At 33.3% G+C, this 288,358-nt stretch overlaps 1 protein-coding gene across 1 annotated transcript; it reads right to left on the bottom strand.

Annotated features, from left to right (window-relative positions):
* Positions 1-83,905: 83,905 nt before the first annotated feature.
* On the bottom strand, positions 83,906-249,833 carry LOC118190491 (adrenocorticotropic hormone receptor-like). The gene is made up of 2 exons (XM_085815265.1): positions 248,472-249,833; positions 83,906-84,105 (listed from the first exon to the last, which is right to left on the bottom strand). The coding sequence occupies exon 1, from the start codon at positions 249,819-249,821 to the stop codon at positions 248,502-248,504; it is 1,320 nt and encodes a 439-aa protein (XP_085671391.1). The 5' UTR covers positions 249,822-249,833; the 3' UTR covers positions 83,906-84,105; positions 248,472-248,501.
* Between the last annotated feature and the right edge of the window lie 38,525 nt (positions 249,834-288,358).

The raw sequence follows: 288,358 nt of genomic DNA, 5'->3' as shown, positions 1-288,358 counted from the left end.
CGGTGTCATCTGGTTACTTCCTGAAATTGCATATGTTTCTTGAAGATGTGTGTAGTGATTTTACAGGTGATATATTTAGTTTAGAGTTCGATTTCCGCGTGACTCCGAATTATCCTTAATTTATGGACATGAGTGTAGTTACGTTATTATTCATTGTATGCTGAATCAACATCGAAGCAGATACAGTTACCACCCGGGGAGAACAGGTAGGCAGAATTTTGATATTTCATTTGAAATAAAACTTTTAAAGAAACCAAAAAATTATTAAGTTAATTTTTTAACAAACACCAACGCCGGTTTAGCTGTAAAAATACATATTAAAAGAGCACAGGACAGATACAAATAAAAATACACCAGAACAGATCATGAACTAAAATAGAACACCTAACATTTAGAATTAACATTAAAAATTAACATTAGAGTACGGAGACATAATAAGTGAGAACCTATGTTCATCTTATCTGGAATCGACTGATTGTAGTAGTTGTTCTCGTCGGTACCAGATGGCGCTCGATAAAATAGTTTCGTTACTATAATAGTTCTGTTACAAATACAATTTATTAAAAAATAAATTCATTTCCTAGAAATTTTTTTATGTTCTTTCACTTAATTCTATGATATAAATTTCAACAGTGTGATAAATCAAGTTTGAATAGGGAAGAAAAATTCGTTAGTTAAGTCATGAATTAATATATGTCATTCTATTAAATTTTCATGTTCCAAAATTTTTATTTGCTATTAAATCTTCAAGAATTATTAGCACAAATCTATTGCAGTTATGAAAAATACAAAATTCCCTTCTATAAGTTGCAGTTACTAAAAATTAAAAATATATTTAAAGACTTTTGTCTAATAAAGAGTGGTTTAGTGGCTATTACCCTCAACATGCATTAGCAAACGAAACTGATGTTTTCTATAATTTTTTATTACAGACGAAAGAATCTTAAATTTTTTGTTTTATTCAAACCACTTTTACAAATTTTCTTGTTCTAAAACGAATATCATTATAAAATGCCATGATAATGTATTAAACATAAATGCACTGCGTTTTAGTAATCGTAGAGCCTTTTAGCATAAACTATCTTACCACGCAGTTTTGCTTAACGGCCTGTTATATGAAGTTATATGCCAATTCAACGAATTGTAATTTAGAAAGTAATGAAAGTGTAATGCAAATAATAACCAAACTGTATTGCCACGACTTTGCAAAAACCTTAGAAAAGCTTCTGGCAGATCAGGTGCACAAATGCAATTTTGCTCTATTAGAACAACCAAATGTATTTAATATGAAAGCTTACAGGATCATCGCAGGTAAAGGTTTGAAAGGGTTTGACTTTGGGAGTTAGACGATAACAATCACTACACGGACAAATTTGTTTTAAAATAAATTTAGAAAATCTCGATCTCTGAACGCACCGTTGAAGGTTGAAATTACGCAAATATTTTTTTAATGTTCGCAACCTGGCTCTAAAAAGGTAAGCGGAAAAGTACGCCAAGAAATACGATATTAAAAATAACTAATTAATGGGTTATAATAAAGCGTTATAATTTTAGTACATTAAGAATTATTCACGTGTCCTACTTATTCCAATATAATGAGTTTAATGATGATCTTCAGGACACATGAGAAGAGGTCTACTGCTGTTCAAATTTATTCATGAAAAAGAAACTTGTTGCGCAAGTAATAAAAAACGTTAATTAGGCAGCAGAAAATATGGTAGAAAATAGCTATAATTAGTCACTAAAATTTTCGAAGGAGGGAATTTATTAAGATTTAGTTACTAACAGTAACAGAGCGGTGATTTACTTTATTTAAATCATGAAAGACATAGCTCTTAAAAATTAAATTAATCTGATATTTAAAGCAGAATATTCTTGGTCTAAAATTTGGATTTTGTTTATCATATTTTAAAACAAAGGGGAAATAGTAGTCATTCAAACTAGAACGTTTCTCCTCCAGTTCACTGTTTTGTAGAACAGTTTTGAGGATTTCCTTTAAATAATTTGTGTTTAAAAGAAGCTACTTTACTTTATGAATCCAAGAGAAAACTTCAGCACTGTTATATTAAATATGTTAAAATCGTATGTAATAAATTGAAAGCTTACTTCTTTTTACCAGAATTTGATTCGTATTTTTGAGTCTCGTATGTTATGTCTCATCAGAATAATAAATTTAATCCGTTCCAAAAACGCATTCATCATGTAAGATGCTTTACCTGCAAATTTGTATGGAAATAATTTTAATCCGTGCTCAATCTGGATTAAAAATTTTACTGGCGCTAAATATCTGTACACAGTCTCACTGCATTTCAATAATTCATTTCAGTATAGGTTATCCGGTCTATCATTGCAGATGAATAATACAATTCACCTCGTCTTTTTTTTGCACATCTCCTTTAGGGTTTGTTAAAATTCAACTTTCAAATTATTGTTTACATTAATGAACTTTTTTCTTCTTTGGTGACGCTGAAATAATGGTATTGCCTGGCATGGTCATTAATAGATCTTTTCATTTTGTTTGTCTGAGGTCTATTTGGATCACACTGCTTAGCTGTGACCTGGAATTATTTACTCTTCTACAGTTGGCCTTTGGCGGTTGTAAATATGGAGCCATTCTTTTCTCCTTCTCCTCATCAGAACAGAATATGAAAAAAAAACTTTAAAAAAATTATTCAAACCTTCTCATATTTCTGTCACATTATGTATCAAAAATGTAGTATGAAAATTCTCGGACGAAAATAGGTATGCGTGAAGATTTTGGGATATTTTGCGGTAAAACATTTGGCGAAAGAGGCGGCCAGTGGTTGGAGATATGACGTGAATATTTACCGGCAAAGTACGTGGTCAGATGAGCACGTTGGTGATCGCAAAAGAGCTCATTTTTAATCTTAAAAGAAGTGTCTAAGGAATTAAGAAGGAATGATGGAAGTCAGAAATAAAGTCAACCCCAGAATAAGGAGAAACCCTATCAAATACAATTAAATATTATTTACTATGGATTTGCGTTATATGCAATTAGTTTTAAATGGAATTACCTCAGTGGAGGTGTTGGATACTGAGGTACAAAGTACTCTCCTGGCAGGAAAGTTTAGCAAAAATCGTCTTAGGTAATGCTAGCTTTTTGCTATTGAAGAGACGAAAATCATAGTGGAGCACTATCAGTATTCTAAGTGTATATGCAGTATGAAGTTGAGTGCACAATTTAACTACGAAAGATAATGCTTTCTGTTTTATATAATTGGGAATTTGCCTGCGAACGCGATATTGGGTTTGAATTTCTTGAAATCACTACTTTAGTGCAATTACTTTCAGACAAATACAGGAGCAACTAACGCTCGATTAGCAAAATCAGAAAAGCCAAAAGTTAACAAGTACGCCATTTTCGAAATCTTCAATTGGAGTTTTATCACAGGAAATTTTCATCAATTGCTTCTTTTCTTCACGAGATAAAATTTAAGGTACATTTGAATAAAATGGATTAATCCAATTTTCTTTTCATAATCGTCGGGAAAATACATGTTGAAATTATTTATTAATGAAACCCAATGATTTTTAAAGTAGGATGCTAATTTTTCTTTTATTTTCAAATTATTTTTGGATAGAAAACTAAAAGTGGTAAAAAGCTTAAAATATTATTACCCAATTCTTTGATTATTAACTCGCGTTTTTTATCTTTGCATTTATTTTGTCTCTAATGGTAAAAAAAAATTAATTTGTACTTTTAATCCTAAATTTAATTCATTTAACTTTCCAAAATTATCAGCTAAATATTCTAAACTCGCCAACTATGATTCACTAAATAAACATTTTTGCAATTCAAATTTTGAATCACAGAGGAAAATTTGAATTTCTCACCGAAATTCAAAAACGTGAGTTAAAACTTTGCCTTTGTATAACCACCTTACTTCGTAATATAACAGAAGCGTTTCGTGTTCACTGCCCATCTCTTGGCATAAAATCACAAATTTTCTTGAATTTGAAGTTTGACTTTTAATCAAATTAACGATTTCCACAGCTTGATTCAAAACGATTTTCAAGCTTTCGGGGATTATTGGCTAGTAAAGCTTCGCGATGAATGGAGCAGTGAGTAAATTTAATTTCAGGTGCTCCTTTCTTTATTTGAGAAATATTTGCAATTACTCTATCGTGAAGAGATTCACAAATAAATTCTCTTCGGCAATTCATTTATCTTCTTCAAAACTTAGGTAAACCAATAATTGAACAAAGTTCGTTACATCAGTACTTTCATCCAACTTGTAGTGCGAAATACTCACTGTGCTTTGTTTTTTTGAATAATTTTCCTTTGTGGAAATAGCCATTTCACGAATTCTTTCATTAACTGTATCATTTGATAAAGGAATATTATTGAGTTCATTATCCGTTTTTCATTCCATAATGTTAAAACGATATATTTGGCTGCTGGTAATATCAGGTTTTCTTCAAAACTGTAAGCCTGCCCAGGTTTGGCGATTCTTAGGCTTACAAGGCAATTATTATTATTAGACTCACAAGGTAATTATTATTCTTAGGCTTACAAGGTATTCTTAGGCTTCCAAAGCTTTTTCACTTGAAGTAATAAAACCTTTCATTACTTGTTTACAATTTTGAACTCTGGTAATTTCCTCTTAAAATATTCTTTAAATTGGCATGCTGAGATTCATGATGTCTTTTAAGAAACGATGGTTTTATACTTTAATTTGATGTTAGTTCACCGCAAGAAGCACACTGAGGTTGAAGGTCCATTTCGTCTCCATTAAAAGTAAACCCAAATCATAAATAACTTACATTATGCATTCCATAAAAAAATTTTGTCTTTACTTTTCAGTATTCTTAGTGATAGTAGATTGTCCTGGGCCACTTTACCTATGAAGCGTCACTTTACCGCATAGTCAGTCCTAGCCATTTTTCCATTTTAAAAAATCAAGATTTGTTTTACTTTTTTTTTCACAAATATTTAAATGCGCAATATATTACAAATTCTTCAAAACCAAAAGACGATATTCTCAAATCGCGTAGAAACGTAAGGAAGAAAAAGTAACGAGAAGACAAAATACCTGCTGTTAGAGACTACAAATCGACGTAAAAAATTATTCTAATTGAAAATAGAGCAATAAAGTTATTCTAATTGAAAATAGAAAAGCACTATGAGCCCTGGTAATGGTGATGAGATAAAGTGTATTAATACTAATAAATCGATGAACTGTAAAAGAATTTATGAGATAATACCATTATCTTTTTATAGGAACTTATTTTTATTTCTCATTAAATGACATCCATTTCTATTACCCTTTGTGAAAACATTTATGAAGAATTATGTTTTGTCTATGACCAAAAGAATATTTGTGACAACAAAAACGGATTATTTTTGTCAAGTCTATGAGCGGCTGTTCACCTTGAACAAAGCTTCGCATAAAGCTGATCGCATAAATATGCGAGTGTTAAGAGAAAAAACTTAAACCGAATGCTGGGGTATTTAATTTTTGAATTTGATACTTAAAATTACTTTGTTTCTTTGCGTACCACCTATTTTTCTCTTGCTTACCACCAGTCGTACGCGTACCAGCGGCTAAGAATCACTCGTTTAGACCACTCATATTTACTGTTTATTGTCATATATTATCCTTTTGCTTCCACGTTTGTGATCGCACAAGTTTCATAAAATTTCGTTTGATTCTGAAACATCTTTCTTTTTGCGCAAACGTTTATGCCAATGAGTGTTTATTTATTTTTACATGAAAATAATGAACAAATTTCAGGATATTAGTTGAATTGATTGAAAACCTTTACTCCAAAACTTGCCTAAATTAGAACTGAATATGTAACTGTTGAAATTTCAAATTTTGCACCATATCCATGGGAAAATCTAATTTTAAATGGTATTTCAGATGTAAAGCTCGAAAACCAAATTAGTTACTGCAAAAGGCTGCGAATTTTTAATCTTTTGGTAATTGCAAAAGTGTCCGAGTTCTGAATTTTGGTAACGTTCCTGCAGATGAAAGGAACTGAAATGCTTAATTGTCGAGTTGAAAAATTACATTTTGGCCGCTAGACTAGTCGTCCAGGTCCTGTTGGGCCAGAGCAACGTAGAAGAACGTAGGAGTGTTAGCTGCAATGGCCTTTTGTCTAAACTAGCAACGTAGTTTCATCAACTTGCATCTGCAGGCGGTTACTCATGTTGATCACATATCTTTTTATTTTCCTCATGAAACAATACACTTTATTTCATTTTTATAATACACGATCATGTTCGTATGTGTTGCTAACTTGTTTGCTAACTTAGATGACCTGGCACTCTGTTTTAGATCAATCCAGTATTTCAATAAATCTAGATTCCCCAGAAGCCGCCCAGACGGTATAGTGGTTACTGCGGTACAAAAGGACCCGGGTTCGAATCCCGGAGAAGGCAGGGATGTAAAATTGTCTGTCCCTTCATAGGAGGTAACAGTGGTCGCCTATTAGGTTCCTTCACAATAAAATGGCTACCACTTCTGGCCTTAGTACTGGTCAATGCCGTTATAGGCAAGTGACCGCTATTTGGAAAGAAAAAAAAAACTCGTTTTCCCAGAAATAATCTTTGGAAGCTTTTACTAAAACTGAAAACCAGAATGTTGTAATCTACCACCGAGACATATGAGTCCTTCTACTGTTAGGATCGAATTTAGACCATATAGTTTGCAGCTGGAACCAAATGATTCCCTTCTTGTCAGTTTAATGTAATCCTTTTCAAATTATATTTATTGTATAAAACAAATCCATCAGCGTTCAGCATATGCAAGATTTTATACAGTTAATGTTCCTTTAAACGGTTTATAATTCCTCTCACAGTATTAACAACCCGTAGAACGCGTGCAGTGTTTCAAAGAACCTAAGGTAAATCACTATATATGAGCAAAATTAACAAGCCATTAGTAGGTTCAATTTATGTTGGTAAAGCAACACAGCATTTCTTTCTCTTTATTTCTACCTCTAGTGCATCGAAATCGAGAAGCCATCTAGAATCAACATCTAGAAGCCACATGGGACCTTTCCACCACGTTTCATGGTTAATTTGAGAACGTATATTTACTTCTCTAGTTAGTTTATCAGCTGGATTCTGTTTGTCGTTGCAAAATTTCCAATTGGATGGACTTGTCCTTTCTTTGATGTCCTTTCCAATTGGATCGACTTTCTTTTATCTACCATTAAAATGTTTTGCAGCTCTTAGAAATATACTTCTGCTCTACTGAAAAGGATTTTTGCAATGCTATTATGATCCATATTCTTGAGATCGTTGAAACTGCTCTTTGCATAGTTGTGACAAATGTTAAGAACATTGTTATAGAATATAAAATTATTTCATTCCATATATTGAAATATATAGTCTTCTAGAAGTTAGAAAAATTCCGTAAATTCTTCATAGATAACTCTTCTTTGTAGTCGTATTAACTGATTACTTATCTCACCTGATTCATGATGGGAAGTAAAGAAAATAATACATTGAAATCGTTCCCGAACATTTCTGAATATTTCAGAAGAAAATTTATCAGGAAAACCACAAGACAAAGAATAATGCAAAAACGAAAATAGTTATTTAAATATTTGAAAGCATGCCACAGGAATCAACCTAAGGATGTAACGTTGCGTGCCTCCAACTTGCACGCAACCAAGAGGTGACTGTGAAAACAGGATAAAACACACAGTCTTGTAAAGGGTTTAAGTCCCTTTTTATTCAACGTAATAAATTACAATTGCGTGCTCTTGACGCTTACAGACGGTGCCAACTCGGCGGTCAAATAAAAATAATAACCTGAAAAGAAACTAAAGACAAGACTCTAACTACGAGGCTCTCTAAAATAACTAACTCACCGCGTTTTACAACACCGCTGCTAATTCAGCAGACTTGAAGCTCACTTGAACGATTAACACTACTTCCCGCCAAGCACATAGGCCGAAACGCGGGGTTCTTCAATTTCTCGCTCACTACCTCCGCGCTCGTGAAGTAAGAATATCACACACCGAACTTGTTTCCTTCCTATTTAAATCATAATACTTCCGCTGATAATTTGAATCCTTGCGCGTTCTACTAAAATTTACATATTCTGGCATTGGCAGTTCCAGGGGAAAGTAAGACTCGACAGGAAAGATAGTTTAAACTTAAAATAAATGTTAGTTAAAATAAATATAAACCCTACATTTGCCGCTGCCAGAATTTGGAAAACTTGGAAGCAGGTCCTACAAACGACCTGTTGTAAGTTTCTCTAATTCTGAACTAACTGTCGAGAACCTCGTTTACACACAAAAATCTTATGTAACAACTTGTATACTAAAATTCTGTTGCTCGTTATAAAGCTCTCTTCTTTCAGCAACTTTTCCTGGACTTCATCAATCAATCTTGGTTTTTCCTTCCAGCATCCGGAAGGAATAAGTATCAGTATCTTTCTACATACATTATAATTTACACTTTCTTGACACAATAAATTTTTGTTTTTAACGATTCGTTTTTCTTACTTATTGCTTAATTCACATTCATTCAATTTTTCAAGCATTAATTTAACTTTACCCTGGCTCTCCACCGTGTGTGGTGTCAAACGGGAATATTCGTGTTTTAGTCTTACAACACTTCCCCTAACCACCAAGATTTGTTAGAATTCAACAACCAACTAGACACAGCTTAGTCGACATTCTACAACTCCATGAGCTACTTTAATAGCCTTAAAAATTCAAATGTAGGTGGAGAACCCTACAAAACACATTCATTCTAACTTCCCCCTCATTCATCTTTAAACATGCAGGCTTTCGCTCTAAAGCATGACTTTATCTACAATTTAATACTTAAATTTTGACTTCATTGCTTTTAAGCATTCACTTTTAGCATCTACAATTTTATGCTTCTAGACTAAATTCTACTTTTACATAACATTCAAGTATTTACATACATTTACAAAATTTTAATACATATGCTTTTTACAATTTACCATAAACTGAATAAGAGAAAATAAATTTTTACTTTACTCATTCTTCGCCAAGCTGGCGGCACTGAAAGTAAAATTCTTATTAATACAAGAATACGAAGTTATTTTTATCTTCGGCCAAATTTTGGCTTTAACATAACAGAATTAGTCTTTCGACCAACAGAAAATGCTTGTTTTTAGCTCTTACACTTAAATAAAATAATACTTTTGCCTTAGCTAAATAAAGTAAAACAAAACTAAGTCTCAACCGAGACATATTGACTTTCGTCAAAACATAGAACTTCGTACTTATGCATAACATTTCGGAACAAAAGAGAAAAAAAAATTATAGAAGGTTTTAACTTATCTTTGAGTTTTCGATGCTTGAAACTCCGTCATTCGTTTTTGGCAGAATTGGTCCAAAGTTAGAGGTTTCATGGATGTTAATCTTCTCCTTACTGCCCTCCGAGTGTCGTCCACCTGACTTTTTCTTTTGCGTCCTCTACATGCTGGCCTCTTGGCGGAGTAATCGTCTGGTTGTTGGCATTTCCGTTTCTTCCTGGGACGGCTGGTCTTGACGTCCTCCGGTCTGGAGTCCTTCTTGAATTTCTTCTGTTCCTCGTATTTTTGTGCCTCCTGTTGCCGTTTCAGTTTCCGGAACGGCGGCCTTGCTGGCACCTGACTCTGTGGCCGTGTGCGCGTTCTCCTTGATGTGAAATTTCTCCTGCCATCCTTTGTAGGTGGTGTTTTTCTCTTTACCACGGTTTCTTTACCCGGTTCATCTGTATTTTTGTTTTTCTTAAACGCTGGAGTTTGAAAATTATTTTTTCTTTTTGATACCGACGTCCGGGTTGTAGAAGGGCTAGGTCTCTCTTCAGTTCTCTGTTTCTTGGGTGATGGAATAGTTGTTGTTGTCTCTGGACCTTCTATTTCGTTTAGACTTGAGTCCTGCAAGAAACGTTTAAGGATTTCAAAATCATTTGGATTATAGTATTTTTTCACCTGGTCGGGACTTGCTTTACAGATTTCCCCTCTCTCGTTCTTAAGATATAAGACTACTCCTTTGATTTCCTGAATTACATAGGGGCCTTCAAATTTTGGAGCTAGCTTTGCCATAAAATTGTCTGGGGCACTTGATAAAGAGAATTTCCGCTTCAATACTTTATCCCCAACTTTAAAATCTGCTTCACGGCGTTTTCTATTGTAATATAGTTTCTGCCTATTTCTTGCCGTATCCGAGGTTTTAAGCGCCTGATCAATCAACTTTTGCACATCTTTCTGTTTAAACTCCTGCCCTCTTTGTTGCACAAAGAATAATTTATCTAAAGGCGTAATTAGTTTTCGGCCTAAGAATAATTCTGCTGGAGTTTTTCCCGTAGTATCATGATGTGCCGTTCTTAAAGCATAAGCTAATTCATTTATGTAGCCATCCCAGCGCTTGTGATGTGTGCTCACGTAACTGCGAATTATTTTTACTATGTTTTTATTAACTCTTTCTGCTATGTTAGCCTGTGGTCTATACGGAACCATTTTGATATGGCGTATGCCAAGTCCATTGCATATGTTTTCAAATATTTGACTAATGAATTGTTTTCCGTTATCGCTAATGACTTTTATCGGTGCACCGTATTTTAAAATGTATCTGTGTAAGAATGCATCTGCGACTGTTTTGGCTGACGCGCGTTTAAGTGGAACAATTTCTATCCATTTTGAAAAATGATTTACTATTACTAAAAGAAAACGATTTTTATTTAACTCGCTCTGGGGGAAGGGACCAAGAAGATCTATGCCTAAAATTTCATTCGGAAATGTAGCGCGAATGCTATTTAAGTACCCGGCCGGGCTGTAATTAATATCATTTATTAACTGACATTGATTGCAGGACCTGACATACACCGTTACTATTTTGTATAATTGCGGGAAATATACCGCCTCGCGTACCCTTTTTAAAGTCTTTCTGACCCCTAGGTGGCCCGCTGTTTTTGCTTCGTGCAACTCTTTCAAAATGCTTAATCGAAGCGAGGCTGGGATGACTGGCTTATACTCAAGATTTTCGTTTGTTGTTTTCGTATAGAATAATAAATTATCTATTATTTCATAGTTTTTTGCTCTATTTCTTATCGCATCGATATCTGTATGCTCAAAGCTTTCGGGGTCTTTCAAATAAGCATAGATATTTCCAAATTCAGGATCAGCTTTCAGTTCAGTAATAACCGTATCTCTAGAATCTAAAATTTTTGAAGTCAACACAGCACATTTAAGTTCATTTCCTTCATCGTCCAGTTTTATACGAGAAAGTGCGTCAGCTACATTGTTTTCCTTACCCGGTTTATATTTTATTGTGATATTTTATTCTTGGAGTTTTAAAGCCCATCTTATTAACCTGGGCGTTAGGTTTTTCCCCGAGTAAAGGCTACCAACAGCCGCATGATCCGAAAAGACTGTTACTGGCGATTTGTCGAAATAAACTCGAAATTTGTGTACAGCCATTAATACGGCTAATGTTTCTCTTTCTGTAGCTGTATAATTCCTTTGTGTCTGATTCAACGTTTTACTAAAAAATGCCAGTGGATGGTTATTTTGCATAAGAACCGCACCCACCGCATAGTCTGACGCATCTGCTGCAATTTCCAGGTTTTCGTCCCCCTCCGGGAATTTTAAAACAGGGGCATTAATAAGCGCTTCTTTTAATCTTTCAAAAGCTGTATTAGCTTCCGCTGTCCACGTAAATTTAGCCCTTTTTCTTTTGATTACTAAAAGTGGTTCAACAATATTAGCGAAATCTTTTATGAAAGATCGATAGTAAGAACATAATCCAAGGAAAGAAGAAAGTTTCTTGGCGGTGTTGGGCGGTGGGAAATTCTTAATAGCTTTTATTTTTGAATCTTGCGTTTCTATACCCTTTTTCGAAATTTTATAACCGAGATATTTAAGTTCTTTAGTTGCGAACTTGCATTTTGAGGCGTTAATTGTAAGACCGGCCTCTTTTAATAATTTAAAAACTTGTTCTATATCATTAATGTGTTGTTCCAACGTACTACTCATTATAATTATATCATCTAGATAAATTAAAGTTGATTTTCCTAGGACAGGCTTTAGAACAATGTCCATAACTCTCTGGAATGTTGATGGGGCCCCACACAACCCAAAAGGCATGCGTAAAAATGCATAAGTGCCCGATTTTGTTATAAACGTGGTTTTATGTATATCTTCGGGTCTCATAGCTATTTGATAGTAGCCAGACTTTAAGTCCAAAGTAGACATATATCTTGTCGATTTGATCTGTCTAATGATCTCGTCTATAACCGGCAAAGGGTAAACTGGAGATTTGGTAATACTATTTAGTTTTCTGTAATCAATAGCAAACCTCCAAGCCCTTTTATCCGAAGGAGGAAACTCGTTCTTTTTCCTACATAGTACGACTGGACTCGCGTACTCACTATTTATGGGCGTTATTATTTTATTCTTTAACATCTCCTGAATATGTTCCTCGATGATTACATCTTTTTGTTTGTCATAGCGATAAGGTTTAGTCCTACAAGGTTTTTCGGCATTTAATTGAATCTTATGCGTTACTATTTGGCAGTTTCCTGATTTTTCTGAAAACAAATGAGAAAAATTACTCACCACTTGCTGTATTGCTTTACTTTCATGGTCATTCAGATGGCTAAGGTCCAATTGCGGTGTCTCCACAGGTTCTACCACCCTCTGGTCCATCTCCAACACCACGGAACTATCTTGAAAATTTAATTTGGTCCTCGCGGCCCTTAAAAAGTCCATACCTAAAATAAGAGAATGTTGCAGATCTTTCACCACAAAAATTAATACTTTGAGACTTTCCTCTTTTACCTGTAAGTTTAATGATAATTTCCCGATGCAGTGACATGTTTTTCCTTGCGCCGCTATAATTTCCGTATTTTTCGTTTTAAATAATCGTACCCTATAAAAATTCTTTTTGAAGAAATTTTCACTCATAAAATTTCCTTCTGCTCCTGTATCGATGAGGGCTTCTACTGGTACATCGCCAACCAGGACTTGTATAATTGGTAGCTGTGAGTTTTTTACGATGACCGTATTTAAATGTCTATTTGAGGGTTTTTTTAAAACTTCCGTGGTCTGGACCCTCCCTTTCACAGGCCCCTCTAGTCGTTTAAAGCTTTCCTTTCAATCTGTGTCTTCTGGGTACGCGGATGTTTATTTTCAAATTTTCTTTTTGGGCCTTGACCTTCGAGTTTCGATGCGTTAGCTTGATAGTTCTTTCCCCCATAAGAGCGATTTCCATTTCTGGTTTCCTCCTTTGAAGATTTATTTCGGGTACTTTGAGAATATGTTTCCCCTCTCGCTTTTTCCGCTATTCTGCGATTTTGAAACTTCACCGCCAATTCGAAGAGTTCCTGCAATGTGCTTGGGTTTCTAATTTCAAAGTAGTCTTGAACAGCGGGTAACAATCTTGGTAATATTATTTCAATAATCTCCGCATCGAGTTTCTTTCCATACAGCATATCCGTTAGCTTAATTTTTCGTAGAATAAAGTTCGTCAATTCTGCTGTATCCCGTTGATAGAAACTATATAGTTCGGCTTCCAGCCGTGCGCGATCTTTCACTATGGGGAAGGCCTTTACTAACGATTTTTTGAAATTTTCAAATATATATGTCTGGCTTCCAAATTCCCCTAATAAAAATTTGCCTATGTTTTTTCACCATAGCGCGGCCTGTCCTCTTAGTGCTGATGTGGCGATGGCAACTTTTTGTCTTTCGGGAACAGGGTAGAGCTGAAAGTGGTTTTCTAGACCTTCTAGAAATACCGCCACCGAATTTTTTCCGTCGAAATGGACGTTTGGCTTGATTGATGCTCTCAAAGTCTGGACCAGGTATCCAAATCCTTCTAATTGGCTTGTCATTTCTTGGTGTTGTCCAGCGGCTTCCATCCAATTTTCGGCCATTTCAGTTCGATAAGTGTTCGGGCGCCAATGTAACGTTGCGTGCCTCCAACTTGCACGCAACCAAGAGGTGACTGTGAAAACAGGATAAAACACACAGTCTTGTAAAGGGTTTAAGTCCCTTTTTATTCAACGTAATAAATTACAATTGCGTGCTCTTGACGCTTACAGACGGCGCCAACTCGGCGGTCAAATAAAAATAATAACCTGAAAAGAAACTAAAGACAAGACTCTAACTACGAGGCTCTCTAAAATAACTAACTCACCGCGTTTTACAACACCGCTGCTAATTCAGCAGACTTGAAGCTCACTTGAACGATTAACACTACTTCCCGCCAAGCATATAGGCCGAAACGCGGGGTTCTTCAATTTCTCGCTCACTACCTCCGCGCTCGTGAAGTAAGAATATCACACACCGAACTTGTTTCCTTCCTATTTAAATCATAATACTTCCGCTGATAATTTGAATCCTTGCGCGTTCTACTAAAATTTACATATTCTGGCATTGGCAGTTCCAGGGGAAAGTAAGGCTGGACAGGAAAGATAGTTTAAACTTAAAATAAATGTTAGTTAAAAAAAATATAAACCCTACAAGGAGAAACAGCTTCGTGGAGGACTTCCTAAAGAAAACTAGCTTAAATTTAAGTTACATACGAAGAAAAATATTAAACTATCAAACCGTTTTCTTGGGGGTGAACCCGAATCGAACTATCAATATTCAAGGATTTTAATCGTCAAAACATTAGTGGATCCATTAATGCCAGCCGTTAACTATGATTAATGACCGAGATTTTATGAATGTCTTTAAAAAAAAAAAGTTTAGTTTTCTTTAAGATTCCTTTCATTTGGAAACACCTTAATAAACTTTCACTGATCTTAATCATCACAATTCCTGATATCCCTCTCGAAATAAATGCAATGTTTTACACATTTCTGGTACCGTAGTTTTGAAACGAATGTATAGTCACTTTTTCATTAAATGTATCTATAAGTAGAAAATATTGTGTTAAACTAGCATTAATGATGTTTTTAGGCAATTTAGTAGATGACACTGTGGCAATCTAATATATGCTTTAATCGACATGACTCCTTTTTTCCTTAAAAATAACCTTTATTCACACACACCATAACTTTAAACACAACTGAAATAACAAAATCTACTTAACTAAAATTCAAACATCCTATGCTCCAGCTAAGGGCAAAGTGAGCTAGTTCACTGCCGCGCTAGCAGTTTTTACATAAACCACGTGACGTGGATTGGCTGCGTACGCAGTCGAACATTAGATTGCCACAGAGTATCCCCCCAGTGACACAGTCACGACACAAAAGGGGTTGGTTGTAAATTTCTAATTTAAGATATGCACATTCAAATAACAGTTATACTTTAAAATTGTACGTACGAAAAGAAATACAAATATATGAATAGTAATAATACATTTACAATTCTGATTGGAATATATACTCATACAATGCAAAACTTAGTTAAACAGAAATAATAAAAAGTTAATAAGCATTTTATGTAACTCTCAATACGTATGCAAAAAAAAATATATATATATATATATTAACCAAGTATCTATACATTGTAACATTTGCAGCAAACCACAAGAGAAAACTTTAATCATATTACAGTAATTAGTTTTTAGAAAAATGAACACGACGTCCACTTCGGGTAACTACTTGTTTTGGAACAATTTTTGAGTCTTCGCAGACTTCCAGTGGAAACTGAGGAATTACAGGTGAATTCATACATTCTGACAACATATATGCTGGTTTTAAACGATCGATTGTAACTGTAATCTTTTTGTCATTTACCTCAATAATAAAATTTTTATCCATTCGTTTAACCTCGGTTATGAGGACCAGTGTAAGGTGGAGTTAGAGGTGGTTTAACAGAATCGATACGCAGAAATACATGAGAACAGGTTTGAAGTGCTGGATGTACATAAATTGGTGATTGAATATGCTTAGAGGTTGGAATAGGTCTAACTAAATGCATGACTGATTGAAGTTGTGGCACATAAGATTCAGTAGACGATACAATATTAGTAGCATTTAGCATATCTGACGGTAATCTAACAGTAGTACCGTAGACAAGTTCAGCGCAAGTAGCATTTATATTTTTCTTAATGGCAGATGTAATATCCAACAGAACAATAGGCAGAATTTCAGTCCATTTTAGAGTGTTATGAGCCATTATTGAACTTTTAAGTTTCCTATGAAATCTTTCAATCAGTCTATTGGACTGAGGATGATAAGCAGTAGTTCTAATGCGATATGTAACCAAAATTTTCATTAAATCCTTAAATAAGTGAGATTCAAAATTTCGGCCTTGATCAGCTGTTATTGACACCGAGCAGCCAAATCTTGCTATCCAGTTATGCACTAACACTTTGCAAGTCGTCTGAGCTCACATGTCGACAGTAGGTATGACTTCTGGCCATCTGATAAACCTGTCAATAATTGTCATGCCATAACGGTTACCTTCAGACGGTGGAAGAGGACCTATGTAATCAATATGGATATGTGCAAATCTTGCATCAGGCAAGGAAAAGGTACCCAACGGTGATTTCGTATGCCTATGAATTTTAGAACGTGAGCACTGTAGACATGATTGAACTGCAGTTTTAGTAAATTTCTTCATATTAGGCCAAAAATAGCGCTTAGTAATTAGCTTTGTTGAAGTTGAAGTACCGGCATGAGAAAGGCAGTGAATCTTCTTAAATATTTTAAAGCGAAAAGATTCAGGTATGAACGGTCGAGGTATACCTGTATCCGTATTATAGTAAAGAGTAACATCTACGAAAAGAAAATAATGTTTCTCAAGTTTAAAAACTGGTGAAGATTGAGATAAGTAATTTTGAATTTCAGAGTCCTGAATTTGTGCTTCGGATAACTTTTTATAATCAATGTATTGATTATCAGATATTGCATCCATTTCTACCCTAGATCGGCAACGATATTGTCACGACCTTTGATGTATCGTATGTCAGTGGAAAATTGGCCTATAAAATCAAGATAACGAAGTTGTCGTGGAGAACACTTTTCGGGCTTCTGCTTAAAAGCGTATATTAAGGGCTTTTGGCCAGTGTAGATTGTAAAGACCCTGCCTTCAAGTATGTGCCGAAACTTCCTAATAGACAAATAAATTGCCAATAGTTCTCGATCATAAGTTGACCATTTCCTTTGACTTTTGCTGAGTTTAACGGATAGAAACGCAATGGGTTGACAAACTGAATTATGCAGTTGCATTAATGAGCTACCAACCGCAACGTCCGATGCATCAGTACAAAGTTTCAAAGTCGCACCAGGAATTGGGTGTTTGAGAAGGGTTGCCTTTTTTGCATTTTCGAATGCTTTCTCGGCTTCGTCGTCCCATTCGAGAGGATTCCCATTCGAATCTTTTGTTTTGCTTGGCTGTGAAGATTTCCTTTTATTAATGCGGCCTTCCAGTAACCTATTCAAGAGATCTAAAACTTGTGAAGCTTTTGAGACAAAACGTCTGTAAAAATTAAATATGCCAAGAAATTTTCTCAACTGAGTTAATGTGTTTGGTTTAGGAAATTTTTGAATAGCTTCTACCCTCTCGGGTAAAGGTTTTAAACCCCGTTCAGATACATGAAAACCCAAAAATTCCAAAGAAGCTAAACCAAAACTGCATTTAGATACATTAAGTCTTAACCCATAATTACCTAATCTTTCGAAAAGAGCTTTTAAATGTATCAAATGTTCATTTTCGTCTTTTGACCCTATCAATATATCGTCGACAAAAGCAAATACTCCTGGCAGCTCGCGAGTTACTTCATCAATAAAGCGTTGAAAGGTTGCAGCTGCATTGCATAACCCAAATTGCATTCTTGTGCTCTCAAAAAGTCCAAAAGGAGTGACAATAGCCGTTTTATGGATATCAGAGGGATTAATTGGAATTTGGTGATATGCTTTAACCAAACCTAATCGAGAAAATAACTTTGTTCCATGTAACTCCGCTGCAAAATCGCAAATATTGGGAATAGGATACTTATTCCTTCCTCACTGTCTGAGTGTTTAACCTCCTAAAATCCCCCACAGGTCTCGATTCGTTTGTGCCTTTTCTTGACACCATGTGAAGAGGAGAGGAGTAATTACTTTTGGAGGGTCGCATGTGACCTAAATTGATCATCTTCTGAATTTCATGCTTAGCAATTTTTACCCTATATGGAGCTAATCTCCTCGGCTTACATGAAACAGGAGGACCAATGGTTTCAATGAAATGCATAGTATTATGCTTAACAGTTCATTGAGATCAGGAAGCTTTGACAGTGAAGGATAGTTAGACAGTAATTTATCATAAATAAAATTTGTAATAATTGTTTTAACAGAATATAAATGTGTGTTAATTGCACTACAGTTAATTTTTAAATGTGTTTTAAATCAACAAGTTTTTTGTTCCTTAAATCAGGTAATAAATCAAAATAATGCAAGAAATCAGATCCAATAATATTTGTTGACACATAAAAAGTAAAATTAAAATTACGACGAAGTCCAAGGTCAATACTTAACGCTTTTTGTCCATAAACTGAAATAGGGGTACCATTTGCTGCAGAAAATTTCATAAAAGGTGTTTGACGCGCTTGTCTGTCTGGTTGCTGAAAGAAGACTGACGTCTGAGCCAGTGTCGCACAAAAATATTCTATTCGATTTCCTGTCTCTAATGAAAAGGCGACGAGACTCGGAGGGTAAAGCGCATGTCGCCACTACACTTTCCCTGTTACGTTTTCCTGTAATGTACATGGTGGAACACACGTTTTAGCTTTGTAACTAAAATTATGATGATACCAACAATAGGAACAGTTCGAAGCAGATTTAGCCAAAGGGCTTCGCTTCCTGTTATAGCAATTTTTGGAAACATTACATGATCGTCGTAGAGACAAAACCTCGCTACGCAATTTGCACACTCCTCCAGCAGGGAATCCAATTTAGAATTCTCAGAGACATTGAGAGATACACGAGAAGAAACTTCGCATACCTGAGCGGGTGTAAGTTCCAATATTCTATCTGCAATACTGGCAGCTTTCGATGAATCGAGCGGCTCAAACGACGCTAGAATAGACTGAACATTTGGCGGCATCAGGTGCATGAATAATTCCAGGAACAAAGAGTCAGGCAAATTATATTTTTCAGCCCGCCTAGTCATTACACGAAGAAGTTCTGATGACTTCCTATCTCCAAGTTGCTTGGCGGTGAGTAATTTCCGTATTTCACTCGTACTGCTTTCTCTACAGCGTTTCGTAATAGCAGTTTTGAGGTCTTCGTAAGAAGCATCTGTACGTTCCTGGAGAATGATATCTTAAACCAACGCAGCAATTTCCGGCGGCAAATGAGCGACGCAGTAGTTAAATTTTGTCTTCGAATCCGTAATAGGCTTGGGTGAGGCTAAAGCAAAAGGTGCTTCACACATATTAAACCACAATGCCGGGTCAATCGGATTGTAAATTGGAATCTTGATGGATGCTGTTTCCTCCATGTCAGCGGCTGAAGGGAAAAACACAAAAGTTCTGGAACCAAACTCTTAAACGAACAACCAGTATAAGCTTCATGCGAGTAGCCGGATCGCCATTTTATGGTCGTTGACGCCGGGTCATCATTTTATAGTGGCGTGGTGGTTATGTGCTTGGTGTATATCCTTGAATTGACATGACTCCTTTTCCTTAAACATAACCTTTATTCACACACACTATAATTTGAAACCCAACTGAAATAACGGAACGAAATAACAAAATCTACTAAACTAAAATTCAAACATCCTATGCTCCAGCTAAGGGCGAAGTGAGCTAGTTCACTGCCGCGCTAGCAGTCTTTACGTAAACCACATGACGTGGATTGGCTGCGTACGCAGTCGAACATTAGATTGCCACAACACCTTATCCGTATATTTAGTTAAATTTCTGTACTAAGCTTAATTTTGTTTCTTAAAATCAAATTTGTGAACAAACTTTATAGGAAGACGTTACTAAGAGCTGTATTTTCAATAATTAAAGAGTGGTTTACTATGTTATGATGATGCAGAAACAATTTATTGCGCACTTTTATCCTCTTAATAAAGCAGTATTGAATCGTCGTAGTAAAACTGTACTGTTAATTTTCTGTCGTAAAAATTTTTGAAAAGTGAATTCTTTAGGATTCATTCATTTTCCGATGCGACAAATATGTGCAAATTTATTATAACATTATTTGTAATTATTCAGTTTATTTAATTCCTACTTAAACTGCAAATCTTTCCGAAGATTTTGAAATTACCAAAACCAATCATAATAAAATATCTGATGTGGTCCTCACATGAATTCCTTGTACGGTCTATTAAACACATTTTTTTGCTACGCTTCATTTATTTACTCTAATTTCATTACAGATATATTTCTCATTCAATCAGTTCAGTTCTCAGTTCGCGGCAAGAAAAAATATACAAATAACAAACAACATTTTCATTAAAAATTGTAAAACATAGAAAAATCTATAAACCAAATACAGTTAAAATAGTTAAGAAAACAATTTTTACAACTAAAATAATTATTTTCTTTCCCAATTCAGCCAACGTGCATTAGGACAAAATTTTCGGTTCCAAAAATTTACCATTCGCCCCTAGACACTGAAATCGGTGCTCCAACTGACTTAATTCACTATTCTCCTTAGTTTCAAATGTAAACAAATATATTGAGCATATAAATATACAAAATATACTTTCATTTATAGTAATAAAATATACCTAGTGAAAACCTAGTTTGATCATGTTTGTGATACATAATGTTTCTTTTTATTTGTAAAGTTCGATGTCTTATTTGTGGTCCCTTAAAAATACCGAATATATTAATAAACACGTCGATGAAAGTCACAGGAAGCAGGTGTTTCTAAACTGTTGCTTCTAAATAAATTTCAGAACTGCTTTTATGCTGAATGTAACAATAATAAAAAATATGACACTGAGATCATTGAGTTACATCATAGATAGTTTTAATATTAGATGAAGCCAAAAAATTAAATGAAATATATGAATTTGCAATTAGAAAAGATATCTTTCTGGCGTGAGATACATTCGGGCAACTATAAACTAAGGATAGTAATGTTTTTGAGATGAAAATTAAAATGTCTGAGCGATATTTAATCAAAAGTTAGACTCGGCTCCTAATTTAATCTCGAACTATTTTTCCAAATTTTATTATTCATTCAGTTGGCTTGTAAAGTATTATATCTTCTGATATCTGTTTGAAAAACTGCATATTAAAGATAACTTTTTAGAAATATATTTTCAAAACTTATGATACACTATTCTTTATATCATGATACCCCATGTCAGATTTTCTAGAGGTGGAAACAGAAATCTTGTCACTTCAGGCTTTTTCTTTCCTTCTGCTAGTGTTTGGAACGACAGCATCAAATCATGCTATTTAAACCTTTCTTTCATATTATGGACAATATTTTTCTTTACCAAATAACTATTTCCCACCCAAAAGAATAAAACACATCACAGATTAAACTGCACTGAGCGCATACTACACTGACTTCATTGATCATACATTAAATCATTTCTACTTCTTGGCTATCAAATGTTTATCAGCGACAAAATGCTCTCACTGTTTGCTTCGAAAAGAGTTTTTTAAGATTGACGGAAAATATTTATTTCAGACGGAAAGAGGACGTATATTCTGTTTGAAAACCATATACAGGGTGCCCACTAAAGTCCGGTACCACTCATTTAACTGCCGAACGGCTGCAACTATATTCATAAAAGTGGTGTCTAGGCATAGTAAACTGGCTATGCGCTACTAGATGACATAACCTATAGCGCCACCTGGTGGAAAACGGCAAACTTAGCTTCCGTATCTCGAAAACGATAGCAAATAGAAAGAAAAAATGAATTACAAAGCTGTAGAGTATCTTCGATTTAGTACGAAAAGACACCTTGTGGACATGAATGTCAAGAATAGAACGTTTTAAACGCGCATTTATTTGTTCGCGATTTCCTACATTGTGAAGTAATGAAAAGATCTTAGAAATATGAAAACAACAAGTTATCATAAACTACCTTTATTTTCGACGTTCAAACTTCCTTCCATCAGCTGAAAAGCACATGTGGACCCTTGTTAGAACTTCATGTTGTACGCGTTGTTGCGTAGCGAGTGGCATTTGCACCGGCATCTGTACTTGTATCATTAAAGGTACTGCAATCTTTCTGGAGGCGCCGCATGCACCTGCTGTTTGATGCATCCCCACAGGAAAAAGGCCATTGGAGTCATGTCGGGTGAACGTGGAAGCCACTATTATTATTATTATTATACACCAGAGAACAGGTGCTCCGTTGCCTTGCAGTCTAGCAGACTGCCTTACACGGATTAAAGCCTCTGCCTCCGGAAGCTATCTACTACCCGCTCCACCACAACCGGGGTGGGGTGGCAGGTCAGACGGCAATTACTGAGTTTTGAAACAAAGAGATACATGGGCAAACAAGGCCAGTGTGCAACAGAGGTTTCAATACATAGTTCTGGATTTACAATTTTTTCTTCTAATACATACGTCGTACATTTATCACAGCTTATTTATAATCAGTCCTTTGCGACATACTTCAGCCATTAATATTGATTTCAGACATGCAATTTTACACAGTTCTATAAAAATTCTTGTGACCAGCGTTACAATTACTGTTTCTAGAAAAAAAATAGTCCGCATAAACATACATCTTAGATATATAATTATAAGACATTTCTTATTCAGACAATTAAATACAATTTAAAATTAGAATCTTAGGGATACAAGGAAAACATTGGTACACCAGTCAATTTTAAGCCAAATCTTTTTTTTTTTTTTCAAAAAGAACTTCCTAAATAGTTATATATATATATATATATATAGGACGTAGAGTTTAAATTCTAAAAACCTCTAAATGCATCTTACCATAAGATAGCAGAATTATGTTAGATTTACATCATACCATAAGCAAAGTTTCTATTATCCATTACTATTAACTTCTTTAACATATCAATACTTGAATACTGTTGTTGCAATTTAAACCAAGAGTACCAATTAGTTACACACCACAGTATTTGTGATATTTTAGTACATACTTTTACCATTCTTTTAAATTTATATTCAACTCAGATACTTCAAATACAAAACAAAACAAAACAAAACAATTTTCTTAAATATATATATAGTATATATATATATTTATGCATACATATGCAAGTGAGTTCAAGAGACAGTTAATAACGGAATGTTCAAGAGACAGTTAACAATGAATATAATACAAAAATCAACCTGCAAGTGCTTAGATACAGTTATTACTACTATACAGTTGCTGTACATAGCAATAATACTACATTTTCTTTTAAAAACAGTAATATATACAGGACTAAACAACTCAGTATTTTTTATGCTTACAGTTACCATTCTATTAAATACATATTCAACACAGATTATTCATTTACAAACAAGATGCATGCAATAGACTTCAAGATACAGTGAATACTGGAATGAATAGTAATTTCAATACCAACCCTAACTAGATTGTAATATTAACTTCATTATCCTGCAAATACTTAGTTATAATTATTACAATTTTTATAAATACTATACGTAGCAGTGATACTACTTCCTCTTTTACGATACTGATACATTAGACTATGCTATACAGTATTTATGATGCTATAGTACAAACAATTATTATTCTGCTAAATATATATTCAGCACAAATAAATATAATAATAATAAAAAACCCTAACTTAGTAGTAACATCAACTTCATTAACCTACAAATACTTAGATACAGTAATTGCAATTTATTCAAATGCTATACAGATCAGTAATACCACCTTCTCTATTTCAGTACAGATATATACAAGACTATACAACTTTGCATTTATAATTCTATTAGTGCATACAGTTACTTTACTATTATGTTCGGCACAAATTCTTCAGGTGCCAAAAAGATGCATACATGAGAATTCAATGAACATTTATCAAGGGATTGAACAGTAAATATAATACTAAAACTCGATCTAGTCAGTATCATAAGCCTCATTTAACTACAAGTTCTTATGTTCAAGTTATTGCAAGTATTCAGATGTTGTATATAGTAGTGGTACTGCCTACATTTTGAAATACAGATACATACGAGACGATACAACACAATATAAATGATACTATAGTTGTTGAAACTACAATTCTATTAATTTAATTCAATATAGTTGGTTGGTACCCACTTGCATTCAGGATTATCATTGAATACGACACTTATTTTATTCTATGAGAGTATGAGCTTGTGTAAGTTAGAGGAATACTAACTCTACTTAGTCACTGGCTTCCCCTTGAAGTTCTACTTCGACTCATGGAAGAGGTATGTTCTTTACAGAATTTTATTATATCCTTGATTTTTTTAAGATCAGAGAATTTCTTGGGGAGGAGCTCCACCCATTTCGAACGAAATTGTTCCTGTGATTTCTTTAGATGTAAACTGGTTGTCATTGTGTAGCTAAAGAGGTAGTGATCAGCATCGCCAATCTCTCCACATGAGCAAATGTCCGTGTCCGTAAGATTGAATCTTTTAAGATAGGACGGAAAAGGGCCGCGTCCTGAGTAGAATTGCATTAAGTAATTTGCTAGGCCTTGCTGAAGCAATGAAACCTTTGGGAAGAAAGTATGGACCCTTCGTCCTGTAGTTTCTGATGTGGAAGCCACTCTTCGAAACCACCATACCCGATTATTCGTTTTCTGAATTCCTCCATCAGGTACTGCTTCACTTGTGACGTCTTGTGCACAGGCACGCCGTCATGTTGGAACCATCTATTCCGGAGTTGAAGAAATGGTAGGTTCTCAAAAAATCGGGTATTATATCTTGCAGAAGTTCTAAATATCGTGCAGTTGTTAACGTACTCTGGTAAAATATTGGACCGATTAGCCTGTTGTATAAATTTCACACCAAACATTAATCGAAAACCGTATTTGATGTCGAACGTCGGCAGAAAATGATGGATTTTCCCAGTGCCCAGTAATGGGTGTTCTGCCTGTTGTATATTTCCCGAAATGCATGTAATATCCGTCCACACTATATCTGCCAAGAATGTTGGTGGGACCTTTTATCTGGTTCATGACGTATAATAATACAGCATCCGGTTATTCTTTCGACTTTACCTTAGCTGGTCTGCCGAATCGAAGTCGGTTAGTCACGCAGCCTGTCTCCTTTAAACGTTTCAAACCCAGCAGGATGGTTTGTATGCGGATGCGGGCCTGCAGAAAAAAGTTGCGGATACAAACGCGCTGCCGATCGTGATTCACCGTAAAGCAGAACCATCTCAGAATAATCAGTTTTTGAAAATCGCTCCATGACCATGAGTTTCAACATACAACCCCGAGGCGGTATCCCTTTTATAGCAGTATCAGGTGAACAGGTGTGGCGTTTCACTAAAAATTTGAATGTAGCGACAGGTGACCTGATAAAACACTATTTGCATAATGCATACTTTCGCACACCAGGCTCAAGTTACATTGAATCGGTGCGTTTTGCAACACGATTGTGCACGATCTTCATATTGTGTACTCTGTTTGAAAGACAACCAAAACAACGATGCACCCAGCGGGGTTTGAACCACAATCCTCTCGACTGTGAATTACAAGCGATACCACTGTACGACGGTGCGGGTTCATTTTCCGTCCAAAAGTTAATCTGAAACAAACGCGCGTTTCCAGCGCTGTGTTTTTAGCATTCATATCTATAAGTTGTCTTTTCGTACTAAATCGGCCATGCTCTACAACTTTGTAATTCATCTTTTTTCCTATCTCGTATCGTTTTCAAGATTCCAATAGGTGACGCCGCAAGGTATCTGCAGCCGTTCATAAGTTTAACGGGTCATACCGTACTCTAGTGGGCCCCCTGCATATCTCTCGAAAATGGTTGTAAATATCACTTTCTGTATACGCGACTCAACATTTTCTAATCCGAAGAAAGCATATTTTAAAGCAATTAATAAAATAATGAATGAAATGTATTAGAAATTGCAACAGCACTGACAACGTCTCTTGTATTTCTAGCATTAAATTTTGGACAATTTGCATACTGTTCTAACACTTCGAACTCAATCACGAGCTCCTTCCCTCCGCACAATTATGCAGATTTGAGAAAGTATAAAAATTTAAACAGTTAATTGGAAATGGCAGTTAGTCGGTCAATCAGAGGTAGCCTGCATTTGTTTTATGTCGAAAGTCTGGTGCCACCTAAGTTGGAGTCTAACTGAAGAACACAGCCGAGTTTAGTCACATAAAAATGGAATCACTGGAAGTTTATTATTAATGCGGCAGTAAGTAACGACGAGAAACGTTACTGTCCAAATCGGTAAGATAAAGATTTTATGCCTATCTTGAAGAAAAATGAGGAATTGTGGTTCCTCGTATGATTATCTTTGAACTATGAATTTTTCACAATATAAAGATAATCCTACGAAGATTTCAAATAGATTGTTACCTTTATATTTTTATTTGTAACGCTGAAATACAGACTTATTAATTTTGAATGTTAAATGCTCCCTAAGTCTTGGTCTGCATGCAAGTATCCCTTCCATCTCGGTACCTTGAAAAAGGATGTTAGTGACACTTTGCAATCAGATTCCACAGAGCTACCTGTATTGGTTACATAGTTCGAACATCTTAAAGCAAAAAAACCGCAGCTAAAATGTCATAAATTTTTTAATTAGATTTAATGCTCAGTCTTCAACAGTTATTATTTTTTGCTTTCATTAAATGCGTAGAATTCTCTAAATTTTTGACCGCGATTATTCATCAAATATCAAAATATTCCCATTTTAGGATAGCATCCAGTTGAATGAAATACAGGATATTTCTAGGTTTATTGTATTAGATACCCTCATTGTGTGACATTCAGGTTGTCTCGAAATTTTATCTGAACATGAAGGTCAAAAGAATCATTGTAACATCATATACATTTCATATACATTTCACAGTTACGTAACCTCAAATCATATTTTCCAATTTTACATTCATCCTGAGTAAAAGACTGAAATGCGAACTCCTCTTATCTAACACATCGAAGTAAGCTAGAAATGTGATGAATTTTTAAAAAGCTCCATTTCGGAAAGCCTAAAATGAGACGTAAGCATTTATATATTTTTTTGGAAAATAATTTATAAAATGTATTAGTGGGTATATTAAAAACATCGCGAAATGTTTCTTTACTGCATATCAATTTCTTTTATTCTAAAACGAATCTAATTAGTTCATGAATTCTATTTAAAGACATGCGGTTTAATTTGTCTTTAGGTAAACTTGCTTTGTTCTGAAAATCGGGTATTCTCAATTTACCAAATATTTCCAAAAACAATATACATTAAACTACCGTAATGTATGTTTTCTTTATTTACAATAAAATAAATCACACTCTTCTATTCATTAAAGAGATAATCTGCGTACATTACCGATGAACCTCCATTTCATCCTTCTAGGAATTTCAATAGACTCCTAGGCTGGGAAAGCCACATCCTGTGTGTAACGACTTGTGAAAATGCATATCTTTCCTGGCATATCATTGAATAGTTCTTAACTGAGAAAGAAATTTCTCGTGATACGCGAGGAATGAGCCTTACGCATATACAAATCGTACAGTCATATCATAAGCTGGAGATGTCGTGAAGCAAAAATGCGAAAATGCATGCCAGATGTCGCATGCTACTGTCAGTGCTTCAGGTGTTCAAATAGAGGAAGGATGGAGTGAAAAGGTTGGTTTTGGGATGAGCTGGGAGGAACTACTGGGTCACGTGGTCCAATGGTCTACCTGAAAAGATAGTGCAACATCTTGTCGTTCAGGCATTGGTCGGGGGCGGGGTTTAAGTACAAATCTTACTTAACGAATTTTCTTAATTACAGAACAGATTTAAATGGTAAAAATGTAAACATAATACGTGTAGTAATAAAAGGATCATGGGCTGAAATAATTTTGGTTGGCCTAAGCATCTATTGTGGGGAATTTAAAGACAAAAAATTATACATTTGGAGTACTTGATAGAGAAAATAAAGTAGATAGTGCTTGGTGTTAAATGTAGATGGCGACACTTAAGATGTAGATGTAGATGGCGTGTCTTAAAAAACATCACAAAAGTATTAGAAAGTACAATTTAAGGTAAGAAAATTAATGCAAATCATGGGAAATTGACTCCCGAATAATATAACAGCATGGTGAAATTAAATTAAGTGCCGGAGTATTGCTCCGGGTCTTTTTCTGTTTCCTACATCAGTGTAGTCATAGTTCAATCTAGGTATGGAACTGTTATTGAGTTTATCAATGTTATTAAAAACGTTTTTTTGCAATTTTTGCAATGCAGACGCTGATTCTTTCGATATTTAATTCATTATGAATGAAGCATTCTGGTTTTACATACAAAACCCCAGACGGTACAGGCATAAGTAATAATTAGTCGCAGCTTGGATCTGTATACATGGAGTTTGTTTTGGATAGGTAGAACGGAGTTTCCGGCAATTAGGGGTTGAGTAAAGCTTTAGTACCCCGAAACTTGTTTAAAATATACGTGATGTGTGGGGTCTAAGTGAGTTTTTGGTCTAATATGACACCGAGGTATTTTACTTGCTTGGCCCAGGAGATGTTGACGTCGTACATCTTGAGGGTGATATTCAGATCAATATTTCTCTTATGAGTGAAGTACACAGCTTCATATTTGTCAACATTTGTTTTGATCTTCCATTTGATCATTCAGAACTCTAATGCATTGATGTGTTCTTGTAATATTTGTACAACTGCGGCCATGGACGCGTTTCGATAGAGGATCGCAGTGTCATCCGCATAAAGTGCTAGTGTAGTGAGGGGGTTGTGTGGGATGTCGTTTGTATAAATTGAAAATAAAGTGAGCGAGAGTAAGCTTCCTTGTGGCAAGCCGGCGGAAATTACTTTTCGTGTAGAGTGAGTATTGTTATAACGAACGACAAAGTGTCTATCGAAAGATAGGAATTAATGAGGTTTATGATGTAATCTGGGAAACCCAGAGTGATTAATTTGTAGGTGAGGCCCTTTAACCAAACACAGTCAAATGCTTTCAAAATATTGAGAAAGAGAGCTCCTGTGATGAGTTTTTTCTTGAGTCCTTCTGCTATCATTTCCGTGACGCGATATAGTTGGTGCGTGGTGGAATGTTTACTCCTGAAACCATACAGCTGAGGGATGAGGATGTTGTTATCTTTTAAGAAGTCTTGAATTCTATTCAGTATGGCAGCTTTAGCTATTTTATTTAGGGTCGATAAAAGGCTTATCGGCCTGTATGATGCAGCCAGGGTGTGATCCTTTCCTGGTTTCAGGATCGGCGCGATGATAGCTGTTTTCCAATTGGCTGGAAAATACTACACTCTTAGCATAGAGTTCAAGAGTTTGGTGAATTTGCATAACATTTTCACTCCCATCTCCTTGATCATTTTGTTGCTGATTTTATCTAATCCGGGGCTTTTCCGTTTTCTTTCTTTTCTCGATATAACTAATAACCTCTAATGGCATAATTAAGGGTGTGTTTGTATGTGTTTTTGAATGGAATTGTGTGATGAGGGACGTAACTCAGTGTTCTGTTTGAGGGCGGGAAATGTTGTGAGTGCGAAATTGAGATGCAGCATAGTGATCTGCAGTAGACTCAGCTTTCTCAAAATTGGTCTAAGCGATCCCGTTGGGGCCGCTAATGGGCGGAATATTAGTGTTGCGTTGTTTAAATTTAAAAACAGCACTCCACAATGAATTATCATCTGTAGATAGTGATTCTAAATAAATGTCTGGCCCAGTCGAGTTGTGCATGTTTTTTAATACAGACTTGTTGGTTGAGTTGATTTAGTAAGGTTTTGTCCGCAGGACATCTAAATCGCTGCCATTGCTTGCGTACTAGGTTTCTGCTTCTGATCAGCTCAGGGAGAATGGCACTGTTCTTATATCTCTTGTCTGCTCTCACGGTTTTACTGTTGTTTAATAGAGCATTGGGAAGTTCATCAGTGAGTTCTTCAGTGAAAGCATCTAACTTATCTTTCGATTGTATCGTGGTGGTAGGGTACTGAGTGTTGTTGAAAGCTTCGGCATAACCTGCCCAGTTTGTAATAAAAGCTCATTTGTGTAGTGTACTGTAGGAGTCGGTAGAAATTTCCATCATCACAGGATTATGATCTGATGACATTTCCGTCAGATTTTCAACATAACTCGGAGAATTTATGTTTTTTAGGATGAAAAAGTCCATAATTGATGGTCTACCTATCCCGCAGTGTGTTGGTTTATCTGGAACTGCGAGATTAATATTGGCCGCTTGGGCAAAGTTGTGAATAATGGGTCCGTGTGGATTAATATCCCAGCAATTCCATGCGCGGTGGTGTGCGTTAAAATCTCCACCTATAATGACTCGATTGTTTAGCTTTAATAAGGTTTTTAAATCTGCTTTCACAGAATTTACAGGTGTGTGCATAGGAAAATAGGTGGATATGACTGCGATTGGTCGTGAGGTGTTTGGTGTGAGTGTGATAGCTAAAGCTTTGACGGCTAAAAGCTGTGGAGTGTGGTAATGAGGAATGGAGAGCTTAGTTAAAATAAGCAGACCTCCTCTTGCATTGCCTCTTGGTGCATATCTTCCATCTGTGGGTCTTTCCCAGTGATGAGTTACATAGTTGCAAGCTCTGAAATAATTTTGGGAGCCAAGCATGTGTTCTTGTAGGAGTAAAATATCAGGGGAGAATTCATGTAAAAACTCCTTAAGCTCGTAGGCTCTTTGGAGCAATCCATTTGCGTTCCAATTGATAAAAGTGAGAGGCATACTATGATTACTCTGACACATTATTATGAATTTCGTTAACAATTTCGTAAAACATAAAAAGTTTATCAACTGGATCAGATAACATTTTGAATTTTGGTAGATAATTTTTAAAGACATTATTCATCAATCTGATATTGCTAATTCCTAAAATATTATTAAATTCAGATATATTTTTCATTAATCTAAGAAATTCAGAGCCACGTGGCTTCTCCATGGCTATTATGCATGACATTTTCATTAGCTTTAGAATTAGATTTATTTCCTTGGGACATATTCAAATTTTTTAAAGCATTACTTAGGTCGCTTAATTTAATATTTTTAGTAGCCTTTGAGGGCACATTTTGTGCAGCAATAGCCAATTTTGGAGTGTGCAAGTTGGAATTTTCATTAAACAGATTTGCATGGTTTTTTGCCATGTCTGCAAAAGAGATGCCTTTTTCATCAAACTGTCCTTTTTTTTTTTTTTTTTTTGATTGATTCTATTTCTCGGGAATTTCTCACATCTACGATATGAGGCCACGTGATGTTTTTGACAGTTGGTGCACCTGGGTTCCTCCATACTTCTTTTGGTAGGGCAATCCATGGTTTTATGGTCCATCGAGCATTTGACACAGCGTGGGGTGAAATGGCGATTTTCGGAAGAATTGTGCCACTTTTGGCAGTTGTAGCACTGTGGCACCTGGTTCTTCGAAACATATTTCTCCACAATAACAGCAAAAATAAGAAGATTCGTGACCTGATATATGTATATCGTCTGCATTGTCATTCTTGATCACCTGGTCTAAAAAGAGAGGCATAGGAGCTTTAGTTCGTCTTCTAGTAAGTTGTATGACTTTGCTTATTCCGAATCCCTTGGCAGTCAAGGCAGTGGCTATATCCTCCGTTTTTGTGGTTAGGGACAGACCTCTGAAAACCACTTTGATTGGTCGAGCGTAGTTGGCTTTGATGACTTAGGGCTCTATTTTCTTTTCCAAAAAAGAGATGTCAGGAGTCTATGGTCGTCGGCGGTGCGTGGTAAAGCTTTCAAAAGTTCGCCATTCCCCTTTCCTAAGAATTTAGGAAGTGATAATTCCTTTAAGAAGTGATAATTGCTTTAAGAAGGCCCCATGCGTAAGTTTCCCTGGATTCACCATAATGGGGGGATGGCCTGTGGCAGGCTATTAGTCGGCTTCCATCTAGAAATGAACTCGGCACCTTCGCTTTACTGTTACTGTCAAATCTGTTCTTTATCAGTTAAGTTACAGCGGACTATCCGATTTTTTATTACATAGTAATTACATTTTTAGTATAGAAGATTCATTTAAATCAAGAAAGACTTAACAATGTAAAAATTACTACAATCTACACATTTCGTTTACACTGAAAACTCTTTCCATGAAGTGAACAAAATATGTAGTGTGCCGTAAATAGGCCAAATTTATAGTTATATTCATGCTGCGTTGTATTGAACCAGAAATATGTTAAATATTTTGACTTGACTAGTTAGTTTGTTAGTTGAAGTCAGATACAGGATATGTCAATGAATAATTTTAATTTAGTGCAGACCAGATCAAGATACTATTGAAATCCGATTGGAAGTAAACCATAACAGAAAAGAAGTGAGAAAATGTTTCCAGACAGATTAAAGGATTAGCAATAAAATGATATTATCTATAGCTTATATATCCTAGAGCTATATTAAAAAAATGACACGAATTTTAAATGTGAGTTATTTATTAACGAATAGATACTTACCTATCCCGTCCACAGTGAAAGCTGGTTACCATCAAACATTGAAAATTGGCAGAGGTCCCTCCATAGCTGAGCCAATTGTTCTCCCTGAATTTTGTAGGAATCGCTTTGTTTAATAAGCATTCACACATGACACTTCATCTACTTATGTATCGACAGATTCAAATTATAAATTCAAAATATAAAAAAGTGTAAATATCAATTAAAGCTTTTAGATTAACTGGCAAAGCATTTCATTAAAACATGTGTCAATTATTTCTGAGGCAAAATTTTTATGGCATTCAAAAAAGCAACAAATAGTCATACTCCGAATTCATCGGAAGTTTTATTTAGAACGCTGTGAGCATAAACTCAGTGCAGGCAAACTTTTTTCGGGTACATTCGGCTGTTTAATAAGGTCTAATTCTTTCGACTAGCAGTAAATGAATCCGAGCGTAGTCCGAAATGTGATTCTACAGCCGTTGAACCACGTTCTGTTTCGAATAGATATTCTCTTGTCACAAAATTTCACGTTTATATGTTTATACATTCCTTATCTGTTGGTTATCCATTATTTATCTGTTTAAAAGAAACGGAACCATACCGTGTCCATTAATACACACTTTTCTTATGGTAGGATCTCATAAATTTGAAAGAGACCTAATAGCGGCCGAGCGGTTAACACTAGTAGTTCAGTTCGGGGTTTCAATTCCGGTGAGCCGGCTGGCTGCATGGACGTTTTCGTATCTGCCTGTGTTAAACGAGTTAGTTTCCTTTAGAAAATACCTCCACGAAAGCATCCCTCCCATTAGGCAGAAGCCCTCGGTCGAAAGTGGATGCAAAGTAAGTGTTCCCAAGTTCCGCAATTCCCAATAGGAATATTAGAGGAACGACGAATTTGATGTGAAAAAAAGACCTGGATTCCGAAAGAGGGAACACATGGACAGTAGACAACCTTACGATTAGCTGGAACGTAAATAACAGAGATAAAGTTAAGTCACATGTCACGAAAAGTCTCTTAAGTGTGAGAACACCTACCACGTCCGGGTAGCTTAACGAAGAATCTGCACAAAATAGTTTTTACATAATAAATTCGAGGGAAAGTAAAATGGCTGAAATGCTAATACAACATTACAAATATAAATTGAATGAGCTAAATAAAAATAAAAATTATCTAGGGAATAAAATTTATCAATAATCTAACATTCAGAGTAACAACTATGTGTAGCAGGACAATGGGGAAGTTATGCGAATACTTTTGAAATTTTTAGAACCTACTAAAACTTTCTAGCCTGAAAGGCTAGAAGGGGTTAAATAAAGGCTAGGAAGGGGTTAAATGCAAATGAACATGTATTAAAAATTTCTAATCTATACTTAAATATGCTTCTAATATTTTTTAATATGTTTACATAAGAAAGTTATTTTTTCCGTTTTATAAGGTACTTTTGAATTTATTATAAGTACCAAGAAACTGAAATATCCTACTCTTTCTTTTAATTGTATTGTGAACAATCTTGATCCATCTACTAAGGATACAGTTACTTAACAGAAAATTGTCGTGATATACTGATTAGGGTGATACTCATAAATCTCGCTCGTTTGTGACTAGATTTGCTAATTTAGATTTGTGCCTAACTAATTTCATATTCAGCGTGGATGTATTGATATGCATGTTTACAAGTCTCTGTAGCTCAATTTGTCTCCTTAATTTAGTATATGGCTTCTTACATTGTAGCAAATCTGTGACTGAAGTTCAGACTAGATCTCCAAGTAGTTTCATTTCTACTCTTTAAAATATTACGAATGAAAATTTATTAAGTGTTTATGATTTCAAAGTCCATGACATTTGATGAAGGTACAAAACTGTAACAATAATTGTAGTCTCTCTTTTTAATCACGATCTTTAAGTGTATTTTATTGCAAAATTAGACTAACCCTTAAAGAGAAAATCATGTACAATACATGAATTAGGAAGTTATATGAATATTTTTAAGATTTTAGGGACCTAGAGCAAAACCACTAGGGAGAAAAATATGTGAGGAGGGTACAGAAATATTCCGTTCGAAGTGATATACTTGTACAAGAGGCTGATGTCATAGTTTTAATATGCATTCTTATCCTTTCATCACGTACCAAGTCTCTGGTAGGAGACATCTCCATTTTAATGAAACTTTAATAGAAAATGAACGCGTAAAATACGTGCCAAATTTCTTTTAGACCGGCAATAATATCAGTATACTTTGAATAAATTTATTAATGTAGCCATGTTTCGTTTTTGTGTTAAATGTCAATGTTATGTGAAAGAGGTATTAAAATGTATTTCGTTCCTGAAAGGTTTACGAAACAAGAATATAGCTTTGAAAGTCAGCAATGGCAACTAATAACAATTTAGTTACAGAAAAGGATAATTTTGGAGAATTTCAGTAGCACAGGGAATGGAAAGATATACCACTTCAAAGAATTATGCACACTAATAATGCACAAGCGCATTCGTTTGGCTACGAGAACTGTGACTGAGCTGATTTCATTGTAATTGTACACTATTTTGTACATTTTAATAATGCGTTTATTTTTTAGCTATAAAAGCGAAAGAATGTTTTGTCCCTTCTTATGGTATGGTACATTACCTTAAAATCTTCCCGACGAATATTTGACTCATAAAACAAGAAACTGCATATTGTAATGCTAACAAAAATCTTGCGGCAAAGGAACATACGTCACTTATTATTTACTATGGCCATACAAACAGCCATAATTTCTCTGAAATGCCAGGAACGTCCAGGAAAGAAATGCTTTTAGTTCCTTTTTGCGAGTGTGTGTGAAACCCTGTTAAGAAACTTTATATACTGAAAGGATACATATGAGTGAATCATGGCTTTCTGCCATAAATTATACATGCGGAAACATTAAATGTTGAAATTAATTATACTGGGGTTACTCATTATCGAAATATCTTAGAATTAAAGTGTTTCTTAAATTTTGAATCTAGTTACAAGCGTCTTGATATTTTCTATCTTAGAATATTTAGAAATTTGAATCTTGCGTCCCATTAATTTCTACGTTAGTATTTCTTGTATTACGTATCAATACATTGAAACCGCATTTTGTAACTGTGATAGGTTTCAACTCTACATTTTAAAAATGTATTGCAATTACTAACATTAATACCTCGAGTATTATTAACATTGATTATCTCGAGATTATGCAACGCGCTTCAACAATAAACGCCCAAGAAACGTGATGTTTCCATATCAAATCTATATGATGTCATTCAACTAGATGAAGATGAAATTAAAACAAATAATCGGAAAAAAGACAGGTAGACATAAAAAACGAACTCAGGAGATAGCTCCAGAGAAACGCCCCCATGTTGTATATATCCATTTTTATCCATTTTTATTTATTTTGTTGTATAACCCCATGTTGTATATATCCATCAACAAAATATCCATTTTTGTTGAACAAATGGATGAAGTTCTCACAGTAAACAATTCCAATCATAATATAAATGTTAATGAGAAGATTTCCAACGATATAAATCAGAAAATTAAAAGTTCAAATAAAGGAAAATTGAGCCCCCGAAACGGATTGCCAGAGTACCTCTATCGTAGTCAGGGAGTTCACGTATAAGTGGAAGAACTTGAAATAAATAATCAAAGATGCTAATATCGCGGATTTTAAAGGAAATAAAAAGTCTGACAGGCGCTTTAAAGGATCATTATTGAGTGGTGTTTTTGTCCTTTCTTGCTCGAACAACCACTTTTATCTCTTTAACGTTCCACGGATTCCAACTTTCTCTTTCTTTTATACCGGAAAACTGCCTGATGTTGTTTGCTTTTCACCTCCTGGCGAGGTAATCGAAGAATATCTTAGATCTTCCAATAATTCCTGGTTTTCGCGTTGCCTTAAAATCTTCTTCCACAGCCAACACGGCTGGTCTCTCAGTCTTATTAGATTTTCTTGAATATTTTTAAGCCTTTGAGTCGATTTGCCAGCTTGCACTATGGGTTCGGTACTGATGCAGAAGCCTGATACTGTGCTTTCGTTTTTACTGAATTATAAATCTTATGGATCCTCTGAGGAATTCCGCTTAGACGCTTCTCCTATCCTAGGCATCTAGCATTTCTCTTTGCGCCACGCTGATTCCTGATGCTTAGCCGCAGGTTTGCCACTTGTTTAATTTGTCCTTTCTCTGACTGTATTTCATATGCGACAGACCTGAGTGGTGCTTTACTTCACTTCTTAACGAGATGTCCCCCATTCATAAAAGGGCTGATCTGGTCAACATTTTCGCTACTAAGGAACCATCTTTCCCTTGGATATAAACTGCTACAGCTTTAAACAGGTCAATCAAGAAAGGACCTTACAACTTTGGACAAACTATCCAATAACTTGCCTAAGGTGTGATAAATCAAATCAATTAGAAGTGAAGATAATATCTTATACCGATTATCAAATTTTCTTCGTGCACCATTTTAATCTGTTAAAACTTTTACGTTTTAGTTCGGCGATGTCTTTGCCCGAATGACCAGTAGCCTTAAGGAATATTTTTAGAAATATAATTCCTTTTAAATTATTCTTTTCGGTAAAAATAAATCGCTTTAATCAAATGCCTGTCCAAAAATAATTTTGCGGCTGCCGTTCTTGTTGTGTCGTGTTTTGCCGACTTTAGTGTGTAGGCGCTTCGTTGACGCAGTCATCCCAGCGCGAATGGTAACCTTTTAGACAAATACAAATACGTTTAATTATGTTTTTTTTACCCACTCAAAAGTATTTGACTGCGGTCAATAGGAAACCATTTTAAAATTCTTTAAGTCAAGGTTCACGCGTTTGTTCAAGAATTGTGGACAATTTTCGGATATTACTAAGTCGGGCCTCATGTTTTAAGATACACTTCTTTCGAAACGAGCTAACTGATGAAGCTGCAAAAGGGTTATCTTTATTTATTTTGAAAAATGGTAGATGGTTACTAAGAAATGTCGGTTTTACTTATTTTACTTCTAGAAGATGGTCCAAATAAATCAATTAAAACGATTTTCATTGAAGTAACTTGAACTCATGGAATTTACATAACACTTAAGGCTTTAATAAATTAGCAAGTACATGGGACTTGACACATTGCGTCACAAATGTCTTCAATTCAGGGAAATAAATTGTTTTACTGCAGTGGTTTTAGTCATGTCTAGATGACGTTAAAATGGTGTATCAACTGTCTCGATATACTTAATTTTAGATTCAGTGGGATAACCGGCTATAATTCCGCGTTTTTATGTGTGGACTTATGTAAAACAAAATAAATTTAGCAGTTTCATATTTTCCGAACATGTTTCTAATACCTCTGGGTATATCAGGTTTTCAGAATTACCAAAATGCTTTTTATATGTGTATATACTTTTAATTCGGAATCAGCCTTCAATGTCTTTTTACTGCCGCTCGAGAGTCTAAAATTTTCGATGCTATTATGGTGCGCTTTATTCCTTTTCCTTGACATCCAGTTTAATTCTCGACGAGACTTTAGCTCCGGCATGTTCTTTCCCAGATGTATGCTTAGTCTTTGCTATACGCCGGTAATTTAAGAGGCATTACCAATCTTGTTAGGAGATATGGTCTTTCTCGCAGAAGCAAAAGTTCGCGGCATGATCCGTATATATAAACAACATCTCCTTGTCGATATTATGCCCTGAATTTCTGGACAGTGAACAAGCTCCTAGGGCAGGAGTTCTTAAACAGGGATACCGTAAATACCCGCGTATAAGTCGAGATTGGACAAAAAAAAAAGACTTCAAAGTGGGGGGGGGGGTCGACTTATACGCGGGGCCATAAAAATTAAAAGAAACGGAAGTTCAAAAATTTCTTTATATAATGCAGTTGTTTTCTTCCCGCACTCAAATTGGACGACTTATCAAATAAGTCATTTACTTGAAGTAATTTCATGACTTAAATTATGTGACGAACTAATCACAGAATTTCATACTTTAACTTGAGTAAGTTTCGATTAAACCAAAGAATTTTCGATCTCCGAACAACCGCAATAACTGAACAGTTTTGAATATTTCTAAAAACGACTGTGGCCGTAATTCCGGGAGGATTGACATCCGTCATTCAACCCCTAGATGTCTGCCTCAATAAGCCCTTCAAAGTAAATGTTAGAAAATATTGAGCAGAGTGGATTAATTCCGATCGACCAACATTTACAAAGGGAGGCAACATTAAAATGCCCGATATTACATTAATTGCTCAGTGGGTTAAAGATGCCTGGAACGAAAAACCCTCTGAAATGATTATAAAATCATTTAAAAAATTTTGTATTAGCAAAGAACTAGACGGCACAGAAGATGTTGTTTTTGAAAGTGAAAATGACGACGAAGGCTCTAGTAGTGATTGTAACAATACAGAGTTCGAAACTGAAAATATGTACGATGACGAGCCAATGACGACAGAAGAGTTCCATGAAATGTTTGGCGAATCTGACCATGAATCGGACGTTGAAGGGATTTTGATTTTGTTTCTTTACCAAGGTATTTTTTATCGTATATTTACTTTTTTCCCTCAGATGATTTTGAATAAATGTAGTACTTAAAAAATTTTTTTCGATAAGTTTTTCGATCGATTTCGGAAGTGGGCGGGTCGACTTATACGCGGGTTTCTTATTTTCTACGGCCCACCAGCGGCCGAGCGGTAACGTCACTGAACACTAGTAGTTTGGTCCGAGGTTCGAATCCCGCGAACGGGCTGGCTGCATGGGTGTTTTCGTGGTTTTCCCCATGTGTAATGTGTATACGAGCCAGTTTCCTTTAAAAAACCTCCACGAAGGCATCCCTTTTTATGGCAGATAGCCCTCGAGTGCTTTGCCGTAATCTAGTAAACCAAAACCTTATTTTCTACGAATTTTTTATGTCGAAGTGGGGGGGGGTTGACTTATACGCGGTATCGACTTACACGCGGGTATATACGGTAATTCGCTTATAGGGGAATTTCATATGTTCAGAGGAAAAAATGTAGTCAGCCTTTTATTTAGCTGTTGATAAATAACAAAGCTTAAATAAAAAGAATTTTTTATACAGTTTCTATACTTTTTGTTGTTTAATTTCTAGAAGACGTTAAAAAATAATCAATAAATAAATAAGTATATATTTACGAATACGAAATCAGACACATCTGCAGTTAACTCCGTATTTGCCTCCGGGTCAGAAAATTTGAAGAAAGAGACTTAAATAAATGCAGTTTTGAGCTTCTCCAAAGTAGTTTTCACCTCCAGAATAAAACTTTGATTTATTTTTCTTTAAAATTGGACAACAACTTTGTATGATTTACAAAATCGTTCATGAACATCCTATAGTACACTTAGATACAAACCCAACGATGACACTAATTTCTTTGTCTATTCGGCGGCGAGGAATTTTTAATTGCGATTATTTTTTATTCATCTGTATTAGTCCCTTGATATGATATTTTAAACACAGATAACGAAGTTCTTTCGCCACGAATTTGAATGCATTTTCTTCTAAACCAGAGTTTTTTAATAGAGTAAATTTTTCTCGCAGATTCTCAGTCTGCACATCGATCGTGTTACAAGTAACTATTATTTGATCTTCATGGGTGAATATTGATCTGTCTAGTATGAACTTTAGATTTGTATTCATTCCCCTATGGAACATAAAAAAGAGCATCTCCAAACGCAAATGGCAATCCTAGGAATGCATACACTGCCGAATTTGTGATACATGCCATTTTTGGAAGGTTATCAGACATCGTGCATATCGGAAAATATACAGAAATGTTGTCATATAACTTTATCAACAACATTTTATTAATAATTTCCCCAATTACAGATAGGAGATAAAATACATACTTTGTTACGCTATCATGCTTTCTGTAACTCATGTGAAATGCTACGATGTATGGCCTGTAAGTAGTAAATTATTCTATTCGCGACACAAAACTTGTTCTAGCGTAGGGAATACTTATGGGAATTGCGATTTTATTTTTAGTCTATTATTTTATATTTAATAAGTTTCGCAATTATTTGATCATTTATCATATAGATAGTCATTTGATCCTCACAGTGGATTATTTGCTGCACCTATATCGTTATGTGGCTACGTGGTGTTAAGCTCGGAATTTTATCGAACAACGTCGAAAAAGTACTTAAAATCTTTTGGAGATTTTCGTTTTCTTCTAGCAACGGATCTTGCAAAACAGTAATGGTGGTGCTGTCACGTTTTTTGCATTCTTTTCACCATACCTTTATGACAATCAACCCGCTTGCCTACTGATTTCAACAAATTTAAATCCAATATCACATGAGCCTATAAATTCCTGATCCTATGTGATCAGTTTGCATTTTCAAGAAGTCCGGATTTCTCTGCTGGGCACCTAATGTTCTGCCTTGAATGTTCCTAGGTATTGACAATACCAACTAGCTGACTGTTATAGCCCGTCAATATTCTAGAAGATCAAGAGCTTTGGTTTCTTTCATATACATTTTACAACCATGTCGACCGAAATAGCTCACCATTCTTTGATAAATGCTTAGATGTTCGGAAAATACACTTAATTGTTCATTCAATAAATCATAAATTGGACTTTCTCTGTAACAGCAGTCCGCGTCAATGGTGCTGTTGTATATAAAATTAATGTACTGTTTGATTTCAAAATATCTATTTTGTGGCATTGCTGGACTAACTAGTATGGTTCCTGTGTCTGGCGCATTTTCCCAGTACATCTTTTCACGTGGCAAAATGTGGTAGCCACTATAGAAAGATATACCTAAGAATTGCTTGAGTTCTTGTTTTGTCACTGAAAAATTATGATTAATTTTTCTGCCGAGCGTATCTGTTATTCTCAATAACAGCTTCTTTTTTTACTTATTACTTGCTCCGCCCTTAGGCACTATATGGAAAGGGAGGGATGCCCCGTGGAGGTCTTTTAAAGAGAAACTGGCTCGTATCCACGTTACGCATGTGGAAAACTACGAAAACGCTCATGCAGCCAGCCCGTTCGCCGGGATTCGAACCCCGGACCGAACTACCAGTGTTCAGCGGCTTTTACCGCTTGGCCTCTGGTGGTCTCAATAATAGCTTTGTCTATCTTTTTTTCAGCGATATACTCAAAGAGTTCTGTAGAATATTTTCCAGAAATTAAATAAATTATGGACTAATTAGAATCTCGAGAAAATATTTCTGAAGCACATGAATATTTAGGAACGCAATCTTTCCAATCAGGTTTTGACACACATACTTCATCATCTTCATTTCCTTCTAAAATTTCCACAGTTCGTTCTGTTTCTATAGTTTCTGCTACGTTTTCATCACAAAGAGCTTGGCTGTGTCTAGTCTTAGTGAAGTCATCATCTATTTTTTCATTATCACTGACTGCATCTGGATCAGGTGGTATTATTACTATTTCGAGCTCAGTATCTTCATCATATAATATCGTAAAATATTCCAAACCTTCTTCAGCTATTAGAAATTTTCGACTCATTTTGGATGCGTAAAATGAATATACCTTACAAAATAAGCATTCACAAAAGTAAATTTCTTTCATACAAAGAAAAAGTATGAAACGGCTTTCAGATGCTAAATATACAAATTTACATTTACGAAAGGAGATTCAACACAAATAGTTGATCGCTACATTTTGATGAAACGGACGTAACCATTTTACTCCAAAGCGGTGTTATGTTTTAGCGTCATATAATAGCGGATTTTACCATTGTCCTATATATAGGACGCTCTAAAAAGGATTGCAAAATAAAGATCTATAACATATTTTTCTCTCGGGTTTTTGTCATCCACATTAATGGAGACCTATTTTATTTAAAATAAAATCACACTTTTTTATGTTATCTTTTTTTTACCCTCTTTTTATGCGTTCAAAAATATAGTGCAAAAAATCAAAATTAGTCCTTTTTGTTTGTTTTTTAAAAAACAGATTTGTAAAAATAAAAATTGAAAAGGAAATACCTAATATAACAAACAGCTTTATTACAATAATATAAAAGAAATAGTTTAAACATTATTACTTTTTTCATACAGCTATCAAATAAGTACTGTCCTGTACATATACTATATACTGTGTCCACAGTATATGTACAGGACTGTCCTGTACATATACTGTGGACAACAGTAAAATATGGGTTAAGAGCTGTTGCCAAAATATCATGCATTCATTTTCTGGCTACAAGCAAATCTCTAGTTTATAATCTCTAGTTTAATCCCTGTTAGTGGAAAAGAGGGTCGTACCTCGAAATATCGTGCCATAAAATGCCGTCCTATTTATATTAGCCTACATGGAGTAAGCAACCAATTAGCGGTTTAATCAATTTACCAGCTTCTTGGTAACAAACATGGATAAGTCATAAATTTTATACCAAAAAAGAAGATATAAACATTAGTGGTGAGAAAGTATTTCATGACAGCAGTAGATGGATGAAAACTGAAAGAAACAAATGCGTCAGTTGTCCTAGTAATAAAGATATCATTATAGCCTGGCAGGTCTTAACACATGGGCTCTTTGGGCACTTACCTGGGGTTCCACAAGGTTAGAGGCCCCATGCTAATGCATTTATATTTCATTCAGATTGCATTTCTATGAGTGCTTGTTGTAGGAGCCCCAGCACATCGGTTTGTCCACATGCCTATAATCCTGTTTAGGCAGAACTGTTTATTGAGCGATAAAATGGCACGGAAACAATAACACTACTCTGGTATATAACAGAAAGTCATGTTACTAACTAAAATCTTTCAAATGCAAAATATTTTGATGAGAAACAGAAATAAAAAACATTTCATGAATTATGTATGTGAAAACAGTCTAATACTGCCAAAACTGGATGCATGTTTATTTTGACTGATAGAATCCTGCAGTATCAAAAGAAGTTCTGCAAATTACAAAAAGGTTACAATAATCCTTCAAAAGAATGTTTCTAATCAATATCCCTTTCATAAATGTCAACAAGACCTCAGAAAGTATTGAACGCTCTTTTTCTTAACGTATAGTGACATATTAAATTTACCTTAATTAAGAATTGATTTAGGATTATCAGTTGATTATTAGTAATAATCAGTTGATTAATAGTAATAATAATGTTACTTCCTTATTGCATTACTCTTTTCTGAATTCCTTTTAACTCCGTTTTTCTTTTGCTCAACGCAACTATATGCACGTAAATCGCAATAAATCTTGCCTTTTTATGTGGGTTGAGATAAATGCAACTATCCGCAGATGGGTCGCGAAGCTAAGGATTAAGAGAAACACTGCCGAATGCCACTTTAGAGCTATTTACAATTTTCGGAATTAAAATTGTGAAAGCTGTACTAACCCTTATCGAGATTCGAACCACAAATATGTCGGCAGCTAATCTGGCATGTTACTAATTACACCAAGGGAGCACGCATGGGGAAAGGAGACAATTCCTTATAACGGAACTGTTCGGCGGACGGTTGGGGAATGAGCAAATTCCAAAATTGCATTTAGGAATAAAGATTGATAGTCTGTACCTCAGGGCTGTGATACCAAACACATGGAACAAATGAAGGAAGCCTAGGAACTGGTGCCGTATGAATTCTCCATATGAAAAACGAAAATATTTACGGCCGCATTAAAATATTCCCAATACTTTCGTGTGAAATTTAGAATTAAAAAATAACATGAAAATATTAATTGCTCATAACATTAAAATTTTCCTAAAATATTAATATTCACAAAGTGGAGCACAAATTTTTACACGCATTGCATAAACCTTGTTGCTCTGATGGCTTAAATGTATTGCATTGAGAATACTTAGATACAGAATATATGCGACATGGAATATATGAAACATTGCTTAACAGACTTTTGTATTACCTGTTCAAGGAGTATGTCTCATAACAAAAATTAAATTTTTTTCTCTTAGATTCATTTAGATTCATTTCTAAATGCCATAATTTTTCTTCATTCGTTCGCAATATTTAATAATATGCATGCAGTTTCATTTTCTTTGCATTATAATTTTATGCATAAATCTCATTTAACTGAGTTCTTCAGTTTGTAAAACAGGCTAACATTATTTGGATTTAAGTCAGCTCCAAAAATTTTATTTTGGCAAACTTCTTAAACCTTTTCAGAATCGGGGCTGAATCCCAGCAAAAGAAATAAAACTCAATAGTTTTGATTTATTTGAGCACAAGTGACGTGAAGTAAAAAAGAATCGGGCTTGTTTTTGTATGCTTGTTTGTGTTGCATATAGGGTGGAGATATTTTTTTCTCTTTATGGTCGTAATCATCTACTGCGTCAGAAATGATATTCGGGTAGTTCTTCAGAATCACAAACTACCATCATATTCGTAATTTATTTCCCCAGAAATGCAATAAACATACTTCTTTATAGTCCGCTGTAGACTCCCTTCCCCTACACAGTATACATAAATCACCCCATTTCGAAGCAAATGTGACACCATGAGAAGAACTCTCGTATAGGAGGATAAAATCAGTTTGCGTTCAACTCAAATATAGAAAAAACGAAGAATTAGGCAATACCAGTGCATAGAAGTTTGAACAGTTTGTAATTTTGTAAACTCTAAAATACCAACTGATGAAACTTTCTCTTATATGCAGTAGTAGCAAAATTAAAGTCTGTATTCTATCAAAACATGCACGATTTTATTTTCAGTTATCATATATTAATATTTACATTTTTTAACTGAGATTTTTAAAGTTTAATCAAATTACTATAACTAAAACCTGTATATCTACAGAAATTTCCATTTACTTTAATTATTTTTGCCTTAAATGTTCAGTTGAATTATGTTTAAGGTAGTTGCCTTTAATTAGTTCATAAAATCATGCAGGGGTACCATATTTGTCGGTATTTCAATAGCTTATAGCTGAAACAAATTAACTTTACATCTATAATAGATGATTTCATATAGACCGCCTTTATTTAGAAAACAATAAAATGATTTTAAACAAAAATAACATTTATTTTGTAAAGTAACCTTGACATAGCTGCAGACTAAATAAATATAACAAACACAAAACTACTTACTGCAGATACTGTCACATGAAACAATAACTTTTAAAATGCAACAGGTGTTCGTTTTTTCACGATTATGTAAAATATGTTAACGTACACATTCATCTCTAAAACGAAACCCTAAGACTGAAGCGCATTTTTTCCCTCGTCTGATTATATTATAACTGAAGGCTATTACGTCTGATTATATTAACAACGTCTAAATATATTACAACGTCTATGTCTGATTATATTAGTCTACGTCTGATTATGTTACAACGTCTAAATATATTACAAATGAAGTTGCATATAATCCAAACATTGGCTTTTCATGACTATCTACTTAGCATTATAGTGAAAGCTAAAGAAAATAGAAGTAATAGTAAATGATAAAGGCAAAATTATATCTTGGATTGCTAATTACTGCTACTTACTTCTTTACTATTTTTACAATCTGCTCTGGTTAACTAAAGGTCATCGTTATTTCTGTTCCCTTATCTTTAAAGCAAATAAGTTGGCGACTGATGCCGAATTTTAGCAATAATTGTGGAACGACATCGATTTCTTTTCCTTTTAAGATTGCGAAAGAGGCTCATTCTTGGATTCTTTATCAACATATTCCGATTCTTAGCGATTTCATCTGTGCTGACGTAATTGAAGTTGGATTTAGTTAATCTTTGTATGCTTTCATAATTTTTTTAATTGAAAATTTTTTTCTTGAAATTTTTCCCGTTTCAAACTAAATTCTGTTGCTTGCTTAGCTCTTGCGATGTCTTGATAATGAATAATATTAGTTATTATTTGGTATATTTTACTGGAATTTACTAAAACACTTTAAGGTGCAATGTGTATCCAGGCAGCGTGCATTCGTAAATTGCACGTGAAAAGTATATGCAATATAAGAATAGTAATTCGTATAAAAAATTACAACTTGAACGTAAAAATACCATAAAAAGTGTCAGAAAAAACAATAAATATTTATGTGCATTTTTACGTTACAATATACGTAAGTTAAAAAGCAAGGTTTGACAAGGTTAATGTTTGTCACACCGTGTATACCTGCCTTGTATACAAGGTGTTAGGTACACAAGGTGTGACACAGAAAAAAAACGAGACTGACCCGATAAAACATTGTACTTACAGAGTTCGTTCTTCGTGATATTATCACCTTCAAAGTAGTTCCCTTCAGCATTCACACAAGCATTCGGTGCTGCCATTGCTGGTAACAGTTCTGGAACGAGGTTTCTGGAAGGAGATTTCCCGTTTTTGCCTGAACTCTTCAGCTGAGGTAAAATGGGTTCCCTTTAAGTAAAATTTTAGGAAGTAAAACAAAGTCTCATAGAATCAAATCAGGTGAATAAGGAGGACACCCCATCACAGTAATGTTTTGATGGTGAGAAACTGCTTGACAGATAGATACTTGTGAGCGGGTGCATTGTCCTGGTGCAACAGCCATCCATCACTCCACAACTATGGCCTTTTTTCCCAACTTTTTTAATGAAGTTTTTTTTAGTACTTTAATGTAGTAGTGCTGATTACCAGTCTGACCACTGGGAACCTGTTCAATCATGAATGTGCTGGTGGGCGCCCAGTACGTTCATCATCTTCCACACTGCCCTTTCCCCTGAAAACCGCTTATGCCATTCAAGCACACGTGTATGAAACTAAGTTTCATCTCCATAAGCCTTGGTTAACATTTGAATGTTTCCTCCGTGGCTGATTTCTTAAGTTTCACAAAAAACTTGATGTTGATTCGCAGTTCGTTTTTTACATTAGACATTTTTCCGGCAGAATGCAGTTGAACGTGTTCACTCAATGACGCAGTACTCCCCACTGGCGTGGTCGGTTAAGTCGAAACTGGCCGCATAGATAGAGGAGGTGTGTGGCATGACGTCATCCAAACAGTTGTTGCCAACTTCACTCTGTTTCAAGCTACACACTTAGTCTCGTTTTTTTTTTTTTTTTTTTTTTTTTTTTTTTTTTTTTCTTTAAAGGTGATTGAATTATATTTTTCTTATGTTCCTGTTAAAGTGTTTACGCCTTTAGTTAATCTACAGGAAATAGTTTTAGAATTATTAACAATTTAAACGTTGCTTAAGTTCCACTAAGCCTAACGACGCTACTATTTGTTTATATTTGAAACTTAGTAGCATAGTAAATTAAGTCTGTTTACACCAACTTCAGTGTCTTTTTGCGGAATGAGGTCAAAAGTTTTCTGCACCGAAAAATCTGTCTTTCCACCTAACTTTTATTAATTTAAATTCGAATTTTATTTGTAAAAATTGTTTTTAACGGTTTTAACACTGTTTGATGTTTTAGATTTTTCTGTATTTTACGATTTTTAATGAAGATATTTTAAGTTTTTATGCATTTTTTCCTTGCCTCGAAGTGAGAACTGAATTGATTGAATGAGAAATATATCTCTAATCAAACTCCGTGAAATAAGTTGAATGAAATGCGCAAAATTTAATAGGCTATTCAAGGAAGTCGTCTGGCGTCCATATCACATTTTTTAATATACATTTCATACCAAATATCTGTAAATTTAAAAATTTAATTTTCATATAATATTATATCTTTTATTATGAACATATAGGGAAAGGAAGGATTTGAATATAAAATGAATCATAAAAATAATCTTTAGATAAGAAAACTGCCAACAGCCAATACCTCAAGAAAAAGAAACTGATTAAACAACATTCAGTATCTTCTTTATTTGAGATGGATATTCCATAATAACTAATCACCTTAAAATGCAAACTTAGCTATGAAATTTAAGAATGAAATTGCATTATTAGTTCTTTCGTGATTTATATAATATTGTTGCGTTTTTCATTTCTGACACCAGTTGTTACGTTATTTTCTTCCTTCACGTTCGTACGGGGTTCGTGTGGATTTGGAGAGAATAATGACGACACTACTTGATGAAGTATCGAAACACATTTTATTAGCCGGTATTAATCAGGACAGCTCCAAAATCTCGCTTACAGTCGTCGAACTGTTATAAACACGTTGGCACGATCAGCGACACAGCTTTCACACTATCAGGCTATCACGGTGGAGGCAGCTTTACTGCAAAGAACCAGAGTACAGCACCCGACTCTGCTCGGTCGTTCTCGGAACTCCACGTAATCACGAGACTCTCCACGCTACAACTCGCGATGTTCTTGACAACACATAGAGCACGGTTCCCGACTCTTCGGTTCAGTCGTTCCCGTAGCTCAACACGCTGTCTGGACGATGCACTAACCGCGATACAATAAGAGACTTCTTCGGTGAACTCGAAGACCCACTCGGCACTCGCTGCCCGGCTGTCAACTCGGATCGACTCCGCGGGGATTGACTCGCTAGACGAGACATCAACTCGATACTAACTAACTCGCACTCTATGCGAGGCACACTCTCTATCAGCTCGCTGGGCGAGACACACTCACTCGCCCTCTCGACGAGGCACTCTAACTGACTGCGGACCAGTAGGTTTTATTTAGCTTTTGGCTTGTGTTCGAGAACATTCTGGGCTAAACCGGTAAGAATTCGTACCAAAAGGTTCCCCATCCGTCCACGGCATATCGCCAATTTTGTCGCCAAATGCGCGATTTCTTGCGAAATGTGGCAACCCTTCCTTCCTTTTGCCATTTTATGGCAAACCTAAGCCTGCTTTGCGGGGAAGCTATCTATATTTTACCTGTACATTTCGTAACAATATAAATAACTGTGTATGTAAATACTTCAGGTTAAACACCTATTGCAATTGGAACTCGAAACTTAATATGCACAAAGTTTCAAAACTCTTCGTCTCTCGCAGATGCATGAATATATTTACTTTTTAAAGTATAAAAGGAAAATCAACATTCTAATGCAACTCTATAACTTAATAATTTTTCTCTCCTAGCAGCTTAAAATGTTCTACGAATGACATTCCAATCTAATATAATGTGGATAAATCTCAAGCAATTATAAAACCATATAAAGTTTTGTATTACAAGATGTTTCTGAAATCTCATTCAATAGACGACATTTAAATATTAAAAAATAAAATATTGTTGTTGTTGTGACTAATCTTGCTTGACTGGCGTAAGAGCGAGCCTACAAAATTCATTGTAGCAGGAGATAAGACTGCGTCTATCATTGGCAAGATTCTTGATCACCACACAGGAGACAGTTCGACTTTGCACAAACCTATTGAAAGGACTTTCGGCTAATTACATAAGATAAACTAAAATTTTTGAAAAATTCGTCATTTTAAGAAATTTTTATCTCAAATAATATCAGATATGTCAATAAGATTCTTTGAATAACAAGAATAAGAGAAAAAAATATTTAGGATATAAAGCTGACAAAGCAATTTTTCCTGAAATCAATATTTCTGAAAATTCTTCCATTTTTCTTCAAATTCAAATGTGGGGGCCACTAAAATAATTTTAGCTGACCACTCGTGGCCCTCGGGCCCCGGATTGAAGATCCCTAGCCTAAACAATGAAATATCAATCCGAGTGATAGTGATATATAATTGTGCCCGCGATCAGTGTCCGTGTTTTATACCAATGATGAGACCGCAGGATTCATCTAGGCTGCTGAATTTTACCATGCTGTACCTGGTCATTATTGGGCAAGTGTTAATACATTTCGTTTCTTTTATCGTAGAAATATATTTTATGTCAGTTTACATAATTAATTCGATTCAGTGGTTCGCTACTATAATGCGAAAGGAATTGTACTTCCAGATTATGAGAGATATCCGATCCTAATTCCATTAATTTACACGATGAACCAAAATAACGCTTCTTTCCAAATATCTGTAACCAAACCTTTTAAATTTTTCCAGCTAAATAATATTCCTGTATTGTTGATATGTGTTACTGTTATCTATCTTATCTATCAGTAAAGTCAAATCAAGTCCAAGAATTTTACTGTGGCCTAAGAGATGATGATTTCACCTCTGTCGTCTGCACTCGGGCACTTTACAGGGGATAGTATGAACTTGCCCGGCTCTGTTCCAGGATCCCCAAAGCACAAATGGGTGGGCTTCTCATCCCTCATACCCTTCCAGCAATCTATACAGAGGACTTGACTTAGCTTGACAGTATTTTAATGCCATCCACAATTACAAATATCCATGCTTTCTCTGAAATTAAATTTCGGATCTAAGGCTCATTTACGACTATGTAAATACGACAGCAATGAATTATGTTTCACTACACTGTAGAGGTACGTATCATTGCCAATTCTCATAGATGTTCTCGTTAACTGTTCAATAAGAGATCTAGTTCATCTTTCAGATTAAAATAGTGCATTACTTGACTAACTAGGCGATTTAAAAATTCATATAAATTAGTGTGTATGTGATTATGGCAAAGCCTGGAGGGCTATCTGCCTAAGAGGAGGGATGCCTTCGTGGAGGACTTTCTAAGGGAAACTGGCTCGTATACACGTTACACATGGGGAAAACCACGAAAGCGCCCATGCAGCCAGCGCGTTCGCGGGATTCAAACCTCGGACCGAACTACCAGTGTTCAGCGACTTTACCGCTCGGCCGCTGGTGGGCCCATATAAATTAGACACAGTAGGTAATATCCGCAGATTTTAAAGTTATCACACACATCACAGTTTTGTTTTACTTTTTATAACATTTTATAGAGATAATTTTTAACTCATCCAACTCATGGGATTTATAATGTATTGCCACTGTTATAATTATTGAATATAGTTTCTAATAGCTAATGGTTAAATGATTACTGTAAGACACGTAAAAGTTATCTTCGTTAGAAGGTATGCTTTTATGGAGGGGCTTTCTAAGTGATAATAACTCATTTTCACAACGAAAAAGAAATGTAAACCCGGAATAAGTTACCAGTCTTTAGTAATGCCCTTCATTTTGATAGACAGAAGAGATTTTTCTTCTTACGTCCGTTATGTATTTCTTACTTCGATGCAGATTAATAGCTTTTACTTTGTACAAATAAAAAAGTAATTACTGCAGCACTAGAAGTGTGCACAGTAGAATGCACCCTTTTTAAACAATATTTAATCGTTCTTTATTTTGCGAGAAATAAAATTCATCTTTACATTAACACAAGAAAAGTATTTGTTAAATATATAATTTCCGTTTCGCAAATGCGATGAAAGTTTAATATTATGCTTTGATAATTGAGTTAAAGAAAGGTCAAACAATCCATCCATCTTCTCACCAAAGGATTATATTCGGTTTTAACGAGAGCTAACTAACTATATTTAGTCCGTAAGAAAAGCAACTACTTGAAACATCAGAAATTAGTCACGCTACGAGTAGGTCTCTATTATTTACTAATGGAGTCTGCACAATAATTAAAGTTTTAGAGAAGGACATTCGTAATAAGCTTCTATTTTAAACTTTTAGGAGATACAAGTTAGGCAAATAAATGAAACAAAATGGAGCTTTTGGCTTTGCGAGATAATTTTTTAAAACAGGGTTAGAAAATGTTTCCTCTAATTGAAAAGACGAGAGGTCTTTTTTTTTTTTTTTTTTTTTTTTTTTTTTTTTAACAAGTGCAAAGGCTGCTTGTTGTTCATAAAGAAGGTTTACGGAATGAATTCTCTCACATGATTCTTCTGTAAAGATAATATTCTTCTTTTCAGTTTCTTAAGAATCAATTTCTGATATCCTGTAATTAAAGAATACTTATCAAAAACGATTTGTAATCCTGACTCAAAAGTATGTCATTCGTAGTCTTTAATTTCAAAAGGAAGTATGTGAGCAGCGAAGGTAAATATCCACACATATTTTTTATCTTATGGTATAATAAAAATACCCAAATTTTATCATTTTTCTGAACTGTAACTCCACGTAAACATTCTTCTTCTTCGAGCTTAGAAACAATCGATAATCTTGTATTACACATATATATTTCTCATGTTTGAAGTATTTTTAATAAGTATTTTTAATTGCAACACTTTCGTCTGTATTTTCTGACAGGAAACGTCACTTTAAAATAGTAAATATCTGTTTATATAAGCAAGATCAGTTATCAAAAATGTTTTTTAAGTTTCCTATTTAGCAAAGAACCAATCATATACTTTATAATGTATTATTTGTTTTTTTTATTTGAATTTGATTAGCTTAATTTTATTCAATTATCGATGTTTAAACTGATTTCATTTACTTTCATTCATTTATTTCTATGCAGTCATATTAATTTTTATAAATATTATTACTTCTATAATTAATGTTATTTAACTTAAAAGAACATTAATTTATTATATTTTTCAAAATGCATCTGTGAACCTTAATTTCTTTGTAGTTACGAGTCTCTTAGCTATACACATTTGTCTAAAATCGAATAGGGCATAGAGAGCATTCGAAGTATCTTTAATTATAAATTTTAATTTATTTTAATGAAATATAAAAACTCGTATTATTGTAAATATACAACGTACTTAGAATTTCATATTTACTTTTCTAAATATTATTTAAAACTTCTATATATTCTTAAATACTACGCATACATTCGTCATAGGTCTTCAAAGCTTAACTTTTAATAAGATTAACTTCTTCAAAACTCAATTTTTATAAGATATTCATAGCTAATGTTTTAAGCGAGTCTAATCTTAGTTAATGCTGTAAACTCAATACATTTGTTTCTTTCTACCTTGAATTATTCTCAGATTCCGATTTTGTTACCATCTTTATTTTTACATCCCATGTGAAAATTATTATAAAGTTTTATAATTTTTCATCAGAATCAAAAATTTTTAGCTAAGATTTACTTTTCTTTATTTCAATGAGAAATTAAGTGTTTATGCTATTGGAAAAGACAAGCTAAGGTGAAAACAGATTTTTTACTTTCAATGCATGTACGAGGAAGTAAACGACTTGCTTTATTTTTCTATCATAAATTATCGCTACGTAAATAGCAATTCATTGTCTCTTCTTCAAGGGTCCTGGAAATAAGAAACTGTCTATTCATCATGCGGATCCATTGAAATGGATGTTATTGACAGAAGTTACCTTTTATGCTTATATCTATTACTTTGATTAAATGAAAACTATGCAGGACAAATATACTTTGAAAACATACTTGAAGTAAATCTGGTTCCAATTCATATCACAATAGATAATGCCAACGATTGCTGTTCATGGCTGGTATATTTTTGAAAACTTGAAATACGTGTATCATTCTTTGCAGATCAACACGAAAAAAATCAGTATCTCACGTTAATAATTTTTGAATCACAGTTACAATTCTTTAAGCAGCAGGCCTTAAAAAATTATCAATCCTTCCTTTAAAGAACGAACTAAAACCTGGACTGGAAGAAGATAATAGTGATTATTTTTTTGACATCCAGGCTTACTACGAACTCAATACAAATCACTAAGAATTTGTCGCTCTAAAGGCTTACTGTCACTCTAAATGAAGCATCCTATGCGTCCTTTTATTGTTATGATTTGAGGTGTTTCAGAGATGAAATTTCATTGCAGTATGTCACAACTATGAAAGTTCAGAAAATGGCTCTTCATTACGACAGGACACTAAGTCCTGAAGCCGCCTCAACGATGTTCAGCGGAAACAAAATTTATAATAGTTCATCTTCTTATTCACCAGATTTAGCACTCTGATTCTGTTTTTATTTCCAAAACAGAATTTGAAACAGAGGATCTCCATTTGGACTCTTAAAATTATTCAAGACGAGTCACTTATTCTTTTCACAGAGATTATTCTACTAATATATATGTTAAATATTTTAACGCAAGTTCTGGCATTAATGCATAAACGCAGAGGTTGAAAGGTGCATACATTTGGTTTCATTCAGGTAACTTTATAAAATATGGGACGTATTGTTAGATTTTTTAGACAACCTGATACATAGAGTAAAATCTCCCCTCTCGTTTCGTTATAAGCGCCATATTCACGCATTTTTTATTTTAAGTTTTTTTCAGTTCATGTTTTTCTTCAGCTTGAAATTCAGTGTTTCATTCAGATCTTATTCAGTATGAATTCAACACATTTAACTTCACATTAATTTATATAAACTATTTAATAGCCTGTATAATTTAGTCATGGTATAGAATCGAAACTAGAAGAGTAAAATCATTATAAATTAATGCAAAGCCAAATCGTACATTAAAGATTTGATTTTAGCAGGACTGAATTATTAGCCCATAAGGGATATTAATTTCGTTTGGCATTTTGCGTCGAAAGCTTTAAATGTCCGTTTCACTTTTCAAATTGTTTCTACCAAATATTATCGCCCTGTGTCATATTTAAAAAAATAAATTATGAAGAATCTGCATAAATGTTTGTATGCTATTCTCGCATTGTCCATTAAATTTTGAATAACGTACGTCTCCACCCGACTATGGGCATCTGGAAACCCAATTTGGAATTTGTTTTATATTGCATATTTCTTAAAGCATTTATGAGTTTTTTATTAAGAAACTCGACAATTTCAAAGCGAGCAATGGCAAAACTATACTGAAAAAGAAAATTATCTCCAATCCACGAGACTGTATATCGGAAATTCTAAAGATATGCTCATTTTAAAATTATTTTGCGATGTTGCTGTTAGATTGAATCTTATGGTTTAAGTACGAAGAACGTAATATTTAATAAATAAAGGTAACACACAAAACGTTAAGAAAATGCCCCTTTGAGCGTCGTGTAAAATCTGAAAGCTTTCATACTTTTTTATTTTTTTATTGTTTTATTAACAAATAGCGTATCATGCGTTAAAATGTATTCACAATCATGGTAATATGATGGCAGCAATATTTTTGCCAAGTATAAATATCAGTAGATGGACACAATTACGAAAAACACTCAAAAGCACATTCATTTATCATGCGTCATTTCTAAACTATTTCTAACGCAGAAATTTTTTCTCAACAAAATTAACCGTATTTAAGCTTCAACATCGGAACAAAGGCGAAATATCTAAACGAGTTAAAAGGAAACTAAATTATCCCGAGGATTAGGAAATGTTATTTCTTCTTCTAAACTAAATAGAAAGTTAAATATTCCTTGCGAAATTGAACTGTTCGCATAAAAATGCAATTATGTGTCTATCTTTCCTTTAAAAATAAATTTTAAAAGTTCTTAACTAGAAAATTTTGTTTCAATCTATTTTATGGTAATTTCTTTTAATTAAACTGAGTCTTTTTTTTTTTAATTTGGCAGCTGGTGCTCAATATTCAAATGATAAGCTTTTAGTATGTTAAGAAATTAATAAATATAATAGTTACACAATCTGAAGTAATAATATTTCAAATACATCAACAATCAATAAAACGCCTCGCTTATATAACGTACATAAGTATCACTGTATTACATTGCTCATATGCATCCTATTTTTAGGCAATTTCTGGAAATACCAACTGGTATTTCGTTCTAAGCATTATTCTAACACTTTATAAATTTTGAATCTAATTACCCTATCTGAGTCATAATTAATTTCTTCTCCATAAACCTTTGCCAAGAAAAGGTTAAATTATGTTTGCTTAATGATCCAGGTAATAAACCACTTTAGTAATCTCCATATAAAAAAAAAGTTTGCTTTGTTCAGTTAAATTCGAAACGATTTAAAGATCTACTTTATTATGGTTAGCCTTTTCTTGCCTACCTTGTTAGAATTTATTGAAGTACTGATGAATAAAGCAAAATAACACTAATATTGCGTTATTAAATCTCTAATGTGTATTTTAAGGGAAAACTGAATGCTTTTTACTAAAATTCGAAAGCACAACATTTATTTTGTACTGAGTGTGCCAGAAATATGAATACAAGTTTGAAGTATTCATCATATTATTATGAAGGATGAGCGATGTACTAATATAAAATCACAATTTTTTGTTTCAGATGAGATTCACGTGTCTGAGCTTCTATCATTAGCCAAAATGGCTCTCAATATGCAGGAAATGGTACAGACAGAAGTGGGCTGCACACCATAATTTCGCATTGGATGTACAGATATAGTCACACCACGCTTACTGCGCAGTTACCTCCAATTCTGAAGAACACCCGAAACTCTATAAGGAATACCTCTCGACTTTATTATAACTTAAAAAAATCTGTATTATTGTCATCCCTTCATTCCTACAGTAACCTTCTACTACACTGACTACCAATAAGTATTTGGACAGTTATGCAAATGACGATATCTGCGGTTCAAAGGTATGTCACGGACTCCGCCAGTATATATCGTGTAGGAAACAGCATCGGCTTTAGTCGTATGCAAGATGCCTCGCAGTTCGGAGCTCTCTGATTTCGAGAAATAATAATTATCGGATATCACAAATGTGGCTGATAATTAAGGGACATATCTAGCGATCTGAAGTACCCAAAATCGACAGTGACCCATGTGATTAAGAAGTGGAAGGTGAGCGGTGATTGTCGTAATGTGCCCCGAGTCGGCAGACCAACGAAACTGGGAGATAGAGACCGACGAGTGCTGTCCAGAGAAATTCGGAAGAACCGCACCCAACCGATGGCCCTCATCTGCGAGGAGTTTCAACAGGCATCCGGGAGTATTGTTTCAATGAATTACCATCCGTAAGTAAGCACATCTGCTTGGTTTTCATGGTCGTGCTGCTGCCTATAAGCCTTTGATCACAAAGTCCACCCTCACTGCTCGGTTAATGTGGTGCAAAGCACATCGAAATTGGACCGTAGATCAGTGGAAACGAGTTCTTTGGAGTAATGAATCAAGGTTCACCCTTTACCGTTCGGATAGCAGGGTCTGGGTCTGGCGTCTACCTGGAGAACGTCTCCTGCCAGAATGCATTGTGCCAACAGTCAAGTTCGACGGAGGTGGAATTGTGGTCTGGGGGTGTTTCTCCTGGTATGGGCTGGGACCCTTGGTCCCCATTCATGGTAAGCTCAACTCCGCTGCCTACTGCACTATTTTGGATGAATGGGCTTCCTACGTTGTGGCAGGTTTACGGGTTGGACCCCTGTTACTTTCAGGACAACAGTGCCAGTTGTCATGTTTCGACGTTAATCAAGACTTGGTATGGTGCCAATGGAGTTAGTTCATCGAATGGACTGGCCTGCCCAGAGTCCAGACCTGAACCCTATCGAGAACCTCTGGGACGAGTTGCATCGCCGAATTCAGGGGTGCGCTACCCATGCAAAATCGGTGAAGGAACTTCTATGTCTTCTCCAAGCCCAGTGGGAAGAAAATACCACTAGCTGTCATACAAAGACTTGTGGAAAGTATGCCCCGGAGGGTCCACGCTGCAATTACCTCTCTTGGAGGCTCTACCAACTATTGATTTTGAATAAAGTTAGTTTTTCTATTCTATCACAGGTGTCCAAATACTTATTGTAGTTAGTAGTCAGTGTATCAGCTACTCCTCGCTGTAGGATGGTCGTAGTGAATCAGATCGTATTTGGTGATTCTCCCAAAAACTTGTTTTTACAGAGCCACAATTACTTTTGACATAAACTCTCTCATGTTGACATTCCTTTTATATGACAATTAAAAGAGGTAAGGAACATTATTTGTAGTTGATTATACTTATTATACAAACATCGTTAGTACAAACTATCGCAAAAGTAGTGATAACAGTTATTCACCAGCTAAACTGTGTACAGTTACAAAATGCTGAGTTCTAAATATAGGGAAAATAAAATAAATAAAATATAAAAAATGCAGCACTGATTATACGTATACGAATACAATCCAGTATCGTTTACAGTTTTGCAACATTTTGAAACACGGTGTTAAAATATTCTACAGAGAAATCTACAGAAATATAGAAAAAAGAAAAGAATATATAATAGTGCGTTCTCTATATGACACACTTGCCGTTTAAATACTGAATATTAACACAATACTGAGTGCACAAAACGACGAATACTGAATATTGGTACTGGACTGAAGTACCAACGTACAATACATTACCAGTTTACAGTAATATACATAGTTAGTAATATACTTTACCCTGCAGAGTCTTACTCAGAACATGACGTTAAAGTAAGACTCCGATGTAGTGCTAAGCGACTTATCGCTATGTCGAGATAAGCAAACAGAGCATATGAAGGGTGTTAAAGAACATTTTATTAAAAATTCAAATAAGTTCAACAGAAGGTGCTTCCGGTGTAACTGAAGTAGCATTATTGGCTTGAAGTTAAAAATGAGGACTTCAAATTTAAACTTAATCTAAACAGTATTTAGCCAAAGGCTATGTAGAGATATTTCAAATGCAAGTTAGCTCTAACTCACTCCAGCGTGATAGCACAATCTGCAAGAATAAATTCACGCCGAATTCTGCGATAGCCTGGCTATCGCCCGGAATATTACTCGTTAGTTAATATAAATACCTTATAACCCACAGACTTGTTTAGTTATATTAAAATTACCCTTAAAAATGCAATGCCAAACTATTCTATCATAAAGCCAATATAGTCTAGAAAAGAATATATTACGGTGCTAGATAGGTACACTGCTCAAAAAAAAAAAAAAAAAAAAAAAAAAAAATGGGACAGTCCTATATCTCCCGATCTACTGGGCCGATTGACAAAATTCAAACTGCGTTCTTCATGTCTCGAAAGCGCGACTTAGGATATATATTAGATTTATATATTGCACTATTCTAACATAGGTATTTTGACACAAAATCGGACTTTTTCTGAAATAACATACCAACTTTTTTACATATTTCGAATCTACGACTGAAATTACGCCTAAATATGAAATTTTGTAAAATTTGGAGCAAAATTTACGGAGAAATTTACAAATTTATGTTGGCATTATTTAGTCAGTTTGCGCCAAGAATACTTCACTTGGCGAACTTCTTAATATATGGCAACCTAGTTTCCTTTCCAGTGAGAGGAAAAAAAGTCACCATCGTTCCTTTTTCCAAATAATTTTCTTTATATTGTATTTTCAATTATAACTTATTATTTTAAGTAATTTTTTCTTTTTCGAATTTCATTTTAATTGTTTAAGTTGCATGGTTTTTTTCGAATAACTGTTTTAAAAATTTCTATTTACCTATTCGAACTGCGTAAATAAAGGTGCAGCGTTTATTTATTTGTCCAAAGGGATTTGAATCCCGAAGGACTATTAGTTTCGTTTTGGCATTTTGCGTCGGACTCATAAATGTCGGTTCACTTTTCAAACTGTTGCCACAAAATGTTAGAGTCCTGCATTATATTTGAAGAAATTAAATAATGAAAAATCTGCATAAATGTATGTATATTTCTCGTATTGTGATAAAACAACGGTACATAGAGTCATCGAATTTTGAATAACGTAATCCTCCAACGAATATGAGCATGTGGAAGACCAAATTTGAAATTTGAAATTTGTTTTATGATCGATTTCCTATTTTTTAAAACTTTGACGAATTTTTGATTAACAAACTCAAGGATTTCAAAGCGAGCAATGGCAACGTTGTGCAGAAAAAACATTTTTATCTCCAGCGCGTGAGTCTCTGTATCGGAAATTCTAAAGATATGCTCGTTTTAAAACTATTTTGCGATATTGCTGTTGCACTGGATCTTATGGTTTAAGTGCGAGGAACATGATATTTAATAAAGAAAGGTAACACACAAAATGTTAAAAAACGCCCCTTTGGACGTAATTTAAAATCTGAAACATTTCAGATTTTTTTTTTAATTTTTTTTTCAAATAGTTTTCTTTATATATATTTTTGTCATAGTTATTATTTTAGGTAATTTTTAAATTCTTATACTTTTATTTCAATTGTTTGTGTTGCATTGTCTCTTCAGATAATTGTTTTAAAATTTTCTATTTATTCCTTCGAACTGAGCATTTTAAATAAATTTTCCAGAATTTGATTTTATTTATTTGAATTGCGTTTCTTTCGGAAGAATACTTTGTAACCCAGATTACGATGCGTTTGAAAACTGCATATATTAAAAGAGCAAATACAGTAAAGCATAGTTAACACGCCTTTCAATGTTCCGTTCAGAAAAGATATATATAAATAAGGGAGATGTATAACCGACATTTTAACTTAGGATGACTTGCATACACTGCTTTAAACAGTTTTATCATTGTACCCATTGCTTTACACTATTTTATCCTACATTTGATTTCTTAAATGTTATTCATATTTTAGTCAAATATTTTATTTTTGAAATCGTAAGAATCAAATATCATAAGTTTAAAAAGTTTTAAATTTAAAAAAAACACAAATACTAAATTTTATCCAAAAATTTATTTTTTCTTCTCTTTTTCTTCAGGCATTCTACTTTATTCTTGCTCTTTTTCTTTAGGCATTCCGCAAGTATATTAAAAAGCATCCAAATTTTCGAAACATCTTGATATTTCTGACAATCATTTTAAATAAAGTTATCGCCTTCCATTTCATAAAGGCCCACAAACGGCCGAGTGGTAAAGTCGCTGAACACTGGTACTTCACTCCGGGGTTCGAATCTCGGTAAACGGGCTGGTTGCATGGATGTTTTCGTGGATTTTCTCATGTGTACCTTGTATGTCAGCTGGTTTTCCTTTGAAAGTTCTTCACAAAGGCATCCTTCCTTTTAGGCAGATAACCCTGCTTTGACGTAACTTAATAATCCAATTCAATCCATTTCATCAATATTTGGTCAGAGCCTTTATCAGTCTTTAGAGGCTAAACATTTTGAAGGTATGAGATGAAAGATAAGACTGGTTTCATCAAGAGATTTTGGTTTATTTAATTATGACAAAGCACACTAGGGCTATCTGCCTAAGGGGAGGGATGCCTTCGTGGAGGACTTTCTAAAGAAAACTGGCTCGCATACACGTTACACATGGCGAAAACCACGAAAACGCCCATGCAGCCAGCCCGTTCGCGGGATTTGAACCTCGGACCGAACTACCAGAGTTCAGCGATTTTACCGCTCGGCCGCTGTTTCATCAGGAGAGGAAAAGAAACGCCTTTTAGGTGACATTCACATACAATACTGGATAAACTCCTGAATCTTCAAATAATTCGACTGAGAAAATCATGGGATTCTCCATTTATGGTACGATACGATGTTCTATAACGTAATTTAAATTTATACAACCATATAGTTTAAAACAAGTCGCTCTTCACTTTAATCTGCAATGATATCGTTTTTGTCTTTTCTGATAACACAAGCTCAATTGATGGAATTTGCTGGTGTACACGCCCAAGTGTTTTCTCTTTGAACGCCTAAATTCTTTGAAGTAACCTGAAAGTATATTCAAAAGCGTTCAACTTTTTGAAACATCTTGGTATGTCTAAGAGCCAAATTTTCCCTGCAAATTTTTGCTTGCTTTTCTCCCTAATTTTCTTCTTTCCTTCTACAGTTATTTTAAGTGCTCACACAAGAAAATTAAGATTTTTCGATTGCTAGATTTTCATAAATTTTGCATTCTTGTCAATTTTTTTAAATATCAATTGCATCAACTGTGTTTCAGCTGAAGACAGCTTTTCATTTTCTAGACATTTTAACTATAAACAAAGTATAGAGCAAAGTCCAAAGGATAAATATTTTAATTAAAAGATTTTTTGCTAAATGACAAAAAAATAAAACAGTCCAGCAGTGTTTATTCTTCACGACCGAGTAACCCGATTCTTATACCGGCTGAAACAATCTAAATCATATTAAAGATCATTTTTTTTATACAATATATAACGCGAGGGAAAAATTAGCTTCTTAAAACATTTTTTCTAAGAAAATTAATATAAAAGATTATATTTATATATATATTTTTAAAGCTGGGACATGAACCAAACTGTCAAACTTTTAAAGTTTAATTTACATGGTGGTTATAATTAAAGTTCCAATTTGAAATGGTCATAAAAGGAAAACTACCAGACCAAATGCTATCAAACTTGGGAATCGTGTAAAGGAGGTTATGGGAATTTATTTCCTGCGGGAAAAAAAGAGTTCAAAAACTCACCACCAGGGAGAAAATGGCGTTGTATACAATATTGTTAAATGAAATAAGACAGGAAAACATCTGTTTAAAATGCGTTTAATATTTTCCAAAACGTGTTACAAAGCAGGTTCAATGTAGCGTCCAGCATTTTCCGAAAGTAAGTTAAATCCTGTTACTGCATTCTCGACAGCAGCTCTTAGCATATCAGGAGGAATGTTACGGACATATCAGTGTATCACATTTTTCATATCTGCCAAATTTTTTAGATTATCACCATAAACAGTGCTTTTGAGATAACCCCATAGCCAAGAGTCACAGAGGTTGAGGTCCTGGTGGGAAGAGGGGAAATGTTGGCCTATAAGATTTTCATTCGTGAAATGTTGCCTAAGTAACTGTGCGACACACGTGAGGTGGGGACCAGCCCTGTAAAAAATCGTAGTATCTAAAATGCCACGTTACTGCAGTTCATGTATCACGAAACATTTTAACATTGACTCTAAGTGAGCTGCAATGACAGTGGTCTAGCTGTTGACTGCTCTTCAGAGAAAAATGGTTCAGTTATAATACTAGCTGTCATTCAACACTAAACGGTGTGAAATGACTGCTATGCAATCGAATGCAGTAGGAGAATGCCAGGATGACTACTAACACTGTAAGACTTTTACAACAAAGTTAGGTCAGTGGTTATCTCAGGCGGCGCTCAGTAGGAGAATGCAATGGGACTAGATAGATAACATGACAGATTTCTTTGGCCCAAATCGATTAAAAGCGTTTTGAATCAGTATCTTCATGTTTTAGTGCCGAATTCAGACTTCAAAAATTACTAATTAGCGATCTGTAAGAAAACGATTTCCAGATTGTACGCACTTGTGCGAGTGATTTGCGATCTCACATTTTCTAATCGCTAATTCGTGGTTTTCACGGACGAATTTCTCACTTACACGGATTGCGCACTCGACGTCTATCGAATTTAACGCCTTTAAATGGTAATTTGCCTACTTCAAAGTTTCTTAAGGGTATACAACATATTAAACCCGTGTAACAAAAGGTTAAGTTAGATTCCGACCCATATTTCGTTTAACAATATTGCACACAGCGCCATTTTCCCCTGGTGGTAAGGTTTCCAACTTTCTTTTTTTCGCGGAAAATAAATTTCCATGACATCCTTTACAAGGTTACATAGTTTGACAACATTTGATCCAGTAGTTTTCCTTTTATGACCGTTTCAAAGTGAAATTTTAATTATAACCACCCTGTATATTATTAAATTTTAATTTGAAGCTATGCGTTATATGTATACCATGCGTAAGATTTTCGCTTTTATGGAAAAAATAAAGAATCGAAGCAAATATACTTAGGATATTAGACTAAAACTGAAAAAATTTCCCCTCCCTCCGAAAATAAAATATTGAAACTTCGACCATGAATTTATTGAATTATCGAAATATTCAATTTGACTTATCTTCTAAGTCCTAGTTCCGCCAACAATTCCGTCAAAAATTCCGAATTACTGAAGCTGAAGTAAAAGGTTTAGTATATATTCACTGTATGTTAATAGATAAGATTCACTGTATGTTAATAGATAAAGTAATAAGAGTGTAACAAAAAATAGATTATAGAATTTACGCTGATGCAACTATTTGTCTGAATGCACAACATGTAATGGAAGAGAAGGCTTGTAGAGATCTGATTTTGACATGCCTCTAAAAGTAGATGTCATACTCCTTTTGTCTCTTCAATGTCAAAAAACTTTCCTTTGAGAGGCCTTTAGTTTTGGGGAGGAAAAAATCATAAGAAGACAAATTTGAAGAACATGCAGGACAAATGAGTACACATATTTATTTTCGGAGCACAAGCGGTTCTCCAATTGGTTATTGAATAATGAAAAGATGATTTTTCATGCAATACAAAACATTTGGAATACGTTTTCTGACTGAAAACGTAAGATTAAAAGTCATCTGCTTAATTCACAGCCATTTACAAGTCAACTACTTAGGCAATTGCAGAATCGTTTTGATCCTAAGCTTGTAAGACAAACGTAATATCACTGGATTTAAACACTTCTTTAATCTTCCGAGAACGTTCCTTCTTTAGCTCATATTCCAAGAATATTAAGTGAATACAATTATTGCAAAAGAAATTGAATATTCATTTGCACTACGGCTTGGTAGTTTACTAACAAGTTAACAAAACTTAAATTCTGCTTTTTGTGTCTAAGAATACAACAATATTTTAAATATTTACAAATAAAATATTAAATTGGAGATTTAATTGGAGCCTCACCAGTTGCTTAGCATTTAAAGATTGTTAAATACTAATTGTTTGTTGTGAAGTCTAACCCAGGCTTGCATGGTTGGTTTTCGTAGTTTTCTAGGTTATCTTTACAGAGGTTCTCTATGAAAGCATCTTAATCAAATAACTCCCATGTACTTTCTATGTTCAAATAACCAACTAACCTAGTTTAAGCGCGATTTCCAAGGGAAGTTACTAGCAAAACCCGAATACTCATTAAAAATCATGTAGCTTGCCAATCGGGAGTAACATGAAAGATACAGCGCCAATAATTGAATTGCTGTTACGGTACGCTGTTTCTAAACTTAGATGGTCATTCCTTAATTAAATAGCCCACCAGCGGCCGAGCGGTAAAGACGCTGATCATTGGTAGTTCGGTCCGAGGTTCGAATCTCGCGAACGGGCTGGCCGCATCGGCGTTTTCGTGGTTTTCCCCATGTATAGCCCCAGTTTACCTTAGAAAGTCCTCCACGAAGGCACCCCTCCCTTTAGGCAGATAGCCCTCGTGTGCTTTGCCATAATTAAATAACCCAATCCAATCCTTAATTAAATATAATTGATTTGTAACTTCTACTGGAACTGACGGTAAGAATTGAAGTGCAAATAAATAATACCGTGTGCAATCTTGATTAATATAAAATTTAAAATATTTGCATTCAGACTGAAAGTTTTTTGAAATATTTGCAATTACTTTATAAGAAGGATTTATTAATAACCGTAATAATTACTTATTATATTACTGATGATTAGGATTCAGTTTTTGACAATTACATTCTAAATTATAATTTTAAAGATATAATGAAAATACGCTACGCACAAAAATACATTTTAGGATAAAAATGAGTTGGTTTTTTATGTTTTAAAATTTCTTAAATTCATTTAATAAACATCATATCCTTGTTGTTAATTGAATCCAGAATGTTGGGTGTCGTTTATATAATTATTCTTACTTCTCCACAGAACCTGCTGACTTATCCAGCCATTAAGTAGCTGCAGATCATTTCTACATAACCATTGAACTTCCATTAGTTCAGTCTCTAGAAGATTGTATGTTTATATCATAATTTGACTTTTATAAAATTGATTATTCTAAATCTTATGTTTCTATAAAAATATACTGTGTTTTAAAAATGTGGATGATAGTATCAGCCGCCCTTTCAGCCACTTCGAAAGCAACAGTTTGTTTAGAAATAAATTATGCAGTTAATGTCATAAAATTCAAATAAATATCAAACGAAAATTCTCAGTTTTAGACAATTCGATTTAAACGAAGTAAAGTAGCAGACGGTAAAACGCCGAAGGTAAAAATTTACTCTTATTTTTTTTAAAAAGGAAGATAGAGAGAAATTTAAAAAAAAATAGTTTCAAATTTGAATAATATCATCTGTAATTTAAAAAAAAAATAGCTTTTTATATAGTATTAATGAATATTTATTACGCTTCATTGAGGGAAAAAATGTCATATAATTAATTCTCCGTAAAATCTTACTTGAAATTTAAGGTTAAAAATAGCTGTGGCAATTCACTGTAACAAAAATCCATGGACCACATTTGGCGTTATTATCGCTCAAAAAAAAAAAAGATGCCAAATTTCAAAACTCGAAAATATGTAAATTCGTGTATATCTTAGAAACTTTTGAATAAAAAAGTCTAATTTTTTGCAGATATGCTTAAAAATACACCTACTTTAAGATGATGGTAAGAATTTTATAGGTTATAATTCAAAATTTTTTTCGAAAAATTTATAAAAATTATTTAAAATTAGAAATTTAAAAAGTAAAACACAAAAAATGGATAAATTTTATTTGGAATGAACCTAAATTTCGAAATGTGAGAGAAAAAATCAAAAAAGTTTAATAAAAAAAGAGATATTAATAAATATTTGCCAAATTCAATTAACATTGAGGAGCTAAAATTTTGAGAGCTAATATTTTAAAAACTACTCGCACGATTTTTACAAAACTTGGTATTCTGGCATAATTTGAGACGTAGAATCGAAATATGGAAAAAAATTGGTATGTTATTTCAGAAAAAGTACGATTTTGTGTCAAAATACCTATGTTAGAATAGTGCTATATATAAATCTAATATATATTCTAAGTCGCGCTTTTGAGACATGAAAAACGCAATTTGAATTTTGTCAATCGGCCCAGTAGAACGGGAGATATAGAACTGTCCCATTTTTTTTGTGCAGTGTACCTTTCTAATAATGCTACATAGGTACAGAGAAGTACATGACAGGTCATAATTTGTACGAAACGTTTGTCCTGAATATTTATACAGTACATAGTATAGATGCAATGTACTGAATACATGATGTGAATATAAAATATACTTTCTTAATATTGACGTAAAAATACGTTGCAACGCTGATATACAGTTCTAGTTATAGACAAATGCATTACCTATACACCGCTAGACCTACATAAAGTTACACTTACAAATTCAATGCTAAAATACTCAAACCCTTAGAAATCTACTAATGAATACATGGTAATGTTGCGACATAATTACGAATAAATGCATGATAGGAAATTCTCTGTGTGAAACACTTGCCATTTAATATACTGAATATTGTTATACATTGTAAATAGATACAAAATACTGAATAATGAAATAAATATACAATACTTAATATAGGTATAAAAATGCAATACTATGTCTGACTATAGATTCAAAATCCAGTGCCTTTTCGCTTCTTTGGCTGCATAATATTCAGGTACTTGACGTTTAAATGCACATTAAAGTATACATTAACAGCTATTCATCACTATGCAATTCAACACAAAAATTTGAACTGGACTCGATACCATACAGCATACAGTTCTGCTGTACACTTCTAATTACCATTAAACGTTTGTATATTATCCTTCTTTTCACTATGTTTAATACAGTTACTTACTGTGCTAATAGTATAGAGCAGTCACTATTATTCAAAAATATATTATAAATTGTATGTAATATTGTATTGTCTTGATGATATAGTACAAATCAGCTTATATATTCAAATTTTATTATATTTACAATACAGTACAGACGCTACGCGTTAAAGAAGCCAGAACTGTTACAAAGTTGGTAAGATAACCGACTCTATCTAGTTGTAGGTTTGTAAATTATTTCGCACAGAAACTCATTATATGACGAAGTTCGTTTCTTGCTTCTCTATGTTTAATTTACAACCGTGAGGGAGAACAACAGGGGAGGTTCGAGGATTTCCCACTCCTTTTCTCCTATCATCAACTTCTCAACACGGCTTATATATTTTTAGGCCTCGGTACGGCAATCAGAACACTGAATATGCAGCAGTATTTGTGAGGACATGAGAATCGGCAGATGTGATTTTAATACAGCATTTTTGCAGTCGGCTGTACTATAAAATGTTAGATTACGACACGGAATACCAAAAAAAAAAAAAGGGGGGGGACTAACCTTCTAAAAGGATTCGCAGTAACGCTAATGCAGTGGTAAAAATCGGAAGCGTTCGATACCGAGTTGTTTGAGATACAGTAAGACAGTAAGACGGGGGATACGTTCCATCAAAGTAGAGCGTAATGCGAAACAGCGCTAAACGAGGCTATCTTTACATGTAAATATTGGGGTTAGGGGAAGATGGCTAGGAAATTGGTTAGGTATTAAATTTAAAAAGTATGTTTTTTTAATAAAAATAAAACCAAACATTTATTTCTTAAAGCCCAAATTAATACCACATTATTATTTCTTGTAAAAATAAAAACAAAATATAAATAACAAAACGAATATTCTTAAAAAAAAACAAATAAAATTCTAAGTCAGTCATATTTAGTTAGCCTTCCGCGTTTTCAGTGTTCTGCCTCTTTGTGACAAAAGCATCTAATGTTGTCTGCCTTTTTCTTTTGCGTTGTTCTCTTAAAAGTTCTTCATAAACGGATAGAGCATCTCTAACACCACGCCTTACTTTTGAGCTCCTATCAAAATTCGGATCATTTTCAAAGAATTGATACATTATTTCAGTTATGGTAGACAAATTCCTTTTTACAAACGCCATCGAAAGTTCTTTTTGCTCTTCTTCTGAATCACTGCTGTCAACATTTTTGTTTTCTTCTTGTTCAGTTAATTCCTTGAGCTCATCATTAGAAAGACTAGCCGCTGCTTCTTGAATTATTTCTTCGACATCTTCCACATTTACCCCTTCAAAATATGTCTGTACAATACCGCACCAAACAAGAAATACAAGTACACTCTTTCGGATATGTATTTCAAACCTATCACTGCATAATATTTCGGGGAATCCCCGTATGCTGCGAGCGATTTCGTGGAATCCCCGGGTTGAAATAAAAGAGCGCTAAACCGAAACAGCGCTAAAAGAAACAGCGTTAAGCGGGGTCTTACTGTATTTTTATCTCAAACTACTCGGTATCGAACGCTTCATAAGTATTGCTGGTGCTGTTGTACAGTGTTCTTCGTTCTGAAGACGTTTCTTTCCACTGGTGCTAATTTAGTTTAGCGTAGCCGAGTGCATATGACCACTGAATACAGGGAATTTGACTCGGATTCGATCCTTATTAAATGGACGAAATGCTTAGTTTCGGTGATTTTTCCTATTTATAGCTTGACCACCAGTTTTCTATAGAAAGTCCTCCCCAAAGACATCCCTCCCTCTTCGGCAGATAGTTGTCGTGTGCCTTGCCATATTTCAGCAACGTATTTCCTTTAGCAACAATATTGTCACTAGATCATAGTATCAAACGTATAGCCATACTTCTGGCTCACTCTGTATGCATGGTCCTAAAAAGAAGTTTGAAATAATGCAAGTTTTTTTCTTTGAAACCAAAAATCCCTGCCTTGTAGTCTGCTTAGCCTGTTCTTTACCCACTGGCAACCAGCAACCGGCTTCCAGTAGTTTCTGTTCTGCGAAGCGCTTTGGTTGGACTGATTGGCTACTGAATCGATGACTTTACGTTTTGCTATTTGACTTTATTGGATGCCGCTTTCACATCCACTTCTGACCAAAGATAACTAAATACTCGCAAAGATGTTGAAATGAAATTTACATCAGTTCATGGAATTTATTTCTATAAAATATTTAATCAGCGGGTAGATCTGATTAGGACTTTCTTACAGATGGGTCTTTATTCACATAACCATGCCTGGGTACAAATAATTTCTGCTTAATAGTACGAGTTGTATTATTTAATGAGACTTCTGATGGCCATTAATAATTTGGTTACGCAAACTGTCTAAGTTCGCTTTCGGCAAATTCTTTGTCCTTTAACTTTTGAATTATTATATATTACATTCACGATATTCTCAGAATTTTCTGAGCTGCTTTACACAACATATTGGACATGAAGATATTATATTATCGTAAATATCTTTTGCCAGAATTGTTGTCTAATTGCTGTTAGTTCATTAATCACGCTTGAAGTACCAAAAAGAGTGTAGCTAACTTGTTCACTTTTATTTTTAATAAAGATTTTAATTTGATAAAATGAATCTTTATGGCAGGCATTATTAAAATTACTTGAACGATGTGCATTATGGTTTCTAATTACTGTTTAAAAATAAAATGAAATATCAAGCCTGAAACAGCTGGCAAATTTTAGATTTTTTTTTCATTTCATTCAGCTATATTTGATGTTTTTATTTTAAAAACAGAAACGGTAATAGTACTTAGCTATATTAAGTAGTACTTAGTTAAAGTTATGAAGATATTTAAATAATTTAAAAGAATGATTTTGCAGGCTGAATTATTCATATGACGTAATTTAAACGAAAAATTCTAATTCATTTCTCATCATCTTAAAAGATCATAATGCAAATCACTTCCTTTTTCTAAACCTTTTTCTGTTTTATTTTCACTCGCACTACGGCTGAATGCCTTGGTTCACAAAGATGTGCATACAGTGATAGTGTTTGGAGATCTGTCATCTTTCCTGAACTCAATGAAGAATATTTGAATTTCTCATTAAATCTAAATATTAAATCTCTAAAGATGTCAAATGGGCAAAATTTAATGTTTCGTAATTTATAGAAATATTAATTCTTTCTTATAAAAATCAAGAACTGATGGAATCGGAAAACGTAAGGGAAGTAGATTACCTTCTGGCATTTATTCAGCTGATAAAAAATGTCTGCCGAATATAAAAAGCAAGTTCATTCTTTACCATTCAGTCAAGAGAAAAATTTCATCTTACCCTGAGCTTCAAAAGTTATTATGAGCTTAATTTTAATTCCAGCACTCTGCTAATAACATTTGCTCTGAAAACTACGAAATATTTAAGTGTAACAGAAATAAATGATGGCCACTTTCTATATTAATTTATGACATTTCTAAATTTGTTTTTTAGAGTTCCTTTGACAAATTTCACACTATTTCATTCCTTTGATATGAAAACGTTCTCAGTGGAACTGGAAGATATCTTTAAAGCTAGTTCTTGTCAAAATATCATACACCGGATACCTTTCATCTGTTCGTAAGGCTTTTCTCAAAAGTTTGAAATCTAGATTCTATTCCATAACATGACTGGCGCTTTTTGTGCAATATTCGTGAATATTATCATATGCTTGCTTTCCCAAGTCAAAGAAGTAAGAAACTTTTCTAAATGATTGATCTTTTGTTAATAACTTTCGAGAGTGATTAAGACACAAACTGCTTTTTAAATGACCCTCCCTCCACCCACCCATCCCCCCAAAAAAAGAAACATACCTCGTAAACACCAGCACATAAGAAAACTATGCTACATCAATCAGCTCATCAGGTTGAGTTGACAATAAGTTGTTTCGCCTGTGCAACTTCATCCTTAATATTAATGGTCATATCGTTAATACTTCTTTGAACAGCGCACTTAGTAGTGAAATTACTGTGTTTTCTACGAGTTCAGAAGATTCATTTCCCAGTACAAATTCTACTATTCTGAGAGTAGGGATTTTATCAACATTTCTCCAGTTGTTTTATCAACATTTTATCAACATTTCTCCAGTTGTTGTAGTTTTTTTCATCTATTTTTTATAAATTTTTGTTTTTCTTTTTTGCTGTTTTCTTCTTTGCTGTATCAACACATACAGAAAAGTAAGGTTTCGCAATCTAATGATACCATTAATTTAATGCCTGTGCTTAATACAGATTTATCCTTCTGATGAGAATTTTAAATAACGCTAAAAGATGTTATTATCAGTGTTTCCTGTGTTAATCGTAAATATTCGGAAAATTTTCCTTTATTAGCCTGACAGAAACATGAAAATTCTTGCCACGAATAATACACTGATATTTCTTTCTCCGATTTTATAATGAGTATGAATTCGCATTGAATATATAAATCTCCTTTGCTTAACTTTTCTAATTGTCAGCTATATATAAAATTATCAAATGATGTAAAAATGTATTTATGTGAACATTAATAATAAGAAAAGATTCTGGAAATTAGCTCAAAAATGTCTGAAAAAAAATTCTCAAATAAGCAAGCTCATTTAAAGAGGCAAAATCATGACTTGAGCATTTGAAACACAGATTTCTAATTGGATTATAATGCTTATGCTTGTAGGAAATGTATGATGTAATAAGAATATTTTATCAAGAAAATGTTTTGATTATTTTAGTAAAGAGGCCTATTTTCATTCTCGTACTTCGGCAAGCCTTTTGTTGCAGTTAACAGAATTACCAATCTGAGGTCTCATAATCCAGCCACGCCTAGTTAAGAATTCATGCTATAATACTTATTGTTGTGTTTAAAATAATCGAGATTATGCTTTTGAAATAAAACGAGCATTTCATGTTCTTCGATTCATTTTTTCTCGAGTGCTAAGTTTCTTTTTACATTCTTCCGAGTTTGCACATGATGCCTATATTTACGAATAAGGAATTCTCCCATTAACTGGGTTTCTGTGGTGCATAGTTAAACTATACAAATCACAATGAATGGATTCTTCGGATTCTGACGCCATAACTTTGTCTAATGATATCTAAATTTCTAAATTTTATGCATCTCGGTACATGTGTTGCTTTATCATCAAAATCTCTTCATGTTGGTATCTTGTTTTCACTGTTTTCAGCATTCGTAAAAGGAAATTTTTCCTAGTAGGCCCTATAATTCAAAGTTATTTTTTCAAATTCGGTGGAAGTTGTCAGTAATAAGTAACACTATAAATCACGAGTTCTAAGAGTTCCTCTCTGTCGGTTAGCAACAGCACCGTTATATTCACTTTTTCGCTTGAAAGCATTAGACAAGATTGTGTGAATGTCCCTAATTTCCTTATATCAGGATTTCCTTTTTTGTATGTCATAACTAGAGAATCTATTGAAATTTGAAATATTAATTTTGAAACTATTAATCAATATTCAAGATTGTAACTCTGAAAGAGTAATAAATGTTTATGTTCTAATAAATGTTTATATCAACTGCGGGTTGATATTTAAAATTACAGATATTTGGAAGTCCATCATATGCACAGTTTGTTATCTCTGGCATGTTAACGGCATCAGAATCAAAATAAACACGTCAGTTTAAAATTTTAAATGTCAATTGCACTTTTTACTTTAAAATATGTGAATACATCTGCCAGCGCTTTTCCTGCTTATAGGGTTTGGTTTGGTTTACTTAATAATGCAAAGCACACGAAAGCTAACTGCCTAAGGTAAGAGATGCTTTCGTGAAGGAATTGCTGAGATAAGCTGTCTCGTATCCATGTTACACATGAGAAAAATACGAAAACGCCAATGCAGCAAGCCGTTCGCTGCAATTCGAATCCGAGGCGAACCGGTAGGGCACTAGTGGGGGTTTTGTCGACAGGCATCTGAGTTCAGAAGTCGAAAAAAATGCCGCTTTTAAGTCAACTTCATGATTACATCATTACCGCAGACCATATGTAAATCACCTAACTACTTAACACGTAGCCTAGCCATTTGCATAATTTCGCATTCTTGGTGTGGTTTGTTGGTACTTGCGTATTATCGCAACCAGGTTGGCGCGATTTGCAAGTTTGAGTAAAAAAGTATAAATATAAAGAAAACGTACATTTATTAATTACAGATAATTTTAATACAGTTTTTTATATTGTTTTGTTTTAAAATATAAAATAGCAATTAAACCCTTCCGGTTTCGAATTTGAATAAGTTGCAGAATTATTTTTTCGGCGGAAATATTTTGGCTATTGCTTTTAGCACTGATTGAAAACCGTCTTCGCCATTAACAGACGATTAACGCCATTTTTACAAATAAACTTTCGTCTATTTCCACAATAAGTCCTTCGCCGATATGCTTTCTTTCTTTTTCATCCATTTCAAGGGCACATATCTCCCGCGTGTAATTATTCCAATCTATAATAGTTTTGTCAGCAATTCCCATCTCATCTGCAGAAAATTTAATTGAGGTTAACTTTTCACACCAACAATAAATGAAGCGCACCGCTGTCACAAATGAAATTCGGCTACCTTCAAACCAATTTCCGTTTCTCACACCCAAATGTTGATTACACTCTTCGACGTTACATTTCCAGAAGTTTTGCTTTCCAAAATACAGTTTCATTTTATGAGAATTTTTACAAGTACGTTCGTTCGATATAATAATAATATAATAGTAACACGTAGGGTTGCCGTAAGTAGGGTCGCCAAATTTGGCGATTTATGCGAATTTTGGCCTGGTTGCGTTAATACGTAAGTACCGGTTTGTTTAATGTGTAGGGCTTTCACTGACCGTGACTTTATTTAATATGTAAGAAGCAAAATATCTTGTTCCAACAACTACTAATAGCATAAAATAAGCATAGAATTTTTTTATTACATGGCTCATGCAATAGTTATATAATTTAAAATTTAGCACTTCGTTAAAGCAGTTCTGGAGTTTCTATCATAATCTAGCAGCTTAAAGATTTTCTGGCAAATATTTTTACGTTTACGCGCGTATTTATATGAACAGCATTAACGTCGGGCAAGTTTTTTTTTTTTTTTACTAAGCGCAGTTTCTGTCTTTAGTAAACATCATTGAACCTCTCATAAGTATGCTAGACAAGGCATGAAACAAATTTCTTAAAGTGCACGCGAATAACTCATTTGTACTCCGGTATCAAGCTCGTATAAATCTTTCTTATTTTCCAAATTTCGTTTACTCAGTTATTGAATGAAGTTGAACTATGTGAGAAAAAAATAAAACTTTGAAGGTATGAAACTTTGAACTAAGTATCAAATATATATTTCTTTTTTAATTTTAATTTAAAAAAGTCTGAAGTCTAAACTTAATTTAAAAATAGTAATATATTATAAAAAACTTGACCTTTTAAATATAAAATTATACCGCAATTTTTTACCGTAAAGGCAATTTTGGTACTGTCTATGGCAGCTGAATTATAATGTTCAATACATATTTCTTAGGCAAACATCAAGGATAGCTACACTATTTTTGTAAAGCTCTGCATTGCTGAAAAGAAGGAAACAGAAAATATTGATTATTGATTATTGATTGCCTGGAAAACGAAAAAACAACATGTATTTCCCAAACCGCAGAAAAAGCATGTTTCGTAATATGCAATAAGATAACAACACTTCAGGATTAGCTATATAAAAAAGCAATAAACCATTTTGTGATTTTAATGGAAATTATTCACTTCAAGTTAATCTCTTTGATACAAATACAATTTCCTGATATTCCTTCAATGTAATCTCTTGATATAAATGTCAGAGCAATTATAGCATGACTAAGATACGCTTTTGAGGTTCTTTTTCTACGCAAAACATGAAGGCTTAGTAACATTTAAATCAACCGTTTGCTGCATACATCAGTATAAGAAAGCATGATGATATTAAATGACACTATTCTCAAAGAATTATGAAGTGATTTCCTATTAAACATCACAGAAATTTCATAGAAAGTATATAAAATATATAGCTCCCTTTTTGCTGCATCTTATATTGGCTCATATAACATTTATTCTTGTAAACGTATCAGCATGCAGACTTAATTTCATGTCTTAAATAAAATTAATGTAAAGCTCTTATGAACGAGAAATGATTTACCACTAGCTCTTTAAACAAGCCATTTATTAGCTTACAATAAGGTGGTATAAAACTATGTGCAAATTGAGAGAGTTATGGTCATATAGCATTACACACATTTGCATATTTTTTCGAATTCCACAGCCTCTTAAAAAATACACTGAACAGCACAAATTAATTGAATATCAAAAAGCTTCCGAAAATAATATTTACATAAAAACAGTTACTAAAGTGCACTGGCTTGAGGTGTTATTAAGTATTTCAATTAACAATTATTACTTAATTTGCTTCCATTTTGCATTTCAAATGATCAAGCGTTGTTAGAAGCGAGAATCTCTTATTATTAACACAGCAATTTATAAAATGTAGTTGCTAGTTTTTTAAAGTAAAGGAGGTGAGAAAAAATTCATATATGAATTCCAAACTGGCTAAAATAGGCATGACAAAATTTGTTTGCTCTTCCAGCCTCTAGCAAATGTTGTCAAATCATTTCAAAATTTTCTCATGCTGACGAATAATCAAAGACTACTGTATAACTAATTGAATCCTTGAAGTAAGAGCAATAATTGTATACGTCCTCGAATTTATGAGGTAATATTTAAAGAGTGATTTCGTAGCGGAAACCTAACTCTTACGGAACTCAAGATCACTTCAGCATTTTATCCTAATGCAAGTTTGTTTAAGAACTGAATTTTGGAAAATATCTTGAAAGAGAAATGTGAATGTTTATTTAGGTATCTATGGAAATTTATTGTTGCTTTTATATTTAATTACTAAAGCAGAAACTGCAAGTTATATAAATCTATACCATTTATGAAATTTCTTATATTCAGTGTCTACAAAAGCTCCTAACAGGCCTTATTTTTGCAATCATTGGTCATAAACATATACTCCCAATTACGGAAATGTTTTAAATGACCAAGTATTTATTTATTTGGCATATTTAAATTTAAAGAAATAATTTTTTTAAAATTTATGAAATCTAACTTTATATACGTTCCTCCGCTGTCGAAGAAACTCTGTACTACTAATAAAAAAATGCAGCGGCATCGCCAATATAGAAAACAGCCAATTAGCGAAATACAGTATAAACCTGTATGGCAACCTTACAGGATGACGGAGAGGGATGAGTTTTTCTCCGGCAGGCTTAATCTGTGTTTCACCGAGATAAGTGAACCTCGGTAGCCGTGCCACCGTGCTGACAACAATATTTTGACTTTCGAAGCCACGGCAGTTTGCACTGGTGGGTCAAAAGGAGAGTGTTCCATTGACAGCAGGTACTATATACTACATGGACGATCCCCCCAAGGGCTAAACATAGGCCTGATATTATGGAATATCGTGGCAGATTCAGCATTAAAAATAGAGTTCGAGGAAGATGTCATGTAGGAAGCTTATGCAGACGATTTCATTATAATAATAGCAGGGGGAAATAGACTTAGACTAGAGGATAGGGCGCAAAAAGCACTTTCACAAATCCAACAACGGAGTGAGAATTATAAGTTAAAATTCAGTATAGAGAAGACCAAGCTAATGTTATTCCTTAAAGGGAATAAACTCTACTGCTTCCCACTAAGAATTAAGTGAAACAACATTTCAATACCCAAAATGTGAGACATTGAGATATTTGGGTTTCACCCGGGATCAAAACTACTTTTTTCAACATGGATCCCACACCTGGGACAGATCAGAGAAAAAGCTCAGTTTGATCAATAATTTAAATAGAATGATTACGCATAGGCTCTATCTGAAGGATAAACTCCTGAAAACCTTGTACTTACAATCGATAGAACACATGATATTATACAGGTGCTCCATATGGTATACCGGCACAGAAAGGCACAGGATTAAACTAAACTAAATACAAAGAGTGGCATTGTTATGCATTATAAAGGCCTTTTCAACGGCCCCAACATTCTCTTTGCAAGTCCTGGCAGGTAGTTTTCCTTTGGATTTAAAAGCAAGCATGGAGGCAAGCATTTACAGGCTACAACACTTTAAAGAAAATCTTAAAATTGGTGAGCTTTTAATTTGGAACTACGAGATGGAAGAAAGACTTCCAGCCATCTCAGACCACCCATCTGTCAGACAATAAATAAAATGGGGTAAAAATATCCCAGAGGGAAAAGGAATAGAGGCGCTATAAAATCGCTTAAATAACGCACCAGACAATCTTAGACCCAAACTCCAGACACTACCTGCCTACACCGGATCAGAATCTCCCTGTTGAATCATATTTATGGAGCTTTTAAATTTTCACAGTTTATAGATAAATAGTTTATGATATTTTGAAGTTTATTGCGAAGGAAGTTGCTTTTTAGTGTTTGTTTGAACTAGGGTTGCGCTGATGTTGTGGTAAATGGCTTGAGGTGGAGATCCTTTGTGATTTCGCAGTTAAAGAGGAAATGATAAAGAGTGCCAATATGGCCGCAGATACATAGGTTTGATTGATGGAGACCGAATCTGTTAAGATATTTTGGAAAAGGACCATGTGAGGTGAGAAAGACGGTGACTGCTCTATTGGAAGATAATAATTTTCTTGAGAGTACCGATAGGAATAGGAAAGTTCTTCTACATCTATTTTCCAATGTCCATTGCTGTTTCCAGATGTCAAATAGACCTTCTTCTAGTTTATCTTTTAAGATAAAGAATTTGGTAGGAAATGTTGAGGTAAAGACGGATTATTAGCTGCATATTTGGCTAGTTCATCAGCTATTTCGTTTCCTATTGTTCCACAACGTGATTTTGTCCATTTGAATTTGGGTAGTAGGTTATGAGGAAAGTGAGAGAGAAGATAATGAATATTGCAAAATATTGGGAATCAGTTATGGCCAATTATTGATTCATGCTGAATGCACTATCTGTAATTATTAAGATAGGAAGGGAAAAGTCTTTGGCAAAGTTAATGCCTTTTTTTATTGCAAATAATTCTGCTTGAAAGACTGAGTTTGTATGAAAGTGTCGTTGGTACAATTTATTGATTAATTTATTATTATAAAATACACAATATGCACAGCCTAATCCTAAGCTGTGCATATTGTTCTTCTATAATAATAAATTAATTACTAATATTATAATTACTGAATTAACAATATTCTTAAAACTATGGACTTCTACTTAGGATATTTTACTTATGATCATTCTACAGATGTACATTCTTGCACACTTTTCAAGACATGGACTTCTACGTATGAACTTCTACATATAATTATGTGGATGTCTACATAGACTTTATATTTTTATTTTATTTATTAATTTTACTATATATGAACATTCTTATACATTCTACAAGATAAAGACTTTTACACATATTTATATGTTGACTTCTATGTATTTATATGTTAATATGTCTGCATTGTCTTCTATATAGACTTTATATTTGTATTTGTATTTTTATTTTTAAAGTTATCTAAGCTCAAAGTTATATTATGTTTCAATATTTCTAATTACTTACATTTTGTACACTCCAATTGTAATGTAACATGTATTTTAAACTGTTATAATAAATGCTGCTGAGCTGCAGATGGCCGATTGTACCCATCAATAGAGCATACAAGCCGAAAGTCTAAATGATAGCCTTCTGCCTACACCGGAATATTCGATAATGAAACTAAGACTATACAACCAAGAGAGCAACCATCGAGACCCACATGTTTCAATTCTTGGATGTACCCCTTTAGAGTTCATTCTCAGCTTGGTTTACTTGCTAATTCAGAAGTCAAACAACAAAAACCACCGTTATATTTACAAAATTTTCACAGCCCTTGTTTCGATGGTTTTACCGAACCACCATCCTCAGCTGCAAAACCGCAAATTAACAAGATAGGAAATAATGATTAGATAAGATAAGAAAGCCTGGACATAAATAAGCAAGTGGCGCCATCTGTTGGTGAAACCAGAACTAAAACATAATTTCTTTAAAGGCCGAAGGCAAATTTGGATTGGAATTAGGATCGTTAACTAGAACAGAAAGATTTTTATGAATGTGAAATGCCTCTAGAAAATCCAGTTCTCCAATGGAAGATGTTTTTTGAATAATTTTGGCAGCAGAAAAATTGAAAGTGCGATTTTCGGACCAACAATGTTGCGCAACAGAAGACTTCTGTGTTTCCTTTTTTCTAACATATGCCTCATGTTCCTTGACGCGAAATTTTAAGGCTCTCTTAGTTTGGCCAATGTAAATTAAACCACACTGGCAAGGAATCCTATAAATACCCTAGGAATTCATATCCGGAATGGGGTCCTAAAGTATGGAACTCGGAATTTTTTGATGGGAGAATAAACAACCCAAAAGTTAAATTTCTGCAAAATATGTGCAACTTTATAGCTAATTGATGGAAAGAAGGGAATGACAACAGAATTTTTATAATCTCCTAAAACAAGAGTGTGCCTTTTAGTGTGTTGAGATGAGAATTATTTTACTTCTTGATTAATAATGTTGGGTGAAAAGCCCCTGTCAATAGCTATTGCTTTTAAATAATTTAGTTCTTCATCAAGGGCTAGTTTGGAGGACAAACTTGAAGAGCACGGAAAACATAGGAATAAAATGAAGCTAACTTTTGTTTAGTCGGAAGACATGATTTAAAGTGTGGTGGAAGGCAAACCGATGAAAGTTTACGGTAAACTGTAGTACTGAAGTTGGATGTGTTACATGTGACCAGAATGTCGAGAACTAAATATTTAGCTAATGGATACGAGGCAGTACCTAAATTTGATACAATAGGGCGGAAAGGAATACCACTTTTATGAATACCACTTTGGTTTACTTGGTTTTGGGAAAGCTCACGAGGACTATCTGTCTAGTGGCCTTTAATCTAGGAAATGTTAAAGTAGTTCCATTAGCTGGACTACTTGTTTGATATGTTACCAGCTTTGTAAATATTATGTATATCAGCATTCGTTAAACTTTTTTATGAGCGGAATCCTTTTCAGCATCCACTTTTATCGTGGAACCCCTAATGTTGCTTTAATAGTATGGTTTTAATGCAAAATTCTGTATATGAATTATTTGAAAAAAATGACAATTATTTTAAATACGTTACTTGCTTTAAAATGTAATTTCAAAATGAATCCAAGAGTTCTTAAAATAAAGTATTAAATTTTAATGAGATGATTAGTACTGTTTTTTATTATCACAATTATACTTAACTTTATTCTTTCTTTATTAAAGCTGATTTGTCATGTCAGGTCCACTAACAAATTTGTTGTGGAACTTACATTTTGTCGATACATACAGCTGAGAATCCGTTTCATGTAGTTGCAAACGCAAAAGTGCCATCAATGCCTTTTAGACAAGTTAGGATATATAACTTTTAAACAGCACCAGAATTCCACTAACGGCATTAATTTAAAATTTTCGTTCAATGATGAACATGATATTATCTACATAAAAATGGTGTGTTCTTCTTTTGGCAAGATCAAAGTTTGTGAATTGGCAATAAAAAGGTGTTTATTCCACAATTCATTTTGGATATTTAATCTGCCGTTCATTTGGAAAATACTGATTAATAGTTTAGTGAAACCTTTCATATGTTGAATAATTTCTTCAAGAAATGTCTCCCCTAATTCATCCCCTTCCTCTTCTGAAAAGCCTTTTATCGTTGGGAAGCACTGAAAGTCGTTGGAGCGCACAGAAACTGTTCAAACTTCTACCACTTTCTTGAAAGTAAAGAAAAAAATGTGAGCAGTAATTACATTTACCTAATTACTCTGAAGTTAATTCTTTAAACTTTAATGAGATCTTCACTGATCTTTGTAATAACATCGCTTAAATGGGCAATTTTAAGCAGCCAATTTCTATCAAATAATTGACTTTTCAACTCGAAACTTTGTTCGAAATAAATAAATAAATAAATAAATAAATAAATAAATAAAAAACATGTATTTCGTTCATTAGCTCAAATACATGGGTTAGTATGCCTCTAGATAAACACCTGACTTCAATATGTAAAATAAAAGATATATGTATGCTTCTCATATCCTCACATAGCATTTCGAATGAACGTTTATCTAATGGTGATATTTTATGTAGTTAATTACCTCATAACTGGGGTATAAATTTTTTTGCAGCAAATGCCTGCTTATGCGCGTGATGCAGTGATTACTTTTGGGAAATATTGTTAATAAGCTGTCCAGTCCTATTAATTATGCCACTCATGGTCTCTGGTCTATCGGTAAATATATAGATACACTCGCTGCATCGTAGCTATTTGTCTAATCATTGAAAATTAAATGCCTGTCTGTTACCCTGTTTAGATTTTCTAATAATTTGTATTACGATTCACGATCCTCGAAACTATGTTTTTATAATTCTAATCTTATGGAAGAGTATATGTGCTGTAATGAAGTTTATTAATAAGCAAAAAAATCTAATATAAAAAAATCATTCAATTAGTATTATGTAAGACACACATCGACAAGTGAATATTATCCGTGTTACTCTCAGCACCCTTTTATATTCAAGAATATATGATTCCCCTACATTTTCAAAACTTGGGGATTTCCCTGTATTTCTAATCTATGGGATTCTTCGTGTATCAATAAAGAAATGAGCCGGGAAATCATCGATAGCGAGATTCCATTCAATTCCCTCGAGGAGCTGTAAAGTACTAAAAATTGTCCCGACAGCGCCGTCAGAACCGTGATGTCGTGCTGTCGGAATTGATTAGACTATCCAGATTAAACGAAGGCTTGTTTTTATCCTACTTTTTTAATTTTGTAAAGGCACTTTTTATTGTTTTTTATGTTATTTTCTTGAATATTATGAGAAAAAACACATAAGTTTCGCGGAACCTTAGAGTAACTTCCATGAAAACCTTGGGTTCTGCGAAACACAGTTTAAGAAGCACTGTGCTATATTTTAACCCGTCTCACTGATTACTGAAGCAACTCCAAATATCAAAGAGTTAGAAACAAAGAAAAGAACTGTAGAGAAAATTTTAAAGGTACAACAAAAGTATAGTCAATCTCTATAAAACATTTTTGTTTTTATATTTCTAGATTTGCATATTTGTTTGTATATTTTCCATATTTGTATGTTTCTTTGTAAGAGTTGAAGAGCAAATCTTAAAGGCCTATCATAAAGTACAGTCACTCTTTATGAAACACTTGTATTTCACATTATGTGACAAAACGTGTTGAAAAGTTGCTGTAGATATTTAAGTGGATGTTTGTGGCATGTTATGCGTTATGCAGAAAAGTGTGTTATGCTTATGTGACGTGTTTACTGAATTTCAAACATTTAAATCCATATATTAAGTCGTATAAATCAATGAAAGATTTATAAGCATCTTAATACTGTTTGGTGTTATTCCCTTGTAAGGTATTTCTTCCACCTTCCTAGCGTGCCTTCGTGGTGTAATGGTTCTGCACGCTGGGCCGGTATTCCAGCGGTCCGTGGTTCGATTCCCGGCGAAGGCTTTTGCTCATTTTTTATCTTTCTTGCTTCAAAAAAATACCTAATGTCTCTATACCCTGACATTTTATTAGAAAATATTTCAAAACTCTTTAATAGAGATTTACAATAAATTCATTAGTTATTATGTTTTGATCAAACTGCTAATTTTCAAAAGCAAAATTTGTAAATAAAAATTTTTACAGCAATGTCATATTGTGCCGTGACTGAGAGGACAAAGTTTGTAATTTATAAGTGCAGATGATTGCTAAGTTCATAAAATGGAAATACGTAGGCTTGTGTCTGCATGTTTTAATTGTAAATGCATTTTCAAATAAACTGGTTTACATGCAAAATTTCACATTTAACAACTGGTGATTCAAATGGTTTTTTTTTATTTCTGTAAAATTTGGTCAACTGTTTTACGTGGTGTCTCGAAGATCTTAAATAATACTTTTACAGAAAAGCAAAGTAGAACTAATAATTCAAAATTTGAAACAAAATTTATCTTTAAGTTCTTTTGTCATAGTTTCAATAGGTAATATTCCAGATATTATTTTAATTTGTAGAAATGCATCAAACATGTTAGTTTGAATCCTCAACAAAATGTATACTAAGGTACAGGTACAGATAAGGAAAGAACTTCAATAAAACCATTTCTTCAAAAATAAGATTTTTTTAACATTGCTCATTTTCACAGAATATTGACTCAAAAATTTATTTCAAAATATTTAAAATAAATCAAATTTCAAAGGATTAAATTTTGGAAAAAATTTTACATGTTGTTTAATCAAAACATTTGAAGCACTACAAATTTTTTTTATTATAATTCTTTTCAAAAGGGGCAATAAAAAAAAAGTTATATAAAAATTTCGTTCAATCTCGGTGCCTTTAAGAAAGATTTAGTCTCATGTTTCTTTATAATCAATATTCTTCAAATCATAAACAGTATATAGGTAGATGGATAATTCGGGATTAGAAAATTTACATTTGTAGATATAAATAATACAAAAGCCTACTATGAGATATTTAAAATATTTATTAACTTACAAGTAATACAAACAATTTGACAATTTGTGAGATAGATAGATACGAGTAGACAGATACACAAATGATGACTGATGTTTAAAACAGAGCTTTCAAGTAAAAGTTACATATTTGAGTTATTAAAAGGTGTCGTCACAATTTTCACAAACGTAATGTAGAAAGAAATCACAGTAGCCGACACCTGAAATAAAAAAATAATAATTAATAATTTAATAAACTAATACCATTAAGCATACGATATGTTTCCCATGTGAAGAAGCAAATATTTTGTAAGATAATATTTTCAGCAATAAGTTTGATAAAAATACGAGAATGACGGTAGCCTTGCTATAAAGAAACAATTTCTTCTGTTTCATTCCTTAGAAAATTTATTAAGCTTGTAAGCTTTAATAAAATAATTAACGCATTTAGTTGGTATATATTTTTAACAAGTTAACATAATATTTTGTCATTTTTGCTACTTTCATTTCTAATTAAATTTAGTCAATTGCGTGTTCACAGAGAAAGATTGGCTAAGTTTGGCGGTAAATTAATACAATTAGTCTACTTTTATTTCTGGTAAGAAATGTCCAACCGATCGCATCTAAAACAGCTTCGAAGGTTATTTCACCTTTCTGCCGCCACATGAACTTCGAGTGCTATCCTGCTGTACCCTTACGCCATTTTAAAGAACCCTATACCTCTAAATATTCCGTGTTACATGAAAAAATTGAATTTGTGCTTCAATTAAAAAAGCTCAAAATCTCCTTTTTGGAATTCTTTTGTTTAGGTGGTCTGGGAATTCGAATAAATGGGCGTTCATTCTTTCATATTTTCTTTCATTGCATTCATAAGCGTTCTAGAAAGCTGATTGTTCTAGGAAGTTCTTAACTGCGGTTTATATGCCTTCTTAAAGCTAACCCATGCGAAAGCGGTTAATCTGTGTTGTGGTTCTAAAGTTGGTGAATATTTACTCTTTTTTGGCCAAATTTAGCTTTTGTTTCGTTAACGAGTAAGTACCGGAATTTCCTGTAGAAAGATATCAAATATATATACAGTATTATTTAAGTGGGGAATTCGTTCTTCCATTATCAAGTTCACAAGAAGGTATTTTGCTTGAAAAATAAGCGAAAGGGTTTTTTCGACAAACGTTTTTTTCAAACATTCTTTTTCAGGTTTATATCTGAAGACACAATGAGCAAGTACATACACTTCAAAAGATCTTGTTTATTTCTTTGAAAAAAATTAAGACTATTTCATTCTTTCTTCAAAGGATTTAACTATCTCTTTGAATAGCGGCGATGTAAAAGGGTTTAAATCTAATATTTCCAATTAGCAACGCCAAAATTGGAAGTTTCTAATATTGTTAATAAAGCAGATACAAATTATTTGAATGAAAGGAATTACTTCCTTTATATTGCAACAATGTGTGAATCTTTTACCAAATAAAGTAAAGGAATAGCTAAGTTAATTAAACAACACTGTAAGTTATTAATAATTTCAAAAGTTCTCCAAATTCAATTAATTCACTACGACTTGCTTAATGTCAGTGTCACTGAAAATGAATAATGGCAGATTAATATGAAATGTGTAAAGCATCAATAGTATTCTTCTAACTCTTTTCAGGTGTCACAAAACAACACAAATTTCCAGCTCTGAAAAAAGCGTGAAAGAGATGGATTGTTTAATAGCGATGGGCCTGAGGAACCCAGAAATTAGAGTAAAGATTTCGCAGTGTCAATGTGGCATATTTATCATCATTAGGTACCAAAAACTGCAATAAAAACTAGTCCTAAAACGTGTCCTACTGTTTTTCATCCGAATACCAAAAGGCGATAGCCTTTATCCTTTTTCTTCTGTTAAACAAAAAGTAAAGAATATCAAACTCTGAAGCAAATGTTATTACACCATCAAACATTTTTTTTAGATCTCAAGAAAATTCAGTAAAAAGACTGCCATTTATTTTACAGGATTTCTAAGAAAGGGCTTATTGCCTAGCAGGAATCAGTCAATCATTATATGTCGAGTGTCTCTCAGAACATTGCATTAATGTAAGCCTCTAATAATAAGTTAATACAGCCAACGTAGTAATCAATATTATGTCGCAAGATGAAGGAAATGATTTCACATCTTTAACAATCTTTCAAAATACTACATGATTTCGACGCTTTTGTCCTAAGATACCTGTAGTAACTGCTGCGTTTAGTTGCAATAAAATTCAATGAAGATGTTATTTTCTTCTGTTGGTACAAATTAATAGGTTTTTCTGAGCAAATGGCATGAAAGTTCAACAATTCGTTAGCTAGAATTCGAACCACTGATCTTCTGGCTGCTAGCTGGGCGCATTACCTCCTTGAGTCTCCTTGAGTGAGAATTACATCAGATTTAAATAATCTCTTATATTCCTTCCCACTTAAAGGGATAGATCAAATTCCCAGATAATATCGAATTGTCCTGCACAACATTTAAGTTCGGGCGCCACAGTAGTGTCATTTAGTTTTCTTCGAAGCAGCGAACGTCAAAAACCAATTATGCCTTTCCCAGAATAAATTTGAACCAGATCTTCCAGTTGCGTGTTGAAACGCTAATCAGCGAAAATACAAGAGCAAGCTATAATTCATTACATAGGACATCTTGGTCTCCTTCTGCTAAATTCTGCTTCTGTCATTTATTTACATTGTTCCTTCCCAGGTAATGAGTTTTGATGCTATTTGTGCTATGTATATGCATATATATAAGTAAAACTTAGCAAACTTGCTAGCATTTTTACAGGTTTTTGTACTATTCCTGACAATAAATTATTGAAGTTTTTTGTCAAATGCAGAACGTTATATTATCACATTGAAAAAAAGGATAATAGAAGCTAATTTTTCATTAGTTTTTCAATCACTGTTTTAGCTTCAATCATAATTCAGGAGCTATTACTGAAAATGCAACTATTACTATTTCTAAAATATTATTATTGCCAGTTTTAATTATCCTTATTTCTAAAAATAATAATTTTCTTGCTGAATTGTTCAAATACAACCTTTAAACTCATATCAAATGAACTTTCTATGTAACATTTTTCTCCGGTTTTTCATACAATTTGTTTTAAACAGTTCTTGCCCAAAATTACAACTTCATTTTAAACTAAATTCTGCAACGCCTTGTATTGTAATACTTCTTTGGCGAAATGAAGCAACTCCAATGATGGAACACAGCAATAACTTTTATTTAACACTAAAAAAATGGCGACATACAAACAAGAAGAGAAAAACATATTCTAACATTTTAAAATAAATTACATTCTTCGTGCGAGAGTCGCACGAGGCACTCGAGTCTGGTTTCAAATATTGCCATTCACAAATACCTTAATGTTCATCTATTTAAATTATTTAAACTACAAGATTTTAATATTATTTAAATCTGTTACAACCTCTCCCCCAACGGAGAGACTTTTACCGAAGGGAAAAGTTCTGTAAATTTCGAAAGTTTATAAGCTCAGCTTGCTCAATTGCTTAAAGAGAAAAGATAACTTCTCTCATAAGTTTCCAAATTTTTAGGCCGAAAATTTTAAGTTTTAAACAAATATTTTTACACCACATTTAAATAGGAAGAAAATGGACAGTATTCAAATTAGTCTTCTTTTTTTTTCTTGACGGCGCCTAGATCTCTTCCATGGTGGACCAGTTCCTCGGCTATAATTCACAGCAAAGCCCTTCCTCAGTTCATCTGTGCCTTTCGGATAATATTCATTTGTCATTTGCTTTCGACAATTGTTTTCTTCATCTATTAGTAGCGGCTTTGATATTAAATCAAAAGCCGAAAGATGATGATAACGCTGCATTGCAAAATGATTCTCAATATTAATTTCTTTATCGTTTTTCAAATTTTCGTGAACATCTCCCACGTTTAATTCTGGTGAATTAACTTCTTCTTCAAATACATCTCTGGATGCTTTATTTTCTTCCTTCATCTGTTCCAAGATCTGCTCTTCAGCTATTTTTCTTTTCCTTTGAGCTCTAGTAGAAATGGCATTAAAATGGTATCACTAAGTTTACGTTCAAGTGATAAACTAATAAAATAAGGCAGTTCAGTGTTAACAGGAAGTAATAACCTGATATCACTAATATTTCGTTCAGTGATGAACTAATAAAATAAGGCAATTCAATATCAACAGGAAGTAATAACCTGGTATCACTAATATTATGTTCAGTGATGAACTAATAAAATAAAGCAATTTAATATTAACAGGAAGTAATAATCTGGTATCACTAATATTATGTTCAGTGATGAACTAATGAAGTAAAAATACGCACGGTTATTCGATCTCGCCGGTGCCTCCAAAATAATTTAGACTGTAATACTTCTTTGGCGAAATGAAGCAACTCCAATGATGGAACACAGCAATAACTTTTATTTAACACTAAAAAAAATGGCGACATACAAACAAGAAGAGAAAAACATATTCTAACATTTTAAAATAAATTACATTCTTCGTGCGAGAGTCGCACGAGGCACTCGAGTCTGGTTTCAAATATTGCCATTCACAAATACCTTAATGTTCATCTATTTAAATTATTTAAACTACAAGATTTTAATATTATTTAAATCTGTTACAGTATGCATGCATTTAATTCAATATAATCAATTAGTAAGATTCTTCGAATTGGATGCATGTCCTGCCCCATTAACATATTAAAAAAGTTAATTATATCTTTGAAAGACTAATTTTTCCTTCATTCTGTAGCGCGAAAGCCATTTCAGCAAATGAGTAACCTTAGTCATAAAGAATTCGATTATCATTCTTATGTTTGTTTGTTCATCGTTATTCGTTTTCAGTTTAGTCACGCAAACATAATACTATTCCTCAATGTATGTTACAAGATTTTCTGTTATATCGTTAATCTAAATACGTTTTACACTCAAGATTCGTACAGAAAAGTATCATATTTTTCAGTTACTCTCCTTAATAGGGCTATTTACTTACATGGTTTCCAGCGGCGCGGGGAGAGATAACACTGTACGTGGGTTTTCTTTGATGTTAAGAGGTTAGCTGTTTCTATCTGACTTGCTTTTTTCTTCAATTTCGTTCAAAAGAAAAGCGAATGCAAATTATCGCCAAATAATATTAATTTCCGTAAAACTTAGAATTTATTAGTATGAGTTTTGCCTTTAGAAAAATCTATAACTTAGACTTGCTACTACTTATCGTTGTAGAGACATTAGGTAATCTTTTGGAAGCAAGCAAGATAAAGAATGAGCAATCGTCTTCGCCGGGAATCGAACCACGGACCTCTGAAATACCGGCCCAGCGTGTAGAACTACTACACCACGAAGGCACGCTAGGAAGGCGGGAGAAATACCTTATAACTTTATATAACGTTACGTTACTAAATTATTCTTTCTTCACGTAAATGACAAGTCACAAATTCTGTCATATCTTGCCATTAGATATTACATAAAATCTTTAACCTATTTTTCTAAATGATGTAATACATACTTAACTTCTGAGCAATATATGCATCTTTCAATAATTAATTCACGTATTTCTTCTTGCAATAATATATAATTATTCGTGTGAAATTTTTATATGTAGAATTTTCGTGATTTCTTAACAAGGTTAATTAAGAATTTTTTATAAATATCTCAACCTTAAAGTAATTAATAAAAGATGTTTCTAAAAACATGTATTATTTTCCTCGGTACAGAAAAATGATTCCTTAAAGAAAAATTCGAATATCCTAAAACTATTTCTGAACTTTATGTCATTGTAATTTATTGCTAAATAATGTTTAATTGTAATTTTCAGTGAGAAACAGAAAACTAGGGTAAATTTGCATTTATTTTTCAGGCTTTTACACAAATTATTTTTGCAAATGATTTTTTTCTATGTTTACAATCTTTTCGTTACGTATTCATGAATCTTTTAGAAAACAAAGGCTTCCAGATCATTATCTTGACTGGAAATTACAAAGAATGCCGAAATCAGAGCAGTATCAGCTGCAATTTTGTATTAATACACAAGATATTGTGACGCGTTTCTCGATCCATGGTGAAAACTGTTTGGATGATGCAATCGTCCTTACTGTTATAACGTGAGGAATAAAACGAAGGCATCTGATGCTCCTGTTGTTGTTGTTATTAATCTCAATTGTCTGATATCAGACGAAGCCCGCGAAATTCATCGCGGCAAGGAGTACTAGATTACGCCTGCTCTCAGCAAAAGCCTTGCGATGCCCCTGTATTATCTTCATCATAACTACCAGTCAGCGTTCCCTAGTACACTAAGAAATATGGAACGGGAAAGCTCTTCTAACACATTTCTTTCTTACAAGTTAACAACAGAAAAAATGATTTCCAGGAATATGTATCCTTGTATCAACATGTCATAGGCTGCTGTAACTTTCTTTAAATATTAAATAAATAGCTTAGTAACTCTAGCTGATTTACAGTTGCTTAAAAGAAATAAATGGCACTTCATGTAACGTTTTCAACTCTAACAGTATGACAGAATAACTGCATTCAGAATGTTTGTTCAGAGACCTTTACATGCATTTGTAAAAACCACAGTTACGTATAAGTAACATAGACAAATAGTTAGGATCTCAGACATCATGCAAGTGTTTGGGAGACTAATAGAAATATTTAATTTGAATAATTTTAAGAATCATTTTTCAAGGCTTGTATTGTTTCTCTAAACATGTAGCATGCTATGAAAGATTCAAAATATAGCCTTCAAATTTCTTTGTTAAAATATAATAGTAATACTCATATCCAGGGCTGTGGAGTCAGAGTCGGGGCCATGGTGTCGGAATCGGAACTAGCCAGATTTTTGGTAAAAGGAGTCGGAGCTGAAATCGTAAAAACACATCGACTCTGACTAGGATTCGAATTTGTTTTCGGAAAGTTTGAATTTGAGATGAAATTAAAGTGAATTGAGAAAAAAAGCAAATTTAATGACTAACTGATTTATTATTGTTATTTATGGACTATATACATTAATAAATATTATTTTCTATTTTATTGACATAATAATAAATAAATATAAGGGAAGAAGCTAAATGTGATATTTGTCATTATTAATTAAATTGATTCTTTTAGATACTTTTTCAGCTCATAGATGGCATTGTTTTAGCATAATTTACAACAAGGAAAATAAGCCCATGGCTACAAAATCCGTGTTTTGTCACCAAATGTGAAACTCAAAAGTATCTAATATGGTTAAAACAATACCGAAGATGAATGAACATGAAAAAATTGTTATAACAGATGAAAAACGATTGCTTTAGATATTGAAACTTCTCAAGAATATCCATATGAAGTTTTAGATGATGTTGCTGAAGAGGCAACAAAACTCTGCCGAATCAAGCAAATGCGGTTTGCAGCTTGCTGTTAGAGATGGGTTGAAGGAACCTCATGCTGCAAATCTCATTGGTAAATTTAGGCAAGCAGCAATAGCAGCAAGAAACTCGCAAATTTGATGCCAATCTTAGGAGGTGAGCAGGAAAAGGAGAAATTATTGATCAAGCAGCGAGATGGGGAGGTACATATTCGATTCTAAAGAGGTTATTAGAATTAAGAAATTTTTTAAAAGATGTAGATAACCCTCATGTTTTAGTAACACAAAGATTGTGGAATGATCTTGCAGAATTGGAAACTCTTCTTTCTACACTATATATAGGCACAAAAAAGCTACAATCTGAAGAATAAACAGGAGTCTTGTTTCTGCGAGAATGGAAAAATGTGATGTTTGTTCTTTCTAAAATGGGAGGGCATATTGCAAAAAGAATCGTAACATCAATGAAGGAAAGAGAAACTAGTTTGCTAGACAATAAGATCTTGCTGGGTTCTTTATGTGGATTCCAAACACCGAATTTTGTCGGATGATGAACAAATTAAAAAGGCAAAGAAAGCCAACTATGAACGTTCACTAAGAATGAAATTATTCTCAGAACAACTGAAGTATTCATATCAGAACAGTCAGACTGCAGAAATTGTAACTGAGTCTCTGTCATCAACTTCCAATGATGAATTACATTTTGAGAGAACATTGCAAAGGCTAAGGCAAAGCGAATGAAAATAAAAAACCAAGAGCTTTTAGATGTAAAAATGACAAAATACAAACAAAATTTCTACACAGCTCTTGAAGAATTAGGGAAATATGATCGCTCCTGCGAGCTACCTCTTTTAGCAATTCTTGTACAAAACACCTTCTACAAATATATCCTGAAAAGTTAAAAGAAGTAGTCCTAACGTTAATAGCTCTTGCTCCTACTCAAGTTAGTGTGGAAAGACTTTTTTTCAGTTCTGAAGTTTATCAAATCGGATCTATCAAAGAAGATCTTTCCGAAGCTATACTGTTTCTCAGATATTTACTAATGCCAGTTTTTCCATTTCACATTACATGCTAATTAATATGCGTAATCTGTTATGGCATCAATTTGTTTTTGCTGTAACGTCTAATACTTCTTTTATATTTAAAAACTTAAGCTGTAACATATGTGTATGAGTTTACATATATATGAGGGAGTCGGAATATTTAAAATTACAGGATTTACAGTCGGAGTAGGTCATCTTCCCTACCGAATCCACAGCCTGCTTATATCCATGAATGTAGAGAAAATGTTAAAACGAATAAAATGTTAAATTTTATTTCATTTAGCAAAAACATTTACCTAATTTTTTCTACTCTCTTTATCTTATCTTTTAATACATCAGCGTCGTGTTAACACAGAAATTATACCTCAAATGTAAAGGTTTTCTAAAGTGTTTTCAAAACCTCTTTAAAATAAAAGCTTTTATCATCATATCCTGTTAATTTCTTAAAGCTTAGCGACTCAAAATGTCCCTGTTGATAGAATAGCTCGTAGATTCATTATCGATCGTTCCTATTTCGGACCACACTCTGAAAGTTAGGATGTAATTACCATTAGCACTTTCTTCTGTAGCAAATTTGTTATTGTATCCTGCATATTCGAAATCTGCTGAAATTTAACTATGAAATTTTGTGAACTACATGTTATACCTTTAATACGTGTAAGCATTTGCAATGTCACACCATTATAATTGGATATTTGGACATTTTGAGGATCAATAAATTATGATCTTATAGATAACAAAAAAAATTAATTTCTGGATTACACTGGAAAGTAAGCTATTATGAAAAGTGATAGATTATTTAAATATTTTATTGATGCACTACATTAAATATTTGCTACAAAAAATATACACAGTTTATGGACTGTGTTTGTTGGCTTATAGTCTGGGGCAATTATTAAATTTTATTACAAATTAGATTTGAATTAAACCCTACTAACAAATTTTAACATCAGCCTTCTTGGCTCATGTTAAAAATATTTTTCTGTACAACGTTACGGCTGCTTGCTTTGAAGTCCTTGAGTTTGTTAATCAAAAATTCGTTAAAATTTTACAAAATATGAAATCGATAATAAAACAAATTCCAAAGTTTAAATTTGGGCTTCCCGATGCCCATAGTCCTTTTGGGCAAATTGCCCCTTTGGAGTAGCAAGTTTTATAATTAAAATTAGAGTTTTTAAGCAAAAACAGGCAATTTTGCAGCAAACAATAAAGCCGATTTTTTGATGCACAAAATTGAAAGTTTACATTTGCTCCCGCTCAGCAAAATGACATTGAAATTGTAGAAACTGACTTAATTCACTATTCCATTTAGTTTCAAATGTGAACAAAAGACCATTCGTTATGCTTCATTAGCTATTTAAGTTTTTAAAATGTTGAAAATTCTACAACATTCTGCATGCAGATTAACCAAAGGCATAAAATCCTTAATCGGAACATAAAAAGCACATAATTCAATTACTTTTAAAAAGCAAAAATATACAGTTTACCAAGAGTAAAAAAAACTAAGGTCATCCAGGTAACAAAGTCAGAATATATATATATTTATGTATGATTGGTGTAGCCGATTCCAAAGAAAACGGGAGGTTCAGAACAACATATTATAGCAGAGCCGTATACAAAATTTCAACGTTCTACGGCTATTCGTTCTTGAGTTATGCGAGACACATACATACGTACATACGTATGTAAAAAAAAAAAAAAAAAACTCTTCTGAATCCATTTTAAATCCATTTTGCAATCCTTTTCGGCAAAAACTGTCCTTTATTCTCTCCGTACATACAGATATTACACAGAAACATCGTTCAAATGGTTTTTCAGGAGTAGTTGAAATGGATATTTTCATTGAATATGATACCGAAATTCTTCGCGATTACAATACTTCCTCTACATCGTACAAGGAGGTAATAATCTGAATCTTAGCAACCAAGGCAATGAGTCTCTATTTGTGACATTTGTTACAGAATAAATAAATATTTCTTTTTAATTTCTTGTTATCATTTTTGCTATAACTCACCAGAAAAAATATTTTTACTTGAGTTTAAATTGACTTGTATTTCGTCCCGGCAGTTAAGCAGGTGTTATGGGCGATATCCCGCTAACAACTTAAAATAATTTTCAGTGATTAGATTTTTCTTCGGGTTTACTAAATTCTGTTAAAATATGGTGAGTATAGTTTGCATATCATTGCTCAAAAATCAATAAATTTATCGTACACATTTAAAGCAACATTATGTGAAAATTTCGTTAAGACATCTTGCTTCAGTGTTAAGATATGCCACTAGCCATTGAATATGAAATATCATAAATAAAGAAGCCGTTTGATGTAAATTTGCCTTAAAGGACTTAGCAATGTAAGACATGAAAAAAATCAACAGTTTAACGCATATTCAAATAATGGACACCTGTAACATCACAAAAACTCAGTAAAAGAGAAGAAAAGAAGACGTGTTTTCAACGCAGCAATCAAGCTTCTTCTATCCTTGCTTAACTACAAGTGCCGAATATGCCTTGTGTAAGAAGATGAAAGTATAATTATGTCTGCTTGAATTTGAATTCAAGATAATAACAGAATATCGTGACTGCATATTAACATAGTACCAACTGAGTTCTCAAATTGGTCGAAATCAAACAATTGTCACGCCAAAAGGAATGATGGACACAAGGCGGAGCAATTGAGAGACATCGTGGTTTACAATGATATCGATGCAAGAATATCTGAGATTATCAGGACTTGTGTTCCTCTTTACTTGCTTTGGAAACATGAACTGTCCTGACTCGGAACAGGGAGCTTACTCAAGCTATGTTCAATAAATTGTGAAGTAGACAATACACACAGGAAGGGTATACGAAACCCTTTATTTTTCTATCTTTACAGAGATTTCCGGAACTTCAGAATACAGAGACCAACCACTTGTGGTCTGAACGTAAGAATATAAAAATACTAACTAAAAACTCTAACTAAAACTAACTTTGGATTGTGACTAACTTCAAGATTGGCCGTTATTTAACAAAATTCCGTATGTAGTACAGAGAGCTGCTAACACTACGATACGTTTGAAATTATCAAGAGGATTAAACCTCTGGCCTTGAAGGCAACCAGCAACCAAGTAAAACTACTATGGCAAGCGGCCTGCTTCTAATAACTCCTTCCACTCTCTTGCTTGGCAAAAAGCCACAACTTAAGTACTTGGCGTTAGCAAGACAAATTTACATAAATAAGTTAAAGCTTTTAATTCTGGCCGGAAGTAGAAAATAAGAAGTGATAGTAAAGATTTAAAATAAAATAAACGTTAGTAAAACTTAGGATCCTTACAAGATGAGAGACATGTTAGGAGAATAATTCTTACAATCCACATAACTACATCATATACTCTTGCACTGAAAATACAATGTGCATGCATTGAAAGAAATACCTGTGGTAACGATGACGTTACTGTGCACAGCGCCACTTTTTGCAATGTAAAGCAGCCCACCAGGAGCTAAGTGGTAATGTCTCTAAATACCTGTAGTTCGGTTCGAGGTTCGAAACTCGGCGAACGGGCTTACTGCATGAGCGATTTTGTGGTTTTCCTTATGTGTAACATGTATACGAGACAGTTTTCCTCAGGAAATGCCTCCATGAAAGCATCCTTCCCGTTAGGCTTGTGGCCTTCGAGTGCATTGCCGTAATCAAATAAATCAAACTAACGCCAAACAATTCATTTCCTGTCTACGTCAAATGCATATGGTGAGACGCAGTCTTCAGAAACACTAACTATTTTCCCCATAGCCATTACTTTATTTGCCTACTTTCTACGGTACAGTACAAGGGTCTGCGACTACAAGCGATGCGATAAATGACACACTTGAACGCATCAATAGAGTGATTCTTTCGAAGACGAATCCCGATTCTCCATACTTCTTCGTGATGAAAATTTATGGCACACATTGGAACTTTGTCTCATGTACAATTACATTGGCCTAACACCGGTAATAACAGTACGTCTCTCGCTTGCGTATTTTTTTGGATACGAGCCACGCTGGCGTCTAATTCCCATTTCTGGAACTCTGACTAATCAACATTACATTACCCATAATTTTCCAGTCTTTAGGAACACCTCAGAGACAACTTCTAACAGTACTGTATTCGATTTCTCTTCGCACAAAACGTCCACACTTCCTCGATATACAGTTTACAGATTTGCCTTCCAACAGCTCGTTCAACAAGTCTTTCCCCTCTGACCACGTTTACCTAAGAATGTCACACACCGTGGCATGACAAAGACTGCTGCTATACAAACTGTGACAACGAATAACGGCTCCTATACCACAATATTCCAAAACGTCATCCAGTTTCTTTTATTCTACGCGTCTTCATACAGTAGCAGTTATGGTTGCTGTATGCTGCATTCAAGGCTCATCATCGTCCAATCTGGATCCAGATCCCTGTAGCATAAGAAATCTGCAAACACAACTCAGTTATGCTTCTTTCTTAGATTAACTTCTTCGGCATTGCAACATTAATGTCTAGCAGTGTACTTAAAGCATATGAGCCTGAAATCTGAAAAGTAATAATTTAAATGAATTTTACATTTTACATTTTAATGTACCCAAATCCAGAAATAATTTCTGGATAATTTCAAAGGTTCTTAGCGAAATTTGATGCTTTTCCATCTAGCGGCATTACATTAACAACACTCACTTGGCAGTCGCTGAATTTTCAAAATCATGTTATAATGTGCATACATTTAAAAGTTGTTCACAGTAATCAAAGTACGTGAACTTTGCAAAATTAATATTCTGTATTAAACAATGCATTATAAAGATAGTTTCTAAACCTATTACGTTCCCTAGTAGTTGAAATCTTTACTCCTTCAATATTTTGGTATTCTGATGAAATAAGAAAAATCTTTCAAATGTTTAATTGCAGGAATTTGTCTCATGCAATTAAATTTGTCTCCCACTGGCAAACGACATCAGCATCGTTGCTTTCCACATCTCTTTCACCCACGCATTGAGTAAAAGCTGGACTAGACCGCTTGCTGTCTTAAGCCTACAAACGTAACCACGCTTAAAGTCACTTGTCTGTTCGTCTGCTCTCAAATCTGATGTTAAAGTATCCTTTCCGCCCTCGAAGGCTCAAAAAACGGCATTTTCGCTGTATCAATTGTAGCTGCGTTCAAACCCTGCTTTCTAAATTCCCTCTTTAGTAGACAATTCCCGTGAGTATTGTTAGGCTAGTATTTAATTATTAGCTCTGAGCTTTTAACATTTTGTTTATTGAATCCTGAAATGGTAGCATCTTATGTTTAATCCAATCTGAATGATAACCTTTCTCTTCTTCTTGCTGAAAAACACATATCTCACATTAAATTGGAATCACACACACAATTGTATCTATTTCTCCGATCATGACAATCATTATAAGAAACAAAAGTTTTAGGACTAAATTAAATAAGCATTTATTTATAAATTGTATGAAATTTTGAATTACTTTTATACATAACATTCTGTAAGAAACTTCAAATTTTGAACTTGTATATTTATGAGGTTATACTCGTGTTTATTAATTATTGTAAGATAGCTGTTATTCCCCACCAGTGTCGAGATATTCTTTATCTTGGAAGTTTTTCTTATCTTTTGCAAACACACACTACAATTAATGGACGAAGCATTTGTTTTGTTCCTGAATGTTTTACTAATATGACATTTGAAAATTTAGTCTCATTAAAGTGTCATAACACTAAAGCAATCTAATTTAGAAGCTGTGAAAGTGTCATTTAAACAAACACTCTTAAAAAATGTCAGAGAAAAGAATATTCACTGCTTTATTATTTTCAAAACCTTTGCGTACTCTGGATCGTTGTAAACTTATTTCATTTAATTACAATCTTTAAAAGTACAACAATGACATCGTTTCAAAATTGAATATGTATGCAATATAAATTAATTTGCAATAATATATACCGTATATACTCGCGTATAAATCTATACCGCGTATAAGTCGACCCCCCACTTCCGAAATCGATCGAGAAACTTCGAAAAAATTTTTAAGTACTACATTTATTCAAAATCATCTGAGGAAAAAAAGTAAATATACGATAAAAAATACCTTGGTAAATAAACAAAATCAAAATCCTTCAACGTCCGATTCATGGTCAGATTCGCCAAACATTTCATAGAACTCTTCTGTCGTCATTGGCTCGTCATCATACATATTTTTAGTCTCGAACTCTGTATTGTTACAATCACTACTAGAGCCTTCGTCGTCATTTTCACTTTCAAAAACAGCATCATCTTCCGTGCCGTCTAGTTCGTTGCTAATACAACATTTTTTAAATGATTTTATAATCATTCCAGAGGGTATTTCGTTCCAAGCATCTTTAACCCACTGAGCAATTAATGTAATATCGGGCTTTTTAATGTTGCCTCCCTTTGTAAATGTTGGTCGACCGGAACTAATCCACTCTGCCCAATATTTTCTAACATTTACTTTGAAGGGCTTATTGAGGCAGACATCTAGGGGTTGAGTGACGGATGTTAATCCTCCCGGAATTACGGCCACAGTCAGTTTTAGGTGTTTTGTCACTTTTGTCACTTCTTCAGAAAAGTGTCCACGAAAAGAATCGTATACTAAAAGCGAAGGTTTTTTGAAAGCTCTTCCGGTCTTTTATCCCACACATTTTTAAGCCAATTGACTGTTCCGCCAGCATCCATCCATTCCTTTTCATGGGCACGAACCAGCACACCTGATGGAAACACAACGTTTTTCGGTAAAGTTTTTCTTTTAAAAATGATCAACGGACGATCTTTAAAAATGACTATCTGCATTTCTCTTTGCTTGGCGTGTTGGCGAAACTTTTTTATTGCTCGATATTGATCGATTGTTCGGGGGCCGAAAATTCTTTGGTTTAATCGAAACGTACTCTAGTTAAAGTATGAAACTCTGTGATTAGTTCGTCACATAATTTAATTAAGTCATAAAATTACTTCAAGTAAGTGGCTTACTCGATAAGTCGTCCAATTTGAGCGCGGGAAGAAAACAACTGCATTATATATTTTATATAAAGAAATTTTTGAACTTCCGATTCTTTTAATTTTTTATGGCCCTACGTATAAGTCGACCCCCCCCCCAACTTTGAAGTCGTTTTTTTGTCCAAAATATCTCGACTTATACGCGGGTATATACGGTATATATATATACTCTGTAGCGCGCAAATTAATTGGGACAAAGCGATTTTTTCACAGAATTTTAAATTGGTGGCCAGCTGTGTCAGAAGGTCCCTTAAAGCAGTTTTATCTGCCTGTCACCTGATTTCTGCTTTCAACTATTTAGAACTGGTTTAGAGAAGAAGCTAAGATTTTTTCAGTATTTTTAAGCTATTTTGTATTAGAAGAGAAAGTTAGTTTTGCATCCTTTTAGACGATTTGCATTCGTTCATTTTAGTGTACTAAAAATGCTTATAATAATTAGAAAGAGAACAAATATTATCGCACTTATCAGTCTTATATTCAAGTGACTATAAGAAATATTGCCTCCATGGTTGGTGTTGAAAAATGAAGCGTTTCTCGAATTATGCGGAGACAAAGTGGAACTGGATCATTTTCTCCAGGAAGGAAAAATAAATATGGAAGCTAAAGGAAAACAACTCCAAAAAATCTGATCGAAGCCTAATCTGAAACAGCATTATTAATCTAACGAAAACTAAAACAGACCCTAAAAGACATATATTTTCGATTAGAATTGATATTCATTTTTAAATTACTGGCATAGACTTTTCAACAACTGACAACCATGACAATTGCTGGTCAGAATGTGAGAAAACCAGCTACAAAACAAATGTTGACACGTCAAAGAATGAAACACTACTATTTTGGGTCAAAAATACAAATATATACCCTAAATGACTATAGAAAGTCATTTTCGGCGATCAGATTCATTTATTTGTTCATTACGATTCGTTATCAAACGAAGCTAGGAGAAATAATAAACCCTAAAATATAACATATCCAACAAACCCTAAAATTCAACATATCCAACAAACCCTAAAATTCCCTGAAAAGCGAAAGTTTTGGTTTCTGTTTTCACTGCAGATGGCACTTGAGGTATAGTTTCTATTGACGGAATGATGAATCTATCAAAGTATACAGAAGTTTTAAAATGTATGTTTAGCCATTCTTGAAAACCTTTTGCGGGGACATTTCAACTTAAACTGGCTCCACTCCCCAAGAGACCATCCCTGAACGCAGTTTAGATTACATATCTGCTAAAAGGAGCATATATCCTATTAGTTTATCATTATCACTAAATACGAAAGTAAATACTTCAGTTACAAAAAACAAAACAAAAAAAAAACTTTGTCCCAATTAATTTGCACACTATAGTAAATATAAATATATAGATATAGATATAGATATATCAAGAGAGGGTTAAATCAAAATTAAATAATAAAAAGTGAACTGTTACCCAATTTTATATATACTCAATATTTTTTATTTAATTTGTATCTCTTGATTAATTAATTAAATTAGAAGTATTCTGCGCAACTTCAATAATATATATCATCTTTACTTGAGATGTTCTCAACTCATATATATAGGGTGATTCAAAGAGCAGTAAATTTATAGGAGGGGATGTATAAACCTACACGACTCGGAACTCGGAATTCCATAGCAATGAGAAGTTGAAAATGCAATCCTAGTGAGATAAAAGGATATTATGGGCTGTCAACAGCCACCCGGAAAGGTATTAAGGTGAAAAACATAAATACATCGTGATCGCAAATTGACATTTGAAGACCAAAAGCTTAAGACAAATAAATCATGACATTCCTGATAATGAAGTTGATTGAAATTTCAGAACTTGGTCACCGCATAGAATCTCGGACGTTTTGAAATTCGCCATATAACCATCGAAAGTCCACGAGCGATGAGGATGCACCATTTTCAAATGCCCAGTGTGTTTCAAAAACTCCAAGATTCCATGCCTTATACTACGGTTTTCCTGCGACAGCCCATAATATCACACCTATCTCGTTAGGATTGCATTTCCGACTCTACATTCCAAGTAGCACACGACGTTGCAAATTAATACTAAAAATACGTGCTAAATTATTGTTTAAAATTTTGTTAAAATAATTAATACGTAAAATATTTTTTAGAAATATTATAGCAAAACATTTTTAAATGAAACTAATCTATAAAGTAAGTTATTAAGTTATGCATTTTATATATTTTAAAAAATCATGTTTCCGAAATCGATGCAAATCACATGTGACCAATTACTTCACTACTGAAATATGACTTTATTTATTAGTTTTGAAGTAAGGACGAATTTATTTGAATTAATATGGTGACAGAACGAAAACATTAATGGAAAAAGAGAAAGAAATATTAATACCTTTCATGGAAAACAACAAAATTAATGGATTTAATAAATTACTAATAAATGTTGGCATAAAAATTAGAGAAACTGTACATTGCTCTGCAACCGGTATGAAACTGAATCAATCATTGTTCTGTCCCTATCTACTTACTTCAATTGCCTCCAGCGAGTGAATTTGCATTGCTGTGAGCTCCTGTTTGGAAGCCTTTGAATTGAGGAAAAATCATCGTGAGAATTTAGAATTTCTGCTTATTTTGTTTGTGAACTTATTTGTTTTGTTTTGTACAAGAAGACACCTAAAGTTTGGATACATCATTTAAAAAATATTGAATGCAACGAGCTACAATGCTAATCGGGAACATAGTGTTCGTGAAATTGTGCTCTGTTTTGGTGTTTTATGCGTTGCGGGTGATTAAAAAGTTAGTATATAGTGGTTTGTGTCTCGGTTATAACGTTTTAAATGCTATATCGTATATAATGCATATTAATGCATTATTGTGTTGACACTGAAAGGTTTGTTCTCAGAATTAATTCATATAAAACCAAAAATAACATACAACGGTAAGGGACTTTCTGATTTTGCTGCAAATGCAATCAGTGTAGAAGCAACAACAATTCAAGCTGTTATGGTATGTTCATTATTTTCAAAATACAAAGAAATTATTGGACTGGTACCAGTACTTAATACGACAGCTAAAGATGAATTAGATATATGTAACAGCAAGAAGCAATATATTAAAATTAATAATAATGCACATTCTATACTATGTTGTCTTTTGTATAGTATGCAAAAAAGGTTAATGATTTTAAACAGTGTAAGAAATATTCTAATATATACTTAGCTATATATATATATTAGAATATTTCTTTACCTCACAACAAACCATTAGCCTAATAAAGCTGATATATATATATATATACATTTGAATATTCCTTTACCTCACAACTAACCATTAGCCTAATAAAACCACTAAACACTGAAAGGTTCGGCCTGAGAAAACAAGTTAATTACATGGGTAATTTCACGGTTCCCCAAATATATAACATAAATAATAACCAGCTATCTTTGGAAAGATCGCCATGAATGAAACCTTCTTAGAAAGACAGCCCTTGCGTACTCTTCGAAAACTTTGTCAAAAACGAATTAAACCTTCTTAAAGTGTCTTGCAGATACGCAGTCTATATCAGAACTTCTACTCGAAGACAGCAATTCATACTGAAGGAATCATAGATTTCATAGAGCCAAAATCATGCAAACATAAATTATTACAAATTTCTGTTGCATGTTATGTAAATTATTTTAGTTCTGGGGGCGATAATTTACAAATTTATTCACTTGAATTTCAAAACCATTTTTTTTCATTGTTTTGTACTTAAAAATACGTGTGTTGGTTTACACTACAACAACAGCTGTTTTTAGCGGATATTCTTTTTCTTAAATTTATGAAACACTAGAGTAAACATAAATGTTTTAATATAATATATGAAGTATTTAGATAACATTTTTCATGGGCATTTTTAAGCTAAGTCAACATTGAATAAATTCGGTTTTCAAAATTTGAATCGTCATATTCAAGAACTGCTTCATTTGTGCGCTTGTTTTGAGATTTAATTGTTAAATAGCGTTTTACATTTTATTACAGTCGTGCGAAAGTTAGCTGTAAATATCGATCTTTCTGTCGAAGGGTGAAAACTAGAAAACTATATATTCAAAAATTTAACACCAAGCACAGTTTTAAGCAGTTAAATACCAAAGTCACTATTTAATTTCATATATGATAAATAATATTGATCAATAATGATTTTGCGATAGCGAAAATAAGTTTATGCATTTTTAATGAAGATTTTGACTATCGTTTTGATCTCGTTTGTCAGCGTGAGTGGAATCCACTAGGCATATATACTGCCATAGTTTTTCACAGTACCGACACCGACTGATTGTAAGTTCTTTAAAAGTGACGTACAATTCTCAGAAATAACTGCATTTCGCACGATTAGTGTTTATCGGGGAGACGGGCGGTCTCCATGCGCTCTTCAAAGAAGCACGTTTTCTTGAATGAAAAATTTGATCGCGATGCGAACGTTCTTCGCTCCGATGCCGCTGTTGTATTATTATCACTCTCTGGACTGCCAGACACGACTGGGCACACATTTTAATCTATACGGGAGGTAAGGTTAGGGTAGTAGCTGCTTTTACTTAAAAGCACACAGCTCTGTGTAGGAGTAGAAGTTTGTGACAGCAATAGACCAGTCGTACTTGAAACCCCTTGTATTTTATATTTCGTGCAATGACAATATATTGGTTTTATATCTATGAAATTATAATTCACAACTTCATTAAATTCTCAAACTATGTAATAAATAACAACTATATTGTGAATTCTGGCTTCAGAATTTAAGTTCATATGCACGACTACGTCTCTTCAACATTGGTGACTCTAATTGCCACCGATTTTCTACAGTCTGACAAATAAATATACAGATTTTAATTTTTTTAATATTATAAATTTAATATCAACCGAACACGAATTCTGAATAATTCTAATTATCTTTCTCAACTTTTAAAGAAACAGCAAATAAATAGAATAATGTAGCACTAAAAACTATCTAAGAATAAACTGAAAACTGCAAGCCTAAATTAAGAACAAAAATAAATATTAAGATATTAGGAGCTGTCAGTTCATGAGAGTAAGCAACACTAGAATATCCTCTAGAATTATAGGAAATAATTGAATATTAATGCTGTTTTAATTAAATGAGCAACACCGTGGGATTAATTAACAGAGTTAATTAAGGACTGCCTGTGACTGACATTAAAATAGCCGCCATAATTTAAATATGCCAAAATAATGGTATGTTACTCGCTTCTCAGGATGCCATTATCTCAGACCTTTTCTTTGAGTATTACAGGATATAAATTCATTGTCATTTTCTAAGCAATACATTTTTCATAAAAAATTTCGTTACATTAACTTATAATTCCTTTCCTTTTATTTAGAAGCAAAAATGCATTCCAATGTTTTAATTTCCATTACATAATATAGTAATATCACAAATTAGTTGTATAAATTAAAATTTATAGAGCTATAATTACCTTTTTATCGCTTCAAGATGAACTTAGTTCACAAATTCCAATGTAAAAATATGTTTATAATCATTATAGTTCAATTCAGCTTAACCCTTTGTGTTAATTTAAACTATGCAAAGAATATATTTTTACTACTGGTTTTACAACATCGAGATAAAATTTATGAATCTGAAAAATAATAAATTTTAATTTGTTTTCAGCCCCTTAAAAGAATTTACAATTTCAAAAATGGAATCTTTCCTTTCCAGCGTTTATGTGCAATAAATTAACTAAGCGTCTGACTTTACCTTTAAAATCCTTTTAATATCTGTATGTTTAATGTATGTAGCTATCTTTAAATATCTGTATGTATAATCAGAAGTGTATATATATTATAAAGCGGTACTAAGGCTCTGATTCTCTAGCGAATCGAAGAGAATGCGCGAAACTCGCTACTGTATGAATTGCATGGGAAGGAGAATAGGTGAATTAAAAAGTGCAGAAAAAATCTAACTTTAAAGTTAGATATATATTTCGATTGAGCAACAATGAGCAGTACGAAAGTTAACCAAATAAATACGCTCATGATATTAATAAAATTCTTCACTGGGCAAAATATTTTGGATAAAAACATTGTTAAACATTAATACATATGGGTCAGTTGAGCGCAACCACGTCACACACATTTTTTTCGCTTTATCTTTTCTAACATAAGATATTTTTTCAATAAAACGTTTAGCGATTTAGCGAACAGCGTTGCTAATATACTGGTGCCTTCTAATATAATTCTGATTTTTCCTTTGTCTTGTTTTCTCAATTAAGTGTGAATTTCAAGTTCATGAATATCATAAAATAGCTTTATTTTTCAGGTTTAAAAGAAGCAAAATAAAATATTCTTTCAACCCTCAAGATTCAACGAAAATACTATTAAATTCCCTGAATAGGTAAATCCACCTGACTTACCATTTCACTTTCAAATCAAATGACATCATTTCAATTCAGGTACAGTTTATATTTTAGTTCACTTCTTCTAACATTTACAGTTGTTAATAAATTGAAAATCCAAGGAAATGTTCCAAGGAAATGCACATCAGTTTGGTTTAGCAAAGCAATTCATCAAAGCTCTAAATATGAATATGTTTCACTATTTGTAGAATATATTTCCCGAATTAACTGCAGCAGAAATGAAAGCAAGATTTTTGCCCGGATCCCGGATTTAAAAAAAAATTATATATCGTAAAGAATTTTCAAAACTTTCTCCGATAAGTAAAAAAGATTTGAAACAGCTTTTTTGTTCTCAAGTTGAGAAACTATTAGTCAAAATTCACAGAGGATATTCAGTCAAAGTGCAGATCTTGAAAATTATTTTAATAGATTCAAAACATACTGCGATACCAGAAACGCAAGATGATCAGGACATGCAGACTTTGAACGTCAATGTGAAAGCCGATTCAACAAAATGTCATCATCAAAATCAACCATTCAAAATTTTTTTCAGTTAAATATGAAAATGTTGCTTAATTTCCAAGCCACGAAAGCAAATTTTAACAAAATAATCATTGTAATATTTCTTCAAAATGAAGTCAGAAAATTTTAATAAAGTTCTCTTAATAATATAATGAATTAGGAAAAAGGTCTACAAATGTAAAAATTTTTTTAATTTTATCGCCGTAGAATAAAAAAATTAAACATCCCGATAGGTAAAATTGACAAAATTTTATTAAATACATGAAAGCATTCCCTTCCTTTACTTACAAAAGTCGCTGAGTTGTGTTCAATATATGGTTTTAAAAATCCTGCGACAGATTAAGCACAGAATCTTCTTCTTCACAAATTACAGAGGGTTTTTTAGGATGATTTCGAAAAAGAATTTTAAAAAAAATATTTCGGAATAAAAATATTGTTACGAATGTTGCATTTGGTTAGGTAATTTTGTAGAATCATAACTCAAATTGTTGTATTATTCTGTGTAATATAGCGTGAGACAAATTTTAAGAGCGATTAAGTTATGCCGGTAAAGTAAGTATACAGGGTCACATACATTTAACATTGAGCAAATGGGTATTTTGATGATATGTATTGAAATTGAATAAATGTAACTGATCACTATATTAGCTGCGATCGTAATTCCACCCTTGTATTGTTTCCCATTAATTTCCAGAAGCAGAAAGAACTAGAAATATCTCGCTGCCGATTGAAAACTATAGGCCGAAGTAAGAGCATCTGCTCTCAGTTAATTAGCTGCTGTTGTTATTGTTGCGAGTGCAGCCTGAGGTCGGATTATCTTTCTCTTTAGATTCGCTTTGCATTGCGTTGTTTTTAACGTTCTTAGTAGCTCGTAGTGTAACTACTGGTTATATTTTGTGATACTGCGAACACTTGTACTAATCTTTCTGTGGAAATTTCCAGAGTTCTGAGATATTTCTTTTGATAAATATAAATTTTAATAACCTATTATCGGGCTTCTACATTCAATCTTACGAAGCCCTACTCACGCAACACTTTTTGGTGTCAAAGGTGGGATTCAATGGCAATAATAATAGCGATGGATGAGCAGTCAAGACACATAGTGGCAGCATTTGCTGCATTTAAAGAACGCGTGAAAGCTGAACAAGGTTTCGCTAAATAAGAAATGAAGGTTGTTAAAGATGAAATGAGGCAAGAATCCATTAAAGGAGAAATGAAAGGGGGCCAAGAATCCGTTAAAGAGATGTAAGTTGTTTAAGAAATGATTGAAGCAGGAAAAGATGATATGAAAAGAGAAATCACCTGCATTATAGAAAACAAATTTGAGGCTATGTAAGGTAGAATAGAGGCGGTGGAAAATAAAGTAGGAGATACTGAAGAAAGAGTTTCCTCCGTCAAATAAGAGATAGAACAGAGTGTTTCTGTCATGGAACAACGAATCGCTCAACAAATTATCACAGATTTTCTGTGAATTTAGAAGTCAAACAACAAATTAATTTAGAAGTCAAAGAATCAGCGTTTTATTTTTTAATTTTCACAGGACTAGTTTCGATGGTTTTATCGAGTCATCATCCTGGTTCGATGATTTTACCGAACCCATTTCCGTGCTTGTCAAAGAAGTTGATACCTTGAAGAAATTCATACGACAGCAGGAAGCAATATTGATGTTTTAAATCTTTTACCAATGCCTGCTCGTATGTCTCTGAAGCTATCCATACATGATGAGAAGAACTCTTGGTAAGTATGTAAAACAAAATTTTCTTTAGTTGCAAAGAACGGATAAGATTCTCGAGCTAATAGGAATGAGACGAAACTGACTCTAAAATATTGTAAATGTTGTACTGAACGCCATGTACAAAGAAACTGTAGAGCACCTCAGGACCCGGAAAATATGACAGACGATTTAAACAAACTAGTTTAAATTAAAATAATAGTAAAAAAAAAGCTTTGAGACGGAATAGGGAGTGCCAAGAAGCCATACCTAAAGTGTTGGAACTACGGTGATGAAGCCCACATACAAAGGAACTACAAAACACCCTAGGGAGTGGAAAGTAAAACCATTTCTCAGCAACGACGCAGCAAACAAATTGATGGCCATATCGCGGAGCGGAGTTTGAAAGATAATGAGAAGCCGTATTTTAAAGCGGTTAGATTTCTTCTGGCAATAACGGACTCTTCATTATGGGACATATCAATAGAGTTCCTTGCAATATTGTCACCGAAACAAAAGCGAATGTTACTATCATTCGGAAAGATTTAGCTCAAGAGTTTAAAGATGAACTCAATCTGATGCCTTCCTCTGTTACCCTCCAGACTGCCTCTGGTGATCAAATCAAAATATATGGGAAGTTAAACGTTTGGAACATAACGTTTGGAAGTGCAGCCTATTATCACACAGCATATGTGGCAGATATTACAGATCTTTGCATACTTGGATTGGACATTCTAAGAAAATATAACTTTTCCTTGGACCTTAAAAATAACGAACTACATTCAGCATCTTAGAACATACGTATCCATCATCAGAAGGGATCCTCATCCGGAAACGCTGACGCCTAGTCTGGAAGACCTCCTCAGAAAACTGCTGATATGGTACCAGGGTCGAAGCGAAATGCGGGCTGCTTAATCGGGTCGCATGACAAATTACCACAACAGCAGCTGATTCAGAGCCATGGAATGAAAACGAAGTCAGGAAGGACCAGATAGAGGACGGTGACATTAAACTCATTATTGTCTTAATGGAGTCTTCAAACAGAAACCTGACTAGCAGGTTATTCAGATCGAAAGTCCGACAACAAAACAATAGTGGGTTCTCTAAGCCCCATATTCGAAACGACCTCTTGTACTGGAAATTCGAATTGGATGACGGAAGGCTTTTCGATGTCAGATGATATTTCTAAGATCTCAGATATTAGACGTCCTTAAAGAACTACATAACATCCCTATGGGAGGCCACTTCGGAATAAAGGCGACCTTGCAAACAGTTCGAGAGGGCTTCTAGTGGAGTAATGAAAAGGATGACGTGCAAAAGTGATGCCAATCTTTCTATTCCTAAGTGGGTCGGAAAGGACCAAAGAAAGCAGTCGAGCCCAACTGGCAAGCTACAATGTAGGAGCGCCTTTTGAACATATAGCTTTTGACAGCCTGGGACCTCTTCCATGAACTGCTGATGGCAACAAATTCATACTTGTTGTCATTTATTACTTCCGCTAGTGGATTCAAGCGTATCCTATTCCTGATCAAGAGGCTGTTACAGTAGCAGAGGTAATGATACAGCATTGGATTTCCAAGTTCCAAGTGCCTCTTCAGTTGCATTCAGATCAAAGAAGGAATTTTGCGTCGGTTGTAATTAAAGAACTTTGTAAGCTACTCCGCATCGACAAAACCCAACCACACCTTTACATCCACAGTCAGACTGGATGATAGAGAGATTTAATCGAACCATCCTTAATAAGCTCTCGTTAATAAATAATAAGCTCCGTAATAAGCTCCAGAAACCAACAGGCTGTGACAAGACTCGGTTTTACTGGCTTTTCGCAGTGCTGTCCACGAGACTATCAGCCACGGCCCCCACCCAGATGTTCTTTTAGCCGTTACCTTCATCTACCTTGTGATCTTTTCTTTGATCGTCCTCCGGATGTGCCTTTTTCGCATGAGGAGTACATCCATGATCTCCAGGAACAGTTTAAAGTGATGCACTAGAGTGAGTCAACCTGACGACACAGAAAATGAAGACCCGATACGACACGAGAGCTACTGGGCATCAAATCAACGAAGGCGACAAAGTGTGGTTGTGGAATTCGATTCGACGGAAATGCTTCTTTTCTAAACTACGGTCCTTACATAGGCCTAAACAGGTTAACAGTGTCGTAGTTCGGATCAGTAAGTCACCGAATTCGAAGTACAGTTATTAATTACAACAGGAAATAGTAAGTAAAGTCGTTCATTACAACAGACTACATCCTTTCTATGGTTATAGTACGTGATGTATGTAATATAAATAGTATAACACCATGGTTACGTTTATTTCTAAATGTGTAAATTTCTGCACTCATTTATTGATTTAGTGTTTGATTTGTGTTAAGTTATGTTTTGAAATTATTGTTTGTGTTGTTTGTTATTGTATTATAATGTTTATTATTGCATTGATGTCTTAGTTTTAAGTATGTCTTCCTGTATATGGATTGTACTGCCCGGGACGTGCAGTCCTTGGGTAGTAGGCAATGTTTTGAATTTTGTATTTAGATAAGTAATTTTAGTAGAATTATAACTAAAACTGGTTTATTTTCCTGTGTAATGTAGCGTGAGACAAATTTTAAGAGAAAACTATGCCGGAAAAGTAAGAATATAGGGCCACGTGGATTTAACATTGAATAAATGGTTATCTTGGTGATATGTGGTTAAATTGAATAAATGTAATTGACCACTATGTTAACTGTAACCGTAATTATATCCTTGTATTTCTTTCCGGTAATTTCCAAAAGCAAAAACGACTAAAAATATCTCGCGGCCGAAGAGAATTTGTACTCTCAGTTGTTTAGTGAGCTCCTTTTGTTATTGTTGCGATTTCAGAGTAAGATCGGATTAGCTTTCTCTTTAGATGTGCTTTGCACTGCATTTTTTAACGTTCTTAATAGTTTGTAGTATCGCTACTTATTATACTGTGTGACACTGTGATAATTTATAAAAATATTTCTGTGGAAATTTCCAGAGTTCTGGAATATTTTTTTTTGATAAAAATAAATTTTTATTAACCTGTTATCGGACTTGTGCATTCAGTCTATTACGAACACGCACCCACGCAACAATATTTTTTTTGAAACAGCTTGGTATATGAAATAAGAAATATCACCTGCTATTTTTAAATTTATTCTTCTTTCAAAGCATAAACAAACGTCATGTCAGCAAGTTGTGTTTTCAAGGATATGATTTTGAGCTTTCTCAAGGGAAATCCTATTCCTTAATTCAAAAACTTTGTGAAATACGCGGTATTAAAATTTATAATTGCAAAATAAGCAATGTCATTAATCAGAAAGTGGTAAACCATCAATCATTATTTCTACATGAAAAAAAAAAGACTCCAAACAAATACCGAAAACGTTACGTAGCGTTTCTAATGTTTTTAAAGCTAAATCGTTAATAACAGAAATCCGCCAAAGCAGAAGTCAGTTGCAGTATTTACCTACATCTGTAACAACAATAAATAAAATAATAAATCAAGATTTAGAACATTAAAAAAGCTAATAACGTAATCTTCACCAGCTTTTATCCAAGGCATGTGGCTCAACGCAGAGCAATTTTTAGAAACTTGTATGACACGCACTTAGCAGAATATAAATGAAAATATTGTCTGATACTTGTTGGAGCACTTAAAGAATCAATTTACCTAAGAAATGCAACCAAGAAGAAAGATCTATTTATTATGGTAAACGAGGACAAAATAATGTACAAACCCGGTTTCGTCATTGCAAAGAAAGTTCCAGTACGGGTTTTATAATTGACACAGGATTCTCTTACAATGAGGAATTAAAAAAGGAGGAGATGAATGGAAAAAATAGTTAAAATCAAGTCAATGTACTATCAAGAGCAAGTTTTGCATCCTTATATTTGCAAAAGAAATTCAATTTCAATCCCAATGACTTTCAAAAAGAGAAACTTCATCAAGACAAAGCAACAAGTCGTAGTTAAAAGGGTACTACTGCATTCTTTGAGATATGAAGACTGATGTAATTGTTATTTAGATATCCTTTCAAGGTATTCCTGCGAAGTCCCCTGACGTTCCACCTATGGACTATTGTGCCTTCCTTTCCTTAAAAAGAGATCTTTTTAAGCTAATCGCCACGACTGTTGGTCATTGGAAAGTAATGAAAGACGAATGGAAATCAATATCGCAGGAAATTTCATGAAAATTCCTTTTTTATTAATGAAATCATGATGCAGAATTAGAGTCCAGAAAAAAGGCTATCACTCGAACGTTTAAAAAATGCTTTTTATATTTTAAACATTAATTACACGTCCACGATGATCAAGATGACACACCCTCCAGATAGGCACTTTGAGTGGATGCACAGTACATATATATTGGCTTCTACAGGAGTATACAGAGTTGAACGTTTTACCTCTTCAGCACTGCGCAGCTGCAAGGCGGAATGCAGAATTCCTAATCTTCGAGGACATACGTTTTTGTTCGAAATCTATAATATTTATATTTAAAATAAATTCCAGCGTTTTGAGCAGATGTCTAGAATAGAAGCATCAAGAACTGGCATTGTAAATAATCTGTAGTCGTTTTTTAACCGAGATTTAGTTCATTGGATATTAAATTAGTACATCTGTAAAATAAAGTATGTTCTACAACATTCATGCAAACAAACTGCCAGTAGTGAGAAAATTTTAAATGCTATATTTTATAATAAGTTTTTGAACGCTATTGAAAAATATGTTAAATGATTTAAGGATAACAGGAATATAATCAACAGATTTCTAAATTCATCATGTGAGCTTACAGCTTTGCTGTTTTCATTTAAATACATTTTTATGTTGTTTCTTAATGTTCAGTGTTATGGTAAAGCTAAAAGCTGACATATTTTCGATGCAAATGGCATTAGATTTCCCTTACATAGAAGTAGTTTCATATAGAAACTCTATACATTTTAAAGAAACGTAACATGAAGAATCTTTTTTTCAATGATAAATTACATTTCATTAAGTTTTGCAAAATATGAATTACTCATTTTCAGAAGGGTAATCATGCAGAATATTTTTGAGAGAGAAGGATTTGATGTTAGTCTTTTTCGAGTTGCTTACATGTTTTACCCAAAACCAAAAACAAGCTATGTTTACATTTTTCACAATTTTAAAAATGACTGAAAAATAAATGTTGTTTTTGTTTATTCTGTCTGCAAATGTAAAAGGGTTCAGAAAAGGCATCAGAACCTGGCAAAATATTGCTAATCCATAATGTTATTTTAAATTATTTCTTTATATAACACTTTTTATGAGCATAACTATTGAATCATTAATTAAGCAGGATAAAAATAAAAATAATTTATTAAGGGCTAATTAATGCTATAATTATTTAAATACTCTAATTTACTATTTTTTAGGCCAATAGAGCTTGCCATTTAATGTATTTTTGCACTTTAAACTGTTTTTGTTGATTTACATAACAATACCAGAATATTTTAATAAATTAATTTAGATGAATTCATGTGCGATGTCCATTCTCTTAATATGAAACGTCATTTGTACAAGCCCATATGTAACTCATACACATTTAACTATATTAATTTAATATCGTATCATTATATATTAATAATATGCCGCTGAATATGATTAGGCAAAAGTACAGATAATAATCATTAATAAAAAATTCAATATATACTGCATGTAGGATAGAGGCTGATTCGTGTCATTTTTCATTAATTTTGCTTCTCCTAAAAATTACTCCTTTTCCTAAAAATATAGTAAAAGTAGTGGGCAAATTATATCTTTCTCTTCGCTCAATGAATTTATGCTTCGGTGTATACAGGGCAATCAGTTACTTCCTATTAAAATTTTGCGGCGACGGTTATTTTTATCCATGAAGAATAAGTTAACCTTTCTTGAACATAAAAAGTTCTTAGAGAAAAGAAAATTAATATTATTATTCGATAAACATCAGCAAAATAAGCATGTTGCGAATTTAATAAATAAAAACAGTGGTTTTAAATCCACGATCTTTAACAAAAAAAAATTGGGGGGGGGGGAATAAAACTCTCTTACAAGCATAACCATCATCTGGCGTACAGAAAAACAGTGGCCTAATTATTCGAATCTTCTGAATGTCTAAACTGACTAGGGAGCCTTAAATAATGCGAATACTCAGAGAATCTATTGTAATTTGCTATGACAGTTTTACGGCTACAGCAATTTGCGATATTTATCGTTTACCAATCTTTCCTGATCTCGAGTTTCCTTACAAATGTTTACGTGATTTACTTTTACTTCGTAAGTATGTTTCCTAATGAAATGTTTTGTTCATTCGTCAGACGAAGTGTCTTTTTCTCATTGATCCGACTTCATTCAAACTCTGGAAAAGAATGAGTTTGTTAACTCCTAGTTTATAGTATGCAATGTTCTGATTTGTAAAGCCATCTAAATTGATTTTAATCATATACAGTTAATGATCGAAACTGCAAAAAATATAATAATTATTTGCAGCATAACCAGTTCTCCCAGGTAAATTTAAAGAACATATACTTCAAAAATGCTGTTGTATGCGTACGGCTTCGGAATGTATTGAATGCACACAGAACCGAAGACAACCTGATAAAACTTATTTTCCCAAAAGAAGCACTTAAACACTGTCGCAAAAGCACCCCGACAGCTCTTCTCAGTATCACAGAGCACAAACAGCAGTTATGCTTCAAATTACTAAGAACATTAAATACAAAGCAATGCAAAGCGCATGTAAAAGGCGAAGCTCTCACGGAGATCTCAATAACTCCGAAGTCAGCTCTGAACAAACAACTGATAGCTGAGGCTCTCTCTGATCTTATATAGTTTTCCACCGACCGCCGAGAAATTTCTAATATCTTCTATTTCTCGAAATCATTGACAGGCACATACGATTGGAATTATATATGGGTACTTTACAGTTAAATATAGGAATCAATTACAGTACAATTAAGCTGCTATCACGCATTCATTTTCTTCGGAAGAACAACTTTTTGGAACAATTTTTCTGCTTTGTCACAACAGGCAAATATCACAGATCACTTTGGGGTGAACATGTAAAGGGGAAACTGGTTCCCCATTACAAACACGTTGATACTGATTGGTTAAAAACGAACAACTTACAACTCTTTTTCGAAAGGAAGGAAAAAAATCGCGAGTCTTTCTTTTAAGAGTAAAAGAGGCAGAAAAATTGTGCGAAACAGTTGTTCGTATGAAATAAATGCATGTGTGATATGAGCCTTACAGGAACTGTACCAAAATGTAGCCAAACGGTGGGCAAGTTTGGCGACTTTTGACGATTTCTAGCAAAATTCGGGGTCAAAAATCTGTCGCCAAAACCATTGTCAGCTTGATGATAATCTCGCCTTTTAGCGGCATAATCATTTACCTCAGTGTTAAATAGACTTACCCTGTAACCTTATTTTTCCTACAGAGTTTCCTCTCAATAGACTTTTAATGTTACCTTATGGAAAAGACACTATAATTTCACTAAAATTATTTACGTACATACAAAATTCGTTATAATACTTTTTTAATAATCTTCTACTGAATGATCCTCATTTTTTGTCTTTTAAATTCTAGATGTACATTCAAAACATTTGATAATAGTATTGCAACTGGGAGTCGGTAGGGAAATTAACAGACTTCGACTCCTGAAATTTTAAACTTAAAGACTAACTAAATTTTAAGCTGAAAGATTCTGAAGCCCTCATATATATGTAAACATATACTCATGTTTTACATTTTTTTTAATATAAAAGAAGTAGTATATGCTACAGGAAAAAAGTTGATGATATTTCAGATTATTTATATTAATTAGCATTTATTATGAAATGGAGAAGCTGACATTAGTAATTTCTAAGAAACAGTATAACTTCGGCAAGATCTCCTTTGACAGATGACCATAGATCCGATTTGATAAACTTCAGACCTGATAATAGTCTTTTCACACTAACTTGAGTAGGCGGAAGAGCTGTTACTGTTAGGGCTTTAACTACTTTTAACTTTTCAGGACAGATGTGTATAAGATCCAAAAGAGGTGTCTTGCAAGAGCTATCATATTTATCTATTTCTTCAAGAGCTATGTAGAAATCTTGTTTGTATTTTTTTTTCATTTTTATATCTAATGTCTCTTGGTTCTTTAATATGATTCGTTTTACCTTAGCATTTTCAATATTATACAAATACTTCTCAAATTCTAATTCATCATTGAAAGAGTATGATAGAGACTCAGTTACAGTGTCTGCAATCTCATTTTTATGACTTTAATCCTCCAGTTGTTCTGAGAATAAGTTAATTCTTAGTGAAAGTTCGTAGTTGGCTTTCTTTGCCTTTTAAATTTGTTTGCCATCCAATAAAATTCCGTATTTTGGATCTACATATATTGAACCCAGCAAAATCTCATTATCTAGCAAACTAGTTTCTCTTTTCTTCATTGAGAAAATTATTTCTTCTGCGATAACACTTCCGCTTTAGAAAGAATAAACATCACATTATTCCATTCTCGCAGAAACAAACCTCCTGTTAATTTTTCAAATTATAGCTTTTTTTATGGTTATGTAAGGTGGAGAAAGAAGAGTTTCCAATTCTGGCAAGATCATTCCACAGTCTTTCTGTTAGTGAAACATTAGGCTTATATACATCTTCTACAAACGTTCCTAATTCTAACCACCTCTTTACCATTAAATATCTACTTCCCCATTGCGTTGCTTAATCAATAATTGCTTCTTTTCCCGCTCACTTCCTAAGAATGGCATCAATTTGGAAGCCCTTGCTGCTATTATTGCTTGCCTAAATTTAGCAATGAGATTTGTAACTAAATGAAGTAACTAAATTAGTTTAAAGAATAATGGCAAATATCACATCCATCCCCTTCATATTTATTTATTAATATGTCAATAAAATAGAAAGTAAGTAAATATTTATATTAATTATATAGTCCATAAATTACAAATATAATTCAGTTTGTCATTTTATTTATTTTAATTCACTTTAATTTCATTTGAAATTCAAATTATCCAAGAAAAACTGGATTTGGAGTCAGAGGCGACGTGTTTTTAGCGACTCCAGGTTCAACTCCTTTTACCCAAAAATCTGCCAACTCCGATTTTGACTCCGACTCTACAACCCTGGTTACAACTCGAATGAATTTCTTTCCCTTTCTGACAACATATTTTGCATTAAAACGGGAAGCTGAATTTGCATAATCAAGGCAAACTTTTCGCCAGACGATGTCGCTTTCATCACAAGCTTCGCTAACTTATTCAGTTTTGATATTACCGTTTACTATACAAATTAAAGAATTTCTAAAGCTATTATAGAAAATATAAATACCCTATTACTAGTATTTTTGACCTAGATTTTTAGCGCAAGGTTCGGAAAATTTTTAAGCACTTGCGTTACTTCTCTCTTTCTCAATATATTCAGAAAGCAAACTGCCTTAACTTTTCAAACACCAAGTCCAGGTTTGATTCGTCCACGTAGAGATTTTTTCCATCATACTAACTGATTTGCTCGTATGGTTTGGCAGCGTGATCTCTGATTGATGGAGCAATAGTAGTGAAGAGCTTCAAGAAAACGGAGATTACCCTAATGTGTCTCGATGGTTCTGAAAATCAATGCACGTGGGAAGACAGGCTGACCGGCGTCGAGGATGATGACAACAGGTGACCGAATTGCAAGCTGTGCAGACGGCATAGACAGCACTTCCAGCAGCATTAAATAATTTGAGACTTAGAGATTATCAGTGAATAATGTAAAAGCGGGCGAATTTCATTTATTGGAAATTTTATATATTATATTTATTAAAATATTTATAGGAATTTCTTTATTTTAAATAAGTAATATTGTGATAATTACCAGTAATTTTATTAGCGAATACTTTCATTTGTTTTCTGCTACTGTGACTGCTTCTCCTCCGAAAATTAAATTGTTTCCATAATTTCTTCTCCCGATTTTTGTGCCATAAAATTAGTATAAAGGGGAAAGAGAAGATACTTGAGTAAATACTAAAAATATGCACAACGTTTACAGGAATGAACTACATACCAACCAGAAGACAGAATTTAGTTATTATTGAAGTTAATGATGATATGACAATGAGTATTTTAATGCATCATACGCATTTATGGGAAGGCTACGCTAGGCTTTTAAAAGGCTACGCATTTATGAAAACAAAACTAGCGATCACTATCTTCAGAAGTAACGTTACGAGATTCCGCAGGAAGTATAAAAAGCAGAAAACATTCGACCACAAATATGTTCAAGTTTATTTCGGAACAGGAAACGTAAAAATTCAATAAGGCCCTAGCCGAGATTTGAATTCCGGACATGTCGATTTCTGACCGCACGTGCTTCCAACTACGCTCCGAAGGAACTGGTTACAGAAGGCGGAAATTCCTTAAAAACAATCGGGATTTATTACTATTTATTTTAGTTAATTAAGGTAAATGAAGTCATGAGTAGTAAATCTTTCATACACGCGTAAGGCCATTTCTGGGGAATTTTGTTTTTCGAAGTAACAGTTTGCTTTCGCGTTGTACTCAAGAAGAATATGCTCTTTGTTATAAAAAATATATAATATTTTTAATCCTTCCCATATTTTAATTATTACCAAAATTTTTATAAATTTTTATGCATGTTACAAGGAACATTTTTAAGTCTTCCAATAAAAACGGTTTCTAAGATAGTATATAATTTTGATAAAAAATAACTTCCTATCTATAAAGATGTATCGTAAGTGATCGAGTGAGAAGATTTTCTAAGTAGAGTAAAATATTTGACTCTCTAACCTCATAATCTCAAATTTCATCAATTCTCATCCATCAATGTCACTTTATGCATTTCTTAAAATCGGTTTAGAGGTCAATAACTTTGCAAAAAAATTCAGCGACTCAATATTCTTGATAATAAAATGTTCTGTCCCTGAATGAAAGATAAAATTTCTTCTATCAAAAAGCTCATATAATGTTCCTTATACAGTGCCTGTAGTTTTGAAGTTATTATTCAAATACAACTTACTACTTGAAACTGCAGAATTCTCTTCAGAAAATTAGACACATTAATTAACTCCTTTCGCAAACTCTAATTTATTTTTAACCATTCTCCCAGTTTTTTAACTAGTACTCTCAGTTAAATTAGTTTACACGCTTAAATGTGTACTCTAAGTCTTCTCCAGAATCACTCATGAATGTGCAAATGAGTTACGAATTGTGAACTCCATCTGATGAAAACATTGTAATGACTAATAAAGAGGCAATCTATTTAATGAGTAATTTTCTTCCTTTGTAGCCAACGATGAAGTGGCTACTTGCTATAAAAAGCTAACAACTGGTAATTAAGATAATTATGGGGAAATTTTAATTCCGAAGAATTTTCTTTTCTTCCAATCTAACAGTTACTGTTTACTTGTACGCATTTTTAAGCATTTGGGTTATAATTTACAATGTTGATGAAGCTGCAAGCTACCATGTGATTACATTATATTTAATTTTAAAAATCCAGATGTTGTTCATAATAAATTTTTATTCCTTTGTAACTTTGAATGATGAGGAGCAGGACCCCGATTTTTAATGAGCTAAAAATTTACTGAAATTGCTCTTGAAAATTTCTAAAAAATGCACTTAAACAAATGCCTTAAAAATGTCTCCCACAACAAAATATAATAATATAAAAAAATTACACAATTGGCAAACGTTGACAAATGGATTAAAACGCAAACAACTACACATATATCCCTCCCTTGAATTTTATTTTTTCTTTTGATTTTTCAATCTCACACAAATGTATTCCATTTGCACTGAATTATGAAGTCCTTTTTGATGTTCTTGAAAGCGAGATTTTCTGTTGCCAGTATATACGTTTTATATCATGATAATTCTTCTGTCAATATCTATTGCAATTATTGGAGCATACCTGAAGAAATTCCTGCATCACTTATCGTTAATTCTTCTTTGATTTCAAAAGAATCTGCTTCTACCATAGAGATGAGGAATATTTTACGCATAGTTTGGAACTTACAGATTTTTAGTCAAAACAGTGTTGAATTTAGCTGAAATTAGGATCCTACGGAAAATTTCCTTCAATATTTTCCGGGGAGAAAATATTCTGTGGAATTCGAATCGAAGCAGGACTATGCAAGCTGAGTAAAAATGAGAAAATAAAGGAGATTATGAGACAGAAAGATGTATTGCGCACAGCGGTGAGTGTGTACGTTAAAGAATGTGTTCATGGAATAGCTTTTTCCCCTCCCCATCAATCCTATGGAACTGAACATGCAAAAACCATCTTAAAACGTTAAATGTATGTATCGAAATATTGTTAAGGATGTTCATATTTTGTGGGAAAAGCTTGTGTTAGAGAGATAGGACTAACAAATTACAAAATTAGTTTCATGTGGATACGACATGCCTGCTAGTAATAACGAGTTGAGATAGTGTTGTAGAGTCATTAGGATTTCTTTTGAAGCATTAGAAAGGAAAAATGAGGAACGCCCTCGCCGGAACTCGAACCGCTGACCTCTCGAATACGCACCAAGTGTGCTACCGTTACTCCAACATACTAAGGTTACTACAAAAGAAGGGGAAAATACCTTACAGTTTTATTTCAAGGATAGCTTGATTTTTAAATCTCATTACTGGAATATGCATAAAACGTTCCGAAATTCCCGAAAGATACCATTAAGAGGCCCCCAAATGCTCTAAAAACTTACAAAATGCTTTACAAAAGCACAGCAGAATCTTTCCCAATGTTTATTACATTGGTTACATGATAATGCAATTCATAAACCTGCAGATAATTTCACTATTAAAATACAATCGCTTTCTCAGTGTTTCACATATTTTTTCCAATGGCAGACTGTGAACAATTACAAATGTAACCCAGTCCATTAATACATACAAGGCCGGATGTGGTGATCTCTTTATTATGGAGGCACCTAATAGGTGGGCCACTATTGCCTTTCCTTTGAAGGGACGGACAGTTCCGACCATGCCTTCTCCGGGATTCGAGCCCAGGCCCTTCGGCATCGCAGTCAACTTCCCTAACCACCATACCGACTGGGCGGCGTGTTTCACAAAATTTGTAATTCGTATTTTGAATTCAAGTGATCAAATGTTTTACGCTTTTTTTATTTTAGTAACTGGTTATTAGTATATTATATATGTTCATTTAAAATGCAATTGTCCTTACAGTTAATTTGCATTTGGTATGTAAACTGCAGTTTTCTAATTATTCAAATTCTCAAACTAGTACTTTTATTCAGTTTAATATATGTAGTAAAATTTATTATTGTTTTGATCACCTCTTCACAGTATCCCATCTGCATTATGCATTTATTCCGCAATCAACGTATTGATCCAGGCAATAGCTATATGAAATGTCGCATTAAATGCATATCAAATGTAGACCACGAGTTTGCAGCATGAAGCATTTCTTTCATGGAATTCCGCTTCATGAATTTCCTTCAGAATTTCGCTCAATTCTGGCAACATTTTATAAACCTTACCCTTTCAGCCTTCTTAAGTTAATTCGTATTTAAAAAAATATTCACTGTTTAGTACTGATTAAAATATCAAAAAATCTAAGTAATGGAAATTTAAAACTTACGAAATCGATAGATATGTTAATCATACGCAAATAATCAATATCGGAAAAAAATATTCATACATGAAACATTTTATCAAGTCAGTAATCATTAAGGGAATTTTAGTTATTTGAAAAAAGCAGGTAAAGCATTAAGAACAGCAAGTGACCCTTCTTTCTGCAATAGCCAACCGATGATGTTCTAAATGTGTTTGATGCAAGACGAGTTCAGAGACACGTAAGCCTCTATGTAAGTTAGATACTTGCAGAGTATTCATAATAGCGTGGCCGAACTGGGGAAGGACCGGTATGATGTTCATGGTGAAAGAGAAGAACTGGTATAATTACTGCTTCCAAAACAAAGAAGTGAGACCTTTTTCTAAAGAAGGGAGTTCTTCATTCGTTTGCACCTGAATATGCATCATGAAAAGCATTTGGGAATGGAGGCTTATGGTCAAAGGACAACTATCGCTGATCGTTTGTTTTATAAATTTATATCGTGCACGCGTTTTGATTGCTAATTTCTTTTTGCAATAGCTTGTTGGTAGTGCACAGCTGGACCGCTGGGTATCGACGTTTTTTGTTAATTTTTGTGACATGGTCCGAATTGATCATAGGGCTAGTGAAGTTTGGATACGGGGACACTGTATTACTGACCTTCGTTTGCATCTGAAATTGAATATCTAGAAAAGCCTTTGGGAATGTGGGCTTATGTTCAAAGAACAGCTCTCGCTGATCGTTTGCCTTATAAGTTTATACCGAGCACGCGTACTAATTTTTTTCGAAAGTAAAAAATTAGTACGCGTGTTTCACGTTTTTTCGAAAGTTGGTGGTAGTAAATAGCTGGGCTTCTGGGTATCGACGCTTTTGGTTAATTTTTATGGCATGGTCTGAATTGGTCATAAGAAATAACGAAGTTTGACCACGTGGACACTGTGTTCCTGACGTGACTATACAGGCTCTTTCTGGGGTTTTATGTAGACACTGCTGAACTTCTTGGAGCTTAATATATGACGCTCAGTTTCACTCATACTAGAGTAAGAATTCCTACGAGCTATTCTAGTAATTAGTTCCCGTGGGCGCTACTTACTGTCTTCCAGTTTTGCTTTTTCTTCTCAATCGCTGCGATACATCACATTGAAAAGTTTTGAACATTTCAGCCTAAACCTGTAGCGATCAGCCGATGTGATAAACCAATATCTCTAAGTTCACTGATTGAATTTCATTGTGTTTACTGTAACTCATAATAAATAAAGGAACATTTCGATAAATTGTAGAAATTTTATTATAAAATCAGAAGACTTAATCCGATTTGTGAAGCCTGTTTTTTTTTAAAGATTATTGCAAAGCATGCTAGGCTTTCTGTCTAAGGGGAGGGACGCCTTTTTAGAAGGACTTTCTAAGAGAAACTGTCTCGTATCCACGTTACACATGGAAAACCACGAGCGTGCCTGTGCAAATAGACTCTTCACCTGGAGTCATACTTAGGTCAAACTACCAGAGTTCAGCAATCTCTGCAATTTAGCTCCTCTAACATGACTCTGATTCGAAGTAAACGCATACAAATTTGCTCATTTGCATGCCGTAGCTATATCTACAAAATAACTCTAATTTTCACGATCCCTTATCCGTTTTCCCTTTTAGAAGTGCAATTTTAGTGTTGAAAAGTGTATGTTTTCTTGCGCGATCTTTTCAGAAAATGTATATAGATACGGAGTAAGTGTAAAGGTATATGCTACTGTCCATAAATAAATAAAATATTAAAAAAATGAATAAAATGATACGCATTAAGGCTTTTCACATCTATTCGTCATTGTTTTATACTTTGTTTTTCAAGAATCAACCGTATAGGGATTTCGAATTTTTTAGTATTATGTATTTTTCGATGCATAATTTTTAAAAAAGTACTGAGAGTTCGAAGTTAGTATATTTTCTTTTCAAGAAAGAAATACACTACTCGCTATTAGAGGCGGTATGAATAGGCTGCCTAAAAGATTCCTTGACCTTCCATCTCCTAAAGCAAAGGTATTGCACCCTATATCAGGTATACTAATTTTTCTTGGACTTCTTTTAATAAATCTTTCCTTTTAAGCCTTTAAAACTAATTATGCTTTAGTGCAATGAACTAAACTTATACACTGCAAAGGAATGTTGAATATTACAGTAAGGTGAAAGTTATTGAAAAGAAAAATCTAGATCATAATCAGAGGCTAAAAATTTCAATGAATGTTAAAAGTTTTAAATGAACTTGAGCATAATTATTTTGAAACACTTAATTTGGGTAAGAATTCTTACCTCGCAATTCTTCTTCTTCTTATTATTATTATTCTTAGTATTCTTAGTTATTATTATTCTTAATTATTATTATTCTTAGTTGTAAACCTCAAAATATGAAAAATCGAAATGTTTTCTTTCTGCGCTGAAACACAATTTTAGATCTCTGCGTTGAAAAATAGGTTTAAAGTTGTTTCAAAATGGATGACTGGGATTACTAACTTAACTATAACACGATTTTGATGTCAAATATATCAATATAATATTTAATCTCTATTCATGATTTTAACTTATTTGTTAATTTAACTATATTTTGTAAGTTCCTTACAATTTTTTGATGAACTCGAGTAGGGAGAGAAAGCTTCTGTCTACAAATGTGTTTTTAATCTCGGAAATTAAACTTATCTTCCAAATTTTACTTGATTTTGATTATTAAATTAATGCAATGTGATTTTGATGCAAAATATATCAAATTAGTGTTTAACTCAGTATTCTAAATTTTAAATTAGGTTTCTTGGCTAAATTACTTACATTGCGTAAAATATTGTGTTGGAAAAGTCCCAGGAAGAGACAAAATGCTTTTAATCATCTAAGTGCAGTGAAACCTAGGATCACGAAAGCTTCTCATCACGAATAAATTATTTGAGACATAGTTTCGCGCTTTGAAGGTGGTCTCGAATTATGAACACTCAAGTCGGAAATAATTTATTTTCAATGTCTTTTTGATGTAACGTATGAAAAAAGAATTAATACTCAAGAACATCTGTAAACATTATTGTAATATTTTCTTTTCCTTAAACTTCAGTAACAAAACTTGACAGCAAGTGACTTACAGGACCATGAATTCAGCCTGGAGAAAATTATGCTCAGATTGCACTGTAGGCAAAACTTTTGAAGGTTTTGGCATTAGATTTTCTTTTGTTATCTTTGACAGCTCATTTCTAAATAAACCCATGAGCTTGGCAATTAATAAGGAAGACATGGAAGAATTACTAGAGGTTCATAAAAATGAGTTCACTAAGGAAGTATTGGAATAACCTACATAAGAGGAACGAAAGGGCAACGAAGACATCATTTCAGAAGAAATAGGAATGAAAGATGTTCCTAGATTTTTTTACCCGTAAAATTTGTTCAAAGTGGTGCAAGGTGAAAGCTTTTCATGTAACGACATTGTTCTGACAACGCAGTAGCATACTAACTTTCACTAACAATAGGTCACTTTCACTGGCAATACCATGTCTCACTTTCGAAATATTTTAAACTGTAGATAGCAACGTATCATACGGGGAAATATTTAAGCAAAATGGAAGCTTAGGGAGTCAAGCAGAGTCGAATGCCGCTCAGAGACACAGAAAAAATAAAAGACGCTTCAGAAAGAGAATTGCCTGATGTTTTTACATAAGAGGACATTCAAACAGTAACAAGTATTCCTTTTGTTTTCTTGATCACTTTCTATTTATGCCGTCCAATCATGCATAAGGAGAAATTAAATTTAGTTTTCATATAGTATACCTGTTTAACGCAGGGCTTCGTTTTCATCTTATGTTTAATAACTCCCCCCTTTTTTATGACAGCATTTGTTACCCTTTTTACTTTCTTGTATGAAGTATTGTAATCGCAAAAAAAAATTCGGATTTCCAATTTCAACGGAAATATCCATTTTAATTATTTTCTTGCGTGGCATCAGTACATATGGACAGAATAAATGATTTTATTATTCCGAAATGCAATGTAAAAAGGAATTAAAAATGGACTTTTTTCGTGACATCTATACATACTGTTGCATGCGTGTAAGTTCGCAATAGACTGAAAGCATACAGAACCGATGATAGCTTTTCAAAACTTATTTTTATCTAAAGAATCACTTCACAGTTTTGGCATTTCCACAAAAAATATTGGTACCGCTCTTTATAGTATCACAGAGTACAATCAGTAGTTACACGACAAACTGCTAGGAACGTTAAATGCACAGAATGCAAAGCGCATCTAAAAGGCGAAGCTAAAATTAGCTAAAAGGCAAAGCTCTGAACAGTTTCGCATTACGAACATTTCGAATCACGAACGCTCGTCAGAAATTAATTACGTTTGCCAACCGAAGTTTCATTGCACTTTTAAACGCGGTTAAAATAAAATTGTTAATTAGTTTACACATAATCGAGATGATAATCTCAGTAGATTTAAGGTAAAATTAATTACACTTATTTATCTAACAATATTACTGAAGTCTTCGCAGAAGCATGCAAATCTATATAATGAGTTAGCGCATTTTAAATCGAGTGAAAAGGAATTAGAATATTAACTCTGAAAATCACGAAGGTAAAATGTGCCAATAGTGTTATATATATTCAGTTAAGCGATTACAATGCAATATTTTTAGAGATATTTTCACCAAATCTTTCCTATTAGCAGCATTTCCTTTACCTTCGCAATTCCCAATAGCTGTTTCATATGATTAACAGCTGTTTTATGACATGTTTTAGAGCTGAATTTAAAGAAATAATTAAATTTAGATAACCAAAAATCGGAGACTCATATCTTAGTAACTGAATGAAAATTTTTAAAGTATTTTATGACTGAAAATCAGAAATTGGATGGCTGATAAAAATCATATTTCGATCTCGGATTATATTAAGAAATTCTGCGTGAGAATATAAACTATATAAATTTCTATAGCAAAGCTTTTTACAAAAATAAATTGTCTAAAACTTACGAATAATGATAGACTTTATTGTCGAAATAAAATCTTCCTTCACAGTCTAAACGCTTCAGTGCGAATATAAATAAGACTACTATTGAAACTTATCATGTTACAGTTCTACAGAGAAATATTTCAATGTTATTTTTAAAAGTGAATCTTAAGTGAAAACATTCTTCTAAATTCCCCTACGTTTTTTTTCAAAAGGAAAGAATCCTACAATGATGGAAAAATGGCGAAAGTTATATTTCATTTTTTCATCAGCTTTTTTCTGTCATAGTTGAGAAAAATAAATATTTTTCGTCTGCTGTCTTCTAGTATTTTAAACCTTAATATACTGAATATAAATTGCAAGCATTGTAAGTAAAAAAAAGAATTTGAAATGCACGAAGATTAAGAATCTTAATCCTCACGTCTTTCAAAATCAAATATACTGCATAAAATTATTTTCAGGTTTATTTTCGAAACGCAGCATTTTTATACAAAAAATGATATTTTTAACACTATACAGTGTTGTGTAATAGGCGTTTTAAGTGAAAACTTCTAATAAAATATTCAGCTAAAGGCACATAATTAAGACTTTTTCCCTTTTGAGAGATTTTGCAGTTGATATTCTTACAATCTCTAATATTTAAATTTTTATGCAATTTTTATTAAGGTTCAGCTATTTAAGGAATGGTGAGCAGTATTACTTGTAAGTAGTAAGTGTTGGTATTTACTGTTAAACCAGGAGATTCATTGATAATGTTGGACATTTTTTCAGACAAGTGCATTTTATATGCGCTAAGAAACAATTATTTATTAGATATGTAAATTTGAACTCTTTTATGCCCTCAGAAGATTATTTGCAATTGTAATTTATGTATGGCGAATTAACTTTTGAAAAAAAAAAGGAAAATAGAACTGTCTCGACAGCATTTTCTCGTTACCATTTTCTATGAATTTAAAGTGGAGCTAAATCAGGCAGAAGGCCTTCAGGCAAACATAATTGCAGAAAATGTGTCGGTCATACAATGAATGCTAATCAGCAATAACTGTGCCTTCCAAATGACACAGAAGAAACTTAGTTGATCCGCAGCAATAGATAAAAGATTAATAAAGAAGTGGTTATGAAAAATTAGTTTTTCATAGTTTCCCCATAATTTAACAAATCACCAAAAGCCGGAGCATTTCAGAATCAGTAAAGAAATCCAAAAACTACTTAACGCTGCTGGACATCTAATAATTTCTAAGATCATTTCTCGTGATGAAACGTACAACCCGTTTTCTGATGTACCAACACACCAAAAAAGTTAAATATAAATTTTTGAAGATTATCCCTAACCAAAAATGGTTAAAAAACAGCGGGCAATGAAAAAAAAAATATTTTTCCTCAAAGAAGTATATAACTGGTCAAATGTAGTACGTTAGATGGACAGACGACCGTTAGAACTAACTGATGCACCATTAAGTGTCTTTCAAAAATTCTTCGAAGTTATAAGGTATTTCTCCCACCTTCTTGGCATGCCTTCATGATGTTGGGGTTCTGCACGCTAAGCCGATATTCCATAGGTCTGTGGTTCGATTCCCGGCGAAGGCGACTGCTAATTTTTCATCTCTTCTGCTTCCAAAAAAATCTTAATATCTCTACAGCGGCGCCCGAATTAAAAAAAGCGTGTTGGATGATGATTATCCACACTCAGGATTTGGCGATTATGTCCCCTAAAAAACCCCCAGTCGCCCTTTAAAAGGGGAGTATATAAGGTATTTCACCCGCCTTCTTGGCATGCCTTCGTGGTGTAGTGGTTCTGCATGCTGGGCCAGTATTCCAGAGGTTCGTGATTCGATTCCCAGCGAAGGCGATTGCTCATTTTTCATCTCTTCTGCTTTCAAATTACCTAATGTCTCTACAAGTGGCGCTCGAACTTAAAGGGTGTTGGATGAGGATTCTCCGCACCCAGGATTTGACTATTGAGTCCCCTGAAAACCCCTAGTCGCCCTTTAAAAAGGGGATTATATAAGGTATTTCTCCCGCTTTCCTAGCGTGCTTTCGTGGTGTAGTGGTTCTGCACTCCGGGCAGGTATTCCCAAAGGTCCGTGGTTCAATTCCCGGCGAAGGCGGTTGCTAATTTTTCATCTCTCCGGCTTTTCCAATTAACCTAATGTCCCTACAACATTAATATTAGGGTACACATGTTTCAACATGGTAAAGCATCTTCTAATTTAGCAAGACTGAAGGTCGATTTTCTTGAACAAAAGCACATCTAAATGATGGAATAGCTACACTGTTTTCTTGATCTTGCTATACGTGACAGGCTATTTTTTAAATAAAACAAAATTTACTGGCCGTTGGTTTCATTCCCTAAGAGGAGATTGATGAAGTTACAAATGTATATCCCTCATCAATTCCAAGAAATGCATAGTTTGAAACAGTTAGTCTTTGGAACATTCGGCTGTAAAAGTCACTGAAGTTGGCAGGAAACTATACTTCGAACACATTTAAGCTTTGTTATGCTTAACTTGTACTATTTAGCTATATTTCAAAACTTTCAAAGTGACTTCGTAATAGAATAAATTTACAATTAGAACTGATAACACTACATTTCCCTTTTTGAAATTCGTGTAATCAGGAAGTTTAGCTATCAAATAAGTGACGTCTCTAGATGTTTCATTAGATCGCTACTACTCAAAAAAATTCTGAGATGCTATTTCGAACTCACATACATTACGTAATAGTTATCAACCATAGATATATCGATTTTGTGGGAAAAAACGCATATTAAATACACAAAGAAGCCTAGTGAAGGAGACCTTCAAAGCAGCCTATAACACAGTTAATATAAACTTCAGACGATTCGAAGAGGCCGAAACTCTCCGAGATAGAAATACAATTATTTAATATGTAGCGATTAAATATAATTATTTAATGTGTAGCAATAATACCACCCGAAACAGATTTGCTACTACTCTTACAGCCCCTTTAGAGCCTGAACAGTGGCTATAGTACTGTGAAGGGATAATCTTTGCCATGCTCTCACCATAGGGACCCTCAAATGACCAGCTTGAGGGAATCCGGCTTGATTAGCTGCATAAGTAGGAGAGCCAACTCATGCGTTGCCGCCCCTCTCTGATGTCGGGAGAGAATAGTACCGCTGTTACCGGTGAAATAACCGATTCGCCAGGATTCAAATCCAGATCAAGCATAGATATTTGTACGAATAGAGTGTCCATGCGACATGGGGGCACTCAAAATACATGTCAAGCCAAAAGTCATCTCCAGAGTTTGGTGGTAGGAGAAGAGAGCTGGAGTACCATCAGATCGTCTCCCGGAGTGTTCTTTCTCAAAACTCTAGCAGAAACTTAACAGTTAGCTAGGTTCAGCAATACTCCAATTACCAAGGGTGCTACAGAGGAGCTCGCATATCTTCTATTTCTACATGCAGATGTGTTATAAGAGACAACTAAAATTTGCGTTCGTCTATATTATGCAATATTAACAGATCTGTTTAAGGCACTCTTTACTTACTGAAATAAAAGGCAAGGAAGTAAAAATTACATCAAGTTTGATCATTAAATTTTTGACTAATTTGCTATTCTTTCTTTTTAATAATTTACTTACATTATTTTAGGTGCGTTGTGTTACTTTTCAGGACATAAAATGTTTTATTGTTTCGCCATTAAGTTTAGCAAATTATCATGGACAACCTTAATTATGTTAATTCATATTAAAGAACATACAAACTTTCCAATTGCCCAATTAAACGAGAACAGGCAACTGGTTTTGGTGGCATTTGATTCTAGAAGCAAACATCAAGAAAATTCTATTTGAATCCAAGAAAAATTAATCTATAAGATTTCCATCAGATTCGAATAAATTAAAAGACTAAGTAAGGAATTAGCTTTGGCTTTCTCTTTAACTTTAAAGTGGAAAGAAATCTTCCAAGAGCGCATAACCTTTAATTAATTCTTAGTAAGGAAGCAGAATGCTTTACTACATTATTAATTCTGAAATTTTCATTATTCGGCTTAATTGCACAGGTGTTGTCTCTTGCCTCACATAATATACGCAGAACATGGCCATTATAAACATTTCACATATGAAACATGTTCGTTTTTTGCTAAGAAATTGTTTCTCAGAAAAAATATTTGCTTTTAGCATATTTTCTTTAGATCACGTTTTTTATTATATATTTTATTTTTAAGCCAAAACGTGTGCTACAAATTAATAACAAGGCTACCTCAAATTCTGAATGGCACAAAGAAATACTATTTATGAAATTACGAAATATACCTAGTAAAGAACAAAGAATAACACATTTTTCTTTATCGCTGCTGGCGGAAGACCGAAATAAGATAATTCCAAAACAATAAGTAGTAAATAAAAATAAGAAAAGAATATGTATTGGTCCTAACACAACCAAAGGGAGAATGATGTCAAGTAAAGCACTTTTACAAAGAAATACGTAACCACAAACTGCCCACGAGTATATTAAAGGCACATAAAGAATTCAAAATAAAAGAATATAAATAAAGTAGCATATTTTTATTACACATGTCTATGTTTAAAAGGTCAGAGGTAGTTCTGAAACTACATTCCATCCATTACAATACAATAGTCTACAACGTCGATGCATGGATTTGCGAACGAGTTAAAATATACCAGATTTCTTTCAGACATGCTTTGGTGCTTCAGTGACTTAAAACTAATCCACTGTCAAAATTTGTGATTATAACCTCAGGCAATGAAACTTTATGCTTATTTGACCCAAAGCTTGTACCGCTATCAGCTGATGTTTTCCGAAAGCATCGCGGACGAAAACATATCGTAAAAAAAAAGCAAGGCGAAAACATCGTTGTACAAAACATCGTAGGAGAAAACAGATCACAGATAAAAACACTCTTTCAAACATACTTGTTAAACATTACACACATAAATGAGCTTCTTGGTTTGTAAATAGTATATAATGTATTAAAACAGAATACTTGTGTCAAATTTCTTTTATTAAAAACTATAAACTTCATTTTATAGTTACTGTTTTGCAGGTGCTGCATTATTAATTCAAGTTTTATTTTAGCTATTATGTGAAATAAACATAGTGCGCATTCAAAGCTCTATGCCAACAATAAAAGAAATGCCTTCTAAACTGAGAGAAATTTATCTTCTTTTATTATTACTTAGGTTTTGTGTTAACCTATTTTCTATCACTCTTATTTCCTTTTGCACTTACATTGCAACGTCTTCTTTTCTTTCTTTTCTATTCCATTACTAGCTCGATTTACAGAAAAACAATTTTTTCTTTTTCCAGTAGAACTTATCAACTGTAGATTTTATTTCTTACCTCATTTATGCAACTAACGAGGCAATATTTCGAACGTTGGTAGCCTTCAGTAGGATATCGTTACAACAAGCTGTTTTTAGGGTCCGAAGTAAATTGTAAAGAAACGTAATACCAGAGTAAATTATTAGATTTAGTGATGGATCACACAAAAACTTTCCCAGTTTTTCTAAATACTTTTAAGCATGTTTGTTTGACTGCAGTCATTTGGCATGTTATGATTGAAGTCTTTTTTACAACTTTAGACTTTTCAGCATGCAGAACTTTCAACCATACAGGCATGTGGAACCAAACCACGAAGGCATGAGAAAATACTTTATGACATTCTGACACATCTTTCTGAAAAATAACAAATCAAATGAGATAAATCATTGTTAATAGCTAAAGAATGATGAAATCAGTCATAACACGTGTAAAATTTCCAAGCCTGAATTTAATGCCACCCCAAAGAAAATGTTTTATTTGGGGCTGAAACCAGCAATTAGTTGCTCGTAATTTATCAAAGATTAGCATTCTAATATTTTAATAATTTCCTTGGAAATGTACTTTTCTCAGGTCTATGTTAAGAGGCTCACACAGAATGTTTAAAATATTTTAATTGATAAACACCTTCAAGATAATAATAACAGCCTTGATCTTGACAGAATAAAACCATATTTCCTGATATTACGAAAAGATCACAGGGACGCTTAAAATGAAAAATGAAATCAAAAGAAATTTTTTTCCGAATAATGACGTTTGATGAACACGAGCAAGCTATGTTGACAGACATTAGAACAGGTTCAGTTTTTTTTACAAACAACGGATAACTAAAAATGCATTTTTAGATAATTCAGCAGAAGTCTCCCAAAAATCAAATATTTAATTTATTTCGCATAGCACTATTACTAAATTAATAAATGTTTTCTATCATTATTTCTAAGAGCGGGTAAAAGTTGTTGTCTATTAATCATTCTTCCTTACTTTGCCTTCTCAGTTTTGCACATTTCTGAAGATTTAAAAGCCATGCGGATTCAATAGCCTGTAGGAATACTGTACAGCGTTTTAAAATAGGAAGAGGACAATTTATATGAGAATGATAATACATTATCAAAACGATATTATGCATGTAGCTGTAAACATTATTCTAAATTCAAGAGAAATAAGTGTTTGAAATTCTTAGGGTGAAACAAGTTAGCATCATAATTCACAATGTCTTTCCAAGAAACAGACGTTCCATACGTCTATTCTCAGAAACGGATGTATCAAACGTCTGTTTCTGAGCAAGCCAAAAAATGAAGATCCAGATTTCAAACCCTTAACAGAATTCAGCATCCAGGAAATGACTTAGTATGTTTTTATTTGATGCCATTATAAGGTTATTATTATTAGTTTTCACTAATCAGTTATATTATGTTTTGGATCTTTACCATCAATTCTCGTTTCCGTTTCCCTACCATAACCTAAATGCGGTAGAAAGATACAGTACTTAAAGCAAAGTTAGGGAAGTTTAATTAGGAGCGTGTTCTGTCTCACGAGGCCACATTATTAGGCTAGCATATCAAATCAAATTGTATTATTCGGCTTTGGATTATAGTTGACGATATTTAAATTAAGAAGTTTTGAGCCAACTTCGCATTAATTTGGACTGCATAATCTCAGACTACTAACTTATTTAATTTAAATTTGAATTTACTATTTCTTTAAATTATCTCGTCTTAAGTGGCTGGTGCAACTCGTAACCAAGAGTCGTGCATTTATGTTCATTTCTCCAGATAACAAACCGTTGTTGTTCACAGCAGACCTACTGATGTTTCTTTTAGCCCAACATTAACATTTACATTAGCGCAACGTTGATATTTTAGCCATTATGTGAAATTAACAGAGTATGCAAATTATGTAAACTTTTCTACTGGAACAACTACAAAGAAAACAGAAGAAATGAAGCAAATCACTGTCGATGCATTCAAAAAGATTAAAGTTCAGTTTCGATTTAATATTCCAATATAAGAACAAATGTAATAATTTAAATTTCGCTTGGCTATTAGATGTGATCGATTCAATCGAAGACATTAATTAGAACCAAACTTATCTTGACATCACGAACAATACTCAAAAAGGAAGAAAAACATATATGCAGGGTGTATCAGTACAACAGTGACAAACTTTCAGGAGAGATAGGTGCACCTAGATAATACGAAATCACACAGCTATGCATGTTCGGAAAAGCTTTCATGGCGCGGTAGTGACGACACAAACGCAAAAAAGGAAGGGCACAAATAGTGAAATAAAACAGGTTTTATTATGTTTAGTACAGCAGAAACCTACAAATAAGAACAGAAGCAAACAACGATTGTCATTAAAGAAGGCGTTCGAAGTTACGACCCCGGACCGTGATACAGGCCCCACTTCTCTGGCGTATGGAAGGCTTCTCAGGCGCGAATGGGAGATCGCATGGAAGATGCATGGCGTACGGTTCCTGCATCACGGCTCAGGTCGTAATTTCGAACATCTTCTTTGATGATGATCATTTTCTCTTTACATTGTTTTTTTTTTCTTTGTGTTTGTTGCACTTTGAGTAATAAACTTGTTTTCTCCCCTCGTTCGTGACCTCTGTTTCTTGACTTTCTGTCGTCACCACCTCAGGAAAGTGTTTCCGATCATGCATTCCTATGTGATTTCTCATCATCTAGGTGTACTCTATCTCTCCTGGAAGTTTGTCACCGCTGTATTGATACACCCTATATAAAGTAATGGTTCGCGATTTACATTCTTACTCGTGTTCGACACTGCCCTTCGAATCAAAGCTGCCAGTTTTTCCTAACAACTCAGAGCCATCTGGCGTGGCGTCCTTTTAGTTCCTACAACTGTGATTGCACTGAGTACGGAAAGGGCTTGGGCATATAATTCAGACTATAATAAAATAATTCTTTGTATAATTATAATTAGCCAAATAATTCATTTGTTTCGTGAAAATTTAAACTTCCAGGGAATTCCGACTAAGAAACAGCGGTTTGAATGATTACGTTAGCCACAATAAACGTCTGTTGCAACTGTAGAAGTGAGAAGAGATTTTTATCCGAACTTTAAAAAAAATATAGTATTAAACTATATGAAGGGTTCTACTTTGTTGAGCTATATATTCTCTTTTTATTTCGTGTTTACTTTCCTGAATTCGTAAGACTATTTAAAGAGAACTGACAAGCTGCAACAAAACTATGCTTAGATATGACAAGAAATGCATTACAGAGACATGAGAATTTCTTGATTTGTTACGTTTACCTCTTAATAAGTGCATGTTTTACATACATCATATGACAGTTATAATACGTTTTAAAAATTTTATTAAATCTGAGAATTCTTTTTAAAGACTTAAAGTGTATTTTAATTTTCTTTTAATTCTTTGTGACGTAATACCAGGTTTCCTCTGATATTGCATAATGATTTGTTGAACCACTAAGCTTGACATTTTCTTTGCTAACAAAAACACCAAAAGCGTAAAATTGCACATATATAAGATTTTTGCTTTATGATTAATGATTACGAAGAATGCATAGCATTCTATTTTGTTTGTGCATTTAAAGGCATTTAAAATACTTTCCGAGCATCCGAGCAACATGTATTATGATTAGTGGCAAAAGGAATCTATTATTCTCCGAGATTCAGATATTTTATTCACCTGAAATATAATGTTTGTCACATAAACTAAACTCGAATACCCTTCATCGATTTTTCTTCTTTTGTGTTTGGATTCCAGGCTGAAAATGAAAATGAGATCATTGATTTTCTTTTTCCTTAACTCCAATCCCCCCCCATCATTATAGAAGTCTTTACAAGTTGCGATTTAAAAATTTTACAAATGAGATACCTAAATTTTTAAAACTTTCTTTTTATAATGATAAATTTGGGTATTTTTATTCTCAAAATGTTCTCTTATGATGCCTTGATTGTACAACAAGCATTTATTATCAAAGTATCCTACATCATTATCATTTCAGTCACTGGAGCGTTTATTGATTACCTTTATCCGTCTTTGCTTTTAGAATCAATCCCAAACTCTTCATTTCTTTAGCTTTCTCTCTTTTATTTATTTATGTGTTTATCGTCATTGTACTGCCTTCTTTTAGGCTTGCTTAACAAATATTCTGCAACATTAGATTGAATAATACAGTATTAATATTCTATGACACTGTGTAAAAACTGGAAGTGAATTAAAATTATCTTGTTGAAAGTGCAAATTGTCAAGTCTCTATAGTGACAGAAAAAAATTTCGTGAAAAAATAACCAGTAAAACTGTAAACTGGAAATTAACTGTAAAAGTTGAGGATGCATTCTTGGAAATGTGGAAAAAATGAACTTTAATTAAAAACTTCTTAGGTGGACACCACAAGACCTATTAAATTATACACATTTTTGTTCCACTTAATTTAAATTTATTTTCTCGAATTACTCTAACTTAATTAACTGATGAAATAAAACAACTCGAAAATGACATCAAAAGTTGAAAATTTTGAATTTAGATATCCTGATCAATTTTTGTCGTATTGTCAAACTTCTTACAACTTTATTTTTTCATAACATGTATGAAACGTTCTCAAATATATCTACAGGAATCGGGAGACCGCATGAAATGTTAGGTTTCGTTATTTGTCCAAAATATTTTTTTTTAATTTCACACTGTCAAAATATGAAAATTTTCATCATTTAAAACACTTCTGTAATTAGAAGTATATAACTAGTACCAAAGACTACGAAAATAAAGGCTGGATAATAACTTTTAAGCCAGGTGAGAGGTGTATGTAAATCTCGGCGATTGCAATAAAATGGGAGGTGTACAACTAGAACTAGAAAAAGGGAGGTGTACAATTATAACAGTCTCATATGCAAATTTCAACGTTCTACGGCTATCGTCTATGCGAGATACATACATTTATAAGTATGTGTGTACATAAGTAAAGACATCACAAAAAATACCTTTTGAATTCAATTTAAATCCATTTTATAATCTGTTTTGGTAAATACAGAATCGGTACGTGCAGGCGTTCTGCAGAAAAATCGTCGAACTGGATTCGGGTACAGTCAAAATGGATATTTCCGTTGAAATATGATACACGAAAGTTTCGCTATTGCAGAAAGAAGTACAAGAAAGTAAAATTAAATCCATCTATTGAATTGAATCCGAAATAGCAACAAACACACAGAATGCATTATACGAATTAATTCAAACTCCGATCTAAACCATCGTAAAAACTGCTGCTATAAACTTCGTTTTAATTTCTTTCGGAGAGTAAAGGTAAAAGAAAATTAAATTTCCAGATGGCTGATATAAATTTAGGAGTGAAAGTTATGAACGATGAGTCACTTTGGAAGCCCGGTGGAAGAAGAAATTCTTGATGCGTAAAGATGAGAGATGATATCGATTCAATATACGATTCAGATACTTTACAAACAGAAATCGACAGCTTATGTTCTGCTAAAAGAAAAAGGTTTTATCCAAAATGCTTTTCCTGTTCAGAGCATTAGATGATTGTCTTCATGAAAACGAAAGCGTTATTCCTTAAAAGCACCCCGCAGAATGATACGAAACTGAAGCAGAGCATACGTTTCTAGGAACAACGAGGCAATGATTTATATTTTTTGTGGTTTACTTATTTTGATAACTTCCTTTTGGTACCGTTTTGCTTTACGGTCACATTCAGATAGTAATGTAACTTGGCTAATAAACATTTTTGCAGTTTGAAATTACTTAATTTAAATTTCTTGCATATTCAGTTAAGCGTAATAAAGGATTTTCTAAATATTTTCTGAAATACTGCAGTGTGGTCGTCAATGCAATAATCCAGTGTTCTCAAAAACAATGTTAAACGTAGTAGAAGCTTTGTAAATTAATATTCAGTTTGTTAGAATGTATACAAGAATTATTTACAAACATTTGTTGTCAAAATGCTTAATTATACATTCAAACTGGACAGCTCTTAACCACATTCAAGGCTATTTATTACAGAAATATATAAAGTGATAAAAAGCAATTCAAGTAATACATTGAGTTTGAAGCAAGCAAACGAAGTTTGTGTAGCACTTATTTGCGTTGGAAACATATCCTAAAACATAACTTAAAAGGAATAATGTTAATGTTTGATACATAACTAAAATTCAATCAGTAAAAAAAAGAGAGAAGCTTTTTTATAAGGGATTAAATTATTTAGTATTATTATTATTATAATCGGTGCTGTTATTAATTTTATTATTCTTATTATTATTATTACCGCAAAATCTCGGTTCACGAACATAATTTCTTGTGGAAAACTGTTATTCAACAAAAATGTTCGTGAACCGGAAGAACTTTTCCTATAGAAATTAATTTAAAATGCATTAATTCGTTCCTGTGCTACAGATGGAGTCCGTATTTAACCTTTACAACAGTACTTTGTGCACAATCGTAATCCAAAATAGATGAAAATCATTAAAAATAAGACAAAAAGGATAAACACAATATTAAAAAGATAAAATAGGCAAAACATTTAATTTAATTTTGTTGCACGTGTACAAAGGAGAGAGAAAAGTGGAATATATTGTGAAAGATGTTATTGTTAGCATATGAAATTCCCTTTCGTATAAACACAGAATTTATTGTCGTTAGCGGCATGTTTTACCTTTTCTTTTTCTTTAAGTGTCATCGATTCGAATTGTGACTCACTGTGCCTCTGCTTCACTCAAAAGTAATCGCTCAGTGTGATTTGTTGTCGAACATGTTTCAAATGTTTATATTTTAAAAGCCTACTAAACTGAGATATAGCATTGTCGCTGAAAACATCTTATGCTGCAGCTTACTGCTGCCTTATCAAGGTGAAGTCTTTATACGAAAACTTTGTATACTATTTTATTTTGCACAAGTTTCGGGATCAGAGAGTTGAACTCATTTTTCTTTCTCCATCTTCTTCTGAAGACATTTCCTTCAAAATCGCTTTTTGTTGTGACATCTGAAAGTTACAGTCTCAGCTTATTTCAACGTCTTTACCTTACATTCTAACTTCTTAGCCCATAGTTTTGATTGGTGGCATCATATGAATTATAACAAAAGTAGTCTAAAATGTCAAAGGGCTCGAAGTCTCTAACTGCAAACTAAACTGGCCATAATTCCTTCCAGGCAGAATTTGGAATATTGGAAAACATTTGCTGTCAGACTTTGTTAATGAGAGCTTACCAATGGAAAATTTTAAAATGATATTTTCAGTAATCTCTGTTAATTTTGCAGCACAAGTTATCTCAACACACCTTTGAAAGTCATATGTTGTCGACTTCAGTATTCATCTTTTTCAAAAGATGTGCGTGAACAGTTCGGTTCACAAAAAGAGGCGTTTTACTTCTTTATTAGTATTAGTATTATTATTATTATTATTAGTAGTAGTAGTGCAAAGGGGATTTGTCCCTGAAGGACTATTGTTTTCGTTTTGCGATTTTGCGTTGAATCACTATAAACGGCTGTTTCACTTTTCAAATCGTTGTCACCAAATACTATCACCCTGTATTAAATTTTAAGAAATTAAATAATAAAAAATCTGCATAAATGTATGTATATTTCTCGCATTGTGATAAAATAACGGTACATAGAGCCATCGAATTCTGAATGACATAATCCTACTGCGAATATGGGCATGTCGAAGCCCAAATTTGAAATTTGGTATTTGTTTTATTATCGATTTCATATTTTGTAAACCTTTAACGAATTTTTGATTAACAAACTCAAGGATTTCAAAGCGAGCAACGCTAACGTTGTACAGGAGAACAATTTTATCTCCAGTTCGCGTAACTGTGTATCGGAAATTCTAAAGATAGGCTTATTTTAAAATTATTTTGTGACATTGCTGTTGAACTGAATTTTATGGTTTAAGTACAAAGTACATGGTATTTAATAAATAAAGGTAACACACGAAAGGTTAAAAAAATGCCCCTTTCGACGTAATTTAAAATCTGAAATATACTACTTTGAATATAAGACCATTTTTTTATTTTCCTTTTCTAAATATAAGACCATTTTCCGATATGCTGTTTTCCTGAAATCTGCAGTCTTAATTGAACTAGGGCAGGATTTAAAACTCACATTAAGATGATTTAGTACTTATCTTTCTTCAAGGTATACCTGGGGTTCGTTTATTGATATCACTGAAATCAGTATACAAGGGCCTCGGCTCTTGCACAACATACACACGAATCAAACTCCTAATTAAAATCCCTGCCGATAGTCAACAAAACGGGCAAATAACACTTCACCGTTTAATTCTGTTATAGTTGAAAAAGATGAAAATGCCCGCCTACCTTAGCGCTGACCAGAATTTAATGAATCCCTAAACTGGAGGTCAATTTCTTGTCATGCCACTCTTTCCGTCTTAAACAAGAGTTGGTAAAAAAAGGGAAATGGCTCCATAGTTGCCTTGTTTAGCAAGAGTAGGTATGAATTTATTATTATTATTTATATAAAAAATATATATTATATAAAAAGTTTCTATAAAATAAGACAAGAAAAGGAATTCACTAGAAAATTATTTCTCATTGGGAAATTACTTCAAAAATGTTGGATCTGGTAACATGTAAAGCTCTCTTAAATGCCAAATAATACGATTTATTTTTTACAAGTCAACATTTTTTTCCTTCAGCAGTCAAACGTCTTCTTATTAAAAGTCAATGCGAAACATGATTTTCTGTTGAAATAATCTATTTAAAAAGAAAAAAATTCGTGTGAAATGCAGGTAATTTTTTAGATCCTTGTACGAAGTAAATCGTTATATACTTTGACAGCTGATATAAGTAAGGCTTGTTTGTTTCCCTTTCAAATATGGAATGTTAAAAGCAGCATTTTCGGCATATTTTACTTTTTTACTATCGAAAAGTTAAAATTGCTGTTCAAGGCAGAAAAAATTATCCGATGTGCATGAAGAAGATGTATCTACAGAAAGCCAGTGCCAAAACTGGTTTGGAAAAATCTGATCTTGAAGATGCTCCAAGTTCTGAAAGATTAGTTGAAATTGATGAAGTGTTTAAGAACATGAGGAACCCCTATGTCGAGCTCTGAGATTAAATCCAGGCATTTCAAACGACCATGAATGATCGAATTCGATAGATTTAATCTTTCAGCGATCTCACGAGTTGTTATTCTCCGGTTTGCATCAGTTAATGCCTTTATTGTGTATTCATCGTCTTCAACTGGGCTTCCAAAATGCGGTGCATCTTCAAGATCAAAATTTCTTGATCGAAATTTTGCAGACTAGTTTTGGCACTGGCGTTGTTTGATTACATCTTCTCCATACACACCGGATAATTTTTTTTTGTTACTTGAACAGCGTTTTAAACTTTCGGACAGTAAAAAAGTAAAATATGCCAAAAATGCTACTTTTCACTTTCGATTTTTGAAAGAACACCAACCAAACACTACTGCCAAGAATCAATGGAACTTCTTTACAAACAAGGCCTTACTGTATCAGTTGTCAAAATGTGTAATGATTATGTGGCAAGCTGGCTGTGAAAAATTACAATTAAGCCCTCTGTTGAGAAAAAAAAAACTTACTTTCTGAGAAGCCGAATAGACTTGACAAACAATTTAACTGCATAAAATAGTTTTTAGTAAAAGGAAAATTACTGCTTTCGTTTTCAAAATGTATTGAACGATTGAAGATAAACAAAGGCTTATTTTTATCAAGTGTATTATTAATATTTTAATTATATTGTAAATATTGAATCAATTATTTGCATAATAAAATATTATCTTAGGGTAAAGAATCACAGATAGAAAAACTTGATTTCTTACTCACAACACTCATCTTCAAGGGGAATGTTATATTTTCTTAAAAACAGTGCTTAAAAAACTACCTTAAAGTGCCTACATTTTATAATTAATCAATCGCCCCTAAAATAAATATTCAGAAAAAAGTTTAATTTAGTGTATAGGAGACTTGGTACCTTTTATATACTAGCCAGCACTTTTACGTCCCTGTGACAGTATTTTTTGATAAATCATGCCGCGCAGTGGTTAACAACCGCATTAATCCTTCAACACTCTTTCTACATTTCGAATTATGCACTAAAGTAAAATAATGTAAGGGTTCTAAGATCGTGAATAATTCAATACAATCGCGAATTGCATTCAAATTCCTTTGAAGCTTTTATTTTTGCTATTATTGTTTTCCTGTGAAGGTTTCCAAAATATTTTAAAAGCATGCTTTGGTCAAAAACGATTACTGTGAGAGTAGGTGATAAAGTATTTCCTTATTTTACGTTATTTGCGTTTCGTATTCGTATTTTCGTTGTGTTATATAAAACAGTCCTTTAAGTTTCTCTTACATGATAATAACGTAACGAAAAAGCACGAAATATTATGATGTGTTTATATGTATTTTTAAAGATGTACTTTTAAAGTTCCATTTATTTGAAAATATGATTGTTCGACTTAATTTCGTCAGAATAAATATTCATTTTCTGAAGTTACTGTTTAATTAAAAGTATTTTCTCTAGCTAGAACAAGTTGTATAATTTTAGATTTATTTCTTATATTTATTTCGCAGAATCAGTTCTCTATTTAATTTTCCGACTCCAAGATTGCCCAATTCAACGATTTTTCAAAAGATACCATTGAAAGTAGAAGACAGGACACACTTCTGTAGTAGCATAGGTGATTCAGATATAGCTGTATTTAGCTAACTGTTAAACGTCCGCCTCAGTTTGGTATTTCGAGAGAAACCCCCAGGGGGCGGTTCAGTAGTCTGCCTATTCTTTTCCCCTACCATGTTTCTCCCTACCATGATTTCGACTCGCCGTGTATCTTGATTCTCTCCGTTATCACACAGACACTATATGCTTTCAAACAACTATGCTTCTCCGACATTCGAACCAGGCCCTTCGGCCGGCAGTCAGTGTCACTAACAGCTTTTCGACTATGAGAAATAAATGCCCATCTGTTGTGCTGGTCTGGTCTTTGGCTGTGGCTTGAAGATAGTGGCCTTTTCCATCAAGATGATACCACCCTGCTTGGTATAAAACGTTGAGTCAGGGGTCATCTGAATTTGCGGTCCTTCACTACCACTATCGCTGTCAGGGATCCGTCACTACCCAAATAGCTCACTGCACGGCACGATTTTCCTTCAACACGATTACCTGACATCAAGATACCTGATACTGACAGTGAAAGAAATAGTCCCACAACAGTCTCTCAAGTTATAAACCTAAATGCTTCCTAACCGAAGCTATAAGTTATTGATCAACAACTAAATTTACTTCAAAATCTTAACTTACCAGCCAAACTAAATTGTCTTGATATTCTGCTTTCTTTTAGAGCGGTGCTTCCTTGAGAGGGAATAATGATAGGCATTAGCCGAACATTCATTTTGCATTCAACTATTATAACAATTTATTTTCCTTACTTTATAAAAACCTGCATTCAGTCTGCATGAATTTTCTGGAATGAGCAAGTCAGAAGAAGATGAGGTAAATAACAATTATTGAAGGTGAAAAAGAAAACAGGAATCAGCGTAATATTTGTAAATTTGCAAGACTAATTTCAGAGGTTTTAAATATATAACCTCCTTCTTCAGCTACAAAGGTACAAAAATCGTTTCTTCCTCCCCCCTTAACCTTTGCAGCTGAAGAATAAGGTTCAATATTTAAACCTTCAAAATTCGTCATACAGATTTACGAATATTACGCTGATTCTTGTTAGCCAATTAATAATAAATAAAGTTCACCTTCAGCCCTTGGTTTCGGTTGAATATATTTGTGTCAGGATCTTCGAAGCGCAAACTGTTTTTTATTTTCAAGTGATAATGTTTGTAGCCTTCGGTCTCGAGTAGCTGAACGCTTTCCAGCAAGCGAAAATCACAAATGATCCAGGAAAAACATTTTCTTTAATTATTTCTAAAAATGACTCTGCAGTTCTGACTTCAACCAATCTGTGACAGTCTGTTTGGTTATTTTTAACTCATATCGTGTAAAATCATTCCTGCATTTAAACAGCTACATACACGTAATTCGCAAAAACCATACATACTCAGTTTACTCTTCGTAAACCACGATATCTTTTGAACAGGCTTTGTAATTCAATTTTCACATTCGCTTCGCATAGCTAAACCTATCTTCTCAAAACCATTTATATAGTTCTTTCGCTCAACCAGTTTCATATTCATTTCAAAAATCGCGTATTTATATGACCTTGAAATCAATATTTTCTCCATTCAGTCATGCTTTTTTTTTGCCATTCATTCTCTCCAATTGACAAAAACAGAATCAAAATTTAACTTTTCACCTATACTGCGGAAACACCGACATCAGACATATTTATTAAAGATTTCTTTGAGCCAAAGAATTTTTTTCTTCGTTATAAGCCGTTACGGTTGTAAATTTTCAATCATTCATTCAGTATTTTCAATTGATTGCTAAATCTTAACAATGCATTTTTGAGAGCTAATTCCTTGTGTTAAATCTTAACAATAGCACACAACGCACAATAAAGCAGATTTATAAAAAAAAATCTCGCGCAAGAACATTATAAACTTAACATTTCAACTCAGTTAAAATATAGTTTAAATTTTGTTTAAATATGAAGCTATAGCATTACTGTAACTTGTTTCCAGAAAGAGGCGTATCCAATATTACGTCATAGAAATGCGCATCCAAATCTAAGACAAGTAAACATTGTCTTAATTTGTGCAGCGTCTTCTAGGATTGAGCCCAAGTATAAAAAATATGGGAATTGTTTGAATATGTGATATACTTTACTTACGAAAGACAAATTCTACTTACGCGGAGTATGGAAAGCAGGTCAAGATAAAGCTTTCAATTAAATTCTGTAGAATGCAGAATTTCAAAATTTGTCGATAACATATTCCTTCTCCGACACTGCATCGTGCAGCACAGTTTAGATCTAATACCTTGTTGAACGAATTCTCGTCTGAATATCATGGATTTTGCCAATCTCGAACAATGTGTAAAAAACAAATGGCAAATACTAAATACTAAACCTGAGGGAAAAGTTAAAAGTCATGTGCCTTGCCACTTGATTTTCGAAACGAATCGACAATATATTTCATGCTTTTCCAGTTTGACATTTGGCATTTTCAGTTTCCAGTTTGTGGTTTTTGAGATTGGCGATAAGATTGCATGAAATTAAATAGTAAACAAATAATATTAACACGTTCACGCCGGGCCCAATTTTTAAGTTATTCGCCGTTAGACGGCGGTCGAATTTTTGCCGCGTTTCATCTGGCGGCGCGCGATTATTACCTGTTCAGACCTGTGTACGAGTTGTACGTTTGCTAATAGTTGTTAATCATAATTGTTCTTAAAAAAAGGTTTTTATAATAAATAAACGTTAATTTTTCATTATTTTAATGTTCAGCGTCTAATAATACATTCGAATGCGTACTATCCCGATAAGACAGACTAGTGCGGGACACCGGTGGTACGCGCCGCCCGATGAGACAGACTAGTGCGGGACACCGGTGGCCCGCGCCTGCGTGAACGTGTTAAACAAAATTAAACGAAGGTGGGTCAATCATTTTATTGTTTTATTTTACAGCATAAATCCAACTTTTCGCAACAATGAGCATTAAAATTAGCAAAGTAAATCAACTCATCAAATTAATCAAAAATAGAATTGCACACTATGTTTCGCGTAAAAACATTGTTAAACATTGTTCGACCTTCTTAAACATTAATCAGCTGAATGTGTTCACGGCCATGCATATTTTTTTGAAGTTATGTTCTATTTTAGTTCGTTAATTTTTCAATACTGTCTAAAACTGTTCTCTTGTTTTTTAATGTTATCAGAAATTAATGCTAGATCACTAGAGAAGGGAACGTTATTGCTTCACTTTATATATCTTTTGCTTTGTTTTACATATCTTTAGCATATTTTCATTTATACATAAATAACACTATAATACTAATTTAATACTCAGTTATACTCTATTCACAGTTACTTTTTACCAATACCTTTACACAATTTTTGCTCAAAATAAAATATTATAGTTATCTTTTTTTTCTCTATAAAGTTCCGCATAAATTATGATTTTCTTTAGCTGAATAGAAACAACCTGCTACTAGATAAAAACTAGATATCATTATTTATACCGATATAACAGATAGGGGTTCAGTTTCCTTTCATTAACAAGACATTCTTCTCTTTCATTTTAAAGCTTAGGAAAGAATAGCATAATTGATGAAAACCAAAAATATCCGCATGAGTGGATATTGCTTTGATGTTTCAATTACAGTACTCTCTTTTAATTAAAAGTCGCGTTAATGCGCAATAAAAGTTTTACACTTTTAGCAGTTTACTAATTAAATTCTTATAATCACTTTCCGACAGCTTTTCTTTGTCTTATATTCATACAAAAGACGTTTCTAGATATACTGGCCATAATTACAAAGAGTAGATGCCTGAAATATTTTGAAATTTTGGTTATATAATCCTTATTTATTTTTTATAAAATCAGGTTCTTTCGAATGTTGCAAGCTAACTGATATTATGGGTTGTAATTATACTGATCGTATTTTTGCAGTATCACGCAGCTTGTTTGATTATCAGAATACTAAAAACAATGTTTTTTTTATTTTTTTTTTTTATTTTTTTTTTTTTATTTTTTATTTTTTATTTCTGCCGTTACGTTTAGAAAATGTAAACTGAAAGTCCTAACATCAAGAAGGTCATTTCATACTTACGAAAAATTTTTAAAGTTGTTTCTGAACTACAGAAAAATGAGGCAAATTTTAAAAATTATTTTTAAGTAATTGAGCCACAAGTAATCTGAAACATAAAATGAACTGTTATTATTCATTTTACGCAACATTTATATTAGAACAAACAAAGTGTTATAGATTAAAAAAAGTTTTCAAACACTTTGCTATGTAAAACAAGAATATTACCGTATATCCTCGTGTATATTCTCCCTTTTTCTTCCTTATACGAAGTAAGGTAAGTATAGTAATTCTGAAAATTTCGGGTATCATATTTCAACAACATATTCATTTTAACCATTCCTGAATACATCAGGGCGATTTTTTTGGCTTGAGGCCTGTACATACGGACATACCCCCCCGAGGGTCGACTGGGGACAACCCCCAACGTTCTCGCTCGCTAAACCGCGTACTTAGACTGACTGGCCTCCTAGGGTACATAATCAGCCTTCACAGTGACTAAAACCATGGATTCTTCGGTGGTAGGTTCAGGCTCGGCAGGGACCGTACTAGTTCTGTCTTGTCTGCCCCTTAGTTGTGGCTGCCCTAGATTATGCTGATATTGACTGGTGATCCTCCTGGATTTTATCTCCGTTGGTCTACTGTTTCTATTCTCTCCGGTGATCAGGTTGTACCCGATTGCGACTGGCAGCCACAGATTGTGTTTCCAAACGGTCGTAACCTTGATTCTTCGGACCATGTTACATTGCATGTTGTGGTAGCTTTAACTTTTGTGGACCTTGTTACTTTACGACTTTGTCAACTCGGGTCGTCCGTGAGAGGTGGGTCCCTTTTGATGGCTACTAGAGATAAATAATAAACTGCGTATGAGTGTAAAAATGCCTGAGTCTGAGCAACACCGTCTCGAAGATTAAGGCGTCACGATCAGAAGACCAATGGGAAAACTCTGAAGCAACGGGAAGTGTGTTTTCCAAGCTGAAACCACAAAAAACTCCAGCGATGAAGCTATAGTTTGAGCGTTTTCATCTCTGTTCTCTGGCTTTGTCATTTCGGGTTCTACTTTGCGTTCAGAGCCTAATTTTAAAATAAAATCTCCTAAAACTTATGGAATTTTTTCAGAAATTATGAACAACTAAAGCAATAAATAATGCATTTTTCCCACATGGTCAAACACTAGATTTTCAAGTAGTGCATGAGTAATTAAAATAAAATAAATGTAAAAATGAATGTAAATTATTAATAATAAGTTAATTAATAACTGTGTGTGTAATTTTAATAATAATAATTTGTTTCTTACATAGTTTTAATTTATTAATTTCTTGCAAAATTTATTCTTCGCGAAGTGTCTTTATTTCTGTGTATTTTTCAATATTTATAATGCTATTGTTGCATAGGTCCCCCGGTATATAAGAAACTATGAACAACATTTTTGCATTTTTAAATATCTCTATACTTATAATACCTGAATTAGAAATGCACATGTATTGCCACTATTTCTGTAGTATTGCTGTAACGGATTTATTTAAGGACGATACTTATCAGAAAAAGATGTCATAGGTATTGTCATGTAGATTTAATTTTCTCACAGATATTGATTTTTGTCATAGATAGGATTTTGTTATTTTTTATATAATTGTAAAGTTATCCCCCCTTACAATATTGTGTATCTTTTTTCCCTGTGTGCAAGAAATGATCAAGAAAGAAATACAAGAAAGAAACCTTCCAGGCTTTCTGGAATAATACATATGATTTAAGTTTTAATTTTACTATAAATTACAAATATTGAACAGTCAGAGAAATAAACAGGAAATAAGCAGGAATTATGTAAATTAAAGCGCACGGCAAGAAGTGAATCAGAAGCACAGCCACGAGAAACCGGTCTTCTGCTGTGACGTGACGCTGCCGTCCTCAGGCCTTGTAAATATCTAGTGTTGATTTGGGTGAACCGTCTAATGAGATGTAACAATGGACAGAATAAAAGACACTTTTTGTCAAAAACAGATTGTAAAATGAATTAAATAAGGATTCAGAAGGAATTTTTTACGTGATTTCTGTACAAGATAGATATTCTGCAAAATACATACGTACGTTATGTAAGTAAGTATGTATCTTGCATACTCAAAACAAAATCAGCCTTAGAACATTGAAATTTTGTGTATGGGACTGCTATAACATCTACTTGTGAGCTTCCCTTTTTTATTGCAGTCAAGAATCGCTGAGTTTGTAGAGTGTCCTTGCTCAGCATCATGAATGAAAACGTTGGTTGGATTTTGTAGTTTTAACGACAGAACACGCGAACATAATTAACACGGAGTGAAAATAGAAAAATGAAAGGCAGTAAAATGAAAAAATCGAGTCCGTAGCATCACGCAAATGGAGTGACATCACATCAAACGGTATGACTAAACAGTCTATAGTTCTATTGTTTCTTCAAACCACGTCATCCTGCTGCTTTTGCTTTAGTCTCTCGTCTCTGTTTCAATGGCGGGATCGTCAGAATTCATTCACGCAGCTTGCAGAACCGTCTAACTGTTGTGGAGATTGCCAGTTTGGGATGTCAAAAGTTTGGTATGCCAGTTTGGAATTCCATTCCAGCCCACATATATATCCTCCTCCTTACGAAATATTCTTGTTTTGGCAATATCAAATCAATTTCAAATTTTTAAAAAGATTAATTTTCGAAAAATATTTAAATCTAACTTTTAATGCGATCTTCCGATTCTATACTTATATTTGGGAACGTTTTGCATTCGTTATGGAAAAAAATTAAGTTATGAGAAGTTTGGCTCTCATACAACAAATTTGTTAGCTTCAAAATTAGCAAATTTTGATGCCATTTGCAACTTGCGTTTAGATATCTGTTAATTAAGTTAAAATAGTTCGAGGAAATAAATTTAAACGAATTACAGCAAGGAATCTGCGAAGAAATATAGAAGCGAAAGACAGCCATGGATAAACTACTGGTAACTATCACAGTATTACTTCTTTTTAAGTTAGCTTTGGAGAGAAATGCTTAAAAAACTACACCAGGCTTCAACTAAAATCCCGTCAGCAGAAGCTCAAGGAAACACTCCAGGATCTCGCCAGGAATGTTCAAAGGCGGTCTCATCTCGCCTTTTGAAAGTGTCCGACAGAAACGAGGGAAATCCTGTCCTCACAGTACTTCATCAACGGCATACGGGATCTTGAAGTACAGAAAGTTCTACCAATGGCGGATATCAAGGACATAAAAATCCCTCTTGTGTACGCCATGAAATTCGAGGCAGCCAGCAAGCACCTCGTAGCAAGCAACCAAACAGAGTTGCGCAAGAGCCAGTGGATCATATGGCTACTCGCCTAGAAGATTTAACTAGACAAGTCAATGCACTGAGACGGAATAAGGAGGAGAAGAAACCAACTCTAAAGTTCAGGAACTGCGGTGTTGAAGGACATATACGGAGGAATTGCAGAACACTCCAGGCCACGGTAAATAAGACCATTCTGCAGAAAAAACGCAAGAAAAAAATTAGTGGCCATCTCGGGAAACAGAATTTGATAGATAATGAGAAGGCTTATTTTAAAGTGCTTCAGATATCTGCAATGAGTAACGTCAATGACGGACTCTTCAAAATGGGACATATCAGTTCAGTTCCTTGCAATATGGTGATCAATGGAGCAGCAAATGTTACCATCATTCGGTAAGATTTAGCTTCGACAGTTTAAAGATAAACTCAATTTATACGCCATTCTGTGTTAAACGTAAGCATCACGTTTGGAAGTGCCGCCTGTCGTCACGAGGCATGTGTGGCAGATATTACAGATCTTTGCATACTCAGACTGGACATTATAAGGAAATATAAATTTTCCTTGAACTTTAAAAGTAACGAACTGCATTCAGCATCTGAGGACAAGACTAATCATCATCAGAAGGGATTCTCTCCTGGAAACGTCGACGTGTCTGAAAGACCCTGCTCACAAAGCTGCCGATATCGTAAGAGCGTCGAAGAGAAACACAAGCTGCTTAATCCGGTCGACCGACAAGTTACAATAGTTAACTACCTAGCTACCTGGCAAGTTACCTACCTGGCAAGTTACCTACCTGGAAGGACATTTCGATTTATAGTCCGACGGCAAAATAATATTGGGCTCTCTGGGACTCAGTCCACATTCGAAACGAAGTCTTGTACCGGAAATTCCAATCAGATAATGGAAAAGTTTTTCCGATAGCAGCTGTTACTTCCAAGATACCGGATCCCCGATGTCCTCAAAGAACTGCACAGCAGCCCTACAGGAGGCCAGAGTTCGAGAGCGCTTCTTATGTAGAAACGCAAAGGATAACGTGCAAATGTGGTGCCGATCTTGCGATGACTGTGCGGGTCCAAAAAGACCCAAGAAAGGCAGTCGAGACCAACTGCAACGTTACAATGCAGGAGCGCTTTTTGAACGTATCGCCATTGACATCCTGGGACCTCTGCCACGAACTGCTGATACCAACAAATACATTGTGATACTTCTTTTGCAATATGAAGTAACTCCAATGATGGAACACAGAAAAAATTTTATTTAGCACTCAAAATGGCGACGTACAAACAAGAAGAGAAAACATATTCTATCATTTAAAAATAATTTACATTCTTCGTGCGAGAGTCGCACGAGGCACTCGAGTCTGGTTTCAAATATTGCCATTCACAAATACCTTAATGTTCATCTATTTAAATTATTTAAACTACAAGATTTTAATATTATTTAAAGCTGCTACAACCTCTCCCCCAACGGAGAGACTTTTGCCGAAGGGAAAAGTTCTGTAAAATTCGAAAGTTTATAAGCTCGGCTTGCTAAATTGCTTAAAGAGAAAAGATAACTGCTCTCATAAGTTTCCAAATTTCCAGGCCGAAAATTTTAAGTTTTAAACAAGTATTTTTACACCACATTTAAATAGAAAATGGACAGTGTTCAAATTAGTCTTCCTTTTTTTTTTTCTTGACGGCGCCTAGATCTCTTCCATGGTGGACCAGTTCCTCGGCTATAATTCACAGCAAAGCCTTTCCTCAGTTCATCTGGGCCTTTCGGATAATATTCATTTGTCATTTGCTTTCGACAATTGTTTTCTTCGTCTATTAGTAGCGGCTTTGATATTAAATCAAAAGCCGAAAGATGATAATAACGCTGCATTGCAAAATAATTCTCAATATTAATTTCTTTATCGTTTTCCAGTTTTTCGTGAACATCTTCCACGTTTAATTCCGGTGATTTTACTTCTTCAAAGACATCTCTGGATGCTTTATTTTCTTCCTTCATCGGTTCCAAGATCTTCTCTTCAGCTATTTTTCTTTTCCTTTGACATCTAGTAGAGACGGCATTAACCAGATAAGGATGACTATCAAGTTCCTTTCTTTGTTTATTCAACAGTGCAAAAGTTCGATTGCCTAATAAATACCTTCCTTTGTCGAGTTCATTTCTAATAATGGCAGCCTTAGTTATTACTCGCCCAAGATCGCAATTTAGTTCGATCTCAGCCAATGGTAAACAGGTTGGATTCAAGTCTAATGGCTGTTGCACCCACACATTTTCACCTGTCAGCATTTCCGGCGTGATGTATTTGCGACAAACTATATCAATACTAGCACCTGAATCCCTTAATATAGGAATTTTATGACCATTTACGTAACCCATGCTAGTATAAGGTAATAGAAATTTATCCTCTGGTTTTGCACTAATTCTGTTAAGATTAGCAGGAGATTCAGTACTATTCTTAAGTTTTGGACATTGGGGTCTTAAATGTTGATAGGACCCACACTGATAGCATTGTGGCGTTTTTCGTTTTTCATATTTATCATCTGGACGTGGACTTCTAGGTCTATGAAACCAGCTTTGCGAATTAAATCCTGATGACAATTTTTTTTCAGTTTTATTTTTATTATCTGAACTCAATTTACCTTGAGTTAGTGCATTGTATCTTTCTTTCTGCCGATCCACTACAGGCCTCTTTTGAAAGTTTCCGCAAACGTTTTCATAGGCATCAAGTTTTTCAGCTAATTTTTTCGATGAAATCATCTTTAACGATTCATCAAGAAAATGATCTCGAATTTCAGGAGGAACTCGACGTTTAAGTTGGTCAAGCACCATCAAATCTAGCAACTGATCAAAAGTCTTAACTCCTAGACCAGTCACTCATTCTTTGCAATAATTTTCTATTTCATAATTGAAATCCACCCATGTGGATTCGGTACTTTTTTGATGTTTCATAAATTTCTGCCTAAACTTTTCCGGGCTTAGTTTAAACCGTCTTAACAATAAATTTTTCACGTGTTCATAGTCTTTAGCTTTATCGGAGGGTTCTCTAGCTATTAACTGGGTTACTTCGTAAGGAAGTAGTCCTAGTAAATGAGATACAAATTCTTCTTTATCAATTTTAGCCCATTCTGCTTGCCTTTCAAACAATAGCAAATATAGACTGATATCTCCTTTCTTGTCATCGAATTTCTGCATAAGGTGACGCAGCTCCGTTTTCGGCCGGATCTGTCCGATATTTTGAGACTTTGTCTCTGCTTCAAGTCTTAATCTCTCTAATTCATACTGTTCGTTCCTTCTCTGCTCTTCTGCTTCTTCCTGTCTCCTACGTTGTTCTCTTTCCTCCCTCTCTTTCCGTTCTTCTCTTTCCTCCCTCTCTTTCCGTTCTTCTATTATTGTGTCTAAAACTCCTTTGACGAAGACTTCATCATAATCTCTACTTTCAACAATTTTCTGTTTTAAATCAACTATTTTCAAATCTGCAGTCACATGAACTCCCAGTTCAGCTGCGAGATTTTGCAAATCTTCCTTACGAGATCTTCCTAAGTAAGACATTGTTTCTACGTTTAAAATTAACGAACACTGTGTTCCTTATATTTCCTCAAAATAGCTCAAAAATGAAATATTTAAATTATATGAAGTTCATTCTCTCTACCACATTAATTGTGATTAAAATAAGAATAATAACATAGAGCAATATAAATATCTACCGTTTGCACAACTAAAATGAATATTAAATATAATATCAAATACGGTAATAAAATAAGACAATTTAATATTAACAGGAAATAATAATCTGGTATCGCTAATATTGCGTTCAGTGATGAACTAATAAAATAAAGCAATTCTATATGAACAGGAAGTAGTAATCTGGTATCACTAATATTATGTTCAGTGATGAACTAATAAAATAAAGCAATTCTTTATGAACAGGAAGTAATAATCTGGTATCACTAATATTATGTTCAGTGATGAACTAATAAAATAATACGCACGATTATTCGATCTTGGTCGGTGCCTCCAAAATAATTAAGACTGTGATACTTCTTTTGCAATATGAAGCAACTCCAATGATGGAACACAGAAAAATTTTTATTTAGCACTCAGAATGCCGACGTACAAACAAGAAGAGAAAACATATTCTGTCATTTAAAAATAATTTACATTCTTCGTGCGAGAGTCGCACGAGGCACTCGAGTCTGGTTTCAAATATTGCCATTCACAAATACCTTAATGTTCATCTATTTAAATTATTTAAACTACAAGATTTTAATATTATTTAAAGCTGTTACAACATTCTCGTTGCCGTAGATTACTTCTCCAAGTGCCCTGAAATGTATCCTATTCCTGATCAAGATTCGGTCACAGTAGCAGAGGTACAGCACTGATACAGCAATTGATTTCCAGGCTCGGAATGCCTGATCAAGGGAAAAATTTTGCATCGGCTGTAATTAAAGAACTTTGCAAGGTACTCAGCATTGACAAAATCCAAACGACACCTTTACATTTCCAGTCAAACGGCATGCTGGCGAGGTTTAATCGAACCATTCTTAATAACCTCTCGTTGGTGGTTTCAAGAAATCAACATGCCTGGTTACGCCTATTTTATGGTTATGCCTATTTTACTGGTTTATCGCAGTGCTGTCCACGAAACTACCCTCTATTTCCCATCCCAGATGCTCCTCGGTCGTGGATCTTTTGTTTGCTCGCCCTCCGAATGCGTCTTCATCGCCTGAGGAGTACATGAAAGATCTCTAGGCATGGATTGATGTGATGAACAATTTGCACGAGAGTGAGTTAGCTTGGCGGCAGAGAAGATGAGGACCCGATACGATACGAGAGCTACAGGACGTCGATTCAACGAAGGAGACAAGGTGTGATAGGGGAATCCGACTCGACGGAAAGGACTCTGTCCTAAACTACAGTGATATGGCCATAGTACGTAGTATAAGATAATAGTCCTATTTGTTTCTAAATTTGTAAATTTAATCTGTAAATCATTTATTGATTTGTATTTGATTTATTTTAAGTTCCATATTGCAATTATTGTTTTTGTTGTTTCTTATTGTGCTGCCCTGGACGTGCAGTTTGGCAAGGAGGCAAGGAATTTTGTATTTAGATAGCTAATTTCAGTAGAATTATAATTAAAATTGTTGTATTTCCCCGTGCAATGCAGCGAGACAAATTTAAAAGAAAACGTTGCGGAAAAAGTAAATATACAGGAGCACTTGCATTTAACACTTAATGAATAGATATCTCTTTAATTTGTATTTAAATTGAATAAATGTAATTGACCACTATGTTAGCTGTAACCGTAATTACATCCTCTTTTTACTTCCCAGAAATCTCTAGAAGCAAATTTACTAAGAAGACCTCGCGCTTCCGGTTAAAAACTATTTAAGGCCGAAGAAAGAGCGTCTCAGTTCAGTTGTTTAGTTAATTGCTTAGTTTTTGTTATGGCGGTTTATTTAGTTCCGCGTGAACTGAGATATCTGAATTAACTTTCTCTTTCGATAACGATTTGCATTGCATTCTATTTTAACATTTATAGATCTTTGAAGTATAACTACTGATTATATTGCGTGATACTGTGAACACTTGCACGAATATCTCTGAGGAAAATTCCAGCGTTCTGTAATATTTCTTTTGATAAGACTAAATTTTATTAATCTTATATCGTACTTGTGCATTCAATCTACTACGAACCCGTACGCACGCAACAATACACTAAATAAAATTAAAAATAATCAACGGAATAAAATTTACTGATAAACTTAGCCTTAGAGAGAAAAACTATGCACAATAGATGAAGACAAAAATTATGTGAATATTTTTTTAAATTTTCATAACTTAGCTGTAAAAGCTAGGGGTAAAATTGCGTGACTAAATGCGGTATGTTTTACTTATCTGACGTTTTAAAACAGCAGTCGAAATGAGTGAGTGATTAAGAATCATCCTTTCTTTTGACATGCTCGAAATCAATAATGATTTTAATTAAAGATAAGCATAAAATTAAAGTTAGTGGGAAAAAATGATTCTATGATAAAAATAAACTTTACTGTGGTATTTTAACGAACCGTAATTTTGTATGATGCATTTTTGCATGCAAGTCTATTGAATTAGGAGTAATTACATTGGTTTAGAAAAACTGCTTTTCGTGAACATATAATATAATAATAATCATAAGAGAATACAAGCTCTAGTACCAAGTAGCAGAAGATTGAATAAGTACTTAACTAAACTATAATAAGTGTACATTAAAGTAAATGAACCCAAAACCTTTTCCTGCTAATTTGCTAATCTGTATGTGGAAAAATTATTTTCTGTCAATGCTAATAATTTTACAAATTTGGGGTCCGCCTAACATCGTCGTCGTTAGACTTGTAAGTTCGTACTTGTATGAAATTTAGACCTCAGTAATTATGAACAATAATTTGCCTAATATTCAATGCAGCTTTTTTAAATAAAGTCTATAATATTCAAAATTTAACAAGAAGAGATTAGAGACTATATATCGCATTTTGAGTTTCAAAATTTCTCACTATCAAAATAAACTCCATAAAGTGGTCATAAAGGCTATTCTTCAATTATAATTACCGTATTGCCTCGTGTAATTTGCTCTCTTGGCTATTTTCTCTCTCCTAGCTTTTTAGCACTAGGTTTTGAAAATTTTAAGGGTATTCACATAATTTTCTCCTTCCTCAGTACGTGCAAAGAAACAGTTCCAATAAATTTTAAAATGCGTTCGTCTATAAAATGATGGTTTTTGTCCTACTAATAAGTCCGAAGAGTCACATCCTACCTGCGAAAATCACGCCGAAACATTCCTTTATAAATGTTGTACTTTATGTCAACCTAATATGGGAACGGACTAATCACAGCAAAGAAAACACAAACTGTACTATTTTGCAGTCTCAGCTGCGCATTTGCCTTCTCTAATTATTTAAGCAATATTTGAGAACTAAGAAGTAGCAGAGATAGCAATAGGGACGTGCGAGTTTCAAGTTACAGAGAAGCAGAAATGAACACATCTTATTAGGTATTGTAACATTAATATATGCACTTTTATTGGATACATTCTTATTGGAATGTAGGTTTCTTTTAAAGAAATGGTATTATAATGGTTATCTGTACTTTATCTACGACTACGTTTCATTTATTTTATTCTAAGTATTACCATGTTCAACGGAAACTTTATTTTTGTCTAAATTTTTCCCTCTTCATTTTCGAACGATGAAAATGGTAAAAAAAAGTGGTGTCCACCGATAACATCGCGGAGAAAACAACGCAAGGCGAAAACGTCGTGCTACAAAACATCGTAGGAGAAAACATCGCAGTTCTAAAACATCGTGGTACAAAACATCGTCGTCGAAAATAAAGCGGTTCAAAAACTTCGCAGTTTAAAAACATCGTCGTCGAAAATATCGTGGTAAAAAATAAAGTATCTACAAATCATCGCATAACGATAACATCGCAGACATGCTTTTTTCAGGTTTTAATAAATGTGAATGGATATTCCCATAATGATTTGCGAGCGCAAGATGTAAAGAAGGATAATTTTTACTTTCACATTATTTATTAACTAATAAAGTTTTGCTGAAAAAGTAAGAATGAAACTTAAGCATAGAAAATTAAATGCAACTTATAGATTATACTTTTCATGAAAAATTACCAGTAAAAACTTTATAAAAAATTATTTATTAATGGCCTTTGTTAGTTAACTATGTCGGTTTAAAATTCTATTAAGTACTATAAGTTGCATTAATTTTCTATGCTTAAGTTTCCTTTTTATTTTCTCAGCAAAAAATTATTAATTAATAAAAAAAATATGAAAGTAAAAATTATCCTTCTTTCCATCTTGCGCTCAAAAATCATTATGGGAATATCCATTTACAGTTATTAAAGGCCTGAAAAAAGCATGTTTGCGATGTTATCGTCATGCGATGATTTGTAGATACTTTATTTTTTAACACGATGTTTTCGACGACGATGTTTTTAAACCGCGAAGTTTTTGAACAGTTTTATTTTCGACGACGATGTTTTGTACCACGATGTTTTAGAACTGCGATGTTTTGTCTTTGCGATGCTTTCTCCCACGATGTTTTGTAGCACGACGTTTTCGCCTTGCGTTGTTTTCTCCGCGACGTTTTCGTCTGCGATGTTTTTGCCGCGATGTTTTTGCCGCGATGTTTTCGGCTGTAACCAAAAAAGTATGAATACGTCTGTAAATATGATATAAGCTTTTATTTAACTTTCTTATAACGTTTGTCGCTGTGGTCAAAAGCTTGTCATCGAATTTTAAACTGCTCTATGGTTAAGCTAGCGAGTTCAAATTTTGTACACACAACTATTTGTAGATGACAATGTAATGTCATGAAGCAATCTCTCCAAAATTTGATTTAAGTTTTTTTTTAATTTAATATTAAAACGATTTTTTTCCTATATCTTGGTTTAACGAATAAACTAAAATTTGAAGAAGTTTATTGTGTAACATCGGATAAAGCGGTACGCAATAAACATTTAAATGAAATTTTTAGCAATACTTCTGATTTTTTAGCGAATTTTTCCCAAATTTTTTTCGACTATTATTTATTAAATTTTCAACAATTAAAAATGTATCAGTTACGAAACTTTGATCTTTCATAATTCACAGATTCTAAAGCGTACATTCTGCTGTCTGTTAAAACAAGAACGACAAAAATATTAACTGGGCCCCCACTTTATATGCAAAGGGTCGTCCAAAATGTTCTTTAGAATTTTAAATGCTCAAATACAATGAACGCTTTTTTTTTTTTTTTGTTTGTTTGTTTCCTTTTAAAAATGCAAGTACCCTAAGCTGACAAGTATACAAATTTGATGATGGCAGCACCATCACAAGATCAACGTATTCTGATTATTAAAACTTATTATAAAAATAGACCTTATATAAAAGAAACTCAAAGAAAAACTCATGAATAATTCGGTGCTTTCAGTCATCCCAAGCAATTCGCAAGCCAGTGAAAAGTTTAAAACAATTAAACCTGTTAATAATAAGGCACCTTCAGAGACGTCAAAGACTGCATAGTCTACTGGAAACATTACCAGTATATGTGACAGTATCGAATCTGATACATCAACATCAATTCCTTGGTGTTCTCAAGAAATACCTATCTCTCAAACCAGTCTTTGGAAAACTTTGTACGAAGATGTACATCTACATGTTTATAAGATTCAGTTAACGTAAGAACTAAAAGGAAAAGACCATCTGCTAATCAGAAATTCTGCAAGTTAGCATAGAAGACAGTAAATTAAAACAGAAGATAGCATGTTACATCTAAGCTCCGGACTATCAGCGCCACCACATCTAAACTCCGGACTATCAGCACCATTGCATCTAAACTCGAGAATAATTCTACGTAAGAACGTACCCTAACTCTGAACCCGAACTCGAGTGACTGTTATATGGAGAGCGCGTAATTTTTATGTAACCTAATAATTGTATATAAAATGTATAAATGTATCTAAATATAATCTGTTTATATCATACAGAAGTGTCAGTCTTTGTGCAAAAGCTTCGAATTTAGATATTTCATCGAATAAGAATTTAGAATGGAACAAGCTCGGCTCCCGGGTGAAAGAAAAGGTAAGAGATTTTTTTTTTTTTTTTTGGCCTTTTAGAATTCTATTGAGAAATACAACATAGCAAATCCCAAAGTTTCTCATCAGTCACATTCGAAACTAAGGCCCATTCCACTTTATATCGAAAAACAAAATTTTCACATTTGGGCGAGGAAAATTCTCGCGTTATTGATCTAGAAGCACTTCACTGTTTGGTGTGGTTTGTGATCTAGAGGAATCATTGGTCTCTTTTTCTAAAGAGACCAATGATTGACAAGGCTGATGTTGTTACAGTGAATGCGCTGCACTGCAAAGAAATGATTACACAAATTTTTGCAGCCTAGACATCACGGAATCGACATTTCTGACGTTTAGTTTCAAGAGAATGGCGCTGCAAGTCATCCCACAGGAGCTAACATTACGTCATTACGCACTTAACGTTTTGGATGTGTGATTTCAAGAAATGATGATGTGAACAGGTCGCCGAGATTTTGTGACTTGACACCGTCGGACGTTTTCCTTTGGAGCTATTTAAAAAACAATTTGTATTCTAGCAAACCGTCAAACATTTAATCTTAAAATAAAACATAAGGCCCGCCATACGGGAGATTATTGTACCGAAGATTGAAAATGCCATACGTAATTACGATGCACGCGTTGATTACTGCCAACGTTGCCGGGAGGGAAAAGGAACTATCAGTTTTTCCTTTCGCTTGCAAAACAGTTAAAGCTGACAAAGGATATTAATTATCAATTCAAGTAATTTGAGGTTACAGAAGTTTTCTTTTTTAAGTTTAGTGTACAGTCTGAAGTATCTCTATCATTGCTAAATTTAAGAAAGACGAATTAAAATTCGTCATTGAGAAATTAGACTTAACAACTTTCCGGAAGGCGTGAAAACTATTGATGTAAAGAAGATAGAGAACTGTTAACTTTTCCCAACCGCAAACCTATACACAAAGGTAAAGGAGGTAATGTGTTCAGTCCAAACGTTCCATAGTAAGTTTTGAATAAAGAAGCGCGAATGAAGGTCACTGGAATATGTTTTCGCTATTCTTATTTCTTTAGGTATTTGTGTGACGATTTTTTCGTCCATGATCATTCGCATATCCTTCCAAAACTTTAAGTTTCCTACAGCTAATTTGATGATGTTTTCGGTAAAACTGGACAACCGGAAGTGGTTCTTTACTTGAAGTCCATAACAGTTTTAATAGAAAACCAGAAGTGGTGTTTTAGTTGAAATCAATAGTTAATAAAAATCTATATTAAAATATAATTTAATTTTTAATTTTAATTTTTAATTTTAAGACTTTCAAATCAATGGTAACAACATATTTAATTTGAACTACAATTCATAAGGAGAAAATAATACTTTACTTCAAACACTGAATGATCAAAAATATTATATATTTCAACACTTTTCAAGTCTGCTACGTAAACCTCGTTTATGATTGAGAACTAACTATCTATTAGATTTTGACTGTACATGATAAAACGGAAGAGGTGTACTTTATTTCAAACTCTAAACAGATTTTTATGGAAAATTATCATATAATCCCAAACGTTGTAAGGATTATGTTAATTATGGAAAATTATCATATAATCCCAAACTTTGTAAGGATTATGTTAATTTTATTAACAGTTAAATTTTGAGTTAAACTTCCTTTCCTATCGCTTCTTAATTTCAACTTACCACTTCCGGCCAGAACGTAGTTTTAGAATCACGTCTGAATGCTAGTGAGGAAGAGCGGTATTTAAACGCGAAGTTTTCTGTCTTAGTGAGAAAGATATCAGATATTCTAGCTAGAATGCGTCCGCCTTTCTAGGCTACTCTCTCGTAAGCTATTATTACGCTCGGCCGTACTTTAGGCCCTTAACAGCTTCGCAATCAATTAGCGTTAAGGGACCAACTCTGTTAGAATTTTGAAAGCTTCGGCTATATCTTTTTAGTTAAGATTAGTTTAGTATATTTCTTAGTTTTTTAGGTTGAAGCCCGAGTGTCAGCTTTATTGCACAACTCCAAGACGGAGTTTTGTTAAACGTTAGTTGGAATAATAAAGGGTTATTTCACCCTTCTCACTTGTTGTTTTCTACCTCGCGAATTCAAGCGATTGCTCGCTTACTAGTTCTGAACATGCTTCATATTCAACTGAAACTTAGAGGCACACAGTGGAGAATCCGACAACTTTTTAAATTTTCCACATAGCACAAAAACATCCTTGGGATATCCCGAGGATGTTGATCGCGGAATATGCGCACATCCTCAGGACATCCCGGAATATCCCGCAAACCTCCTAAATACCTCCTCCCGAGTGCTTAATGTCACATCCCGGGATATCCTCAGGACATCCTAACTAAGTCCCATCGACAGCGTGCGGGATGTTATTAGGATATGAACTCCTGCTTACTACATCCTCAGGACATCCCACTAACCTCCTAAACACATCCCATCATATCCTAAAAACATCCTATCTATCTCCCATCGACAGCGTATGGGACGTTATTAGGATTTAACGTCCTACTTACTACATCCTCAGGACATCCCGCAATATCCCAGTTTCCTCCTAAACTCATCCTCCTGAGTGTTTAATGTCACATCCCAGTATATCCTTAGGACATCCTATTTAGGTCCCACCGACAGCGTATGGGATGTTATCAGGATTTCAAATTTTTACTAGTTACAATATCACTTTAACCTTTTAAATACATACTCTCCACTGCTTAATACCCAGTATATATACAAAGAAACTTCCAGTGAAAATATGTGAAGGTGTCATAATGATCTAAAACCTACTTATTTTACACAGACGATCTCAAATCCTTCTCCTAGGTTTACTCTGGAAAAATAAGAAATTTTGAGAATATTTATACAATTTATTTGTTTTTAAAACCGAATTTGTGAATATATTAAAACTGAGCAAGGAAATTAAAATGAATTATTAATACAAAATATTATAACAGAAAATTTTGCTTTTATTTTTAAGATATTAAAAATCTTTCGAACATTTTTAAACATCCAATAGCCTCCAAATTGAAGTATTCATAATTAAACTATTTTACAAAATCAGTTTCTGATTTCAGTTAATTTGTATTAAAAATTCAATAATAAAATTAGCCATTTAATAATCTTTACATAAATGAATCATCTTTCTTTAAAACATGTAAAGAAATTTTAGTGTTTTGATGAGACTGTTGGGAAATTGTTAAAAGGAATAAATTGTATTTTTAAAACTAAATCAATTCCTAGCCACAGAATAAATAAATATGTTTTCGTAACATGAAAATGCTGCAGGCTGTTTCATATATTTAATATTTAGTTGTAAAAATTATGTTCTTGACATTATGTTAACAATTCTTTACATCATTCAAAAGGTAACTCAAGGAGCTCTTCTAAAATTCTGTCTTTCTACTCAAGCACACACAAAAAAAAACAAAAAACAAAAAAAATCTGAAAGGCCTCAGATTTTAGCAGTCACTTTAAAGGGCTCAAAGTTTATGAGTGCATAGATTATCAATACAGACGGGGCAGTGGAAATAGCAAAACATTTTATAAGATAATAAACCAGAAAGTTAAATATCTTCTATATATTTGAAAAGTGAAGAAATATATCATGTAATTATATAAAAATATTAAATGTTTTCAATTGGATATATGATGAATTAAATGCATTTTAAATCAATCAGATTAAAAAGTAAAAAAAAATATTGTTAAGAACTGTGTGTATAGCTTTTAAATAGCTTGGCTTGTTAATTGGTAAGAGATTAGATTTTAATATGTTAAATTTTGCAAATGACAAGACTTGAATGAAAAGCGAAACAAGTTTACGACTGACGATATGAAGTCACATTTTGAGACTAATAGCCCTTTTGGACTAAAAAAAAATTCTGAAAATAATTTGCACTTGTGCTTATGCAAATTTCAGTAAAATGAAATTTACCAGTTGAAATCAGCACCAAATTAAACTTCGTAAATTCTAGCACGTTAAAGGTTATCTCATCCATAATTTTATTACTAACCATTCATTTCAGAGCAAAATAACACAGTAATTGCCATTTATATGACAATCAATATCAAAAATTTAAATCTGCATTTTACGCAACACAGAAAAACTCCAAAAGAAGATCTACTGTTTACCATGAAATTAAAGCATTTTATTCTGCAATCAGCTCTGTGTAAAATTTTCCATAAATTTATTAATTCATTTTATTTTGAGGTGAGCTGTTTTTCAACTCTCAATATCAACGAAAATGTTTAGTTCATTTTTTATTCGGTCTCAAAAGAGAAATCAAAATACGTGGATTTATGTACGTGTTATAAATACGTGTATTTATGAATCAAAATACATGAGAAATCAGAGTGAGAAAAGCACTACTTCCTTAATCTGTGATTATATATAACAAATGCAGTGAATTATAGTTAACAAATAGTGAAAATATTTATATTTTTGAAATATTTCATATATATCATTTTAAGTTTTGCATATGTGGCAGTTTGAGAATTTTTTACGTATACCAATTTTTTTAAATGTCTAAAAATTTTTGTATTTTCAAGGAAAGCTTATTCTTTCCCCTTTAGTATATAAGTAATGGTGTAACACATAATCCCTTAACATAAACTGTTGGACTAACTGTGACAACAAGGCTGCCCTCTGGTGAGTAGCCAGAGAAGTGCTTCAGTAAAAGCCAAGGCTCCCACTAGATAGGTTGTACCAGACTGTTGCTCTGTAATTTTTCTTAAAGTTAAATGTAATGTCCGTGTGTAACTTAAACCTGTTAATAAATATTTGTTGCACTATAACGGACTCTTCTATGACCCTATCTAAAATGACCCTTTTACAATGGTAATTTACCAGATAAAATTACTTAATAGGGAATACAGAAAAATATCTAACCACTTACCTTTGTGACTTCATCTGCAGAGAGACTAAAAAAGTAGTTCAGCTAAATCTGTTATAATAAATATTTATAATAATGCTAAGTCCTGCAATAACTATTAATATGACAAATTTTGTAAATCTATTTGGATGAAAAATAAACACTTTCAGAAATTTATGGCACTATATTATGATTAACAGAGGAAAAACACTTTTCAAAATTCAAAATGGTTTTTGTTAATCCAATTTATGACATTTTCTTTTAATTCCTGAAAAATAATCTTAGATCCACGTAAAAAAAAATATGTATTCTTATGTATATAAGAACTCTTGATAAACTGGATCTCTGCCATTGCCTTTCACAGCACCTAAAATAAAAAACACTCACAATTACTATATGTGAATATAATTTATAATTAAATTTAAGCAAATGACTATTAGAATGCAAATTAAAGGAAGCATTTAAAATATTTTAACATTTAGTACCTATAAACAGAGTAGCAATTATTTGATTATTCGATTATAGTAAAATAAATATGGGGGATGCCTTTTAAAATTTTCATATGTCAGAAACTAAACCACCAGCTGAACATATGAGCAGTTTTATCAATCAGCCACTGGTAGGTAACCTGGATGCCGAATCAACATATAAAGTTGCCAATATAAAGAGAGAAACAAAATTATGATAATCACATCTTACCTAATCATAAAACTATTTAAAATTTAATGTGTAGGCAAGTCCAAAAAGAATGAGAATGAATTTATTTTGTAACACAAAGTAAAGTTATCTTGAAGGAGCAAAAAAAAACTTGACTCATGAGATTGGCAAGTAAAAAATAATTAACTGCATCTGGTAACATTTATCTGATAACACATAAGTGATTGTTAACCATGTGCGATCAGATTTTATTTTCTGCACAGATTAGATTTTATTCATTTTAAACTTTTGAATTTAACTGCAGAAATCTACCTAAGAAGTATATATTTTATGTTGTAACAGTAGTAAATGAAGATGTGGCTAATCTTTGCTGTATGGTACACCTTGGTTTCTGTCTGAAAAAAATCGCAATGGTAACCCTAATGTTGATAATGTTAGCGAAAGTATCCTTGAGAGGGAAATTAAGTTTTTGTCAACAAAAAAGGGTTATTTCCGCAAATATTGTCAATGTGTTGTGATAAATTTAGTTTTGGGCTCTTTTTTTGTAATAGTAACTCTTTTGTATGGACTCAGGTTTTTGGTTATTACCATTCTTTTCAATTGCAGTGTTTGGTTTCATGTAAGTGGTATGGTTTTGTATTTTGAACTTGCTATTATTTTGGTGTGGGTACCATTATTTGAGTATGTCTGAGGTGACTAAGAGACGAAAACTTTAATTGAATTGCTTACCTGGAGGATGAAAGAGATGGTGGTGGGAAATCTAAATGCATTTGAAAAAAAGGTATGTTAAAAAATGACGTTTCATTTATTTATTCGTCTCTGCGTGTTAATTTTTGTTAAAAGATTTGTTGTTTAATGTTTTTATATTAGGAAATATATATTTTTTGTAACTTATTCCGCTCTGTTTGTGCATTTTTGGTTGTCTCTGTGTTTTAAGACAAGACAGCGGCGAATTTTTTCTGGTTAACATGATAGTTTTAACTTTCTGATTTTCTTAAAGTGAAAATAGATCGATGTGTACATGGACAAAGTTAAGGCAGTGCACAAAGCCTAGTTTGTGCAGTTCTCTTTTTTTTTTTTTTTTTTTTTTTTTTTTTTTTTTAAGTTAAAATAGGTCGATGTGTACATGGACACCAAGTTTGTGTACGTCTTTGACTTCTTATTTTGGTTTTGTGTAGCGGCCATCTTGAAATTGGTGCCGATCCTCCCAGGTGACGATCTTGGTATCAAAAAGTAAACAATTCGCCAAGGGTTACCGTAGAGTAACTTTTTACCAAAGATGTTCTACCATAATCACCATTTCAGTGGTTTAAACACTAGTGGAGCAGCATGCAGAGATGAAGATTTGAGTTTTGTTTACACAGCACGATGGTTTAGGCACTCCAGCTATTACGGTGAACAAGATTATAATAAACATAGCCACAACAATTGTCTATAAATATTGATGTATAACACTGCATGAACTAATAGATTTCTTATGTTAGTATATAGAGAATCCTTAATCGAAGTGAAAATGAGAAGACTGTGCATGCATTTCCTTTAATTGAAACATGGGTTTGACCATACAAATCTCAGTCTTACGGGACATGCCACACTATGCAGATAGACAGTAAATAGTGCTCATGCTGTTTTTGTTTCTTAGAGCTATGAAATAAATATACTTCTACATTTTAATTTTTTTCTTTTCTTGTTTCACATTTAGATTACCTATCAAAAAGTAAGAAATTTTGATATTATTACAATATCTGAGTTAAAATAACATTCCAAATAACAATTATTGGACATGTTAAGGTAATGAAAATTATAAATTAGGTTAAAAAGTAACCCTTAATGTGGCATATTTTTGAATTAAACTCTATCGACATTAAAAACAACAAAAATCCCTCTTTATTAGGGAATTTAATAGACTAATTTTAAATACAGAGCTATGTATGAATTATTTCCCTTCCATGATATAATAACTGAAACAAAATTACACTGATATAGTCAAAATTCCTAAATGCAAGTACATAAAATTTACTTTAGCAATTTTAAGAGATGAGACAGACTGAACAAATGAATAAATTTCTATCAAAGAATAATTTATTAAATTTGGCCCGTTCCATAGTAAACTTTAACCATTAGATTATATTATTATACCATGTCATCAATTTGAAAAGCAAGTCATATGCCAGATCTTGATTGAAAGAAATACGCAGAATAATATATAGATCATTGAAAAATGATCTATACCAGTGTTTATAGATATGATTAAATCTAACAGAAAATTTACTGTCACAACCACATTTTTAAGTGAAATGTATAATTTTAACATTTTATAATATTTAATATATGGCATTAAATGCAAAACTATGTGCATGGACATAAGTTAGTAAATTAAAAATAAATAATAATAATTAAAGAATGAATGTCATGAAAAATTTCAAAACAAGCAGAATTTAATTTAGAAGGCTTTTAGACACTTATGATAAATAAATTTGAGATTTCTTCACCCAAAATTAAATTATAATTAACTAAAACCAGTGTAACTGACCTTCCACAAAATCCTTCAGCTGCGATTTTTTCAAGCTTGAAAACCAAATTCTTCTGGTAATAACAGCTTAACCAGTTGAAATCCCTACAGAAAGTTTGATAACACAATAATAGAATTAATAGAATATAAAAATTAACCAAAATTATTAGAAAAATTAACACAAAATTATAGAACATCATTTAAACTTAACATTATTACAAATTTTGGTGCTTTCTGACTATCTGCAAAGCTGTGAAAATTGGTAAAATGTTTGGTTAGTTTCTGGTTCATATCTACTGCTCTGTTCACAAGTAGTAATTCAAATAAGCACTTTAATTTTAGGATGCACACACACAAAAATATATATATTGGGTCAATATTCACATATTTTTCATCCAATGGAATACTATTCGGAAATAAAGATTAAATATAAAGCATGTAAATACATGTGTGTGGTATGCATATTCATAATTTGCTGTTATCGTGTACATACTCTTGCAGTTTTAGCATAAGTTGAAGCTGTAAGGGCAGATGATCAGAAAGTATCAGAATTTTTCATGTATAAGAAAAAATTGCCCTGACAATAAACAATGACAAGAGTATCTCAATTGTTTAGCACTGACATTTACATAGTGCATTAGAAATATATAGTAATATATGTGTAAAGATCGTGACTTGTAAAGATCATGACTAATAAAGATCGTGACTTAAAGAGAACGTGAAATATAAATAATAGGACAAGAACTTGTATTTTACGGTGTGGCAACAAGAAGAGGATTCGAAAGATTTTTAGATATATTTTTGTTTAGAGAGTTTAAGATGAGGAATATTTTAATAGTTGTAAGAGTTTTAACTGCAGTAGTTAAGAGTTTAAAATTTTGAGAGTTTAGAGCTGCAGTATTTATTTTTTTTGGTTCTGTTTTAAAATTTAAATAAAAGTATTTTGTTTATTCTGAAAATTAGCTTTATTCTTCCTACAAGATTCAATATTCATTATATTGAAATAAGGAAAGGATCTTTACTGGCGCAGTCGACAGGATCGGGATTTACCCGCATATAATTACGAACCAAAATAACTCAGGTGAGAGTTCAATTTACCTTGTAAACGTAAAATAATTAATTAAGATTATGAAAAGTTAATTATTGTTTCCGTCATGGAATCTTAGTTTATTTACTTGTCAAAGTAATGAATACGCCAGTGTTCAAATGTAATTTTCAAAGTAATGAATACGCCAGTGTTCAAATGTAATTTTCAAAGTAATGAATACGCCAGTGTTCAAATGTAATTTCGTTTGACTCGCCAGAGTAAGTGAACAACACATTAAGTATTGATTCCACTGATTGATTTTCGTACCGAATAAAATTAAATTCATTGTGAATTATATTTTAAATAGAAAAAGAAAAGAGAAAAAAAATGTTTTTTTTTTATGGGACGTGGGAAAAAAGAGGATTTGCTGGCTTTAGCTGCTGAATTAGAAATTCAAGTAGATCCAAGTATGAAAATCGTGGCGATAAAAAATGAAATAATTCAAAGTGATACATATGATGAAGCATTTGCTAAAGAAGTGTTTTTAACGATTATTGAAGAGAGGAAAAGAAAAGAAGAGGAACAGCGAAGAAAGGAGAAAGAAGAGCTTGAGGAAAGGCGAAGGAAAGAAGAGATTGAGGAACAGCGAAGAAAGGAGAAAGAAGAGCTTGAGGAAAGGCGAAGGAAAGAAGAGATTGAGGAACAACGAAGGAAAGAAGAGATTGAGGAACAACGAAGGAAAGAAGAGATTGAGGAACAACGAAGGAAAGAAGAGATTGAGGAACAACGAAGGAAAGAAGAATTAGAAGCACAGCAGAAAAGAGAGCAAATGGAGTTTGAATTGAGGAAACTCGAAATTGAATCTCGTGTTCGACTAACACAAACTCCACCAACAAATGAAAATGGACATCATAATTTTGATTTAATTAAGCTTATTCCCAAATTCAATTTAAGACACGATGATATTGTGATTTATTTATCCTTATTTCAAAGACAAGCTAAAAGGACAAAGATTGATCCTAAAGATTGGGTTTCATGTTTATTGACTTTAATGCCATCTGAAATCATTCAATTAATTGGTAGGGAATCTGAAGAAAATTTTGAAGATTATGAGTACATTAAGGCCATTCTATTGAAGAGATTTAAATTAAATCCTGAAAGCTTTAGAAAAAAATTTGTGATGCACCAAAAGAGCGCCGAAAAATCATGGAGAGATTTTTGCTACGAAATTACAAGTTATTTTGAAGAATGGATCAATGGTCTTGAAATCACAAATTTTGCCGCGTTAAAAGACTTGATTATTACTGACCAAATTAAGAAAAGAGTACCCTACGAAGTAAGAGACCATCTTCTTGACGACTGAGCGAAGTTCGTTTCTCCAACCAAATTAGCTGATAAACTTGACGAATATGACAGTGTTCGTAATATCTCAAAACGGACTGGTGGTAATCCATCAGCAGACAGAACTAATAAAAAATGGCAACCTCATTCTCCACTTCCAGAAAGAGCTTTCAGAAATAAATCGCTGTCCGCTGAAAACACGCCAAGAGTGTACCCATTCCGTAAGAGTGACGAACCACAAAAGCCTAGTTTCAAACTAACTTGCTATAATTGTGGAAAAGAAGGTCATACATCTAAGTTATGTACCAAAAATCGGATACCAAGAAGTGCTTCTGCAACAGCACAAAACAACTTAATACAAACACAAGCACCCCTTACAGAAAAAGAAAAACCAGAAGTGCTAACTGCCAAGATCTCTATTCCTGTCTCAAAATCAGTGGACGTGTCTAGAAACATAGATGAATTAAAACTTGTCAAAGTTAAATGTGGAGATATTATTTTAAATGGAATCGTTGACACGGGAGCACAAATCTCAGTAGTCCGTGAGAAATTGGTTGACAACATACCTTGCGAAGGAGAAAGTAAAATAGAGATATCTTCTGCTTTTGGTGAAAACGAAATTACTCCACTAAAGATTTTCCAGATGAAAATTGACGATGATTTTCACGGTAGAGTGTCCATTACGTGTGCTGTTTCAAAAAAGCTAGTTACCGATTTGCTATTGAGTTCTTCAGCTTATGAAACACTCTGTAGGAATATCGAACTGTTTAACTGTGATCGTTATTGGGATGCATCCCCTTTATAGTACAAAGGGACAGATGATAAACCGTTACCAGTTGAAGAAAATACTACAAATTTGGCTGTTGTTAATCAGATTTCCCAAGAAAACATAGAGTCTCGGAAAACAACGAATAGAGTAAGACTAGAGTTCAAGACACATCAAGAACAAGACGAAACTCTGAAAAAATGCTTTGAATGGGCAAATAAAAATCAAAATTCATATACTTTCGATGATGGCATATTACTTCATTCCGAATATATCTGTGGTGAAAACATTAAGCAAGTTGTGTTACCTTTAGAAAAAAGAAGGGAAGTCCTAAGAATGGCACACGAAATCCCTCTTGCCGGCCACCTCGGTGAGAAAAAGACAATTCAACGAATCAAGTACTCATTCTTTTGGCCTACTATTAAGCAAGATGTTAAAAAATTCTGTGAAAGTTGTAAAGAATGCCAATTGAGGAGAACAGTTACGTACAAAGATCGAATTCCAATTCAACTTATTGTTAGACCGGAAACACCCTTTGAAGTATGGAGCGTAGATTGTATCGGGCCATTAGAACCTCCATCCAGGAGGGGTCATCGGTTTGTGATATGTGCAGATGACCTATGCACCAGATGGGCAGAAGCCACCCTCGTCAAAGACAGAAGTGCAAAAAACGAATTTATGGGTGAGACTGAAATCCCACTTGAAAAAGAAACTGTCAATGAAAGTGAAACTCAAGTGAAGCCAGTAACCAAAACAGAAAATACAGATGATGCTGAAACTGCAGCTGAAAAAGAAATAATTGCAGATGACAATAAAACTCAAGTAAATCTTGATTATGAGAACATAGAAGAGAAAGAATATATTGCTGAAATTGGAAACGAGAAGGAAAAAGTAGATGATAAAAAGAATGACTTAATAAGTGAAATAATAAGGAAAGTAATAAGGAAAATAATAAGGAATAATAATAAGGAATAATAATAAGGAATAATAATAAGGAAAGTGTGAAAGCTGACTTAGTAACTGAAAATGAAAATGTAAATCACACAGAAGCTGCAGATCTTGAAACTGAAAATAAACTTGCAGATAACAGTGAACTATTACAATTTACTGAAAAAGAAATTCTGGATGATAACAGAAACAAAAAGTACAATAAGGACAGCATAGATATTGTTGAACTGGGAGATCAAAAGTTGAAACTGAAAAGGAAAATGTCATCCACAATGAAACTGAAAACCACAGAAACCTTTCAAGTTCAAGGGTGAAAACATGGAAGATTGAACAGAAAGTTATTCGGATGAAAGCGAAGAACTGGAAGACGAGAAAGAAACGGAAGGAATTGCTGAATTAATAGAAGAGCCCGAGTCCGAGGTAGACGATCTACATCATGTTGATGAAGAATTATTAGAAAAAGCAGAAGAAAAAATTGCTGAGATTTGTTTTAGTTTATAGGACTTTCACCAAACACAGAAATTCCATATTTGAAGAAATTGATAAAGCTGAAACAATTGATGAATGGTATGAGCTATTTGACAAAGCCATTGGAAAGATAGAAGAGAAGAAAGATGACAAGGAACAACAGCTACTAGGATTGCCTACCATAAGTGAGAATGATAATGAAGATAAGCCATTTACAAAAGAAATGCCCATAGCATTTTTCAGCAAGAAACTAACGCTCTGTCAACAACGATGGTCAACCTTCGAAAGAGAAGCAGTTTGTGTCATCGAAGCCTTGAAAAAATTTGACACATGGATTTTCGGTGCCAAAGTGCAGATTGTGCCTGATCACAATCGCCTCACCTACTTGACCCAAAGCGTCCCTCATGAAGCTAAACTGTCTCGTTGGGCCTTAGCGTTACAACTGCTTTGTCAAGGTTAGCTGTTAACTTTTCTCTCTCAATGAACTCTGAGCAACATTGTCTCTACGGTGACGAATGTGCTTCTTGTGGGGGGACTTGTAAAGATCGTGACTTGTAAAGATCATGACTTATAAAGATCGTGACTTAAAGAGAACGTGAAATATAAATAATAGGACAAGAACTTGTATTTTACGGTGTGGCAACAACAAGAGGATTCGAAAGATTTTTAGATATATTTTTGTTTAGAGAGTTTAAGATGAGGAATATTTTAATAGTTGTAAGAGTTTTAACTGCAGTAGTTAAGAGTTTAAAATTTTGAGAGTTTAGAGCTGCAGTATTTATTTTTTTTTGGTTCTGTTTTAAAATTTAAATAAAAGTATTTTGTTTATTCTGAAAATTAGCTTTATTCTTCCTACAAGATTCAATATTCATTATATTGAAATAAGGAAAGGATCTTTACTATATGTATAATAAAAAGATAATTGCATACTATTAAATCATTTTTTAAATGACAAACTTATAACAATTCTTTCACATATAATTAAACAGAATTCTTTCACATGAACATCCAAAATCCCTTCTTAACTAAAAAATTTTATTTTTTTTAAATAATAAAACCATGTCAATTTCTTAGGAAGCCCATCATTTCCAAAATGTCCATTTCTGAAAGTTCCCAGCCTTTCTCAGTATATTATTAAATTACTAAACTAAGCATCAATGATTGTCATGTTCGCTAATGTGACAATATCTTTCACACTTCTTTGTTACCGCGAGTAAAAAGTAAGCTTTGATAAATCTTTAACTGATACATGCTACATTTGCCTAAAATTTGTACAAATAATAAAATTAAATGAGCTTTATAATATACTCAAAGAAATAATTTTGCATGAAAATTTGTATGCTATGTAGCAGAATATTGGCCTGATTAATGATTCAGGAAATAATTCAAATTTCAGCTTGTGTTAAAATAAAAACTGTAACACAAAGAGAAGCAAATATCCTCATGAACAATGCATATTAACAATATTCAATCACTGGCGATCACACAGTACTGATTGCTTCAATAAACGTTACTGTAATTGTGTTATTTAAAAGACTAATATTTTAATTATTTTCTTAATTAAAACATTAGTCTTTTTCTCTTCCTCTTTCTAATATCAAAAGAAAACCCAGATAAGAAATATAAAAATATCAGTAAAAATAAATTATATTACTGAATGACACTTTACATTAATTACACTTATGCAGATATTATTTTATTATAAATTATTTCAAAATAAAAGAAGGAGGAGAAACTTTATTATTGGCATTTCTAAAATAATATAAACATTAATAATTTAGTACAGTTTGTTATTTCAGGCAAAAAGAATTCCCTTTTCTGGATAGCATTTATATTTCCATCTTACCTTCAATAAAACATTAAGAAAAATGCATATAATTTAAACACTAGTTTATTTTATTTAACAGACAGATTATGTCAACTCAAACAAACCTATCAGTAAAATTCGGTAGAAATAATTCTGAATGTTAGACAACTTGCAATATTCAACAAAAATTATAAATACTTTTATTATAATGACAATACTACAGTAACATGGACATAAAATTAAACTGCATATAACTATAAAATAAGCCAGCATATAATAATGGTGCATTGGTTTCTAAAACAATGGGCTGGATGAAAAAATACATGTATTATGGTAGCTATTCATATTCTTCAGCTTTCCTAATATTCTCATGTTCACTTTACACAACTAAAGTATCTAAAATACAATAAAAATGCAAACAATATTTATGAGAAAATGTTAAAAGCAACCATAAGCATTTGATTGAATGACCATATTTTGTCTTCCTGCAAGTCGAATCTTAAAATGATGTGCAGTTTGAAAAATGCTTAATCCCTTTATAAAATATTCAAAAAAGATTAAAAAAAGGTACTGTTCTGTTATCAGGACCGAGTGCAGAAATGTATTTATGTATGCTTGTATATTTGTAAATGTATGTGTGTGTGTATACATATACACATACTTACAAACCCAGGTTCATACATTTCCGAATACGGTCCCGATAACAGAACAGTACCCCCCAAAAAAACTTAAAACTTCCAATTCTTCATGTTTAAAATTGAATTATAAACTAGATTAAGATAATGTTTCAACCATACATATTTTGAACAAAACAATGCAAACTCTTATTTTTATACAATCGTTCAAACTATTTAATATAAATTTATTGCTGCAATAAAATAATAATCTGATCACACATAATATTTTGAAACTGAATGCATAAACTGAACTAAAAAGAATTCAGTCATAAACATTTGGATAGCAGGACAAATCAGATATTTGAAGACAGCCATTGAGATATACACGTAATTCACGACAGAACGGTAACAATTCATAAAGCTGTGATAGCTAACACATTTAACTGTCAAAATAACATAAATCGAAAAGCAAGCAAGTAAACATACAAGTATTGCAAATGAACTTACCTTTCATGCAACAAAAAATATCCATAGAAAAAGTAAACCTCATGGCGCAGCCATCTTGGATTTCGTTTCAAATCAGACGGACGTTTACGGATTTGCGGAAGAATACAAGGAACTAGTAGTTTGCCGGATACAATGGGCAATGACGCGAAAGAATATAGTTCTGCAGAACTTCCTACATTATTCCATAATAAACAGTACTATGTCATATTTTTTTCTTTATCTCATTAATTAATTAATAGGGAAATAGTTAAGTAATGCTGAATTAATTTTCAATGAAATGTAAAATTTTGCATGTATGTGACGACCACCTTCTGTCCAATATATTTCTGAGAATGTAAACATATTTTGGAATCTGAGAATATTAGTAAATATATGTATAGAATATCGCCTCTCAAACGACCACTCCTGAAAGTGACCAATAGTTCTGAGATTATAAATAAATTTTGATATTAAGCATTATTTCTATAAGACGACAATCTCTATATAATACCAAAGTTTCTAGAATCTTGGATAGTCATCAGAGAATTATTTTTACTGCGAAATTACCGCACGACTGTAATTCAATATCAATAACAGATAGCGCGATTGAAAAACATTTTCTCTCCTGTAATTAGGGGAAAAAATTTTTCCTTATGAGGTATTTCTCCCGCTTTCCTAGCGTGCCTTCGTGGTGTAATGGTTCAGCACGCTGGGCCGGTATTTCAGAGGTCCGTGGTTCGATTCCCGGCGAAGGCGGTTGCTAATTTTTCATCTATACGGCTTCCCAAAAAAGTCCTAATGTCTCTACAGTGGCGCCCGAACTAAAAAGGTGTTGGATGAGGTATATCCACACCTAGGATTTAGTGATTGGGTACCCTTAAAAAAAGTCGCCCTTTAAAAAGGCTAGTAATATAAGGTATTTCTCCCGCTTTCCTAGCGTGTATTCGTGGTGTAGTGGTTCTGCACACTGGGCCGGTATTCCAGAGGTCCGTCGTTCGATTCCCGGCGAAGGCAGTTGCTAATTTTTCATCTTTCCTGCTTCCAAAAAAATATCTAATGTCTCTATACCCAAATTTAAAAAAAATCGTTTCAGAATTAAAATATATATTATATATACTTATAGTAGGGTTAGTAATCTGTAAGTAATTATACATGTAATTTATACATTTTTTATAAAAAAAATATATGTTATTTAGAATTTTGCAAATATTCTAGAAAATGCTAATCCATTAAAAAAATATATCCATGACTAAATAAATTGTTAAAAACGTCAGAAAAAATAGCAGTTAAAATTAATAACAAAATAACAAGAATAAGTCATCAATCATATTGTTACGAATTTGGTATTTAAAAAGCTAATGTTAATTCAATTATAAATTAAATGGTTTTATTTCTCGCGCAGTGCAGCGCGTGAGGAATATTAAAAGAAAGCTAAGCCGGAAAAATTAAAAATACAAGAGCGCGTGCATTAAATAAATAAATATCTCTTTTTGATTTCGAGAAAGTACTGGAAAATTCTAGCGCGTGATTTTAAAATCTTATAAAAGGAGGAAAACATCTCAGTTTGTAGTAGTTGCTTAGTTTGTTGTTGTTTAGAAAACTACTGTTGTTGATTGTAGCGAATTCGCGGATTAGCGTTCTTTAGCTGTTTTGAATTACGTTCTATTGGACATTTGAGTAGTTAAAAGATAACTACTGTGAGATATTGTAATACTGCATGATAATTTGAGAAAATTTAAGCATTTTTGTTGTGATAATAATAAATTTTTGTTCATTTTTCATCGGACTTGTGCATTCATTTCATAACGAACCCGTACGCACGCAACAATTTTTGGTGTCAGAAGTGGGATTTGAATGCCAATAACAAGAGCGATGGAAGAACAATTGAGACAGCTCATTAGTGCTTTTGCTGCATTCCAAGAAAAGATGGAAGCTGGCCAAGCATCATTTAAGGAAGAAATGAAATTGGGCCAGGAATCCGTTAAGGAAGAAATGAAATTGGGCCAGGAATCCGTTAAGGACGAAATGAAAGCCGTTCAAGCTGGTCAAGAAGAAATGAAAAGAGAAATTACTTGCATAATAGAAAATAAATTTGAAGCTATGGAAGGCAGAATTGACGCAGTTGAAAATAAAGTTGGACATATTGAAGAAAGAGTTTCTTCGGTGAAAGAAGAAATAGAAGAAAGAGTTTCTTCTGTAAAAGAACAAATTGATGAGAGAGTTTCTGCAGTTGCCAAAGAAATGGATACTTTAAAGAAATTCGTAGCGTCGGCAGGGAGCAGGAGTGATGATTTTAAATTCTTACCAATGCCTGCTCGTCCACCTCTGAAGCTATCCACATATGATGGGAAGATCTCCTGGCAGGTGTATAAGACACAATTTTCTATCGTGGCGGATGCGAATGGATGGGATTCCCAAGCTAAGGCCTGTCATCTCGCCGCTTCTCTAAGAGCCGACGCAGCGGATATCCTTCAGACTCTTCCCGAAAACAAAAGGTTAGATTTCGAAGCTCTGTCCGGCACTTTGGAGCTGCGCTTTGGCGAGAAATGTTTAAAAGACTACAGCAGGCTTCAATTAAAATCTCGTCAACAGAAGCCTACCGAAACACTTCAGGAGCTCGCCGCGGATGTTGAAAGGCTGTCCCATCTCGCCTTTTCGGAATGCCCGACAGAAACAAGAGAAATCCTGTCGCTGCAATATTTCATCGACGGCATCCGGGATCCTGAAATACAGAAAGCTCTTCGAATGGCAGATGTAAAGGATGTAAAAAGCGCTCTGTTGTACGCCATGAAATTCGAGGCAGCCCAGCAAGCAACTAGTAGAGATCGCTACCCAGTCAGAGCTGTGCGAGTCCACGACCCAGGGGACCAATTGATGGCTCGTTTAGATGATTTATCCAGACAAGTCGATTCTTTGATACGGAGTAGCAGTGAGAACAAAGTGGCTGTAAGATGTTGGAGATGTGGTTCTGAAGGTCACCTACGACGGCATTGCAGAACACCCAAGGACACGGATAATAAAACGGATGAGTTGACAAGACCAGTGAATGCTTTAAAATGGAATAGTGGTGAAACGAAACCGACCCTAAAGTGCTGGAATTGCGGTGTTGAAGGCCACCTACGAAGGAACTGCAGAACTCCCCAGAGCACGGAAAATAAAGCATACGATTTAAGCAGACAATTAAATGCCACGGGAAGGAAAAGGACTGACAAGAAACCAAAGTGCTGGAACTGTGGAGCTGAAGGCCACGTACGAAAGAATTGCAGAACACCCCAGGGTACGAAAATTGAGACAATTTCTGAGCAACGACGCAGGAAACAAATTAATGACCATATCAAGGAACGGAGGTTGCCAGATAATGAGAAACCCTGTTTTAAAGCGCTTAAGATCTCTATAGTGAGTGGCAACAATAACGGACTGTCCATCAATGGGAATATCGATGGAGTTCCTTGCAATATGATCATTGACACAGGAGCTAATGTTACCATCATTAGGAAAGATTTAGCTGAACAGTTTAAAGATAAACTTATTTGGACGCCATCCTATGTTACCCTTCAGACTGCGTCTGGTGATAAGATCGACATAGCTGGGAAGTTAAACCTGAAAATCACGTTTGGAAGTGCCGCCTACCATCACACGGCATATGTGGCGGATATTACAGATCCATGCATACTCGGATTGGACTTTTTAAGGAAATACAATTTTTCCTCAGATTTCAAAAACAATAAGCTGCTTTCAGCATCTGATGGCATGACTATCCATCCTCAAAAGGGATCCTCGCCTGGAAATGTCGACGCCTTGTCCGAAAGATCGAGCTCGGGAAGCTGCCGAAATCATATCAGGGTCGAAAAGAAACGCAAGACTATCAGCTATTCTCCATCTCAGAAGTTCTTCGGTCAAGACCTTCGTCTGCCTTGTGACCGCCTGTTTAGTCTCCCTACGGATGCGCCTTCATCGCCTGAGGAACACATCCAAGATGCCCAGGCCCGGTTTGAGGGGATGCACCGTTCTGCACGAAAGCGAGTCAACTTGGCGACGGAGAAAACGAAGACCAGATGCGACACAAGAGCTACTAGACATAGATCCAACAAAGGAGACAAGGTGTGGTTGTGGAACCCGATTCAACGAAAAAGGCTGTCACCTAAATTACAGTCACCTTCGGATGGTCCATATACAGTGCTGAACACGAATGACGTCGTGGTTCGGATCCGTGAGTCTTCGAACTCTTACGACAGGTTAGCTCATTACTATGGCCATAGTACATAATGTAAATAATTGTAAATAGTATAAGACCATGGTCCATTTTGTTTTTAAATGTGTATTTGATTTGTATTTGATAGCATTTGATTTGTTTTATGTATTGCATTTATTGTTCATGTTGTTTATTATTGTAATGTAATGCTTATTAATGCATTTATGCCACAGTTGTAAGTTTTGCTTCCTGTCCAGGGATTGTACTGCCCGGGACGTGCAGTCCTTGGGAAGGGGGCAGTGTTACGAATTTGGTATTTAAAAAGCTAATGTTAGTTCAATTATAAATTAAATGGTTTTATTTCTCGCGCAGTGCAGCGCGTGAGGAATATTAAAAGAAAGCTAAGCCGGAAAAATTAAAAATACAAGAGCGCGTGCGTTTAATAAATAAATTATTATTTGATTTCGAGAAAGTACTGGAAAATTCTAGCGCGTGATTTTAAAATCTTATAAAAGGAGGAAAACATCTCAGTTTGTAGTAGTTGCTTAGTTTATTGTTGTTTAGAAAACTACTGTTGTTGATTGTAGCGAATTCGCGGATTAGCGTTCTTTAGCTGTTTTGAATTACGTTCTATTGGACATTTGAGTAGTTAAAAGATAACTACTGTGAGATATTGTAATACTGCATGATAATTTGAGAAAATTTAAGCATTTTTGTTGTGATAATAATAAATTTTTGTTCATTTTTCATCGGACTTGTGCATTCATTTCATAACGAACCCGTACGCACGCAACAATATCAATATTTTTAATGTACAGCATTTAGAAACAATTTAGTAAAATACATATGAAAATTAAATAATGTGCAAGTTTCAGATGTGCAATGTCAAAAAATTAAAACTGGTAAATTGAACAAATATCCTCAAAATGTTTGACAACGGAAGTCCTCCGGACAATGCAGAATGAATGTCCTCAGGATGTGAAATTGGTGAAGTCCTCAGGACATCTGAGAATCAACATCTTCAGGACATCCTGTCATGTTCCGGGACATAGCGACTTAAATAAGACATCCTCAGGATGTTAAATTACGATCTCCTAAGGACATCTGAGAACCAACATCCTTAGGACATCCTAAGTATGTCCCGGGATATTACGACTTAAATAGGACATCCTGAGGATGTTTTGTGCTATGGGGGATTATATATAAACCTCTTATACGATATAGTCTGATTATAGTCTGATATAATAAACATATTGTATAGATAAACCGGAAGACGTATTATGATCAGAAACTTTTAATTAAAAACCGATTAAAGTGAATTTACATTTGTTGAAACTATAGAAATAACAAAGAGGGAAATTAAATTATAAAACTCTTTAAAAAATAGTCTTTATTTTAATTCTACTATAAGCACTTGTAATTAATATACAAAACAAGAATATTTATTTAAGTATCAGAGTACAACACTGCATTAAAATCTAAATTCTAAAACGGCTTTTTAAGTTAAAAACTTAAGAACAAAAAAACATCGTTTCACTGCATTGCCAATGAATCACAGAAGGTTGAACAGCATGCAATTTAATGACTTTTTACATCCTTCCCGTCGCTGACGAATCAAAGTGCAGAGAAGGCAATGCAACTACCTTACGTTTTAACGGCGATTTCCTCTTTTCCTTACATTGGCTGACATTCACGTTAAGACGTTGGATGTGAGTAGAGGTGTGATAGACGCCTGTTTGTTCTTTAGGTTTGTTGGTGCTTACTATCGCATACGTAGATGTAGATTTTTGTGTAAGAATAACATAAGGTCAATTACGCCTAGGCAAAAACTTCGTTGTTTTGGACTGCGATGCTTTTATTATAGGATGAAGTGTGACCCAGAGTTTTTTTTCTCTGGGTAAGAACTGGGGACAAGGTTGAGTTCAGCTATTCATTTAATCACTTTCCAGTGATATATTTTGCATAGCGTATGCAAGGCTCTTTCGACACTATGATGGCCTGCTGAATTAGCATCATGGCGTTGTTTTAGAATTAAAACTCTTTCATATGAAAGGTATACAAATTGTGCTTCTTCTTCTGAATTAAAATTCAACACTTTTTTAATCTTCAAAACAGTTGATTGTCTTTTTCAGTTCTTCATCTTGAAGTTGTTAGTTCCTGATTTCACTTGGACTTCTCGAGGAGAGATTGAGAGAGATAGCATCCAACTCATATGGTTCGTGGTCTTGATGTTGAGGCCTAGACAACATATCTGCTCCTACATTTTCCCAGAAAAATATTCAATTTTCCGGTTAAATACTTGTAGTTGTAATGCCCATCTTGCAAAACGACCTGTCGGGAATTTGAGACTCATGAACCGTTTCAGGAGTTGGTGATCAGGCGCTATAATGTCAGAGCCTTCAATATATCTCCGGAACGTGTTTAATGCCCAAACGATGGCTAACGCTTCTCCTTCTGTTGTTGAGTAGTTTCTTTTAGCAGAATTTAAAAGTATACTTGGATATTTTATCGGATACTAATTCTATGGACTTTCTGCCTGTAGTACAACTGCTCTGAGAGCATGATTACTTGCATCAGTTCTCACAATGAAAGTTTTAGACTAAACAGTCTGCTTTAGAATAGGTGTGTTAACTAAGCTTAACTAATTATTCCTAAATGTAGGATTAATTAATCCTAAATTAATCCTAAATGTAGGATTTTGAAAAGCATGATCTTCTTTTCTTCCCCAAGACCAAATAGCTTTTTACTTTAAGAGACTGCTCAATCGTCTGGCAATTTCGGCAAAGTTCGTTAAGGTTTGTGAGCATCTAATATTTTGATAGCCTTTAAACTTCAAAAATCGGAGATTTTAAAACTCGTGGATGTATAAAACACGAACATTAATTTAAGCACGCAAACCCGTGTAACAAATGTAAAAATGAATAACATTTATTTAAGCATCAGAAAACAACATTCCCTCGCATATAATATGAAAAATCCCAAGAAGGCTCCTTGAATTAAAATCTTAGGAAAAAAACATCATTTCACTTTTGCCACTGAATTACAAAAAGTGAAAGCACACGAGACTTGTTGACTTGTTACACATTTTATTTTCATGAATTAAAAGCCAATTAAATTATGTTATTTAACTGCCCAATAAAATGCGATAAAAATAAAGATGCAAACATTTGATTATTTTAGTATAAATTTAGAAAACCAGCTTTTACGTGTAGCCAAAACTACCTAATAAAATACATTCAAAAGTTTTATATTGCGGACCTTTCTATTTATTGAAATAATAATTTAGATTTTCCTTACAAACGATCAAGCGGAAAAAATATTCTACTTAAAGCTCATTGTTATTTAAAATATGGCACTGGCGGCAGGTTATGTGCTTGCTATATCAGATTTTTTAAAACTCATCTTGATTTAGAGAAAAATTTACTACACAAAACGTTTTAGCGGCGACAAAAAAAATGTGGTGAACCAATTTCTTTGAGTAGTTTAATGGGAACAAGAGATTAAATAATCTTTGTCAAAAATTCCATCTATGATTTTATATCACGAATAATTAAATTGTGTGCACTTAAATAACAAAATATGATAACTGAATTGCATTATCAAAGCCATTAACTATAAATTTATCAAGAGTTTCAAGTTTTTTTTTTATTTATGATATAAAACTGTAGATGATTTTTATAAAGGGAATTATTTAATCGCTTGCTCACGTTTAATTGCATCTTATAAATATATGATAAATTATTTTTCTGTTTTTAATTCATTGATTATTTTATAAGCTTTAAATAATTGCTTATTTTACAAAAACTACTTTTATTTTTAACCCAAGTTCACTTTGAGCTTTTGCTCTTTCTCTCCTGATCTTAGTGCAATAAATAACATTTGGCGTATCCTGTTTGGTTAAAGTTCTCATATCCTTTAAAACACAGATGGGCAAAAGCTGGCTCGTGGGTTGTATGAGGCCCTTTTAATTACTTAATCCGGCCTGTTCTGCACTTCCTCATTCAAGATATGCTCTAAAAAGGTTTTTGACAATGGGTCATATCTTCCATGTAGTAACGAATGTAGTGCATTTTATCCAGAGATCCTATTATCCTAAATCATCGGCAGTTTACTGGATATTTTTAAAATACATTGAAAGTTAATTTTAAGAAATACCGTAGCATACAGAAGTGAGACGGCTTAGCGCCGGTAAGGTTTTGAAACGATTTAAGAGTTCATTTGACGAAATCAAAATTTTCTTGTCATTTAAAGAAAAAATCTGATTTGGACACAACATGACTTCCTTGCGCGCCTTTTTTAATTATACGTATTTTTGCTGCACTTCATTTAAACTTATTTATTCGGATTTATTAATCGATATCTCAAGGGTAAGTTGAAAATGATAATCAAAAACTGCAAATTTTGAAACTAACCTTTTCATTACTAGTATTCCGAGAAAAATAGAATAAATGCTTTAATACATCGAATTCAATACAAATACCGATAATTTGTTGAAAAATTAAAAAAACAAACCACCTCGGCGTGAGGGATGAGTGGAACGTATGTGTCCCATTCGTGTGTTTTAGTGAGACACATGAGTTCTGATGGTGATTGAATGAAAATGCAATGAAAAACTAAGTTATTTTTAGTTATCTCAATTTTTCGGAAGATTTAATAAAATAATAAATATTCATGAATAATACAATGTAAAATAGTTTTTAGAAAGTACAATTTTGCTCATTGCACACACAGTTTTTGTTATTTTCCTCTTTGGCACATCTATGATTTTAACCTCCTACAGGCCGCATTCAACATAAGTTTTGATGCATCTGTAAGCGTAACTGTTGACTTATGGAAGAAGAAATAGCATGGCGAGTAGAATGAGCTAAATTACTATTTCTTTTTCGGAGCCGCCTGCGTGTTGCCATGCATTTTTGTGCTAATACATTAGGCAAGAAATATTTATGGTCCGAGACAGCCGAAGGCTGTGATGCATGTTCATCATATGATTTTATTTGATATTTACATGTCTAAATGGCAAAAACGGCAAGCCTTGAGATAGGAGCTCCTGCATATATTAAGCAGTGGGGCGATAATGCCGCAATGAAACGTACCACTGGGACACTTATGTCCCGTGATATCTGCTACTATAAAATTTCAAACAAATGTATACTTACATCTACTAAACTCTTTAAGGCAATAATTTGTAAGATTACAAGTGCACGAAACTTCACTCTGTAATACAATGCGTATAAATAGCTACCGGAGGAGGGAAAATAACGCCCTATAGCAGAATGTCTGGAATAAATTTATTGGGAAAGTAAACTCTGCTGCCATCTACTGGGCTAGTGTTACTAAGGAGCAGTGGGGTATGCATTCATATTAAAACAACGCATATTTATCCCATAAGGCCATTTGAAACTGCCCGCGAGACTTGTATGCCCACGTGGTGCAGGTCAATATTTGTCGCTTGGGAGTCAAACTTCTAATTTTGTTTTTTCATAATGAGTATAAAAGTTTCCCTAACATAAGGAGAGGAGCCGGAAGACCACAATAATGGTTAGATTTCGTTATCTGTGGAAAATTGTTATTTTTTTTTAATTTGACATTTCCCGAACGTGAATATTTTCGTTCTTTATTACACTTCTGTAACCGGAAGTATATGACTACGACTAACAATTGCCAAAATAAAGTCCGGGTAAAGAATTTTATGCCGAGTAGGAGTGGGTATATACAGATATATATATATATAGTATATATATATATATATATATATACTATAAAAATATGTAAGATGCAACAAAATACGATAGCTTCTTTAAGAATAGTTGGCGACTTCAAAATTAACACTCTAGATTTGTCGTCTTCCACTTAAATTTATCTATTCTCCCGAATTCGAGACCCTTCTATGTTATGTAACAACCTAAGATTAACCAGTCATAGCTTAGAGTACTTTCTGCACGTACCTAGTATAAATATTCTTGGCCCAAAAATCTACGTCATTCCTTTCCTTAGCTTCTGCCACGCCAACATCCACGCTGCTTTGCTTTCCCGTCTAAAATGCCTACTTCTTATTTTTAAAATCGGTTTACATAGGATTTACTGTAATTCTTTATGCTTGAACAAATATCTACTAAAAGGATTTTATATGCGTGAAAATAAAGATTGGGAGTTCATTAAAATTCATTTTTGTGTCGGTGTCATCTTCCTGTCCTGCCACTCAGCCATCACGATTACGCATCAAAATTATTACACACACACACATATATATATACATCCAGTTCTACAGATTACAATAAAAAAAGGAGTGGTGCGCAACTAGATGTTACAGGAATTCCATGTATAAAATTATAACGTTCTACGGGTAATCTGTTTTTTTCATACATACGTACGTACGTACAGAAGTTACCAATAAAATGCCTTTTGAATCCACTTTAAATCCATTTTACAATCCAGTATGGAAACACAGTAATTTATTCTGTCTGTATGTACAGGTGTCGAGCAAAAAAATCGTCCAAATAAGATTCGGGAACTGTCAAAAGGATATTTCGGTTGATATATATAATACCTGAAATTTTGTCTCGATTACAATACTTCCTTTACTTGCAACAAGGAAGTAAAAATTAAATACTTTCTTAAACTGTAAAATGATGAATGGTTACATGATTTTTTCTTTTCTGTTGACATACTAACTTATTTGAGAGAACTAAACTTTGAACTACAAGAAAAAAGGCAATGAGATTTTATGATGTACTAAAACTCAGAGCATTTATGACAAAACTTGATTTACTTGCTGAAAATGTGAAGAAAGAGTTAAATCGCTTAACAACATTGGAATCAAGACAAGAAAATTTGAGAAACGATGAAAGCGAGAATGAGGGTGGCAGTATGGAAAAATAATGAAAAAACTTATACACTGGATTTGGCAGATTTGAAGACATTAAAAAAACTGAAACACATACGTCATTCATAAGTACGTTATTTAATTTTAATGTACAGGATGCTCCAGTTCACATCCAGTTAGAATTAGCTGATTAACAGTCGGGTAATCTATTCAAGGTGAGGCAAAATTTAAGCGAATTAACTGCTTTTTATAGTTCCCAGCACATATAATTTCAACAATTTTCTGGATTATGTACAAATGTGGTTAGTTTTATTTGGATTGACATATTTCTGTCAAAGGACATTTTCTTTAATGAAGGACACGAAACATAAATATCGATCACAAATTACTGATGAAAAGTATAGCTGCAAGTAAGTTGGAACGCACTTTGGATGAAGTAATCGAAAACGAACATTCGATATTTCACGTCTCACACTAAATCTATATTAATAATAATTTCTTTCGCAAAATAGTATTTGTAATAAAAATAAAAATATATGCAAAACTGCAAATTTATAAAACTGATTATTCACTGATGCCTCTTCCTTCATACTGCTTGAAATTTACTTCTACATTTTATATTTCATTGGTTTTCCCACACGGAGATCCGTTGTGACCGTGTGTTAAACTACTTGAGATAATTTAAAATTAAAAAAATGCGAAATTAAGGGCATAAAATGCTATTTTAAATTGTAATTTTAAAACAAATTCTCCTGATGTTCTCTTCCGCTCTTCCATGGCATTCTGAAAAACAACTGGACCAAAAGATCGTTACAGCATAGTCGCCCCTCGGCGACAGGGCTGTCTGCATGTTGCACTATATCAGACGGCTTTAGACCATGGTTAAGTACCAGTGTCAATAATTGCCGATTTCGTTTTCGTCACATGCTTTTAGTTTCTTTCTCATTTGAGAAGCTGAAAATTTTATTATGGCTATATGCGTAATCTTTTTTTCGGGAGTGAACTCAGTGAGTTCCTGTCTGTCTTTTTGAGGACATAAAAGAAGGGATTTTTTGTTTGTTTGTTGTTGTTGTTTTTTAATTTTTTTTTCAGAAAAGCAGAAGGAAAATGCAACCTACTCGGGTTAGTCCTAATTTCTTCCATTTGAGGTATTTAAATTCTTCCTTTTTCTTGGTCATACGTAGCAACCTCTTCTCAAAGATATTTGTAATTTTCCGGTCAGTGGCTCCAAATGTTCATTCTTCTTAATATTCTTTAACCGATTAAAAATTTCTTTCGGGAGCGGGTAAGTCTTTATATTTCGGCCTATTGTTATAATGAGACAATTTTTTTTTGAATTGTTTAGTCTACCCTATGTTTTCAAACTCTCATCAATGATGCGGTATTGACTAGGAAAAGATCTACTCTCATTCTTTATGTAATAGTTGTTTATCTGAAACAACAGAAAATCTGAAACGCTTATCTGAACGCTTTTCTTATAAGGATTATTAATGATAAACGCACAAAATCTAGTTCTTGGGAAGATTTCATTAAATGTTTATTGAGTTTGGTAGCATAAACTAGTATCAAACTCCTCACAGACTTGGAGTTAATTATCGCTGTGCTCGAAGTTAACGACAGAGACTTGAGAAGGTTAAAATAATTTTTTTATTAAATTAGAACTTGATCATAAAACGCACCTCTCGTGCTCGAGAAGATCAACCACTATGTAGCGATGTAATTTAAAATAACAGTCAAATTCAAAGCTAACCTATCAGTCAAAGACCACACAATTTTATTTAAAACTAAGTTGGCTTAGAACTTCTCACTGGCGTACAATTTAAATGACAGAAGCTATAATGCAATGCCGAATAATCAAAATTTTATCAGAGCTGGCAAAACTACGTAACGTGGCCTTGAAAGGCAGAAACACGCTCTACCTTACAGTCCGAAAACCTCGACTTAATATTTTCTAACACCTTTGTACTTCTGGTGAGGAAATGGAAAAAGAAGTTAAAGTAAGGGTACAAATCATAATAACTGATTAATCAAAATAATAATAATCTTATAAGTTTTTGTCGATTTAATATATACCATATTATTAGATCTATAGCAAATTTTCGTTAAACGGTTCTGCTGTCTCAGACAGTGTCTAATTGTATTGAAAGTATTTAAGTTAGTTACAAATTAAAACTATAAAAAATATTAAAAGCATGTACTGATAGAAGGAAGCGGTATATCAGAATTTCACCATTGGTCTTAAGGTATAGTCCCGAGGCGCTAATTGAGGAGCTCCGTCAAAATTTTGAGTGAAAACGTCCGGGGGTCGGTCCAAGAGGCTCCCATCCCTCTTTTCATACAGCACACATAGTTGTTGTGTGGTTACAATGACGGTCCAGTGTTGCATTTTATTTGTGACCACGATACAGCATCATACTGTGATGTGGATATGGCTATGTCATGGATGTCACATACACGTCCCAGCAACCATTTAATGTGACCACAAGAAAATTCTCATTCCCCCCACCCTGACCTTTCATGACCTTGCCTAAGCAATTCTTTTTTAATGAGAGCTATCTTTGGTCTTTGATATTACTCAAGTCCCTATCACTTAGTGGTCTCGCGCCCTAATCCCTCACCCGATTCATTGTTAAATGTTTAAGTAAATTTTTCGAAATAACTTACTTTTTTATGCTAATAGCTTGCGATTTTAATTATGTCTTTTTTCTTAAATATATTAATAGGAACTATATTCTATGATGATTACGTACGCATTCTACTATAATTGGTGTAATCAAAGGACGCTGACCAGGATTAGTATAGCTTTTGTGTTGAGAAATTTCGAGACTATTTTTTAGTTCTCATCCTTCGGTTAGCTGAAGATCTCGTTACTTTTAAATTTTCAGGTAAGCGCTGTTTATAATATATTAGTATAAATGAAACCAGTGAGAAAAATATATAATAATAAAAGAATAATTTAAAACTTATGAACAAAAAGAATAATACAGTGACAATCGATTCACTTTTATTTGTATTAACAAGAGTGCGGAAGCAAAGCATCAGTGTAAAAGTTTACTATCATTTTTATCTTTCATTTAAACTTTTCAATATTCGGTGTGAGTTTTTTGTGGTAAATATAATTCAAATTCTATTGCTTATAATACTGAAAGATAATGTGAAAAGGGAATTTTTTTTCACGCATTTACTTTGCGTCGTGCTCTGCTATTTTTCAACATTAATATCACAGATTCATTGCTTACTTCCATGACCATGCGTGATACCTTGTGTCACTTTACTAATGAGACCATATTTCCATAGCTAGTTTCTAGTTATATATAATATGTCTTAATGAAACTTTGTAATTATTGTAATTTTACAAATGTTATATTCCTTTACAATGCTGAACATTTTACATGCTTCTTTAATGTAAACTTCTGCGATAATTTCTACAGTTTATTACACTGGTTCGTTTCTTCACGTAAATTATGTCAAGTTTTAATATATAACCTATTTAAAGTAGTTATTATTAAAGTGAACCAATTCCTTTATTAAAAGATTTAATCACATAAAAATATTTCTTAGTTTAAGTTAGGTTATTTGAATATTTATCTACTAAGAGAAGTGATGCCTCTGTGGTGAACTTTTAAGGGAAACTGGCTTGTTTTTGCATGACAAATCAGTAAAAACACGTAAGCCCACAATGCGAATGTGTTTTTTCTTGAAAGATTAAGGGAATATAATTATAGTGCTAAATTTTAAATGAGTACGATAACTATATGAGCGACAACATTATAAAAATAAAAATACGCTTAATACTTTTCATCGGTACTTACCTCTGAAGGATGTTTTAATCTCACAAATTAATATTAATTGACAAAAGAGCGTAGATTAATATTATTCTTATCCAAAAATGCAAGCTACTTCATTTTGTGAACAATCTGAATTTGAAGCTGTATTTTAACAGAATTTCACTCATACAAAATTTTATAAACATAATGAAAATTACAGTAAACTGAAATGTATATTGAAATGTATATACGCCATTCCAAAATTTATCCGAACCAAAAATTTTATTTTAAATGAATTTATTTCACTCCTTTAAATAAGAAACTTTGTTTTGTTATTAGCAATTTTAAAATTACATCTAACTCTCTATTTAGATCTAGTTTAATTATCTAACCTAATTACATTTATTTTCATAAATACAACACATTTTTCATTGAACTAGAATGAATAATGAAATTATGTTTAATTACATAGATTTTAAAAGCAGAAACGTAAACTTGTTTTTTATATTTAGTGTGCTAAAAGTTTAATAAAAATATTTCAAACAAACCATATAATCTACCTTTCTTTAATTAAAATTAGACAAGAAAATATTCCTTTAATTCCCGCCTAGTAATAAAATAATAAAATCAATACTAAATATATAATAATGCTTTTGTGGCATTTAAAAGTTTGAAAGAATGTTTGATTCTAATAAAAAAACTTAAAATAATTCTATAAATAAGAGCCACCTGTTCAGCATCAGAGGCATGCTATCAGATTTTAATGAAGCAAATCTCAGAATTACTTCTTCTAAATATTTTACTACCAATCAAAACCTTATTTATCTAGAATTTGTGCTCCATTACCGACAAATGCCTGACTCGTCGAAAAAAAGGTACGACTCTACTGATTAATCTATGTAGATTAAATTAAACTTTTTGTTTTGAAGTTTGAGTAGTAAAATATAATTTTTTCATATTATTTAATTAAAAATGGAAATTGATATCACATAGAAAACGAAATTAATTTTGAATAGCATAGAAATGATAAATAACAAGAACTTCGACTATAATATTTTCAGTAACTGGAACTTCTGTCTGTTTTAATGTGTATGTCAAACCAAAAGAGCATGAATATGCATATTTCTTATAGCGCTATATTTACCTCAAAGTATTTTCTGAATCCTCACATTTTCTCAGTAAAAATCATATTAAAATAATATCAAATTCTCAAATTAAAGCATGGTTCTGATTTCATTCTTTATTTGTAGACATGTGTGGATAGCAAAAAACTTCCATGATTTTCTCGCGCGTTTACAAAATACATGTATCTCTGGTATTTCTCGGGATGCTAATCGCTTTATCCTCAATGCATTCTTAATAATAATTTTTAGATTTCTTATTAATTATTATGATATAATTATTAGTATTTTCTTTCACGTTAGTACACATTAGGCAACACTTGCCTCTCCGTATGTATTGATTAAAATACGGAACTTATGAAACTTATTATAGAAACAGCTAATTTTTCGTTAAGTTTACTTCAGGAGCTACTAATGGTATTTAAGCATTACTATAAAGGTTAGATATATATTATGCTCTCAGATGCTAGTAATGCATATTTTCCGTAGTTGAGTCTTGGTAGTAATAATCGTTTCATGAAACGGAATCATTAATTCATGCAAATTTGTTATGCTTTTGCATAATAAATTGTGTAAATCTGTGTTGAATTTTAACTTTCACTATTAAGAGAGCAAAACGTTAAAGAAAGGCAAAAATATATGATTGTGTGTGATTCAAATTTATTAGCTAATGAAACGTATTATAATACAGATTTATTTCATACAATTATTTAAATATTTTGAAGTTTTGCGAGGTAAGAAATTTATTAAATATGCAGTTGGTAATTTAAAAGTTCGTAATTTGGAGAAATGATGGTGAAAGCAAATGCGCGTTTTATATAACTAAAATTTTCTATGATTTATCTCCGGAGGCACACTTTCAATCGCCTGATATTTTTTATCCATAATTCTTTCTTTACTACTCCACAATAAGCAAGAAATTCCAGACCTTAAAATTAAAATTTGATTTTAATGAACGACTGTGTTGGTGTACGAAATCAGAACGCAATACTTAGTTATGCAAGAAATATGCATAATAGTACAAAAATGTTTTTCCATCTAATTTCGAATCTGAAGTCTAATAATGCATTTTATTTTCCAGAATGAAAAGTAGTTAAAATAATAAATAAATGGAGAAAATAAAATAATATTAAATGCCAAACTACTAAAAAATATTGCAAACTAAATAAGGGGGAAATAACATTTCAGTTTGTGAAAAAGACGCTGGTGTTAAATAGAAAATGAAGTTGAATTCTTAATAAGGTAGTAGAAAGAACTCAAGTTTTTAATACAACTATTTAAGCAAGAATTGCTCGTAATGGAAAGCAGTCTGTTAAAAGGTATTGTAAAGCAAATTCTCTGAGATGTATATATATTAAGGAAATAATAAAGAACAGTTTTAGAATATATATTGTAAAAAAATCTAATAAGTATAATTAAAATAATTATTCCCTTACATTTTATAAGTTACAAGTTTTAAAAAAATCCTTTTTTTTTTTATTTCTTTTCAGAAATATTCAGAAAAAGTTAAGTACATGGAAATTAGCACCAATATTTAACATACTTCACTAACATATTACTCAATATTACTTTTAAATAAAAGGTGCTCTAATTTGAAATTGATCGATTAGAGCATTAAATTTAAATTTACTTAGATTTTTCGACTTAAAAGATGCCTCAGAAGCTAAAATATCATGTAATATTTGAGAAAGTATTTTAAGAAGAAGCTCTATAAATATAAAAGAAATGCTGCATAATTTTAATATTAATAATACAATAAACTTTGATCTTAATTTTTTAATCCTTAACCGAATAAAATCGAATTGCCTTAATTTTTTTAATGCAGTTAACGAAAACTTGTGAAAATATTTCATTCAAATTAAACCGTTCTGAGCAAACTGTTCTGTGAAACTATAGCATTTAATTCCGTTCGGAATGAAATGTTGTTTAAAAATGTATTTTTTTCACATACTTAGAACTCTGAAATATTGTAGAAAAAGAAAGTATATACATTTATATACATATTTACGACATAATTACAAAATATTTGCATCCGATCGTGTCAAAATCCATTGATCTTAATGGTAAGACACTGAATATTTTGGTCACCACGAATGCTTCAAAGCAGTGTAGAGGGAGAAACCGGTTAGGGCTTCTCCTTCTTACTTCCTACCTTGATTTAATTATGTTCTGAATTTTCAAGTATGGTATATTTTATATAGATGAGTAATTTAATCATAAATGAATGACAGTTATATAACCTGTAAGATGATGAAATTTCTCATGATGAAATTGAAAATTTCAGTAATTTAAGAATTTCGAAGTTTCTAGAAATATTTTAATATCATGAGCGGTATAATTTCTTACTGCTGTAAGGTATTTTCTCCCTGCTTTCTACATGCCTTCATAGTGTAACTGGAAGCACAGTCAACAGGGTATTGGGAAGGAGGTCCGGATTTCGAATCCCAGAGAGAGAAAGAATGGCTCATTTTCAAATATCCAGCATAAAAAAATCATCAAGATTTAGTTTAGCCTCCTCAACGTCGCATGTTCCGCCGACTGTAATGCGTTGTTGCAGTTAATCCCATATAGCGATTTGGATTTATTATTGACATAATTAGGCCTGCTATGAAACCAGCAGTAAGTTTTGGTGTGGAAAGTTCTGTAACAAATTTTGTTGAACAAATGAATTCCCATTTCCTACTGTATTCGGTGCCAAAGGCATAAAATTTTACTATCGCCACTGTTGCACTTGCCGAGACTCCACATGGTACTAATGCATTGAAACGGTTGTATTAGATGAGCCAGGAAGCGATACCTACACGTTTAAGAATTTTAAAATGCTCTCATTAAAGGATTCCCTATTGTAAACGTTAGTGCCAGGCTGAAATGGGAGTTATTTGGTAAATTCCAATTAAAAATCGAGAACTTAACAGATTTTATATTATGCAAAGTCGAAATCTGTAATTTGTTGCACGGCAATGATGAAGAAAGGCCAGATGAAGAAATTATTCAAGTTATTTTGCAGAGGTTACTACTCCCATTGCAAGATTTTAACCTCCGCAAACCAAGTTTAAAAAGTCTATTTCGATTAAAAACTAGGTTCCAAAATCGACGACCGTCAGAAAAACACGAATGATGCGGTATGGCGAGACACCAAACGGACAAAGCTTTAGGTCAACACCTCAACGAAGACCAGACTTTGGCCAGAATAGATACAATTTGATAAAAGAGGAAAAGACCATGAGTAGCGGTCGACAAAAGGAAAGACAAAGAAAAAAACAGGGAGACAATTTAAACTAAGAAAGAGTACTGAAGACTGAAGGAACAATTACCGCAGAATCACGAAATTCCCTCAAAGTTTCGATTAAATATCGTAATAGTGAAAATTTTTAAGTTACCAGTTTTGCTCAGCAGAAAGTGTTAAATCTGTGAAAGTGGTCACTGCACATGATGTTGTCCAATGGCCTTTTTTTTTTTTTTTTTTTTTTTTTTTTTTTGGAATACTGACATGTTAAAAAAGTGCATCAGCTTTGGCGGGCGATAATTCGTCACCACTAGGACTCGGCCTCATAAGACGATTCACCTCTATTGGGTCCGCTCATCCCCAGTAGCCCTTTGAAAGGCATTTTCTTCCTCGTTTCTGCATACCTTCGTGGTGTAACTGGAAGCAAGCGTAAAGCGTATTTGAGAGGTCTAGAGTTTGAATCTCGGCGATTGCATATTTTCCAATCTCCAGCATCATAAAGCCTAATGACTCTACACTGGATTAAAAGAAACATTGCAGTTGTTATCCATTTTACCTGAGGAACTCTAAAAATGTTAGGATTAATAAATAAATTAATAACAATAATAATAATTATCTAACAAACTACGATTACTGCTACATTGCACCAGTTATTTCAAAAATAGTGCAGTGTTATGCGACATGACATTCGCATTCTTAATTATATTGCAGTCATATTACTTTGTGAAGTTATATCAAAGTCGCAATGTGACGTCACATCAGTGTCTCAGTGTGACGTCACAAAAATGTCATGTGACTTTATAACAACTCTGCAGTGTGACTTCACAGCAACGTCACTGTGTAAGTTCACAACATTGTCGCATGTCAGCATGACTTCACGTCAACGTTACAGTGTAACTTAACATTAACGTCACATAAACGTTGTAGGTGACATTACATCAGATTCACAATATGACTTAACAAGAGTCAGACATTATGACGTATCCACAATGTCTCTGTGATGTGGAGAATTTTTCAGGTTTACATCTTTGCAATGTTACAGCGACTTTACCTTTTCCTGCTACTAACTTCTCGAGAGAGCTTTCGGGTCGCCCTGTATTTTGAGCGCCCCCTTACCCCACAAACATTGTAATACTGTTACAATTAACCATACCTTCTCCGGAATTCGAATCCCGGTCCACCAGTATGCCATTCACTGTCACTAGCAATTATACCATCTGGGGCCTAAATATTAAAAGCAGCACGTTTAACGCTCTCTCAACAACACAACAATTAAAATTCAATAACAGCAAGTCTGGCAGCAATTGCTGCCGGCCGCTGTGTCTGGCGTGTTGCCCATTAGAGTCGATGTCGATCATCTGGATTATTACTTCATATAATTTCATAAGCTTTAAAGCTTCATTTAAAATTAAAATGTATCACATTTCGCATAGTCGAGATGTGAAACATTAGTGTGCTAAATTTAGAGTTATTTATTTAATGAAGAAACTTTTACAAGTTCACCATCAAAGGCAAGTTGTCACAGCAGCCCTCAAAAATTTCTATCACTTCAATAGTTTTTCAATTAACACCGATGCATTTGAATCGGCTCTTCATCCAATTGGGAAGTTTTCATGATTTAACCGACACCCTGAATTTAGAGATGGGATCTTTTGCTGATACTATATATTTGGTGTCAGTTTGGGATCTTATCTATTTATTTATTATTTACCTTTCACGGGAGTTACCATTTAAAACCTTTGATTTAAAGGATCAAATGGCGGAAGAGCAATGGGCAACATTGCTTAAGCTTTTTTCCTTCATTTCATAAGAAGGAAGCGCCACTAATGTTATGTTATGTTAACACCGATGCGTGGCGTAAGTGCGCCGTGTGGAGGTGTTCTTCTCAAGACGGTTAGTGTGAAGGAGCGACACCAATTCTGCCAATGGCGATGTGTTGTTGTACTAAGACCTGTCCTGTCCTGTCACCTCAACAGGACAGATATTAAAGATAAAGAAAAGAGATATTTTAATAGAAACTGAAATGCTGGGTTCAAGTAAGATCAAATAAACAAAACAAAAAATACGTATACATTTTGGAATTTACTTTTATAGCTGTTGTTAAGGCTTAGTATTTCTTTTGAACCTCCTTGTCTAATTGGTGCCTTTCTAAAATGAAAATGCTTCTTTATTTCTTTAAGTACTTAATATTTTAAGATATTTGTTCACAAAAGCAAACTAATTTGGCACTTAAAAAGTGGTTTTGTAGGGAAAAAAAGATAATTCTTTGCAGCCTTAACCACAGAAAATGCGAATAAAAATAGCGGGTCATATCTCAGTTCAGCAGTTATAAAATTCTACCTATGGGAATCATGAGAACTTGATATTTCAGGTGCAATTGAATAATTAAAGTAGAAATTAAAATCTATAAATATGTTTGAGTCTGCATGACTGTTGTATAGTAAATCTACGAAATATAATGAGTCATAGCTATTCCGAACAAAATAAATCCGTTAAAAGTAAGCAAAACCATTCATGTTCTTAAGTTCAGCTTAATAATCACAATTAATTTCCGACGTTAATTCTTTTTGTACATAAAAAATTATGTGTGAATCGATATACAGATTTCGGATTTTACAGTGAAATCACCTTACTTTTGTCTTCTAATATATAACTTAGTTTGTTTATTAGTACAGTACAAAGTCCGAATTCCGGGCGTCCATTATCCGGAATGATCTAAAATCCGGACCTAAAAGCCACAAAATATTTTTTATTAATGCTCTACTCATGCGCATTTGAGTTTTCCTTCTATAATAAAACATATAATAAAACATATATTCTATAATAAAACATTTTTTCACTTAAAAATTCCGATTCTTAATTTCACTTAGGCACTAAATAAAATACCTCGTTATGGAAAAACAATCATGTAAGCATAAATTTGTCAGATTAATAATTTGGCTCCGTAGCTGTGTATCTCCGTAGCTACTACTTCATCACCGCATGTTTATCAATACATGACAGCTTCAGTAATAACTCATGCTGTTATGTCAAAACATTTTTTGTATTATTAATTGAATAACAAGAGTATGGCAACCTTTTATGCTAACATTACGCTTGGCGATGATTATAGATTTTTAAATGCTCTAAGAAATGTTGACGAAAAATTCAACAAATATTTCTTTTCATATGCTAAAAATAGATTTTGTTAATGAAACTCATAGGCCAAAAGATTACATTTAGTGCTATTTTAATTAAAAATAACTGATATGTTATTCACCATAAACCCAGAGGCGGCGGCAGAATATGTCGGCACCGGACGGCAGAATTTAGGGAAGACGAAATTTTTTGGAATTTAGAGTAAGCACCGAACGGCAAAATTAAGGAATGAGAAGTTTTTATGATTTAGGGAAAGCACTGGAATCCAAAGTTTAGGCACGTTGAAAATTTAGAATTAGCAAAACAGTTTGTAGCAGAATTTAGGACCTGTAGAGACTGCACCAGGCGGATCGAGCTCTGGCCTTAAGTATATGTGGGAGTTTATTTATTCAGGACTCGGGTTAGTTTGAAGCGTGTGCAACAAATAAACATAGGCATAGTAAATAACTAATACAATTCAGGCTTAATTCAGTACGTAATAGGAGCAAGACATAATTTAGCGAAACAACTTGGCTTTCGCGCCAATCTTGTGATACACAGCCAATAATGTATAACAGACGCTATTAAGCTAGTCTAAAATTATCTTTACTGATTCTAAGGAATTTCAATTAATGTAGCAGACTGCGCTTCTCCCTGATCTTTTAATTTGATCTAGCTTATTATTTTTTGAAGACTGTTATTATTATGGCAATTTTATAAAAACTAAGCTTGAACTTTCTATTATGTCGAAAGGAGTTTCCAATTCTGGAGTTGCCAAAGGATCTACAAAGCGAAACCATGTTTCGATGTCCATTAAACAAAAAGTGGAATTGCTGCAAAAAAATGGATAAAAGCATAACCGTCTCAAAATTATGCGAGGAGTATGGCACTGTAAATATGACACAAGAAAAAAGAAAAAGGAACTTTTTGAATTTTTTGTGGAAGTATCTTAAACAACTTACATTTAAAGAAACAAATAAATATTAGGCTTTTTTTGTAAATTTGATACCCTTTAGATCATAATTGTTCTTTATTTCATAAATTACGATTTCATATTTTTAATTGTATAATTTCTGCATGCCATCTTACCAGATTTAAATTGATGATATATTACCCAAAAAAATCCCGACCAGTCCGGATTTCGGACTTTGTACTCTACTTTACTTTCAAATGTACTAAAATTAAAATAAAGGAGCACTTTGCGTAAATCCTTGCATCAAATCAAAATTTTAAGAGATTTCTTTCCAGTTTGATTAGCAGAATTATTTTTACGGCATGGTAATAAGACATAAACAAAATTACTTTTTATTAAGAGTTTTAACATACATTTGGGAGTTTCAAGAGAAATTTCGTAGAAGCAAATTCAGATTTTAATTGATATAATCGTCTTAGCCAGTTCTGAACTGACATAACGTCATTTCTTTTCGACATTTTTTTTTCAATACACGTTTAAATTTTCATTATGACTTTGGGCATGTCTGGAATCTTTTGTAATCAACACAGTTGTTTCGTATTCCTTTATTATGCAGCTAGTCTCAAAATATTTACATTGCAATTTTGCATTACAATGATATCTTTTAAGTAAAATTTTAAGAAATAATAAGGCGTTATTTCGTTGTTAAAACTGATAAATATGATGGTGCACAATTACTTCGATTTCATTACATTTATATCCAACAAATAATGCCTCATAATGAACTGAACTAACCTTTTGGAAAAATGAATTAAAAAACAAGAATCATATATTTTGTCAAACTAAAATATTTTTTTATTTCACTGATATAAAACAGAAGCAAGACGACAATTTAAAAAAAATAAGCCCATGCATTTCGTACTCTTCCAAAGTTATTTTTTCCAATTTAACAATCAAAAATATTCTGCTCCTCGAAATCTAAAGCAAAATCTATAGCATTATTTTTATAACTAAACTAAAACTAAAGTAAGGGTAATTCTGCTTGATTTTAAATTTTCAAAGCAAATAAAAGAACTCTTTTTTTTTTTTCAAATTGCTGTATGTAAAATGTTTTATCATGTGTTTGCTGTCATAATGAATTTCATTTATCGATGAAAATAATTTTCTTTTAATAAACTTTCAAAAATTCCAATTATAATTCATATTGCTGAAATGCTTGCACTGTTATTAAAGCCTATATTTTATATGAAATTGTATTTATTATAGTAGCATTGTGTGATTATATTCTTTTTTCCATTGTTATGACTTGGCTGGTTTGACTGTTTCTTAACTGTCAAACCAGTCAAAACGAGCAAGGTTATGAAAAAAATTAATTTTTTTACTAATGAAGTGATTAGGTAAAGTAACTTTCATTTACCTAACATTACATGAACCATTTTTATAAAGTAGTGTAAGTCCATTTTATATTATATTGAAATATTTAAGGGTTTTGCATTTGAAAAACTTGAAATATATTGGTATACACAACTTTCAAAGTCGATAAAAATGTGAAAAGCATACGTTTATGAAATATTAAATATCCGATTTCAATTGAATCAAGCCAATTTTTTTACAATAAAAAAAGTTTTATTTCAATATTTTTTCAAATAATTCCATTTAAATTAATTTAATTACGACTTTATATTAATATATACCATTTTTAATTTTTATCATTGCGAGAATGCTTTAGAAAATAGTCATAATGCATTTGAGGAATATAAGGTTATCATATCGTTGAAATGTTTCGATGTAATAGCATGATGATATAAAGGTGCTAGTATTATACTTTCAAATTTTCGTGGTCTTACTTGTCTGGGGTATAAATCTAGTGTTTTAAACTTCTCATTTTCATCTATGAAATTTCAATCTAATGAAATTTTATTCAATGAAATTTTATTCAATATATCGTTACTTTTTTAAAACCCTTATCCAACATATCTTCAGCCAATTTACCTCTGCACCATTAGTATTTTTTCGTTTTCTTAGATTTGCATTTTCTAGTGGTTTCCTCGAAACAAAATCATCTCAATTATGTAAAATGAACGTTTTACCTTTACGGCATTGTTTGTTGTATGACGGTATAATAATGTGTTGGAGTATATAGTAATTTTTTAGGAATGTCTCGATAGTTCCACAATCAGCCTCATTTGGTAGATAAGAATGTCCAGTACCAAAATGAAGTGAACGAACGAAAATTGTTATGTCATTAACAGTGTTGCCACACATATGAAAACGAAGCAGAGTAAATAAGTAATTTTTTAACTAAATATTATATCTTTGTGGAAATTGGATTTTAACCACTTTAAAAATAATTATATTTGTAATTTCACTGACTACGTAAATTTACATTGACAAAAAGATGAAACTTTTGAAGGATTTTTGGGGAACTATTTATAGATAAAATTTTCATAGTATATTGCATTCATTGTTATCATTAACTAACTTTTTGTCAAAACTGGACTTAACCACTTTCGAAGAAAACGGCTCACTTACTACCATACTCCTGAAATGAGTTCTAAAATTGAAAGAATTTGCTCCTCATCACGTAAAGAATTTACTTAAAATTAATAGTAAATCAATGTTAATCAAACCAGACTTTCATCAGTGTAATTTATTAGTATACAGGATTATTGAAATTAAAAAATAACAACATTAAAATATCAAACCTTTTATTCTATGACATACCATTTCATATTAGAGAGAAAATATTTAAGTATTTTATGCTTTTTAATTACCAGTCAATTTATTATTCAGAATAAAAGTCATCTCCGAAATAAATGCTTCGGATAACGTTGCAAATTTTCAGTGAAGTGACGGAAATTAATACACCCTCCTAGCCAGCCGCCAGTAATTGGTTGGGAAAATAAAAAATTAAGTGTACTTTAATTACGTCGACTAACTTTTATCACTTTGACATCTCGTTATTAGTAAATGTTTCCATAACCCCGCGTCATATTAGATTTCATATAACTCGAAGAAAATACTGATGCCAAACATTTGTTTAAAAGTTCTCATAATAAGCAAATAAATACAGGATATCAAAATTTTAATTTGACGTTTCTAGTGTTAAACATAACATCACATCGAATTACGATATGTAAGAAACATTATCAAGATACTTGTAAGATATTTTCTTCCGTCTTAATTGCCTTTATGATGTAATTCAGAGCTTCTGGACCGTTTTTTAGCGGGAAACATTTTTTATGAATTAGAATATTCTCTATCTTGACCTTATTCCCTTCGAAAGCAAATTTTTAAGACTATGTTACTGCCAGTACACTTATATTTTTGAGACACAATTAATTAAAATTTATTTAATTGTACATTGATGTTAGTTAATTAAGTTAATAAAAGAAAACTCATATTCGTTTTTAATAATTCGAAGATATTATAGCTTGGATAATCTTTAATTTATTAACGAAAAATTAAATAATTTTTGGTACGCCTTAATGAGCCTGCCGATTCTTGCACGGTTGTTCCATGATGAACGGCTGTAGGTGTATACTGGTAAGTCTGAGATCGCCGCATACATTAAGTTTCGGCCATTGGTTTTTATTTCGGTTAGTGATGAAAACTTACTTACGCAGATATATAAATGCAAATTGAATTATAATTTTTAAGCACCATTCTACAGTTCACCTTATTACGCGTTCACTGGTGATGAAGTCCTGAAATTTCTCATATCTCCTGTTTGGAATTTCATTTTCAGTCTGGCGTCAGTAAAGAATTCAATTAATTGTACTCTTTCATTCAATGGCAGTTTACTAGTTTCAAAATCGCAATGGAATCAAAAGAAAGTTTCGCAAAGAATCGCAAAGAACCATGAAAATTCGTTGTATTTGCTATTTGAGAAATAATTGGATTTTGCGATGGACCTCCACTTCTTCAATAACCCTTTAAATGGGAAAGAAGGTAAGATAATTTTCTTCCAATGGCACGTCTTCAGAATGTAATTCGAAATACGTCCGGCTAGCAATCTGGAGTTTCGGAGTTCAATCCTGGCGAAGGCATTGTTGATTTCTCTTTTTTCCTACTCCGATGAGTACTTAATGACTTCTAATAGTTATATTCATACTTCAAATAGTTATATTCAAAATAATAGGCGAATAATACCGGAAAATATATTAGTAGCTTAATAAAATTTGAAAATGAATGCTAGAATAAGAGAGTGTTTTCAAAATCTGGATGGGCAAGAGTCATCAGGTAATTTAGAAAATAAAGCATTAAGCAATTAAAACTAAATAAAAATGGTAACTGCATAAATAGACGCTAATTATATATCTTAGACTAAAGCGGTAAGCTTTGTCCTCACGATTCACGCTTTAACGGTGAGAATAAAATTTAGCTTTATGTTGTTGCAAAATTTGCTTTTCGTTTTAAGAGACTTTTTATATCACTTTTTGTCATTAAACGCAACCCCATAACTGTAACAGTATTACTCGGTAAGAAGGAATTCATACGGTTATTATTATTTTTTAATATATTCTTTCTGAAAATAATTGACGTAAAATAACTTCTTTGCTGTTTGAATTCTAAATTATTCTTTCTTGCTTTGTAAGCTTAATGTTTTTCTTCCCCCATTTCTAAAAACTAATGCTCAGAGTATAATAATAACACAAAAATAATTGCTATAATAACTGCTCTAAAATATAATAATTACACAAAGCCGAGAAATGTTATCATAGATGTATATAACACATTTGTGAGTTTTTATGAAATTTAAAAAAGGAATGGAAACTGTGTTTTGAATATTACTTCTTATATATCGCTGTGTGTTTGTCACATAGATGGAAAATTTATAATCTTCTATTATAGAAATCGGATGTATAAATATCTGGATGTATGCACGTACGTCTGGATGTATGTGTTCATATATGCATGTATGTACGTAGGTATACATGACTGTATACAAGCACATATACAAGCACATACATACACACTTACAATTGCGCCCAAAAAAAAGGGGACAATTCTATACCTCCCGTTCTACTGGGCAAATTGACAAAATTCAACTTGTGTTTTTCATGTCTCGAAAGCGCGACTTAAGATATGTATTAAATGTATATATAACATTGTTCTAATATAGTTATTCTGACACAAAGTCGGACTTTTTCTGAAATGACATGCCAATTTTTTCCCATATTTCGACTTTGCGATTTAAATTATGCCAAACTGCCAAGTTTTCTAAAAATCGCACGAGTAGTTTAAAAAAAAAACTAGCTCTCAAAATTTTAGCTCCTTGGTGTTAATTAAATTTCGTATATATTTATTAATTTCTCTTTTTTTATGAAACTTATTTGACTTTCACATTTCGAAATTTAGGTTCATTCCAAATAAAATTCGCCCATTTTTATGATTTATTTTTTAAACTTGTATTTTTAAATAATTGTTATAAATTTTTCAAAAAAAATGTGAATTATAATATATCCAAAGTTTGCTATTTTCTTAAAGATGATGTGTTTCTAAGCATACCTATAAAAAATTCTAGTTTTTTATTCAAAATTTCCGAAGGTTTACGTGAATTTATATATTGGGACGTTTTGAAATTTGACATACTTGTTGAAAGCGATAATAACATCAAATGTGGTTTAGACATTTTTTTTTTTAAATTATTTAAAAGCAGGAGCGATGTAACTTTTTCAGTTGATGCGCAGTGAAAAAATTGAAAGGAGAATAGGTTGCTATAAATTAAGAAGTTCGCCAAGTGAATTATTCTTGGCGCAAACTGAAAAAAAAATGTGACAAGATAATTTTTTTAATTTCTCCGTAAACTTCGGACCAAATTTTCCAAAATTTAACATTTAGGCATAATTTGAGTCGTAGATTCGAAGTATGAAAAAAACTGGCATGCCATTTCAAAATATCTATATTAGAACAATGCTATAATATAAGTGTAATAGATATATTCTAAGTTGCGGTCTCGAGGCACAAAAAACGCAGTTTAATTTTCGTCAATCGCACCAGTAGAATGGAGATATACAATCGCCCTTTTTTTTTCGCAGTGTACATACATTTCTGAATCCCGTCCTGATAACAGAAGACCACCAAAAAATATTTTTTTAATAAAGATATTGTTTTCTATGATAGTTTTTGGTTGTGAGTTTTTTAACTGAAAACAAAACCCTTTATGCAAAAGTGTGCCAACGGTCTCCAGAAATCCATTGTTTCGTTTTTTTTTTTTTTTTCCTTTTTCAATAAGCACTAAATTACAGAATTTGCTCATATGGGTCCTATTTATGAACTCTCATCGTACATTGTTATTTAAAACGCTAAATGCTATTGAACAGTTGATTCACATTTAACCGTAGATTCCTAGTCAAAGTAAAAACTGCTTAAACGATTTTAATGGTGAATAATACTGAAAAAGGAATCAAATTACTCTCCGAAATGCGATAAAACTGTTATTCGCTGTAACTTAGCAACTTCAATAATTACATTTACATATAATATTATTATTAAGCACATAATAATAATATGTGTCTTACATATTTATGTAAATTATTAAAAAAATGCTCCGGATTAAACATCAAATAAATAAAGAATTCTAAATTACCATTAACGTCACTAAATTGACATAACACAATAGAATCCCGTTCTCTTGGGTAGCATTAACTAACGAGTTCTAAAAGATTGTGTGAGGAATTATCCCCGGCATAACACACTCTAAAATCACCTTCCAAAACCTTCCCTTAAATAGTACTGCTTTCTACCTCAGCTTGAATACATGCGCGTTAGCGTATTAGCATTCTGGCAGAAAAGTGTGGCTGAAAAGGAGACTGAAAGGAAAGTTGTCTTAACTAAAAATTAACTATTAGTAAAATTTTAAAAAATCCGCACATCACTAATGTATGTTTGAAATTGATGCACACTTTAGAAAAATGTACTGAATACTCATGAAAAATATACATACATTTCACGTAGAAACTCTAAAAATAGTCTACAGAAAGCAAACAAGTTACACAAAACTTTCCTCGAAATTGTTAACACAAGAAAAAACTTGGAAGTTGAATAAAATTTCATCTTAAGGGAGCACTCGATGCTAGCTTTTACATAAACATAGGTTGGGAAAAAGCGAGCCAAAGAAAATAATTAAATATTGAAGCATTCAGAATAATTCTAAACAATTAAATATTGTTAGTTAGAATTATTGATTTTTCAAACAAATTCTTTCCCTCTTCAACCCTTTTGCGGGACGATGCGAGTTATTTAAAATTTTTCTTCTGTTTGTGACAACTTTTTCATTCCGAACGTATACAGTTCCATTACGGAAGGAAAAAATATACATTCCCAAGTGCTGCTGTTGTAAAATAATTTGGTCCATTCAGTATTCTAGATTTAGCGTCGCAACAAACAGCTTAAGTTTCTTCGCTCGTTCTCAGTTCAATATTTTTCTTATATTTGTTTATTTATGACGAGTATGAAAGACTACAATCAATGTCAACACTCAAATCATTTCTTGATATATCTGTGAATATATGACATATTAATAAAATCTCTCTATGCTTAACAGACTTCCAAATAAAGCTGTAAACAACATAATATAGCGCAAGTTTTTTTTAATATCTAGAACTCTAGAAATTTTAATACAATTTACCAAATTAGCTAAACATTCATTTTTTTAAGTATTTCGATAAACATTTGTACTATACTATAGCAAACCGATTCAAGTTTTCATCCACTTATTTTTATTATCCAGCAATTCAAGTTTTTACATAATCTTTATTTTTCCCGCTTGATATCCCTAATATAAAATTACTAAAAGCCATTTTATCGCAAGGTAAAGCATGGCCAACGTATTCTGCTGTAGCATACTGCAAACATGTGGTTTTTTAAAACTCGATATTTTATCGCTTATGATAAGTCTACATTCCATATTTCTAAACTACTGAAAAAGCAAAATGTAAAAATAATTTGGAGAATTTTACAAAAATAAACAAATTCAACAAGCTACTCCCAAATTATAATCTGATATAGTATCATATGTAATAAAATGAATGATCCTTTGACATATCCAATAACAGCTACAATTTGTACGAACGTTCAACCAACATATGAAATACCACTATTATACTATTATTTCAGTCATCAATTACTTTTCCGTCTCATCACATTCCTTAAAGTTTTGCAACCTATGGGCGATAAGTATTATTATGATTTCGTGATTTATTTGTAGGAAAGGAATACATGTACGCAGGAATGCAACTTATTGCCCTTTAAAATAACCGCTTTCTATGGGTATGCTCTTCTGATAGTCTGTATAGTAGATATCTCATATACTTTAGGTGAAGGCAACCTATGACATGCTGCTGAGTTCAGAGTCCACATAGAGCTTTCATTAGGGAAGCGCATTCACCACTCCACACATACATTTTAGATAAAGCATTGTTTTCATGTACGCTAATCCGCGAATTCGCTACAATCAACAACAGCAGTTTTCTAAACAACAACAAACTAAGCAACTACCACAAACTGAGATGTTTTCCTCCTTTTATAAGATTTTAAAATCACGCGCTAGAATTTTCCAGTACTTTCTCGAAATCAAAAAGAGATATTTATTTATTTAATGCACGCGCTCTTGTATTTTCAATTTTCCGGCTTAGCTTTCTTTTAATATTCGTCACGCGTTGCACTGCGCGAGAAATAAAACCAATTAATTTATAATTGAACTAATATTAGCTTTTTAAATACCAGATTCGTAACACTGCCCCCTTCCCAAGGACTGCACGTCCCGGGCAGTAAAATCCCTGGACAGGAAGCTAAACTTACAACTGTGGCATGAATGCATTAATAAGCATTACATTACAATAATAAGCAACATGAACAATAAATGCAATAAATAAAACAAATCAAATGCTATCAAATACTAAATGCAAATCAAATACTAAATACAAATCAAATCAAATACACATTTAAAAACAAAATGGACCATGGTCTTATACTATTTACAATTATTTACATTATGTACTATGGCCATAGTAATGTGCTAACCTGTCGTAATGAACGACTTTAGGTTTAGAGTTCGAAGACTTACGAATCCGAACCACGACGTCATTCAGCCTGTTTAGGACTGTGTACGGGCCATGCCAAGGTGACTGTAATTTCGGACAAAGTCGAGTCGGATTCCACAACCACACCTTGTCTCCTTCGTGGAATTGATGTTCAGTAGCTCTTGTGTCGTATCGGGTCTTCATCTTCTCCGTCGCCAAGTTGACTCGCTCTCGTGCAAAGTTGTGCATCACTTCAAACCGGGCCTGGAGATCTTGAATATATGCCTCAGACGATGAAGGAGCATCCGGAGGGCGGCCAAACAATAGATCACAAGGCAGACGAAGATCACCACCGAAGAGCATTTGTGATGGAGAATAGCCGGTAGTCTCGTGGACAGCACTGCGGTAAGCCAGTAAAAAGAGTGGTAATTTCTTGTCCCAGTCCTGTTGGTTTCTGGAAACCACTAATGAGAGGTTATTAAGGATGGTTCGATTGAACCTCTCTACCATGCCGTCCGACTGGGGATGCAATGGCGTCGTTTGAGTTTTGTCAATGCTGAGTAGTTTGCATAGTTCTTTGATTACTGCCGAGGCAAAATTCCTTCCCTGATCGGAATGTAACTGAAGAGGCACTCCGAACCTGGAAATCCAGTGCTGTATCATTACCTCAGCTACTGTGACAGCCTCTTGATCAGGAACAGGGTACGCTTCAGGCCACTTGGTGAAGTAATCAACGACAACGAGTATGTATTTGTTGCCATCAGCAGTTCGTGGCAGAGGTCCTAAGATGTCAAAGGCGATACGTTCAAAAGGCGCCCCTACGTTGTAACGTTGCAGCTTGCCTCGGCTGCGTCTCTTCGGTCCTTTCCGACCTGCACAGGCATCGCAGGATCGGCACCACTTTTGCACGTCATCCTTTGCATTATTCCAGTAAAAGCGCTCACGAACTCTCTGTAAGGTCTTCATTATTCCAAAGTGACCTCCCGTAGGGCTGTTATGTAGTTCTTTAAGGACATCAGGAATGCGGGATCTTGGAAGTATCAGCTGCCATCGGAACGTCTTCCCATCATCCGATTCAAATTTCCGGTATAAGACGCCGTTTCGAATGTGAAGTGAATCCCAGAGTGCCCAATACTGTTTGGTTGTAGGACTACAGATAGAAATGTCCTGCCAGGTAGGTTTTCTGGTTGATGACTCCATTAAATCAATTATGGGTTTAATGTCGCGGTCTTCCATCTGGTCTTTCCTGACTTCATCATCACTCCACGGTTCTCGATCAGCCGATGTGGATGTTGTAATTTGTCTTGCGACCGGAGTCAGCAGCTCGTATTTCGCTTCCACCCTGGAACAATATCGGCAGCTTTCTTGGCAAGGTCTTCTAGACAGGGCGTCGGCGTTTCCGTGTGATGATCCCTTACGATGACGAATAGTGATGTCATATTCTTGGAGTCTCTGTATCCACCTGGCTATTTTACCCTCAGGATTCTTGAAATTTAAAAGCCAGGTCAATGATGCATGATCGGTGCGGAGCAGGAATTTTCTGCCATATAGATAGTGATGGAACTGTTCTACGGCTTTCACTATGGCGAGAAACTCTTTCCTGGTGACACAATAATTCCTCTCCGGTTTAGACAGGCACTTGCTCCAGTACGCCACTACACGTTCTTGGCCGTCTATTTCTTGGGACAAAACAGCACCGACACTTTCATTGCTCGCGTCGGTGTCAAGAATAAATGGTCGGTCGAGCTGAGGATACGTCAGGATTGGAGCAGATGTTAAAGTCTCCTTTAAGTTGTTAAATGCATCCTCACATTCTTTTGTCCACAAGAATCTTTGCTTCCTCTCTGTCAGCTTGTGAAGCGGTCTTGCGATGGAAGAAAAGTCCTTCACGAATCTCCTATAGTAGGTGCAAAGCCCTAGGAAGCTTCTCAGCTGATGGACATTTTCAGGACGTTTCCAGGATTTAACCGCTGATACCTTTTCAGGATCCGTGCGCACACCTTCTGCAGAGATGACATGTCCCAGGTAAGTCACTTCCTTTCGGAACAATTTGCATTTAGCGGGACTCAGCTTCAGATTGGCTTCTTTCAGTTTCTGAAGCATCTTCCTAAGATTTTCTAAATGTTCTTCAAAACTCTTTCCGACGATGATGATGTCGTCCAGGTATATCAGGCAGGCTTCGTAGGAAAGACCTTTCAAAACAGTCTCCATAAGACGTTCGAATGTTGCCGGCGCATTACACAGTCCAAACGGCATCACCTTGAATTGCCAAAGCCCTTGTCCCGTAGTAAATGCCGTCTTTTCTCGGTCTTCAGGCTGTATTTCTACCTGCCAATACCCACTCTTTAATTCAAGTGTTGAGAACCACTTGCTTCCAGAAAGAGTGTCTAGAATGTCGTCAATTCTAGGAAGAGGGTAACTGTCTTTCTTCGTAACCTCATTCAACCGGCGATAGTCAACGCAAAATCTTGTTGAGCCGTCTTCCTTTCTGACGAGAACGATGGGAGATGCCCATGGACTCGCTGAAGGCTCGATGACATCGCCTTCTTCCATATCTTTTAACAGTGTTCGCACCTCTTCCTGTTTAGCAAACGGTAGACGTCTTGGATGTTGCTTGATCGGGGGATGATCGCCGGTATCTATTCTATGTTGTGTCAAACTAGTTCGACCCACGTCAGAAGACGAGCGGGAGAAAACAACTTGAAGATCTTTGATGACGCGATCGGCAGCATTCTTCTCTTCATCGTTCAATTGCGCATTCTGCAATAACTCCGATGTAATGCTCTCTGATGAGGACACGGATTCTTGGATATTGCTCTTTCTTTCGACGCTGGTTACTGGAGTACATGCTGCAACCACGTTGCCTTTCTTAATAACTCTCGCCTTCTCAGTTACATTGGCAACTCTCACCGGGATAACCATTCTCGATAGGTCGACGAGTGTTGAGGCTACTAGTACTCCTTTCGGGCTATTACAGTTATTGGGATATTCTATGATGCCGTAGCGGAAATCTCTGTTTTCGGCTATAGATCCAGGGAGTAAAATTTCTGTTCTTGCCGGTATTGTGATATTGTCTTGTGCTATGATTCTGTGGACAGATTTAACTTCTTCATTATTAATTCCAAATAACGTTATGTCCTCAGACGCAGAATGCAATTCGTTATTTTTAAAGTCCAAGGAAAAATTGTATTTCCTTAGAAAGTCCAATCCGAGTATGCAAGAATCAGTGATCTCTGCTACATATGCCGTGTGATGGTAAGCGGCACTTCCAAACGTGATGTTAACATTTACTTTCCCATTGATGTCGATCTTCTCACCGGACACAGTCTGTAGGGTAACGCAGGGCGGCGTCCAGATAAGTTTGCTTTCCAGTTGTTGAGCCAAATCTTTTCGGATGATGGTAACGTTGGCTCCTGTGTCTATCGTCATATTGCAGGGGACTCCGTTAATATGTCCTATTATGAAAAGTCCATTACTGCCGCCTCTCACTGCAGAAATCTGAAGCGCTTTAAATTGGGGCTTTTCATTATCTGGCAACCTCTGCCCCGCGAGATGGCCACTAATTAGTTTCCCTGCTGCTTGTTAGAAACGGTCTTAACATCCGTACCCTGGGGTATTCTGCAGTTTCGTCGTATGTGTCCTTCAGCACCGCAGTTCCAGCACTTAACGGTCGGTTTCTTCTCACCAATATTCCGTCTCAAGGCGTTCAGTTGTCTAGTTAAATCGTCTAGACGAGCGGTGACTTGATCCCCTGGCTCCTGGACTTGAGCAGCTCTGACTGGGTGGCGGTCTCGACGAGTGGCTTGCTGGGCTGCCTCGAATTTCATGGCGTACACTAGAGCGCTTTTTAAATCTTTTACATCCGCCATTCGTAGAGCTTTTTGTATTTCAGTATCCCGGATGCCATCGATGAAATATTGCAGGGACAGGATTTCCCTTGTTTCTGTCGGGCACTCCGAAAAGGCGTGATATGACAGCCTTTCAACATCCGTGGCGAGCTCCTGAAGTGATTCAGTGGGCTTCTGTAGACGGGATTTTAATTGAAGCCTGCTGTAGTCTTTTAAACATTTCTCGCCAAAGCGCAGCTCCAAGGCGCCGGACAGAGCTTCGAAATCTAACCTTTTGTTTTCGGGAAGAGTCTGAAGGATATCCGCTGCGTCGGCTCTTAAAGAAGCGGCGAGATGACAGGCCTTAGCTTGGGAATCCCATCCATTCGCATCCGCAACGATAGAAAACTGGGTCTTGTACACTTGCCAGGATGTCTTCTCATCATATGTGGATAGCTTCAGAAATGGACGAGCAGGCATCGGTAAGAATTTAAAATCATCATTCTTGCTCCCTGCCGTCGCTACGAATTTCTTTAAAGTTTCCATTTCTTTGGCAACTGCAGAAACTCTCTCATCAATTTGGTTGTTCGACGGCACAAACTCTTCCTTCAATTCGTTCCTCCACAGCCGAAACTCTCCCTTCTATATGTTCTTTTACAGAAGAAACTTTTTTTTCTATTTCTTCTTTCACCGAAGAAACTCTTTCTTCAATTTGATCTTTTACGAAAGAAACTTTTTCTTCAATTTGTCCAACTTTATTTTCAACTGTGTCAATTCTGCCTTCCATAGCTTCAAATTTATTTTCTATTATGCAGGTAATTTCTCTTTTCATTTCTTATTGACATGCTTCAATCTTTTCTTGACCAGCTTGAACGGCTTTCATTTCGTCCTTAACGGATTCCTGGCCCAATTTCATTTCTTCTTTAAATGAGGCAAAGGCTGATATTAACTGAATTGCTCTTCCATCGCTCTTGTTATTGGCATTCAAATCCCACTTCTGACACCAAAAATTGTTGCGTGCGTACGGGTTCGTTATGAAATGAATGCACAAGTCCGATGAAAAATGAACAAAAATTTATTATTATCACAACAAAAATGCTTAAATTTTCTCAAATTATCATGCAGTATTACAATATCTCACAGTAGTTATCTTTTAACTACTCAAATGTCCAATAGAACGTAATTCAAAACAGCTAAAGAACGCTAATCCGCGAATTCGCTACAATCAACAACAGCAGTTTTCTAAACAACAACAAACTAAGCAACTACCACAAACTGAGATGTTTTCCTCCTTTCATAAGATTTTAAAATCACGCGCTAGAATTTTCCAGTACTTTCTCGAAATCAAAAAGAGATATTTATTTATTTAATGCACGCGCTCTTGTATTTTCAATTTTCCGGCTTAGCTTTCTTTTAATATTCGTCACGCGCTGCACTGCGCGAGAAATAAAACCAATTAATTTATAATTGAACTAATATTAGCTTTTTAAATACCAAATTCGTAACAGTATGTTCTCCATTTCCCCCATGGCAGCATCATGGCACAGTATCTTATTTCCACGGTGCGTAGATATACACAAAAGAGCTTTTCTATAGGTCTGGGCTTCAAGTCTGGGCTATACGGCTTCACGAAGGGACCATCAGTTTCCCTGATCTCAGAGGCAAATAGTAGTAATAGCTACACCGCACGCCAACGATTCATTTGCCATATTCATTGATCCCAGTTTCTGTTTATGTGTTGCCAGTTTCTGTTTATGTGTCTGTTATGTTCTGTCATGAATTGGACAAGCTAGTGTTTTTATTAGCCATCTTGGTGCACTCATATGTCTTAGGAATTCTTCCTGCGGGATTACGTAAACAAAATTGGCTAATTCCTCACAATTCATGTTAGTTGGAGAAGTTGCTTTAGTCTTTTAAGTTATTTTACTTCGCCATCTATTAAAAGGATTGGCAAGCCTTAAAATGGTTCTTTTTTGCATTTTATGAGACACGATTCCAAGACATGTTGAGCAAATACATCAAGAAGCTTAGTCTTCCTTCATAATTCATTTGCACTTATATCCGTATCTTTTATGTTGTAAAGGACTTCAAAACTCATTTTCGTGGTCATAATGGTTTTCATCACTCTAATAATTTCTTAAGATTCACACGGATGAACTATGGCTGTGGTATTGACTTTCAAATATACAACTTCAATATGCTTAAAGCGACATTTGGGCCTACTGTTATAACATGTGGTCTACTGTTATAATTCCTGTGTTTTACGTTATGCCCTGTGCAGTTGTAAATATGAAGAAATATATCATCCTCCAGTTCGCTACCCTATGTCAATATCTTACACCCTTTTTAACTTCCAGTTTTAACTAAATATATATGACAGTGCATGGTAGTACAGGCATGTTTCTTCCGTGTTATAAATGTTTTAGCAGACTATTTCGTATACAGTTTAAGCTATTCATTTGACAATCGTTTTCCTGCAGCAGATAAATCGACATCTGGTCTTCACCACAAAGATGGTTGTAAACAACGTTTCCTGTGTTTCACTATAGAACAGACAGAACTGTCTCCACAAAATATTGTATCAAATAAAAATGTAAAAAGAATCATAATTCAAGTGACATAACACTATCTAACAATCATATAATAACTCTTATATCACTATGTCGACGCATTATTTACGTACTGTCATGCATATATGATAACATAACTACTCATCAATGCGGCACCCCGAACAAGCGGTTGAGCTCCCGAAAGTTTTGCTGGCAGTGGTAATGCCCGCGATGTGGCCTACTGTTATAATCCTAGGTAGAAACACATTTAGTAGAAAGGGACAGAACTTGGATCACCATATACCGATTAACCGGTATTGGTAGAGGGGTGGTGCCCACGTCCTCCGTCGCATGTTGGTAAGTACTTGAATCCCCCTTACCTGTACCTGTACCTAACCTTCTATCGGTATAGTTCTCTCACTTGGTATAGTGGTTAGTGAACTTGACTGCTGTTACGATGGGCCCGTGTAACCTCCGAAGAAGGCATAGATGTTTGGTTGCGCATAGTGTCTGTTCGGCAAGAGACACTCCAAATACACGGTGAGTCGAAGGTTCTCTCGAGAAGCTGGTGATAGAGGGAGGGATGGTGGGAGGCCCTCGGATCACCCCTAAGGTTTTTTCCTTTCAAAATTGGGGCGAAGCTTAACAATTTGCTAGGTTTGGTAATACCTCAGTCACCGCACTATGTATACGCTGGCCTATCATTTACCTGTACTTGTTCTTCCATAGTAGATTAAATCAGCCACCTTGTACTACGAAATCATTGATCATTGTCTCAATTTTCACGTCTAATTCATTAGCTTTCTGCAGCATCACTAGTCCGTTGCCTGCCACATATTTTTCATATATGTTTGTCAACCAAAATCTTAGTCTTCCTTTTTGATGTTGTGAACTTCTTTGCTACGCAGCCGTTTCATGTTTTCATTTCAATTTTTCATTGATCTGCAAATAGCACCTTCACGATTTTTTAAAATGTTGTAAAAGAAGGGTTGATAAATATTAATTTAACAGCAGTAGTATTATATTGACTTATTTTTTGGAAGTTTGCCATAGTAGTTTAACCAGTTTACTTTAGCACTTAGACTCAGGTCATTAAATCTTTTGTTAGGCTTCATAATAAAACTGACCAAACGGAATAAAAAAATGACCATTTGCTAGAACAAAACATTGACAGAATTGTAAATCTCAAAACAAGCGAAGAGATATTTTGCGGGAACAGCAAGCTTATGTAAGAATTCCGATTCCTTAAGCTGATTATTCCAGCAGATATTCCAAAATTTTGAAAAACCGGTTTCTTTGTGCATCATTGCTTAACTCAAAATCAAGATGCTTGGCGGCTTAAATCTTTACTTGACAACATGTCTCTGTCATTTAGCATTTCGATTTCATTTGTAAGTGGCTACTTTTCCCCATCTTTGATGATTTTACTTCAGTTTAAAAAATTGTTTTGTTGTATTTTGATAACATTAACTGATTTGTTGAACACAACACTGTGTTCAACAAATCAGTTAAAGTGATGCATTTTTCATGTTTTCTTATGCAAATGGGCGGATGTTCTTCATATTCTTATACAAATCCGATAACAGTATCTCATTGATAACCAATGATAACATTAAGCGGTGCTTACTGCATACATGAAGGGAGTTCCTTTAATATGCGATGAACTGTATCAAGATCTTTGACAAAAACTTGAATTATGATAGAAGTTTATGGCCATATTTTACATAAAAAGTTAAAAACTGCATGCCAAATAAAGAGTACAAGTAATTATGTGGCAAATTAAAAATTGCACAATAGCAAAGTCTAATTTAACAATGAAAATTATTTAACAGTCAATTAATTCAGAACACCTAATTCTTAGAAGATAATCGATGAGCATTAAATATGGCTGTTAGGAAACATGAAATTTAGTCGCTATATTAGCCAAATTCTATTTTTCCAGATAGAAGAAAGTACAATTGCACGATGTAATAGCAAGAGCTAGAGCTATAATAAATGTATTTTTCACTAAATATGAATTAATTTTAATCTATGAAATAGTTTTGAATGAGACATCAAGACTCACAGTTACGTGTTTTAATAAATTTTAAGACATTTATTGGCGCATTTTCGAGTATAGCTTTTTAAGCGAACAGAAATATTATGCTACCTAATATTATTCGCTTTTGTATTTGAAAATGATCTTTCGAATAAAAAATTTAAGTACCATCATTAGTGTTTTTTATCGTATTTTAATACTTTTGATAATATTCTAAATAAACATCAAAGCGCTGTGAGCAATTTCTGAAAATTTCCATGCTTTCGTTTCTCACTCAATATACAGACTAGACCTTGAAATTTCCAGAGGTTAGAAATGTTATAATTTCGAGAACATATCTCAGATATTGTCGAATGGAAAACTGAAGCATCTCAAGCTCAGTTAAATCTATAAATGTAAAGAATAGAGAAATATGCTTGCAAATTCATAACTTGTAACAAACGATACAGTAATTTTTCCCACGATTACAAAATATTCGCCATCAACTGTTGTTTATATTTTTATTTTTAAATACTTGTATTTGTGCACTTTTATTTTTGTGCCTCTGCAATAATCACACACGTCATCAGCAAGATTTTGATAATTCCACACTCCATTTAGTTGCAGTAAAAATACGTGTGATCAAAAGCACAAAATTCTGAGTAACTTATTCTTCAAAATACCAAAAATCATAGCCAGAAACAAAAAGAGTGACCTTTTAATCTACTTACTATCCTGCGATAAAAATAGGGAATTTCAGAAACAAAAGGCTCTAAATTCTTCATAGACTACATATAAAATAACATTCTAACTAAAATGCAGCCACTTTTACTAAATTTCTCAGAATATTACCATTTTCATTTTCTTTTTGTAATTTAACATAACTATTGAAACAACACGCATGAAGCAATCCGTCCACAGTTCAATATACTGTTATCGATTTCGAATGAGCGTTTGATAAAAATAAAAAGTAAGAGCTTTAAAAGCATACTTATGTAAACACAACTTAAAGTTTAATAAATCTTAGGAATTTCGCCATTTTGAAAATATTTCATCCAATGAATGAAATTTCGCCTTCAATTTCAGATTCTTATAACTGCTACATTTTCTTATCAGATATAAATCGTAGTTTATATCAAATTTTTTATGATAGCAATTGAGCAAGAATTTGCAATAATATATGATGTGTAATGTAGAATGTGGATTTTGTTTTATTGCGCGGCAATTGCCTATTTTTAGCAATAGCAGATACGCAGTAATTTAATACAAATTTCAAACTTTCATGATTTTTAATAATTATTTACACTACTTAAGTATATAGTATTTTATCGTTTAGTGAGCATTTATCTAAGTATTTACATTATTTGTGTAATTTAAATTACTGCATGATATTTTGTTTTAATGAAGACAGTGCAGATAACACGGCGTAATTTATATTATGAATATCTTTCTTCAGTTCTTAAAGATAGAATTAGAGCTGCTTAATCATTTATATATTTTCTCTCCCTTCAGCATTATCTTATTTAATTTCGGAATTGATACTAATTCATTGGGACTCTACAATGTAAAACAATTTCCTCTATAGTTCTTACAAAACTTAAAGCCGTTTAAGTCAAAAAACGGAATAGGTCAAAGTAGAGGCTTTCAACTTATGAAGGATACAAATATTTTTCATCAACACTATGTGATTAATACTTATTATTGTTATTAAAACACAAGTTGGTATTCTAATGCAGGTTTTCCAAAAGAAGTCAATACTGGCCTTCCTGAATTGTCGCTGAAATTTTCATTGGCATAAATGATGATCTGAGAGACGACTGGGAGCGGATAGTCGAATTAGTGCCGATAAATGATCGGCGTAATCAAAGTCTCACTGATCACAAAAAATAATTAATAACATAATTTAGAATTAATCGATTAATCGTTGATTGATATAAAGCTATGTCATGCAAAGTTAAATCTTATTCAAAACATATAAGAACGCTAAAGCTTAGGATTTAAAATTCCTCCTAGAGAAATATTCCCAAATCAATGCTGTTACCAAATTAGCATTATTAACTTTTGTCTTTTTTACCTAACGGTAAGCAGTAACAACGGTGGTTTCGATCCCTGCAGCGCTTCGACCCCATGAGAAAAAGAAAAGAACCGACGAGATGATAAAGCCGCAAACAACTCGAAGAATCCCCCAGAAAAGAACGCCGTAATAGATGGAAGCTCCAGCGAGCAAGAAATTTAAGAATACAGAATCGTCCAGAAGATAAGCCCCATCCAAGAACAAGGATGGCCGTGCCATGACAAGGTCTCGCAACAGACAGCGCCAGAATACAGCGAAGAAGCGGTTTACTGAAAGAACGACAAGACCACCGCTGGGTAGCACAAAGAGACCGGCCGAGGCTCAATGCTCTCAACTCGGCCCGAAGCAACCAAAAGTGACCATGCAACAGTCTTCAACGACGTACGTTCCAAGAACCAACGTTCCGACCAACAAAAGAAAAGGGCAGCACCCCCCCATTCCAGGCCAAAAAAAAAAGGATACATAGGGGAGAAAAACGTCAGGACCGACCTCAACCACTGGAGAGAAAACAACGTGTGAGAATTGCCAGTCTGAACAACTTGACATGGAGCCAGTTCTCCAAGAAGAGGATGATGGAGTACCAATCAACAAAACACAAAGATAAGTGATTTCTCAATAAATCATTTCTGTTTGTAAAATTACATGTTAATCTTTTTAATACGAAGTTTCATGTGAAAGTCAATTGCCTCAGTGGAGGATTAAAATTAGTTTAGTTTTATTTGACGAAAGCACAAAATAAGAACAAATTAATTCAAAGAACGAGTAGTTCAAGTTTTGTTTGTCGAAAGACTATTTATGTTAACAAGCCAAAAGTTCTGGCTGTATACAAGAAGCTTCGTTGTGTTCTGTGTGGTGGGAATGTCGTTCACGTAAATATTTAATAAAGTGGCTCCAAGCAGACTCCCCTGGGGGACCCTAGCAAATATTGCCCTACGTGTTGATAGTGCTTTGAGTCGCGAACGACAAAGTGTATACCGGTTAGGTAGGATTTAACTACGTTTGTGATGTAGCCTGGGAAGCCCAGGTTGTGTAGTTTGTAAATAAGTGCGTCCAGATATACACGGTCGAAGGCCTTTGCTATAGCCAGGAACAGACCTCCTGTAACTTTCTTCTTCTGCAGCCCTTCACTGATTAGTTCCACAACACGATATCGTTGGTTGACCGTTGAATGTCTGCTTCGGAACCCAAATCAGCGAGGTATGATTATACTATTTTGTTCTAGATGTTGGGTTCGTATTAGTACTTATTAATGATAATTTGTTTTAGGTTCGCCCTTTTGGCGAGAAGAAAGAAATCAAGTAATTTTGTCTCTCATTTTATTCTCCAGTATGCTAAAAGTATGTAATTGTAAAATGTGAAAATATCTATTGTGCTAAGGTAAATGATACTGTAAATGCATGCTTAAATTCCAAAGAAATTAGAATAATTATGCAGTGCGAAAAGTCTCGATATATGTTTAAAAGTTAATGTATTTAAAAGTGAATGTACTTAAATGTTAATGTATCTAAAAATTAATGTATGCAAAAGAAATTCTTGAAGTTTTTAGGAAATTTTAGTCAAATAAAATCATGCGTTTCCGAGCGAAGATTGCATGTTTTAAAATCCTGAATGTGGAGGAAAATTTACTTTTGTATGAATATGATTTGTAGGACTCTCCACTAACACTCCAGTTAATTTTCATGTTTATTAACTCATGGAGAATTTAAGAATTTGAATTAGGGAGTGTCTTAGAAGGATGGTATGTGTAACTATTGTGCGTTTAGATGGAGAGTTTGTTCACTTTGACATAAAGCACTTGCAATTTGCACCACATATTGTGGAGAGCCAAAAGGAGATTAAGCTAAATAAAGCATGAATGTGGATGAATACTTGTGTCCCTTTAAAACCGCAATGTTCGGTAAACTTATGAAAATCTAAAGAGTTAGAAACTCGATAAAAGGTTCAATGCTTGTAAAAGTAAAGTGTTATTTATTGTATTTTTAGAAACATGTATTCATAGTTATTCCTTCCAGGGGACTGGAAGGACAAGACTGAGTACCCTAATGATCAAGAACGGATTCTACATAGAAAAAAATAGATGAAAACAAATTATTTCTGTTGTAATTAAATCACAGTTCTTGTGTGTAAACGGGGCTCAGGGCTGTTTTTCTAGAATTTAACAGTTTGTAACAGGTCTTTAAGGACCTTTATCCAAGTCTGCTAAATTCTGGCATCGGCAACTGTAGGGATTTATATTTATTTTAACTAATAATTTAAAGTTTTATTTTAAACTTTCCTATAAGCCTTCATTTGCCTAATTTTCAGTGCCAGAATAGGTAAATTCTGTAGTGCGCGTGAACGAATGCAAATTTTCTACTTTGAAGGAAGTAGTTAAAAGCCGAGTTTCGGTAGGAGGAGAGGAGAGAGTTAGGCTGTAGCCGCCGTCTCTGCCGTAGGTACGTTTGCTTATTGCTGATTCAATGCTTAATTGCATTTATCTGCTGCCACTAGCTTCGAAGGGGGTTTAAGTTATGTTATGTTAAGTAGAAGTGAGGGGGTCACCTAATATTTACCCTAAGTAAGCAGATATTAGCCCCACACACTAACTAGAAAACTAACAACATTCTGGCATCTTTCCTCGAGTCGTGAGGGAAATTGTGACTTCAGTAAGCACTATAAGTACTGCCACCGGGGGCGGCATCAACGGTACTCCTAAACTTTCAGCGTTAAATTAGCTCAAGTAAAAGGGATTAAATTACATGATATAAAATGCTATATACATAGTTGTGCAGGTGTATATTTTAAGATATTATCTATTGTAGTGGGTACAAGCAACATGTTTCAGGACATTATATATTGCATTAGAAACAGGCATGATGTTCCCACGTTACAAATCATTTTTGTAAACATGATCTGCTTACTATCAGAATTAGTTAAGAACTATAAAATTGTTTACAAAGCTTACATTTAAGTACTGTTGTAAAGTTGTGCTGAAACTTTAACAGATCAATTTTGACGATTGTAACGTACGTTTTTATATTAATTGATTTTCAGAATATATTATTGTTTAGCAGTACATTGTTATTTGCATGTAAAAATTGATCATGACATTATAAATTGCGGTGGCTAGAAGCAACTTATTTCTAGTGTATAGATCATGCTTATAATCATGCATTGCTTACATCATTTTTTACAAACAGCTGCCAAAATTTGAGAAGAATATAAAATAATAAAAATGACATAAATAAATAAGTCTGAAAAGAAAAGAAAAAAAAAAGAACTTCATCTGCATACTTATGCGTACTACGTACTTTTATATATATCTGCATACATATGCTGATACATTGCCAACTTATTTTTGTCAGTTCATTGTATGCAAGCACATGTGTTTTTACAATAATTAATTTACATGAATTACATTCTATGATACATTAGATTGTTGATTACGTTACCAACTCAATGCTGGCTATTTATTATATGTCTTCACTTATCAGGTAACTGGTGACCTTATGTTATATAGAAATGTAGGGATCATCTATTATTTACCTGAACTAAACAGATAGGAGCCTCTTACCCTACCTTGTGAGCGACCTTTTTGTGCTTCATATGGTTTGCGATGCTTATTTCTTCCTATGAAAGTACGCCCGCGTACATTATATCTGCATTTAATTGCTTTATTTTGCTATTGCTGGAGCATTTCTTTGAAAGTTAAATTACACTGCATAGCTCTTAACTTCTAGCTGCCAAAAAATCAATAACCTTCGTAATTTTATTCCTCAAGTGCTTATTCTTGACTGCATATCTTAGAAATGGGAATAAATCCTCTTCTGAATTTGGCTTCTTTAGATGAAATGAATCTATAAACGGGCAGGAAAATAGATAATGATCGGGGTGATCCTTTTCACCACGCGCACAGGAGTCTGATGAAGAGAGATCACGTGATATGTCTGGATAGATGGATTGGAGGAGGGTCAACTTTGGGGAAGAGGTTGTAAACTATTCTGCCGGTATTTGCAGCGTCCCTCCATTGTTGCCATAAGTCTTTAGTTGTGATCTGAAGTTTTAGTTTGAGGTGAGAAGCTGGCCAGGGGATGCTTATTTTCTTGGCATTGGTTCCTTGTGCTGCCTCCTTGGCTAATATGTCAGTCTGTTCGTTTCCCTTATGACCAACATGGGCCTTTATACAGATTATAAAGAAGTGTTGGCCTTGGACATTGGAGGACTTTCTAAGAATTTTTTGAGCTAATGGTGATCTATTATTTGGGTTCGCGACTGCATGCATTGCCGAGAGACAATCTGTATAGATGTAAGTCCTTGGAAAATGATGATGTGTGCTTACGTTGATTGCCTGCAAAATCGCGAACATTTTCGACTGTAAAACGCTTTTGTCAAGTTGGAACTTGAAGGTCTTTTGTCTCATGTCACTGGGATATACTTTTATAGCACATCCTTTTCCGTTGTTTATGCCAGAACCATCAGTATAGATCTTCGGATATAATGCTTGGGGTTTAAGTTCAAGGACTTCGCTAAGCACTGTAGTCTAGGTCTAGCGTTTGTTAATATCTTCAAATTTTAGTTTAATCACGTAATTTTAAGTTACCGCCCAAGCAGAGGCGAAGTGTGTTAGCGTCGAGCTAACACATTGTAAAATTTCAAAATATTTTTAAGGGTATTTTAACCCTTCTCTTGAGTAGTTTTCTGCTACTCCAGTTTCAGATAGAAGTTCACCGACCTAGACTCTACAATATGTTACGTTATCGTCCATGAAAACAAATTTACCATCGACAGCACCACGGAATATGAGAACATAAGGCAGCAGAACATCATTAATGTAGCGTTGGCTAGTCATAGTCCCTTTTGCAACCACATGTAGGAGCGAGCGGCCATTGATTATAGTGCCGGTGCATAACCATGATACTGCATCTCAGACACTATTCTCTTCCTAGATATTTTCTGGACTATAAGCAGAACCACTTTCACGCCAGATCAGTCAGCATCTATAATTCAGTAACAAACTGACCTACTCTCATTTAAGAATAGTACACAAGCTAAATTCTAGAGTCCAATTACGATACTGGCGATACCATTGCTATGCGCGGTACGTTGCTGACTGGACATTGGAATGCATACATCAGGACGGCGGACGTTTACTCCTCCCTGATGCAAACATCTGGCTAGAGTTTTGGAGAAAATTCGCTTGCTAGTAGCAGCAAGTAACTGATTTGCTACCTCAACAGCTGTGCTGCGCCGGTTCTTTTTGTCGCTAGCACTACGTACCTATCTTACGCAGGTGTCGTACTGTAAACATGACTTCCTTGCGATTTTTGCTATATTTCAGTTTATTTGAAATGATTTCTAAATATTTGAAAAAATACTGTGGCTGACGTTGAATTTCCTAGCAGCATCTGTTATTTTATGCCTTTCCTCAGTCTTGTCAATAATACGACCACGCATAAAATCATATAAGTGATATCAGAATATAAAAAATTGAAAATTACTCAAATAATTCTTTAACGCGAGAAGAATTACTCAAATAATTCTTCTCGCGTTAAATGTTGCTGTTAAACAAAAAAGGTCCATATGTCAATCCTTTATTCCTTTTATCAGCGCATCACGTGACGAACAGCATTGGCAATCCAAAATTTGCATATGCAAAGCACTTCTTACTCTCTTCCGCACTTATGCTAATATCCACTTTTTCCAGCCTTCCATTTTGTGGTTGCTATTTCTGCTACTTTCATCCGCCCTTAGTAATTGTCCACCAGTGTAAAATAATAATATTCCTCTTGGTAACCTGACTTAGAGGAATCGGAAACGTTCTCCGAAAGAAATTAAGAGTCTGTTCAGCTCTTCTGAGTTTGGACAAAGCGAATGAAGTTAGAAATAAAATAATGCATCCAACAAACAGTGGAAGAAAGATCACAGAGCAAATCATTTATACAGTGGAAGAAAGATCACAGAGCAAATCATTTGTGCATTACTATGTAATGCTCCATGATAAAAATTTGCTTTGCTTCGAAAAACTCATCTCCATCCTGTACTAAACAAACGGTTTTTAAAGCTTAAGCTGTAACTAAAATTTCGAGGGATATATTACTTGATTTAGGATAAGGGTTCTTTAATTGCAACCATTTGTCAGTAATATCATTTTACAACTTACGATATTTTATCCCTTTGTTTAATCTACGTCAATCAAGTATTTTGTTGTTGTTGGGGCTAATCTGACCTGTCTTAATCAGAACAAGCCCACGAATTTTATCGCGGCAAAGAGTGCAAAATTGTGTCTCTCATTGGCATAAGCCTTCAGCACTTTATAGGTGACTTTTCTCAGTCCCGCTCCCGTTTTGAAGGAGAACACCCAAGGATACGGTTACAAGGGTTCCTCACCTCTCCTACTCTACCACCAAACCACTGCAGAAGATTTTCGGCTCTCCGTATATTTTGAGCGTCTTCATGTTGCACAGACATTATACATTCAAAAATATCCATATGTTTTCTAGTATTCGAAACTGGGTCATTGGTACTGCAGCCATCATCATTCTAATTCATACCCTGAAAATGTTAATTAAGTATTTTATTCCATATAATTGTTTTGTAACAAAATCCTGTAGGAATTTAATGTAGGAGATTTGACTTATTGAGAAACAGTTACATTGCTTTGCAAATGTGTTTTATTTTATAAATCATATTTTAAAGAGTTATTAACAATTTTCCAATACGATTTTAAATTATTTTGCACTGTTTCTAGGTATTATTATAAACACGAAGGCTTTAGCACAAATGATAGAACTATGTATTTAATCATTCTCCAATTTCCTGTTAAATACCTGTGTAAGCACCCAAATATTGTTTCTGACAGTCCGTCATGTTTATACTAGAACTTAATAATCGACTATTCTGGGAGGAAGGATCTCTTAATCTCGCAAAAGGTGAAATTTCTGCCTGAGTGAAGTTTCTCGCAACGTGAGAAATCGTATGTGGCATGAAAGACTAATAAAACATTTCGTGGATCAATACGCTGTAAATAGCGTATTCTGGAGTTTAGTTTTCTAGATGAATATACAGTAGACGTGTTTTGATGAGATTGCGGTTGATTATTTTATTCAAATATTGTTATCAAATTGCCAAAGTGCTGTCCGTAACCGCAAGTCTCCAAATAAGGTCAAGGTAGATTTTAAACATTGGCAAATGGCAGAGAAAGGTCTCCAAGTAAAGGATTAAATCTTCAAACAGCTTGGTTTCGATTTTAATCAACTATGTAAAATTCAGCCAAGAAAAAGCAACCTTAGTTTGGCGTAGAATTTAAATAAATCTATCATTTTGAAGAACTAAAGAGGTCTCACTTCTTCAGTACCTAAGAAAAATCTGGAGAATATTTTTCTTATTTTCTGTACCTCAAAACAAAATTCATGAAAACATCTACTAAGATTGCTTTTTATATCTAAATTTTATTTTACATTGGCATGTTCTCTTTCAGAGAAGTTCAGTGTCCTCCAAGTTTTAAGATCAGGGGTTCAGCATCGGTCATTTCCAAAAACTTTAACTTCCAGAAACTTCATGAACCATTCATAAATGAACTTTTTGATTGAGGACATTGTGAAAAGTTCATAATTTCCTTCCTTTTTCTAATCAAAATGATGTGAAAGTACTTATTTATATGTTCTTGTTTGCACTTATATTAAATTAGTTAAATTTCATCAGTATTTTGAAGGGTATTTTTTCTCATCATTTAATATTATCATTCGGATAATATTATCAAAATAGCCGTGCGCAAAAGTGATCACCTTAATCGGAGGCTACTGTAATTTTATATTCGACTTTGTGCTTGAATCAACATTCACAGATTCTAATGTATTAAAAAATTAGCATTAGTTTAATTTTATCTACAGACTAATTATAAATGCTGTAAAATTAAAAACAGAAAGCAGCGCATCATTATCTTTTAATAAGCTTTATAGTTACTTAAAAAAACGAAAACTATCATCTATTTTTATTTCTCTTTTTTATGTCCATGAATATTTCATCCTGGATGATATATTCTTCGTAATGCGAAAATAACAACATCTCTTATATGTGTTAAAAAAGAATCCAATTACATTTTATTAAAATATTTGCATATATTGGTATATGATACACAAATTCTTTATTTAATGGTAGTGTTGTGGCATAGTAGCAGAGAAACCTGAATTATTTCTCGCTCTATGCATATATGATTACTGCACTAGAGAAAATCAATGGCATTTGACTGGCATCCTGATTATTGAATGTCACTGGTGCTGATATGTTTATTGGAGACATTCTCCAGATTAGTCGGGTTATCTAATGTGACCAGAATACGGAAGAGAAATGCTGAATTTAGGGATCATTCGATAATGAAGTCTCATTATATTACTTGATATGTGCAAATGTTCTTCCGTGTATAAATAAAAGATAATGGGGAATAAATTGCTTATAAAGCAGAAGTACAAAGCATTAACTCACTGAACTTATTCCTTTCGTTAATCTCAATATGTATGGTATAATTTAAAAAAGAGTGTATCGGAAATATAACTTCAACTAGAAATTTGATATTTGTGAAAGAAAAGGGGCACTACAGTAGTATAACTTTTTTCAAGAATAGTTCTCTTTGTTACCAGCTGCTACTGCAGACATTGCAGAATCAGAATATAGATGATCGATTATCCGAGTTTGTTAGAGCCTTTCTAGTATCGATAAACAGAAATCCGGATAACTGGATAGAAAATTTAAATTTCCAACCAGATTTCGAGACTTGCAATCTCGAAGCTATTTAGGTTATAACAACATTTGCCATTATAAGCTCTCAAAATGTGCAAAACGTTTTATTAAAATCAGCCTAACTAATTATGCTGTTTCTTAAAATTTAAACACTCGTTTCAAATTCCGAAGTATCGAAACGTATGCCTGAGTTTCATCGGGTAAATTCGCTGTGAGTTTAGAAGAAAATATGCAAATATCACATAATCAGTTGGATTTAAGTCTTCAAAAATATGCAGGTTAAGTATGGGAGGAAGTGACTCTTTGTGAATCATCTAACCGCTTATAGAAAATGCTTGTAAATGATGGCATGTAGAAGTGATCGAGACGCAAACAGCAGTCTTCTTTTAAACAGATGGTATATTAGATTACGTTTGTCTTTCCAGAAATGCAAATGGTCTCCATTTCACCTTTGTGGACGCCAAAGCTAGTTCACATAGAACTAATATGATGAATGATTGTCTGTAAATTCAATATATTAGCAGAATGAATTTTATATCCACTTCTAAACCTAATAGATCAAGTCTATGGCGTTCTTGGAAGGTTAACTGAAACTCGCCTTACCCCTTTCCCCAAGGATCTCCAGGATCTGAAGGCAGAGTTGCTACGGAAGTGAAATGATCGCTGTAAGGTTGCATAAGGTGCCTCATGTTGAGTATGAAATCACGCTGTGAAAGTTGTGTGATTGCTGAAGGAACTATGCCTTTGTTAACCACTTTCTTGTTCGATCTCATAAACTCTTTTATACACTATCCTGCGCTGATGAGTCATACGTACGATTGGTTACTTGTATCAAGATTGTTGTAAAATATATTTTTAGGTACTCAGGTATTATCGAAAACCACCTTAGTAGAAGTCGCCAAACTCTAGTAACCATGCGCATAACAGTTCTTCAAGTGACCATATTCATTACAATTTGCAATTCGAAAAAAAATCATCGGATCATGTTCTTCTGCAAAAAATCGCTAAAATGCACTAAGTTGGTTGCTCTAATTTCATTACAATCTGTCTATCAGTTCTTGAGATAATCAGCTATAAATATGAAAATTCTCTTAACTTTGACTGCAATATAATATGACAAGTATAATATGAATGAGCAAAAATAATGATCTACATGAGGCTTATTGCTTAGATTTTATTCGTAGTAACATTTTGAGAATAGAAGCACCACGTTCAGTTTCCCGCTAAGCAAATGCACTGATGAGCCAAAACATTATGACCATCCTCACATTTTTCGGTACTATTCCGTTTTGAGGACCGCAAAAATCGCCAAACAATTGTTGATGCCAGTGCTGCAAAAATAATTGCGGCAACCCTAACGCAAGAAAGGAAGTAAAATAGTAAATAACTATATAAGACTTATTATTATTTAATTTAGGTGAAAGGTTAATTTCATGTAATACTTTATTATTAAAATTTATATAAAAAGGCCTGAACATAACTGAATGGAAGCATAGGAGTAAATAACTATTTCAGATCATTATTATAATTTATATAAAAAAAGGCAAACATAACTGAATGAATTTCTGCATCTCTATTTCACTACCGAGTTATCGCTAAAGCATAATTTGATCTCGTTGGTTGTTCAAACATAATTTTCTATAATGCATGATGCCTTTTCTTTGAAAAAATTCTGTTGCAGACTTTTCGTCATGGGAAATTTCCAAATTGCTAAAACCATAGGAAATTAAAAAAAAAAAAAAGGATTTAAAAATTAAACTAGTATTTCAATGGTGTCTTAAGAAATATAAAACTATCTAAACTTACACAATTTGAAATCAGCGTGTACGCTAGATTCGGCGCGCTGTTAAATGGACGCGTTTTCTAGATTTGGCGCTTTTGCGCGTACATTTTCGCTGCAATTTTTTTACGATCCTCAAAACGGAATAGAACCCATTTTTCAATGACCTCGTCTGGATGACCTGGAGCGGACGTTATTAAGTAGGAATGATCCTGAAGAAGGTAAGGATTCATTCTTGCACTTACTTCTGCGAGTGATAGGAAAGGCTGCTGATCTAAGCAAATTTGATAGATGACGGATTTTAATAGCCCAAAACTCGGAACAAGTATCTCCAAAACTGCACGACTAGTAGGTTGAACACGATCTGCCGTTTTTAGTATTTAAGCAAAGTGGATAAATGATGGTGAAGCGAGCAGTAGACGCTAAGGTGTTGCACGTGCGCACGTTGTTAAAGGAAAAGAACATCGGAGAGTGTCCTGCTTGATACAGCAAAATCGGTGCTAGATAGCAGCTCAGCTGGCAGCCCAGTACAGTGCAGGTACAAGTGGCAAGTGCTTCGGAACCCACAGGTCAGCAAACACTTTTGAATATGGGACTGCGCAGCAGACGTCCCACTCGTGTGCCTCTACTGTCCAAGCGTCGTTGTCAACTACGCCTACAGTAAACCCAAGGGCATCGCGACTCATGGATAAGTGGAAGACAGTTTCCTGGTCGGATGAATCACAATTCTCATTCATCACGTTGATGGTCGTGTCAGGGTAATTAGACTTCCAGAACATTTGCCCCTCCCAGTACTGCTGGTAATGCACAGGTTGGTGGTGGCGATATTATGCTTTGAAGGGACGTTCTGACCTCTGGCACCCTCACTCGTTGTAGAACAGACCATGAAAGCTGCGACTATCTGAAAGTAACTGTGGATCAGTGGCACCCTTACATGACGTCTGTCTTCCTAACTGGAAATGGAATCTTCCAGCAGGAGAACGTCTCAAGCCTCGAATTTTGTTGAATGGCTAGAGGTGCATAAGGATGAATTTCAGTTAATGTACTGGCCACCTAAATTGCTGGATCGTAACCCGATAGAGCACATTAGTGGTGTCATGGAGCGGCAGTTCACAGCTCAAACAGCACCATGTCGGAATATCTAGACATTGCAAGGCCACTGCTTAGGCATTTGGTATCAATTGTCTTCACTCATCTACCAAGGATTTGTGGCATCCATGCCAAGGTAAGCTGCAATTGTTTTACAGGTGTTGTGTATTAAGTTACAGAACGTAGTGAATGCATTAGTTTACAGTGAATAGTGGATTTATAATGCTGATATCTGAGAATTGATTTTTAATGTATTATTATTTATACTTATTTCTCTATTGAATGCGCTAATTTCATACAAAACTAGCGAAAAGAATTGCACCGCTAAAACGCGAGTGATGTTTGTTCCCACAAAGCTGCCCATTTGGGGTCATAGATCGGAGAACAACTGCTCCCTTTTACTTCCAAACTGCACACTTGTGTTGCTCGTTGGAGGGCAAAATTTTCGGCTGTCTTCTAAATTGAAAAATTTCTGATGTCGCATCTTTTACAGAAATACGGTTGAAAACATTTCTTGAAATTTTGAGCGAAAACGGAGTATTCCACTTTTAAAAGAGTATTAGAATTTTCTTATAAATTTTGTAGTTACATTATTGCCCTTTTTCTCACATTGGTTGGAGAGAGTTCAAGGTAAGCGTTTGATTAGTTAAATATTAATTTATAGTTAGTTTGAGCTAATAGTGAATTTAGAGGCAGTTCGTTGTTTCTAGATACAGAGGTTTTTGTTGCACGAGAGGCAAGAACATACTTTTATCACCGTAAAGAAATGTAAAAAAAGGCGAAAAACGAAAATAAATTACCGCTTCTCCGGTAGCTTGGGAGCTGCGGAGACTGGATCGAGTTGCGCTTCGAGTTCTCTTGGTGACATTGTGTCGGCGATTAAGATGGAAGAACTAACTGGGGACCTCGTTTTTCCGAACAAGCTTCTCTTCTGAGATTGTGATTTCATGTCTTTTTTTTTAAGAATTTCATAAATGCTCATACATTGTTATCATCTTCTTATGGTGCATATCAAACTAATAATAATAATAATAATAAGAGGTTAATCGTCTTCCTCCCGTTGTCTGATTAAAAGTGTTGCTTGTAGCTGTCCAAAAGTGGAACTTCCAACCGTAGGAAAGAAGGCAAAATGAAGAAAGGCGACTGACAAGTTTGACAAGTATGCGACTTCTTGTATTCTTGTGAACGATGCATTTAGACCTGTGAACTGCGCAATTTTCGATAAGAGAATCAGCCATCCACTACGACGCCAAAAATAACGGAAAGGACGATTTCCATATTCCCTTGTTCTACTTCAGGACTTAGTGATCCGCCCAAGTGTATTAGATGTCATTGATCCTATTTACAAAGATCTCAAAAACAATGTGCTTATCGGTGAGGAGAATTTTCGACGAGGACTTTCAGTTTCATTTAAAGACCCCCGGGTGTTGCTTGTGATTTATTTTTCGTTGTTTTTCTTTATTATTTGATTGTTAACATTTTGGAAGATTAGTTTCTGAGGAATGATCAGTCGTTTTTAATGTAAAATGAAAATCTGAAATTTTACTTGTTATTTAATTAATCATTGAGGAAATGAATTCTTTCTTTAATATTTAATTGTTATAAATTATGCCTTAAATTAAGTTAATAATAAATTGCGAAATGTTAGAAGCTGAACTATTTTTTGTGTTACTTGGGAGGGAAATTTGTAGGTCCTTCAATTTCAGTTTTAGATTTGAGTATTAATTGAGAGGAAAAGTTTTGTAAAAAAATGCTCATGTAAGACTGGATCCAGATATCCCAATTATCTGAACATATCTTAATTATTGATTAATAAATGAGTTTAGTTCTGAATTTTGTTTATGTTTATTTTAGTGGTTTATTCCTGTCCCCCAAGTGATTCTTATGGAAAGCATGTGTAGATTAGGCGAGTTTATTTTAATTTTTCCGTACGGCACCAGTTGTTCGTTGTTCTCAGTGATTCAACATAAAGTTTCAAGTTAAATATTTACATAAACAACATTTTTAAATGTATCTTTTTCTTTCTTCTTAACACAACTCAAAGATCGCGCAGCGCATCATTGCATAGGTCATCATAGTGTTTTGTCTCTTCAGTGTAAATTAAATATAAGTTTTAATTTTGGAATTTCAATACACAAAATACGTACACTGCGCAAAAAATATGGGATAGTTCTATATCTCCCGTTCTACTGGGCCGATTGATGAAATTCAATTTGTGTTTTTTCATGTCTCGAAAGGACGACTTTGGATATGTATTAGATTTATACGGAGCACTGCTCTAATAAAGGTATTTTGACACAAAATCGGACTTTTTCTGAAATGGCACGCCAGTTGCTTTCCATATTCCGATTCTACGACTCAAATTATGCCAAACTGCCAAGTTTTGTAAAAATCGCGCGAGTAATTTTTTAAAAAATTAGCTCTCAAAATTTTAGTTCCTCAATGTTAATTGAATTTGATATATATTTATTGATATCTCTTTTTTTATTAAACTTACTTGATTTCTTCTTCCAGATTTCTAAATTTAGGCTCATTCCAAATAAAATTCGCCCATTTTTTATGATTTATTTTTAAAATTTGTATTTTTAGATAATTTTTGTAATTTTTCGAAAAATATTTTAAATTATAACCTATAAAATGTTTACCATCATCTTAAAGTAGATGTATTTTTAAGTATACCTGCAAAAAATTAGAGTTTTTTATTCAAAATTTCCTAGGACAAGTGAATTTACATATTGGCGCGTTTTTAAATTTGGCATATTTGTTATAAGCGATAATAACGGAAATGCGGTTTACGCACTTTGTTAAAATTATTTGAAACAATGAACGATGACTTTTTTCCGCTCGTTTACAAAGAAAATGGAAAGTAAAATAGGTTTTGGGAAAACTAGTTGTTTTGTGATCTAACCCAAATGCAGAAATATAAATGTCCAGCTACAGTCCTCATAACTTGATCACAATGTTGTAAGGACTCAACTGCTTATTCAAGTTCTAGCTTTAAGTAACTTTTATCTCAAAACAGACACTGTAAATATAAACCCAAGATATAAAAATATATTTTCTATCTCAACTCGTGTTTTACAGGCCAAAAAAATAATAATTCCTCTATTTGGCAGTCAGCCAGGCAGTCTGAAAATTCAAAACGTATATTCACAGTAGCACGAACAACCTACTAAACATCTTCGGAGACACGCTTGACTGGCTTTCAAAATAAAATTTATTCTTTTCCTGGTTGCCTATTAAACTAACCAATAAACCAATAACTAATTAAGGCTTTCTCATCAGGTTCATGATATAGCCAAACAGTACCATTACAACTACAGCACTTAAATAGCAGTCAATCTAAACAAATCAACTATTGATCATAATCGCAGCCTGTTCTTGTATCTGTTAAATTCTTAGTATTCATATTTCAAGCGAGCGAGAGGCTGCATGACCGGAAAGAAAACTTAAAAGGCTAACTGGTCAGCAAACCTGGAATGCTTTATAAGGCACTTAAGTTACCTGCTTAGGTATAAAATTGAATTAGAGATAATCGAATTCAGATAATTATTCATTTTCATACTACTACATAAAATTTCAAATGGAATTGTTTGAAATAATTATTATATCATTTCTTTTCTGTCTTTGAAATGAAACTATTCTTATGACTTTCAGAAACAGATATATATATACATTTATAAAATGTTGTATGATCTTAAATTCATTTAGTGCGAAAACAAGTTACTACTACTTGCGCAATTGCTGCAAAGTAAGTTAATAATAATTTATTTACTAAATAATATTTTCACTCAAAATTGAATTGGCTAAAATGCTTAATAGGAATAAGTTCTTTGAATATCAGCATTGGTTCATCATCCCTTCTATTCACGGAAATATTTGGCCTGACTTGAATTGCCGGTTTGGCTTAGCCTTATTGCTCGAGTAAAGACGAAACACCTTCGTATTTATTTATTAATTATTGTTCATTGAACGGGAGTTTGTTTGTTCCTCTTGAAAAGTCAACTAATTTTCGATCAATGACAATGATTACATGCATTTAATTTAATTCTTGCCTTTAATTTATTCCTTTTACAATTGAAATTTTGTTGTTCATGATTTAATTCCAGTCCCCGTTAAAACATTTTTAACATTTTACTTTCAAGCTACTTCAAAACATCTTTCAAAATATAACTTTATAGTCTGGATTCACTCTTTTAAGATAATCCTACTATAATTAAACTTAGGAGATAATATAATCAATTAATCAATATTATTTAGTAAATAAATTATACATTTATAAAATATATATATTGCAGCAGAAGTTACAATGGCTGCCACAGAGATCTCGTTTAATAAATAATAATAAACTAATACCCCACTTGTCAAACTACTGTCTTTGAGACTTATTTATGGTATACGTATTCTGCTTATCACTTTAGGAACTTTGCTCGAAATGAGCGGCAAGCTAGAAACCACTGATATATTGTTGATTCTTGGTTAGATGGGGTTTCTTATCACGGCGAACAGAAGATTTCTTTGGAAGCATAATTACGCGCATTGCTGATACCCTTCTACATTTAAGAATGTACCAAGATGAATTCTGTTTACGCAACGTAAATTTCACGTTAATCAATTGTCTTAAATCGTTAATCATTTGCCATTACATTGTGGTTTTCAGACCACATTTTAGTGCCCATTCTAACTATGGGAATAGTGAGTAGTTTAATTTCTAATAAAAGAATGAATCGGATGTTTTCCTTTAAATCCAGAAGAAAATTAAATTTTAAAACTAAATGTTACATCTGAACAATAGACAATCATCTAGAATTAGCAAGGCTGTATTTTTCATTGAGACACTGATTTAGCAACTGCCTTAGTATAGTTTTTAATACATGACAATGAGTCTTGATTTATTTCTTTACCTTAGCAATGTTACATGATTGAAACAATTGCTTCTAATTACGTCATTTGACAGAGAAAGGCCTTTCATACTCTCTTTATTTTATTTGTAATAGGTCCTAGTCTAGTTAACAAAATATGAGGAGATCCCCTTACTAGATCCAATGATCCTTCTTTCAGACAGGCAGCGCTATAAAGAAGGGACTATCTCGGGGACTCAAGAAAACCTATGAACGGATACGGATGTTACCACTAAATTACAAAAGGGCAGCCACTTTTAACACCTATTGAAATTGTTGGCTTTCATCTAATTCTCTTTGGACTTGTATTTGTCTTGATACGACGAGACTTACATCCTTTTCTTCAATCTGAAGGGGAGTGATTACAAAGTTGTGAAACGTTGATAAAAACTCCTGATTTTTCAACCCCCTAGTTCATATCTTTTCTACTACCATTTCAACTCCAGGTCTTTACAGCTTCAGTTTTAATACAATATATCTGATGTCAGTATTTCAATGTCTAAGTATCACATTAATTACCACTTGAAGGATAGCACTAGTTATAATTTATTGATACAATAGTTGATGAATTTAAGGATTCAGATCATTTGCTTTGCCAGCTGTTAATTATGTTTTAACGTTCGTATTATTTATAATTAAGTATGCGTTTTGCAAAGCCGTATTTTGATATTTTTTCCATGCATTTGTGGTTAAACTGAAATTAATTTTACCTGAATTATATACTTTTATTACAAAAAACAACACTGTTATTTAATTTCATAATCTCCTAGATGATCTACTGATTGCACGTAATTTCGTAAATATACTGAAGCAATTATTTAAATTTAAAACTAAGCTGTATGTATTATTTATTAGCTACCACCGCTCTTAGATAAATTCATTCCAGAAAATTTTCTCAGAAATAAAATAAAATTCACATAAAGTCTTGTCTGACGCACTCAGCCCAAGCCCACGAAAATCCTCGTGGCAAGGAGCGCTAGATTACGCCTGCCGCTGGCAACAACTTTGAGCGCCACTCAGGTGACAGTGCGATTTTGCTCAGTTCTGCCATGTGTTTTGATGGAGAATGCCCCGGGGGACGAGTTCGAGGGCCTTCCACCCCTCTACCCTTTCACCAAACCACACGAGAGGACTTTCGGCTCGCCCCATATTTAGAGTGTCAGCATGTCGCCCAGACACTACCTTTACAAACATCCATGCCTTCTCCGGGATTCGAACTCGGCCTTCGACACAGCCGGTATAGTGGTTAGCAGTCAGTGCGGACGCTAACCACTATACCGGCTGTGAGGATCGTTAAATGTATCAATCTCAAGCTCCCTTTTTTCAGATTTTGATTGTATACCATACCTAAATAAATTAATTCCTACCTCAGAATAAATACCTATGCTTTTATATGATAAATTTTTAGGAAAAACGTTGGTTCATTGTTTAACGATCAGTGGAGATGATTGTAATAAAACTATTAAATGAACCATTGGCATCGGGTCATTTTATGCGATCTTTATTTTTCTACTTGAACATTAATTGATTTTACCGCTAACATACCGTTGCTGCCCTGCTAAAAATGCCCCGTAGAAACCCATAAAATTTTTTACGGGGAATTGGCCTACGAGTACCCGTACAGCTCTGCGGGTACCCATAGGCCAAATCCCCGTAAAAACCCATAGACAGAAACCCGTACAACTGTACGGGTACCCGTAGGCCAAATCCCAGTAAAAACCCATAGAAAGAAACCCGTACAGTTGTACGGGTACCTGTAGGCCAAATCCCCGTAAAACCCCATAAAAAGAAACCCGTACGGTTGTACGGGTACCCGTAGGCCAAATCCCCGTAAAAACCCATAAAAAGAAACCCGTACGGTTGTAGGGGTACCCATAGGCCAAATACCCGTAAAAACCCATAGAAAGAAACTTGCATGGCTGTACGGGTACCTGTAGGCCAAATACCTGTAAACAGAAACCTGTACAATTGTACGGATACGAGTAGGCCAAATCTCTGTAGAAACCTGTAGAACTGTAGGCACTATAAACAAAATCCCAGTAAAAACCCATAGCCGAAAATCAGAACTTTATATGCATATCCATTGGCCAAATTTCCACAGGTATTCATATACAGAATCCCTATAAAAAACAATACACAAAAATAGAACTGTAAATCAAATTTCCATAAAAACATAAACCAGCAGAAGTACATAATTAGCACTGAAATGTACAGAACTAAATGGCTGAGAAAGCATGTAAAGTAATTTTAAATAAAATTCAATGCATATAAAAATTTTTAAATACCTAGAAGCCTACGAGATTCTCTTTACAAAATTTTAAACTACCTTTATATAATTTTGAAAATAAAATGAAGAGAAAGATAACCAAAGTCATGATTCACAACCATCGAATGATATATGTACATATATGTAAGAAAAATAAGGAATAAGCAAAAGATTAATTAGCAGCATAAAATTAATTTTCCTTCTCTATTCTAAAAACAATAATCTTTCTGCACTGCATCACTTCGAGATTAATTCATGTCATATGACTCTTACATAATTTGATGTTGTAGAAGGAACTAAAACTCAAACAGCCAATAGTAATTTTATAGCAGTATTAACTATCAAATACGAGTAAAAATGCATCGAGAACCAAAATTAACTCGGTCTGAATTAAGATTTCACCCTTAACATAACGTATTTGCTTTTTACGCTTTGGCCTAGGTGGATTGCAGTATGTCTGCTCCTTGTTTCTTACTACACATTTATCAAAAATGTTAATTTTTGGAATAGGCATAAATAATGTGCCAACTTGTTTGTGGTTGCAACATATTTGCTGAAAGAAAAGTTGAATTAAATCTACCTCGACTGCCAAATTTCTTATTCATTGTGGATTGGAGTTTCAACATCTCTAAGCCGTCAAAATTCTTGCTGTTCATTACGGATTCAGCTGCTTGTATTCGACTACAGAATCTATTACATATATATATATATATATATATATATATATATATATATATACATATCATTCCATATATATACATATCATTTCATTTGATGGTTGCGAATCATTACTTTGACTGTATATATATTATTGATTTCATTACAAATATATACATATAGTATCTCACTGCATATATTTGTATTTCAGTTCTTTAATTGGGAAATTAAACAATTGTATTTAATCACATCAGCTTGTTTAACAATTTGATACCTAATGAGAAATGTATTGCCAAAGGATGGTACTTTCTAGCATCTGCTTAAATTTTAAGTTACCTACAATGCACTAAACCAAATTAAAAAAAAAAAAAAAAATTAGAAGAAACCCAAATTTTCAGGAAAAGAAACATTATTAACAAGCAAGCAAAAAGAATACGGGACTTGCAAATTAGAAACTTAACATAGAGTTCAAATTTAGCATACTTGCTATCCCCTTAAGGCTCGATTACCACTGATAGTAACACCCTACAGTTTATTATGACACGCATACACATAGATGTTTTGCGTGGAAGAAAGGATGAATCCTAGAATATAATGTAGTGAAGAAATAATAATGGCTAATCTTTGGAATATGGTAACAGGTAGTTTGGCGACATTTTAGTAAGGCGATAAAGGTTACTAGCTAGGACTTTAGCAGTGTACATGGATAAAGTCAAGAGTGTGCGCAATGTCATTTTTGTGCAATTCTGGGATGTTTTTTTAAGTGAAAATAGGTTGACGTGTACATGGATGATACCGTGTATGTGCAATTCTTAAAAACGCGGCAAGCAGTTTGCGATTCTGCGCTGTCTCCGAATTTCGCACCTAATCTTCGTCATGATTAAGCATTTTTGTTCCATAAAAGTTCTAGTATAAGAGTAATTTGGCTAGCAGATTGTTGGAAAAAATTTTGAGTTAAAAAAAAAAATGCCGTTTGATCTTTGGATTATGGTAACTTGGCGATTTTTTGGCGAAAATTTGGCAACCAACTCTGCTACAGCAACCCTCTATTTTTTTTTTCCGCCGCCATTTTGTCTTCACGAAGTAAAGACATGTTTCTTTTCTTTTTATTTACTGAACACTTTTTCCAACAATCTACTAGCCAAATTACACTTATACTAGAAATTTTATCTAACAAAACTGCTTAATGATGACAAATATTCACTCCAAATTGGGAAAAAGTGCACAATCGCAAAATCCTTGTGCGTTTTTCACAATAACACATACACATAAACCATGTACACGTCGATTTATTTTTACCTAAAAAAACATCCCAGAATTGCACAAAAATGGCATTGCGCACACTCTTCACTATATCCATGTACACTGCGTTTTTCTCATAAATTAGAAAAATTTCACGAAAATGCATGACAATTTTCTGAATCTTTAAACCCGGTAAAAAGAACATATATGAAATTACCTTATCGCGAAAAAGTATACACCCTTTCCAAATATGAACATTTCCACGTATAAAATAAATAAAATATCTAAAAACTTTTACCTCTAAATTATCTGTTATATTCTAAACGTCACCAACGAATTCATACCGCAAACATTACAAATACTTAGTGTCAAATATTTAAATTATTTCCATGCACGTTTACTTCAACTAAAACGTATAAAAATTCCTACAAACATAAAATTCACAAAATAACTATCATTTAATTAAAATATCACTAAACCATGTACACGTCAACTTATTTTTACTTAAAAAAAATCCCAGAATTGCTCAAAAATGGCATTGCGCACAATCTTCACTATATCCATGTACACTGGTTTTTCTCATAAATTAGAAAAATTTCACGAAAATGCATGACAATTTTCCGAATCTTTAAACCCGGTAAAAAGAACATATATGAAATTACCTGATCACGAAAAAGTATATACCCTTTCCAAATATGAACATTTCGACGTATAAAATAAATAAAATATCCAAAAACTTTTACCTCTAAATTATCTATTATATTCTAAACGTCACCAACGAATTCATACCGCAAACATTACAAATACTTAGTGTCAAATATTTAAATTATTTCCATGCACGTTTACTTCAACTAAAACGTATACCAAATTCCTACAAACATAAAATTCACAAAATAACTATCATTTAATTAAAATATCACTAAACCATGTACACGTCAACTTATTTTTACTTAAAAAAATATCCCAGAATTGCTCAAAAATGGCATTGCGCACAATCTTCACTATATCCATGTACACTGGTTTTTTTCTCATAAATTAGAAAAATTTCACGAAAATGCATGACAAATTTCCGAATCTTTAAACCCGGTAAAAAGAACATATATGAAATTACCTGATCACGAAAAAGTATATACCCTTTCCAAATATGAACATTTCGACGTATAAAATAAATGAAATATCCAAAAACTTTTACCTCTAAATTATCTATTATATTATAAACGTCACCAACGAATTCATACCGCAAACATTACAAATACTTAGCGTCAAATATTTAAATTATTTCCATGTACGTTTACTTCAACTAAAACGTATACCAAATTCCTACAAACATAAAATTCACAAAATAACTATCATTTAATTAAAATATCACTAAACCATGTACACGTCGACTTATTTTTACTTAAAAAAACATCCCAGAATTGCACAAAAATGGCATTGCGCACAATCTTCACTATATCCATGTACACTGCTTTTTTTTCATAAATTAGAAAAATTTCACGAAAATGCATGACAATTTTCTGAATCTTTAAACCCGGTAAAAAGAACATATATGAAATTACCTTATCGCAAAAAAGTATATACCCTTTCCAAATATGAACATTTTGACGTATAAAGTAAATAAAATATCCAAAAACTTTTACCTTTAAATTATCTATTATATTATAAACGTCACCAACGAATTCATACCGCAAACATTACAAATACTTAGTGTCAAATATTTAAATTATTTCCATGCACGTTTACTTCAACTAAAACGTATACCAAATTCCTACAAACATAAATATCGTATCCATACATACGGTATCCATGTACACATCGATGTATTTTCACTTAAAAAAACATCCCAGAATTGCACAAAAATGTCATTGTGCACTCCTTTGACTTTATCCAGGTACACATCGACCTATTTTCACTTAAAAAGTCAAAAGAAAATTGACAAAAATCCAATTCTTTTTACTTTAGTAAAAAGTACCAAATAAATAAGTAGGTGATTATGCACTTTACCCGAAAAAATATATAAAAATACCATTTACCTATATATATTAATAATTTATTATTACACAAGGTTTTTCATATATCATCTCAAAGGAACATAAATTTAATTAAAGCGATGCATTATTGGAATAAATTTAGTCAGTGTTTTAGGTGTAAGTTATTTCGATTTCTATTGTAGAAAGAATACTTTAGAAAATGTATAGAAATATTATTTTGAACCATAAAAATTCTAAAGAGTAAAATTTAAAGTACTGAAAAGGTAGCTAATGTTTTTGACAGTAGATTATATAATATAAAAATACCTCATGCTGAGCATTCTCTGAAATTACAATGCCAAATGAAATTTATATAGTGCAGTATTTAGCAATAATAACTTTTTGTAAACAAATTTAGCTATATTCACTTAATTGTAATGACAGTAATTTTAACTGCATTTGTATAAGGCTGTACAGAAGATTTATTTATATGGGTTTTCATCCGCAGAGAGCAACCGGATTCTCTGTGGAAGTACTTCCGAAAATAATGTTTAAATATTAATCTAACTATATTTGAAAGCAATGCTATAACAGTGCCCTTATAAGACTCATGATCCGAAAAGCTTTGGTCTTAATTGTCTCGTAAAAACTTTCAATTACCTCTGTAAAATTCATACCCACGTAAAAATTACTACACCGAAGATTATACAGCAAAACGTTCCTAAAACAATCAACTCCACAATTCAAGATAATGGCAGTTTCCTGTAGTCTGACAAAACTATGAGTGATTTTTTAAGTCTTGTTATTTAATTATTGTCCTGACAAATGTGCCATTACCAGAGGTGGTCATTTAAGAAAATAATAACTATGAGGTTTCAACTTAATGTAATTTTTTTCAAATAAATAATTCACTTTTTATACTCTCAAAACTAGTACATTTAATATTACATAAATCTTATTCACAAATCTATTTCTATTTCAAAAGCAATTTATGGAAAACACATTTGAAATTTTCTTCATCAAACAAATAATAATGAAAATTAAAGTATGCATAAAAATGATTATATGTGTTTTAACAAAATAGCACAAAATATTTAATGCAAAAATGTGGTTCTAGTCTCATACTTGTAAAGAAAAATAGGAATAAAAGAAAAAACAATGTAAGCTACTATGATCATCTAAATTTTCACATAATTTTAGTAGTGGAAAAAGATTCCTTAAGCTTGTATGTCTTGTCTACCCCATTCAATAAGTAATAAACACATTAAATATTTCAATGTTTATTTCATTAGTAAAACTTACCTTTTTTGCTCGCGAAATATAATTAGTACATTTTTTAAAACGTAAAAAACTATTCTTTTTGCTCGGCCACATCACATTAGTCGAAAAATTGAAAATTGAATCATGCAAGATCATTTTTAAGTAAGGTATGCTCAAATTTATTAGTACATAATATTCAAATGATAAAGCATTTACATGAACAAGCTTTAAAAAAGTATTTCTAAACTGTAATAAAAAAAATAAATTTTCCAAAATACAATTTCAGTAGAATGTAAAAACTATATTTCTGCATCTGATCACTGAACCAAATTATCAAGTCTGAAATTATAACTTTTCAGTCTTTAAGCACATTGTTTTTCAGGATAAAAGTAAAGATGGAAAATCAATTACACGCTCAGAAACTCCATTTCACAACTAGTCAGTTATCAGCAACGTTCTCTCAAACATTAGACACGATTACACGTGCATGGCTTTAGTGGTATATTCATAGTCAGTGCTGGTATTTTATTATTTATTATTAATTTCTAAACAGTAAAACATAGTAAAATTTGTAATACAGTAAAGCATAGTAAATAATATATTGCATTACTACAACCACGAAGAAAATAACACCACCATCGCACAACAATAACTAGGGCGGCGCCATATTGCTTGTTTGGGAAACTTCTGAGAGTGGGGGAGGGAGGGGGAATTTTTTTCTTCTTGTCAGCGTTAACAGAGAGAAAAGTTTTGCGATTGTGAATGAACTTGTTCGCGTTAAAGAGATGTTGGTTGATACCGGTGTTTATTTGTAATATCAGAAATGTAAGTGCTTATGTGTGTGTATTCAGAGAACCAACTCGTAGCAAAAACCACCTCCCTAAGACGACCGCCTCTGAAAGAGACCAGTATTTCTGAAAACATAAGTATACTTTGGCATTGAATATTCCCTCTGTAAGGCGACCATTCACAAAGAAAATTCTGCTAGTGTGGCTGGTCGCCTTAGAGAGATTCATTCCGTATATGCAATCTCCCTAAGACGACCACCTCTAAAAAATAACCGTATCTCTGAAAACGTGAGTATATATTGGTATTGAGCATCACCTCTCTAAGGCGACCACTTTCAAAGATGAATTTTTATTTGCGGCTGGTCGCCTTAGAGAGACCTCGTTGTGTGTGGTGTATATGATTACTGTTATTGTTTCCGAAAAACAATTTTTAAATCAAATAAATAAGCATATTTAGTAAAAACCCTCTCTAAAACGACCACCTGCGTTTCCAGGTTACTCTGATGGTCTTAAAGAGATCATATTTTCATTCTGTTAATTTTATTGTTTACAAGAAGTCTATTAACGTCAGATAAAAAAAATAGCATAAACCCATATAAACCAACAGAAGATTTATTATTATATTGATACCAGTAAGAAGACCAGTAAAAGTCAATATAAACCTATACAAACCAGTACAAAGTTCTGCCATTGATGTTGGTTGTATGGGTGTCAAGTGATACCAGTAAGAAAAACCCACAGAGATCAATAGAAACCAGTAAAAACCAGTAGAAAGTTTTACTGGTTTCTATGGGTCATTTTGAAACCAGTAAGAAAAACCCACAGAGACCAACAGAAACCAGTGAAAGTCAATAGAAACCCATAAAATCTTATGGGTACCCATAAAAAGTTTTACTGGTTTCTATGGGGCATCTTTAGCAGTGTGATAACCTATCAGGATCATTAAACAGCTGAATATGTATCGAAGTTCTCCAATTTTACTTAACTGCAGAATTCAATATACTTCGTACCCACACAAGTCTTTACTAAGCCTATATTTTCGCAATCGTTGATTGCAGACATACATTTCCGATTACAGAAATGTTTTAAATGAATCAAAATTTCATGTTTACATATTTTTAAATTTAAAATATATATATTTTGGATGAAATACCTAATCTAACTTTTACACGTTCCTTTGGTTCCTTTACTTATATTTAGGAAAAATTCCTACTCGTTGTTTAAGAAAAAAATAACCCACAAAATATTTGACTGTGGTAAGACAAAAATTAACCGAGATATTTGATATTGAAATCGAGAATCATATCCAGGGTCCAGACACAATATGAACAGCGAAATAGTTGTATTTGTACGCAACTAAAAATAAAATGTCGTTTAGAAAAAGGATTTTAATGTATAGAGATTACGTGAAGAGCATTTAAATGCGGACTGTTGTGAAAATTTTGATCAATGTAATTACTTTCAAAACAAAAAAACATATTTGTAGAATTTTACAGAATTCCTGATCTAGAAAACACTGGCAGGCCTCAGTATAGGTATATAGCCAACTCGTAATATTATTTTCCTTAATTAAAAATGAAAAATATTTGTACTTTAATGAATTTTTGCGATTTCAAATTATGATTCCAAAGTAATAAAACACATGAGCATATTAATTTTTTTTTTATTTTTAGAATTTGAAAACATACAAATTACTTGTGTGAAAATTCTTTCGGCGTGCCGAATATAACTTAAATTCATTGATAAATCAGGAAAAAGTATCAATGATTATTTATTCTAATATCTAATTTGTTTACTAACCGACCCCTCAATGCAGATTGAATATGACTTCAAAATTTGTAGAATTTGAAATTAAATATGTCTGCTTTTATCGAACAGGAGTCAAATCTTTTGTGTTTATATATATATCGAGTGCAACATTTTTCTAACTAGAAGTATAGAGATAGTAGGAATGTCTTAGAAGTTAGATTTCGTATTTTAAACAAAATCAATTTTTTAAAACTTAGAAATACAAAAGCTTGAATTTGTCTTACCTAATGCTCAAGGAAAGCAACCATAAATTTTATGTTTCACTTATCGTCAAGTGTGGCTCCCTGTGGTAGGCACCACGTTTTGCACTAGGCAAATACTCTGAACATCACCAAAAACCAGACAAAGTATTTTTATTTATGGCAAAGTATTTTTATTTTTTATTTATTTGTGGTAAGCGCATTAAGCTCTGGGACAGAACACATTAAGGCTGAGATGTATTAAGAAACCAAAGAGACAGTAATTGCGAAAGACTTAAAATGTGAAAAATTCTATATAAATTGCCTTTTAATTGAACTTGTTGGATAGAATATTTTAATGATTCATATCAATTAAATATAAACCAATTAATTTTAAAAAATTGAGTAGAAAGAAATTTCTTTGCAAGAAATAAGAAAAACAGAAAGAACACATCAAAGGATATTTAAATTAAATTTTAACTACATATTAGAAGTAATTTACTTTGCTGTCTTTTCAAATTGCTCATTAAAAACCAAAGTACCTATTGTTATTGCAATTGTTTTATCAACAGATCCTATTTTCTAAATCATGGCTAGTTTTAAACTTTGTATTTTTTACCTGCATTTCATTGCTGAATTTGATAAAAGTATTGTTTAAAAAAAGGTTTTTTTTCATGCTGTTTCATGTAAAATAATCGATGAAAGAAAAGTGCTGCTTAACACGCATTAATTAATTAGCTTTTATAATAAATTTGGCAAAGACAAAACTTTCGTTTTAGATTCTAAAATATATTCTAAAATGTAAAAGATGAGAAAGTGATTGTTATTCGTCTATGTTCTGTTCTGTGCACTATAGCAACATGGTTAATATGACTGAAAACATGCCAAGACATAATATTTTTTTCAGAAACTTTCTTTTATCATATTGACACAAAACTAACTGCGCTAGAATTTACCAGTCAGTTTGTAGAGACATTAGGTATTTTTCGAAAGCAGGAGATGTGAGAAATGAGCAGTGCCCTCGCCGGGAATCAAACCCTGTACCTCTCGAATACGCGTCAAGCATGCTACCACGAATGCATGCTAGAAGGCGGGAAAAAAACCTTATATATTCCCACTTTTAAAGGGCAACTGGGGATTAGAGAACAAAATCATCAAATCCTAGTGGTGGAGAATCACTATCCATCACCTTTTTTTAGCTCGGGCGCCACTGTATAGACATTAGGTATTTTTTGAAAGTAGGAGATGTGAAAAATTAGCAATGCCCTTGCCGGGACTCGAACCTTGGACCTCTCGAATACGCGTCGAGTATGCTTCCAATTACACCCCGAAGGCATGCTAGAAGACTGGAGAAATACTTTATAAAAGTTAATATACTTAAATATTATCGAAGACAGACAATCTAATTCTGTTTTTCAAATTGTTTTCCAGAAAAGTGTGGAAGATTTATTTAATTACTGTAGCTGTTTCATTTTAAGCATATTCCATCATCATTTCTGAACTTGTATGCAATAGTTAAACATTTTAATTCGCAAGAAATTTAACTAATATTATCTCTAAGTAAAATCTTTATTCAAAGTAAACATCTTTATTCAAAGTAAAATCGACAGCTTTAATTTTTAATCATAAAACTTTTTCTATGTCCTTCTCGCTTTTTTTTTTTTTTTTTTTTTTAATTTTAAGCAAACACTTTTGTGCGTTCATTAGAAAACAAATTCCGCATACAAAAGAGAGGAACAGAGTTGAGAAGCTATTTCAGAACCGGATTTTTTATAAAAAATGTAGTAAAATAATTATTAAATCAATAATTCAAAAAACTAAATGTTCATGTAATCATATGGAGTTCAATGCAACACATGTTAACGTAAGCAAGTAACAGATACGGTTTAAAAGTGCAGACATTCAACTTTGATAGATTTTGAGCAAGATATCATCTAATATTATTTCATCTCGTGAAGAGTGAACTCTTCTTAATTAATTATTCATACCTTTTCTTCTTTTGATGAATCAAGCACATTATATCAGCCCATTAATTTATAAAAGAAAACATGGTAAATTTACTGTTGACTTCATTTCATTGCAAAAATAAAGTATGTAGATTCATTAGGTTGTATCAATGCAGGAACAAGAAATTGTGCAATGCTCTTGCCGGGATTCGGACACTGGACTTTCCGATGATAATCGGATGTGCTATCCAGTTACACCCCGAAGGTGCACAGCAAGGAGGGAAAAATACCTTACAAATAGAAAAATAGAAAAATCTACAATCATAAGAGTAATTCTAAACTTTAATATAGTTACATTAGCAACAATAAACTAAAATCTTATTTCTTTATTTAAACAGCAACTAAGCTCTTCAATTCACCTTAAGTAAACAATTCACACTCAACTCAGCAAATCATATCTAAGATCGTATCAACAAATTGTGTCACCAAATCAAAGACATACCTTAATGCAAAGAGAGATATATCTTATACAATAAGCTTCAGTTTATGTAAAACTGATCAAATAATGAAACATTACACTCGCCCTTCTATTCTAAAAAACTTTTATTTAATATTTAATTTATATCTTCGGTATTTTTAGCGAGAACAGGCATGAAAGGAATGATTACCTTCACAGCAATGAGAAATTAAAACGAAAACTGCCTAAAAATTAAAAATAAATTTAAAAAAATTTAGTACTTTTCATATTTTGATTTATATCATAATGAGAGAATGTATAAAATTTTTAGAAATTTCCAACTCTTTTTTGATTTGAAATTACTATTTTAAAACCTTATTTTTAATTAAATACATTTTAAATAGATTTGATAGAATTTTGTAAAAATGAAGACAAAAACAAAGTTTTCTGAAAGTTTCAACAAATCCTTTTTGGTTTTTAGAATCAGTAAATTGAAAATACTAGGAAGGTTTAATTAATGCATTAGAGTAAAATATCCACTACATGAAAATATGGCATGGCCAAAATAAACCTTGATTTTTAACAATTCTTCACGCTTTATGCAATACTCCACCTGTTTAAATTATTGTCAGTTTTATTAAATACGAAATTCAATATGTGGAATATTTTTCTTCTGATGTAAATGCTCTACATATACAGCCTGTGGTTAAATGAAGTTTAAAATGTATTTACTACCATTAATGTCCATGTAATGTACATGAAAAAAGGTTAACGTTCTAATATTAAGTACATTCAAAAGCAGTGAATATTATTGGTATTTACTTTACATTTAAATATGTTTAGACATCTTGTTAAATACACTCTCCTTTTTTGATAATTAAAAACTGTTAATAACACTTGCTTGCTAAATTGTTAAAAGAAATTTGTAGATTTTATATAAAAATAAATGTAATTTTGAATTTAAATGTTTAGTGTAAGATGCTTTCGTAAATTTGTTTGTATTCAGATTCTCGATTAAGCATTAGGGTTTTTCCTGCAGTATTTTGTATTTTCTGCAAGCTTTATTTTCAGTAATCTCATTTAAGTATTTTAAAATGTATTTAAAAATACAATTGTCTGAGATACATTGGAAAATATTTGTCCTTTTAAGCAACAACATTTGAAAACATTTTCATTATTTTTATGTTCAACAAATCTCACCATTAAAATACGAGCAGGTTTTAATTCTTCACATAACTACAGAATATTTCCTAATATCCAGGAATTAAACCCCACATATTGCTATAAATTCACTTTAAAAAACTCTATTCTTGTTTTACCTTGTTGACTGAGAATTTCGTTATTTAAATACTTGAAATGGCATGATTAGAGAAAGAATGGTATTTATCATGCATCAACTTAAATTACATTTTCGTATACAGTTAAACGCTGTTAAACGAAATAAGCGTTATAAAAGCTATGATCTTAAAACTGTTCGGGATATCCAAGTGTTTTTTTCTTCCAACCATTTTAATTCTTAGTTTACAAAAGACTAATTGTTTTAAAGAGCTACAAACACTTTTCTTTCAGACTAATCTTGGAACATTAAGAGTGATTTTTATCATTTTCCGTTTGTCAAATTAAAGCGTTTAAATTATATAACATTTAACAAAGATTTCGCTATACGTGCTTGGAAAAAAGATATTTCTTCATAGATGTAGCTATAAATTGTCCGAGAACATAAAACCACGATAGAGTTAATTCGAAGCTGCGTCTTTTTGCTAAGTTTCATATCAGGTATTAGCCCACCGATTACACAGCTATGTATATAGATGTTCTGACGTAAAGTTCTAAATTGTTTAATTGCAAAATTATAAATATTCTTTACACATACATTTCAAATATTAAAATTGGATAAATTTGTAAATGCTGTATTATCTAACACCGAATATAGCTTGATTAACGATAAAGTATGATTATTGATAAACATGAAATCTCACCCATTGTAAACTTCAACAGGGTAATGGGATTCAAGCCATCATCTGTACATCCCCGCCATTGCAACTATTAGATTTCATATCCACTGTTGTTCTTCTAGAAGCCCCTAGAATTGTAAGACGATTCATTTCAGACTTAGACTTTGGGTGATCTCCCGTTTCATCCACAATAAAACCACATCTTGTCCTGAAAATGGATCTCATAGCTCCTTTAATTTCTGGCATGCGCACAACGTATATTATGGGGTCCACAAATGACTTTATCACAATCATTGAATTGGTAATTATGCCGACCGGAACACGCACCCATAAATGAATTTCTGTGAAGGGTACTGGACAGTCCAGGCAGGTGAGAATGAAGTAAAGAACAGCGGGCATCCATCCTAGGACGTAAGTTCCAAGAATAAGCAAAGTTGTAATAATAGCTTTAACACTCTTATGAAGCTGTCGACTAGAGGGCAACTGAAGCACACCACGCTGGTGTCGTTTGACCACAATAAACATATGCACGTACATGATGGACATTAAGATCAGAGGTACAAAGAAAAGCACAGAAACTGTCACTCGGAAAGGTATTCGGAGGAGAAAATCGTAGCTGGAGCACTGAAAAGATCTAAAACCATCATTGGGAACTAACGAAAAATAAGCCAAGAAAACCACAACTGGTAATATCCACATAGCAGCCATTGCCCACATTACAGTTCTGCGAGTAACTGTTGAGGCGTAATGTAGAGGTCTTAGTATTCCTACATAATGATTGATAGCAAGTGCAAGAAGATGTAAAACTGCAACAACAATTCCTCCTAATCTGAACGCTTCTAAAACAAGCAAATAGCAAGCATTAAAAGGTCCCAGATCCACACCATATACAGTAGGTAGTAGACTATTTACTACTAACCCCACTCCTAAAACCAAAGAAGCATATGCATCTGCTACTGCAAGAGAAAGACTTAGATACAGAGTAGGAGACAGTGATTTTCGTAACCATCTAACACTGTAAACTATAATCAGATTAAAAACAAGTGAAAGAATACAGGCTGTTAACATTACAGGCACAACCACTCTATAAAGTTCTCTCAGTTCTTCTTCATCCTGAGACGGTTTTCTGGGGGTTGAAGTATAATAAAATGACGTATCATTAGAAATGTGAAATAAGCTCTGATTTGAAGCAAATTCATCTATCGTTTCATTTGACAGCAAGTCACCACAGTCAAAAAAGGAGCGTCTTGTCCTAATGCAATCAATCCAATCGTAATAATCGCCGTCCAGAGTTGAAACGTAGGAAGTTTCTTCAAATTCGGAATTCGCATGCCGTAAACGGCGCTCTAAGAGCGAAAGCGCGGCCGGCCGCATCGATCACGTTGGTTCGGCTGCCTATTCGTGGAATGAGTAGATAAAGCGAGAGGCGCGAAGACTGACGGTTCGTAGTGAACACTCTGCCCCCTGGATGCGCAGGACTCATTCCTTGAGTAATAATGAAGCATTTTGCTATTTCTTATAGTAGGACATTCCGTGAATCTGGAAAAATAATTGCATTTTGATTTTTATCGTATGATTTTAGAATATTTAGATTTTAAAACTAGTTAATTTCTTGATATTCAAATAACATTTAAAAATATCACTCATATTAATTTGTAAAGTAAGAATCTGAATTGGTATGTCTACCATATGTTCAGGCACACGTTATTGAAGCACGGAAGATGAGTTACATATTCCTCGTCTACATAGATAGTTTGTAAATGGGTAAATATATTTAAACTAACTGATTTTATTCAACCAACATATTCATCATAATAACTTAATAAAACACCATTAAATTATATGAATTATTTAAAACGTATTTATTTACATTTCCGATGCCTCTGATTTCGGATTAAGTAAAAACCAAAATTAGTCTTAAAGCAATTTATCTGTAATGTATATTTATTTCTTATAAGTATTCTATGTTACAAAGTTTTAAAAAGGTTTTTAAGTTAAAACATAAAAATTGTAATTGATCAAAGTGTATAAAATAACGAAGTTACGCGTTTTCGTAAAATATAATTATTTTTGAATAAATACCGTATGAATGAAATTTGAATATTAAAGACAACAAAAGGCTAAAATCGAAAGAAAAAATTTGATATTTACATTGATTTCTTTCTGTTAAAACTAGCATTATCGCTAATTTAAGACCACTTCCGTTTGAAGAAACTTCGGTACAAGAATAAAATATCTATCTTTCTCTATAAATTATCATTCATCATGTTTCAGAAATAAGGTGAAACATAGGTAACCTTATGCTCTGGAAATGCAGCAAATCAGCTTTTTCTATATTTGATTTCATGACTCTGAAGCCTTTTTAAAGTAATAATCAAGCAGATATAATGATTCACGTAAATCTCTGTGGCATGATCATTCATCTTTTGAAAGGTGATTTTCTTGCTTCCATTTCATCTGTTTTGCAATCCCTTAAATTAAGTTACAAGTGGAAAGAAATTTTTTGCTAAATTCAGACTGCGAGTAACATAAATAATAATAATTGCACGCCTGGAAATGTGAATAAATAGAAGGCGTATTTCAAAGGCTAAGAAGCGTAGAATAAATGTAAGTGCCAGATGGAAACTGGTGCATCTCCATGTTAGGACTTTTCATTTAAAAAAAAAAAAAAACGTTATTATTAGATTCATTTAATGGATTTTTGTATTTTTCGCATTCGCTAGTATTTTCAAATGAATTTAATGCAGTTTTCTTCATTCAGGACAAATTTCGCTTCATAAATCATGGAGCGTGTTATTTTAAAGAAACGGTAAGTAGTTTTTAAAATATATTTTGTAATGCTTCAAACAATATTTCGGCCATTTGAGTCAGGACTTTTATTCCATTACAAGGTGGTATATTTAGGCGAATATTCCCAATTCAAGTTCATTCAAATATTTCTCTAGATTTGAGATTTCCATTTTACTAAGTAATTGTTTCGTATGGGTGCTTTTAATATTAACATAATGTTTATGAGGGGGCACAGACATAGCAAAGAAACAATCACAATGAGAATTTTGACAGCAGATAACTATCTTCATGCACTTATATTCAGATTTAAAAGGCATAAAAAATATTTAGGTAATATATCCTCTATAAGATCAGTTTTGTATTCGCAAAAGAAAAATCTATAAAAATGCTAATTTGCTTCTATACAAACAGAGCTTTATTTTTGTGATTTTGTGAATAAAACATTTTTATGGAATATAGCTGCCAATGTTTTTATCATGCAAAATGCTCGCGTATTGTTTTTGGAGTAAAATAACATTTTCATCCATTATTTACAATTCATATTTAAAAGAAAATATATTAACTGAATAAAAATTTAATTCCAGCAACATTTTTATTTTCAGATACAAAACTTTCAGAAATGTATTTATTAGACGGATATACAGATAAAAAAAACGTTAGCAATGTAAGATTTTGCATGAGTTCTAAACATTTAAGCGAGTTGCAAAGTTATCTTTTCCTGTACATTTCAGTAATAGGTTAATTTAATCATTGAAGTTTGGTCGAATGATTTGAAACGAAATCTGTTTCAAACATCACAGTTGTCTTCTATGAAAAAACAAATTAAACAGTTCTTATATTATTACTTTATATATCTTACAAAAACTATAAGAATATTTGCGCTATCAATCTCTTATAAAGAACTGCAAAGAATGAAAGAGTTGTTCACTTAGATCACTTAGAAAAAATATTTATAAATATTTATACATTTTATTTGGATCAAATACAGTCGTTCCCACTTCACGAACTCAACTTTCGTAAATACGAATAAACCTATTCTAAAAAAGTGAAATTTATTCGAATGAGAAAAGAAAACAGACAAATGGTAGTGCACGATGACATACAGAGCGAACGATTTTATTTACGACGAAATAACGGAAACCTGTACAGAGAAGTTTAGATGCTTTATTTTCCTAAAAAAAGCACATCTGAAACTAGTGTTCCTCTCATACACCCTTCTTACCACAAATACCCATTTTACATGTGAGTGAATCTTTTCAAGCAAATTCCCACACTCCTTTAAAGATCTACTTGCCTCATCGTCATAAGATCTGCTAGCCTCATCGTCATCCCATCCACACGTCGTCAAAGACGGCAATCCAATGTACGGTACTGCATAATGTAATTATTCTTTATCTATTTGTATGTTTTTGTTTATAATGCACTGCATCTAAAATGTATTATTTACTTGTTTTAGAACTTTTAATTGTTTATTTGGTTTTTATTGGTTACATAGTATACAGATTGATGACTACTTTACCGAGCTCTCGCCAGCATGAACAATGGCGATATTATCCTATACGATAAATTCACTACAAACTCATTAATAAAAAATTAAATTATAAATGGGGTTTGATAAATTTGAAAAAAAAAGAATATTGCGTTATACTGAAATTTGTGACTGCCATAACTCAGCTATTGCTGATAAAATTTCAATAATCATAATTTAATAATTCACAACCAGATAAAATTTCAATAATTCACAACCGGCAACCCCGCAAAGTAAATTCTGCGAGATATAATTCTAAGTACTATCTTGTAGTGCCTCTGTGTTTCTTATTTCTTGCATCTCCTGAGTTCCTCCAAGGTCTGCGTATCAGCCCCGGTTTAAGGATCTACAAATTTATACCGATGATTTACTTCTAAATGTTGAAAGCTGGGTAACACCACTTATTTATAATATCGTCAATCGATAAAAATGAGAATATGGCGTCACGCCTCCGTATTTGGATTCAGAATCCTTATACCTGATAAATGTCATTTTATTTGATTATATATGTATTTATAGCCCTTATCGTGAGGAGGTATGGTTGCGAATCTATTAACATTTTACACATCATACTCATGCGCAGAATTAAGAGAATTTGAAAAATTTATCTGCTTTTACAAAAAGTATTGAATCAAAGGTACTAACTATACCGCCGAAGAATTATGCAAATATTCAGCACGTGAGCTTCCACGTGTGTGTCTTCGGAGCTGTGATTGTTGAGAAGATATAAACGCAAGAAGGATTTTTGGCTGTTTTTTGTACTCGTACGCATTCATGATATTCGCAGTGTTTCTCGTAAGAATCTGGCAGATTTTATAAGGTATCAATTAAAATAAGTAGCCACGAAAGAATGGATGACGGAATGAGATTGAGATCTGTTGGTAGATTGGAGGCAGGCCAGTGGCAGACGCCCCTGTGTCGTATGCAATTTGTGGAAACTGTTTCAAGACATTGGATTCATGTCAAGAAGACCTGGACAAGGTCAATCAAAGTCCATAACGAATGAGGATCTCTATCTGGCACTTTCAGTTCGTCTACACAGGATTGCTACATCTTCAAAGCTCTCACATGAACTGTATTCTGTCACTGGAAATCGAGTTTTATGACCTACATTTGTGCAAAGGCATCATGAAATAGGACTGTATGCCAGAAGACCCGCTGTATGCGTTCACTGCAACACATAAGAGGGTGTATTTAACATGGTGCAGACAATATGCACCTTAGACCAGACTTCTTCGGAGCATCGTGCTTTTTACAGATGAGTCGAGATTCATTTCGGACATTGATTCCCGCCGTACGTGTTCTGGAACACGATATAACCCCGCCCTCATCTTCACAGATATTTAGTTGTAATGATTTGGGCAGACATTGTGTTAGACGAACACACACCCCTGCATGTGTTTGACAAAGGCTCCCTGGCTGCTTTGTAACATAGGAACGAGATCGTAAAGCTCTATTCGACTTTTCAGGGAAGCAGATGTTTCTGGATTCTTGTTAACAACAAGAATCCAGAACTTCTATATGGAGGAGAGATGACAACTCTCCTCCATATAGAAGTCAGCTGGTCGACGATTGCCATTAAAGTAAAGATATTCGTCGCATCGATTAGCCAGCCAAATCTGCTGACCTCAAGCCTACAGAGCATGCTTGGGTTGCACTAGGCAGGGAAATTTTATCTCGCCATCCCCTTCCGGAAACCCATTCCGGAGTTGAAAACTGCCTTGCTGCAGGAGTTGTATCGACTGCCACAGCTGACTCCTCAGCTGCTTTCTGTACAGTATGAACCGCTTGTAAACTCATTTCCATTTCGATATTAGAGCGTGAATTTTGAACATTCCTTCATTCTGAGTTTTACTGACAACCATGCGTACACAAAATGACTTTTGAATGGTGCATCTCTTTCTCCATTATAAATGTGTATTCATACCAAATTTCATTAAAATCTGTTCATTAGTTTTCAGAAATTCGATATAATGTGTAAATTATCTTAATTTTGCTCATGAATGCAGTTCATTATACGGACGGTAGTTTGGAATGTGATTCGTTCGTAAGGTGGGGGAGCGTCTATGGTAATTGAAATAGAAAGAATGTTTCCTCTATTGCTTCATATCAATTAATAAACATATAAAGAATGCTACTGTTACTGGTTTGAATCCCTTATAAAATATGTAAAACATGCTTGTGCCATTGATTAAGGTCTCTAAATCAAAAGCTATATAATTAAAATAATTTTCGATAATTACTTTTAATATCTCACTTAAGATTATTCATGAAATTTCGAATTTCGGAATCCGGAAAACAAACGTTAGGAAATTCGTGATACGTATTATGTATTCGAAAGGTATGTATTCGAAGAAGAATAAATTGCGAATGTGTTTTATAGATTAATATCTTTTTGACTGTGCTTGTATGAGTGAAAAAAAAAGGTATTTTTATTGACGTTAGAATTTATTTCATTTTTTGTTATGTTAATTTGCAAACACAAACAATAACCTAACTATTTAATAAATGAAAAATCTTAATTGATTTCAACAAAAGGTTGTCTGAAACTGAGTTCTTTTTAAAAGGACATCCGGGTCGATTTGAGATGAAAATGTTTCCTAAAGAACTTAATTTTACATTTTCAATAACTTTTCAGATTCTTGAAATTTTCTAACAATTATTTTCGATGAAATGAAATAATTATGATGTTTATACATAAATTTTAGTATTACATATGTATATGAATAAATATCTTACTGTACTACTTGCATTACACATTCATCGAGTTATGTAATGCTCATATTAAACCTCCAGTTATTGCCAAAACCAAAATTCATATCAATTGTAATTCTTACAAAACGTATATTACGCATAAATGCTCTCTATTAATTCTTTAATATCAATGTCGATTTCAGTTCTCAAAAATCTCACCTAAATATGTTTTAATACCTTTCAGACAGTTTGTTCCAAACTTCGTTTTCCGATCATCATTGACTTCGAAGCCGACAGTTTTATTCAAACATAAATTTTCGAATTCAGTTTTTCCCTTCTAAGATTTCTCAAATAATTTCTATCGCATTATCTACTTTAGTTCTAAATATTTTAGTCCATTCATAGTTCATGTCTTTAAATGTGTACGTATATGTAATTTTTAATACTGCCTTTTCAAATGGTAATTATTAAGTGAAACAGCTTTTGTGCTGATATAAATCGAGGCTTCTCAATGTATATTTCGCGAATCCATATGAGGTCACGTAAGTAAATTTAGGAGTAGAAAACATTTTGACCACACTAAAAAATTCTAGACTCGCAGAGACTGAAAATTAATTTAAAACCAGTTGATAGCACTGCATTTATAGTAATATGTCTGCGTCTATGCTTAGAGAAAGAATGCTTGTGCCAACTCAAGTACAACAGGTCAGCGTATCCCCATTGACTCCAACGCGAAATGTAAATTTATTTTATTGCCAGTATTTATTTTGAATTAGCATTATTCTCTGAGTTATGTGGAAGGGAAAATATTCTTTTCAGAACTCTTCCTCGGTCTTCGTTAGTTATATTTTTACTATACTGTTCTGCTGTTTTAAGGCCAAAAAAAGATTTTTCTAGGACTATTTGCTTGTCTATTGTCTTCCTGTTTTATAATGATGGAGATATTTTTTCCGTTGTTTAACTGATGTCATTTTCTATGATATTTACCCTATCTAGGGATATTTACCCTAGATTTCCAACAAAGTTCTTAACCAAGGAAACATTCATACTACTAGTTATTATCTTGGAAACTGCTGTACTGAATAAATAATTTATAAAAACTGTAGTTAGTACTTTTTAACAACTGCATTTTGTTTTAAATAGAATGAGAATTAATACTAAATAATTCTTTTTATTTATTTGGACATTGTATGATCATCATGGTTAGAGCCCCAAAATGATGGTATAACTCGTTATAGCCCTGTTAATAAGAAGAAGGAAATGCAGTCAGTAGATGAGGTTTATCCACATTTAACATAATTATTTGCGTGCGCTTTCAGAAGTATTTTCTCTTATTCATCAGTCAAAGTATGAAAACAAAATATAAGCTTCTAAATCGGAAGCATACATTTTATGGTAGACCATTTTCAGTTTTCGTGTTTATGGTAACATTTATTACAAGGAATTTTATTAAAACTCTTTTATTTTTAAGTCAGACTGCGAGTTTTTAGCTTTTCTCATATTAGTTCTAATTATAATACGTCACAAATTTTAAATATAATCTTTTTCTTATAGTTTATTAGCAATTATACTTTTTCAGTTTCATTTCAACATAATAATACAGAATTTCAAATGTTTACTTCGTTGTACGAAGTAAAAAGGGAGTATAGTAATCCTGAAAACTTTCGGATATACTTCAACCAAAATATCCATTCTGACCGTTCATGAACCCATTCAGACGATTTTTTTTTCAAGTGGCATCTATACGTACAGACAGAATAAAGGATTCTTTTCCCAAAATGGATTGTTAAATGGATATAAAATTGATTCAAAAGACATTTCTTTCCCTGATCTCAGTGCGTACGTACGTACCTAAGTATGTATATATCTTGTATAACTCAAAACCTACTAGTCGTAGAATGTTAAAATTTTGAATATGGGACTGCTATAACGTCCAGTTGTGCACTTTGCTTTTTTATTGCAATCGGCAATATCAAACATATATATGTGAAGAAATAAATGAGCCTAAATAGATTGTAATATCAATGAACAATTTTAATGACAGAGATTAACTTAAACATAGTTGCATACAGCAGAGAAAAAGGGCGAAGAAGTAAGAATGATATACATATACATACATACGTAATAAACAGTTACGTCATCATCACCGCGCGGATAAACGCGAACGGCGCATGCGTCAGGAGAAGCTCTCTTAAGCTAAACGTCGTATTATAATTTATGATACAACAATCCCCCTTTCGACGTTTGGCGGCTGAAAAAAAATAAACATTAATCACTTACAGTTATTCCAATTAATTTACAGCACTTAGAATGTTTCGAAGCAGTCAATGTTTTTGTCAGTACATCATCAGGCATTTTCTGTGTTGGCACATATTTAACGTCTATTTCATTTCTTTCATAAATTTTACGAATGAAATGATGTCTAATATCTATGTGTTTAGTGCGTGAGTGATAAACAGCATTTTTCATAAGCTTTTGTGCACCTTGATTATCACAATATATAATGGTTGGATAATCAGCAGTAAAATTTAATTCTTTAAGGAAGCGACGTAAATAAACTGCTTCTTTGGCACTTTCTGAAAGACTGATGTACTCTGCCTCAGTACTTGATAATGCGACAGTTTGTTGCTTTCGTGATTCCCATGTTATTGGATTTCCAGCTAGCTTGAATAGTTAACCTGTATACGATTTTCTAGTATTAACATCAGACGCCCAGTCGGCATCGGTATATCCAATAAGTGCTTTTCCAGTCTTTCGAAATTTTAAACAATAATTTTTAGTTCCTTTTAAGTATCGAAGAACGCGCTTAGCAGCCAACCAGTGTAGTTTTCCAGGATTGTTATTAAATTGGCTCAGGTGACTGACGGCATATGCAATATCCGGCCTAGTAAACACAGAAAGATACATAAGCGAACCAATTAGACGGCGATAAGGTGCATTGTTCATTTTTTCCTTTTCAGTTTCAGAAGGACACATTTTTTTACTTAATTTTACACTAGGATCTAAAGGAGTTGCTACTGGTTTTGCATCTTGCATATTAAACCTTCGTAGAATATTATCAACATATTTCTGCTGAGATAAACTAATAGAATTATTATTTACATCTTGATTAAATTCTATTCCAAGACAATAATGAAGTTTGCCTAAATCTTTAACATGAAATTCTTTAGAAAGATAACCTTTAAGTTCAGCATATAAATCACAGCTATTTGTTGCTATTATTAAGTCATCAACATATAAAATTAGAATTAACTCACCTTGAGATGTTTTCATCCTGTATACACACTTATCTGATTGTAATGGTTGTAATCAAAAGTTTCTGAGTTTTTTGTCTAATTTTTCATACCACAGTCGTCCACTTTGTTTCAAACCATAAAGAGACTTTTGCAAAGCATAAACATAATCAGGATTATTTTGGTCTTCAAAACCTTTAGCTTGTTCCATGAAAATTTTTTCTTTTAAATCTCCGTTAACATAAGCCATAACAAAATCTAGTTGATATAACATAAGGTCTTGTTCAGCACTGTATGCAATCACAGTTCTTATAGAACTTGCTCTGGTTACCGGAGCAAAGGTTTCATTAAAATCAATTCCAGGTTCCTGTGCAAATCCTTTAGCAACCAATCGAGCTTTTCTCTTTTGAACTGTTCCATCTGCATTATATTTCGTTCTAAGAACCCAGCGACATCCTATTACCTTTTTGTTGTGTGGTCGCTTTACTAATTTCCATGCTCCGTTTTTAACAAGTGCTTCATACTCACTTTGCATAGCCTTATGCCATTCTTCAGCATAACTTCCATTTAATGCTTCTTCTAATGTCGGATTTGTATCTTCTTCAGCAATTTGTGCTTCTTCTTTTTCTATGTTTATATTGTGGTAATCCTTTTTTGGTCTTCCTGGCTTCCCAGTCTTGACTTTCTTTGGACGACCTGGCCTCCTTTTAATCTGCATTTCAGGTATTGCTTCGGAATCAGAATCTTCATTATCAGATGATTCAGCAGATGCTTCTGCCATATTTGAGGGGTCTTCTGTTATTTCATTAGCGATATTTGATTTACATTCAGAGGTTTTTCCTTCTTTTTATCAGGAATATTTTCGAGAAATAAAACTTCTAAATCTTTATCATAATTAGTACAGTTTTCAAATTCATCAATGAATCTAACATCTCAGCTTATAACAATTTTTCTGGAATTTTTATTCCACAGCCTGTATGCTTTCGATTCATTTGAGTATCCTACAAATATATGTTCTGATCGAGGATCGCATTTCCCTTTAGACCTTTTATTAAGTACAAAAATTTCTGTCCGAATACTCTGAAGTGAGATACAGTTGGCTTGATGCCAAAAAATAACTCATAAGGTGTTTTGTTTACTCCCAGGCTTCGATTCGGGCAACGATTACGAATATAAACAGCACAGTTCAACGCTTCAGCCCAAAAGGATTGGGGAAGATTACTTTGTAGTAACAAACATCTGGCCATTTCAGTTAAAGTGCGGTTCATGCGTTCAGCTCTCGAATTCTGTTGAGGAGTCATTGGCGCAGAGAATTCTCGTTTAATCCCGCATTCTTGAATATATTTATTAAATTCTTCTCCGCGATATTCGAGACCGTTATCAGTCCGAAGGATTTTTATTTTCTTTCCTAGACGATTTTCGACCGCAGCTTTGTATTTAATGAATGCCTTTTTCACTTCATCTTTAGTTTTAAGAAAACTGAGTTCGACGTAACGCGATTTATCGTCTATGAAAGTAACAAAATAACGCGAACCAGCATGGGATGGGACTCTCATAGGTCCACACAAATCTGAGTGAATCAAGTTCTGTAATTCATTACTTTGAAATTTTGATTCTTTGTGAAAAGGTTGCACAGTTTGTTTACCTCGGATACAGACTTTGCAGTCTTTTAGAGATTCAGTGTTATTAAAATGTAAATTTCTAACCATGTTATCAGACTTAAGTCTTTTCAAATCAGACTCATTTAAATGACCTAATTTAAGATGCCACTTTACAAACTCACTGACCTGTGCTATTGCAGCTGTTTCAGTGCTTGGATGTATATAATAAAGATCACCATGACGAATACCCTGCACTAGTATAGATCCATTTGGTTCTATTATTCTAGCATGTCGTTCTGTAAAAATCACTGAACGATATTTGCAGTAGCTTTAGATGTTGACAGCAAATTACATTTTAATTTCGGAACACACAACACATTTTTGAGCGTAAGTTTAATTGTCTTATTTCCGTTAGGTACTGTGATAAGGGCAGTTCCAATTCCAGTAATTTTTGCTGTTTTGTCAACTGCTAACTTTATGGTTGAATTCGCTCGAGGGTGAAATTCTGAAAATAACCTTCTGTCATTGCACATGTGAGATGTACAGCCACTATCTAAGCACCATGAGGAGGTCTTCTGATAAGCATTGTTTACTGCTAAACTAATCTGCTCTTCATAATTAGAAGCCATCATAGAACCTTGATTTCCCGTATTTGATTGTGCATATTTTCTATCAGCTATTTTCTTTCTGCATTCAGATGCCTTGTGCCCAATTTTCGAACAGTAATTACACTTCAAGTTTCGAAAATTTCTTTCAGCTGGAAAATTTTTGTTTGAATTTACCTTCCATTTTTAATTTTTCTTCTGTTCTTGATTTCTTCTTTTATAATCAGTATAGCATGCATTCTGTGAATCTTGAGATGTTTTCCCTTTTCTTGCTTCCCATTCTTCTAACATTTTGATTTTCAAAGATTCGGGACTAGGTAACTGATCTCTTGATTCGATGGCGCATCTAAAATTTTCAAAATTTTCTGTAATACTGTAGAGCAGAAGAATCGATAATAAATCATCAGCTATGTCAATTTCCATTTGTTTAAGCTTATCAACTATTTCGAAGAAATTATTCAAATATTCAGACATCGTTTCGCTTTCCGCCATTTTTCTAAATAAAAGCTGTTTTAATAATGTAGCCTTCTTCGCAGGTCCTTTCGATTCATATACGGCTTTGAGTTTATTCCACATATCATTTGATGTCACACAATACTTTATATGACACAGTTCACTAGGATTAATAGCAAGAATTATATCTGCGCGAGCTTTTTGATCAGCTTGGAGCCATTTCTTTTCGTCTTCGGTTCCTTCAGCAGGTTTTAGCGCTTTACCGGTCACATAATCCCAATGGTCGTTTTTAATCAATACTGCTTCTATTTGTAATTTCCAACTGTCAAAATTATCTTTTCCGAGCTTTTCTATAGTAGTCAAATGCGACATAATGTAATACAGTATCTCACAGCAAAAAAAAAAAAAAAAAAAAAAAAAAAAAAACAAGATTGAGCGCTATAAAAATAGGCTTAACTGAAAGCTTGATCAGTTCTTACCGTTGATTAGACGTAACAGTTCTTGCACTGAATTAGGCTTAAGAGTTCAATGCTCGAAAACTTCAAAATGTTCATTTTAAAATAGGTATTTTGCTAATTAAGCACAGTTGAAACGTTCCTGGGCCCATAACCATTGAAGAAATAAATGAGCCTAAATAGATTGTAATATCAATGAACATTTTTAATGACAGAGATTAACTTAAACATAGTTGCATACAGCAGAGAAAAAGGGCGAAGAAGTAAGAATGATATACATATACATACATACGTAATAAACAGTTACGTCATCATCACCGCGCGGATGAACGCGAACGGCGCATGCGTCAGGAGAAGCTCTCTTAAGCTAAACGTCGTATTATAATTTATGATACAACAATATGTATATAACGAAATTAGCAGCGTCATATTTTTAACAGATACGTAATTTTGGGCTACAGACGAAATGTAACTTTTAATGCGGTTTTTCGGATTCCATACTTATATTCTTAAAATTTTTGTAGTCGTTATGAAAGAATATAATTACAAAAAGTTTGAAGTACGACAATAATTGACCGGTATATTTAATTTCGAAATTTGCAGTTTTTGATTCCATTTCCAACTTGCGGATAGAAATCGGTATAATAAGTTAGTCAAATTCTGGGAAAGAATTTGAAATGAAATACAAGAAATATACGGAAGTGTTTTAAATGACGAAAATATTTATATTCTTGCAATGTCAAATTTAAAGCAATATTAATTTGGGGCAAATAAAGAAAGCTGGCTTTTAATGCGATCTCCCAGTTCCCATACTTATGTTTCGGAAAGTTTTATATTCTTTATGAAAAAATAAAAATACAAAAATTGAGTCCCGTACGACAAAAAATGCATCGGGGTATTTAATTTCAAAATGTTCAGTTTTTGATTTCATTTTCAAGTTTCCTTGACAAATCGGTATATTAAGTTAGAATAATTTGTGGAAATAAGTTTAAATGAAGTGCAGTAAAAAATGTATATTATTTAATAGGCCTTACAAAAAAGTCATGTGGTGTCCACATCATTTTTTTTCCTTGGTTCTCATTGTTCATACTGAATGCGTTCGAAATAGCAGACTTTCCATTTTCAGTATTAAAAAATAAAAAGTAAATAAAATTGTTATATGTAAAGTGGGGAAAAAACTACAATTACTGATTTTTACTTAACATTTAAAGCTACTAGTTTTTAAAACAAAAAGAATATGAAGAAGAACGAAAGAAAGTAAATGAGGTGTAGCAGTCAAAAGGACGTCGATCCGTTTTGAAGAGGACTGTATTTTATTAATGTCCTTGAGCATATACGAAATGTTTCTTCCGTAAGAAGCGATCTACAGCCATCCCTGATTTAAAAGGGTTGTCTTCCACTGCTTGATCAATGCATTTAGCAGTCACCTTCGCTTGCAGTATTAAGATTACTTATGTCCTCAATTACAGTGTTTTATCGTTTATTCCATTGTTATTCCTTGACAAACCATAAAATTAACAGACTCTTCCAATTTTTCATCTCTATTAAATGCTTTCTTTGGTGCGTTATTTGTTATTAACAAAAACAGTAATCAGAGGATATTAAAAATCTGTTTTTTTTTTTTTTTTTTTTTTTTTTTTTTTTTTTTTTTTCAAACAAGTTAAATGTGAATTGAAGCTAGTATTTATTGCAAGAAGAATCGATAGCGTGAGTATTTGACAGATATATGGAGATGGTTTCTCTATGTCTAAACTAAAGGTTTCTCTATGTCTAATTTTTACTCTTATCTGTATATCATTAGCATATAGTTATAAATTTCTGTAAATATACGAATACATTTGATTGCATTTTTTAATGTTGTGATGCTGAGCCTTGCTTTCTTTACTTGTTCTTCTATTGTTTTCCCATTTAGGATAGTAATTTTATAGTGTATTTTTGTATAATTCAATTATTTCTGGTCCCATATTTCCTTTGATAAGTGTTTATTTCTTGTATCGAAAAACTTTTATGATTTCATGATTCTGAATTTACGTTTAATTGTGAAAATACATAGCTCAATTAGAATGAGAGATATGAGCAGAAACGCTCTTGATAGGCCTTGGCAATATTTTATAATTCCTAGCCAAACTGGCGACTTTCTTAAAGTTTCGATAAAGAGCATTTTTGAAGCTCTATGAATAATTTTTTCCGAAGCTTATAGAAGATATTATAGAATTATTATGGCAACATATTAATACGGCTTGCAGCTGGCAGTTATTTCTTAAATCACTTCTGAATGATTTCAAAAACACTGTGATTCAAAGAGAGTAAGCTTAATTACGTTTTAGATTTCATCACAGTGATACCTGTAATCTACAATATTTTTTAGTACTAAAGAGTATTTGCCTACCATCTGCGTTCGTTTTAAGTTATTTACACCTACTAATTTTGCTGTGCATTATTATTAATAACAGTAAATTGCCAATGTCTTCTTGCTCACCTGAAATGATTATTTAAAGAGGCAAAATCGAATCCATAACGTGCATCACTAACTACTTACTAATTCACTTCAGGAGGCTCACAGTAAATATTCTTTTATGTTAATTATATTATTTTGTTTATCATTTAATTATTATATTTATTTTATTCATAAGGTCTAGTATTAACTTTTTTTTAATGTTGAATAAATCTGGAATTTCTAAATACAGCTGCATATTGGAGAGACATTAGGAATTTTTGGAAGCAGGCAAGATGAAAAATTAGCAATCTCCTTCGCCGGGAATCGAACCATGGACTTCTGGAATACCGGCACAGCGTGCAGAACCACTACACCACAAAGGCACGCTAGGAAGGCGGGGGAAATACCTTTTATACTCCCCCTTTTAAAGGGCGACTGGAGTTTTAGGGGACCCAGGCGCCAAATCCTGGATGGGGAGAATCATCATCCAACAGCCTTTTTAGTTCGGGCGCCACTGTTCACACATTAGGTATTTTTGGAAGCAGGCAAGATGAAAAATGAGCAATCGCCTTCACCGGGAATCGAGCCACGGACCTCTGAAATACTCGCCCAGCGTGCAAAACCACCACACCACGAAGGCACGCTAGGAAGGCGGAATCAATCAATATTTGTACATCCCTCCTGCGAACAGTGACGCAACTGGGAGAATCGACCTACTGTGAACCCCCATATCAGGCAGGGGGAGGTCGTGGCAGGTAGGCCACAAAACGAATTCGACTCTATGGGCTGGAGTCGTGGGGCACAAATCCAAAACTTAGCCTCAGCCCAAATTTTACGAAGACCAATTAGGAGTTTTAAACTAATCCTTAATATCTGAGGAGCCGGGTCCCACACCGGATCTTTCCCAGACTGAATAACTCCAAAAATCCTCCGCTTACTGGGCCGGGCCCGAGGGGCCACCACTCCCTGTTCTCGGCTTTTCGACGGAGGCGTGACCTGAAAACCTGATGGACTTGACCGGTCGTTAAATGCTCCCGCCAGTACTACACGGGCAGCGCGTCCCATCAGGACATTACCTAACAAACTCGGTGCCGTCCCACACCGTGGTGCCGTCCAACACCAAGCTACAGAACCATCTGGTATACGTCTTATGCCTTTCCCCCAGGGTCCAGCCATACAAATGACCCAACCCCGGGCTCTGGAACCACCAGGCTCGTGATTTTATACCCCCGTGGCCGAGACTGCCTAGGTACAGATCCTAGCCAGTAGCTTCGCAGAATTCTCTACGTCGACCCCCGGGGGGATAGGAAGGCGGAAGAAAGACGTTATAATGTCATAAATATTTCGTTTTGTAAACGTATGAATCCAAATGCGGATGAACTTACAGTGTCCCTCTTCAGCCGCAAACATAGCGGACGAAAACTTCGCAGAGAAAACAACGCAAGGAGAAAGCATCATCTTACAAAACATCCTAGAAAGAAAGAACGCAAGGAGAAAACGTCGAAGTTGTAAAACATTGCGGAAAATAAAGCGGATCGAAAATTTTCTAGATGTGACGCCGTGTTCTCTTTTTGATCTTCTGGTAGCACGTAAAACACAATGACTTGACATGATTATCTTTTGAGTTTCAGAAGAATTAGTCTGCTGTAAAAACGGTAAAGTAGTTATTGACGCTGACAGCCATACCAAAGACTCGAGTTTGAATCCCGTAGAGGAAATGGGTGTTTACAGCCGTATCGTATCTGTGCGACAAGGGACATTCAAAATACACGGCCAGCCGAATGTCCTCTGAAGGAGAAGAGAGTAGACCCTCGAACCGCTCGTAGGGTTGTTCTTCCTCAAAGTTGAATGGAATTGCACAATTAGTGTGGCGGGACTATACCTGTAAGACGAATGGTGAAATTCTGGTTTTCCGACCTCTTCTACCTGTACCCGCCTCGTAATCTGTTTTTTTTTCCACATAAATTCAAGTAAGAGTAATCTAAAAAAAGAATCTATCATATTGCGAGTCTTTTCTTCCGTCGTTTTTTTAGCATAGCTCATATTTGCATGAGTATCTTTCTGTTTCTTAAACAAATGACTGGAAGGCTAACGTCAGCCTTCTTAGTCTAGTGTTAGCTTTGAGAATACATATTTTGAGCTTATTTTTAGGATACTTTGTTATTTTATACGATTAATCTCTTTTAGAGGTGCATTCGTTTCGCTAGTTCTTCCGAAGCAGGAAAGTTTTCAAAGCATCACTGAGATCAATGACTGTTTTGAAAAGATATACTCATATAAAGCGAGATTTATTATTTACGAATTTATACAAATCAAAACCTCTTCGCTCCCGAAGTCTAGAGAATGAAGTCTCCCCACACACCCATGACCACAGAGCGCTGAACGACATGGTCTGCCCAGGCACGTTTCGCAGCTAAGCCTAATGAACAGGAATAATTCCTATAAAATCTGCTTTTCAATCGAAATATTTAGATTCTTGCATATATTATTTAAAATTTATTTCTTAGAATATTTAAAATAAATTAATATTTTTATTTATTTCTTATTTTATCTATATATATATAACTAGCTGCTACGCAGCCAATCTTCGTCTGGTTTTAAATGTACCGGAAAAATGCCGAAAAGGAACACCAAACATTAAATTTAAAAAATGTACTGTCTGGAGAACAACTTTATCAAAAAACAAACAAACAAAAACACAAAAATTTCAATGAAAATGTATTATATATAAAATCATTGCAATGAAATAAGCAGTATTCCTTAACAGAAACATTTATTATTAGGATAATGGTGCGACTTTGGTAGACGGTTGCACGGATTTTGGCGAGTTTTTGGCAATTTTTCTTTTGGCGAGTAATACGACTTATGGTAAACCCATTGCTAGATAAGTTATTTATGGTAACCGATACTTTGTTGACATTTTATTTAAAAAATAATGCGTGTTATTATGCATAAATTCTGTGTTTTAAATATTATTTATGGCTTCTAAATATTAAAAATCAATTTTGCATTTTATTTTTATTTTGCATTTTTATTTGAAATAAAAATTTTATTCTTTATCATATTTTATGAAATTTTATGCTGTGGATGATGTAATCAGTTACGTCAGCTTACTTTAAAAGTAATTGCTTTTAATATTTATAAATTTAATCTAATGTTTTAAAAATTATTTATGGCTGTTAAATATTAAAATACAATTTAATTTTGCATTTCTTTTTTAAAATGATTTTATTATGTATGATTATTTAAATAATTTTAATTCTAGGCGTGATATAATAAGCTCTCTGATTGGTTATAGAATATTTGTGCATTAATGAGCTGTAATCAGCTCCCTGATAGGTTGCTGAAAATTTGTGCATTACCGCGCCATCTTAAAATTTAATTCATATCTTCGAATTCCTTCAAAAATGTCTCCTTCAAAGATGAATGTTTTTGATAAGCACCAAGAATTTTTGGTTTCGGAATCAAAAAATTGTCCTTTGAGATCTTATTTTCGCCAGCCTGGCTTACCTAATCAAAGATTTATTTATAAATTCTTACAAGGGTCAGAGGAAATTTATTTTAAATTTTTGGAGGAAACGTCGCTAATTGCTTCTTCAATGAAATACGAAAATGTAGATCACAGATGAAGATCGTTAGAAGAGCCGATTCTGAAACGGCCGTATATGATATTGTGGTCATGTTGGAAGAAATAACCGCTGTAACGGTAAGAAAATTATTAGACATTCCTCCTTTTTACCGACAATAAACTAATTGCTGTCATTTTAGCTCTAGTGTACGAAGCGTTCTTATTTACTTATTTTAAAGTATTTAATTTAAGTAATATTTTAATTCTTTTAAACGTTGGTATGATGGTTTTTAATTCGATATTCAATTTACGTAATATTTTAATCCAATTATACGTTGGCGCAATGTTTTTATAGTGGTATTTTTATTCTATTTCTGTGCTATATGAAAGTAATAATTTAACCTTTCTTTAGTATTTTATAATCGTAGTAAATGTATTTATTCTATATAATATATATATATATATATATATATATATATATATTATATTATATTATATATAACGTATTTTAAAGTATTTAAAATTAATAATATTCTAATTCTTTTAAATGTTGGATGATGTTTTTTATTTCGATATTCAATTTCAGTAATATTTTAATCTAATTAAACGTTGGCACAATGTTTTTATAGCGGTGTTTTTATTCTCTTCTTTGCTATATGAAAGTAATAATAACCTTACTTTAGTATTTTATACTCATAGTAAATGTATTTATTTACACTTGCCTGCCATCTTAAAAAACGACATTTTCAACAAAAAAATTAATCCATTATTTCTAACGATATTTATTTTTTTTTTAAGTTTTGAATACTTTACTATGCGTAAAAACAGCGTTTTTCAAGATGGCTGATGTTTGTAGAAATGGCACCAACAATTGCGCCAACGTAAATCGCCAAAAATTCGTGCAACCGTCTACCAAAGTAGCACCAGGATAATAAATGTGATCCCTTTTATATCATTTGAATCTTAAGAATTCAAAAGGTATAAAAGAAGCTAAAAACTTTGTTTCTTAAAAAAATCATCCAAAACGTTTTATATAATTAAAACATAATATAAATAGAAACATTTGTTATTAGGATAATAAATGTGATTCCTTTTATACCATTTGTATCTTAAGAATTAAAATGGTATGAAAGAAGCTAAAAACTTTGTTTCTTAAAAAAAAATCATGCAAAACTTTTTTATATAATTAAAACATAATATAAAAAAAATTACAATAAGCAATAAATCTCATGTTTTCAAGAGAAAACAGTCAGCAGTCTAATATCCAGAGCAACGAATTAAAAACTGTTGCCAAAAACCATATTTCTGAAAAAAATGAAACTATCATCAGAAAGCAATAACCAATCAAAATTGTGTTTTGTGGATGGCATAATTCCAAATATACAAACCTCTTTGCCATTAGTTAATAAAGAGAGAAAAAAAAAAAGGAAACACTTTCTATTGTGCCTCGCGAGACACATGTGCGTCAGAATAAGAAGATTGCGATGTGCGTGTTGCACGTCCAAAAATCAAAAGAAAATAAGCAGCACGAAATAAGCAATATCCCTTAATGCAAATATTAATTATCCTAATAAATAAATCAACCAACTTCCCGTTGGAAAAAAAGCGTGCTAAACATTTCAGTATCTTAAAAACAGTGAAATAAGCAATAAATAGCATAAAAAAAACGCACACAAAAAAAAAATCTGAAAAGTATAATTAATAATATTTTACCTCATATTTTCAACAGTCAGCAGTCCAGTATACAAAACATTGAATGGAAAACTGTTGCCAAAACTATATTTCTAAAAGAATGAAACTATTCAAAATGATGCGATTTCATCAAAAAAGAGAAAATTTTAAAAAAAAATCTGAATCGAATTTTGAAAATTACTTCGAGGTGCACTGGCTCTTGTCTAGATTGCACCTATGTACCAAATTTCGTAGCCCCAGGTATATTAACTTACGCGCATCACGAACGAAAGGCACACACACACACAGACTCTTTCTTTTATTATATGTAGAGAAGAAGAAAGTCTGTGTGCTCTAATAACTCAGTCACTACTATAGCTATTGTCGCCACACTTTCTACGATTTTTTTTTTTTTTTTTTTTTTTTTTTTTTTTTTTTTTGTCCTGGAAAAGACGGGCGTCCACTTTTTTTTTTTAAAAAAAAAAGGTAGCTAAAATCAGAGATATTCATTAAAAACTCGGGAAAACGATAATTTTCACCCTCGTTTTTCCCAGTGGCAACAGTCTCGCAAGCTGGATATGAAAATCTGCTTTATTTCGAAAGTTGTTGCACTGCTCGCTCTCAAATCCTAGAGTTTGTTAATAAAAAATTTCCAAGTATTACTATGAAATAAAAATAGCATTGCCAAACATTTAATACATTATTCCCGAATAAAAAATTCGTGGGAAGCCATTTCCATCATTCCCATCTTCGTACGACTTTAATCAGCCGAAATATTAATTAAAAACTCTGAAAGCGCTAATTTTGGCGCGCGTTGAAAGATAAAAATACTTCAAAAAGTGTTGCTACTGCTCGCTTTTAAATCGTGGAGTTTGGTAATCAAAAATTTGTGTTTTATAAAATCTCTCTTTGTATAAAAAAGAATGTCTGTTTATGTGTTGTTTGTTCGCGTTACTGATTTCTGATCAATTATGAGAAATTTTTTGCCATATTTAATCGACTAAAATTGAACATAGGTGAAATATTGGAGGGACCTTGAGCTTTTATGACTATTTGATTAGAAAGAAGAAAATCATTAAAATCTGCGTCTTAAAATTTTAGCTTTCTTATACTATAATATTATCCTCCTTAACTTAAATTTTATTTCTTAAAATTTTCTCTTATAATGTAAAGTAAAAAACCTAATACTTAAAACTGAAATGAAAATTCAAAATAAATTAATGGGCATTATTATTAATAAAGGTCACTGTGAGGCACTGGCGTCCTCTTTGAACAGCGAGGACGGCAACGCCAGCGAAATGCAGAGAAAAAACCGTAAAACGAAACGATTACGATTATTATTTTGTACTTCAAAACGGATCACGCGGAGCGCGCTGAATGGTTTAAAAATAAAACAAGATTCTTTAGAACAGATTTGTAAGCTATATGAAAGATATAGTTGTTGTACTGTATTACTCTGACTAAAACGTTTAAAAAGCATATGTGTATTTGATGTTTGACGAAAGAACCAGCTAATATTCCATAAGCGGGGTAAGTTGGTGCCAATCTATTTTAGCCTTCAAAATTTGGGGAATCTTTTGGCGTCAATGAAAGCACCAAGATGTGATTTTTAAACATAAACAGAATATTAACTTTTAAGTTTTGTAGTAGTGAAACGCCGTTATTTTATGTAAACAGAATAGTAAAATGAGATGATAAAATACTAGATGAGAAAAACAAAGTCCAACAGCTTTGCAAGTAAAACCATAGTCCTATCTATGTAATTCATCATAAAATTGCAGAATGAACAATTCTTGTAAATAATTATTGAGTAAATAAATATTTTCAATTATCAGATCACAGCCCTACGAAGTGAGTTTTGAAAGTAAACTGAATAGCAAATTCTTTTTTACAGTGGTGAACAGTGATTATTATGCGCAAACAGAATAATAAATTAAATTGATTAATTGATAAAACAACGTCGTGGAATTCAACACACAAAACAACTTTCGTTTAAAACTTAAAATATTCCACATCTTCGATTGCCACAAGAAACAAAACTAAAAACAATAATAATTACCTAAATTAAATTAATGAAAACATTCATAACTTCACGTCATCTGAAATCCAACATTCTCTCACCAACAACAGCTTAGCCTTCTGCAAATATTTATATAAATATAATATTAAACATCTTGGATCATATTTTTACTGCTGGCTTTAGCTACTAGGAGCTCTTACCAGTAAATTATCACTATTACCATAGGCCATTGAAGTTAGACAATTTAAGAGGTGTATTTATAAACACACCGCGCCCGAAGGCGAGATCAATAAATGAAAGAACTCATAAGATTTGTAAAATTTCATATCATGGCATATCACGGGAAACTATATTAATGGTGGCGAGAGGCTAAATGAAAGTCTAAGCATCTGGGTGCGTCTAGAAGAGCAGAAACACGTGATTAGCGTCCTGCGTTAAGATTGGTCGAGGAGTCACATATTAAATATATATATATATATGTGTGTGTGTGTGTGTGTGTGTGTGGCTTCAGTGTTTGTCGCCGATAGTTTATTGGTTGCTTGCGGGACTGTAAATTGTTTTATTTCCCGTGCAATGCAGTGCGAACACGAATATTATGAGAAAGCTAAGCCGTCAAAAATTAAAAATACAAGAGCACGTGCATTTAGAATTTAATAAATAAATTTAACATCTAAGTATAATAGAATTCGGAAATATGCAACCAGCAAAAACCGGCAACCATGAAAAAACAAATAAAATGAAATAAATAAATATCTTTATTATATGCGGCTTAAGTGTCTGTTTCTTGCCGATAGTTTATTGGTTGCTTGCGTAACTGTACTTGCCAATGGATTAAAGTTGCCACGGCACAGGGTTGCGTTTCAATTGAGACGTAGACAATTTCCTGTAAAACTTGCCTTTGCTGCTATGACCATCCATAAATCTCCGGGCCAAACGCTTAAGCGTATTGGCATTTTTTTTTACTTGAGCCTACATTTGGACACGGTCAACTTTATGTTGCCTGTTCAAGATTTCGTGAAAGAGCGGACGTAAAATTAAAAATAATGGATGGTCCTCTGCAAGGCGAGCTTAAAAATGATGGAAAGATCTACAGAAGAAATGTTGTGTACAAAGAGATCTTTGACATGTGAATTAACATTTTATTATTTAAATCACCTTTATTTATTGAGCTAGCAGTGGCTCTTAAGAAATGTACCGCCAGTGGTTTCCTTCATTGCACTCTACTTTAAGCAATTAAGCAAGCAGAAGGGGAAAACCCCGTGGGGCAGTAAGCAAAGGGCCGTCCTCGCCACCTGCATTGGGTAATTCATTTCGTATGACTGCCGGGCTTTCTAGTATATATATATATATATATATATATATATAATAAACAGTAAAACTTTTAAAAACAAAGAATATATTTCAAAATTAAATTTAAAAAAAATAAAAAAAAATCTTCTGCCTACACTAAATTCGCACTCTTAAAATTACCGAAGTAAAGCTTTAGGTTTGCCACAAGAAAATATACAGACAGAAAACACAACCAAATCAAAATCGCGTCAAATAAAAAACTCTCGCCAGGTTTGGCGCTCACCCCGATTATGGAATATTAACCAAAGAATATGCAATAATCGGTCACGACAAACTGGTGTCAAAAAAGTGAAATATTAGAATAATGGCATCATAAGTTTATCAAATCGGATTATAATGTATCTATTTGAAAACGTCTAAAGGTAAGAATTTTATGTTGTTTATGACAAAATGGAAGCACTGATTAAAAAACGCACAGCTTTTAGAATATCAGTCACTAATATTGTAAACAAAGTAGATGACGATATAAAAAATTACTAACATAATGAAATATACTGAAAATTTACTAGAAGATTCTCTATCATTATTAATTGAGAAAGAAAAAGAATTATATAATTTAGATGAACAAATTTATCTTTGATAGAAGATGAAAAGAAACTCGAAACGGAAGTTGAAATTTCTATGAATTATAAGGATAAAATAATTTTATATAAATCTGGGATAAAAAGATATTTAAAATCTAGTCAGGAACAACGCAAAACAAATTCGGAAATTAGGTCAACTGAATATCATAGTGAAAATCATTAAGTGCGCTTTCCTAAATTGGAGATTTATAAATTTTATGATGATGTCAATCAACGAATAAGTTTTTGTAATTCATTCAAAATCCCGATGCATGATAATATTGTCCTTTCGAAAGTAGAAAAACTTATTTACTTAAAATCCTGCTTTAGTGGAACTGCCGCTAATGTTATAGAAGATTTCCAATATCTGAAAGAAATTACAATGCAGTAATAGAAATTTTAAATACTGGATTTGGAAGACGCGATGTTATAAATGTACGCTGCTCAAAACAAAAACAAAAAAAATGGAACAGTGCTATATCTCCATTCTACTGGGCCGATTGACAAAATTCAAACTGCGTTTTTCATGTCCCGAAAGCGCGGCTTAAGATATATATTAGATTTATATATAGCACTATTATAACATAGGTACTTTGACACAAAATCGGACTTTTTCTGAAATAACATACCAATTGTTTTCCATATTTCGATTCTACGACTCAAATTATGCCAGAATGCTGAGTTTGGTAAAAATCGTGCGAGTAGTTTTTAAAATATTAGCTCTCAAAATTTTAGCTCCTCGATGTTAATTGAATTTGGCAAATATTTATTAATATCTCTTTTTTTATTAAACTTTTATTATTTTTCCTTTCACATTTCGAAATTTAGGTTCATTCCAAATAAAATTTACCCATTTTTTGTGTTTTATTTTTTAAATTTCTATTCTTAAATAATTTTTATAAATTTGTCGAAAAAAAATTTGAATTATAACCCATAAAATTTTTACCATCATCTTAAAGTAGGTGTATTTCTAAGCATACCTGCAAAAAAATTAGACTTTTTATTCAAAATTTTCTAAGATATACACGAATTTACATATTTTCGCGTTTTGAAATTTGGCATCTTTTTTTTTTTTTTTTTTTTGAGCGATAATAACGCCAAATTTGGTTTATGGATTTTTTTTTTTTTTTTTTTTTTTTTTTTGTTACAGTAAATTGCCACAGCTATTTTTAACCTTAAATTTCAAATAAAATTGTACGGAGAAATAATTATATGAAATTTTTTCCCTCAATCATACGTAATAAATATCTATTAATACTATATGAAAAGCTATTGATTTTTAATTATAGATGACATTCAAATTTTTAACTATTTTTATAAATTTCTCTCATTTTCCTTTTTTTTTAAAAAAATATTTGTAAGAGTAAATTTTTTTCTTCGGCGTTTTATTGTCTGCTACTTTACTTTAACTTCGTTTAAATCGAATTGTCTAAAACAGAGAACTTTCGTTTGATGTTTATTTGAATTTTATCAAAATATTTTATGACATTAACTGCATAATTTATTTCTAAACAAGCTGTTGCTTATGAAGTGGCTGAAAGAGCGGCTGATACTATCATTCAATATTTTTAAAGCACAGTATATTTTTATAGAAAACTAATATTTAGAATAATCATTTTTAGAAAAGTCAAATTATGATATAAACGTACAAACCTCTAGAGATCGAATTAATGGAAATTCAATGGTTATGTAGAAATGATCTGCAGCTACTTAATGGCTGAATAAGTCAGCAGGTTCTGTGGAGAAGTAAGAATAATTATATAAACGACACGCAAAATTTGGATTCAATTAACAACGAGGGTACGATGTTTATTAAATGAATCTAAGAAGTTTTTAAACATAAAAAATCAACTCATTTTTTATCCTAAAATGTATTTTTATGCGTAGCGTATTTTCATTATATCCTTAAGCGAACCATCAGCCAAGCGGTAAAGACGATGAACACTGGTCACGAAGGCATTCCCCCTAAAGGCAGATAGCCCTCGTGTGTTTTGCCATAATTGAATAATCCAATCCAATCCATTATATTCTTAAAATTATAATTTAGAATGTAATTGGCAAGGACTGAATTCTAATTATAAGTAATATAATAAGTAATTATTACGGTTATTAATAAATCCTTCTTATAAAGTAAATGCAAATATTTAAAAAAAAATTTTCTGTCTGAATGCAAATATTTTTCTATGCAAATATTTCTAATTTTATATTAATCCAGAAGATTGCACACGATATTATTTATTTGCACTTCAATTCTTACCGCCACCTCTAGTAGAAGTTACAAATCAATTATATTTAATTAAGGATTGACCAACTAAGTTTAGAAGCAGCGTACGGTAACAGCAATTCAATTATTGGCGCCGTATCTTTCATGTTACTCCCGATTGGCAAGCTACATGATTTTTAATGAGTATTCTGGTTTTGCTAGTAACTTCACTTAAAAATCGCGCTTTAGTTATTTGAACATAGAAAGAACATGGGAGCTATTTGGTTAAGATGCTTTCATAGAGAACCTTTGTAAAGAGAACCTAGAAAACTACGAAAATCAACCATGCAAGCCTGGGTTAGACTTCGCAACAAACAATTAGTATTTAACAATCTTCAAATGATAGGCAACTGATGAGGCTCCAATTTAATATTTTATTTGTAAATATTTAAGATATTGTTGTATTCTTAGACACAAAAAGCAGAATTTAAGTTTTGTTAACTCGTTAGTAAACTACCAAGTGCAAATGAATATTCAATTTCTTTTGCAATAATTGTATTCACTTAATATTCTTGGAATATGAGCTAAAGAAGGAATGTTATCGGATGATTAAAGAAGCGTTAAATCCAGTGATATTAGATTTGTCTTGCAAGCTCAGGATCAAAACGATTCTGCAATTGCCCGAGTAGTTGACTTGTAAATGGTTGTGAATTAAGCAGATGACTTTTAATCTTACGGGGCCCACCAGCGGCCGAGCGGTAAAGTCGCTGAACACTGGTAGTTCGGTTCGAATCCAGCGAACGGGCTGGCTGCATGGGCGCTTTCGTGGTTTTCCCCATGTGTAACGTGTATACGAGCCAGTTTCCCTTAGAAAGTCCTCCACGAAGGCATCCCTCCCCTTAGGCAGATAGCCCTCGAGGCTTTGCCATAATCAAACACACACACACTTTAATCTTACGTTATTCAGTCAGAAAACGCATTCGAAATGTTTTGTATAGCATGACAATGCATCTTTTCATTATTCAATAACCAATCGGCGAACCGCTTGTGTTCCGAAAATAAGTATGTGTACTCAATCGTCCTGCATTTTCTACAAGTTTGTCTTCTTGTGATTTTTTTTCTTTCCCAAAAAGTAAAGTTTCCTCTCAAACGAAAGTTTTTTGACATTGAAGAGACAAAAGGAGTATGACATCTGGATTATTGAATTACGGCAAAGCACACGAGGGCTATCAGCCTAAAGAGAGGGTTGCCTTCGTGGAGGACTTTCTAAGGGAAACTGGCTCGTATAAACGTTACACATGGGGAAAACCACGAAAAAGCCTTTTCGCGGGATTCGACCCTCGGATCGAAATACCAGTGTTCAGTGTCTTTACCGCTTGGCCGCTGGTGGGCCATCTACTTTTAGAGGCATGTCAAAAACAGATCTCTACAAGCCTTCTCTTCCATTACATGTTGTGCATTCAGACAAAAAGTTGCATCAGCGTAAATTCTATAATCTATTTATTACACTTTGATTACTTTATTAACACACATTGAATACATACTAAACCTTTTGTTTCAGCTTCAGTAATTCGAAATTTTTAACGGAATTGTTGTCGGAACTAGGACTTAGAAGATAAGTCAAATTGAATATTTCGATTATCCAATAAATGCAAGGTCGAAGTTTCAATATTTTATTTTCGGAGGGAGGGGAAATTTTTTCAGTTTTGGTCCATTATCCAAAGTATATTGGCTTCGATTCTTTATTTTTCCCATAACAGCGAAAATCTTACGCATGGTATGCATGTAACGCATAGCTTCAAATTAAAATTTAATAATATACAGAGTGGTTATAATTAAAGTTCCACTTTGAAACGGTCATAAAAGGAAAACTACTGGATCAAATGTTATCAAACTTGGTAACCGTAAAGGAGGTTATGGAAATTTATTTTCCGCGAAAAAAAGAAAGTTCGAAACCTCACCACCAGGGGGGAAAGGGCGCTGTATGCAATATTGCTAAACGAAATATGGGTCGGAATCTAACTTAACCTTTTGCTACACGGGTTTAATATGTTGTATACCCTTAAGAAACTTTGAAGTAAGCGAATTACCATTTAAAGGCGTTAAATTTAATAAAAGTCGAGTGCGTCATCCGTGTAAGTGAGAAATTCGTCCGTGAAAACCACGAATTAGCGATTAGAAAATGTGAGATCGCAAATCACTCGCACAAGTGCGTACAATCTGGAAATCGTTTTCTTACAGATCGCTAATTAGTAATTTTTGAAGTCTGAATTCGGCACTAAAACATGAAGATACTGATTCAAAAAGCTTTTAATCGATTTGAACCAAAGAAATCCCTCAAATTATCTACCTAATTCCATCGCATTCTCCTACTGCATTCGATTACATAGCAGTCATTCCTCACCGTCTGGTAGGGAATGACAGCTAGTTTCATAATTTAACCATTTTTCTCTGAAGAGAAGTCGACAGCTGGATCACTGTAATTGCAGCTCGCTTTGGGTCAATGTTAAAATGTTTCGTGATGCATGAACTGCAGTAACGTGGCATTTTAGATACTAGGATTTTTATGGAGGGCTGGGCCCCACCTCACATGTGTCGCACAGTTACTTAGGCAACATATCACGAAGAAACGTTTTATTAGCCGACACTTCCCCCACTTCCCACCAGATCTCAACTTCTGCGACTTTTGGCTATGGGGTTATCTCAAAAGCACTGTTTATGGTGATAATCTAAACTATTTGGCAGAAATAAAAAATGTGATACACCGACATGTCCGTAACATTCCTCCTGATATGCTAAGAGCTGCTGTTGAGAATGCAGTTACAGGATTTAACTTCCTTTTCTGAAAAAGATGGACGCTACATTGAACATGCTTTGTAACACATTTCGGAAACGATTAAACACATTTTAAACCGATGTTTTCATGTCTTATTTCATTTAACAATATTGCATACAGTGCCATTTTTTCCCTGGTGGTGAGTTTTTGAACTCTTTTTTTTTTTCCCCCGCGGAAAATAAATTCCCATAACCTCCTTTATACGATTCCTAAGTTTGATAACATTTGGTCCGGTAGTTTTCTTTTTTGACCATTTCAAATTTTAATTTTAATTATAACCACCATGTAAATTAAACTAAAAAGTTTGACAGTTTGGTTCAAGTCTCAGCTTTAAAAATATATATATAAATAAAAAATTTTATATTAATCGTCTTAGAAAGAATGTCTTAAGAAGCTAATTTTTCTCTCGCGTTATAGATTGTATAAAAAAACATGATCTTTAATATGATTTAGATTGTTTCAGCCGATATAATAATCGGGTCACTCGATGGTGCAGAATAAACACTGCTGGACTGTTTTATTTCTTTGTCATTTAGCAAAAAATCTTTTAATTAAAATATTTATCCTTTGGACTTTGCTCTAACTTTGTTTACAGTTAAAATGTCTAGAAAATGAAAAGCTGTCTTCAGCTGAAACGCAGTTGATGCAATTGATATTTAAAAAAAAATGACAAGAATGCAAAATTTATGGAAGTATATCAATCAAAAAATCTTAATTTTCTTGTGTGAGCACTGTAAATAACTGTAGAAGGAAAGAAAAAAATTAGGGAGAAAAGTAAGCAAAAATTTAAAGGGAAATTTGGCTGTCAGACATACCAAGATGTTAAGATACTTTCAAGATACTTTAAAGAATTTAGATGTTCAAAAGGAAAACACTTGGACGTGTACACCATCAATTCAGCTTGTGTTAACAGAAAAGACAAAAATGATATCATTGCAGATTAAAGTGAAGAGCGACTGGTTTTAGACTATATGGTTCGGTTTTAGACTGGTAGTTCGTTCCGAGGTTCGAATCCCGCGAACGGGCTGGCTGCATAGGCGTTTTGGTGGTTTTCCCCATGTGTAACGTGTATACGAACCAGTTTCCCTTAGAAAGCCCTCCCCGAAGGCATCCCTTCCCTTAGGCAGATTGCCCTAGTGTTCTTTGTCATAATTAAATAAATCAAAACCCTCTTGATGAAACCAGCCTTTCCTTTCATCTCATACCTTCAAAATGCTAACCTCTAAAGATTGATAAAGGCTCTGACTTGAATACTGATGAAATGGATTGAATTGGACTTTTAAGTTACGGCAAAGCAGGGCTATCTGCCTGAAAGGAAGGATGCCTTCGTGAAGAACTTTCTAAGGAAAACCAGCTGGCATACACGTTACACATGAGTAAATCCACGAAAATGCCCATGCAACTAGCCCGTTTACCGGGATTCGAACCCCGGCGTGAACTATAGTGTTCAGCGACTTTACCGCTAGGCCGTTTGTGGGCCTTTATGAAATGGAAGGCGATAACGTTATTTAAAATGATTGTCAGAAATACCAAGATTATTTCGAAAAGTTGGATGCTTTTTAATATACTTGCAGAATACCTGAAAAAAAAAAGAGTAATAAAGAAGAATGCCTGAAGAAAAACTGTTTAAAGCAGTGTATGCAAGTCACCCCAAGTTAAAATGTCGGTTATACATTTCTCTTATTTGTATATCTTTTCCGAACGGAACATTGAAAGGCGTGTTAAGTGTGCTTTACTGTATTTTCTCTTTTAATATATGCAGTTTTCAAATGCTCGTAGTCTGGGTTACAAAGTATTCTTCCGAAAGAAACGCAATTCAAATAAATAAAATCAAATTCTGGAAAATTTATATTAATAAATATATTTATAATGCTCGGTTTGAATGAATAAATAGAAAATTTAAAAATAATTATCTGAAGAGACAATGCAACACAAACAATTAAAATAAAAGTCTAAAAATTTAAAAATTACCTAAAATAGTAACTGTGACTAAACATATAGTATAAAGAAAAGTATTTGAAAAAAAAATAAATAAATGATGCAACTTTGATTTAAATTACGCAGATCAAATGAGTAAATAGAAATTTTTAAAACAGTTACTCGAAAGAAACTATGCAACGTAAACAAGTAAAATAAAATTCGAAAAAGAAAAAAATTGCTTAAAATTAATAACAATTATAATTAAAAATATAATATAAAGAACATTATTTGAAAGAAGGAAAAATTGAGTCTTTTTCTTTCCTATTTGAAAGAATGAACGATTGAGTCTTTTTTTTTTTTTTTTTTTCTCACGCACTATGTAGAAATGGAAATGAAAATATGTTGCCACATATTAAGAAGATCGCCAAGTGAACTAATTTTGGCGTAAACTGACTAAAAAGTATCAACATAAATTGCGTAATTTCTCCGTAAATTTCGCACCAAATTTTACAAAATTTAATATTTAGGCAGAATTTGGGTCGTAGAATCGAAATGTGTAAAAAAATTGGTATGTTATTTCAGAAAAGTCCGATTTTGTGTCAAAATACCTATGTTAGAATAGTGCTATATATAACTCTAATATATATCCTAAGTCGCGCTTTCGAGACATCAAGAACGCAATTTGAATTTCGTGAATCGGCCCAGTAGAACAGAAGATATAGAACTGTTCCTCACATTTTTTAGTCCAAAGGTATTTGAATCCCGAAGGACTATTAGTTTCGTTTTGGCATTTTGCGTCGGACTCATAAATGTCGGTTCACTTTTCAAACTGTTAGAGTCCTGCATTATATTTGAAGAAATTAAATAATGAAAAATCTGCATAAATGTATGTATATTTCTCGTATTGTGATAAAACAACGGTACATAGAGTCATCGAATTTTGAATAACGTAATCCTCCAACGAATATGAGCATGTGGAAGACCAAATTTGAAATTTGAAATTTGTTTTATGATCGATTTCCTATTTTTTAAAACTTTGACGAATTTTTGATTAACAAACTCAAGGATTTCAAAGCGAGCAATGGCAACGTTGTGCAGAAAAAACATTTTTATCTCCAGCGCGTGAGTCTCTGTATCGGAAATTCTAAAGATATGCTCGTTTTAAAACTATTTTGCGATATTGCTGTTGCACTGGATCTTATGGTTTAAGTGCGAGGAACATGATATTTAATAAAGAAAGGTAACACACAAAATGTTAAAAAAACGCCCCTTTGGACGTAATTTAAAATCTGAAACATTTCAGATTTTTTTATTTATTTATTTATTTATTTATTTATTTTTTTAAAGCAGTGTACATATGCAAAAACTCCTAAATCTCTCTCATAATGTTTAAATATTTAAATATATAATGATGAAAAAGATATGCAAAAGCAAAACTGTTTGAACATAAAAAAAAAAATTTAGATTTGAAGAGATGGATTCAGAATTCATTAAACGATATCCAAGGAAGATTGGAGATTTTGTCAGACGTTTTGATAATAAAAGAAAGAAGAAGGGTAAGGAATGCATTGAAAGGAAAGAAACGGAGAAAAAGCAGAAAAGAGAAGAACTAAAACATTTGAAAACTTTAAAGAGAAAAGGATTGAAGAAAACTTTTTAAAGCTGAAAAAAATGCCTGGACAAGATGAACTTAACCTTGATGAAAATAATATTGAAAGTGATTTTTATCCTGAAAAACCTGACCAGAAAACGAAAGACCTTTCATGATGATTATTATTCTATTCAAGAAGAAGACTGTCCAAAATTGTTATTTGATGAGCAACTCGATAAGGAAGATTGAAACATCGGACTAGACCAAGTAAAAGTGATGAGTGCGATGAAGAACAGCTGAAAGAATGTGCTTCTGGAAAATCAGGTGTTGAGGTTACAAATTCTAAAAGTTATTCTAAATCAGATTTTGAGAAAGAAATGATTAGCTCACACAGAAAGGATAAGGGTTAGAAAGAAATTCTTTTTTGCTAAAGTAATTTCTAAACCTAAACTAGTTTTTGATACAGATGGCAAAAAGTTTAATGACTATTTGGATGCGTATTATAGATTAGAGTATGAAGATACAGTTAGTAATATGGCAGTCAGATTCAAATATAGGAAGGTAGATGCAAATCATTTTTAACTGCAGTTGGATGGAATTCTTGCAGCTAAATTTTATCTTATTTTTTTATTCGTATAAGATTATTACTTGGTTTTTTAGATATTCTCCATTTAGTCGATTTCAAGAAAAAGTGTTGTATTTTTTTTACACGCCGTTTCAGCACGCACTTGAATGGGAGGTATGAGGCAATGGCCTCCAACACCAGCGAAATGCAGAGAAAAAACAATAAAACTGACCACGCGAAACGATTACGATTATTATGTTGCACTTTAAAACGGATCACGCGAAACGCGCTGAATGGTTTTGTAGAGACATTAGGTATTTTTTGGAAGCAGTGAAGATGAAAAATATGGAACGCCTTCGCCGGGAATCGAACTACGGACCTCTCAATAACGCACTGAGCGTGCAGACCACCACACAACGAAGGCATGCGAAGAAAGGGGGAGAAATACCTTATAGTTTAAAAATAAAATAAAAATTTTTAGAACAGATTTGTAAGATATATGAAAGATATAGTTGCTGTACTGCATTTAACTCTGAAAAAAACGTTTAAAAAGCAAAAGTGTATTTGATGTTCGACGTCTAGTAAGGTACGAAAAGAACCCACAATCATCGAACACAACATTATATTTACGAATTTAAATTATTTCCATATAATACTGTAGTAAAAAAAAACTTAAGAATTTAAATATCAGCACATACAAAATTTTATCGCCATACAAAATTTTAAGTTGTTTGCATTTCATAAATCATTGCTACATTTTGAACACGCGTTGTAAGCGTAGCACGTTTCATATTTGTAGAATAAAAATAATGAATAATATTCATAACAACAAGGCTAAAACTCAAGCGATTCCATTCAACAAGGTTTCGCAGCTTTCTGATATAATTTATATGCTTTTAAAATTTAAAATAGTACTTTTCGTTTCAGTGTATGAAATATGATACGGCAGGGCACCAGCGACACTTCGCTTTCGTATCGCATTTCATATGGAGGGTAACGAAAACGTATCATGTATGACACGCGGGGAGCGAAGAGGTTAAAAACCGGAAGTCCTTGATTCGAAAATGCTGAGACCCTTTTAAAGCATGTCTGAGTATTTAAACCTTTTTCAAATTTTAATTACTCAAAACATCCTCCTAAAACTTGTTGTTGTTTGAATGATTTCATACTGGTGCTTCCTTCCAACAAGGAAAGTACAGCAATGTAATCTTTTATTCTTTTGTTATTTGGTTATTTTAATAAATGTAAAAGCTAGCCTATGGAGAAAGACCGCTTTGCTTTGGAAAAAACGTTTAGTATCGAAAAGCCTTTTGAACTCACTTTATGTAATCAGTTTACAGTCTTTCAATGAATGCTTATAAAAGTTTTAGTGAATAACTATACTAACTTGCAATCTTCATATATCTTCAGTAATTTTAAATCAGTCATTTGTGTAAATATAGAAATTCATTACTAAATATCAGTGATATCATTAGTTAATGTTAATAACATGAATATCTGATCCTCTTGAGATTCAGTATCCATAAACTAGTCATATGAAATCTCTAAAATTCGCAGGCTTGATTTGGTTTATGTGATTATTGCAAACCAAGACAGCTTTATCTACCGAAGAGAACGAATACTTTCGTAGAGGGCTTTCTAAGCGAAACTGGTTCGTGTCCACGTTACACATGGGGAAAACCACTAAAACGCCGATACAGATAACCCGTTTGCCTGTATCGAACCCAGGTCGAACTACCATAGTATTCGCCGAATTTACTGCTCGGCCGCTGCTGGCCGCAGTGAAATTTACAAGCCAGCTTGGTTTAAATTAAATTTTATAATTTTTAGTTTAACTTTAACTTTAGACTTTTTAAAATATTTAGGTCCCTATTTAAATGATGATGATAATGAAATATACCTTATATCAAACAATTTTTAACTACTTTGTAGAGTCATTAGATTATTTTAAAGCAGGGCAGGTGAAATATGTGCAATGCCGTCCCCGGGACTCGAGCCTGGTCTTCTGGAATCCGTATCGAGTATGCTACCGTTACACCACGGAGGCATGCTGGAAGGAGAAGGAAAATGCCTCATAACCTTTAAAAGAGAATTTAAAGTATTGTGTCATCCTGAATATAAGACACTTGCACAAATCAGTAAACTTGCAATCTGTATAAGAAAAAGTCGATTAAATGTAAAATACCTTCTATGTTAAACTTATAACGCTGAACATTTCATACGAAACTTTTTATTAAATTTTCTCATTTTTATACCTTGAGGGTTAACTGGATAGAGATAGAATGTGAAGTAGAAATACTTGAATCTGAAATATTTTTTTGTTCTCTTAACTACTGAACGATTCAGAACTAATTGCTTGCTCTGGTTGCTATGCACCAAACGATGTTTGAAAATTCGCTGTGTTGAAGATGCCATCCGAAAACTTACTAAAAATTTCAAATGTTAATGGACTTTAGTGACATAAGCTGGTATTTTAAGTAATGCAAAGGTGTTTACATATTTTTAGAACAATTTCGATAGAGAATTTTAAAAAGCAAATGTTTTAGAATAAAACTTTCTGGAAACAGCTTATTATTTGAAATAAGAAATATCGTGGGTTACTTTTAAATTTATTCATCTTTCAATCGCATGTAAACAAGCTGTGGATTGAAGGGCTTGATTTTGCGCTTTCCGAAGAGAAATATTCTTATTCCATAATTCGAAAACGTTTTAAAATGCATGGTATTAAAATTTGTAAGTCCAAATTAAGCAACATTATAAATCGGAAAGGGTAAAACCGTCAATCATTACCTGTACAGGGAAAGAAGACTCGAAACGAATACCCGGAAAAGGTACGTACTGTTTCTAATGTTTCTAAAGGTAAATCTTTACTAACAAGACAGAAAATCCGCCGACACAGAAATGAGTTTACAATTAAAAATTTCAACTTTTGCCGAGGCATGTGGCTCAACGCAAAACAGTTTCTAGAACAAAGTATGGAAACTGTTTAGCATTAGACAAACGGAAATGCATCATGACCCTTGATGAAGCATCGGTTTATCTAAATGGTGCAAAGTCTATTATCGAAAACGAAGAGGAAAAGTGTACAAAACCGGTTCCGACAATGCAAATAAAGTTTTAGTGAGGGGTTTAAGATCGTCGCAGGATTCTCTTATGGGAATGAAGAACGTAAAAACACTGTTAAACTTTAACTCAACATATAATCAAGAGAAAATTTTACGGGTGGTCTTTATAGAAGAAATACCATTTCTTTCTTGCAATAACTTCCCAAACAGTGAAACTTCATCAAGACAGAGCAACCAGAAAAAGTACCATTGTTTATATACCTTTGGTACTATAACTTTCCTTGCAAAAATGAAAATTTTATACAGGTATTATATGTGTACCTTTCCAAAGTATTCCTGTAAAGTCCCCTTACGTTTCACCTGTAGACTTTTGTACCTTTGGGTCTTTAGAAATGAGCCTATTGAAAAAATATTCTTTATAATTTAGTCAACAAACCATTCTAAAATATATAAACACCCTATGTATTGAAAAGCTAAGGAATAAGTTCCATATTATCTTAATATATGATAATAATTCAGTATAATAATTTAATATATGATAATATTCCAGTCAAACAACATTTATTCGGCGTGTTATTGTGTCTTAATTATATGATAATAAATTAGGCTGCATAAATATATCGGAAGTTGTTTTCAGAAGGCTCTTTTATCGCTTATTTTTCGATTATGAGTTTAATTTTTATATCCTTCACTTAATGCAAGTACTCATCATACTAAAAATAAGTCCTTCTCAGAGCTACATTATTGCGGTATTTCGTGAAATTACTGCTGTAGTTGATAGTTGGAAATAAGAAAGACGTTTCAGTATTATTTATTAGAACTAATTTACAGCTGTTTTGTAATCCAATAAATTTTTATCATCTTCATATGAAGATGACAAGTTTTTAAATCAGTTGAAGATATTTGTTCTTATCGAAGTCATAAAACTTTCGTTATTACTCAGTTTTTCGCCTGTAGGAATTATGATTTTGTTCTGAAACCTTGAAAACAGGATTAAAAGAATTTAGTTCTACTCACAGCTTTGAAAAAAAAAAACTGTATTCAATCAATAAAAGTCCTTTGATATATTTAATTGATTGTCAAACGCAGTCTGCTATTAGAATTTAGCTAGTTTTAAATCGTACGCAGAAAGAAGAATTTAAGAAAAATCTTACTTGGAAACTGGAATTAAAGCCATATGTTTTATGTTTTTGAAACATTTAGACAATGATTAGAAGAAGATTAAAGGATTCGATATAAATATTGAACTTCTGTACTGGAATAAAAAAAAGAGAATTAAATGAATGATTGTGCGTATTTTAAATTTTTAACTTGAAATGCTTAGTATCTAGACTGATGAACAGTGCAAAGAAATTGCGAATTTATTTCATTTAATTTGCCGTCTACTCATGTGTGTAGACCGGATTCACTTTGCTTCTTAAACACTATACATTCTTGCTGAAAAAAATAAGCAACAAAGGCAGAATACGGAATAAATAAAAACTATTTAATCAATATACATGAAACTGATCCCAGAGGTTGGTTTGGCACTACTAGACCACATAGCAAACAATAAAGTAAAAACATACAAAAACACATGTATTAGGACCCACATTGCGAAAGACCAAATGAGTTAGAAGAATACACAATGGGAACATCACGCTAATAATGGGTATGATACCCTCCAACTGAAGTGCATACTTGACAACGGCGAGGCAATGGTATCGTTGATCGTTTGTTACGGAAGTAGCACTCATTCCTGTAGTAATGAACACTGGAGTTCGTAGAGGGTGCCTGGCGACACACTGCGACTTGTCGTCGTCCCAACATGGCCCCCATATCTCTATGTGCGATTCAGTGCCGGTGATCTGGTTCAGGCCACCGCAGATGGGGAATGGTTTCCACTCTCCAGAAACCATAACTCGTCACCATTCGAGCACTATGCGGGCAGGCGTTTCTTCTATAAATATCACGCCTGTACCCATTGCACTGATAAAAGGACACATAAGAATGTGTTGAATTGAGTCGCGATATAGGAGGCTGTGATGGAACTACCAGGATTCACGCAGAGGTCTGCGCGGCCGTTCGTTGCTACCTCAACTTTTATAATTTTTCGTGTGTCATTACTTTAAAACATTGAAAACATTGATGTTTTTAGTTAATTTATTTTGCTTTTATTTTATTTACATAACAATATACAAAAAAAAAAAAAAAAAAAAAAAAAGAAAAAAAGCTTAAAATATTATGTAAGAGGAAAATACATGATTTGACCGTGGTATTAACTAATCCATAATATGATTTCAGATCATTTCTTTAATTTCTGTTACCACTAGAAGGTTGTTTCTCAAAAAAAATCTTGAAAACTATATATAGAGTCTAGTTTGAATTCAATTTAAATACTAAATACATCAGAAAATGACTGTTCTGTAGAAGGTTTTTTTTTTTTTTTTTTTTTTTTTTTTTTTTGTGTGTGTGTGTTTTTTGTTCAGTAGAAGGTAGGTCTGAAACTGTAATCATTTGTTTCAAAATTCAAAAACAAAATACATCAAGAACAGTTAATTTATATCCATGTTCCTAAATACAAAATATGGCTTATCGAGAATCAATCGGGGTTGCATCAAACGAAAACACAAGTGTTATGAGTGTGTTGTTAAGTCCTGCTTATTCATAACTGGCGTCAAATTGCGCCGTTTGACGATAGTTTCACGGTTGACGAGATAATGCATAAGTACAAATTATTTTTTATATCTTTCTTTATGAAATATTTTTATCGCTTTATAGCCT

Source organism: Stegodyphus dumicola, chromosome 4, assembly GCF_044657685.1.
Source record: "Stegodyphus dumicola isolate Sdum_Otavi_A_Nest chromosome 4, ASM4465768v1".
Taxonomy (NCBI): Eukaryota; Metazoa; Arthropoda; class Arachnida; order Araneae; family Eresidae; genus Stegodyphus; species Stegodyphus dumicola.
The sequence above is the reverse complement of the archived record's forward strand: the minus strand, read 5'-3'. Positions and strand labels throughout refer to the sequence as shown.

Coding starts and splice junctions, on each gene's coding strand:
- LOC118190491 (XM_085815265.1), bottom strand. CDS start 249,821: ATGCGGCCGGCCGCGCTTTCGCTCTTAGAGCGCCGTTTACGGCATGCG.